At 39.3% G+C, this 243793-nt stretch overlaps 1 protein-coding gene across 2 annotated transcripts; it reads right to left on the bottom strand.

The window, feature by feature from the left end:
* Positions 1–5659: 5659 nt before the first annotated feature.
* On the bottom strand, positions 5660–226579 carry TMEM132C (transmembrane protein 132C). Of its 2 annotated transcripts, XM_075769557.1 has the most exons (9): positions 225874–226579; positions 163270–164158; positions 103835–103981; positions 63722–63905; positions 36841–36984; positions 19573–19778; positions 18823–19096; positions 17629–17820; positions 5660–8706 (listed from the first exon to the last, which is right to left on the bottom strand). In XM_075769557.1, exons 1-9 carry the CDS (start codon positions 225947–225949, stop codon positions 7507–7509), a joined length of 3312 nt encoding a protein of 1103 aa, XP_075625672.1. In that variant the 5' UTR covers positions 225950–226579; the 3' UTR covers positions 5660–7506. The 2 variants fall into 2 exon arrangements, with proteins under 2 accessions (XP_075625672.1, XP_075625674.1); XM_075769559.1 differs by lacking the exon at positions 163270–164158 and having other exon boundaries at positions 225874–226518.
* Between the last annotated feature and the right edge of the window lie 17214 nt (positions 226580–243793).

The raw sequence follows: 243793 nt of genomic DNA, 5'->3' as shown, positions 1-243793 counted from the left end.
GCTGTACAATTCAATTTGGGAAACAAAATCTTCCCCATCATCAGAAAACATACAATCATGACCTGCCCCCAGAATAAGTCACCATCAGATAGAGCCAGGTTATCAGTTATATGGACAGCCCTTACCAACAGTACTGTTCGTCATACGGTTCCCCAGGTGTTAGCACGCATTGTCAGAGCAGAGGCCCTGGTACCTGCTGTGCTGCTTACCAAACCAGGTAAGACTACAGCAGTCAGGGAAATCATATATACGCTACAGAAAGCAAACTAAGAAAGCAATCCTAGCCTTTATACTACTTAAGTCTTTATCTTTAATCCTACAGGACTTTGCTCTCATTCTTTACTTCTGCAACATAAACTGTCCATGTCTCTTTCCACCTTCCCTCTCCCCACAGACCACAGAAAATCTAAAATACATGAATTTGTGCCAGTGGCTTTTCATTAGTAATGCTGAAAGTAAAATCAGCAATCTCAGGAAGCTAGATGGCAGCTTAAAATATCCAACAGCGAAAGAAACAAGCAGTGAATGAGCAGAGTTTGATATGGCCGACGGCAGAACAAGAATTTCTCAGCCAGGTGCCTCTTCCACTAAGCCATGTGTGAGACAGTGGCAAAGCTACCAAAAGCCTTCTGTAAGATTTCCCTCCTACTCCGCATTTGTAGCCAGACAGAAGCTTCCAGATAATTATCATGCTGCAATCTGTTTATGAAGGATTCCAACCTAAATCGTGACTTCCAGGAATTCAGTTGCTACCCACATTATTTGAATTCAGGGGATCAAATTTGACCCTTGCAGCTGTCTTGCAGCCCAAAGCTCAGAAGAGCTGAGAAGCTACCCCAGCAGCCAGAGCACAGAGGTACTTCAGTGTCCCCTGCACCTACCTCCCAAAATAGCCATACAGCGTGCTGGAAACTGGCTACCTGAAAAACCTTCAGACAGAGGCTTGAGGGGAAAATAGAGGAGAAAAAAAAAGTTACCAACTAATTCTAAACATGCTACTGCACCTCCAGAAAGATGCACGAATGGCTGCGATGTGCCTGATAGTGCACAAATCAACCAAGGGGATGATTAGTACAGGGTATCTTTGCAACTTGATGTGGCTCAGCTGAACATCAGACTTATTGTCTCCAAGATGCTTGTGGCTTACTGACACCATTGCTTCACACAAAGAGCTTTAATCCCTCCCCAGCACAAGCGCAAAAAGAATGGGTCTGAGTTTGTCCAAAATAAGTAATCAAGAGGAGAGTTATTTGGTAATTTGCATCATTATCTCTGCCTGCTGCTGCGTCTTTGCTGACAGCTTATTTTTAAGTACTGAAATCCAGCTTAGTAGTCTTTCAGAACACAGCAACATTTTTGCTGCTATGGCTACTTGGTCTTGGAGCTTGGCAAGAAGGAAAGAAGAAATATATGTGCAAGCACTGGGGGAGGGTTGCTGTCCTATTTCCAACCCTGCAAGCTAGATGTAACACCATGAACTACCTGCATCCCTGCTTTCCAAAAGTGAGAGCCTTTTCCAGGTCACCTCTCAAATTTAATCAATGTCAAAATACTTCCAGAAGCTGAGGGCAAGCCAGCATACTCACTGGTTGAAGGGATACGGACTTCCTAGCAGTTAAGCCATATCGGAAGGATTTAGGATCCGGCATTTGATCCAGGGTGTACTACGTTGACTTTGCACTATCAGGTGTTCCCATGCACACGTACCAGGCAAATTGCATCTTATTCCCTTAACAGCAGCCTTCTCCTTGCCAAAGGTAAAGCACAATCAACACAGTTTCTCTTGCCAATTCCCAAACTTGGAACACATAAGCAAACAATAAGATTTCTCCTTCCCTCCAAACACAACCCCGTAATAAAAAAACCCCAAACAAAGCAGAACTCACTTTTCACCAAGGTCCATTGTGTACCAGCAGCCAGTGGCCTCGCAACAGGAGAGCTTCACTTCTTCTCTCACCTTCACCCACTCCCTCCTCCTGCAACCACCACAGCTACCTCTCATCACACACAGCACCACGCCACCAGCATCACAGCTTTCACACGCTGCTTGACCCTCATCTGCAACAACCCAACCACTCTCTTCTCCCCCAGCAGGCTCAGCTCCTCGTTACTGACTGCACCAGATGATTTCACTAATTACACCCCTCCAGCAGCCAGGCCCAGCCCTCACACAGGTACAGCTGTGCTCCCCGGCCTTCAGAAGGGGAATGAGTTCACCCAGCATTCATTTGAGAAAACGAGGCTCCTTCAGCCTGCTCACATTGTTATCCTTTACCAACAATTGGAAGTCACTGAGCTTCTCAGATGAAAGGTTTTCCTCTAAGTGCAAATTATTATTAATGAATTTCCATCTTGGCTCCCTGACAGAAAAATGTACCTTGCAGTGTGTTATCTTTGCAACCATGCACCCCTGGCACTCATAGATTCCCTCATCTGGCAAGTAAGGCACGCTGCCAAGAGTGATGTTCAGAGCAGCTCTCTGCGCCCGATCCCAGTGCCTTTGTAACTGCAGCACAGCAAAGCTTAAGAAATGTAAATCCTGGCATTTGACCCAATGTGAATTTCTCAAATAAATGATATTTCACAGCCCGGTGGTTTCCTCCCTGCTGAGATGATCATTTACGGTGGCTCACTCAGAATTGGGCTTTGACGGAATTTTTGGTCAGTGGAAGATAAATTGAAAAATTTCAGTATCTGCCTCTGTCTCTGAAGCACCATGTTCTGTAGCTTCAGAAAAATTAAATGCGAAGGCAGGGCTGAGTTGTTCCCTTTCTTTAATTCCCTCTGTTGTCTCTTCAAATACAGCCTGTCTTCCTTTGCAAGGACCATGCAATTTTGAAGACGTGCTCCTGTTCAGCCACGAGTTACAGGAGTCAAAATCAATGGCCTCTTCTAAGCTTCCTCTGGGCTTAAGGCCTACCAAGAGCACAGAGAAGCACCGCGCCAAGGTTTCCAGGAAAGCAAGCAAGGCCCTCTGCAGCTCAGCCAGCCCGGACCTCGGCAGCAGGTACCCACAGCAACAAGACTCTCTCTCCCTGCTCTGTTTGAAGCAACGTCCCAAAGAGCCGGGCTGGCAGGTGTTAGTAAAGGAAGTATCAGGACACATGAAACAATTCCTGCTGCTGAGGAAGAGAGCAGGCTGTGCCAGGAGAGGCGGCCATTGCCCCCATCCCGCCCAAGTCTCCAAGCGCTCCTGGTAGCCTTATCTTATCTCTTCCCACTCTCATGGCAGGGCAAACCAACCCTTTATCCTGGGAAGCCCACAAATTCAGTTCTGTCATGTGGCAAAGCAGCTTTATAACTCTTTGTAAACAGTCAGGGACTTCTCATATATATTAAATCAAAAGTCCAGGCTCCTGGCTGCTGTCAATTAACATGGCTCTACCAGATGGCTTCAGTGGAGATGCACAGGTTTACAGCAGGTGTGGATCTCGACAGAAATGCTGTAGTTGTGACTAACAAAGTAGTAGAAGCAGGGCCTTGGGACTGGAGAGGCTTCCTGAGTCCTCCTCCCCCCAACCATCACAGGCCTTGCATCATGCAGGCCTGTTGTTAAACGCATCGTGTCCTGTCTGAACATATTTTCCACATTTTAACTACTATCACATGTATGGTACAGAACCTGGAGCAGTAGTTCTTCGTCAGTATAGTATGATGTCATATTATGATAGGCAGTACGTCAGGTGTCTTCCTCTTACAGCTTTAAAACCTCACTCTGTTGCCAATGTGGAGGTTAGCTGAAATCCAGTAGTTGATAACTCGGCAACTAAAAGACATCAATAACAGACATATATTAGTAAAAAAACACCAGAGAAAACTATTTTATGTGCTTCAGGGATGTTACGTTGCCACTTAATTTGCTTTGTGGCTGCACTGACTGCCCCTGAGTCCTGCAGCACTTAAGAAACTGCTGCTCAAGCCTCTCCCTTTGGCCATGCATGTGCTCATGTCGGCAGTTGTACGTGATTATCAGTGTTTGCAAAGTGATTATTATGGCACAGACAAGATAAAGAGTAAGTCAGAACTGTAACATGTCCATGGTAATCTGCAGTGTGCATAAAATGCCATATGCATTTGTGAATGGCAAGCGTCCAACCTGGTGTTACAGCTGCAGTCAATGGACTCTGCGTGTGCAATCCTCTGAAACCACCCACTTTGGAGACACTCTACATATTCTGTCTAATTTAAATATAACGACAAAATACTGTCACTGAGAACTGACACATGGCTAATCATCAGTGAAATCTTGCTCCCAAGGAGGCATCATGGGTGTATTGGTCAATGTCACAAGGATCATCACTGTATATTAAAATCAATTTTTCCAAAGGATAGTTACTTCAAACAAACTACATAAGTCTGAATCTACAGACAACAGAGAACTATACGTGCAGGCAATAAACAAAAAGCAAAAGATGGTGATTATTTCAGTGAATACTGAAACAATGAATAAGCTATAATTTTCCGATTCATTACAGAAGATCTCTGTTCCTTTTTGGGAATGTTGAATCCAATCTGAGTTGCATTAATACAGGACCGTGTCTTTCAACAAAAATTTACATCACTATTTTTGAAAAGGACTTGCAAAATAGTTTCTCATGGGGAAACTTTGATTCCCCCCCGCCTTTTAATTTTAATGAAGACATGTTTTTCTTTCTTCAAAAAAGCCCTTGAGCTTTTGGAGAGGAATTAGGAATGTTTTCATTTACTGTGGAATACTTTTCCTAGACAATGTGGTGAGATGAATTCTCCTCACAAGGTTTTCTCTCAGTAGCCAACTATTTATGTTAGATGGAGATACCCTTTTCTCTTCTGGTCCTATAACGCCTCAGCTGCCAAAAGCAAAGTCAGGGTGCAAGGACTAGGAACAGTGATTGAGTAATTACCCCTTTCCTGGTACTGGTACTGGTGTACCAGTACACCAGAAAGTGCTCGGGAGCACTGGGCTACTGGAGATGCCATCCTTCGTGTGCTGTAACAGGGGCTGTCCAGCACAGCAACTTAAAAATGCACTTTGAACAATTATATTCTGTGCTACCATGGTGTATGATGTTTGCTCCATACTATCTTTCCTGTTCCTCCGCTGTTGTATTTTGCAGCTCCGTGCTGTAAATGCCTTTTTCACCTCAGGGACACCTGCATTTTCCCAGGAAGATATACGGATCCCTGAGGTGTGGCTGATGCATCACTGTGCTTAGCTTGTAAAGTAGCTTGGGGTCCTTTGGGATACAGGGTGCTTTGTATATGTCAGTTGTGATTCAGTGAAACTTGCTTCCATCTGAACCTACTGTATCAATCAGAGAAGGAACATAATTATTTATGACTGGGCTGCACGAAAGTTGCACACATCAGAAGCAAGAGTCCTGGAGTTGTTCGTGCTGATGGTAGGCATGAAGATGAACAAGATGAATAGTGACACTGCCATGAACTGTGCCTGACTGCTGTCTTCTCCTGCCATCCATCATCATCACCACATGTTGGGTGGGAAGGGGAAGTGGTTCACAAAGAAGGGTCAGAGCAGTGAAAAACTTTCATACATCTCTATCCTCCTCCTCTCTTCGGAAAGCGGCTTAAATTTTGTTTCAGCTGTTAGGCAGTGGATGCAGTATTTCAACATAGAAATGACAGAAGGAGCCCCCTCCCCTCAGAAAAGAGAGGTTAATTTGTCAAGCCATGTAAAGCATTTTAATTACAATTCATATAACATGTATAAATAAATATTACATTCTTTCAGTCTACAATGCATACTAGGCATATCTTGTTAAAACGTCCATCTATGTTACTGGGTGGCAGGATTGATTTTGTCCAAGTAAAAAAAACCAAACTACTGAGTTTAGTAATTAAAAAAAAAACGCAAAACATGGTAAAGACAGGACAATGCAAGTGCTTCTGGCTAACAGTCAGGACATAATACTGCTTTCCAAAAGGCTGGATATACCATCTTCCTTTCAGTTACAAAAGGTTTTGGATGACAGTGGTTTTCCTCATTGTATAGATTTTGATCTGTATCCTCCATTAGTGTAAACTGGCACTGAGACAACAGAGTTCTGCCAGCTTACACAACAAACCTATGACTCTGTTTTGTATTTGCTTCAGATTTATTACTGGTCTTGTATTTGTTTATTCAAAACATCAGCTTTACAATCTAGTCTAAAATTTTCAGTCTTAGCTGGTCCAATGGCAAAAAAAAAAAAAAAAAAAAAAAACCAAACTATAAAATAGCTCCAGATATTTCTTGATCTTTCTTCAGCAATATTTCCTCCCTTCCAACAGTCTGTCCAGAGGCCAGCTCTCCCAGTACAAGGAAATAAAAGTTTGGGGAAAATCGGCGTCTTTCTGTCCATTCTTCTAGCTTTCAGAGCTTGATGTGAGCTGGTGACATTAGAATAAACAGAAAATTACAGAACAAAATTATGAATTCAAGGACTTGGCAAAAAAACCCCAAAATCCAGGCTGTACATATTTGGCCTGTGATGGTCTCAGTTCCAGGTACATTTAAAACGCACCAGTGGGGCACTCCCATCGGTTGTTACTTCTAAAAGCTAACATAAAACAGCACCTTCTTCCCTTGGTGAAACATGGGAACTTTGGTTGTGGAAATTTAAAACAAACAACTAAATAAACAATCCAAACCTGAAAGTAAAATTAATACTTCTTCCATACAGAACATATTTCTAGCTAGGGTGAAACAATGGAGGCTTAGGCTTTCAGAAGAGACACCACATGAAAATTATTAGTCAATACTTGTCCCCTGAATTATTTAAATAACAGGAGATTATTTACAGCTAACTTAGAAACAAAATGTTCTTGGTCCACTGTGAACTTAATGAATTGAAAATTTTCCTGTTTTCAAGCTATTTAAAAGAAAAATACAAGAGGGAAAATTAGCCTGTTTCAACTTACAAGACAAAAAGAAAAGTAAAAATAAAAACACCAGGTAATTTCTTCCTCCTTCATATGTAATGCCAAAGATACATCTCCACTTCAAATGAAGGAATAAAAAGAAATGCCTGAGTAACAATCCTAAAAGTCTCCTTGTGGGTCATGTATCCATAATCATGATGCTTTATTAGAAATACAGACAAGTTATTGTTTGTCTCTTGCTTATTCTTTTCATGCTCTTATATTCTCTCCTTTCTCTTTACAAATATTTTTGGTACTTTGAAACATTACTATCATTATTATTTGTATGACCCATAAAACAAATTTTCACAACCTCATCTTGCCCAGTTCATCATACTGGTCATACCATTTCTTTGTTCCTTTCTGCTATTTATATTCCACTTCCTAAATCCGTAAGTAGCAGAATAACTGCTGAAAAAAAACCCAAAACAATGTGAAAACCAAAAACAAACTATGGACAGTTTGGCAAATTTCTTTCCCTGATTATAAAAACTGCCTCATCATTTCTCCTGGTGATTCCTTCCCCTCCCTTTCCTCTGTCCCAATATATACTGTAGAACTGAAGGCATCAAGGTGTGGTTAAACCCAAAAAAACCCAGCGAGGAGCTACACTTTGTCTTTGAACTTCTCCATGTAGTTTCGTATCTCTTTGGAGTCCCCCAGGTCCATATCCTGGCACACCCACTTAATGTCATCGTCATTGCTACTTAGGATTGAGTTGACAGTAGGACAACCATCGTCAGGTGGGATGGTAGTGAATGTCGTGAATTTTACCCGCTTCCGTTTAGATGTCGGCGAATGTAAAGGTTCAGATTTCTGTTCCTTTCCGAGCTTGCCCCCTGAGTCAGCACACCTGTGAACCTGGCTCTGAATGTTCTTCTGAGCACTGCCATTGAGGAGCTGGTTGCTCTCCTCGCAACCCGAGCCTCGGTCAATAATAGTTGTGTGCTCATCCTGCTGAGGTGATGCATCTGCTGTGTTCTCCAGCAGTTCTGCTTCATTTCCCAGCCAGACCCAGTCATGGGAATGGGTCATGGTGGCCTGTCCTTCCACCAGAACCTGCTTGTGACGGTACTTCAGTGCAAATGTTGCACAGTTTATTAGGAAGACTAGAATTGCCAGGCAGAAGACACCTAGCAGAGCATACATCCCGATCTCCAAATCGCTAAGGCCCCTAGGTGTCTGCACCAGGTCATTTTCCTCCATGCCTGCATTGCCTTTTGGGAGGTCTACTTGAGCAGGGAAGTTGGTGAAGTCTATAGGAATGTTCTGCAGCTGGCTATCGTCTGAGAGTTTGCCACCATCCAGTCTATTGTTTTTAATTACTTTATTTTTTATTACTGATTTTGCTGTGGTGCTGACTTTCCTGATGGCACCTTCCTCTCGCTCTGCTGAAGAGCTACCGTAAAATCGTCCATCCTGGCCATACCGTTCCTGATCTGACACTTTGTGCCGCCGGTCGCTAGCGTGGTTTTCAATCTCATCATCATCATAATCTCCACCTGTATCAGCGTCTGCATCATTCTGGCCAAACTTCACTTTGATGTTGCCATTCCCCACAGCCAGGACACTTTTCCTCTTGGACTTTTGGCAGGCTTCAGAAATCATCATGTCCACCTTGATTAACGTGCCCTGACCTTCACCTTCTGCTACCACAACTGGCCATTTTAAAGCAGCGTTCTGGTGGATTGAGACAACATCTTCATCTAATGATACAGCAGAAAGGGAGAAGTCCTTAGAGTCATAAATGTCCAGCGGAGTAACAGAGCTGTCACTGAACTGAATCCAGGTGCTTACTACAGCTTCCTGAAAGGAGAGGGATATGGTTAAAGACAGGGTCTTAAATAAAACAGCTCAACTCATTGCAGGTCATCAATCTCTCAGCTCTGAAAGGCAGCTGGAGGAAATGGAAGACAATGGCTCTGCACTGCATTTAAAGCAAACCAAGCTTCAACTGATGGGGCAGAAAATTGGTCACATTTTTCACTAAAGGTTCCACTGTTATCCTTCCTGCAAATGTTTTGCAAAAGAACATATAAAATAATTGATATGAGATGTCCTAATACCAAAGTACCCATTAACAAGCTACAATTTACATGATTTATAAAGAAAGTCATTCCTGTCATACAAAGGCTGAAAGAGACAAACCAGAAAAATTACTAGAGGCACTTGACAGAACACTTATTTTCCTCATGTCCCCCATGCAGGGGTGTCAAAGGGAGCTGTCAAATTAAGCAAGGCATAAATATCGTAGCAGGAGTAAGGAGCTACCACAGTATCTTGGAGCAGAAGATTCACCTGAAAGAAAAAGATTCACGGAACAATTGCCATTTTGCTGGAGAAAGGTTTAAGTAAAACACACTTTATCTTTGAGATAATTAAAAAGTCCACTGCATTTCTGTATCAAGGAGAGGAGGATGGGGATTCTGGTATGATCTCGACGATAAAAATACAAATGGCCTGGATTTAATTGGACTGTCTTTGTTCTCTGCAGGTAGCACTGTTAGAAGTCATCATTAGAAGCAAACACAAAGCTAGAGGTCAGCTCTTTGCCATTTGAAATCCCATCCAGATGATATAGATATTTACTTCTCCACGTCTCAGTAGCTTTCTTTGCAGGAGATTTCTTTATTTTTTCATTTGCTCTATGTCTTGCCTGTTTAGCCAGCAGACGTGCAGGCAGATTGCTGGAGTGCAACTTCACACAAAACTTAAGTTCTTTTCTTCCCAGACTTAAACCGCAGATGGCCCTAATAACTTTACACTTGGGTACATCAGAACGACTGGGCTGAAAATCACCATCGGGGAAAAACATTGCCACCCTGTTAACGTCCACTCATAATACAAATTTACAACCTAATATGGTTTTCAATTGGCTACAATTTGTTATGCTATGGTTATAAACAAAGGGAATTGCTACCCTTCTAGTTAGATTTAAAGCTTTTCAGTGAAAACAGCAAGGGGCATTTAGCTGTGCAGAAGGTTGGACTACACTGAATATTTGATTTCCAAAATGCTATCAGTAAGTTCTTGAGGGACTGAAAGAAAAAAATAAGTCATGGCACAACAGGAAAGAAGGTAAAGTTTTTGGTGATTCAAATGCACTTCAAACAGCTGAAACAGAGCCAGGGTAGCTCAGAAGCTAGGAAGGGTGAACTGCATAAGAAAATTAAAACAGCTGATCTTTCATTAGAGAAACAACCCTGAAATGGCTGAACAGACAGAAACATAAAGCTGCAGGGCACAGCTTAAATTTATATCATAGAAATCTATAGTAGAGCAAACCCAGTCATGGGAAAGTAAAGGATTTTTTTTTAATGGATATGTGTGGAGAGAAAAAGATGCATCTCCTCTGGAAATTCAACACCCTGTTGCCTGCCTTCTCCCCAAAACAAGAGGACAGCCTCGTGTACCACTGCGGAGGTGTGAAAGATACACAGTTTTCATCAACCTATGGAAGGCAAAAACACCAGCATCATTTCAAGCATCTGTCACAACAGGCTTGACATCGTCTGCCAGTGGTGCTCTCTTTTGGAGAGCAGAATGAGAAAATAAGTGCAGAATTTTGTACAGTTAAGGCTGGAAATTATGAGGCCTGTGCCTCCTCCCAGCTCTGCTGAGGACTTCCATAGTTTCACATGTTTACAAAAGGATTTACATTACTAAATCCTTTGTGCATTCCTTAACAGACAAACACAGCATACAACCTAGTGTTGCAGAGCCTCGGATTTCATTATGGCCCCTACTATGCAAGTAGGTTTTATTGGTGGTAGAACAGCACCTCTGAGGGATCTGGGGTCTCCATCCAGACACTGGAGACGAACACGTGTGAGGGCTCTACATTCTTCTTCCCTGTCTTCTTCAAGATATCTTGACTCCTTTCTGCTTTAACAACCCTCAGGCACCTTTCAGGTTAAGAGGCAGCCAGCTTGGAAAAAATGCAGCCCAAATAGCTAGAATTTGACAAAGTTGTAAGAAACTTCAAAACAACTTTTATTCTTTACACTATTTCTCCACTATTCTGCATTCCTGGTTTTATGAAGCAGAGATAGAGAAAAATGAAGTTGCAGTCAACTGAAATTTGCAGGCACACATGTGATTTATTATAGGTAACAGAGGTGTGCAATAGCTTAGCCATTATTCTCAACCAGCATTGATGGTTTTTTTATTTCCAAGAGATCCTTTTTTCATAGGAAGAAGCAATTTTTTCACAACACAACATTGTCATGCTTATACTACGGACAGTATTAATTAAAAGGGAAAGAAAACAAATGAGAGAAAGAGGGAGAGAATCTCAAATCCTGCCAAAGTATATTGTATCAGCCCAAATATTCTATTTGGCAAGAGTTCATGTCCTCTCATTCACATTGTTAAAGGAAAGCTGAAGGCAGGGGAAGGAAGTGAATTTCCCAAATGATTACAAATTCTGAAAAGCTAAAAAGAAAAAAAAAAAAAAAAGAAATTATTTAGTGCCATGTCCTTCAAAGAGCTGTTTCTGCAAATCCTATGTACCGCATCAATAAATCCCCCTGAATCTCTGACAAGGTCCTCCAATTACTATCAGCAGATGAAGATGGATTGGAGCCTTCTTACCTGCAAAGTTGCTGCCCCTAGTCTGATGCCCTCAACACTGAGGTGACAAATGCTTGTGTTCATTAGTTATCAAGCATAAACAAATAGTTTGAGAGATTATCTGGCTCTCCAGTCTTTCTTTCTTCCACTTTTCCTCTCTCACATATGCACGCACAAACACACATACTCAGTTGCACTCCCAGAACAAATGAACCACAACACCACATTAGTGCCAGTGTCTCAGAGAACAGGATGATTTATATGGTGACTGTGACGATGTGAAGTGAGTCAGATAATGTACATTAGATCATGTTAATGACAGCAAAATCCAGTCCAGAGGAGATAAAGAAACTGCTTCCCACAGCCCCTGTTGATTATCAAATACCATGCTTTCCCTAAGCATATAAAAATCTTTCTTTATCAAGACACATTTTGTCTACATTTTCTCTTGTGCCTTTGCTGTTCTTTTCCTCCTTTCCAGGTATAACTAGACGCCAGAACAGTAAGTTGGTTAGTTCTTCTTGATCTGCTGCAGTTCCACCACCTTTTCTGGCCTTGAATTACATTGCTGCTTATCAGTCCAAAGATGCCACTTAATAAATCTTGGATAAACTTGCACTTTGCCTTTTTTAGTATTTTCATCTCCCTTGTTATCCACTTGTTATGTTTAGGTGGGTAAAACAATGGGGAAATTACCAGGGTACAGAAGTAACATGGCACTAATGGAAACCAACAGTCCCCGAGGAGCTCTGTATTGCCTGTCCTGGAATACTTCCAACCCTGCCGTATGAGTCACCACAAACACTATTGTTTGCTGGCTATGTCTGTTCCGCCTAGATAAAACAAGGAGGCTCACACTCCAAAAGGTGACCTGAATGCAGGAAGCGGAGCTGGTTTGGAAGCTCAGTAGAAAGCCCATCATGCAGAGATCTAATGAGTCCCACTGTGCTGGGACTCACACGAGTTGCCTGTGAAAATTTGGGAGCCACAGTGATGATTATTTTGCCCTCTAAAGCATCACACAGCATTTGAAAGTCTGTGTATCTTAGGATGTTCCACTGAGCCCAGCTGCAGCATCACAGTCAGTGATTACAAAGTGTCCTTCAATACGTCCTCAAAAAAGCTGGGGTCAGCTTGATACCAGGGCATGCTATCTTGTATTCTTCAAGCAGAAAATAAGGGAGTAAAGTGTGTAGGACTGGTAGCGTTTTAGAGAATTCTGCTGCTTAGAAACACTGATGTGAGGAGTGATCGGTATATTTGATTTTATTCCATGCCCAGAATAAAGAGCCCTTTTAATGGTCTTCATTCACTAAAGCACAAATAAAAGTATTTGTGAATAAGCCCTCAATTGCTGGGGTCAGCTGCAATAGTCCTGGACTGAGGCAGGACACCAAAGGAAAAAAATGGATGGCTGGATGGCTCTGCAGAAAACAAATACATCCATCCCTCAACTAAAGGCAAGGGAACACTGTTCTCAGCAACTTCTATTAGAACAGCTCTGATTGTTCTATCTGGGGACTTGAATGCGGAAATGGATTTCCCTAGCAATTTTATCACATGAAATATCAAAGTATTACATGTGCATTTATTTTAAGCCTGTGGCTTGTGTAGTAAAAATTGGGCTTGATCGTTATGATGTGGAAATGAAAGGCAACCAAGACTCAGATCTTAATTCAAACCATGCATTCCCCTACTGTGTATTTCTTTCTCTCCTTTTTGTCCAAGCTGCTAATGTGACATTCCATTCCAGTGGGAATTTGCTTGTATTTGCAAGGGAAGAATTCAGATTCTTATCTAATAATTCATCCTTTCTCCCTTTCCCATGCTGCTTAATTTCTTTGTCATACTTGTGAGCCATTAGATTGCTCTGTCAGTTTAAAGAAGATATAAATACAATTTAAATGTAATTTGTATTGCCGGAATGGGGTAATGAATCCACACCATAAAAATACTCCTAATGTCTGTTACTTAACTGTGAGATGTCAGTGAACTCCCAGAACTAGTTTGCATGAAGGACGTAAGTTAAAACAAGACAGTATCATGTCCATCCAAAAGGCAGGGACGTGCAAGCATCTCTAGCTTGTGGCTCTGATTCAGGTGGTGCTGAGAACCCTCACGTCCTGTCAGAGTGACAGTCCCTGAGGTTACAGATGACCTCACAGGGCTGGGTCTTGTCACTAACCTCAACAGGAACTACACATGTGAAAGAGAATAACTTGGCCTTTAGAAAGCGCTAACATTGCTCTTTTTTTCCCTAAGAAAATGTCTGCAGTTTTCCAGTAGCACTGAGAGATATATTAATACACCCAGCTATTTATTAAAGGCTTGCTTTTTCCTTTTATTTCATCCACTCTCCCATTTCAGCTCATTAGACCACATGCAATACCCTACAGTGATGAAAAGGTATGATATGACTGTGAGTTTCCCTGCAGAGCCAGATGAAATTTAAGAGTCCTTGAAGCTCACTCGGATCAGAAAACATTTAAACACTGTAGGTTTTCTTTTATTTACATTTTGGAGAAGCTTTTAAGATAGCAGTGTTGATTTTAACAACCATCAGCAAGCCAAATGGAACAGCTTTCCTACCTGAGCAGATGGCCACTAAAAATAGACTGCTCACAGCTACAGTTTCCAAATTTTCAGAAGATAGTTCAACTTTGATATTTAAAAGTTAGTCAACCTTCATTTATTTTTAGGTATCTATCTAAATTATTGAGCCACTTTTCAGTGCCAATGAGCTCCCCATTGATTTAAAAAAAAAAAAGGAAGCATGGGCTCAGCATCCCTCGAGGTCACCTCAGGTAATTAGCTGCCCAACTATAGATAAAGATATCTAACTTAAGGCATCCAAGATAAAAAAACACATTAGTTCATCCTCTTTAGATTGCTAAGTATTTGGAGAAACTGCCAACTTTTCAGGACTTGGTGCTTTGGCTGCTTTGTGCAGCCACTTATGCAGACGTGGTGCGGTCATTATAATCAAGGAACTAATCCAGTCATTACATTCATTGAAAGAAAGTCACAGCAAAAATACTAAATTCATTCCTATGATATTGAAAGATCTGTAATGGCACAACCTGTATAATGCTTTATGCTATACAGATGTACTGCTTAATCTACTAGGGACAATATTGTGCCTGCCAGAGTACCAATTACCCAAGGACATTTGCTAATCTGTGTTGAAGCTTGGCTATTGAAGGCGCTAAAGTGGAGCCAAGGAAAACATTTGACTAAGAACACATTGACTGTTTTTTTCCATGTAACAATGCTGAGACATACACACTCATTCCTGAGAACACAAAAACCTTCAGCTATCTTAACTGTTATTTTGTTTTTCAGTTGCACCAGTAAGGTTTGCGTGAGTTATTTGGGCCTTTCTCTAAACTTTGTTTTTGGAGAAAAAGACACCTAAATAATTAAGTCCTTGAAACATTCAAGTATATGCTTAGTTCTGGACCGCCCCCTTGAAAAAAACCTCTTTCAAAAGTACTTGATTTTCAGAAAACACTCAGTACTTCCCTTCTGAAATTCCAGGTCAGTAAGGATCTCAGCTGATATACTCTAAATCATGAGTCACTTCTTGAAAAGATTTAGCCACATGCATTCCTACATTTGCATTAGTTCTTCTAAGGGCAAGTGACTTAAATATCTTCCATTCAAACTGCAAATGAAAGGAAAAGATGTATGTGACTCTACAGGCCACTCCTATGCTAAGAATATTTCCTTCAATGTATTTTGAAGTGTGAAATCTATTCCTGTCTTATTTTTTTGATAATGTAAATGCAAAGTCCCTAAGGTCTCTTCTCAACAGCCCTTCCTTGGGCAAGCCCTGTCTATAGGCTAAGTAAGATTTAGGCCTGAGAGCAAATGAATGGCTTACAGTAAAGTAGGAAGTGAATTGCACAGTACGTGGAATTAGCTGAGGCCTCCGGCATGAAGGCACTGCCAAAGTGCCCCAGTAACTGGGGACTGGGCTCAGGTTCCACAGTGACCTGGCATGACCAGGATCAGGACTGCAAACACTCACAATGCTTGAGCAGGAACTGACTCTCACAAATTCCCCAAAGTGAGGAGTCATGTTCCCAGCAAAGCCTTCAGTTGGGAAGCAGGCAGGACACTTCTCTTTCTTCTGGTGAAGAGGAGGTGGTGGGAAGACAAGCAGAGGCAATGGGGGTGGCCAGGCTCCAGACTGGAGAAGCTGGGAGGAGCGGCAGAGGCTGAAGTGGAATTCCACAAAAACATGCTGCTATATGTTTGCAGAAAACTAGGACAGAAGATGCGCATAAGAGCGGGAAAAACTGACTAATTTGGGATTGCTACTAAGCAACCAGATTTCCCCGGGCGTTCCAGATCCTGGTGTAGAGAAGGTTTCCCACTGCCTTCTAACAGAGTCTAGGTCCTGGCGTTTTTTTCCAGATGGAGTCTGGAGAAGAAACAACAGATTTTAAACTTCTTTTACTGAGAAAAAAAAGGCTTGATTTTCTCTTGCCTCCTCTTTTACAGTTGGTACCTTCAGTGAGCATGATGCAGTAGTGCTATCTGTAGGCCCAGGAAGAGGACAGTAGGGGCAGCAGCATCCCACACTGCCCAGCAGTACCAGAAGGCAAAGGGAGCCTGATATGTCCAGAAATGTGCCACTTTGAGAAAAGTGAAGTTGTCCCACAAAAGAACATCAGCTCCAATAAAATATTGCACTAAAATCGTTCCATTACACAGATGCTGGGAAAAATAATTTCAAAACAAACCATGTTTACACATTTTTACTCTTTTGTATTATTTCATAACTTGCCAATTGTAGTGATATATAATGACACATCATATCATATCACCATGCCATAATACAATATGAGATGTCATGTTGTGCACTACTGAAGTGCCCTGTCATAATATGCCATAACCTGATGTTGATAAATATCTTTGCATACTCAGGACAGATTATCTATAATTCTATCTATAAAAGATAGATCTATTTATCTATAAAAGTTGACAATGTATCTGTGCAACCTTTCCAGATTCGCAAGCTCTTTTATCTGCAATCAAAGCCTTGATTCTTCCAATGATGCTGCAGGACAAATGGTGCTCTGTCCTACGTACCAGAATTGGGTTAGGCATGCTTTAGCTTCTGCTTTTACAGCCTTTGAAGACAATAGTCAGACACAGTTTCTAAGCCCTGGAGAAGGGTATAAATGGGTTAATTACATAAGATTCTTATGTTTACAGGATGCAGTAAATGGAACAGATGGGCAGCATGTCCTTCTAGTTTGGACATTTTCCTGTCACTAAGTTATAAAACAATCTAAATAATTTTTATGTTCCAGAAAATTAGATAGCAATAATCATGAAAATAGGCCATAAAACTTGACTTGAGATCTCTCCCTACCTATGTGAGATGAAATACTCCTCCTGTGAGAGGAGTTGCTGTGGACAGAGTTAATTGCATGGTCCCCCGTCCCACTCTCCAAATTGACTGACTGAAAGAGCAATGAACATAGCTTGTTCCACTGCTACTGACCCTTGTTTTTATTCTGTTCCAAAGCAACTGTTTGCCTTGATCTGGTGATGTTCCCCAATCTTCTTTTCCATATGGGTTGTGACCTGAAGATGGGGATTTGCTGGCTTAAATTAAGTAGGATCAGCACATAAACTGAATGATGAACGCCCCAAATCCATCTGAACAATAAAAGGAGAGAGGAGCCTGGAAGTCTGCTGTGACTCCAGGAGGGGAAAGAAATGTATTTGGCTATCTTCTGCCTCTATTTTTTAGCTCTTAAAAATATTAAATTGTTGTGATTCGCTCTCTGGCATGGAAAACAAGGGCATGCTCATAAGCAAATAAGGATCACTGTCCAAAGACTGCCCATGTTGCAAAAATAACAGATGTTGCATCATTTAAAGAAAGGGTATTAAAAATGTAAATAATATAAACTTCAGTGTAGTCAGAACTCTTACTGCAGATTAAGTCCATATTTAAAGGGAAGAAATGACAAGACAATTCCAGAGTACATCTAGAGGAAAGCAATTGCCATAGACAGGTACTACACCTATCCTTTAAAGTCTAACTTCTAAACTTGTTATGAATTATCTGTACTTCACGTTGATGAAACACTGCCCCATCCCAAAAGGCAACAACAGTAAATATGGAATGTACACTACCTGCTTAGGAGTATGAAGCAGCTCTTGGGCAACGGTTGTAGCCACAATGGCCTGACTACTTGCTGTGCTTGGCTGAAGAAAGAGTGAAAGCCCAGCTACCAGCTGCACTCCAAGGTCTGTTATGGTCACTTTGTCATCTAGCACAGTCACTGTCTTCTCTGCCAGGATGGAGTCAGACAGAGGAGACAAAACCTTTGGAGAAACACAAAGGAATCATCTTAGGAAAAGCCTGACCAATTAAAATAACCTTCTTGTCTCCAGAGCTTTATGTACAGAAGTGGCAGAACACACTGAAAAGGCAGTCTGATTTCATTAGTAGGGTCAGAAAAACAATCAGTAGAGAGGTTATGGCTGAGAACATTGCATCCAATACTGAGAACTATACTGTCTCAGTTGTGTTATTTGCATCATTTCACTAGAAGAGTCGATTTAAAACCTTCTTCCTCTGTTATTCTGTGTCCCAGTATGGATGAGCTCATCAGATTTACTTCCCAACCATTTCAAAGGGAGGTTAGCAAAACCTAGGATTTGTCCTTCACTTCTTTGCTTGGAAATTCTCATCTCTCTCTTTTCCGTTTCTGATGGAACATCAAGGTAGTAGGATATCCTTCCCTTTAATGAAACTAAGGGCCATACTGCTATCTTTAGGGAACTAAGGATAGCTAATTCATGCACACTGTCTTCTCCACCTTCCCCATCTCATATCTACAGCCTAGATTTGCTATATTCACTCTGTGTGCACTGGTTTTAGTAAGGATTCATCTGGGGCAGAACTGGGTTATGGTGTTGGCCACTTGTGCCTTTCAGGTTTATTAACCAGGTTGTGTTTTTTCCCCCCAAATTAACATTTAAATAAGTCAAAAGAAACTTGGTAAAATCTAAAGATCTTTGTCTCAAAAAGTCAAAATGGTGCCCATCAGCTGACTGGTGGTAATTGCATCCATGTGGGACAAGGACTCTAACTTCTCATTGAGCCTAGAAGTGCGGCCTCTCCTAAACATCTCTGAATGCTCAATGGCTTCCAGCTCCTGGCTGTACCACATGCCTTGGCCACCTCTAGCTTGGGTTAATGCTGTGTGTGACACTGTAGGTCACAGGAATGTAATGGGAAATTATCCTGTTTCAAGATAGCAGAATGCTCATACACAGGTTCTCTATGGGAATGGCAGAATGTGGCAGTCCAGAGCACAGTACCTGCATCGTTGTCATTCCTACTTCCCGTCCAATCAAAATCCTGCCTTCCTGGAGCTTGGCAATGTGAGGATCCTCCAGTTTCATAAAATCCATCACCAGGTCTGTAATGTCAAACTGCCAATCTGAGCCCAGCAGGTAGCTCAGCTGACCCCAAGGGCTAGAATCCTCAGCTACAAATTGTGTGAGGACTCGCACCATGGCATGCTGGTACTGCAGAGTGCATCCTCTTCCTTTCCGCTCATCTTCATCCTCATCATCACTGTCTCTGGTGGGTCTTTTTTCATAAGAAAATGAAGCATAAAGAAATGTTTTCAAGAACATTAGTGAAAACTAACAGTAGAGTGCTTATGGAGAGTACCCCCATACATAACAGCCCTCCCTTCTGTTTTTTGGACCATTGCTGGTTCATGGCTGCCTAGGCTGATGAAGGACCATAGAAATGGACTATACCACTTCTTCATCTCAGCTGGTGTGTCTGAGCAACAACTCTATAAGTGGATCTTACCAGAGCACTACACTGTACTCTTGCACAGGACAGACACATGCACAGAAAAAACTCCCACAAATTTTAAAAGCTTTATTATATCTGCAGGTGTCCAGTGTAAAGCTGGGGATTCCAGTACTGCTGCTCCAGTACTGCTGGAAAGATGCTGCATATTTGGGTGCAGGTGCTGCAGCTGTTCTTGCTGAGAGTTAAAATCAACTCCATTCATTTCACAAAAACACCCAAGAAATTTAACTCAAACCCACCTTTTGTTAGAAACAACTGGGACTCGCCAGCCCTTTATTTGGCTCAGTTCTGTGTCCGAAATGTCGATCTGAAGAGGCAGGCGTGGAACCCAGACCGTGATTTGCAGAGGAGCACTCAGATACTGATAAGTGAAGTTCACAAGCGCATTCACCTTGCCTTTCATTTCTTTGCCATTGACAAAAACATAGTCACATCTGTCAGAAACCTAAAGGGGGGGGAAGAGAGAGAGAAAGAAGGAAAGGTAATCACTGCGACAAAACAAGCTCAAAGCGTAACCCTGGCATCTCAAAACCAAAAACAAACAAAAAAGGCTCCCTTCTCTTTATGCATGTTAATCATGGCCTTTTACAATGGGAGCAGCTGAACACAAAAATCCTTCATTGGCTCAGGAGGCATAATTACGCTAGAGATGCCTAAAGACTGGATACTATTTATGAAGCTGGTGGTTGATTTTCTGTTTTTTATGCAGTGAGCCACTAGCCGATCACAGTGCTGTGGAATTTACAATGAACAAGGCTCCTTCATGGCTTGGTCAAGAGGAATCCAACAAACAAACCCAGGTCTCAATAGACTCAAGCAGCAAATCAAAGCTCTACCCTGATGAGTACCTTCATCAGGGGGTGACGCTGCTTTCAGTCGTCAAGACAAAGCTGGCTCTGGAGTGGATTTCATCCACTGAAGAGTAACAGAAGTCTACTCGTTTCCTCCACAATAAACATTATCTGTTTATAAATGTTTACATTTTGATTAAAGCTGTAAAGTATTTCTAAACACTGCAGTAGATTTATCATTAACATGTAACTGCTGTCCTGAAATATAAGCAAGCATTACCATAGTCATGTAAGAGTTATATCAGCAATCACTTCTTTAATCAATGTTGTAATTTACAGACCATTGAGTTTTCTCATTTATTACGTTACTGAGTACTAGTGATAAAATCACTCCTGAATATATAAATCATTAAGAGAGATGCAGATAGTATGAAGTGACTCCATGTGATAAAGTCATTGTCATATCTATTCCTAAAGGTGTCATAAATGTCTAGGGAAATCCTGTGGCACATTAATCATACATTAAGTGGCTAGCAATGGGAGCTGTTAGATTACTAAATGAGCTGGTATGTCTGCAGAAATTAACAGTAAACCCAGCAGATCTCTTCAACTAGTGCTTTTGCTCCCATCCCATCAGAATTCTATTTCATCACCCATAATGAGTATTGTTAGTGGTGGCAATGTGTCTCCCCACCTGAACATATATTTATATTATCATCTGCTCCGTTTTATCCCCACTCCCATTCCCAATATCATCTTATTCAAATGATTATCAGCTGGAAATGCATACGTCCCCAGGCTAATCAAACAGATGGATGTCCTCTGTGACCACAGATACAGGAGCTAAACTGCTCCTAGTTTGACATACACATCCCATTCGTATCCTCTGTCAGGTTTAGGCACTGCTCACATTCTGGTAAAATATTTGATGGCAAGATTGCAAAATAAAACTTCAGAGAACATAATATAAACATTTCTATGACTCATTCCCTAAGAGGGTTATGCTGTAACTGGGCTCTGTTGACCAAAAACAGTACTACGTACTACAATAGCAGACCCATCCGTCTGTTTAGGTTTCTCCCTCAGACCATCTGAGACAGGTTTAAAAGTCTGAGGGTGGCAGAAAGTTCTTCATTTTATCACTATGAATGGCATGCCCTATTCTTACATGTATTAACTTGAATGGCAATACAGAAAAGGGGTTAGTACACACTAGGCTGTTTCAGAATGACTATTTGATCTAATCTAAAAGTACTATGCAACAGAGGTGCCTAATATAATATATAATCCCATGCAGTAATTCAGAACTCTTTTCTAGAGGCACTGCTCTTTCTTTCTATGGTGCCTTTGCATCAGCTTCACCCTGGGAGAAGAAACATCATGAAAATGCTTCTCACGAAAACAACTCCAACTGCAGAGGCAAGCAAAGGCTACGTGTCAGGAGTTAAAGCCGTGACTTCCTGATCACAGAGGCATTTCTGCCTAGAGCAGTATACAGTATACAGCCACTAGGACATATTGGGGGCATTCAGCTCCTGTATTTGAGCTGCTGATGTCTAACGCAAGCCTGTTGTCTTGCTGCTGTCTCAGCTGCATGGAAGGAGGAATGGCCAGTGGGTGACTTGCCTCTCTCGATGCTTGGCAGTATTACTACCCTGAAGCTGCCCGTGTGTCTCCACCAGATATGGAGACCCTGAGAAGCATCTTAGACCAGATACCTAATTCTTGGATGGCTGAAGTTAAAAGGAATTCACATCTAAATAATATGCCACATATGAATGTTACCTGTGGCACAACATCCTCAATGAAGTTCAGGGTACAAAGAAGTCCTGACTGACACAGACTCTAATTTCTGTCTTCCTCTATAACCTCAGGAAAGTCAAGTCAACCCTTTCTATCCATTTTCCCTCACTGATGTAAACAACACAACCCACGGAGCCTTGGTCAGCACCAGTCAGAGAACTGCACTGCACTTGGAACACAGAACGACTTCTAGAGCCAAATGGGAAGTAGTGTGTGTGCTCGGGACAGAAGACCCTATGTCTGGAACATTTGACAAAGCAGCTTCTTTGTTCTTTAGCCCTATCTTCCTTTGAGCGGAAGCTTTTGGGAGGCTTGTCCATAAGATCTTAATTCTGCTTGGAGCAGCAGCCATTGCCATCCTGAAACTGGTTCCATCCCATTTATTTCTATGGAGTTCATCCCAAAGACAAATGAATGAACTTTCTGAGTTAGTTGTACAAGTTGCTTATTTATGCATATAGTAAACCACGTGCACATGCTGACAAAAGATTTATGGTAACATACTCAGCTTCAGACTGACCAGGTCTGGTCTAGATGTATGATTTAATATTATCTAAAGCTCAGTGTTGTCAGCAACAGAACAAATGTGACTGTCAGAGAAAAAACACAATAACAATAGTAGCAAAACTGCAATTCCTAAATGGTTCTGGGCTGAGATCCAATCTCCATCTGTATTTGTAAAGCTGCTATTTTCCTTCATGTGTATGCAACAAACAAATGGCTAAACAAATATATAAGCATCCTAAGGAGGTGGCTGCTGTAGCTACTATGCAGCCTTTAAAATTGCTACAGGTTAGTATTTATTACTGGACATGCATCAGCAATAGTGGCAGGTCTTTATGAGTTGCATTGAGAAAAACATTACTCTCTTCACCAAGTGCAAGCACTGCTAATGTCCTTACACATGCTCTTGCTTCTGTTCCTGCATTTCTGATAAAGAGGTAGCGCACAGAGAGTGGAGGAGGAGGAAGGCTTATATTGTATTACCGTATGCATTTTAAGTATCACGCTTTCAGGTATCCACTCCTGAAGCAACATTGTTTGCTTTTGACAAAAGGCAACAGACTTCCCAACTAGTGCTGTACAGGGCATGAAAAGGAGAAAGTATCACAGTGTCTAATTCACAATGTGTGTGTGCTCTCCGTACGCACAGGATTAAGGATACTCCTTCTCGTGAAATGTTCAATTAAAGCTATTCCATAGACTACAGCTTCTCTAAGCAACACATCTCAGCTAAGCTTAGCCACAGCAGGCTAGCAGAATGAGAGCAAGTGGGTTTGCTTCCCTTACCTTTGCCTCACACAGTGTCACTTAAAAAATAAAAACTGATTTCTCAGCCTCGGAGAACAAATCCAGATGTACTGACTTTGCTATGACATCAGCAAGCCGCATGTAAGGTCTGATTTGCTAAGCAGACACCCCTCACAAAAAAAGGGCAGGGGTTACGTGGTGCAACAACAGAGCTCCTTAGCTCACATTAACTTGGATGGAAATAACATCACAGTCAACTTGGTTTTGGAGTTATTCAGCACAGACTTGGGAAAGCTATTTTCATCTGTTCTCATCTGGGGTTAAAAGAGATGGAAACACAGGACTGGTACTGACAACCTAAAACGCCATGGCATGGAATCATGGAGGAAGGATAGCAGGGAGATTAAAAAGACTAATAAATTAAACTGGATCATACTAGAACTCAAACTGGTTTTAATTTAAAAGGTATGTTTGTTTAATCATAGGTAAAAGTATCTCTCTGTTTTTCTCCAGGGTTTTGCAATGCTTCTGGGAGGTCACTGAATAGTACAATGACCGGCTCTCATCTGTGAGTCCTGTCCACCGTAGTCTAAGGAAGTTTCTGATAGAAGCTGGCGACTCTGTGAACAGTGATCTGTGTCTCATGTCCTGTAGTATTTATGCTTTTACTATGAAAACATCTTCCCTCTGAAAGTGCTTTTGATCTTTGGCATCAGAAGAAGTGAGAGATGATGAAGGGAAAGCCTGCTTAGCTACTACCTTTAAGTGATTGGCTTTTTTTCTATTCTCCGTAGCAGATCAGCCAGAAGTTTTGCATTTTAAAGAGCTTTCTGATGCTATTTCAGCAGTTTCTTTCATTATTAAGCTGCATTGAGCTACTTTCCCCCTTTTTTCTATTTTTCTAACTTCTCTCTCCAGATTAAAACCAAAATAAAGAAGCTAGACAGCAAAAGACAGGGCTAAGCACAATTCCCTAGAGGTTTCTTCTTTGTCTTTCTTTTTCTGGCATTATATTTTTGTGCCCCTTTGTAACAAAGGCCATTGCCTTTCCAAATGACTTGGATAGATTCTCTCTGCAACAAATCACATTTTATTGAGCTGACAGAGAAAACGACAGTCTGGAAATCAAGAGAGAGTCACTCCTGAATCACTACCTATGGCACGATGTGACTTTGTGATCTGGGGAGCAAACGTACCTTTCCACCTGGTAGTGAACAGATTAGTTGCAGTGAATATTAGGGACGTTCCCAGCACCGTTAGCAGTCAAATGCAGAACCTCTGCGTCTTCCTTTACTTACTCCTTTCAGATTAAGGTCTTAATCCCACCATGGCCTCTGTATTGCAAAATTGCAAGAAGGGAGCATGAGCAGCTTGAGGTCACCACAAAGGATGTGACAGCGTACTGCCTTGGACTCTGCAGCCATAAAGGGGCTGTAAGAATATCGGTTTTGCTGGGTTAAATGCTGCTACAGATTCCTGAGAGATCTTCATTCAATTACTGGTGGAGGCAGATAGTTTACAAGACAGAAATTTCATGTCAAATACAAGCTAAGACTGTCTTTCAAAGGATGGTGAACTCAAAATGCTGTCTGTTCTGTTTCCTATCTGTTGTACACAGGAGTGGAAAGAACAACAAGTATAAGACCTAAAAATAAACGAGTTGCACTGACTCTCTGAGTCTAGTCTAGTCTAGTCTAAACTTGTTTATCTCCTAGTGGTTTTTCACCTCTGGAGATATCAACCCAGGCTCTGAAGGACAGTTTTAAAGGACAAAAAGAAAAGTTTTTAATATGGCAATCCCGCCAAGCTTATGAACACCGAAAGTTTATGACTGTGGTGGGTTGACCCAGGCTGGAGGCCAGGTGCCCACCAGAGCTGCTCTATCACTCCCCTCGTTCTCTAGACAGGGGAGGAAAAGTACAACGAAAAGCTTGTGGGTTGAGATAAGGACAGGGAGAGATCATTCACTAATTATCATCACGAGCAAAACAGACCGAACTTAGAGAGGGAATTCATCTTATTTATTACTAGGTAAAACAGAGTAGAGGAATGAGAAATAAAATCAACTCTTAAAACACCTCCCCCCACCCCTCCCATCTTCCCGGGCTCAACTTCACTCCTGGCTTCAACCTCCTCCCCCCTCAGTGGCACAGGGGGATGGGGAATGGGGGTTACGGTCAGTTCATCACATGGTGTTTCTGCTGCTGCTTCTTCCTCAGGGGGAGGACTCCTCTCATCCTTCCCCTGCTCCAGCGTGGGGTCCCTCTCATGGGAGACAGTCCTTCATGAACTGCTCCAACGTGAGTCTCTCCCACAGGGTGCAGACCTTCAGGAGCAAACTGCTCCAGCGTGGGGTCCCCCACGGGGTCACAAGTCCTGCCAGCAAACCTGCTCTGGCCTGGGCTCCTCTCTCCATGGGGCCACAGGTCCTGCCAGGAGCTTGCTCCAGCGTGGGCTTCCCACGGGCCACAGCCTCCTTCAGGTGCCTCCACCTGCTCCAGCGTGGAGTCCTCCACGGGCTGCAGGTGGAATCTCTACACCCCCTCATCCTTCCTCCACGGGCTGCAGGGGGGATCTCTACACCCCCTCATCCTCCCTCCATGGGCTGCAGGGGAACAGCCTGCTTCACCATGGTCTTCACCACGGGCTGCAGGGGAATCTTGCTCCGGCGCCTGGAGCACCTCCTCCCCCTCCTTCTGCACTGACCTTGGTGTCTGCAGATGTTCTTACATCTTCTCACTCCTCTCTCTGGCTGCAAAAGCTCTCTCTAGCTGTTTTTCTCTTTCTTAAATATGTTATCACAGAGGCGCTGATTGGCTTGGTCTTGGCCAGCGGCAGGTCTGTCTTGGAGCCGGCTGGCATTGGCTCTGTCAGACACAGGGGAAGCTTCTAGCAGCTTCTCACAGAAGCCATCCCTGTAGCCCCCCCGCTACCAAAACCTTGCCATGCAAACCCAACACATTGAGGTATCAGTCAGTCCATTTTCTAGGTAGAAGTCTGTATGGTTAGCCCTTAATTAAATACCCTGAGGTTTTAAAAGTCTCAGAACTTTAAGACTGAACAGAAATGAGGAGATATGATAATGGTAGATGCCCTGCTTGTATTCATCAGGTTCAGCATTTTGTATTTTGGTGTAAACCCATTTACCCATTTCTGTTATACTAATATAAATGTTGCTAAAATATTCAAAGGTTACATAAATGTTTAAATATTTATGAAAGCACTTCTATGAGCAAAAAGATTTTTCCAGTATCTCTTAAAAGAATCTCAATTTCAATGAAAAAAATATTACAGGATAATTAGTAAAGAATAGTGATGTTCAGCACTTTTCAAATATATGACACCCCTAGTATTTCCGCTCGGTAGCATCACTCTTACATACCAGAAGGGCAACTGAAGCTCATGGAGGTTAAGCTTTGTGAACAAAGTCATTCATTCCATTAAGGACTACAGAGCACCACAATGACTTATCCACTGAATATACTGACAAATAATGTATAGAAAATATTAGACAGTGATAATTATTCCACAAGCTTTTAGGAAAATCCTTTAGATTTTTGTAATGTTCATGTTCTTGCTATAGAATTTCTTCTAAGATTTTTTTTAACAACATCCTCTGTAGAAGGAGAATTATTTTCTATTAAATTCTAAAAGTTTTGGGAGAGACTTTATATAGCTCTCTAGCCTTGATTCCAATTAAACACTATGGTCTTATACATAAAGGAAATCCTATGCTACTTGAACGTTAGGCGATGGCAGCTGCTTCATAAGAAGGATTTCAATGCCTGGCTGCATAATCCTGAATAATCAATAACCTGCTACCAGAAAATGGAAGCTGTCTCAAGGCCCATACTATTCATTTTTTCATGTTAAACTGTTTAAGTGTGATAAGAGTTAAAGCTTCAGACCTGAGCTCTTCCTTGATCCCTGGGATGATATTTACAGCTTTGTGGCACCATTAGAGCAGCCTTTAAAATGGAAGCATCCATTATAGGAGTTGCTAATTGCTAGTGTAACTCGACTTGACAGGTTGCCCAGAGAGGTTGTGGAGGCCCCGTCCCTGGAAGTGTTTAAGACCAGGTTGGATGGGGCTTTGGGCAACGTGGTCTAGTGGAGGGTGTCCCTGCCTGCAGCAGGGGGTTGGAACTAGATGGGCTTTGAGGTCCCTTCCAACCGAAACCATTCTACGATTCTATGACTTGCCAGAGCCACCCCTCATTTCCACTGCCTACAGCTGGAGCTGTGCTCAGTGGCCTGGAAAGCGAAGCCCAAACCCCCCCTCCCAGGGCGAGCATAAAGGTAGATAGAGTAATGCAGACTTAACACTGATAAGACTGTCATCTTAATAAATGAAAGTCTTGCTTTTTCACATTACGTGCAAGAATAACCCTGAAAGTTGTTTTTACCTATGACCCACCAAAAGAAAAAGAATGGATTTATTTCTTGAAATAGTTGAGGAATAATTACTCCTATTCTGGAGTAATTACTTTTGCGATGAGGGAGTAGGGCAGGTATTACACTTCAATAACTGATTTAAGCCTCATTCTGCCTCTCTTAGAATTAGCTGCAGTTTTCAATGGCCGGCATGGCTGGTGCGTTGGTGTTGCTTTGTGCTTGTAAACAGCCGCCACATTCCAAATGCGGTTTCAATCCCTGTGATCAGTTCTCAGGCCAAGTTCCCAGGAACCTGCACTAATAACAGGGGGATCGAGCCCTGAGTGCTGAAGAGGAGGAGAACTGTAGAATTAGGACCATAGTTTAGAAGCAATTTGGACTCTCTCTGCAGAGAAGGGTCTGCATGTTCAGTATCAGCAGCCAGATTAGCAAAACTAAGTAGAAAAACCCCAAAGCTAGAGAGCATTTCTTAGGGAAAAGGCTGTACATTATCTAATCTCATTACAAAGATTTTGCTGGCAGCTTTGCAGAGCAGAAGCAGTACATTTAACTAACTGAATATCATTCACTACGACAGAACTGAGAGAGTAAAAGGGGCACCAAATGCCAGCTGAGACTGGAGGGCATCTATTTGCTCCCAAATGACCAGCTTTTGAAGCTGAACTGTAGCTGCACTGAGCCACAGGAGCTCTCTGCAGCTAGCATTATCACGTAAAACAAAATCTGTCTTGTTTTGTGCACTCTCGAGTCAACTAATTTCTGAAAATGGGGCTGAACAGAGAGTTTGGCTCCTACTCAGTAGGGATATGCCAGACTATATATGCAGCATGGCCCCAAATATCTTGCATGGCAAAGCAGGATCACAGGGTGAACACAGGGACTTTTAATGCCATCTACAGTAGTTGCACATTTGAGAAAATCACAATGCTTGTCATGTATGTATCCACAATATAGAAATTCACAATGTGTAAATTACCCCTATTGGCAGAAAAGGAAAGGAGAAGCGAACCATCGTTTCTTCTCACTGTATTACTCAAAAAGGTCTGGAGAAAACTGCTTATCTTCCCATCATATCTACAGCTGTCACTAGACTAATATTATTTCTCCCATTTACTTTCCTGGTCTTGATCTTGCAGCTCTGAAGTTGATGTTAAAGCACTTTCTGTGGAACTTGAGGCACTGTTATTGCCACTCCACTTTGATTTTTCATTTGGGATGTATAGGTTCTCCATACTGACATCACTAACCTGGGCAGTGAGCTGGTTGAAGGCATGAGATGACAGGGGAAGAAGTCTGCAAGGATATGGTTTAAAAGTTTCTTTAGCTGCCCTTGAAATTTTTGCATATTATGTGATGGCAAGGTATTTACAACTTTTATTGCTGAATTTAAATATCCCAGACCATATCAATTTTGAGTTTCAATTTCCCCGGAGGCTGACTGCGTGGTGAGTACTGGTATACATTAATGATATAATGTCTTCCCTGAAAGCTCCATGTATTGCTGGCCTATATATCATATTTGCATCTGACAGAAGTGTGTGGTAAAGCTCATTTTTCTAAAGCTCTCGTGCTCTACTGATGTATATTGATCCCAGTTAATCACTGACTATGAGAAGTATGGAGGAGGGCAAGGAGGTGGGCTTTCTATTTGCAATTCTGTTCAGAATACAACATAACAGATTTACCAGAAGAAAAGCCTACAAAGTCACAGAACAGCAGAACAATGGAATTTCCACGCTGTAACTTACTTTCCTGTTTTTGAAGCTTTTTGGTTTCACACAAATTACAGGAACACATAGTATCAGAAGAGGAAAGAGGAGCCATCAGAGAAATAGGCTGCTGGGTTTGGACTCAGAGATACAGCTTCTGCTTTTGAGGGCTTTCAAGGCTGTATTAGGGCATGGTGAGTACGAAATGCATTTGCAGTTCATCAGCTACCAAACATAAACTCGAGGAAAGTCATTTGTGGTGGCCCTTGGGGGTATCTGCACCATGCGGCGGATGTGACAGAGATCCCCATGCTTGTTCTGAGCCTGCTGGTGGTCCCTGCAGCCCTGTGCGGAGACCCCAGCTCAGCGCCCAAAAGCAGCGTCGCTGTGTTGGCTCTCAGCACAGTGTCACGTGGACTGAGCTTTCAGCTCCTGATCCTGGAGCTAACCAAGGGCAGACTTGCAAGCCTGAGAATGAACACACAGGCACCGTACGAGTAGTAGTCCAACTTTTCTACATCGCTTCCAGAAATTTGTACAACTACTTTATTTTTTTTAAAATGAGAGTACTGCTACAATTTTGACTGTGTGGGCTGAAGTACCTGAACCCTCCATGAGTAGCTGCCTGCATATTATGCTGGAGGAGGTCTGGCAGTAGCTGCTGTTGTTTACATTGACCCCTCCACACTTTCACTGAATCTTGCAGGACTGCCATAAAACCACAGAAGAGAGCATTACACTAAAGTGACTGCACAGAATATGGTCTGTCTATTATTAGACCACACTGGATTCAGGGAAACCCCTTCTAGTGTGATTTTTCATTTCTCCCTTTAGTTTATAGGATTGAGTTAGGAATGAGACTTGTTTTAATCAGAAGTTTATCCACTCGTTATACAGCATGCTCAGCTCTACAACAGTTTCACCTAGCTAACAAACGCCAAATAGAGTTTTATTTGACCTAAGTAAAAAATGAGCAATAAATCAATTGCATTATATTCACTGTAGGAGCTTTTTATTGGAAGTTAGTGTTCTTCCTCAATCAAAATAGCTGGTAGGAAACAACCAGTTCTTCCTAGTCAGCCCCTTGTTTTTATTTTCTCCTATAACCTGCACTAAAAACATAATGTGAAGCCCTAAATCCTCTGAGTCTTGAAGGCTTTGCAATAAAGCCCCATATGAAGAATATATGTGTATGCTGAGGTGCAGAAATGCAATGCAAGTTTGGACGCTTACCCTGCCGTATGCAGCAGGAGTTGAAAGGTTTGAGGGAAAATGTAACGTGCCCGTGATGTGCCAGGGTTTCTAATGGGACGAAATCTTCTGAAACTCTGCTTCCCCTTGACATCACCATCACACTTCATCACAACCCACCACATCATTATCTGCCTCCAGATGCTGCTGGTAAGAAAGCACAGGGAAGAAACCTTAGATGCCATGGGAAGCTTTGTTCTAAGCAGACTTAACTTTCCTCTGATACTGAAGAGATTCCTTATTTTTATATTTTGGCAGTATCTGTAATAACGTTTCACTGAACCAAATATAATTATCTCCAAGCTGTGTTTAGGACCAGAAGCACTGATTCTCTGCAAGATCAGTTCTGTAAAGCTCATCATGTCACATTTTAATGGGAAAAGCACTAGATCTTGAATTAGCCCTGTGGAGAGCAACACACCAGATATTTAGGTCCTTCCTTAACAATCTCAGGCGTTTCCATATCCTTTAGCACTGCAATGCACCAGGTAAGGACAGTCACACCCTGATTCCCATTCATCTTCATACAGGTTTTGACAGACCAATGTGTTTTCGCACTAGCACTTTCTTTAATATAACACTTCACACTCTTCCATCTCACCAGTGTTTCTGTCATCACCTGTCTTCATCTCACCATTCCCTGGGTGCCTGTTTTGCTCTCTCATGGTTGCATATCTGGAAAGTACCAACGGATCCAGGGACCAGCTGAGCCCTTACAGTAAGTAGACAAGGTAGCAGAAGCTGGTGCTCCAGCAGGACATTATCCCCGGTCAGTCCATCAGCTGTGGGGAGCAGCTGATCCCCATTCAGGTCAATATATGTATAATGTGGGGATCTCTGATCTCACTAACGGAATATCAGCCTTGCTTATGCATGGATAACCACACTTTTCTAGGTAGGGCTAATATAAATAAAGGGAAAGATGATTTCCTTTACTGGCAGAAACCTGCTTTTGAATTTTGAAGTCTGGCATCCAACCCCCATACTCAGAGAGCAAGTAGTCATGTTGCCCCAATATACAGCCACTGATTCGAGTCAAAGCAAGTATCTTTCTGTTTGGTGCCTAAGCAATATATATGATGAAAAGGCATCCATACACACAGATTCTTATATGGAAATAGCCATGGTACTATGACAAAACATTAGGAGCCTGAGGGACTGTCCCCATACCATTAAAATTTCAGGGTTGAGCTTTCCTGATGGCTTTAATGAGTGCAGCACTTTAATGAGTGCAGGATTGAGGCTTATTCTTTAATAGCTGCCTGTAGATCAGCCACTCAGCTTGGAACTGCATTCAACTTACTAGCAGGAAAATGCATAACTCAACTTTTAATAAAAAATACATATGGATGTTGCTAACTAGTGGTTCCTCTGCCTATCAAAGGGAAAACAGGGCTTCTGTATCAAGCTTTAAAACACATTTCAAGTTTTGCAAATACTGGAAAGTCAGGAAGAACAGAGAAATTTCTTTGTAGTTGAAAAACAACTGAAGAGGTTGAAGGATAGCTATTTGTGTAAGATCAGGTATAATAAGACAATAGCAAAATATCATCTAAATAATGAAGTGCTGATGATTTTTCCTTAGTAAAGAGCGTCTTGTGATATGGTTCCAGATATTAAATTTTAAAAATAAATTACTACACTCAGTACACAACTATTTGTTTATCTCCTATGAAAAGGTCCATCTGTCAGCTTCCTTATTGGCAAAATGTGTTACACAGCATCCAGACTGGCCTTTAATCTGAATAAATCCACAAATGATGAGCAGACATTTCAACATGAGTTTGCATCTATTTAGTAAGAATTAATTTCATTTCATAAACTGTTTCCACCACAAATGGCAAAATGTCTGAAACATTTAGGAATCCTAAATGACCATCATATGAGTATGTTCCCTGATGTCAGCAGTATTCACAGCAAAGTTACTCATGTGTGTAAATGATTCCTGGGCCTTTAAACAAGATCTGTAACCTTGACAGGTGTCTGTAAGTCCTATCACTATTGCTTTGAAAGTGTTGATACCAGCACTAGTTCTTGTCTTCCAGCTATTAAGCTACAGTTCAACCATAAACCCCCCTAGCCAGATTTTCAGCCCCCAACAGTTCAGTGCTGCTTTGAACTGGGATTTTGTTTCAAGTTACTGTGATAAGAGAGGGACAGCTGTGACACTGTCCTGGGTTTTAGCTCCTAACAAAAATTCCTAACATTCTTGCAGTGGCCTTTACCTGCAGTTAATGTCTCCCTCTGCTCTTCAGTCCCAATGAAACCAAGAGCCCACTGTTCATTAAAAACTACCAAGGGACATCTTAAAGGCAAGATCTCTGTTTCTGTTTCCAGGGATGACCACACCAGCTGCATGTGTTGACTAATATTATCTGAATCCATGTTTTAATCTGAATGCATCTCAAAGCTACTTAAAAATTAAAAGAAACTAGTAAATAAGGTCTTTAGCATATGGTTCAAGGCCAATACACTGAGACTAGTATCCAGCTTTTAATTTACCAATTATAAAAAAACAGCAATACAATAAGAATATAATACCATGCATACAGCATCCCCTCATGTAGCAATGGGATAAAAGCTAGTCCAAGAATGATGAAATACAAACCCAAAATGTTTACAGTAGCTTCTGAAATACATGTAGCACTGAAGATTTTTGAACTTGGGTTATTTTAATGGAAAAAACCACCCTCAAGTTTGTACGTGTTATCAAGAGTTTTCAATCTGGAAATGTCACAAGGTATTGCAAGTCTCCTGAAACTCTGCTGCTCTTCACAGCATGAAACTGCATCTGTTCTAGCAGCCAGGTGACCCAGGAACCCAGAGCAGTACCTGCTCTTGAGCAAACTGCACAAAAGCACCAGCAAAAGCAGCCACATTCCACTTAAATTTGCAGGAGATGAAAAGGAGCCTACACATGCAACAGCAATTACTATTAATGGATCCAGATATATGGATCCTATTGGTAAATTCCAGCTTAGCAAAGTAAAATTTGGCTGTTGCTTGATTTTTAGTGCCATAATAAATTTTCTGTCCACTTTTAAAAGGTTGGACCACAGTGTGAAGGTCTAGAGCATTCAAAGACTTGTAAAGTTCATGAAATCAACTGTAAATTTGGAAGTAAAGAGATGAAACTATGAGACAATAAAAAAGTAAAAGGAGTAGTAGTCAGCAGATTAAGACAGGACACAAACTGTGCACTGAGCTGCATCGAGACCATGCTTATCACTGGGGAAACTATTACCTGTTACTTGCAGATATATCTTAGGTTTAGATTTCCATGGGGCTCTGTTATTGAGAATAATGTAACTGCAGCCAAACTGAAGGCACTGTAAAAACTACTATAAATATTCTTTTATCTGATGGCCATTCAAATTTCTGGGCAGAAATGTTACTTTTAGGCTCTTTACATGGACCATACAAATGGACACTTATTTATTTGATGACTAAAAAATACAAGCCAAGTGCTAATAGGCACCAATCGCTTTCAACTTCTGGACTAACTCTGTATGTTTGCCTGAATCCAAACTTATCAGAAATTCCACACAATCAAAATTAAACAAAAACATCTGTGTGAACCTCTAAATGATAATATGTCTATGTATGAAATAGCTCTCATCAATAACTCCTTACTTTTCTTATTTTGTGACTTAAATTAATCTACAGGCTTTCATACCTGTAAATATACTTTGGTTCTGCTATGACAGGGATGCTTGGGAAAGTGAACTGTAAACATGAACATATTCTTTGTTGAACATACCATGAACTCTCTCCAACAGATAGAATTTATGATGACTGAACTTTTTTTTTTTTAAACAGAAAGGTTACTCCCAACAAGGTACCTAAACCAGTATTTTACAGAGGAAGATGATATATTCAAAGACTTTAACATAAAAACTTGATAGGAAACTTCAAAATGAATTAAGGATGAAAGGCCTTTGTGCTCCATTTGAAGCTTTGAGTGCTTTTTAAAATCAGAACCAGTATGAACCTGTCAATTTGACTTGAAACCCAAACTTCATTTCCCCATGTAAAGAAATTTCCTGGAAACTGCAACATTCTAGATTAAAAAAAAAAAAAAAAGCACCCTTTTCCCTCTATGGTGAGATGATAAAATCTTTTTGTTCACTGTATTTCATTGAACTCCATTTTTTAACTAGCTGTATGGTTCATAGCGGTTAGCACTCATGTCACAGATGAATTCCTCTAGAGATTCTGCATATATTTCTAAATACACAGAGGACAGTTTCTCTATTCATCTGAGCAATTTCAAAACATTTTTGAAGAGAAAGAAATTACACTTGAAAAATTTCTCTAGTTGATTCCAATAAAGACCGTGTGTTAGCCTCCAGTTATTTGTTTCACTTCAACTTCAGAGTGGCTAGATAGGGAGGCTTCTAGAAAAGTCACTTAAAAACATTTTGATAGTGAAAACAGGCTCCATTTTAAGAAACCCTTTTAGTGGAGATAAATTACTTCTGTAGAAAATAAGAGAAGAGCACAGCAGGGTCTCAAGTGCTAATCAAAGGACATAGTGCTTCAAGAAAGCATTCTTTCCAAACAAATTGTTGGAGAACTGCAATAGTTCAGGCTGTACTGCAATTACTGCAAGAACACTCTTGTTTTGTAAGATTTGGGAAATTTAATTTCTTCTTGAGCCATATGTTCCAAAACTATAAAACCCAGAAGTAATTTTTGCAGAGGGATTTTTATTTCAGAAATCATCGTGCTGTTGTTTTCTATGCATCATCTGGTGACATTTAACAAATGCCCATCAGATATATATATATATTTTTCCCCTGATCTGAGTCTTCCTCTGAATGGAAGAACTTCACACTGTTCATTTTCCCTGTTGGAAAGACGAAATCCCCATGGGGCTGGAATTATTTGGTTAAATTTTGTAAGCTGTTTAAGCAAGATGGCTAATTTGGAGGACACAGTAGTCCTTTTCTGAATTTATTTATTTATTTATTTAGATTTGTGAACGCTACCCTGTATTTTTTCTTACTCAGAAATGTGGCTTCAAATAAGGTTAAAATCAGGATGATCCCTAAACTAAATTCTAGCTATTACTTTGATTTGTAGTTAGGTGGCTACCTCAGGAAAAAGGTTAACAGGAATTCTTTGACATTAAAAATTCTGTAAAGCATCTGATATATGGGAGCACTTCAAGCTCCAGCAAATTGGAGAGATTTGTTTGGCTCTGAAGGATCCACTGAAAGCAGAAAGTTTCCTGTAAAAGTCTTCTATAATGGCTTTATTAGTTCAACATATGACTATTTTTCCCACCTACTTATTCCTGGTGTAATAAATGCTTCTACATAAATTCTACAATAGTGCAGCAAACTGCTGGATCCTGCAAGTTCACAGGACTTTTATTGCTTTCTGTGAAAATACAGACTGTAATACGAAATGTTGTGGCATTACTATTTGTACACTATACATCCAAGAGAGCTGACAGGATATTAAAGAACACTTAAAGAGTATCTTCACAAGCCCACTTTGCTATATGCTGTAAAATCAGATAATATAATGAAATCCCCGATCAAAAGAGCTTATAGACCAAGGGTAAAATCATCCTTGCTTAAAGACCATGCACCACGAACGTCCTGTGTGGAAACCGCAACAGGATGCACGCAGAGCATAGTCTTTGTACCGACTCCCTGCGCAACTGTGAATTTCCTTCAGGGCTTTGACTACATGTTCGTAACAGAAATAGCTGTGTTGCCTTAAGACAATACTACCCCACTGGTGTTTGTTACTGCGCGACATTAAGCTGCTAGTGCTAAATTGATGGACGGGTCATGTGAATGCTTTCTAGCCACTTCTGTGCAGAATCAAGCTGTTAATTCAAACCAGCTCTGAGCAGAACGTGAAGTCGACCAGGATGACTTTGCATTGCAGTTGCTGGGGAACACTCATCCAATCCATTCCACTGATGCAGCTGTGGAGGTGATAATCACAGCTGGAAAGGTGATAAGAAACACCTGGAGAGGCAGTACTAACAGCAGAGCTGGTTTTGCAGTGAATGAGCTCTGTGCACAGAGGACTTGAGGTGACATTACCAAGTCATTTTAAAATTAGGACACAAATAAAAATTAAACACTGAAATTCTACTGAAACTCAGCGTGGTGGCTGTACTGTTGCACCTAATTTGCTATTTTCTTAAAAATCCCTCTCTTTATGCTTTTAAAACAGTAGTACAATTAATTTGCAGGAGTTGATTTAGTGCTTGTTCCTAGCTATTATCCTTTTGTGTATAAAAAAGATTAAAAATTTCAGAAGCCAATACATGGCATGAACTTACTTTAATGACGTCTTCATCAGAGGACTTGCACTCGACTGATTCAGAGATGTCTGTCACAGCACTGTTCTCCTCAATGGAGACCACTTTGATGGGCACTGCTACTGTTTTTCCCGTGAGAATTGCAGTGTTCAGAATTTCCGTGTCCTGTACACAAAACAAAACACAGTGCTCTTCAGAAACAACTAAAGAGCTTTCCAAAAGGCAAGCATCAGCTCTTCACCTGGACTTATACTCAAGAAAGATGCATTAGTTCTCAGTGGCTAATGATCTAATCTCATCTTCAAATACGTGCAACTTGGTAAAACATAGTAAAACCCCAATTATATTTTACCTGCTAAACAAACACAGTCAGCTGCATTGCACACTGTTAAATAGTGAGCAAAACAACTGCAGCCAAATTCAGTTGAGGCAGGAACACATCACAGGTAGCTTCTACTTTTTAAGTGTGGGGCCTTTCCCAATATTTGCCTTCAAAACATGAGTTCAGAGTTTTTCCTAAACTGGATTTGATTGGCAATGTTTGGGACCGGATGCAAGAGCCTCGAAAGTAAAAATATTGCTATTTGAATCTAAGCCCATTGCAAAGACGGGGCCTCTCTGTGAACTTTGTATCTGGAACTGTTTCAAGATTATTTCATTTCCTTTGATATGGCCAACGAAGCAATGCAAGGAATCCAGAAGGAGTTAGTGATGCTATTAACTGCAGGGAAAATAACAAGGAAATCTGAAGTTTGAACTTGGGTCATGGCATATTAAAGCCTTTCAATGCACAATTGACTAAGCTAACTCTTTTAACTCCTGAACAGTTTCAGCATCACTGTATTCCCAAGATTCCCATGTAGGAAGAACTTCAAAGTTTTGTCCAACTTTTCAACTTCCAATTCTAGAAAGTGAATAAAATATTCAGCAAAATCCTCGCACCAAAGTCAGGACTGCAGCCACTGATGTCAACAGCAGCAAAATGGGGCACTGATACTATTGATACTGGGTTTGATTCCAGTTTAGTGAGTTTTAAATCTAGGTCAGATTTTCTTTTCATCTTGCAACTTATTTCTCAGGTCCTCCTACAGCTCTCATAAGAAATCCCATCAAACTTAAAAAAAACCTCTTAATAAAAGGAATGTTGACTGTTCTAGAAAAGTAAGAACCCTAAATAATTCCTGTGGCATATATGAAAAAAAAGCTACCCAACACAGTAAGCCAGAGCCAGATTTATACATAGCGTTATTGGAAAGTCTAAGGCCATTCTCGGGAACTCCTGATTTTTTTAAGGTAGAGACCATCCCCAGCAGTCCCCCATATAAATTCTGCCAGGTACCCGGCATTTTTGAACAACAGAGTGCTGTAGTGAAACGCATGGCTTTTGCAGCTTAACGTCTGTCCCCAAACTTGAATTTTTTTTTCCAAAAGTATCAAAATACCAGTACATGGCAATAAATAAATCCAGAAACAGATGCAAAGGAACAGAGCTCAACATTTGTGAAAAAAAAAACCCCTCAGTAACAAACCCAAGTACTCTTCTGTCTGCAGACTTCCAAAGCAACAACCATTGAATAGCCCACATAGGTTCACCAAAAAACAGATTCAACATATTTTCTGCTGTGTATTTGGCTACTGCAAGTGCTGTATGTCCTCTGAAATTAATCTTTTGCCTTGATCCCTTAAAGCCTTATTTTTTGTGACTCTGAGTGTTAAACACTGCGAACTAAGGACTCCAGGGCAAAGGAGCAGCAAGAGAGTTTGTGGAAATGACAGGACATCTTTTCAGGCTATCTCAGCTCTGCTTTGAAATGATTCTACTCAGATCCAGTTTTTCCTTGGCAACTGATATGTACTACTGATAGAGAAATCTAATTTAAAGGGACAGGTTCAGAGGAAGAGAAATGCCATAAATAGAAATGAGTTTCAGATATAGAATATTTTCTGTGGCTTGGGGATTTACCCATATTTGCATTTAATGGTAATTTATGAAATTCAAGACAAATCAGAAAATCATATAAACACAAAACAAAGAAGAAACAAGCCCTGCACCACTGCCAAAAAGATACAACCAAAGCGCTGATTACGCAATGCGATGAAAGTTTTGTGCCACAAGTAGCAGAGTAAATTCATCATCCAGGTTTAACTTGCAACAAACTGCCTGGGAGTCACTAGAACTCCCTCCAGTTCAGCTTTGCTCACGCCTGCAGTGTCGAGTAATCAGTGACCTTAACATGAAGTCAAGTATTAAGAAAAATGAGAGAGAAGTGGGAAGCCCAGCAGACAAGACCACAAGGCACTCTGACCCGCACGAGGATCCTGTGCTCCTGACTCCCTGCGTATCACCAGGAAAAGACCAGCTGCTTCCTCCGCCCTGGCATTACGCTGGGTGATGGCGAGACTGCCAGGAGCATCATAATAAATCACGTTTGCCGCACTGCCAGCTACGGCTGCAGCTAAGCTCCGCGCCTACACAACAGCACCATGAGAACATTAGAGGACAGGATTAAATCCAATATTGGAGATAGGGTTTACAAAAATGAGATGCAATAAAGTTAAATACAAGTTGTTTCTTTTCTGTAGGAACAACTAATCCTATAAATACAGGACAGAAAAGATTCAACAGGAAAAGCTGCTCTCAGAAAAGCATTTGGAGACTATAGTAGATCACAAACTGAATGTAAGTCAGCAATTGCATGCTGCTGTGGATAAAAACCAAACCCAAACCAACCAAAGAAGCCTCCCACAGTAAGTTGTATCAAGAGGAGTATCACCTGTAAGATGTGAGGTATTCCTACTCTACTCAGCAAGGCCTCAGCTAAACGGCTATATCCAATTTTGAGGACTGTACTGCAAGAAAAATCTTGAAGTGCAAAGAGATAAAAAAAGAACAAAGAGAATAAGTCAAAGAAATAAGATCTGTGAGGAATGACTGAAAGAATTGGGATTGTTTAGCCTAGAGAACGTTATGGGGAAAGTTTATTACTGTCTCCATATACATAAAAGTCTTCCAAAAATGAGTAAGAATAAACTATTTTCCATGTTCACGGACAGAGCGTGAAGTAATGGGCTTAAGCTGCAACAAAGAAGATTTGTCTGACATTAAGGCAATCTTTATTATAAAACTAATGATAAAGAATTCTTCTGGAGCAGAAGAAAATGCACAGTCTAGCCTAACAGATCTTTGAAGAACAGATTATACACCATTCAGAAATAACACAAGTTCTTTGAGTCAGGTAGAAAAGGAAAGGGAGCAGATGATCCCTTGTGGTTCCCTCCACCCTTACATCTTAGTAGTCATCATTCAGTTTTGAAAGAATGGAAACACAATAATCTATATATCTTGTATTCAAAATAACCATATTCTGCTTCACTCATCCCAAACAATATCCTTCTTCACTAGACAAAAGAAAATGTTCTATACCTTTAAAATGGGAAAGCCTGGCAGGGAAATGTGACTGATATTCTTGCTTTCTGTACTATGTAGTACAGAACTGATGTACCAATTGTTAAATAATAATGTCACTTCTGTTTCTCTCTTTCCAATAGGTCATTATTGGCGTATCTGAATTCTAAATGGCTTTGATATAAAGCCATTATTATAAAGGTTAAAAAACCTTTGCAAATTTCCCAAGACCTTTCTGGAGAGAAGAGACTATTTGGCTACTGGGACATTACTAGCAATTAGAAACCTCAATCTTCTGCCCTTTTCTAATGGTTCCATTAAAGAAAGTAGTGTGCATCTGAATGAATTTATTTTATTAATTATTTCAGAGATACATCTAGCCCAAAAATTGTAAAAAGCATCATTTGTCATGATAAAGGGCTACTGAAATTTCACATCCCTTCTCTGTAGCCCAATATGAACTTCAGGAAGTTCAAATTCATGATGCACATGAAGAGGATGGAAACATATTGTAGATATTATCTAATGGCTTCACAGTTAGTACCATTACAATCAGTAGGGATCCTCAGCATTAGGAAGGAATTGGTAGCCACCTAGCTACCGCTTTCAGTAGAGATGGAAACCTTCGTATTTCACCTCTACTGAAAGCAGCCATAACTCATTGGTACTACACAGATTAAGAAATCTTGAAGGAGAAGCAATTAATATATTACACACTACGTTAAAAGCAATTTTAAAATCTGCCACTTCCCTTAGTCTGTAAGTGTCCTACGCTATTCAACTGTGATATTTAAAAAAAACCCAAAACCCACAAAACCCCAAAGAATCAAGCTTGATTATTTAGAACTAAAATAGAAAAATGTCTGTCCCATATCCCTGTATGTGGATTAGCCTTATGGCACAACTTCTGCCTCCTCTGTGTTTCCTTTATATTACTGCAATAAAGCCAAAGGCTTTAATGTAACAGAGAACTGACCAATTGTCTGCACCCATACACAAGCTGTTAGGCAGAAAACTCTAAATAATGTATGAAAGGATCCATGGCCCAAGACTCTTCAAAAGCTGAACTGAAACTCATAAAAATAAAAGGAGCTTAAATATAACTCTGTCTATCTGCTCTGCAATACTGAGCCCTCTGAACACACACCACGGGCAAGGGGGCTCTAATTCAGCACCCAAACCTCTTTCCCCTGCATTCTGCCACCTCCTGTAATACCCTTGATGATCCACTGATAAGCAGGAAGAGTAGTTGAATCTTTAAGGTTATGTCAAGCAACATTAAGAAAACAATTGTTCTCACATCAGAACAGGAAATACAATAGCTAGTATAGGTGGTGATTTTTTTTTCCTTTTTAAATGCAATATGTTCTCCTGTTTGCAAGCTAATGTGGGAGTACACAAACAGGATTACTAAGAAACCTTTATAGAGACTAAGAACTCATTTAAAATGCAGGTGCTTTTCAAAATCACAATATCTCGGCCATTTCCACATTCTTTAATTTTTAAAATCCCCCAAGAACTAATCTACTTTCTGTGCAGGCATCAACTAAAGTTTTAAAATCAAATTTATTTTGTGTGGCAAAAGACTGAAAGCATCTGATAGTAATGTTTGGACTTGTTCCCATTAAATTCAAAAATGGGGAAAGTAGTGTAAAGTAAATGGAAAAAAAAAACAGAAAGAAGATTAGTCATAAGTAAGCATCAATATCTAGGTTGGAAAGAAGTTTCTCTAAGTGTATTACAAAGTAAAATAGCAAGGGCTGTCATTTCCAAAGTCAAAATGGAGAACTATACATATAATTCTCATTGACACAGAAGGGAGATTTGAGCTCTGAACTTCTTTGGAAGCCTCAACCTGTCTGTGCAGCGCAATGACTGAATCCCAACAACATCTGACTCTGATATTGCAGAGACAGAGTTGGATTTCTTGTATGAAAAACTACCTGTGAACTTTTCTGCTACCAGGACATCCCTTCAATGAATACAGCAAATGAAGGAAATCACTAATATTTAAACACATTTAATTAACAAACAGTTACATTAAGGAACTTTTTTTCTCATTCCTCTAACAGCTAAAGGAAAACTCTAGCAGTTAGGCACAAGGGTCTAGTTAAAGGAGATATTCAAAAGTAAACCACTGAATTGTGTGCATAAGAAATTACTTAAAAAAATTATTGATAAGTGTTAACTTCAGGCTAGCTCTCATAAACAGAACAGCATACTTACCTTTACTCAACATAGCATTTTCATTATCCACTAACAAAACATCTACTCTTCCCCAGCCCAGGCAATATCTTGTGTACCGGTCACTACATTTGCTTGCTCATAACCCCAACCTTTTCCAAAGCACCTGAACCATCAGACTCCACATCAAGGACACAGAATTGTATCTCCTCTACACAAACCTTCTGTATGCTTCAGAGACTTTGGAAATGAAGCTCTGAGGTTACAACCTGATACCTAGAACAGATAAAGAAAAGCACCTCTACTAGTATATGCATACAGCAAGAGCAGTACAAAATCTTCATAGCAGAGACAACTTCTGTTCATCCCACCTTCCTCAGATAAACAAAGACAGGAAGAGGGCTGGGTGGCTTTCACACCTCTTTATAGCTGAGCACTTAATAAGTTGTGACTCAAGTGCAAGTAGTTAGGACAACAGGATACTCCCATTCATTTCCCTGCATTCTTGATTTGAAAAAGAAAAAAAAAAAAAAAGAAAAAAAAAGAAGAAAAAGAAAAAAAAAAAGGAAAAAAAATAGATTTAATCAAGAAGGCCACAGGCTAGAACTGGTGAGTTATATCAGCCTAGTGGTTTGGAACTCCTCTGTGGGTGCCTGTATGAAGCTACCACAGTTACAAATCTTGACACTACATTTCAGTAGATCAGGAAAAGAATTAATTGGCATTTCAAAGAAACATGGTGAGATCGGAGTCAGGCAGGGAGTCAGACACTACGTTATATCGCACTGAGACCTGCATTCAGTGAGACCATTATACAGAATTTGATGCAAGCATCACCACTCTACAGGAAGTCTCTGAGTTTTCCTGCTTGGAGCTGATGTTACCATTCAGAGTATCATAAACTATCTTGGTTACATGTGGGTTAATTGGAATAAAGTCCACTAGAAGTAGTGTTGGTCTAAACATTTTCTTCCACAGCTGCACTCATTGTGCTACCTCACAGAAAACTCAGCAGAACTGGCATCCAGAAAAACCAGTACTGTTTTAGAAAGGGAAAATAACATCCAGAAAGCTAATGTATTCTAGCCAGAGCTGAGAAGAAGTGTGTGCTCACATTTGGTCATTTGAAGTTAGGTAACACTATGGTTGACTCTGCAGGAATCTCACATTTTATTCCATCCCTATTTCAGTCAGGGAACTTCCACTGATGTCAGTGGGAGCTCTGTGCAAAGAGCAAGAATACAGAATACGAGTCTTAGTTGCCTGAATTTAGCTGAAGAGCAAACCATCCAACCTCTCAATTGTAAGAAGGCAAGCATTCAGCCATGACTAATTTAGGAACTAATTCAACATTAAATTGCGGCAGAATGAGGAAGCAAAGTGACAGCTGTTTAATTAAACTCTAAATCCGATTAGATGGTGTTATCAAGAGAAATCCATGGGAGCCTGAGGTCATGAGAATGGTCCTGTTTACAGGCTGAGAATTCTGTAAGTGGAATCCCATAGAATGATGCTAATCATAGCTTAGCATTAAGATTTCTCCCTCACACAAACACACTACCTCATGAGTAACAAACCTATACGGTAGACCTGATGGAGTGATAGAGAAAAGCCAATTATGTTTTAATTTATAAGGAAAGTTTCCTGAAAAAGTTTGTGGAAAAGAGGCAGTTGGGTACTGTTTACTTTAAAATCAAAACAGTATTTGTCTTATGGAAAAAGGGCGGAAGCAGCAAGCCCTTGCATGCTGTTGACAGCCCTTGACTCGGTGAAGACAGTGCCTACGCAGGAGAGCTCCAGGAGATGTACTGTGCTTCCAACTATTGTTCAGCCCATCACCCTTGATGGACACTGACACCTTGGCAATACATTCACAAGAGAAGAAGATGGAGATGTGGGAGATATAAAGTAAACTCCACATACGCCAGTTGCAAACACCATAAATAGTCTACTGATGAGCACTAAGTTATGCATCACAAGTTTCCAGGGCATCCTAGTTAGAGTGATGCACAGAGCTGTACTGCACTGCAGACAGTTGTTATGCTGATTTGTGAGTCTGCTAACACGATGGTTGTAGATTTGAGTTATTAATACTATTAAGATTACAGCTGATTAACAAAATAACATTGTTAGGCAGCAGACTGTTTATCTACATAATCCCATGATTAAAAGTAAATTATACATTGTGTTTTCTGCCAACTGGATTCTCTGACACTCCACATTCACGGACACTATATTTGAGAAGGGAAAGCAGCTGACATTCTGGTTTTAAATTCTTAGCACACACTTCAGAAGAACAGCAGTGTGACTTCAGACCAAAGAGCTTGCATCACAATTAAGAACCTCCCGGAGGCAAGTTCTCCCCATGGCAGGCAGTGGGGAAGGGCAAATTTTGTTGGTTGGACTTTAGTTTGCTCTTTTCCTTTCCTTGATTCCAATGCTATTGGCCCATCACATGTAAATCCTGCTCTGCTTCATTCATCAGTTTATAACATGAGGATTTTTACTTCAAGAATAATATCGCATTGCAAAAGAAATGGGGTAACGCCGTTAAGCAGTAAAACCAAAGGGGGACAACCTGCTTACTCAATAGCACCCTCAGTATTCAAACATGGATCCAGATGGCATCCAGGTTACTCCATGACTGTAAGGTCCATAGTGCCAAGGAAAATGTACACTTATGAACAAAGTAACAGTGTTGAAAAATTGGGCCATTCAAAATCTACATAAGAAACAGACTTATTCAATAGAAGTTGCCATTTCTGCAGTCTGTTTCTAACGAGGATAGTAGAACAAAGGATCTCAAAGTTTCTTTTGGATGCTAATTCTTTTCGACACATGACAACACTGTGAGGTATCTTCTCTTCATTAAATCTTTGTTAAATGGCCAACAATGTACATGGCACAAAAATTAAGGACAATACCTGCCCTGAAGAACAAATAATGCAGAAGTCAAACACAGATAAAACATCACCCATGGAAAGACCCAAAGTGGATGTTGGCATTGTTCTGTCCCTAGCATGCACAACGTTCGTTTGAAGAGTTCAATCAACGTGATGTCTGTGGGTCTCCAGGAGTCTTAAAGGTAAATGGAGGAAATGTGGGAACAGGGATGTAAGGAAGGGATTCAGACTCATATTTCTTGCCTCCCAGAAGAGTGGCTTTGACTATCATCAGTACATAGGTAAAGCCCATCCGTGCACAGGCTAGGCTGGGGCCCCTCACGCATTTCTCCTGGGGCTGGACCACTCCAAGGAGAACAGCGGCAGATTCCTGGGGCCAGAAGGAGAGAAAGCAAATGGCACTCAGCTGGGATGGGAAAGTCTCAGGCCCAGCACAATCTTCCCTGTAGTTTTTGTGAACCATGTAATTTATGACAAAGATCTAAGTGTCTTTTCAAAATGGGAACTCAGCGTTCTGCAAATGCAGTGACTTTTTAATCAATTATCTTGTTTCTGTTTACAGTCTCCATATTGAGATAAATCTCAATTACTGGCCCCCTACATTAGCAACAGACTGATCCATTTTCTTCCCTGCTTGTACAGTTTTCAAATATCCAGCTACTGGAATTTTTGAGCCCTGATAAATTATGCTCTGCAGACAGAAAAGGGGACTATAGAATATATTAACAGACAGGGATGCAGAAAAATATCTTTGGATTCTTGGATGACTAATCCACACTTTCCTCGCAGTGAATCTACCCTGTTAGCATTCAAACGTGCAAAAGGGAATGTGGCCAATGATTACTTTGATTTAGCAGATGCAGGCTGTATTGCTAAATGTAATTCTATCATCACTCAAAAGCAAGCATCTCTTCTAAAAAGTAAAAAGAGACTGAAGCAACTGAACAAAATTAACCATGCCTTTAATTGCTTTGTTCTGTTTACAGTTAGTGATGTAAAATGATGGAAAAATGTTATAAAGCCATCGCTCAGATCTGTGTATTGGTAGGAAGGACACATTGATTTAAGGTCAGGTGCAGAGGTCTGGACTCTGCCCAGATTATTATGACAACAGGATCTCACTTCTTATTGCTTGTATTTTGAATAAAAAAAGTAAAATCTTATCAGCATAAACTGTTCCCATGTGCAAAGTCCATAACCAGTACTCTGGCTAGCAGAAAAACATGCAATAGACACAGCTACAGTTTTATAATAAGGATGAACCCTCCAAAAGAGACAGTGAGAAACATTTTGCTTCAAGCTGCGGGCTAATGAATGCCCTTTCTTCAGAGCTTATGGAAACAGCAATTATACTAGCAGACAAGGTAGCTTCCTGTGAGCTGTTAAAGAGGGATAACCAGTCTTTGCTTCTTCATTTCCAATGTGTTTGAAACTAGGTGGAATGAAGAAACCTTATTAGCCAGTAGGTCCAGAAAGGGAGAACGCCTCTGAAGGTCCTGTCACTTCTTCCACTTGTGAACAACTGAGAATCAAATTCTAATTTAACAAATTTGTTTCAGAAGTAAATATTTACTTTATTGTATTTGTTAGACTAAGTTTATCATATATAGTTCACAATGCCAATTCAAAACTTGATTTTGGAGCAGGAATAGTTTGCCACAGGCACTGAGACTAACCAAGAAATCTTACGTCCTCTCCCTTGTGGAATCAGAATCCAAGCGCTTCCATTAGTATTTCTACCAGTAAAGTTCCATTGCCTGAATATCGATGCTACTTGTATTCATTATTTGCATAAAAGTAACCCCATTCTGGCTCCACATGATAGCTGGATGTCAATGTGCTGAGCAGTGACTATAATAAGAGACTGTTTCTACACCAAGGAGGAAAAAAGAGCAACCAGATCAACTGATTCTCAGCATATCTCAGTGAATAACTGATTCTTGTTTTCTGAACAGATCTAGGAATGAGAAAAATCATTCCCACACCATCTGACACAGTTTGGTTTTGGTTTTCTTGCTGAATAAAATACTTCAAAAATACTGACGTGTTCCTGTTTTCTTTCCATTTTATTTTCAATAATATTTGAGGAAATATATAGCCCCAATGTTATATCAAAATGACAACAACAAAACCCCCAAATTATTTATAAAGTATGGATCCCCAAATACCACTTTCACTAAATGGATCTTGATGTGATCCCTTATGGCTCTTTCATTTTTTTTATATATAAAATCTCTGTATTGTTTTATCTTAAAACCTGTCTTTACCTAACATGAAGAAAAGTGGAATGAGAAACGTATGGTCCTTTTCCCACAGAAAGCATGGATTTGGTTAAAGCAATGATTACTTGGCTCCTTGGCGAATCTGTATCCTTGGAGAAGCTTAGAAGATGCAGATACCTAAATTGTGAGGGATCAAAGTGCCTAATTACCAAGTATGTTGGAGAGGCATTCCCTCCAGCAGCAACAACCAGCATCCCTTCTGTAAGGACAGAGATGTCAGACAGATTTCCCCAAGACGGCAGACAACCGCGTACAGAACGCCTTCCTTCCACCTGTCACAAGAACTGCTACACTGCTTGAATCAGGCAGAGTAACATGCTTAGCTCACACATGACAATGTATTACACTTGCATTCAACACTTTTTTTTGACGAATGAAGTTCTCAAGAAAGAACTTCAAACCTTCCCTACCACCCTAAATTACTCTGACAAGATGATCTCATTAGATAAGCTAACCCCCTAGGTGACAGAAAATGCAAATTAATAAGGACATGAAATAAAACCAACTGAACATTTTCATGCTTGATTGTGTCTTCCTTTACCATCTTAAAAGCTGTAAATGTGTATCGTTTGTCTTTTTCAAGTGTCTATCATAATCAATGTGTATCAACAGTGACTGAGCCTCTGGCTGGGGGCCCCTCTGTTTTGTAGGAGCTGCGACACTAAATTCAATTAGGTGCAGCTCACTAAAAAGACAAGTATTATGCTAAAGTTGTCTGTGTTTTCTGTTGACTAGAACAGATATGTCAGGATCCAGTGGCCAATATATATTTTCAAAGAAAAATGGTATTTCCTGCTGCGTGGAGGAAGAGTTTGTAACTGAAAATGACTTCAAAGGAAAGGATTCTGGAACCACTTAAAAAGTAGAATAAGTTTTAAGGACAACTGCAGGAGATGGGAAGCTGAAGCCCACATTTTATTTCTCTATATTAGACATAAGTGAAACAAAACCCTTGATTTTTAAAAAAGATGCCTATGTGTAACACAGGAAACTACCTGCTCCTCTCTGTGAAATTTCATTCCTTACTTTCAGAATTTTGTTAAATTGCCTTAGAAATGAAAGCACTTACATAGGAAACACATTATCTAGAGAGAAAAAATTGTAGTTGTGGGTTGAAATGTGAGTGATTACCTGAGATATTCCAACTCCAGCATCATTATTGGTTATTTTGAGCGTAGAAAATGCAAACAGCTGAAAAGCTGTGAAGTGACAGGTTAAAAGCCCTTATTCTGAGATCGACATACTTGAGAACCTTCGCTGTTGTTGTTTCAGAGCATTGCTACTTATGGATATAAGTATACTTTACAGATACTTATGAATACACTTACACTTGATGAATACAAGCAATAAAGTGTCCTAAGTTCTCTTGAAAACTTATGGTTTTATATGTTTATATACAGTGCATAAATTATACATATTTCATCCATAGTAGACTTATGACAACATCTACAATACGTACTCATACGTATAATTTTTTATCTAACAAGCACTCTTAGAAGAGTAGCCCCGTGCTTGGAAAACAGAGTGGAGAGAAACATATTATGAGCATTAGTTCAGTGACTGTAGCTACTTACAACATTCACAGGAAAGGATAAATATTTGTTACGGATTCCAAAAGTTATGCCAATAAAAAGGCTGCAGAAACTGAAACACATTCTCTCCTTTCTAATCACAAAAATAGCTTTTCATTTACTCAAACATCTAAGGAATAATTGTCCGAGAAAGCCTTCGGCTATGATGAACACCTCTCGTGTTTTCTCCATTGCTGAATGGTCCTATTAAGTTTATCACAGATGGGAGTGGGAATATTGGTAAAGCCTGAATGGGAGAGAAAGGCAATAGCCACCTGGTGATCTTATAATGGAATAGTTCATGGATGCTTAAGCAGCCATGGACGGAGCTATATAATATCTTCTTGCTGAAATAATTTCATGGCTTACAGTTCTCTTTTGTTGCAAAAAGACTAATATGTGAAATTTGTCAATTTACGGGCATTTTCTGGGCTCAAGATCTGTCAGTCATTTACTTTCCTTTTTTACGAGTCTGAGGAAGTTATTTGGAAATGGACCCCCAGTTAAATGGAGTTTGCTTCACCATTAAGCAGAACCAGAACAGCTCTGCCGATGTCTCCAGCCTGTGACGACCGTGGGAATATAGCTGGTAGTAAAAAGGCAATTTTCATTAGCAATTTGAAATTCTTCCCATGTTCATTTCAATTAAACCTGCGGCCCTGTTATATAGTTGGCTATATATCTATAATAATACTGCTGTGATAGCTGTAATCAATACACAGTTGCAGACTGAAAATATACAAGCATATTAGGACACATGCATGGATGCACACACCATTACATGCTACATATATATGTGCGAGTAATCTATATGCATACAAATACATACACAACTATAATGGAAACATGATTATGAGGCATTCTGTGTTAATAGAAGCCACATACTTGATTACAGGCAGAGGCAGTGCCTTTTATTTTACATATTAACACATTTCTACCTCAGATATTTCTTACTGTAAATATTTTGCAAACATAATTTTTAAAACCTGACCCCACCAAAATCAACAGTAATTTTGCCAGTGGCTTCAGTAAAGCCAAGGTCCATCCTATCAAGCGTTATGGAATAAAACCTGCAGAGTCCTCCCTACTGTGCTTTCCTTTAGTCATACCCAAGCACTTCTATTAACCCCCACTGACTTCCACCTGAAGGACTGGGGTCCTACTCCAAAACGGATTGATTTAATTAGCTGTTATGCTAATAAGATATGACAGGGACAAGGGATTTCCCACCACTTAGTGACGATCTGGATCATAGTTATACTTTTGCTGTTGTGAGTTTATCCCTTAACATGTTGCAGATGTTCACCGTGGTTGATATGAAACCAGCAGCGTCGTTGACATGGGTGAAGCCCATAGAGACATTCCGTGTAACAGCAGCACAAAGTCATGCTGGGCAGCAAAGATGGAAATGTAAACATGGTTTCTGAATGATGAGAGTCAAGAACAGCTTAAAGAAGCCTTACAGTGAGGGTCTGACATTTACAAATACTTCTGTACACTTTTTATTTGCTTCAGTTTGTAGTGCTGTATTGTTCAGCAGTAGCAGGCAAAGGTGTCAGGGAAGTATAGTTTGATAAAATAAACTATACACTGAAGATATTCACGTAATTACAGACACACAAAAAAAGACGGCATTTTTGGGGACATGCTTCAAACAGATCCAATTCATCATTTGCAGCTCTGGGAAAACACTGAAGTGCCTAAGAGCAGAGTGCCATTTACATGCTCTTAGGTATCATGCCTGGCCTCCAGATGCTCTTCCAGAGGTGCAGGGATCACCTGTAGGTCCTGTGCCATACTTGGTAGTCCTGGATGGATGACTCAGACTCTACGGCATCTTTAATGGTACTAGACCTGGATCACCTCCTCCTTTCTTCTCCTTGAATTAACTTGTGGAAGTTAAGTTTCCAATCTGCCGCCTTTGTGCTTCAGCTCCCCATTTACAGAGGGGCTACTCTCCTTACTCCATTCTTTTACAGTGGAAGTAGAAATTCTTTTACAGTCAATGAAAATATGGTACCTACTATAACTCACTCCTGGAATTTCAGTTGGTGCCCCCAGATTCTGCTGATATAAACCAAGTTTCATACAGTATTACAAGCCAAACTGATGATGAATAAACTGTTCAGTTTGGATAACTGAGGTAAAATCTTATCTAGCCTGATTGTTTCAAGGGAGCGGAAGGGTACTGATCACGGTGTGGGGTGGCATGCACTCTATAGCTGGGGTAAAGCAACTTAAAGGCTTTATGGACTTTAAGGATTAAGTCCCAAGGACAATTTCTTGATTTAAGTAACTGGGGTACTGCATGATACATGGATGATTTCTATGGCCACTGTGAAGGGTTGTGAACTTGTTTTATTTGTGTAGATTAATATGTCATGGATTATTAATGAGTTACTTTCTCCCTTTAATAGGCAGTATCCATCTTCTACGAGTTTCTTCAGGTTCCCAATTTTTGGCCATGGAGAGCACATGAACACTTGGCTCAAGTTTGTGGATGTCAGTACTCTATTTAAACCAGAGTGGAAGTGAGGCAGGCAGCTTCTGCTAAATTATTTCAATTTAATTTAGTCTATTGTGAAATCAGCAAGAGAAAATTTCTGCTTGCTCTTTTCTTATTTTGGCTGTACAGCATTAATTTTCAATAAGCAAAATATGTAACAAAGACACAATAAAGATTCTTATGAAACTCCTATGAAAAAGTAGTAATAAAAATGTAGAAAATTCTCATTATTATTTCCTATCCTTGCCCCTAGATTATTTTTCCTTTGCAAATAGTTTATTGATTTCACTGACTTCATAGCAGGTCCACATAAGTGAAGCACACAAAGGGCAGGAACAAGATTATTGCATTAATGAGAGTAGATACTGTGCAGACATCAGAAACTTAGTACAGTTAAAAAGATGAGAGAAAGTGACACAGGAAAATTAAATTATTGACCAGACACATGTCTAACAGACTAGTGGGTCTTATAATATATAGGAACTAAAACCAGCATATAGGTAGAAGGAAGCAAAATAAATATATAATGTATAATCACAGATTGAATTATTTCTTCCTTATTCAAGCAAAAATATGGTTTACCTTCAGGGGTTGCTTTGCAAGATCATGCTGGCTAGAGAAGCATCCTTGAAATAGGTTGCTATGACCATTGTAGAAGTCAGTAATATGAAGGACAGAGGGATCAAATCCATTTGTTTAAAGCAGTATTTTATTTGTTAATATAACCTGAAGCAACCACAGTGACTATTACCTTTATTTGAGCTCTCACCAACAACTTACAGCACTGAAACAGGCTTGAAAAAAGATTTTTGTGCTGGAAAGCTTGTCTGTTTTTTCTAACTCTGTTGGATGGCCTAATAAAAGACATTACCTCTAGCCACAAACCTTGCTCCACTTATAGTTTTACTCTTCAGGATTAGAACAACATTGCCAGTACTAAGTAGCGGAGACTCAAATTCATGTTTAAGCAGGGAATTTTCCTTTATAAAGAATCAGCAGTACAGAATGATCCTGCAAGGCAACTACTTACATCATAACGTTGGAAATATTAACTACTGTGTCCATTTTAAAGATGAGTAAACTGCTGCGGTGCTGAGCATTGCCAAAGAGCCAAAAGAGGCAGAACTGACTCCAGACGTGACTCCCAGTCCATCAGAGAATTCCTATTTTTGCATATCAGAGTCTCCAGTGCTTAATGAGTAGTCCATAATTTGAAAGAGGTAAGGGCAGTGAGGAGGAATTACCGAGTCTCGAATGACTTATTTATTACCATACCAAGCTCACTCCTGAAGCTTCCAGGCATTCTTAAAACATATGCCGCAGGATATCTCCTGCCAGCTGGCAGCTCCACCGTTAGTCACTGCTTTTCAATGCTTGCAATTGACATTTTGTCCCAGATCCAGAATCTAAAACATAGTCTTCTCCACTGGCTCAATCGAAGTTTCAAGCCATATAAAAGCTTCTTGGTACTGGCACACAGGCACGTAGTACCCTATACAAAATGATTTCAAAGTACATCCAGGTCTTAGACTGATCGCTTTGGTTTCTGCTGCTGACATAATATATGCAGCAGGAGGCCTTCTACCTTCTGTTAGCTCTCCAAAATGAAAACTCAAGATCACAAAGAGGTTATAGCAAACCTTGTGGATTTCACTCAATTGTGCACTGTTTCAGAAGGCAATAGGAAGAGAATTCACCTTTAAATCACACAAGGTGATTTTGTCCACATGCTTTTTCCCCAGCTACATCCTGGTAAAATCTGGTTTATGCAAATGAAAATAAAAGTGCAATGCCAAGGTAAAAAATTTCCACATTAAAGAAAAAAGAAAAAAAAGAGATAAAGTAGTTCTCCCTGGAATGGTATATTGAGAGTAAAACTCAATAATGAACCTGAAGGTTTGAACTGTCAGAAGTAGTTTGGGGGTAGAAGGTATAGATAAATGGGCTATGCTGCGGAACCACACTGTACGTAGGCACATTATGTGGTGCAGTAACACACTGGTGTGTTTTTCAATACTGAATTTACAGGCTAATATTTCCCTCTATCATTTTCTCAAACTCCCCAGTGAACTTGAATTTATTATTTTTTTTTAATACTTATTTACTTTAATCAAAATACTCATTTCACAACCTCTAAAACATGCATAACTTTGGTCCTATAGGGCCTCAGAGAGCAGAGTACAACACAGCCACTAATCCTGATAGTGACAGTCAGCATTCAATATTCAACTACTGTAATTAATAAAACTGCACTGTTGCTATTTTTCACTAATAGAGGATTTCCAAAAGCAAATTGCAGCAATAAATTACATCATTACAGCCTATATTATTGTTCTGTGAAGTAACAAATCTTGCAGAAAGACAATCAGCTTTGCCAGAGAAAAAAATACAGAGGACAAATCAGATGACTAGGACTTGATTAAAATTAATGTCAGTGTTACTTTTGTTTTCATTTGCTTGCTGAAATTCCCTCTCTCACCAGCGTGCTGGCTTGCCGATGCTCATGCTATGGTGCTGGTGCTTTAAATATTAGTTATGATTTGTTTCTGAGGGGAAAAACATTCTTGATAGGTCCACTGTCTGTCTATGCCGACTTACAGTGCCAGGCCCTGCAGCCTGACTATGGTCTGAAGCGCACACCACAGCAATGGGGCCACTGCCACAGCGAAGAACTTCTGGTCTGTTAATTCACCTAGCATATGTGCATCAATCTGGAGAGCTCGGCCATTGCAGAAAGACCTTTGCGTACAGCCTCTCTAGCCGAGCAAAGCAGGTTCTGTTAGTAGCCCAAGCTTTGGTGTGGTCTTGGTAGCCTTTTGATACTGGGATTATGAATAGATCAAATCCCATCGCCGCTGCTGCTCCCCACGTCTTCATAGCAGGTGCTGCACAGATAGGCAAAGAGCCAGAAGCACGGTGCTAGCTTTCTCCCCAGGACTGTTCTGAACTCTGTCCTAGGTTTTAGTGTTTTATCTCCCTCAAGCAGAACTACTGAGTTTGAAGTACAGATTCCTAATGAATTCCATGACCAACATCCTCAGTGCTGAGAGCCTGGCTGGATAATGAACTGTAAACTGAAAGCAGGGTAAGGCAAATATGCATCTAATAGCAAACTGAAGGTGAAAAGTAGCTGGGTTTTTTAATGCTTAGGGTAGCTCATTATAACCCTGAGGCTTATAAAAGTCCTGGTGAGTTTTTTTCCCCATTACTCATTATCTTCCATTATAGTAAAGCATCTCCTTGTTGTCTAGATATTCTCACTGTCCAAGCTGGAGCACCTCCGGACCTCATTAATTAGAGTCCAGCCTAAACAATTCATAATTCTGCTAGGTGAGTATTTCACCTGATTGTAAAAAATGAGGTATTCCCCAGAAATATTAAAACTCTCTTTACAGATCAAAATTATCAGTAGAAGTCACCAATTAAGAGAAATTGTTCCTGATTTTTTCAGTATGGGTCACAGGTAACTTAATGCTCAAGCTGGCTGAGCAACTGCTGTGTTTGCAAACATACCTGGTCTGCTCTGGCTGTCACTGTTTAGCCTGGCATCTCTTTTAAGTGACAGCATGAGAAGGTGGAGACCATTTACTCTCCAGAGTTTGTCGTCTGCAATAAGTTGGGGCAGTGCCTGTACCTGCACTTATCAGTTAAGACAACAGACTGTTAGCTAAAGCTAATGAGAGAGCACTAGTTTAGATGAAAACTGGTATATTAACTCCCACAGGAGAGGGCATAATCTAGCAATCGAGACTGCTGAGTTCAATTCCCCTTCCAGCTCTGCCAGCACCTCACGAACAAACTCATGCAACGCTCTTCTATGTCCCTTTCCATTTCTTTCAAATCCTTTGCAGCAGAAGTGCAGTGCTGCAGGAGATTCAGAATCGGGCAAAGCCTTTGCCTCCCATCGCTGGCCATTGGTGAACTCTAGTCAAAGTCTGAATTGCTTAACACATACTACAGTCTTACAAATTAATAACTTCTCTACCTTTAAATTCCAGTTCTGTTTCAGATGCAAACTTGTGCAGAATATCAGCCTCTGAAATTGGTCTCCTGCTCCTGCTGAGAAGTGCTTCTGTGCCCTCCTCCATCTGATCTGGCAGTGAAAGCAGCAGTTGAGGGCACATAGGGTGACGACAGTCTTTAGCAGCTACAGCATCAAAGTACACAGCCCTGGAATGTCCTTCTCAAGCACGATCATCTGGGTCCAGAGCTCACTTTCTGCTGGCTCATTACAATGCCTCTGCATGGTCTCTGCTCACATGTGTGTGGCAGCTGTGAAATTGCTTTTGTGGTTATGTTAAACAATCAGAATTTTAATCAGCTGTCATTTAAAATATAAACTGTTATTTAAGATGTCTTCTTCTGATGGAGCAGTATCACAAATCTGAGCCAATACTTAAAGCAGTTCCAAAATCCTGCCCAATTAATCACAAGAACAAAAGAATCTCCAGACTTCACGTTACACAATGCAGTGCCATGAACCAATACCAACGTTATCTGCAGCAGAATGTGGGCTCGACTCAGGCTAACTTGCAGTGCTGAGAATCACTGCAGAAGCACCTGGCTGTCTCCATGCAGCCCTGCACTGTGCCACGCTGTCAGAAGAAAGAGCCCGTGACAGCACTTTTCTAACATGTACAAGTGATCGACACCAAGCACGGACTGGCTGGGGGATCTCGAATCCCTATGCCTGCTATGTTAGGACAAAAGTGTGATCCTATGTCCCGGTGTCAGCTGCGCTGTCCCTCTTTTCCCATTCGTGGAGTTCAGTTTCCTCCAACCTTGACCACCACCTTGACTTTCACCAGTTTGGCTTGTGGACTGAGAAGTTTCTAAGGATTCTGACTTGCCTGTCATTTGTCTATGCAGCATTTAGTGCTGTGAGAAACACCCCTTCAAGGGGAGCCACAACACCAAGCATTCAAGAATTGAGTCACTGGATGTCTCACTGCACATTCTCATTGTTCTGCAATTTGTCATTTGGTTGGCAGGATTTCTCTCCTGTCAAGGCTGAGAAGCATATATATTAAGCCTCATTAATATCTCTCTACTACAGTCAGGAAAATTAGCAGAGAAACCCACAAGTTCTCTATATGGCAAGCATCTTTAAAAATCTGGAAGCTAGCTGACCCCATCTCTCCTCAGCATCTTAAAAATCTCAAAGTAATCCATTCAATAACATTGTCAGATATGAGGGATACTGGAAGAGGAAATTATACATACTGTTGTGCTGCATAGAAAATGACATACAACTCGATCCAATGGAAAAATTAATTCCAGGCAGCAAAGATAGCCTTATTGATCCATTCTCATTTCCTGCAAAAGGTAGGACTGAATGTGATTGTAGTAAAGAAAAGGAAAACAGAAGCTAGATGCAAAAGTGCAGGGGTTGTAGAAATAATGACTAGGACTTAAAAAGGCACTGTTAAATTGGGCCATTTTGAATTCTTTATGTTGTCTTCATCTTCTGACCAATTTAAGATCAATGAACAACAGTTAATCCTTTTTTTGCTTTTGTTTCCTGATGGTCAGACAACAAAAAAGCCAATTCTTAACAGATAAGATTAATCAATATGCATTGCTAGTGCACTAGGTGACACGGCCAATTTATAAGCAGGCTCCTGAGTTCATCTGGTATAAATATAGACCAATGACACAAACTTTAGTGAAGTTACATCCACCATAAATCTAAAGGAAGGAATGCTATCCTCATTTAAACAATTATAAACTGCCATGATGGAAACTGTAGGCATATAAGTGATCTCAGTTACTGCTTCTCCCTTAAGATCAGAAGATTGTAACTCTGGTTCATGCAGAGCACTCAGTCCTATAACTAAACTCTAAAAACTCTTGACTTCATGATATTATTTAGGGCTTCACAGTTGATTTAAGTTGTCCCATTTAGTATTACTAATAGTAATAGGATAGTTTTACAGCAAATAAATTTCCTTCAACTCACAGTGTTAATTTGATGTGATTCATAATTAAATTATCTGAGACAATACCTGTCAGCTGAAAAGTTTGATATGTAGATTATCTGTTCATTTGTTTCTGATAATTAAATCAGGACATGGATGTGCTTATATGGCCACAGATTTTATCTTCTGGAAAGCTCCTCAGTGCCTGTTGCCCCCTACTTCATTCAAGACTCAAAGATTAACAGGAGTGAGAATTCTGCACTTCTGTGAACTTGGAACAGATAGAGCATTATGGTGTGAAGTCACAGACTGTGCAGAGATGAAAACTCTATTTAGTTAGGCCCATATTTTAAAATGGTATTACAGGGATTTCATTACAATGAAATACCTTAAAACATCTTTACCTTAGGGAATGTCATACATAAATGTGTATACAAAACAAACATTGCTTTGGGAGCTAAATTTTCAATCACCTGTGTTTTAATGGAAAGCAAGTTAATGAGCATGCAGAAAAATGTCAAAAAGTGGTTTTGGCTGAGTCACAGCTCTGCATCTGAGATGTTAATTCACTTCTGCAGCAGAACTGTCAATACATTGAGTTCTAAATGTAAAGGAAGGTACACACAAACCAAGCATTTCCTGCTGAAACAACTTACTGCTGAGCAAAAAGTATGCCTGGAACTGTACTGCCTAATGAGAAGCCAAGGAGAATCTCAGTTACACGTTGTTGCTGGGTTCGTCAGGATACTCTACATAAAAAATCTGAACTTGGATTAACCAGCAGTTCACAGGATGCTATTACACAAGGAAAAGATGCAGTTTACATCAGTAGAAAGGCAGGACAAGTAGAGACAGACTGTATCTTCTGTTAGACCCGCTGATACAGCTGGGGAGAACAGGCAAACTTCTGGGCACGTGAGGTATGAAACAGCAGCAACAACCTTTAAGAAATGTCTGAGAGCTGTTCCAACTTTGATTTGCTTGTAAGCAGTTATCAATGGATTATAGAGCCTGATGAATGAAGCCTGAAAGACCCATTGAAAATTTGGTATCAGTGTTATTTTAAAGAGGAAATATGCACGGATGAGCAAGTTGCATGGCTTCCCATGGTCATGTACGTCTTTTGGGGTAAATTCAGACTGGAACTCTCAGAACAGAATCCTGAGGGAGTTTATGCTTCAGCACTTTACATACCTGGATTTCATGCAAGTCACAGTTGGAGATAAACTAATTCAGAGGGAGTTTATCCTGCTGCTGAAGGACTACTACTTCAGTTCTATATACAGGGACCCAGATGGTCTTGAATAAATATTAAACCATTGATTCCCCATCTTGCTCCCATGAAGAAGTTCTCGTTTAATATTAATGTGCCATACTGGCATCAAACAATGAACTTATACACATCTTCTATCTTGTTCTATCCCAAAGCAAACTGAATAGTATTACAAATATGTATTATCCATTTAAAGCATGAAAATAAATCTCTTACTAAATTTCCCAAAATATGGTCTCATGTTGAACGCAAACATATTGACTTCTTCAGTGGGATTTGTGTGTGTGCGCATGCTACAAATGTGAACAATTTTGGGTTTGTTTTTTAATCTAGTCAACTGGCAAAACCAATATAGTTGGCTGCATTTGCTCATGACAGGCTAGAAGTTTGAGGGAAATGTGGAAAGTAAGTTAAACAACCTTGTACACCTTAATTGGCAAGTTCTGAGGTTACTTGTGATTAACTGAGGAGGTTTTCAAAAGCAGCTTAGCAGATAATTAATTAAGCTCCTATGAAAGCACTTTCCTAATTGATCCTGCAACAAGTAACATGAAATAAAAAATGCCAGAATAGGGCACAACTCAGACAGTAGATTTTCTCTACTGGAAGATTAAATCTTTTGGGTAGATTTTTCCTGTCAGCACACAGTGGGATATATTTTCTGGTTTGCCTTAAGAAATCTTTCTATTTTCTTATTTAACTCTCCTACTTGATGAATTTTACAGTCCCCAGTTTCTGTAGCATTTTGCAGCTGTTGTGATTTAAGTGAGTCAAGAGATATGAATGAGGGATTATGTGCCTGAAAGAGTATCTATCTTTCTCCATCTGTATCAGATGGTCTAATAAATGACATTACCTCTTTACAAATCTTGCCTCAGTTAATTATAGCTATCCAATGATGGAAATATATAAATTAAATATCATACTTTCAGTGAGACATATAAAATCTCATACAGCCTGCATGAAAGATATAGTCAGTAGATGGTTGCATGAAGTGCTATACTCAAGAGTTTGGTAGTGAGAATACTATATAGGTCTGACTGGGATCTATTTTTGATGCATCACTTCCCACTTAACTAAAATTCTGGTACGTGAGAGTTGGAAAGTAACGGAACCAGGTAGAATTACATTTTTCTAACTTTTCAGTCTCATTTTTTTCTCTAAATACCTTGAAGGGTGAAATGTCCTCCAAAATTAGTCAGATTGATTAACTTCTGAGCTCAGGAAAAAAATATACTTACCTCTGTCCTTGTTTCAGCTGCAATAGAGTTAATTTTCTTCCTAGTAGCAGGTATAGTGTTTTGGATTTAGGATGAGAATATTGTTGATAACACACCAATATTCTGGTTGTTGCTAGGCAATGTTTACACCAAGGCAAGGACTTTTCATCTTCTCACACTGCCCTGCCAGCGGGGAGGCTGGGGGTGCACAAGGAGCTGGGAGGGAACACGGCCAGGACAGCTGACCCCAACTGGCCAAAGGGATATTCCATACCATATGACGTCATGCTCAGCATGTAACTTGGGGGAAACTGGCCAGGGGTGTGACCGCGGCTTGGGAACTAGCTGGGAGTGAGCAATTGTGCTGTGCTTTTGTATATTCTTTTATCGTTGTTATTATTATTGTTGTTGATGTTATCTTCCTTTTCAGTCCTATTAAACTGTCTTTATCTCAACCCACGAGTTTTACCTTTCTTTTTCCCCCAAATCTCTCCCCATCCCACTGTGGAGAAGTGGGGAGTGAGCGAACGGTTGTGTGGTTGTTCTAGCTGCCTACAGGTTAAACCACAACAACCTCAAATTTACATCTCATTTTTTTTCTGGGAAAAAGTTACTACACTTATTCTCAGCCCAGTAGTTTTGATATCTCTTGCTCCTTTTCTTTCACCGTAGCGTTCACTGTAGCAGCATCATTCTGTTGTTGTTTCTTACTTGTATCCACTATTTAGCACAGGAGCTAGGCACATAGAATACGGATTCTACTAAAACCCTCTCTTTTGACTGCATGATGAATTTCCATTGATTTTTCTGCAGCTGTATCCTACCACTTGCTCCACTGATCCACATCTTATAAGGCTCTTTTAAAATTCCGGGTTCAGTTCCTACTGACAATGTCTATTCTTTAATCTCTTTCATTCCAAAATACTGTAGCAACAATTGCACTAACCTTTTGAAGACCCACTTTTTTTTCATCTTACTACTTTTTTGTAACGTAATCATGCATAGGACAATAAAAGATACATGATCTTTCTTGCTTCATAAGTTTGGAATGACTCACATGAGACATGCTTTACTCTGTGAGTCAGAGACAACCTTTCTGTTATACTCAAAGCAAGCAAAGGTGTGCTGCTTTCATTCCCAGAAGACTGACAAGGATGCCCATCAGACCAATAGCAGAGACTCAATCAGATTCTACACCTTAATCCAGCACAATATCTTTGCGCAGTGCCTTCTTTCCCTTTTTTTGGCCACCTTTAAAAATTCGGAATGACAGCTTTTACTTTTGATGTTAGCGGTTTTGCTGTAGGAACACTCCATGCTTAAATCAACAAAATCTACTTTACCCTCTAGAGCATTATGAAACACACTTGCTGATAAACACTGAGATTTAATTTCTGTGCACAATAATGCACTGTTGCTTTACAGTGTGCAGTTGAGATAAAGAGTGGTCTAACTTCTCAGTAGATACAGTATCACCCCTTCTTTTTTCAGTGTGACTCTTGTTTCTGAACAGGAGAACTGCCAGGTAATCAGCTCAGCTAGAGATTAATGCCTAAATGAAGAAAGCACCCTGGCTGGATATGCAGTGTTAGCTAACAGAAAACACTGAAAATTCCCTTTATCTACTAATATCCTGCTAGCAAAACCAATTTTGCATTGGTATCCCATCTGACTGGATTCTCTTAACACAGTATATTTTGGCTCCAGCCAAATGTTATCACAAGGTACAGAAACGAGATAACCAAACACAAGAAAGCTTTGCAAAGAGAAAGGTTTAATGATTTCATTGTTTGAACCCTTTGCACAACTCAGAGTGCCTAATGGTACATCTGTTGGGAATAATGGATCTCACCTTACATGATTTATACACTGCTAAATTCATTAATTCAGATCTCCAGTTCTTAAAGGAACCCTTGTAAGTGGATGAATTTTAATCTAGAATAGACACAAGTCTGCAAGCAAATCTTGAACTTCCAATGCAAGTGCAAAGGCATTAGACCCTGTTATGAGATATTAAGAAAAATCTTGATTTTCTCAGATATGGAATACAGAGAAGAAGCTGATGAATTCTTTCCCAAAATGAACAGGAAGATGTTAAGTCTGCCAGCAGACAGATGTCTATCAGTTGGCACTGGAAGCTATGGATGGTGTCTATCTCAAGATAAAATCTGAGCAGAAAAGCCTTCCTTATGCACATTCTCAAGTCTTTAGAGGACAGAAGCTCAAATGTGTATTCCCTGTTCAACTCCACAGGTAATGAGGACAATTATTTCCCTCTCAGATCTCGAATGTAGCACAGGCTTTCTGCTGACTTAACAGACTTTGGATCAGGAAATTGCTGGGCATGACCTCATTTGATATGAGCAGCAGTTTTACTCTTCAAAGGGGAAGAATATATTGAAGACTAGGACTTTCCAGGAAATAATGTTCATCTAATTGTCTGCTGCAAACTACTGTTCAAAGAAAAGACTTTCAGAATTTCACCACCAAGATTATGCATTAGGAGAGGCAAAATTCAGAAGTGGGATGGATATGTCTAACTCTTCATCCAAATCCTGAGCTCTAACATTGACTAACAGCAGCACGTGCAATTCCTCTATTTAATTGCCACTTGATCCTGTTCTAGGTAGCTGGCAGGTTTCTGCTTCCCCCTTTCCTGAGGTTCGGCAGGACTTCCAAAATAAATGCTCAGTGCCTACTTCACCTGTGAGGGCAGAAAACGTTCTCAGCATGTACCGAAATCCCACAGAAAATAAAATGTCTACTTAAAACCAGTGCAACTGAGATGCAACTCCAGTGAAATGTCTTCTTTGCTTGACTTGGAGCAGGAATTTAATCCTAGGTTGTTCACTTGCAGGAGGGAGCCCTAACCGCTAAGTCTCAGTGCTCCCACTGTCCCAGTCCTGCTTTGCACTTTCCCTGAGCCAGAGGAGGAGAATGAGACACTGCTTCCTCAAATCACATTTGTGAGCCTTGTAAAGACAGGCAACAGGTATGATTTCACGGGGAGGTAGGTAGCCCACAACTGGTGCTACAACACTAAGCAGAGCAAGTAGATTTTAATCCAAGGCATTTTCCACATGAAAGTCTGTACTTCATTTTTAAAGAAATGTATTATTGAGGCTATTTTTATTTTCTGTTTCTTCCTTGAAACCACAGGTTCTTAGACTATTAGGGAAACAGCCAGAGAAATTAGTATCAGCCTCAGCCTGAGCCTAAGGACCAAGCAACTTAGTGTTTAGCAGAAGGTGCTCAAGGCCCTCTGAAGTTGCACTACAGCTTGCAAGTTCAAGCCATGTAATGGCAATTAGAATTGGGAAGGTAAATCTACTTGGCTTTGTGTTACCAGCTGGTAGCCTGAAGGGAACTGTGCATGACAGAAATTCAGGATTTAAAGCCAGAGAGAGATTTTTAAAGTGGCAGCATCCCTTTCCTCTGTGGTAAGTTTATAAGAACTGAAATTGTGTGACACGTACAGACCATTAAATGTGGGCACGATTTTAGCAAGTAGTCCTATACAGCTGTAAAATGTGAGGCAGGGCAGAAAGTGTTCCTTTGCAAGTCTATCTGAATCCTGATAGATGTTTTCTCAGACCACATACATATCAGATGGAACAGCATGCTGAAACAGTTTCTTACCATTGCCAATGGAACAATTCCAACAAGATCCTTCTGGCAGATGAAGATTTCAGACAAAGTTATGTCTGTTGTCCCCTTCCGAGGGTATTCCACCTGCCAGGTGATGGGCTGCGTTCCAGAAAGGCTGCTGAAACTGGCTATTTCAAAGTTCATCTGCACGACCTCATTGAATAAACTGTTACTTCTGAAAAGAGGAAAACAGGGAAAGGGAAGAGCTATTACTTTCGCTGAAGGCGGCAAATGAAGTGAATCATATTAGCTACTGGCAAATGCAGCTATTTATATGCAGATATAACACAAGGCCTTTTCCAATCTACAACTTTTTCAAAGCATACAAACTGGAATTATTCAAAATGGGTCAGCTGCTCTTACTACAAACATTATATGGAAGGATAAAATCCAGGATATTGTATCTGCTGAAAGCAAAATATACTTATTCCATTACATGTTTTTTAATGATTTTGGAAGTATGATTCAACCCTGCTGCAAGATGGATTTGACCCCGATCAACCAAAGTTAAGTCCAGTGCAGTTCATGAAGACTGAAGAGACCAGAATTAGCGCAGCCAAAAAGAAAAACAAGATTCATTGTATATGTCCACCATCAAAATCACATAAATCCTTAGCAATGAAACTCAGTTTAACTGAAATTCATATATGCTGCATTGAAACCGTTAAAAAAATTAACATGATTAAATGGCAAAATGACAAGATTAGTCTACACTTAAGAGGTGTGGTCTGGAAATTACAAACCCATCTAGCTGAGATCAAATAGAAAGAACAAAGCTATGGCAGATAAAATATACTATGAAGTCAGGAGGCATAAGATAATTTGAATAACAAATATGAAAAGACATACTGAAATTCTTTCCCTCACATTAAATTTCTTCAACTACATCAGAAATAAAAATAATATATGAAAGAAATTTGCTGGACTATCTGCTAGTTTAATTAAAAAAAAAAAAAGTACAGATTATTTACATCAGAAAATATACATTAACTTTGCTGGAATTTTCTAAATGTCTTTCCACAGTATAGAAAGTCTCGATATTTCACAGAATATTACTTCAATCCAACCTTACGCTGTAATAATTTTAAAATTAAAAGAAGGACAGGCATCTTCCTAGCTTCAGTAACTCAATCCCAGCTTCATCACACCTTTGGATGCATTCATCACATAACAGCTTCCATTTTTCTTCTTTTTTTTTTGCGTACAATATACGAAAGTCCATTTCTGAGAAAATCCATCAAGAACTGATCATATACAAAGCACTTATATGCTAAAGTGCTAGACTTTCTTTTTACCTCTTAAACAGAAACCACCATTCTTTATTACTTAAGACATATTCTGTGCTTTACTTTGCATGATTACTTTGACAGCAAATGCGTTCCCCTGATAATTATTATTTTGATTATGGGTTTTCATTTGGATGGCTTACTCTGAAAAGTCTTAATACTGCCTAATGCTTTGAATTTATTTCCTTGCTGGTTTCTTGCTGTGTCAAAAGAGAGAGATTGTAACACTTTTGCAATAGTGGTGTACTTCCTCCATGCATTTAAAGAGTGATTTTTGTGTAGTAAAGCGATAGATGGATGGGTTTAGGAATTCATAACTCAAGACCAGCCTATTCCCATTTGAAGATTTCCTACTAAATAAATCTTACAGCTTGTAAATACAAGGCAACAGCGGTAACTGTAGTTTACACAGTTCTGGGACATCCTAAAATGAATACATACTGGATTGAACTTTATAATTTATTTGAAAGCATGACTATATGCAAAGATACCTGAATCACCTGAGCTACAGTGTTCATTTAGCTGTTAAAGGCACCATTATGCCTTAGATTAATGACACCTGAGATGCCATTATTTTCACCATTTCTAGATCTGATGCTTAGTAACTGACAGAGAAAAAGTTTTTACATGTGATTGACTATCTCAGTGCTTTCACTTATGTTAAATAGAGAATAAATTCTTGCACACGTCAAAGCTGTTCTAAGAGATAATATATGTCAGGAAAGTTTTCCTGATCAAGAAGTCTACACTTCCCTACATAGCCTCCAAGCAGATGTGAAATGTGTAGCTTTACAACAAAAGCCCCACAATTCTACCGGTAGGATCAGAGAGCTCTAGGTGGGATGCTGTAGGTGGGAAAGAGCTCATTTCCAGCCAGCCCACTGATCCCTGATGCACTGACTTAGGTGAGGGCTGATCACTCCTTCTGGATCCCGGCTCTTGCTTGACAGTATCTAATTTTCCCTGGTCCTTCAGACAATTTCTAAGAGCTGCCTGGTGTTCTGCTCATGAGCTGTCCATATTATTTACCTGCAGCAAACACTCGAGACTGGCTTTGACCAACCCAGGGAAATACCCAGAACAAAATCTTTGGGCATCCTGTTTCTATGTAGCATTTCATGGCACACTTACCTGCAGCGTGCCTGCTGTAGCTGGCCACAGCTAGGTATCCACACACCCTTGTGATGATGTCTTATGATTGAAAATGGACAGTATGAGATGACCACATCTTTTCTGCATGATTCCTGAGATCACCTGTAGCATGAACCTTAGTTCAGGCTGGCTTCATTAGCATGTACACACACAGACGCATTTGGGAAGTTCTCCAGGAATCATGTTGCAGGCAGGGACTAGTCACCTCTCAATGTAGACATGTCTAAATTTCTTCTCCGTTCCACTGTAGACATAGCTATCTCGATTGAAGGAGAGGCTATGTAACACACACAAGTTCATATGGAAGACCGGGTCAGGGTAAGGAACTGATCCAGGCTTTTCCAAGTCTCTTGTTAACCACTGGACCATCATTCTGGTATCAATGGTAGCACTTCATTCTATAGTCTTAAATGGTCTTCAGTTTATGCGTCTTAAATTTCAACATCATTCTATACATGAGGCATATTTTTTATAATGGATGAGCTATTCTGTGAAAGAAATCACTGCTATCACCATTTACAACACTGCCTCAAAAACACCTGCTTAATTTGGATTTCCAGCTCTCACCACGCACTTGGTACCACTCACTGACCTATTTCACCCTTTATCATCTTGACCTATGCTATTTCATCTTCTTGATCCATGACAAGATAGGCTGCTTCTTCCCGAGGTATCAAGCTCTAATGGTGGAGAGATACAAAAATTGTACCAAAATTCTTCTATGGAATTCTGTAAAACATTGCTAAAATACTTCTTCTGTAAAATACATGGCACAAAAATGTCCAAAAATACACATGGTATAAGACAAAGGTTTTATTGGCATTTTCTCAGGATGACCTGCATAATTATTTCAACGCTTGCATTTGTGAGTAATGCACCCATTTCCCTCCATAGCGATAAAGCCTTTTTACAATGTCACATTATCATCAGTTTCCTCCTTCTCTCTTCATACAGAAAAAACAGAGAGATGATCAACAGCTGGGAAAGCATCCACTTGAAAAAAAATATGCCTTCAGAGATGTGTAATGGCTGAGAAAAAAACTTCTCATGAAGCACATTTAATGTTCAGACCTTGTTCACTGACTGAAACAGCAATTCCTTAATATCTAACATTTAGAACTGCTCAGCAGCCGGAACAGCAAGTAATTATAAAACTTTTCTAAAGTACACAGCACGTAGTGATTACAAATGAAGCTTCATGAAGGCAGGGCTTCTACGGAACTGCTCTGGGGTGGATATATGAGTCTAATTTGATTGGATTGAGAGTTCCCCTGGGCCAGTTCACTCCTTAGATTTATTTTAATTTATAAATATGCTAATCATTCAAGGCTAGACTGGACCATGCGCTTGCACAAGGGAGTAAGAACTCCCTTTGATCTGCTAAACAGCCACTCTGGCTCTGGGTCTGAGCACAGAGGCGTGAGGAGCACTGAACCCAGAGTTACTCCTTTGCTGGAGCAGATGGGCAATGATTAGGCGCTACTTATTGGTTACAGCAGCTGAGCCAGCAAGTTAGTGATGGGGTTAGTAATTTACTACTGGCATAGGCTAGCAGTAAATTACTACCCCAGGAGAATGAGGAGGAACTGTGCTGCAGAGCTGTGTGAATGCTTCTGAGGAGCACAGTTTTAGAAAAAGAAGGTGGAACAGAAATATACTGTTAATGGAAAGATAACAAAAAATGCATAAAAGGCAAACCAGAAGTGACATAAGGAGAAACCGCCATGGAATTCACCAGCTCTTGCCAACTGTATGGGCAGAACACACGCTTTTGATACCAGCTAGTGTTAATTCAATCAGGATTCTTGATTTTAGAATATTTTTGAGTACCATATTAAGCATTCCTTTGCAAGTATTTATTGATCATTCAAACTTTCAGTGCCCTGAGAAATATTTACCCTTGGAAGGAGATTTTTCTTATGTGGATACCCAGGACTGGCTGTATCAAAAGCTGTATTTAACCCTCTCTCCAACACAGGGGATTTAAAACATGGTATCATGTATACACAACCCACTCGTAAACCCATGGACACTCACAATGTGGGTAACAGCACAGATGCTAGGATGCAAAACATTTTCTGTTTCTCTTCAGAGGTCTAGTAAGAGGTGGAATGATGTTAAACTTGTCAATGTTGAAATGGCTTCTACTGGCCACGCATGGCCGGGGCTCAGCTGAGCCCAGAAACAGTGAACCACAGACCCAGTGCTGCAAAGGCTTTCACAGGATGCAGTGGGAGAAGGAAGGCAGATAATTACTCAGAAAAGCAGCGCAGAGATCTCAGCTGATGTAAGACCAATAAACAAACGGAAATCTTCGTTGAATGCCTGTCTACATGTGTGGACCAGGAGTCTCTGATGAGAGATTTCAAAGTGTTGGGTTATTGCTCTGAGTAATAGAGAAGTTTCGACTCTTGAAAGAGTGAATCTTAGGATTGCTACAGGCTAAATCAATAATTTTGATTTATTACAGTGGCTCTCAAAAGAGAAATTTTAAAAAGCCTAGATTAAAAAAGGTTTTTAGCTATACTTTATTCCAAGAGATTTTTCCTGAAAGTGCCTAGGGATGTGAGAATACTTCGACTTGCTGAAAATTTAGCAACTCTTTTCCTCTTTAATGCTATCCAGTTTGACAGTGACATTTTAATGCAAGATCAGCACTTACTAAATGACATAAAAAACTGAAAAGAGTATAAACCCCATTATCCCTCAGTTACATTCCACATCTTACTGTTCACTAAAATTAACGTATTGAAGTATGTTACTACCATGTACAGAGACGAACTCTCATCAAAAGCCAATGGTCAAACTGGACCCCAACACAATCTGTACTTCAGCCCACTTAAATATATACACCAATGCCTTTTCCCATCTTGGAAAAAAATATAATAGGGTACAGGACATATGTTCCTCTATTCCTGCTATTTTCAATTTCTTGCTCCTCCCTCACCTTTTCCTAACCACATCTGATAACTGGGCTATCTTCAATGGACTCACCCTATGATCAGCAATTTAAGAAAAATTAATAAAACACAGAGATTAGAACCTTATCTGGAAAGTATGACTGATGATGACTTTAAAGATGATGAAATTATGTGGGCAGCTCTCTACACATCAATTTGCTCATGTAGTCAACACTCAAATCCTAACAAAGGGTGGGTCATTAGCAACCCAGGTTGCTTTGAATCAGACACCTACGAGCTACATCCTGTGATATCCACCACTGGGACCTTAAGCCATCCATTTCCCTTCTGAAAGACTTGATCAAATGGAGTACAAATGCTTAATATAAGGGGTTTTTTTCAGAAGGTCCTTAATAAGAGCTGTTACAGAGGTAATCCCTTTGAAAAACCATGGAAAGCATGCGGTAATTAAAGAAGAATGCCAACTATTGGAGACAAAATGCAGTTTGAATTTCTTATTTTGCAATATTAGCTTAGCTTTCATCTTTAAACCATAAAAACCAGCAGAGGAGAAAGAAAAGGATGATCTATTTTGGCAATCAACAGATAGGGAGGACATAATTTCATGGAAAACTACCACATTAAAAGTACTATGAAGGTCTTCAAAGGAAAATATCTGAGGTGTAACTTAGCAAACTCTTGAGTAACATAACATAATATATATGTATATCTTCAAAAGGATGATATAATGCTGTACTTGATTTCTTCATACAGTCCAGATGAGAGTTAGATTAGTTAATAAGGTTTCTTAGCTTTCTTGTCATAAACTGTGATATAAAACATGGCTTTTTGATTAAGGTATTGGACTGAGACAGGAAATCTCATTTCACTTCCCAGCTCTTCCACAGCATCCTTTAATGACCTCAGGCAAGACATGAAGATACAGATCCTTACAGCTAAAATAAAATCAATAGGAATTAGGCATCATGGAGTTTTAAAAAACCTCTCATGCCTGTCTGCTACTTTAGGCACCTGAGTATGGTACCTTTATCACGTTGGTTCTGAGCTCCAGGATCTCAGCTGGGTTCAACCATATGCCACATAGGAAAGAGTCAGAAGACCACTCATGATTCAACTGCTGCATGATGCTGAGAGCTCCCATTTGTGAGGGAAATTCTTAGCTGATGAACTATGCACTGTCCGGGTGGCACAAGGTAGAGAGAGCCTGGGGTGTGATCTTTGTGTGCCTTTATTTCCTAGTTGAACAATAGGAAAAATATTTTTTTCTTCTAGTCTCAAAAAAAAAAATTAAGAGTATGCAGTGCCTATCTGACTTCTCTGTACAAGCCTTGCCCACAGATGCTAATCTCAGTCAGTGATGTAAATTGCTGTGCTGGAACAAACAGCAAAAGTCGTGTTGCTAATTAGAGTACAGAAAAACAGAAATGTTCCCCTCTTGGACAGGCAGAAAGCTGAATGAGACAGACGTTAAAGGAGGGAGACCTGACTGAGGATCACAATAACTCACCAATTTCTTCCTTCTATGCAGAGCATTTTTTAGAGTCACTAATCACCAGTAAATGCTGCAGTCAAGATAACAGGTTCATTAGTCTTCTCTGACACTACATCACATCCAGGCACAAGGTAGATGAGATTGATTTTTCCCTTTTCCCAAAGGAAGCAGGCATGCGACCCTCTGCCTCAGACTGGTGCCATCCTATAAAGGCTATGTGCAAATCCCAGTACTGAGATACCATCATCTCCCACCTTTATTTCATTTTTCATTCAGTTAGTGCAAGATATTAGTCTGCTAATGTCTTCATTATAATTTCAGATAACAAAACACATAGGAAGATTGGTCAAGAAATAAGCTTTCACAGTGATTCATCATCTTTTCCTGCCTCTGAGAAGGACATTTTCTACTTAGTATTCATTCAGTGCTGGAATCTCTCCAGAATCACTGTAAGCAAGCAGTATTTTCCTCTTCTGGAGACAGCAAATGTTTAAGCACTGAAAATCTTCCAAGGGACATCACTGGACAGGAGACCCTGAGCAGAGATTTTCAGAGAGATTCACTCCAAACCCAGTGCTTTCAAATGGAGAAAGGAAGTCAGAATCATTCTGATCATCAGCATTAGATTATATGGCTCTTTCAGCCTGCTAAAAGCAGCAAGATGAGATCAAATACACAAATGCATGTTTTATCATTCACTTTTAATTGCTTACTTCAGTAGTTTGGGAGCAGACAGTGAAACATATTCAGAGACAGGAGAACATCTTTGAAAAAGCAGCCTATACAACAGATTTATGAATTATTACAAATATCTTGCATGTGTGTTTTATTCCATTTATAAAGCAACAGTACCCCAGGGACTGATAGGGAGCAAGGTATTCCATTTACTAAATCCATGTATGAATTGGACGGACTCAGCCTCCTCTTTCACTCATGCAGAAACTACAATGCAGCATGACTCAAGAGACAGGTCACCAATTTCTTGAGCATGCACTCCCAGGTGCCAAACTGGTATTCTCTGGGGGGACATAAAGTAATCAAGGTACCCACAATTAGCAATGAGATTTGGAGAATATTATCAAAACAGCACAGAGGAGCAGCTGATTTCAGTAATAACTGGTTACTAATACTGGACTGCACCAGGCACTTGTGGTGTGTTATGCCCTCAAATGACACACTGATCACAGAAAGGGATGCAGCCTAACTGCTGGTTGCTAGGCATAGCATCCCTCCAGGTATTGCTCATGCAGATGTAAGTGTATCAGGCATTTGCACCTGTTTTGAAACAAACTGAAGATGAAACTGCATTATAATCAGGTAGCAAGACAAATCATATTTATATGTAACTGCATATGTAAATCAGACGTGTGATATGCGCATCTAATTTACAAGTCAGGTGTCTTCAGATTCCAGTTCCTATAGTTTTTACTGGGTTGGGTTTGGTTTGTTTGTTTTGTTGGGTTTTTTTGGTTGTTTTTTTTGGTTTTTTTGGGGGGGGGGGTTTGTTTGTTTTTTTTTTTTTTTTTTAAATTTACTGCTCTGCTAGCATATCTGCTTTTGGGCTATGCTTGAAACTCCAAAAATATTTGTGCATAAAAATGTCCATTCCTTTTCAACAGGGTAGGTGCACGTGTCTACTGGAAAAACACCTAGAAAGTTAACCATTCATCAGGCACATAAAGTTGATAAAATATCTGCATTTTGTAGAGGCAATGGATGTAAAGAAAGCACATATCTAATGCCAGAGTAAAAACTTACAATTGCGTTGAATATCACGGTGAAACAATGAAGAAAATAACCCAAAGGTAAACTAAAGTAGTTTTTCAAACTTGCTGGCCATGAACAAAGTTCATGGGGCGATCAAAAGTCAAGCTTGTGGGTGACAGCCCCAGGCTGTCTACCATTTGGGCACGATTGCAGCTTTTGAAGTTCAAGTACACAAAGAAGGTAAAGGGATTTCAGGTCAGAAGCAATGATCAACAGCTGGTTGGTGGCAGCTATCTGAAGAGACCTCCAATTTAGCTGAAGAGCTTTTCTAGGTGTCTGTGAAGCTGCCTGAATAGAGAGTAAAAGATCCTGAAATGAGCTGTGTCCTTTGAGAAATAAGCTCAACAGCTGCAATTTCGTCACAGAGCAAACCCAGTTTGTGTGGAGTCCCTCGGACTAGAAGCTGCAGGGAATTGAATAATACTGTGTACAATCTAGAGCTAGAGAATATCAGCCTGGGGAAGGTGGAGAAGTAGTTCTATTTCTAAAAGTCAATATATTTTTGCAAGCTTCACTAAGGAGCAGTCTGAGGCAGGAATATATTCCTTTTCCCCAATCTCAGGTCATATCTCCTGTCTCCAACCATATTATTCCCCTTATTAGTATTCGTAGAATACAAGATATGCTCTTTTAATCCTACTCTTTTCTTGTAAATTCTCTTTAATGTTGTATGCTGCTCACATGGTCATTACCATGATAAAGTAAAATACAATTAGGGTGAAGCAGAAACCCAAACTAGTCTAAGGAAAAGATAGTCTGAGCAGTAACAGCAGGATAAATACTGAGCTCAGCTGAAACTCCACGTAAATGGGAATAACAGGTGAAAACTGACAGGAGAGCAGAGTCAGGTATAGTGGTCTAATTAGGACTTACTGATTATTTGCAGGTATACTTACACTTTAGGACACTGTCCTGGATAATCGTAAAGGCTGGTCCACTCTGAATACATATGTCCAAAAATTATCACAATACTGAGTAACAACATTTTGTTCTTTCACAATCTCTGTAAACTGCAACTATGCAGTATGATCTTGCAAGGTCAAACTTGCAAAGGAAGATTTTACCATCTCTTGGCATAGCTTTGCTGCAGTACATTTGGAGTTTATAGTATAAAACTGTGATAAGCACTGTAAAACCAAGGCTGTGCATGGAGAAGTGTGAAGGACAAGAGGGTGGAGGAGTTTTAAAAGCATTGCTCACATTAAGCCTTCCATCCTTCAGTTCACTATTTTTGCATAATCAGGTTGGCCTTTACATGGTGAACATAAAAATTAAAAAAAAAAAAAAAAAGTTTAGATATCCAGGAAAAACACACATCTAATACCCCTCAATGTACATTATGCATGCCGTTCACCAAATCTGTCCTCAAAAGATATGAAACGAAAAAAACCCAACCCAAAGCCAGAAAAGTGTAGGATGTGGTGCACACTGACATTAATCAAAGAACTCCACTGAGGTGGGGAAAAGAGTAAGGCAGCACATCTGACACTGAGCAACAAACACCCCATCATAAGGAGGGAAGTTTCCTGAAGATAGAAGCAATATAGCTTAGCAACAAAAAAAGGAAGTTTTAACTTTCTCTCTCTCTTTTTCCTTCCCTTGAAAGTGTAAAGAGGGATAGGAAGCTGCAGGAGCCATCTAAGACAAAGAATCTCCGTTTTGAGTTAACAGCAGAAAATCCTAAAACGCCAGCAGCGGTTGCTGGAATGTTTTATTCCACTTTCCCTTTCCCTTCTTCTTCCCTGTTTTACATTTATTGTTCCCTTCCCCTTCTTTCTGCATGTTTAAAACAAAAATGTATGATGGAGAGAACTCACGCTAGTGAATATCCTGGGGAAATTAGATAAAAATGTGACCAACTTCTTCAGTCTGCTGTTATAAACCAGCTCTTATTCAAATTTACAAAAATCATGGACCCCAGGGCTTTCAGCATCTGTAGTTCTGGAAGTCTGATGGACAAACTTTTATTTTACAGTTCATAAAGCAAAGCTTAACCACGCTGCCTTCCTAACACCATCCACAGCTCTCACTCATTGTAAATTTAAGAAGCTTATTAAAAGCAGAACCAACATAAATATTGGAGGTAGATCCATTACATTTCACGATACAGTTATTTGGTGGCTAACTCCAGTAGTTCATTTCTCCTGTTCAAGGATAATAAAAGGAAAAAAGTCCCCATGACATTCAATGGCAGAAATGTCATTGCTGAAGTGCCTATGATGTGCAATTAACATTTTTAAGGAGTCATTTAAAAGGATACTGTCAAGGCTGATAGATTTGAAATTACACCAACTATCTATGTTTGCATTTCTGCATAATTCAGTATCTCCCTAGCAAGTTCACCCTTTCACTTCTAGATATTTGTATTTTTCCTTCTCCTTATGTCCACTGTATGGAGGGTACTATATGTATTTATCATTGACTTCTCTCCCACTGCAATATTATAACATTGCATTACTATTTCAATCAGTAGAGTTTCTATCAAAAAAGTTTTCATTTTTTTTAATATTCTGTTTTCCTCAAGCAAGTTATAATTTTCACAATAAAAAATATTTTGGTTTGGAGCAAAAAAAGTTGTGGAACAAAAGCAGTTTGGTGTTAGTGTGGAGTTAAAAAAAAAAAAAGTCATTCTCTATTACTAATGAAAACGTTGTCACCGGCAGGATGGACACTTCAGGTCCACACTCAGCGTGTTTGCGTGGAGAGAAGTGCTGGATCTTTGTTTCTTGGCAGTTCTATCTGACACTTCTGCTTAATAGAATGAAAAAGCAGGAAAATACAGAAGATATTTCATATAGTAGCAAAACTATCTTTAAGCAAAATGTTCATCAAAGTTTCTAGGAGATGCCAGCTACTTCTTAAAGATTTCGTTGGACAATGACTGAATGTTTGTATTTGCAGCTAAAATGTTTCTTCTAAGAGTTGATAGCAGACATCAGTTTTCAGGCAGAGTGCAGACGTTCCTGTCTGACTGTCAGGCACATGAAGAGCAATGTGTCCTCAATATTTCAAGAAGACAAATGAAGGAGACACGATCCTAATGTTAAATGGCCTGTGAGAAAAGCAAGTGCCTAGTCGACTGACAAAACACTTACAGATAAACTCCAAGAGCAACTTTGAAGTGATGACTCTGACATCTCTGGTTCTGTCCAAATCTGTATTTTTTTCCCTACAGCACCTCAGTCAGAAAACAGCTCTGTCTAATTTGTTGGGAAGTCTCAGTTTCAAATTCACTAAATCAGGCCCTGATTCAAAGCAAGAAAACATAATGGATTTGGATGAGGTTTTTGAGAGATGTCATGCTTTATAGAAGTGACTTTCCATTGCTAGGAAAAAAATTTCCATCTTAACTTGACCCCCAGGAAGAGTGTAGGATTGCTAGGGGCAATGATAGGCTGCATGATATCAGAATACTCTTCAAACAACAGCAAGTTTTTTATTGCGGAAAGTAATAAACAAGAGTCTAGCACAGAATCTCTCTATGCACCATATAGTTACACATTTGTCTCACAGCCCAAAGCAAAGATTTAAATATCTACTGTGATTTTTTTCCAACCAATCATTACTGCCTTTTTATATCCTTCTTTCTATGCCTTTCTGCACTAGGTGGATGAAAATAGGTTTCTGTGTAATTATACAAATGACATTTAGGGGACACTGTCAAAAAGAAGCAAAAACATTCTAAAGAACAAGCTTTCCCTTTGTTATTGAAATCTTCAACAATATTAGTCACCACTCCTGCTCTTTGCTGACTTTCGCCACTTTGCTTGATCAGACAGGTGGAATTAGACTGATGAAAGTCCAGCTTTCCAAGGCTCTGAAGAAATGTGAAGCCAGTAGCAAAAGCTCATCTGCACACATAGCGTATGTGGGATTAGAGTGGTGCAATGCTAAGTGAGATGAGAAAGAGCACAAAGAAGCAGGAGTAATCGTGTTCACAAGGAACACACAAGTTTAAGATAATGCATCTGTGACAACACTATTTCTTATGAAATCATAATCTGTCATCATCAGGCTGATGGCAGCACAGGTCTGAAATAGCTGTTTGGGATGCATGGGAAGAAGTCGTGGAAATTCATGATTTGCAGTCACGTGGGGTGTAATTCACCACTGTGTGAATTTGTCCTACACAGATCCATGGATCAGAGTTGAACTCTAAGTGTCACACTACAGACAAGGAGAACGTCTGCTGACTCACTCCTGAATCACAGATAGGCTTCCTTCTGCTGCTTCAATCTAACCAGTAGATAAGTAAGTCAAATTAGTTTATTTTAAAAACTAAAATTAAGGGTTAGCTTCTCTCTAAGTGAAAATGGAACAAGAAAAGAGTAGAAAATCAATCCTACAGGGAAATCCTCACAAAAGTGTACATGATCAGATTCACAGTCCTCTTCTCCTGGAAGGTAACTTGCAGAAGGCGATGAAGCCTGATGAGATTTGCAGGGGTAAGAGTGCCACGTGCTCGGGTTCTTTGCCAGTTTCTAAGGGTGAAGTTTATTTTCAAAGAACTGCCCACATTCCACTCTGCACTTTACACCATAGATGGTCTGAAATGCTGTGAGTTTCACACATAAAGGTTTCCTTCATTTTATAAACCAGATCTAACTTGGATCAGCAGTAACTATTTGCTAATCATCTTTCTACTAAATCTCTAGATCTCAAATCCTGTCAATTTGTCTATCAGCCATTTCTTGGCCCAATTTGCCCCCCATAATGCTGCCTCAACTACTTTTGCAGAAAGCAAAAGCTTGATGCCAGCAGAGACTTTAAAAATTACAGATGTCACTAACAATTCCTTCCCTAACCCCAGGTCAGAGGACCTGTCCTTGGGAGCATAAACAGCCATGTTATGTGGATTGCCAGGGTACCGCTGCTCAGCTGAGCCCCAGCAGCTCATCTCTGTTCTTCTGGCGTAATTCCATTGCATTTACACCTTTGTCTGTACGTTAAGAAATGTTACACTTGTTAACTGTGTGAGAACACCAGCAGAATTGACTCAGCAGATAAGAGATAATTCTTAAAGACAACCATTAGAGGTCTGTCAGCCCAACCTGTGCTATACTCTCATCTGACCTGCCAATGGGAAAATACACTCATAGCTGTATGCGGAGAAAATCCAAGAACACTGTCATGGATTCTTATTTAATAAAGCAGGCTTACAGGAGCAATATGAAAAAAAAGGTTAAAAAGGGAGAAGGATGACAGCCAACTTGACCGGGTGGTCCTGGAAATTAACGGCACAAATATAAAGGAGTTTGCCCCTTCCAGCCTCTTCCCAGCTACAGATCCTTAATCTAGTTTGCTTTTCCTGGGGTAGCAATCTGTCAGATGCATCCCCTTCAGAACAAGATTATAAAAGGAGTGAATCATGGACACATTATTATTCCCCTCAGCATGCAGCACTTTTTCTTCAAATACAGAAACTGTAGTGTGCAGGAAATGATCCATCTTTTAAAATTTGTGTCAACATCTCTCAAAACTCTTGGAGCTGTACAGTGAATACTGCTAACCATTCTCCTGTGTCTGAAAAATCAGTATGATGACAACACTGAAATGTTACATGCAACACTTTGGTCCTGACCTTACTTTCACTCAAGTCAATCGTTGTTCTGCTTTTGATTTTGATGGGAGTGGGGCCACTGTTCCATTGTCACCTCTCTTGTCCCTCAGGCGCTCTCTCCAGCAGCACTGTCAGCTTAGGAAAGCCAGGGCAATTTCAAAGTATTTTCTGATGCCCAAGGCAAACCAAGAGATGACCTTTTCCACCAGCAGAGAGCTGCTTATAGGCTGCTATTGAATATTCCACCAACTGTAATGCTCTGCTCCCAGAGATGACCTGCCTGCGCTGCATATGAGACGGGTTTTCCTTTTTTTGTCCCTCTCCTCCCCCTAATTCAATGAATCGGGGTCACAGTCTGATTCTCTTCTGTTCTGCACCTTTGTTATTACCTCCACCTGGCACAAGACCTATGCTTTAGCATCACTTGGCAGGGTATTGAACATCAGGCTGCAAAGGACTGGACAACAAACAGTAATCCTTTCTTTACTTGGGGATTATTTCAACAGACAGAGATTTCAGCAATGCACATGGCTGAGTGATTGTCCATGCTTGGCCATGGAAAGTAAACATGATTGTGCCCAAATTTTTTTGGTTACAAAAAAAGAAAATAGTTATAGCTGAAGTGACCTGAATCATTCAGTTTATCTGAAATACGCTCATCAATATGGTGTCTCAAATATCACAGCAGAAACACAGGTGTTGTTGGTTCAATGGATTTCATGCTAAAATCCCTGAACAAAATCTTACACCTCCAGAGATTTTAATTCTGGTTAATGCAGAGATAAAATCTCTGTAAGGCAAGCTGACATTAAGATCTGAACTTCCAGCTTGTTCAACTCTGCTGCTCTGGTGAGGGAGCAGTGCTAAGCCAACATGGTGCATACAGAACCATCAAATATGGGTTATAAATCACTGCAAATATCCTACTGTTGCTGACTGCAGAACATACAGTTTGTACCAGAAAGAAAGAGGTTAATGTATTCTGGACAAGATGGTCTTCAGAGTCTGTTATACACTCTAGACATCCTCATATCTACATGACATTCAATCTAAAAGATATTTGAAAAAGGACAAATATTTTCTTAATAATTTTCAGCAGCATTGCCAACTCTTCCAAGAATTACATTTCACTAGGAAGTTAGCTTTTATTTTTGCAGATAGGATGTCTGTGCTATCCAGTTCTTTCTATAAAGAGAATTGGCCTTTATGACTAATTTAAAGGGTTTCCCAAAGCAGATGGAATGTTTTGAATATAGAAAAAGGGGTTTACAGGAATACTGAGCTCCAAATATTCAAATATAAAGGCAAAATTGTGCCTAAGGCAATACTGGGAAGCAAGAGGTGCTCTAGGCTATCAGAGATTCTCTCTTCATCCTCAGTAGATGCCACGTAGTGTAAATTGACATTATTTCCTGACATCAGTGGATTTTGCCTCAATTCCTCTTGCTGATGATCTGGATCACAGAATGAAAAGGGCTTGGTGAAACGGACAAAGAAAGGGAAGAGAAAAAACAGAGAATATCTTAGCTGGCTGTATTAAATTATTATACATTACTTCCATGTTCTACCTATGCCAGCAGATTAAAAAAAAAGGCTTCTGGAATTATTGATGTAATTTACTGGCAAGCACAAAAACATCCATGACAAGCCAAAGAACTGAGAACATCAAACTTGGGAATAAAATGCTGTATGTATGCATGTGTATACATATATATACGCACAGTGGCAAGTAATAGAAACACAGGAAAACATGTTGGACAGGCTGAATTTGTCAAGCTTAAATTACACCTACTTCCCTTCCCCATTCTCAGTTCTCAAACTACACATTAGATTTACGTTGTCCTTAGCTAGCCAAGATCTACCGTCAACCTCCTATGATATTAACCACACAACCTGGGCCCTTTCCACTCAGGGGAACATTGCCAAAGGGGATTCAGATCAGATCTTCTATTTACAGATAAATTCTCCTGGCTCACTTGCTGCCCCTTTCTCTCTCCCTACTTCAAAGCTCTGGTAGCTAGCCCTGGGTTAAGCAGCAGGCACCTCCGTTAGCTGTCTGCTGTTGGCTTATGGAAGTATCACGTGGTCTAGTGTTAAGAGTCTGTGTCAAAGCTCTTTCTGGGGTCATGGACTAACTGTATGATCTCACACCAGTCATTTGTCTTGCCTGTCCTTCTACTAAGCCTGTCAAGATAACTGGCTCAACAGAACAAAACCATGAGCTCCTTAAAAATGTATTGGCACATCTGAGTTGAACTTTTTTGGATGAAGAAGCTATAAAAAATGACTCTGCAGTGAACTTTGAAATACCAATTTGTTAAAGAGGCAGTGATTTCCCTTCCTGAACAATGCTTTTCATAGTGTGAAGCCTTGCAAAAAGAAAATGATATGTATCTAGAAACATTTTCAGAAGTATTTATATGAAGGACTGGGTGATGAGAAATGTTTCAAAAATTAAGGCTGCCTAAATATCCATTCTCCAGCAAACCTAAGTTACAATTTAAATCCTGGCAATATATTTATCAATATTTCCATTGCCAGCTGCATTTCCTGACATTTATGCCAAAACAAAATTCTGTAAAAGGTCATAACAGGACTCAAGTGTTATTAAGTGTATGATCTAACACACAAAACAAATGACCTTCATTCACACTTGCCTGATCATTCCATGAACTCACAAACAATAGATCCTGACCACTTTCTCAGACTCAAAGAAATATCCGTCTTGGGTGAAATCATCCATATGCAGAGAGTCAGCAGAAGCTTTAAATGCCTCTAACATACTTCAAAGCAGGACTGAATTATGGCTTAGATCCTTTGTAACTATTCTCCTTTTTTTTTTTTACAGTATTTCACTGAATGCTGGCACACCATTGTGCTAAGCAGTATATTACATAGTAGAAGATGGTTTCACATATCAGGAGACCCTGTGGCCCACACAGACCATACAAACTAGAAAAAGAATGAAGGAATGTTTATTAGTTCCATTTATAAATGGAAAAATGAGGCCCAGAGTAAACAGAGTGACTTGTTCCAGATTACACCAAATATCTACAGCAGCTAGAAACTGGACCTAGCCCCCATTTCAGTGCCTGGACTGAAAGGGCTACCCCTTCCTGCCACACTCCCCAGTAGCACTTACAGAGGTAGCACAGAAAATATGTGGGTGATGTGCAAACTGAAGCTCTATCTTCTAAATCACCGCTTGGTGGCTTTGCTGCAGGACTATCCTTGCACTTCCTTTTCCATGAGTATATTTCATTTCACTTCTCCCACACTGCATCTCAGACTTTTGGGGAATTTCATAATACCACATCAAAAGCTCCCAACAGCAGCCAGAATTGCTTTTACTGCTGTTTAACACAGTATTCAATTTAAATGGCTAATGTATATACCTCTCACACACATGAACACAAACAGCTGCATAGCAAAACTTTAATTTATCAAATTAAAATGCACTATAGCACAAATTTATTGTATCATTGCTCATAAATGGTTTTATGCGTTTGATTTTTTTTGCCTTTTATGGTTTTAGCAGTAGATTGAAAGCAATCAAGGTTCCGTTTGAAGCAGCCTTGTAAGCAATTCTCATTTAACAGAAGACAATGAAAAATTAATCTAAAATGAGTGTAACTAAGTTTTCATAGAAACAACAAAACCACTCAGACATTATCATCTTCAACAGCTGTTTACTGTCTTCATTTACAAAATTACCTGTCAAATTTTACTGTTTCCTCCAGGAAAAAAAAGCCAACCCCAAGTGCCTGAGTTAATAAAATGTTCCACGTGTAGCAGGGATATTAAGGATCCCTTTCTTGCAATAATAATACTTAGCAGGGATGATTGAGGTGAAGTAATGTTCAACCCTCCCTTTTCTGCAGGTTTCAATTCTACACTTTTAACTACAGGAAAAAAATTCAAACATGGCTGATTGGTGAAAGCCTGGGTATTTTCCTTTCTCTCTCCTACTCTATGGAACATCTGTCTCCTCTTTTCAATGGGCAAAGCAACATTTGTCTTTCCTGGAAAGTTGTTTACTACAAAACAATCATAACTTTCTCAACATAAAATGAAAACACTTGAAGGAACTACAAAAAGGGATAATAGCAGAATGGAATATTTTTCTGGTGGAAAGCTTTATTATCTGGGGATGCATCTCCCAGTATCAGTTTGTTTCCATGATGAATTTGATCTGAAGAATTTGTTTAGCTAGGAGAACACGTGCAGTTGGTTAGTACTACGCAATGTGCATGATGAGAAGGATGCCAAATAAACATCAGAAGGAAACCAAAGGGTTCAGGGAACGTGCTGCCTGGCAGTCTGATCCTCTGGCACAGAAGTCAGCAGAAGATGGGCCAACCTTCCGGTAATTGCAGAAGTGGTTGCTTACCCAGCAACAACAAAGTCACCAGCTTAGTATCTCAGGAAAGAGAGGAAAACAGAATTAAGAAGACAAAGACAAAACGGCTGAATTAACTGTCCCTCACATGCATTTTCTCAGGCTGCATGCTCTCAAAGGCTGTCTCAAGTGCTGTCGCTGTGCCTGACTCTGGATTTAGGAGATGAGAAAGAGTTAATTATTGAAGGGCAGCTACAGTGAGTGGGATGCACAGCTCCTACTGACTTCTTTAATGGTGGTAAAATGTGCAAATCCTGTGGACTGAGTTGAATTTAAATTACAATGATTACAAAATATAAAGCCTGAGAAAGAGGATTTATACACGAGTAGATTTAGCCAAGACACAGACTCCCTCAAGACCTACATTTTGTTTACATGCAAAGTAGACTATGCCTCCTGAATGACTTTAAATCTCAACAACAATTATTTATATATCTATCCACCCTCCTAACATGGTTCTAAACCATAATTCCTGCTGCTAAATGCCTTGGGGAATATCTACCAGTTATAGGTTCATTCCTATTTTCTGGCCATTGTCCAGCAAACCACTTTCAATGTGTAAACAGTCCTGCTGCCTTCAGTGGGTCTACTCATATGATGCATAAGACAATAACAACATGTTGCTTAAATAAATACATAATATCAACAACAATAGCAATACCCTTCTCTTACTGCTTTCAGACAGAATTTTTTAAGCACCACTCTTGGGACTATAGCAATATTAGCCTATCTTATTGTGTTGGGTTTGTGTGGCAAGGTTCTGGTAGCGGGTGGGGGCATGGGCTATAGGGGTGGCTCCTGTGAGGAGCTTCTAGAAGCTTCCACAGCGTCTGGTAGAACCAATGCCAGCCAGCCCCAAGATGGGCCTGCCCCTGGCCAAGGCCAAGCCAATCAGCGCCTCTGTGATAACATATTTAAGAAGGGGGGATTTTTTTTTTGATTTTTTTTTTTTTTTTTATTTTTATGAAGCGGGAGGGGGAAGTGCGGAGATATAACATCGAGGTCAGTGCAGAAGGAGGGGGAAGAGGTGCTCCAGGCGCCGGAGCAGAGATCCCCCTGCAGCCCGTGGTGAAGACCATGGTGAAGCAGGCTGTCCCCCTGCAGCCCATGGAGGAAGGATGAGGGGGTGTAGAGATTCCACCTGCAGCCCGTGGAGGACCCCACGCTGGAGCAGGTGGAGGTACCCGAGGGAGGCTGTGGCCTGTGGGAAGCCCGGGCTGAAGCAAGTCCCTGGCCGGACCGGTAGACCCGTGGAGAGAGGAGCCCACGCCAGGGCAGGTTTTGGTGGCAGGACTTGTGACCCCGTGGGGGACCCCTGCTGGAACAGTTTTCTCCTGAAGGTCTGCACCCCATGGAAGAGACCACGCCGGAGCAGTTCGGGAAGGACTGTAGCCTGTGGGAGAGACTCCATTTTGGAGCAGGGGAGCGATGAGAGGAGTCCTCCCCCCGAGGACAACGAAGCGGCAGAAACAACGTGCGCTGCACTGACCGCAACCCCCATCCCCCTCCCCCTTGCCGCTGAGGGGGGCGGAGGTTGAAGCCGGGAGTGAAGCTGAGCCCGGGAAGGTGGGAGGGGTGGGGGGAGGTGTTTTAAGGCTTGATGTTATTTTTTTTTTCATTGCTCTATTCTGTTTAGTAATAAATTAGATGAATCCCTTTTTCTAAGTTCAGTTTGTTTTGCTCGTGACGATAATTAGTGAGCTCTCCCTGTCCTTACCTCGACCTGAGCCTTTTGTTAACTTCTCCCCATCATGCTGGGGAAGCAGTGAGTGAGCGGCCGCGTGGCGCTCAGCTGCCGGCTGGGCCTAAACCATGTCACTTATGACATGCAATCTGGGGAACAGAAAAAAAGAAGTGACTTGCCCAAGGTGATACAGGAGTCCATTGGAGAAAGGGATACAAACACTAAGTGCATGGTTAAATTGAGTACCGAAGAGCTCTGCCTACTATGTGAGTGAGGCTTTAAGTAGTCTGACATTGTTATAAAGGAAATCAGTAAGGTCATATAGTGGGAATCAAATCTTCTAAAAAATATTTACATATACTATCATGTCAACCAGTCCAGTTCCATCTTATCCAGAAAGTGCAATGAATATTTAATTCATGTTAAAGCTAAGAAATCACAAAACAAATGCTTGATCAAGCTGCAGGAATAATTTTGAACACTTTCCATTGTTCTAAATTCCTTAACAACAATCAAAAACGCCATTTTAGATAAAAACTAGTAGCTTAAGAAGTTCTAAACTCTGAAAATCGGAAATATTTCTTGAGCAAGAGGAATGATGACACACCCAATCAAGCCCTTACAGCCTCCTACAAGAAGATTTCTATCCACAGTCATATCCATATGGATTTTACATTCTCTACAAATCATATCCATTGAAGACCTTGTATATATGGTCAAGCTGACTGGTGTGGGAAATGTTAGCAGGAAAAACTGCTACAATCTGTATGCAATAAAATGAACCAGAGGTAGGCTCAGGCTATCATTCTGTCTGGCTTCCGCTGTCAGGTTACAGTAATAAACCTTGGCAATTTGTATCCACGTCATCTGGATTCAGGAGCAAGAGAGTGCATCGGTCGCAATTTGCCAACTGAATTTTTGTCATAAAAAATGCACTGGCATCAAAATAGAACTCTTTCCATCAAGCATTACAAGTATGAAAAAAAAACGTAGTGCTCAAAACTACATGGACTTCCAGATTTTATTATCCTTCTGGTCAAGGAATATCACAAGGGAGGACCAGTAAGAAATTGCTGCTGTTCCTTATCTCTTTGATCAACAAACTCTCGACAGTCTCCAAAGCTCTCAAAACAGCCACTTTTCAGCAGTATCAAATTCATTGTCAAATTGAAAAGGAAGGAAGGTGACACAATCCTGGAAAGTTATGGAGACCATCCCAAATAAAACTGGGTATTGAAACATTATGAAGATGGGCCAGGCACCGAGAGCTCTTGCTATGAGCCTCCCCTGATGTTAAATGCCTGTTCAAACTACATTGTGTGCTGTTTCCCTAGACCAGTCATTTCCTTCAAGGCACAAAATTAAAGCAGTGATGGATGGAGTACTCTGCTGTTTATCTGGCCCGGTTTACAATGTGGCAGTGAGGAACTGTTGAACTCCAGTTAAAACAAAGGAGGCGCAATAAAAGGTTTCTATGAACATCCTTATTGAGCTTAAAGGAAGAGTTTATTATTGCTAAGTAACATAGCAAGAATGAAAGATGAGAATGAGGATTGTCACCTGCTTACACTAGAAAGGAACAAGAACACACATGACTATCGATTTCACATTAACGTTGCTATTTTCAGCTGTCTCCCTGCTTGCTCTTCTCCCTCCTGCCTCAGAGAGTGTGGATGCCAGCCAGGGCACTCCGGGCAGTCAGCACAGAAGTGATCCACTGCTCCCAGAGCGTGTTCAGCACAGCCCTACTTCCCCCTGCGGCTCCACGTGGCAGCCCTGGAGCAGGTCCCTGCATCTTCTCTCTTACTTTCTCCATTTGAATGGCACAGTTATTTCTTAGCACTTCCCCTGCTTTGACCCACAGAGCTCCCTGAGTCTCATGTATTTCATGGATGTTGCTGCTACTTGTCCTAAGCTAGACTTCTAAGCCACCTATTCTTTTATGTCTTCTACTCCTCAGTCTCAAGTCTTCTTGTCTTCCTTGTTGTCAAGCTCAAAATAGTGTTCTTTCCTCAATGCCAAGTTCTTCCCAAATCATTCTTGCCATCCCTCCCATGCCAGAGAAGTGCTCAAAAGCTGGCATACCCTCTCTATGCTGGACTATAGCCATATCTGCCTTTCCTGCCCATGTTCAGTTTGAATTGACAACAGAAACAGTTTTCCAAGTGCCCCAAATACCCACATTTTCAGTCTTAACTGTGTCCTCCATGCACATTCTCAGAATCTATAGACCGATTTGCAATAGGAGGTTCCTATCATATATGCTACCATTTTACATCTCACTTTTCTACCTGATTTTAAGAAATACTCTTTGTTTTCAGGTTCTGTTGTCAGCCGTCTGGTTGGGATGTCTGGTGAAATTTCTGGAAGTGCCTTAGTTCCACTTTCAGAAGTGATGGGTAGCTCTGGGGTTTTCAAAAGCACAAGTTCCTTTCAAACTCCAGTTGCTTTCAAACACATCTGCTTTCTCCCAGGCAGTGGGAATTCAAGGCCCCAGATCTTCTGAAAATTCGAGTAGGTGTCAAACTGTTGAAATAACTGGCTTTTTTAAATTTAAGTACTACAAACTATAGTCATCAAAGTATTTATGCATTGCTTCAGTTGGCACTGCAAAGCCTAAGTGAAACAGATGGCCAACTCAGGTTTCCAAAAGTGACTCAGATACTCAGGAGCCCAACTCACACAGGAAGTCAATACCAGTTAATCTTCTAAATGTCAAATGGCACTTTTGAAAATAGTACTTTCCATTACCAATAAGGACCTGAAACTTTGTGCTTCTTAAATGTTTGCTTTGTACCAAGTAATACCCCAGGCTCCACCTGTCTGCCTTTTTGTGTTCAAAGGACAAGTGAGTCCTTGAGAAATGCAGTCCTTACAGGCAGGTCACCAGCAAATCAGCCAGCTCTGCAGAATTATAGATTTTTTCTTGTAAAGGGCGTTTTTAGGCAACAAGCTTAAGGCTAAGTGAGGAGGAGAGAGCTAAAGAACGTATATATTTAGAATTAGCAGCACGGCTTTCCCTTGCTTGTCATAGCTTTCGTAATAAAGTGCAGAGACTGCAACCACCCCACATAAGAGCAATGTTCTTCTCTTTGGGGGCTTAATCAATGTTTAACAGAAATTTAGGCTGAATGAAGGAGGGCTGTGTTAGACAAGCCTGGATGGTCACTAATATGTGGGTACTGCTGAGGCTCCTTCTGGATGACCTGTGACATATAACCCAGCTCCTCTACAGCACAACACTCAGAGCACGGACAGTTTTCTGGTCATCGTTATACATGACTCAGAAGAGGCTGAAACATGAGGAATTAATAAATGTTTGAATGCTATCCCACAATGCAGCACTTAGGAGAAAGTGCACTGGGTTTAAAGTAAATGTTATGGATACAAGATATTAACCATTTCCCCCTTCTGACACTATGGACCCTGAGTCTGGCACAGGCCAAAGCTCTGCTTGTGATGGAGAGTTCCCATGTATCAGCCATTAGACGATGTAGAGGTCACCCGAGCAACTTCCAGTACATTTCTGCTGCAAACGGGTAATTAATCAAATCAATGTCCTCCCCAGAAATTGACTGAAACTAGAGGGCGGACTGAGTTGAGTGCACTTGGTATTTTTAACATGGAATGTCAAGTAGAGGAATAATGGCTGTTATCTCCAGTATATATCTTAGAAGAGGGAGACGTTAGGGAGGTGATTTCTACCCACATCAGTAAGACTAAGGGTAAAAAGACAGATGAATGTGGAAACTGGTTTACAGAAGAGACTAGAGGGACGCCAGTCCTACAAAGACTTTGAAGGTTAACTTTACACACTTCTAGGAAACTCTGGAAAAGTCTGCAAGTTCCAAACTTGCAAACCTAAGTTTGCAGGTATCATCACAGTTTATTTCATTTTCAATGGCAACGGATTTGGGTTTGGATATATACATTTCCTTGCACAAATGTCAAAATACTTTCACTGACTGATGGCAATATTGAAACTTTCTGTTTCCACAGCCTAGTGGGTAGGAATGTACAGAAGGAAGCCAACACCATAAACAGTATACAGTAAACTATAAAGTTATATATTTAAAGTATATATCTAATAACTTAGATCTTTATTCTTTACTTAGCACTATGCTGTTTTCAATACAAACAAAGGACCTTACGGTATTAGCCCCAAGGAGAAATGTGACTTCCCTTAGAAAAAGAACCACCATTACAGCTTTAGATTCCCTTCCAAGAGTAGTAATTTCAACACCTCCTTTTAAAATTTAAATTACATCTAGTTAGCAAAGAGATGATGACTTTTGGCATATTTTTCCTGCATCTAATAATCACTTCCATTCACTTAAACTGTCTTTTTCCCTAAAGAGGATTATTGTCATTAAGCTCCTCAGAGTGTGACAGTAATTGAGAGGTTTTGGCTATTGGAGTCAGAAGCATTAAGATTTGAGAAAGAGTAATACGTATGAGACATGGAAGACAGAAGTTGAAATGCTCACATTATCTACACTTGATTTTAATTAGAGACAGAAAACTTTTAAAGGCTCAGGAGAGATTTGGTCTGGACAAGCACCTCTCTGCTTCTATCCTACTCACAATTACAGTGCTTCTCCTCCCTTCAGTCCTGCCAAGCCATCCTGGTTTTAGCTGAGATCATTTTCTTTCTAGTAGCTGGTATAGTGCTGTGTTTTGGATTTAGTATGAGAATAATTTTGATCACAGAAGAAGCTGGGAGAGCACAGCCAGGACAGCTGACCCAGACTGGCCAGAGGGATATTCCCTGCCATAGAACTTCATGCTCCGGATAGAACTGGGGATCACTGCTTGGAAACAGACTGGTCATCGGGTTGTTGGGTTTTTTCCTTCTGTTGCGGTGAGCAATTGCATTTTTTGATCACTTGGGGTTTTTTTAAATATTATTATTTGTTTTGTTGTTGTTATTATTATTATTCTCTTCCTTTGTTATCCTATTAAACTGTCTTTATCTCAACTCACAAGTTGTGGGTTTTTTTCATTTTCCGCCCCATTCCCTTGGGGAGGAGTAAGAGAGTGGCTATATGATGTTTAGCTGCTGACTGGGACAAAACCATGACACAAGCCTGACTACTTGGTGACCCAGCTAATTACTCCCTCTGATACTTTTTTTCTTCAAATCCTCACTGCTGAGACAAGGTACACAAGGTCTGGTGACTTAGTGCCTGGTTCAGAGTTAATCTGTAGAGCATCTTAAAATGAACTGTAGAAAAGCCTTGAGATATGAAGACCTGAGCTCTGTGCTCTTAGTGTTTAGTGTACGATTTTTGCACAGTGAGAAGCAAGTAACGCAGGCAGACTGCAAGCGAGTTTCCCATGAGCTCCACAGTGAGTGTTCCAGAGCTTTCAGTTCCTTGTCCTTGATCCCTCACAATCATTCATGCCCATCCTCTCTCACGTAGGTGTTCCCACACATGAGAATTTTGGCTGTTACACTCCAATACACTTAAGAAGGTGGAAGCAAAAAAGTGTCTACAAGGAGCACAATTCTGCTTTGCATGTGTGAAATCAGGGAGCTACATTGTTGGGAAGAGGGAGGTGTCCCCTAATGAAGAACAGAAACAAGTTGGTGAGAACTATCATTAGTTACTCTCTGCTTAAGATGAAAAACTGGCAGCAACTATAAAACGAAATGGTTTACACACTTTTCTGAATCTACCCTTCAGGGGTATCTGGAATAGTTCTAATAAACATAGTAAAGAGTATTAGATATCAACAATTACTGACTAATTATATGTATTGTATGCTTGTTTAAATAGCAGCATTTCTAAATCTTGTGGGGTACATACTGTAAAACTTTCAAGTGAAGAATTTGCATAGAAAGCAATCCTCAAACCCTCTCTAAGATCTTACTTGGAACAAAAGATCTTTCTGTACACTCTTCGACATTACTCAGGAAACAGCAAATTATCTGATTCAATCGGCTCACGAGTAAAATAGCATGCAGCAATTAACTCTTTAGAAACCAAATCCCCCTATAAGAGGATTTATTATAAGAAAAAACATTAATATACATTAAAATAAGAAAGACAAGAAATTAAATATAAACATAGGGAAATATAAGAAAATACAAGAAAAAATATAGGATGAAAAAGTAAAAATATTCTTAAATATTTCTCATGCAGGACTGAACTACTCAGCAGTCATTAACATTACAAAGGGATGAAGTCTCCAACAATCTAAGTAATCTGAACAGTAAGTCACTCACCACAGTCCTCAAAGACATGGCTTCAAAGTAGACAGGATTAACGGTATTGCTTCCTGGCAAAACAAACTCATGTTTCTATATATGTGAATGATTTTACAGAATGCAGGAACAGCTATAATAAAGGCTGGCAAACACTTCATTCAACAGTTTGCTCCAAATAAGCTTGAGAGTGTCACTGAAACTAAGTGTTCTCTCTCTAAGGTACATGGGGAACTCAAAACTGGAACCACAGGCAATACGATAGATATTGATGAATACAAATGATTTACTGCACTTTGGTAGTTAAACCACCTATCCATCCAACATGTGGGTCACAGCCAAACTGTGGGGCCTGGAAGCACTCTCTTACTCGTGTGTCTGTGCATGTCCTTGCTCTATGCTGCATGCTTGCTTCACCTGGGTCAGCGTGCGACCCAAATGCAAATCTTTCCTTCCTTGTTATCCAAGTTTTATGGGGAGTGAGCCAGGCCGTGGGCCAGAAGGAGCCTATAATGTGCTCAGCCAGTTATCTCATTTTGCTCATGACACCCTGGCAAGAGGTGCATGTGCGCTCTTAGAAGGAGGACCATGTGGGCTTAGATGATCTCGAGAAGAAAGGAATAAAACACTGGACCCCCACAGCTGACTAATGATCTCCCCATAGGAGCTGCTGGCAGTGCCTGCTTGGTGCACGCTGAGGGTAGAATCAGATGCCTGATATTTCTTCAATCCACAGCTAAATTTGCAGGACTGTAGAAAAGAGGAATAGCCTTTCTAGCAAGCTAGGAAATGACTTGAGAACTTGGCAAAGGAACAAATACATCACTGGCATGATGACAAGATGACATTACAAGCCTTGCAAATACAAATAAAAAATATATATGTATTCACACCCACAAACATTAAAGCTCCTAACATGAAAGGCATGCTGCTCTATTACCCACATGAGGGGAAACCACCATAAACTCTTCCCCCTTCCAGGATCCATACTTCCAAACTAAGACCTGATTAATACTGTGAAAGAACCCAACAGTTAATGCAAATCTCCCCAGTGGCTGGGAAAAGGGGCATCATTACACAGAAAACCCACTAGTCCCATAAGAGACAAACTAGAGAAATGTCTGCCAGGTGATTTGACAGGATACAAAGAGACACTAAGTCCCAAATCCAGACTGGAAGATGTAAAGCAGATACTGTAGTAGATGTTGTTATTACACCAGGAATCAATAACAAATTTCATCTCAAACATTCAATTAGTAAGGAGGGTAAAAACAGAGTATGATAAAGTAGTAAAGGTTCTTAAAAAGAGAAAACAGGAGAAAGAGGGATGTACATTCAGCAGGTCTGAAAAGAGGGCTCTAAAAGAACTTAGGTGGGAAAACCTGAAGAAAACAACTGAGAGTTGCTGAAAGGATACTTTTTTTCGTCTTCTGTCCTTTAGGCAGCAATTAACTTGTTCTCAGTGGTGTGTATCTATCGTTAGTAGTTGTATTCTTAAACATATTTAGCATGCACAAGCTGTTCTAAAGATGTTCATCAAGAGCAGGACTTGATGCTAATGGACAGGCTTCTCCAAACTTCACTGAATGCTGAATCAGGCTCCAAATTCAAAACCTGGTTCTTTCTTTCTGTCCTGATAGTTATGTACTAACTCGTATTAAAAAAGTGTTAAGTTATTCTATTGCCAGTTACAGACAGAAGTTTTCAAAACCAGTTGTTGAGGTGTAGCGTACAAAGCAAAGGCAGTGAAATCGGTATTCCTCTGAGAGTGGATATTAGTGAAGAGTTCACACTTTTCAAACGCTGATAAAGTCAGACCCTATTTATGCACAACATGCTCAGCAGTGTCTGTAAAAACCACCGCCCTCGAACGTCCTGGGTTCTGCTCTAAATGGAAGTCTGCTCTGTGACTGTGTATCTGCTGAGATTTTTTTTTTTTAATAAACCCACATGGTGAATTCATATGTGATCCACAGCGAACCACAACAAACCTCTACTGATTTGCATCACTGAAGGATGTGCCATTATATGATATGTGATGACTACGTGTTTCATCTCACCTCTGCAATTCTACCAGCCCCAGGAATACTGAAAAGAGCAGGATAGGCTGCCTGTCAAAATAATTCATACAGCTTTGATTAACAGAACATGGCAACAATTCCCTTCTCAGATGGTTCTGGGAGTAATGTTAGCAAAAGCTGAGTTTCTAGCCAATTCTTGGTGATCAAGTCCCCTACACTTACTATGACATTTCTAGGCTAACTTTTCTAAGTAAGAGTGCTGTTGGGAACGGTGTGTATTTACTATGCATTTAAAGTGTTCATCTGTAATGCACAGGAGTTTACTAGCTCCTTGTGAGGAAATCGCAGCAGGTATAACCAAGCTGTGGAACTATGTAAGTGTAGATAGCCAAACAGATAAGCAGCAAGGAACAAGATCTGTCTTTACATATTCCTTCCCAGTCAGTCTCATTAAATTTATGAACATTACTCAAGATAAAAATTGACAAATAGCATCTCCAAGTGGAGAGCCTCATCATCCTATTACACTTTTTCAGAGATGACAAAAACACTGTAAGAAATTATAATAAAATACAATTAAAACTTCAAATCCTAGCTGAACAATTGCTAAACTGACCAGAGATATTATATTCCTTTAGGGATTGTCAGTGGTACTTGCTGAACACTGATTTGGTTGAAATCTAGTAGTTATAATGGAATATTTCATGCAGATCATATGTATCAGACATTGCTTTTGCTTAGTACATTCCAATGAACATTGCCACACAGAAGCTGTAAACTATTTTGGGTAAGAGAACAGATATAAACACTGAAATTCTTGTTAGCTGGTCTATCAGTAACGCTTTGGTTGACAGAGCACCTTGCTTTCAAGCCATCCCATGGCATTGCTAAATACACCAGCCTCATTAAAAATAGTCGAAATAGGAATGAATTCAGTGGCTGAGGTCACTCAAGTACTCTGGCAGAGTCATTATTGAATTTCTACTTGTGTGATTACAAAGAGTGCACGCTCAGTCCATTAATTCGCAGCGTGGAAACCAAAAATCAATGGGGTGCTACTTAAAACTCCTTTTGTGATAATTACCATCATGTATGTGGGTATACACATGGAAGAGGAGCGTGCAAGCTGCTGTTCACAGCCTTGAACCGGAAAGAGATTATCTGGCAGTTGAACTATATGATTGTTGTAGGTTCCTTCCAACTGACATTATTCTATTCTGTTCTATTCTATTCTATTTTTCTGAGCTGTATGTCAGAGAGAAGAAAGGAGAGAAGAGTAAAAATTTAGTCTAAACTTGGGGTGAAATTCAGACTGCAAAGGAAATTTTGCCATCTGCTTCAATGAAGCTAAGGTTTCTGCCCTGGAAATTTAACTGGAACTGAAATTTCTGGCAAGCAATCAGGAATCCAGCATTGATGTATCCAAAATACTCTCTACAATAAGCACCTTGGTTTTCTTTAATAAACTTACTTCCCCATGAAATTACTAGCATGTTGTTAAAGTAATAATGGGAAAGATCTTCCTGAATAATAGTGGGACAAACTGGTATACACTGTTTGAGCAGATCTGCATTGATTTATACCAGCCCTTGACACTCCTCATTCTGATCCTTCAAAGTGATAAGGACACAACACAGATATTTCCAGGAAAAAGTACTGAATTTCCTTACTTAAGGAAAAGTGCATTCAAAAAACATTGCCAACTTTTGTGTAATACTACTACTCTGACTTCATTCTTTCATTCTTAAATTTGAAAGTGTTACATAAAAATATGCTTACAGATCTTAATCACCCAGTATCGTCTACTGAAAGAAACAGAACCCCAGGGATCTTATTTAGCTGGGATTTGAGGGACCACAACCCATTTTTTCTTTGAGAACTCACAGACAGCTACTGCCTTTCAAAAGAACAGCCCACCTCTACCTTGTTCAATTGCCAGGAAATATACAGTATCCTCCAAACACTTCCTATGTCCCCTCCAACCCACCAATTTATGTAACAAAAACCGACTCAAACCAGGTGATTCATACAAGCCCTTGACACACACAGCAAGACAAATTCTACACTGATTTACACTTAAGGGACTGTGGCTGCAGAGCTCCAGAAAAAAAAAAAAAAAGTTGTCTTTTTAAAATGTCAGTATTTGCTGATATTCATCATGAGGTTATAGTGAAGAAAAACAAAATCTTCCTTCATTCCCAGAATGTGAAACATCAGAGGTCTCCCTGCAGCCTGAATTGTAGATAAATTATGACTTGCAAATGATGACTTATAGAAGACAATAGAGAAACTATTCTTTCTTGTGTAAGACACTTATGTGTGGAGAACTGCAATGATCTCTGATGCAAACTAGCTTTTTAGCCTATAGGAGTTGCTTTGTCTATAACAGGCAAAGATTTTTACTTTCAAAGCTTGTAAAACCATGTATTATCTCTACCTACCATGTAAAATGTACGAGGGAATTGAATAGAAGGCATCAGAACAGAATGTGACAAGTCCCCGGTTTTGCTGAGCTGTCATGTCCAGCTTGAATTACATGAGCTGTTGTGCTTGCTAACAGTGCTCATATGCTGTAGTGTATATGATGCTGCTTCATTCAGTCTGAAGCATTGCTAATGTGGCCTATTAGTAGTTATACAACAAATTAGTATTATCCCCATGTCAGCCTGCAAAAGTTTCAAACATGATTCACACCAGGAAATGGATCTGTTCAACTATTTTCGAGCAGAGACACAGAATTAACCAGATAAAGGAGGTGACTGTTTATTATTATTATGAAGAGTAATAGGCTAGGACCTGCTGCATATTGCACAAATAATGAACACGCTGCCTGCTTCAGCAAACCTACCAGTATAGCAGGAGAGAGACAGCAGATGGATAGAGACAGACAAGAGTGCATGGAAATATCGAAAAAAATACTAAAGTTGTAGAACGAGAGCTGTATTTGTTAGCAGCCCAGCTATTGCAAACATTTTTCTAAGAAGATAACTGAAGAAAAGCAAGGTTTTCTAAGCCTGAGATGTGAGTGTCTCAGAGAAGAAAATATACCTAGACTGATGCACTAACACCTGTCAAATCAGGTCTTCAAATTGCTGGAGCTCAGGACCTCATGTTGGTTTGGCATTCAAACCAATACATTTGTAATCACAGAACTGGATACTGCAAACAAGTTTAAACAAACATCTTATGGTTGTGTAAGACTTGATCCTGGTTTAAATTACAAAAGTGAGAATCAGTAGATTAATTTCATTCAACTCGGTGGAGCTAAACCAAGGTAAAACTGGTGCTAATGAGACAACAGTTAGGTCTGCCAAGTGTTTATGAAGACTCTACTTCCTCTATAAAGCTTGTATCAATCATATAAGTGATTTTAAGTGACAATTTTAATGTGCTTATAAAATTATTTTTTCATTACAACTATCTCCAACTGGAGGATATGTGATGAATGTAATGGCAGAGGCTAATGATATGCATTTAAACTCATTTTGAATTTTAAAAAGAGAGGAAAAAAATGCAGTGTGTAAAACCCACCCAAGCTCTGTGTTTCTATTGTTGACGCCTGATGAGAGGTACAACAAAAGACAGACAATGTGGTCTCTGAATGAAGAAGGCAGCAGGAGTAGTGTTTAACCATCCCTCCCTGCAGGTATATATGTAACATCACTTATTTAATTACATACACAGGTCAACTGGGAATAGAAGTCAATGAGCAGAACCAAAGTGACAGCCAGGAGCGGCAACGGGAGGGAGAGCTCTGCTACAAGCAAGGAGTAGGAGCCCACAGCACCAGCAACACACCATCAAATCTTCCGAGTCAGCAGTTACCATGAGCTGCTGGTTTTCTTACCAACCTTGCTTAACTTGTAAAACTTACAACAAAGACTATACAATAATTTTCCACCTGTCTCATAGAGCAGTCACCATTATTATAGAACGAAAGAAAAAAATAGCGAAGAGGTTTTTATCTGTATTTTAAATAGGCAGTAACTCATCAAATTAAAGTAACTTTGAGTGGAAAAGTAAATCTCAGTAAGCCAGTGCAGAAACAAATGGTTCACCTGTCTAATATATTGTGCTTTGTCTAAGGAAAGGTAAAGTTCTCAGATAAATGGTGATACTTTAGCACTGTCAGTTGGGTAGCTGCTACTGATCCGACAGAGGCATGAGATTGGAAAAATGTTTAAAATCGTCTCACTCGCTTTTTTGAGATTGCAGCCTATTTTCCAGAGGTCTCTCCTGACTAGTTTTAAGCGTCTTGAGTTCAGAGGATTTTTGTTAGTACAAAATTCCTCAAGTAGCAATGGTATAGAGGGCTTCCGTGTTTAAGAAACATATTTCAATTTGCTCTGCCGAATACTAACAAAGATCTTATTCACTTTATTCTAGAAAGGTTTGGCTTTTGGTGCTTTTTCCTAAATTTTCTTCATTCTTTATTGCCTGACTGATTTATTTCCTCTGCTGTGAAAGTTACAGAAGAAAGCAGAGTTGCTTGGCAGCATGATGTGGTATTGCTGAACTCAGCTGTTTATGGCTTTCAGCAGATGTTTCTGCTTCAAAGACAGTGTGAGAAAAAATACACGTGCACAAATTCCTCTCCCCCAATTCTGCATCTTTTGTCTCTTATCTTCCACTGCCTCCAAATCACAAGGAAGGTTGCATTACAATAGCTGCTAAAACATCCAAGCCATGCCAACTGTCACAGATAAGTAAGAGCTGACCTCACCCAAAATTAGAACTCATAATTTAAAGTGCAAAGAGAAAAAATTAACAGAAGTGTCAGTCCATGAATGTGCTGCATCAGGAGGAGATTTTCACGGATAAGCTCGCTATGAATTACAGCTTATTAAAATGGAAAGCAATAGGGATTGCTGTGTGCAAGAGGCAAGAACACAGCAGCTTTCTGCAGAAGATGCAAGTAGGACAGCCAGCCTTTCCTACTGTGTATTCCAGCAGCTCTGCAAAACACATGCTCAGACATAAGTAAAGGGTTGAAAAGTAGACTGGATGTTTTCTAGTCACTCTCTGAAAAATGATTACTTTGTCAGATATCAAAAAATAATCTCATCCTGGACATCAGGAATTACAGTTATTATTGAACCCGTCTATCAATTTGAAATGGATATAAAGCTGTTGCCCCATTATTCCATGACTGCACATCCTATTCAATTTAATATGTGTGAGGCTCTGCTCTATTTACATAATAAGGAAATAAAACAATATACCCAACCTGACTGGAAAGCAGGGAAGGCACTGACAGCAAGTAAGACAGCTTTCTTAGCAAGGCTGTGTTACTCCATGCATTGGCTAAGCCTCCAGCATTTGGTTTTGATAAGCATGTAAAAAGCTTTTCCAAACTATACAGATTTGCTGAACAAATAAATCTGATGCTTTATTTGGGCAAGAAATATGTGAAGAATGACCTTTCTCTTGGTGGTTCAGCCGTTCAGTTTCCCAATAGAACCAGGAACTCCAAAGTAGACCAAAAAATATAAAAAATTAATTTATTGGGACTGGGCTGGAACTTCTGTAGAGATTATGAATAGATTTCATTTCATGAATTTTGTTATCTTGTCTTTGTTAATTAATTTCTTTTCTTGGAGAAAAAACTTATGGGAATGCCTTATTCCTTGGCTAATACCATGTTAAGTTATCTATAAAGACTAATGTAGTATTTTTTGAATGGTCAGGACTGAGTCTAACATTGGTTCTGTTGAAATCCAACATGAAAATTCATTTCACTAGTGTCTAACAGCAGGCTTTCAAAAACCTTATCTTATATTATAATATCTTGCTTTGAATTTCAAACAGAAGAATGTTGCAACATACCTCATAAGAAAGAAAATATTTTCCATTTAGTATCTTCCACACCACTTGTGCAGTCCCTGTTGATTTTCTGACTCAGCTTTTATCTGTCAGCAAGCAGGTATTTATGCTGATGACAACTGAAACACAAATTTCTATTGAAACAATTCACTGGTAATAGTGCTGTTATTTATTTGGATTATGGTAGGGCCAATGCTCTAGTTATGGATCAAGGCCTCGCAGTGGTAGGTGCTAGATGAAAACTAGACAGATGTATGTTGTTGCCATGACAATTGCTATAGTTATCTCAGATTTGATTCTTCTGAACCTGCATTACCGAAACTATTGAAAAGAAAGAGTCCTTCAGGCTCTGTGAGAGTCCTTGTCCACGAGGGCTCCTGCGGAATTTGTTTTTCCGTAATGCAAGTGAGGGCAGCCCATTAAGTCGAAACCACTCAGGATTCATAAGGTTCAACAAGTTGCCCTGCTCCCACAAGTACTCAGTACAACAGTAAGGTGTAAGAAACAAATATTCCCTCTCAAGACAGTTTGTGCAGACACTTGCTTAGACGCTGCAGCAGACAGAGCGAGCGAGGCAACGGCAACAGAGCATCCGCCTCCTTTCTGCAGGCAGCCTGCTCCTGAAAGAGACACCAGAGACATTCTTCATCCTTCCTCCCTCCCCAGCTCGGGGCTTTGATAAACACTCCTAACATTCAAAGCAGCAAAAGAGGAGCCATATGAAAGGCTCCTTTGGGAAGCAACCTTCTAACCCTGGTCTTCTGTGCCCTAGAAAAGATATTGTTACAAGGCACAGCTGGCTGATCCTCCACCATATGTGCAGATGTCCAGTGCGTCTTTGGCACCTACACCATACACTGGAGACATCTGTGCCCTAATCTGACCTGAAGCAGGCATCCTAACATAAAGGGAAATCTTAAAATGCAAAGACAGGAGGCAGAGATAAATTATTTGGGAAATCAGATGAGAAAGGGTAGAGGGAAAGGATCTTTAAAGCAGTAGGTAAAGGCTTAGCTATATTATTCCTGATTCTGTTATTGACAGCTACACACATACATTCCCATGTGTCATTTTAAGCAGACAGATGCACATCACAAGAATGACTCACCTTGGAAGCTCTGAGGGTTGCACTGGTAATTTGCCAGCAGCCTAAAAGACTGCACTAATTTGCACCAAAATACACATGATGCTTAAAACAAAATACTCATGCTTGTTCCTATGTGACTTTCTCATAAATGAATGGAAATTGTTTCTGTTTCAGGGTTTAATGGTAAAAGAAATCACTGCTGATGTCTTCCTCCCAAAATATCTACAGTTTGTATAAATCGGTTTCTGCAGAAACAGATGTGACCTCTTGAAGATGTATACAACTTCCCAAGCATCTCCTACTCCTCCTCCATCTCCCTACAGCAGTGGCATGTGCCATCTCAGCTCTGATCCTGCCTCAATTATTAGTCAGAAGGATAAATGACTATAATGAAAAAATTCTAACCCATGAGCACCAAACCTCCGAGTCCTTGTGAAAATCGTGTCCTCTGCTCGGACTGCAAGGTTTTGAGGTCAGCAGGCACCACTGTCACTCTGCTGAGCTCTGCAAACCACTCTGACCCAAAACTGTACCAGAGGAAGATGACCCAGATTTTAAAAGAATTAGTAACATCTACCCTGCTGGTAATGTGCGAATACTCTCCTCTGCATCCATATACTGGGCACAGACTGACTGTCTTCAGGTATAGCCAGGCACACACACCATACGGCTTACAGTTTGTAAAGTCTGAGGCATGTTGTACACATATGTTTTACCTTTTTTCAATCACAAGAGAATTCACTTCACTGACATCCCTTGGCAACATATGGTGCTGCCAGACATAGGAGGGACCTGCACAGAATTCTAACGGCTTTGTTTCTTTCCTCCATGCCTCGATGATATGAAACACAACCTGGTAACACCATTAGCTGTTTCCATGTGAATGCAACGATACCCAGTGTTAACAAAAAAACAAAAAAAAAAAAAAAAAAAGTGTTTGCGCATGTGGTGAGGGGGAATAAGTGATTGTGACACAGTCTGAAACATAAACATAACATCTGGAAGCACTCTTCCTGAGTCTGCCTCTTTATCAGACAGATGGCTGGAGAGCTGTAAGCCCACAGGCCTCTCAAAAGGTTCAAGGCCAAGAGGATAAAGTGCTACATCACAGCAGTTTTCCATTATGTCAGTTTTTCTAAATGTCTCTTCGTTCTCCCACACTCAGTTTCTCTACACGGTTGACAGAAATCAAAAGCACTGGGTAACTCCATCCCTCCACACGCAAAGTACAACATCCACTGGCAGAAACGTCAGCCCAAGAACAGACCGAAGTCAGCTTGTTCCAGCCCACTTCCAGGTTTGAAGGAGCAAGAGGAGTTAAAGCCTAGATTAGCCCCAGTCGCTGCTTCTTATTCCCAACACCACACTTATAGGATGCTCTGGCTTCGGCAGAGAAGCCAGCTTAAGAAATTCCCCTCACCCTCTTTGCTCCTACCCTTATTCCGTCTTTCTCATCCCCACAGCTGAGAGCATACCAGCTGGTGGAGTTATGCTATTAAAAAAAAAAAGAAAAAAAAAAGACAATGAAAATTACTTAGGTTATAAATAACCCTCGCTCTGTCTTGGAACAGCTCTTATACCCTATGGTGGCAATCCAGAATAAACTACACAGCAAATACAAGCCCTTTCACTGAAGCTGTTCTCAGGGTAGATGTGGTACATCATAAATCAACTACACAAGCCTTAGGCTGGAACCAGAGGCAAGACTAAGATATGGAAATGGTTATAATAGTAACCAAAAATATCTCTTCATCTACCCTGAGGACACACTTCAAACCTACAAGCTTTCCTCCAGAAATGGAAACAACAAGGGAAAACAAGTGACCAAGCAGTAGTCTAAGACTTATTTTCACTAATCAACACTGTTGTTATCCTCATCAATAGCTACTTGAATCTCAACACAAATGGCATTATGAGGCACACAAACATTGCTGATTTCAAGCTGTTTTCAGTTACTTGCTATAGTGGTAAAGTCTTTCTGAATAAATCTAAGTTAAGAGGCTATGGCTCTTGGCTTTAGCAGCACAAAATCAAAAAGAACAAATATTACTTAAAAAAGTAAAAAAGCGTGACCCACTTAAATTACCAAAATGTAATGGTAAACAATTATTGATGTGATGCATCTAAAAATATGTCCCTTTTTATTATTTATATAATGTGAAAGGTATATTAGCTGCTAAGTGGTGTTGCATATAAACTGCTTCTTTCAAAGTGCTTACAATGTAATCACATCCATACACTAATGATAGTAGAAATATGCAAGAAAATAAAAGCAACATGGCAATAAAAATGAGTAACTTTATTCAGTGTGGGCGTTTGTTTCCAGGGATATGAAGGGGAAAGAGTGCAATGGTGCGTCAGGGAGATTCCCGAGTAAACGAGAGCACACAGAGAAATGCCAGAATTACCTGTTCATGTGCTTAACAACTCAACACGTCACTCTCCCCGTTACGACGAGAATGAATCCTGGATGCAGTATTATCTGGCTACCACAAAAGACTTTGCAGTAGGCAGCACTCCAATACACTGAGAATCTATTATGAATTTAAGTAATATTATAACTTCCTTCACAACCAACTGGGGACATGTGACAATACAAGGGGAGAGCCAAATTACTCCTGTTGGTTGCAATACAGAGGAATAAAGCACAACTGTGGAAGACCCTTCATTCTCCTCTCCTGCTAGCTGATTCTCTGAGCTGTGCTAGAAATAGTTGGTCATGCAAAGAAAAATAATATATGATCATCATCTTGACAAGTTGTGTGAACTTCCATAAAGCATTCAAGAACTACAAACCTCTATTTACTTGCTTTTTAGAAGCTCTTTCGCAAAGAGAGCGGAAAACATAGAGCTCGCTCTGCTTAAATTAACCAACATATTTATGAGTTGGCTGAGTTTACTGCAAGAGAAGCTTAGCCTGTGTTGATGCTGGAACTTCAGAACAGTACCTCACATGTACGTTGACCTTGCTACAGAACTTCACATCACCCAAATGAACTGCACTGCTAAACAAGCCTGAAAAAGCTGGTGGCAGCACAGAAAGATCCCATTAGGGACTTGCAACTCAACCAAATTAAATTAGCTTAATAGAATATTTGTGCTCTGCACAGAGGGCTCCAACTGACACTTAGAAACTCAGAACTGTAATGCCCACTACATCGTATGCTTTCCCACCGGGATCTCAGCACACACCCACCCAGGTTTCTCTATTCAGCTCATCCTTGTACATGAACGTTTCATTCAAACCTAGGTTCATCATGCTTTCAGAAGACAGCTACTATTTACACACACAAATGAAAGAGGCATTAATTAAAACATTCACTTTTATTTGCATAATTAGTGCTAAAAATATTTTTATGGGTTAATTAGACTTTATGCAAATTGGATTGAGAGGATTTAATTTGGGGTTTGATAACCTGACTATTATAGTTCCACAGTTGGAAATACACTCAGAGTTACATGCTGTTCTAAAGCCGTGTCTTCCCTTTCAAACTGTTTTGTTTTTTACTTCTGGCAGGCTCAAATAATATATATTTTTCCTTTCCCTTTACCAACCCCCCAAACTCTCCATTGAAAACCTCACTAACTGCAATGATATCAAGTGTAAATACATTGAATCCGTGAGCTGCTCATGACAAGAGAAATTTCCGCACTTTACAGAAGTCTAATGTTTCCCAGGCACTCTGACTGGGCACAGAATACAAATGTTAAAAACTGCACAGGTTTTCTGTGCCTCAAGATAGTACAAACTGACTGCATGGGAAAGCAATAACCAACCCAGCATCCACCCAAGATTTTATGATACTCTTCAATGAGCCCAGGTTTGAGGCTAATAACAAGCACAGAGCTAGGGAAGCATTGCTCACATCCGTACAATGAAAATGTTCTGCGTGGACTAACGTACAGCAGCGTTGTGAGAATTCGTTAAGATGATACCCAGCAAGAGCAAAATAATTTCCACTGAAAGCAGCAATATACGACTTTAGTATGTGTTGCAGAAGACAATCATACTGACTGAAAAAGCACTGCTTTTATGTCTGTGGAACATATTAAACAGGAAAGCAGGCACTGGCAGGCCAGGTCATACCAGTACTCCCTGGAGTGCACTGCTCTGCCTCTGACAGTTACCAGCATACAGCTTAGCACAGGAACCTCCAGTTCTGGAAGAACTAACTATTTGCAAAAGGAGATTCTTCTGAATTACATACAAGACACTAAATACTGAAAGGTGTGAATTATCCTGTACCAATGCTTTAAAGTTACAGAGGTTCACTGTGGAAGAATTCATTGCTTGCTTGATGAACCAACCTCAGAGGCTGTGATATGTTCACAGAAACAAGGTCAAAACTATGAAGCTAAAAAATCATGTTCAGTAAAAACCTTTAAAATTAAGGATATGCCAAAATGACGCTCCTTTACCTCCCCCTCATCCACCACCACCACCACCCCCACCACCGCCCCCCCAGCGTAGGCCTATTCTATTCATTTTTTTAATTTAAACTGATGAATTTTATTACCTGGAAACTGAGATGCCCTGTTATAGATCAGCAGATGGTACCGTAGTTAACATAAGTGTCTCCAGATTTCCAGGCTACAGGTTTAATAGCTGTGAGTAGCAGTAATATGAGCCCTAAGTCTTTCAACCAATGAATGGTATCATGGATATAAATGAGTTTAATGTGCCGAGAATATGAGGTTTCATACCTGTTCCTTGAACTTGGTGCTATCTTCTGACAAACAACTGTTGTGGTCGAATGCTTTCCACCATTCCCCACCTCTTGTTTCACGTCCCACTGTCGGGGGTCACTTGTCTTTGCACCGAGAATGTTTACACCTTTCTTCACCTTTGCCCTGTTGGAAACAGCAATTGTAAAAAGTTTACAACAGAGTCATTCAGGACTGTGATCTTCCAAATGCAGCTCAGGCATGGAAATCTCAATATATCAGCTTGAAGCTAAGTATTGGATAGGTTTCTAAGCCATCAGTAAATGAGCGGTATCATGAATGCAGATCTACGGCAACATATCATTTTTTTTTTTGACAGAACCAGCTAACTGCATGCCTTTACCTGTTCTGCCAACAGCAGGCTGGGGTTGTGATTAAGACTGAACCTGTAGGAAAATCTGCACTCAAGGTTCTTTTCTCTATACTATGGTAATAGTTTCTCTCAATGAGAAGTTTGTCCCAACACAGAAGACTCGGGAAGGTTCTGTTCATCTGTGTCAAGACAAACTTGTGCTTCATGATTGCACAGGGGAATACTTCACTGGAGTTTTTTAAATAACCCATTTTTATTCCATATGATATTCTTCTAGATATCAGTGGACAGGTTGTTGCTCTTCTGCCTGACAATTCCCTTTTTGTGACAGATTCCCAAGGAAATTTCTGTTTGAAACCTCCAGCCTGGAGAAAACACAGCTGTTGGTTAAGGCAAGACTTTGTAACTCAGAGATGTGCTTATAGGATTCAAATTTCTGCCACTGTTAGTTGTTACGTCCTGTGGAAAAGTTGACTGTATTTATCTAGTGATGCCAGTAATATCAGCAATAACTGTATGGAGGGTTAATTAAAGAGAGCACTTGCTTAATTAAGGAGCATTTGTATAAAGAACTACCTGCAAAGATGCTATTTGGGTGCAGAACATTTAACTGCTGATCTTCAGTTCTATTACAAAACTTCAGGAATGAGAAACAGATATTTATACAGGTTTTCTCTTCAAAAGACACTGAAGGACAAACTCGCAGCAGCCCACTGGACTCACACAAGATCATGAGTATGTGGGGAGCAGAATGCCACTTAGAAGTACACGCCTCTGAATAGCTTGGCCTCAGCATCAGATGGAGAAGGCAAAGCGCTGCTTAACTTCACACCATCAGACTATGTTCATCGCAACCTCCACTCAGCAAGAACTGGCTTTCACCATAGCAAAGAGGTCAAAGCATGGTAAAAAATCATATTTTTCTAAAATACTTATGCAACACAAAATGTTAATTATTGAGCAGAAATCATCATCTATCAAGATGTCGGTATCTTCTTGACATTTATGAGGACTCAGCACCTAAGTTCCTTGGAAAAACTAGTCTTTTTGCATCTTTAGACAGTGAAACAGTTGAAAAATGTAGTCATGAATGATTGAGAGAACTTGTCTTCTTGTTTTTCAACAGCGAGACAAAACACAATTAATTTAAAGCATTGAAAAAGAAAACAGGTTTTTTTCTCAGTATAAGGTATACTGAGAAAGTATAAGTACTTAATTCTCTCACTTGTACCATGAAACACCATGGAGCTTCACAGATTCCTGTCTTGCTCTCGTAAAGCTAGCACAAACCTGATGCATCTCTAGTGTCTTCAGTTGAATTACTCAGAAATTAAAACAGAAAAAGGGAGAATCAAATCCATTACTGAAGGTTCATTAAAGCTTTAAGTTCCATTAAGTTTTCCAGCATATCACAGTTCAAATAAATGAACAATAAATAAACATTTCATTAATAAAAAACCACAACCACCAATCTTGAAATCTGTATAAAACCATCAGTATGGTTTTGGTGGTATGTGTTTTAGGAGATGTTTGGATTTTAGGATACTGTTATTTAGCAACTGGAAAGAAGTAAAAACTGATCGTTTAGATATTTTGTTCAGCAGTCCCTTGAGATGGGCTCTGAAATGGCATAACATCAGCCAAAATGAGGTTCCTTATGTTTGGATTTTCAACAGAATTACAATTTTGTCAGCAGCTGCAAATTGCTCTTTCCACCATGTAGCTTGACATAGTCAATACCTGGGCTCCTGTTAATTAGGACGGACATTTTATATGGCCAAGGTTAGTGGTAAAATACACTGCCAGAGGATGAAATACCATGGCTACAATGCCATTTTGTTAATTAACTACATTATGGGGCATTAAGTTGAGTGGTTTTCACATATGCCATTATATAAAGCCCATTAAAAAAAATTCCATCCCAGGGTAAAGTAGGTTATGTTTAGTAAGAAAAATCAATGTTGTGATTGCACTTAGCACTGGAATTAGAGTATGAACACCCAGAAGATTGAACTTCCTAAATAAATATGCAGAAGCACAATTTGCAACTCTCCCTCTAAAAAGGGCATTGAGTTTTATATAACAGGGTCAATGGATGAATCAGAATTAAGTCAGACAGTACCGAGCCCCATACATTTTTAAATGCAGTCTGTACGCATATGCTACAAATGTTTTCACTTAAATTTTTATTTACTTAGTTTTTGAGTGCAAGCAAGGAAAAGTTTATTTAATTCCTTACCAAAGATTCGTTGACCTTGTTGTATGCTTGTGATTAAATATTAATTTTTTAAATCAATAGCGCCAACTTTGTACATAAAAATTTGTGAGTTATACTACCTCAATAAACCCTGAGATCAAGGACCTGGAAGCCAAATTGCTTGACAGTCTTCTGTATTTACCCACCTAATCTGTGCCATATATATACATTTACCATGTTTACTTAAGGGAGGCAGGTACGGTGACAATAAACAGAGATGACGAAGAGCTGAAGTACTCCAGGTTTCCTTAGTGCGTGGTTCCCCACTCCAACTGGAAAATTCTACCCTTTGCCATGTCTGCTTATTCAGGAGTAGATGGCTGTCCTCACACAGAGGCTTCTCTGCACAGCTCTACAGCCTGCAAGTATCCACCAGCCATAACTTGTCAGCTTGGACTTCCACGCAAAGTGGAGTCAAAATCTTCTTCTCCAACGTTATTCTAGACAATTATTGTATTTTCTGCGGGTGTCACTAAATCTCCTCTGTCACTTCAGCTATGTGCTCTCCACAGTAGTAGTAAATAAACCAAGGCCCCAAGTCTGTGGCCCAGTAACAAAAATCACCCTTTTTTTGGATCTAAACAGAGACCGTGCCACCTACATATGCACGAAACCTATGGGCAACAGCTCATTTATTTGAGTTTGATTGTCTATGTGCCGAAAGTTAGGCACAGTTTTTGATCTTTTGACAAAAGCAGACCTTGCAATGGAAAGATGAAAGAAAGACCATCACTAAGAACGACGCAGAATACTAGAGGTCAGCTTCAATCCCACACTGGATCAAGGAATCCATCTGAACGGGTTTTTGAAGATTTATGAACACATGGTAGCCAGAAGAGTGAAAGACTTTCTTGCTTGAACTTCTAAGGTTATTAATTCACACCACAGGAAATCTCTGCCTCAGCTTCATCTCAAAATAACTGTCTCTCTTTAAATCTCTCAAATAGAGAATGAAAACATATTTCTGGCATGCAGAACAAGCAATATCTCAAAGACATTACAGAAAAAGTTTCCAGCAGCTTACCTAGCAATCATTACTTAATTTTTGTCAAGACCAAGTAAAAATATTTACTTACACAATCTCACAGCAAGTGCATTTGTGTACATGTGCGATTTCCAAGCAAATATTTCATTTCCAAATTGAAGCTTTTAGTTGTATTCAAAGATTTCCATTTAGCACCTTATCTTCCTAACTTGTCAAACTTAGAAATGATATTTCTAATTAATACATTCTGATCAACTATAGGTGAAAATCTAGCTGTTCCGTTTCACTGTCCTCAAATTACAGGAAATCTCAGTAGTATTTAGACATAATGCTAGACAGCTGATAAAGACAGTAACTGAAAGGCAATTGCATCAGCAACAGCCAGAGCTAAATATGTGACTTATGACTTCAAGAGCTCAAATTATATTTTCCTATTTAAATTTAAATTTTAATCTTGCATAACTGCTATGGCCATGGAAGGGTTCTGCCACCTGCAGCAGTGCTATAGAGAGGGCAGACTGCTGAGTACTCCACACCGTTCTTCACAAGCTGTATGATTTTGCTGATGTATGCTAATCCTAGAGAGCATCACCTCTTTTATTCCAGAGAAAGTCATCCAAGCGGGGCTGCATTGCCTGGGTGTGCTGCGATACAGATAAGTAATCTACCAGCAAAGGAAGAATCTGAAGTTACAGGCAGGCTAACACCACATGAAGGTGCTTAGGAGCCCTTGGCTGTACAGGTCCCTAATTCCCTTTAGGCTGGCATTAACACCCGGCTGACTCACTGGCAAGCTAAATTGGTCGCGTTAATCAGTGGATGATTTATCTTCCTGGATGGTTCACTGCAAGATCAGAGAAGCAGCAATGTCAGTGCCACGGAAGTGCAGAAGCACGAAGCAGGGGGTGTAAGGGGGGCCAGGGCAATACCCTCAGCAGCAGCAGGTACCTCTTACGTAGGGTTAGCAGTACCGGCAAGCTGCACTCCAGCAGAAAGTTTCACTGCAGCTTGGGTAGATAAGGCTACACTGAAGAATAAAAAGATAAATCAGTACTAAATTCCTAAAATCATTGAGCTCCATAATATCTGGAATAGTTTTCTAGATACTAAACCTTCTGGTTCATTTTAGACTGTTTGTTTTCAGAGGGTTATACTTAGCTCTGCATCTTCTGCGCTCCTCCTAAATGCCATGCTATTCTCAGCACACTGTACTTTGATCTGAGCGCAGACTGGTTTTAGGTCAGTGACCACTGCTTTGTACAGACAGTCTCTTCTACTCACATCTGTTGTCCAAGCTGCTGTGCTGGAAGACTTTTCTTTAGGAAGTATTTGAAACATAAATATTAGAGACAGATGCAGGTTCAGTCTAACTGGGGGAATTGGCTCTTCTGTAAGGTAGTCCCTGGGTCACAAGAGCCAAGCGTGGGCATGCTGTACCTCACTTGCTGGGTGAGGAAGAGGATGCTGGTGCTAAATCCTCTGCATTTCAAAACGTAAATCCCGTCTGTTTATATTTGTCAAGTTGGTGTTTCAACTTAACAAATACTGACCCCTTTTGGTCAGTCTTCTCTGGAGCCTCAATGTTTCTTGCAACTCTTTGCTAATCCTCCCTTAGTTGCCCAGACTAGTAGAAGCCTTTGATGTTACTGACTGTAAAGATCACATTGTAAGAAATTATTTTACTATATCTCCCAAAACCCAGGGAGCATCTCCTGGTGGCCTGTTTCTGGGCTGCACTTTACAGTAAGTCTCTAACCTTCCCAAGTTCTGCCAAAAAAATTTCAACTTCTTCCTGCCATGATTTAAGTTCACTCCTTTCCTTCTTTGTTCCCAGAGTAAATCAGGAGATTAAAGGCAGCTGCAGGAACTCATAAAACCCAAGCAGGAGACTAACCACAGCAATTAAGTAAGATTTGTTTTATTAAGTAAATCTTTTTCCTTTCATCTTTCTATGTGAAATGAGTTGCTAGATCTTACCATGGCTCTGAATGAACAGGACAAATGTCTGCCTGGCAAAACAATATTCATTAAAAGCCTCGTTGCTGATCCTAGTTGGGAAGCCAAAAGCAGAATAGAATATGACCTGGTTAGCCATGTTGACCTTTCAAATATGCTCCTTTAATTTGCAAAATACCCGGACAGACTAAGTATGATTAAGCAGCTACGGCTCTGCTTTGGGAATAAGGGGGATCAGGTATCAGCTCCAGGCTTCCTGCATGACTCCGCACAAGCCACAGGAGCCCTGTTGGCCTCCGTCCTGCTCTAAAAAGCAGATTTCCACCAGTGCTTTATGTGGCCACCTCTTTGCTACAGAGGTTTTCATTTACCAGCTATATGCATTGGTAAGCAGCACAAGAGCCCCATTTCAGCTGGGGAATTTAGGTACTAAATTTATTAGGTAATAAATTGCTGCTAATAGTAGTATTTCAAATTTGGGTCCCATTAAGAAGGCTAGTCCAAAGGGCCATCCATGCAAGAATTTTGTTGTCTTTGATTTCCAGATTTACAACATGGGCTAATCATTACTAAAAGCGAAGATCTTGCTCCTCACAACATCCTTTCTCCTTCAGGCATTTTCTTTCTCATGGAGTATTCAGAAAAGGCCTTCAGGAAACAGCTTTTGTAAAAAAGGGTAAAAGGCCTTTAAAATGTCAAAACCGCTAATCTGTAGGTATTTAGCCCTTGCTCTTCAGTCCTTCCCCTTTTCCTTTCACTTCTTAGAATGCTGGTCTATTTGAACCAACTTTGAAAAAAAGCCATGTCAAAACAAAAAAGATTGAAATATTTTACTTTGAAAATGCAGTAATCAAATCCTTAAGAATCTCCAAACCAGAATGTTTAAGCTGCTTGAATATAGGTGTAATTCTGCAAGCAGCTGAGGCAGATTTCAGTATTTCTGAAACTTCCTCTGTCAACTGAATTGGACTAAATTCAGCTTCCCCAAAACTGCATATTTTGGTGACTTCACTGTCCAACAAAATTATATAAATTCCTTTCATTGCCAGTGAGGAATCCTAGGATTCAAAACTGCTCAGGGGCTGTTCTTTTGTAGTGTTTCTTAGATAACTAAATTCCCTGAGACCCTAGGAAAATCAGCGGTCTCTTATTTCAATGGGAATAGGTGCTTCATATCCCTTAGGAAGCTTTGAAGAGCTCAGCTGCAAGGCACGAAGTGGATGCTGTCAGCTGTATTTTATTTTTTTCCCCCAAAAAAAAGAAATCCAATGTGCTTTGGGATGTTCCAGTAACAGAGTTCTTTGGTTTAGGCTGATTTCTGGGGTTAACTCTTTGTTAGCATTACTAGTCCTCTTGAGGTGTCAGGTATCCCATTATTTATTTTAAAAGAAAAGGAAAAAGAGCTGCTTTCTGTGAAGCTTGCATACCACTACTTAAGCTACAGATAGTCATTTAACCTCTTAATATATCTCATGGCAAAACTGCTTTCTCCAGCACTGAATGTTAATAGCAGTAGTTAAGGGATTACAGGAAAGGCAGGAGGTAAATAAATAAATAAAGGAGTAAATAAAAGCAGGAGAGAACTACACAACACAGAGAATCTGAGTCTGTCTTGCAAGCTGAGAGGAAACCCAATCTGAATTTGCAACCTGCTAACATTTTGCCTCCAGCAAAGATAAACACCGTAAACTCCTGATATTCACAGAAGCTGTCATGGAGTTTCTACTGCATTTAATTCTGGCTCATCCTGCTGTCGGAGAAACAATCACATTTCAGCCCAGATATTACTGAGGGGTTCTCAGATCCACTGGTCAGGTTGAGTATTTAACCCTGAAGCAGGCTCACAGGAGCTCAGAACATAAGGGAGCTCTTGCAATGGCGACCAGAGGCTCTGCCTGCCCTCTGCCCTGGCTAATTGCATTTATGGGGCTACTTAGGTGGCAAAACCGCTGTTATCGAGCTCAAATTTTCAGAGCAGTAACAAGATAGGAGACAAGATAGTCCAAGGTAACAGAAAGCAAAATTATGCACCAAATAACTCCAGTTCAGCATATACCTTCCTTAAGTCCTCAATCCATAGCTTCTAGAATTTCTTTGAATATAGCAGTTGTCACCAACTCCCACAATTTTACGTGAAGTATTGCAGGGTTTAGATATCATTTTTTTTAAGCCTCAGCTCCCAGAGTCATTTGGAAAGAATCCTCACAGCTACTAAGAAATGGGGAAAAGGGAAAACTGAAAACAAAAGAATAAGTGTTTTCAATAACAAGAACCAGATATTTGTTCTTTTTGTAATCCTTAAAATTTTTGTAACACTTGAGGTTTGCATCCCAAAATACAAAAATCCATTTCCATTAGGAAGGATGGAGATTGCCTTGTGATAAGTACTGTCCAGGTTGGGCGCAGAAAGATCTCCTCCTTCTCCTCAGAGTTTACAATATAAGTATTAATCAGCAGATTAGGAGCATATAATTTTAGAGCACAAAAACACAGGGGACAAGACTACTCTTTTCATTGCCCTTTACCTGTTACTCATGAAACCAGCAAAAAATCTGGATTCACGAGAAATGCAAGGGAAGCTCTTCCTGAGAAGACCAAAGTCTTGAAGTGCCCAAGAGATGTTTGCAGCAGTGCTTTAAAACTGTTGTACTCCTCATAGTAAGCATTTTAGATGCTTAATGTTAAGTGACGTGAGGACAGTCTGAGCTTGCAGTGACTTATTCACTCTTTCCATTTTCTTAAAGAGTGAATGAGTAGAAAGGCTCTTTTATAATTTGAAACTCAAAATAAATAGGTACAAGTCAAAGATCTATCTCATGGCCTCTGCAAGGAACTGAAAGAAGTTGATGCATAATCACACCTAGGTAAAGCCCCTGAAAAGTCTTTGCTATGCGATCAGTTTCGCAGTGAGCACTCATTTATAAATTCCTTACAGGAGGAAAGATTGGACACCATGCTGCCTGCTCTGCTATCTGATGAAAAGTGAGTTGGAATAAGCATCTGTCTCACACCAACACATGCTTGCAGAAAGAGGCAGAAGAGACAGACAGACTTGGGTGTTGAGTAAACAAAAAACCTACCAGGGTGAATCCAGAGCGCAGAATCAGCTGCACATGCTAATTACAAGCTCATTGCCTCCGCAGATCTATTTTATATGACCAGAGACACTTTTTAGATAAGTAAATGCTCTGAGATCATATTCCTTACTACATGCAGTTTCTATTACCATGAAAAAAATCTCTAAGCTGCATATTTGTGACATTCCTTCAGCTGGCAGAGCAGTAGCAGTGCTGGGGAAAATACTTACCATTTGCGGTGGTTATTAGGATTATTACTTAGACCCCAAGTGACTTTCTGAAGTAATCTTCCCGTGCACTCCCTTTCTGTTTTTAATCCCATCCGCACTCCCCCTTCAGCAGCTGTTATAAATACAACTTTGCCATCAGCCATGCAGCTACAAGTGTTGTGTTTCCTTTTCCCTTAGAAAAATATAATATCACTGAGATAAACTGCTAGAAAGAAACGGGCAGGTGTCCTCAAAACATCAAAAGAGGAGCTGTTCAAATAATTATTTCAAATGTTATGTACTATACTAGGTATTTGTACAAATGATGAAAGAAAAGACTGATTATCAGGCGGTTCATCCTCAAGATGTAGCACTCTCTCCTTTGTACTTGAATTAGTCTAACTTAAGTCGACTCAAAGATGGAGCATTTTACCATTGCCCTGGAGAGAACTCCCTCCAGACAGCAGGGAGTTTGCTGACTCTGCAGGTGCTGTAACAACATGTGCTTCCATCCGTTTAGTCCTGCCTCCTCTCCCTCTCTCTTTGAAGTACTGAGCAGCACCAACTAGGGGTAACCTTTTGACAGAGATGAGTGCCAAAACTGCAATCAAGAAAGTAGAAAAATTGCAAAGAAAAATAACTGTAGAATAAAACAAGAATTATGGCAACATAGTTCTTTTACATCCCTCATACCATGCCTCCAATATTTGGTAACGGTTCTTGCTTTGCTCATCATAACCCTCACACTTGCATATAGTCGCTTTAACGCACATCAACACTGCTGCTATTCTTGCTTTTGTTTCAGAACAAGCACACCTTGTGTTGCAATCTGCATGCAAGGGTGTGATAGAAATGCTACAAAAATGGTCTAGGGGGATACAGCAGACAGAACTGCTAGCTTTTATGTTTGAATTGAGTCCTAATCTAGTAAAGGCTGGCAGTGATCTGTAGTACAGCCTCCAAATTGGGTTCTTTCATGCTTTAAGTTTACCCAGCAATAGCACAAATCCTTGTGCCCTAAGGCAGTTGCTGGTAGTTTGTGTATTTAGGTACACATCTGAAGCCCCTGAGACTGCAGTAAGTCAGCAAGAACACTCCTGCTGACCTCAAGGGCCTTGGACCAGATGTATAAAGCACACGTGGGTTTCCATGGGGTCACCACCTGGCCTGCCAGAGCCAGTGGGCACTGTCAGCAGGCAGGGCATGTGATGGAAGCTCATGTGGCTCGGGAGCGAGAAAGCAACGCTAATAAATTACAGATGGGATGTCGTTCAGGGAGTTCAAGTAAAACTACTCTCATCCTCCTGCAGCTTCTCTGGTAATTTAAACCAATATTTCTCTTTTTTCCCAGAAGTGACTCAGTAGAGAGACAGCTAATAATTTTCTAATCATTAAGAAATACATCAAAACCTGGTGGGTTTTACCTTGTATGTACATGTATACACTTGTCCACAGATACACATCAGAGTATTTCAAACACAAAGTTTTCTTGTTTCCCTCCACTTCATCTTTTCCCTGTCTGTCCCTCCACATTTGCTTTCTCTTGACCTTGTATACCTCTGCGTATCCTCTTGTAATTCTCCTTTTTCACTTATCTCACATTTATTTTCACCTTCTTCTTTCATTTAGATATTTGACTAAACCAGCCAAGCCACCATTGAGTTACAGTTCAAATTAAAACCCATCCATCCCTGCTGTTCTTTAGCTGCATTGAAAGGGCACCCTGAATGCAGTCCTAGATCTCCAGCATCTTATTTGTCTGACCTTGGTTTGCACTTGTGTCACATTGCAGTGCAAAGGCTTTTATTTTATTTTTTTATTTTTATTTTATTTTATTTTATTCTTCAAAAGAAAGTTAATGCCAAAACAACTATACAGTTGTTTTCAGTAAGCATGGACTCATGGCCGATTCATTGAGGCTGCCAGATGATAAAAACACAGACCATGAGGGGTCCTCTTCAGACTGGGAAGTTTCCATGCCCGAAAGTATTTGCTAAGTTAAATGAAAGATTTCTCTCAACTCCTACACATTTTTTTAGTGGAGAAAATATATCTCCACCTAATGATTATGGCTGCTGTCCCTCCTAATCAGTTACCCGCTCCTCTTCAGGACACCCTGGCTTTGGGATACACTGTCAGAAGGCTGACTTGTCTTGGCTGGATCTAAATAGCCTTGACTAATGTATCCCAACAAAGGGACGTCCTTCAAGTCTTTCCACATTAGGTAAGTGGTGTCCAAGTCCTGTTATAGAAGACCAGGAAGAAATATCAACTATAAGAGAAATGAGCCCATCCAGCTGTAGGACTGTTACTCCAAAGGATTAAATACAAGAGGTCAGTCAGCAATTCACTTGAAAGTTGCTTTCCCTTTTGTATGTTTGGTTTGTCTTAGTCCAGGCTCAAGTATCTAATTGCAATAGCAATTACTGCTGCAGAGCATCTCAACCAACTCTGCCTTCTCTGCCCACAGAGGGCTGTCAAAACCATCTTTAATACTAATTACAGACTATCAAAGAAAGGATTTTTCCTATAGAAACTCATCAGCAAGAAAGGGAATAAGAACTGCAATCAAAATAAAAGCATGACTTGACACTTTTAAACAAGGCACTGTGTGCCCTTTTCAAAAGGCTGAAAAGTTTCTGCATGGAGATGGTGTTGCCTTAGGAGTGAATGGGCAGATGCCTGTGCCTTAGAAACCACGAGCCTTCGGTTTATTGCTGTACAGTTACAGGACCAGGTTTTACACCTTTAATTTGCCAGGCCCATTTAGGTCACCAATATTAACTCAACAACCATTGTTGGACATGCCCAAGGGCAACAGTTCCCTTGGGCTATCATCAGCCATTCCAGCACCACCTTTTAAGGGCTTTTTTTTATTAATTTATTTTGAGGCTTAGCCTGCACTCAAGGACAACTGTGGACTCTTGAAGCTATAATAAACAGAGTGAAGTCTTGAGAGGTCAACAAACTGCTGAGCTCCTTCGACATATTACAGGAATCAGTGGGAAGATTCTGGGATGTATCAAAAGAAAATCAGCTGTCAGTGAAAGCCAGGGGCAATAGCTTGTTCCTGGATGCAGAAATTAAGGTCATGATATACTTAAAACAAGAAAAACACTCACAAGATAAAAGTGATAAATACATTTGTAACTCTCATTGTGTTTATTCTTTCTCTTTGTGAGGATTACAAATCAGCATAAATCACATTCCCTTTATCATCTCCTGAGGAGTCTTTTTTTCCCCTTGATGACTCTCCCCAAAAGTCATTTCAATTCATCCAACTGCAGCCAGCTACTAACTGCAGGGATGAAAATCATTTTGTTTCAGCTTGATGCAGCAGAAAAGCACTAGACCTAAATAGCATGTGACAGGGAAGAACACAAGCACCTGATTTAGGGTTGCACAGGCTTCAGCAGCAGCAAAGGATTTGCCTTCTGAAAATGCTGAAGCAGCTACTCCCAACGTTGTCTGTATCGGAATAATAACATTCAAAATGAAACATTGGGTAAACAAGTGCATGCATGGATAGGTGAACACAGAGCATCCCCTGCAAACAGAGTTGAAGTGCTGCTACAGAACCTGGATCATGCCCTCTTAAGATCTCCAACCTCCTATGCAATTGCTGTTTATAGTTAAAGCCATCTCTAGAGACAAGAGTCTTAGCCTGTGGAAATAGGTTGGAAATGTCACGAGTATGTTATAATGGTTCAAATAGCAGCCGCTGAACAAAAAGTGCACTAATATATAGCATTATACATCCTTGCCCCCACTCCCTTCTAATTTGGGGGCACCTGATTCATAACTTTCAGATGCTCAGGACTGGCAAAGTTGCTGCACATTCTTTTTTTTGGGGCCAAAGACCGAAGAAGAGCAGCGTGGGCTTGCAGGGATCCTCCACTCCATTTCCACACTATTCTGAAGAGTACTTCTAGAAATAGGTGAGAAAAACTTGATCTACAGGCTTCCTCTTGTTATAGTAACAACCAGCCTGTCATTGTGAGGGATGCTTCAGTACTGGTCCCTATCTACCGGAAAGCTAATGAGGTTGCTCAGCAGCCACGGAGGGTAGTGTTGCCGGACTTGGACATTACATATGCCAGTCTATCTAATGTGTTAGCAAACCTCTACCCATCTCCTAAGCCATTCACTTCCTTATTTGAAAGGCCTTAGATAAAATCAATAAGAGTTATGGGGTATACAACAACCAAGGATATAGAGAAATGACAAGTACAAAGAGAGGAATATGAATAATATACGGAAGAGGCCATTATTCTATGTACTGAGGGAAAGTGTTTCTGCTCCTAACAAAAGGAAGGATTTATCTTCCCCTGATCAGAGGTGACAAAGCTGGAATGTTAATGCTAGAAAAACACAGCGAGGGCAGGAAGAAGGCTGCCAGCAATTTCACTTTGATTTCGTCAGCTGATCATGCAATTATACATTTATTTTTTTTGTGAGCAGCAGACACTTTCACACTTGGAGTATCCCAGGGGAGAGACAAATTACTAAGTCTCATAGATCTTTCTACAAAATTTCACACATATTTCAGTCAAGACAGACATCAATGTTCTCGATCTTCTGTCCTTAAGGCCTGACACAGCTCATGTTACTGACTTTAAAGGGGACGAGACTGGTCATCAGGTACTAAGTCTTCTGTCAGTGACATAAATTTCATGCAGACGTAATTCAGGGCCAGCTCTGATTCTACCTTGCTGTGGATGATAATCAGGTCAGGCTTTTATTACCTAAACTCCCTTAAAAATACAGTACCTTCTCTCCATCTATCACTAGGTCTTCTACTCCCCTGCTCCACTCCATGTGTCTCTGTGAACTTGCAGCTGGGGATACTTATTAGCTCTCAGCAACGTCTGCTACATCAGAAAATATCACATAGATGCAATTATAATACTTTTACACCAAAGCTAGCTCATCTGCACCCACTATATGCTCTGCTTTAATGCTCACGGTGCTGAGTTTAATGTAAATGCAACCACGTCAGTGTGAGCATACTTCCAGCACACACAGAGGTGATAAGGCGACCCAAAGAAGACCGGAGATTGGACCATATCATTATTATTAGCAGAAACAGCAGACTCAAGAGAAAAGCTAGAAGCCCTGCTGTTGTACTAATGCATTATTAGAGAGTTTATACCCCAAAAGGGTTTGCTAAAGGGAAAAGGAAGGGAAACTTTCACACCATAAATTGCTGAAAGAGCCCTGATTTTGTTTGGATCCAACTACTTAAGGTCCAGGTATCACTTATTTGCACACAGAGCTGAAAATTTATCAATCCCATAGACCTGTTGTTTCTGTCATTGGCAGGGAAAGTGGGTGCTAATTTTCAGCATGGAGAACACTAGGCTGAAGAAATATTAACAGTACAGCTGCATTACAGGGAGCAAAGCTCCATGTAGTTAAATATGCAGAAAGTGTGCCAGCCTTGCAATAAACCAATATTGCTATGGTGTGATACCAAACTATCCACGGTAGAATACCGGCCCACAAGATCATTTGTGGCTTCACTTTACATCATATGCTGGGAGGCTACTTTCCGCCTTTTTATGATATTTTAAGGCCGTCCTTTCAGCATATAAAAAGTAGCAAAAGATGAGAGAGACTATTTCAAATGTTTAAATATTGTTACTGAAAAGTAGTAGTGGAAATTATAAAAAAAAATCTCTCAAAATTAACACTGAATTAAGTATTTAAGTCGGGTATGTAATCTTAGGACACCCTCCCCTAGCACTAAATAGATGTATCTGAGATACAGGGGTGGACTGCAGGATTGGCTGTTTCATCAGCAAGCTGAAATAAAGTATGCTTTTAGTTGTCATCTAATTTAGTCTTTCACTACCAAACTGCTCCCGCAATCCAATTTTACTAATTTTTAAGAACCTTTGCCCTCCTAATCCTATTATATTGGTGATTTTAAAAAAGATTTTGCTGCAAGTGATTCAGAAAAACACTACCCCTGCCACCTGCTTCTGCTCCTTCTTCCCCCCCTCAAAATGCTGACTTTCCACATTGACCCCTGAAAACTCTTCAGTACTTTGGAATTTCTTTGGAAATAGATGCTTATTTTTGCCTTTTTCTGCAGCCCTTCTAGCTGGAATTTCCCAGCCTCTGTTTGCAAGGGTGGCATTTGGAAGACCATTGACCTATTTTTTATTTTTTATTTATACCTCTGCTATTCAGAAAGCTTAAGGCCCGAGGATGAATGCATCTTTCCCAGTGCATGCCGGATCCTCTGTTGGCTAATGACATTTGTCTAAAGCTTCTGGTAAAAACAAGGACTGTGAGCTGAGCTGCAGTAATACCAAGGGTAATGCGAGGTTCACAAAGGCAATAAATCCATCATGCGAATGGTAGTGGGGAGATTTACTTTTTAGTGATAAGGCAGAGAGTTGAGAACTGGGAGGTTATGAAATCATTACTGGATGGGAGAGGAGTTTAAAAGAACCAAACTGTTGTATTTATACATTTGTATTAAAACTTTTACAAATGGAGTTGAACGAGGGAACAAAAGCAAGGAAACAGTATTTTTATTCCCTTAGCTGAATATTTATAGTATATTTTAATTATTAGGATTTGCCCTCTATATACATGTTAAATGAGGCTTCGCAGCAGCTGTAAATAATATGAACCTTACAAAAATATGAAGTCATCTTGCAGAGGCAGAACAAAGCATATGAGCTGATCTGTGCTTTTATTGTGATTTCCATATGAGAATGAAAAGGCTGCTTTCACAGACAAGGCTGAGGCCTACGGGCACACAGTCTGAAAAATAACACCACCTTTTCATTTGTAATCTGAACAAATTTAATGTAGAAGCTATTGATGGAAAATGAACTTAGAACCTCACATTTCTATTTTTTCCTGGGTAGAACTGCACTTTAAGTCACAGGCTTTATTAATGGAATAAGTGCATTTGTCTCTTGCAGGCCTGAAAAATAAAGCACTGAGAAGTAACATATGGAATTTGCCTTGGGCAAGAGATTTTCTTCTGGTATTGCTGTTTTTCTAATAAAATTGAAATCATAGCACAAGTGCACATGCTCCTGTAAAGTGTTTCACAGGGGGTGGCCTAAAATAGAGGCACCCAAAAATCACCAATATTTTTTATAATATTGCTAATCTGAACTGTTTAAAACACAATGATCTGGGATCTCTAAATTCATGAGATGTGGAATTCTTTCAATTTCCTTCCAAGTTCTCTACTTTTAAGTCTGTCCTTTCAAGTCAAATTCTTGGAAAATTTCTCTGAGTTTCCTCTGTAAATATAAGGGCTCGAAACTTCATTTTATAATGGGAAATTGCAATCATCCTGCCATCCCACAACTGCAGCAGGGGATGCTCCTATAAAAATAATCACCAAGCTTGAAATTCCATAGTAAATTGTGACAGTTAGCAACATTGATGTTAAAAAGCATGGCGGGTGCAGACTTACAATTCTACAAATTCAGCTGAGCTTGTCTCCAGATGAGTCACATAACTGTGAGGTCTCACACTGGGTCCTTGGCTATTATCAGTGCACAGATAGACAAGTGGACCCCAACCTAGACACATGTGTCTTAGCCTTTATCAATTTAACGCTTCCCACTAGTACATCTTAGGCCTTTGAACCTCTGCTCTAAGATTCAAAGATACAGAGCTATCAGTATCTCTTCTGCTGTAGGCAGTTCTCTGCCTTAATTTCCACATGTTCCTGTAGGTAGAGCTTCACTACCCGACCGCAGAGCTGCGTTGCAGTCTTTCAGTCAGTATTAGTAAAGAGCTTTAGGGCAGAGGAGTGATAACCATTCTAAGTACAAGGACTACAGAAGAGCCTCAGGGACTGAGATTATCTTTACTTTTGAACATCTTTGATCCAAAGTCCTGAACAAGCAACACAGCTGTCTTATGCTCAGTAAAAATCTATCTTGTTCCGTTCTCATCCCAGTACTTAGCTAAGCCTAAAACTGAACACCCTGGAAAAAAAATTATGTCAGTGAGAAGGTCGTGACATTCAGGAGGGCTTCTCCTCTTGAAAATGGCATTGCAATGGATCTGCCTTGTTAAGAAAAGCGCAAGCAAACAGTTTAACTTCCACTGAGTATATTTCCATTTCAAACTCACAGTGTCAACAGTTCCAAAGGAAAGTGCTTTCTGGTTTCTTGTTTCACACTTACAGAGTGGCTGACTGAAAATCTAGGTATGGAGAGAACTGGGAGTCTCTGAAATGCTACAGAACAGGAATATTTTGCAACAAACAGCCTGACACAACATCAAGCCGGTTAGAACTGCAGTACACATCACCATCTCTTATTCTAACTCTTCACTTAACACACAGTGATCCACAGCCCCTAGAGATATTGCCTCAGTATTTTTCCCCACGAAAATTAAAAAGAAATCAAATAGATACCTTTCCAGCTTCAATTGTCACTGGGAATCAGTTATCACATGAAACAAACTTAAGTAGAGTTATTTCTTCCAAGTCAATGAGTTAACAGTTTATGTTTTGGTTTAATAAGATGGGGGGTAGAAACCAGAATCTGAATACCAGCCAAGGGAAGAAGCCCAGAGCATCTTTTGCATGTGTTGAACAAAGCCATGTGTCTCATGGTGTGTTCCTAGTTCAGAACCAAGCTGTGCCAGCAGCTCTGGGCACACAGCTATGCCACAGCGTGACTCAAAAAAATGGTATCACTGGCCACAGCAGTGCCTGAGTAATGTCAGAATTGCAGCATATCTGTGCAATTTGCCCTACCACTCAGGACAGTGAGTTATTCCTAGGTACAGTTGTGTTGCGTTGATATGAGACTTCAGTCTTCAGGGTCTGAAAACCTACATAGAAATGTACTAGCAGAGACAGCAAGGGCTAGAGCAGCAAAAATCCTCCGCTCCACAGTATGCAGAAAAGACAGAGTTTTGGAACTGTTCAGCCCTTAGGAAACAACAAAAGGTTTAATGAAGGAACACCAGATGTACTATACTGTCATATTTACAAGAGAATCCCATCTAACATCAGTAAAGTCCATGCATTATCTAATACCAGAAATAATGCTTGGCTGTGCCGATGCATAACCTATAAGAGAACAACTTAACTAATGAGTAAAAAAAGTTGTGTCGAGGTTTCAGTCCTCAAAGCTTCAAAACTCCTGGTTTTAATAAAATACAGAAAAGTATTTCTCCCCCCTCCTACCTCCCCTCTTTCCACTGTTAGCATCAGATTCCTCAAGAAATATCTAGCACGGAACCTGTTTGATGATTCCCATATACTACTAAGCATCAGAACGTGTATTTATACCATGTGTGTGTATGGTATATGTGGTACCTTATGTAGAACAGTTAACATCAGCAAACATATGAACTGCAAAGTATAAAAAAAAGTATATTCTGTAAATGTTTTGGCAGCAAAAAATGTTTTCATAAACTCCAGATTCCATGGGTACATATCACTATGTGAAAGGACATGGGCAGTTGTTCTGAATCTGAAGCAGAAATATTATTAATTAAATGGAGGAGACAATGAACAACAACATTTAATAATCCAAGTTGCAATTAATGTCCTGTTCCCTCCTGAGAATTTAGGTAATGAATCTGATTTTACACTTCATTTTTTCAACAATGTCTGCAGAGATAAAGTAATGGAATGTCCATTACCCTGGTGTAAGATTGACATATTCTCATAAAATGTTTTGCAATTGTATAGCATCAAACAAAGAAAAATCAAGAGCATATAGCACAGATAAAATATCCACAGACACCTCATTTTTTCTTTTTAGCAGGAAGCAGCAATGCAAGCAGAGAACTGGAGGGTATATTAAGAGGTATGTGTGCATTTCAGCATTTCTGTCTTACCTGATGATGCTTGATAAATCCAATGCATATAAATAAAAAGGAGAGGGAATGGAGTATGGGTGATCCTTGCTGATGCTGACTTTTCATTGCTAAGGTTCTAATTCAAATATGGTCCATATTAATATTATTTATAGATGATTATCAAAGGTATAGCACTTGCAGGAAGGAAAAGCATTTTTGTTTATGATCCAAGCCACGCTAGCACTGTTTTGTAGGGGCAGGCAGCTCAAAAAGCTTGAATGACTTACCCAAGGTCATACACTGACTAAATTGAAAATAAAGGAACAGTACACATAACACCTGATTTCCTTTCACATGCTGTCTTGTACACCATGAAATCTAATGTTATCAAGTGACTGGTTGGTATATTTGAGTTGGGACTCTGTCCACTTACAGCAGGAAATATCTCCTATTTATTGGACTCTTCGAGCAAAGGTCAAAGAGCAAATAAATGACAGAGTTAAAGCAAGACCACTCTACTTCAGCTATGAAAGATCTGAGTGAGATACTATTGATAAAACTTAAACCTTTCCTTCATCATACTCCACAGCCATGTAAACATATAAAGGATTCCAACTCAGAGGCATTTCCCAAACTAATTGTGCAATCCCAGACACAAACAAATAGTGAAAGTGGAGCTTTCTGATAGCTCTATAGGTCCAGAATATTTACCTATTTCTTTGGTTACAACTGATACTGACATGGTCATTTTCTCTCTTACTCTGCAAGTTACTCAATTTATGAAACTGTCAGCCCTTCATGACACCTGCAGCAACTTTTTTAAGACGGAGATCAAAATTTTTTTTGCGTGTCAACATCAAATATTTTGTGAACATAGTTGGATGATGTGGCATTGCCAAAAAAGCTTTAGAAGTTGTGTAATCATTTCCCCTCCCCATTTCAGGATGGGATAAGCTTAATGAATGGTACAGAATTGCAGTAGAATAAGCCTAGCTTGTTTCTGATGAGCCTTTAACTCACCTAGAGTAAAATTCACTCCCTTACACACCACCAGCCTGAGGCCTATTCACCATTTAAGTCTTCAAAATAGAATTTGGGGGGTTAAGTAGCACAGCAGCTTTGCATTTTCCATCTAGTTTCTTAATGAATTTTTGCATTAATGGGAGTGAGCATTACAGCCAAGCATACAAGTTTAACAGGGCTGTTGAGCAGACAGTTCCGAGCACAGAGAATGCATGACCTCCCCAATGCTGAGCAGCAAAATGTTGTTTGCTTTTGTGCTGAGACAGGATTTGAACTCAGATGCACAGAAGTGAAAGCTAAGTGATGAATTTTTCTACCTTTTCCTTATTAGAAGGGATTCTCTAGCTTGCTGGTTTTGAGTTGGTACTCAAAGCCAGTCTTGAATAGCTTACTACGTACTATCCTTTGAACAGATCTAACTTAGAAGCAGTTCTTGACAGTCTCAGCAACCCACATCACGTAAACAAAGATTTTTAAGAGATAAAAACAAACAGCCCACATTAATTAGCAGCTATTTACTCCTTTTAATAAGCAAACACATAAAAATAAAACCTGGAAGTCATCCCATCACCACAAGCCACGTTAATCTCAGATACCCTGCTACACAAAAGTTTACAAACTATATTTCTTGGCACTTTATGCATGCATGTAGGCAGACTTTTTTCTAAAGATCTGAACACAATGTATAAGCATTAGCTAATTAGATTTCTTGCAACTACTATAATATCAGAAGCACTTAGAAGTGAGATAAAGGTAAGGTTAAACCACAGAACCAGGTCTCACGAGACCTCTGTATCAAACAGAGCTCTACCACAGGCTACCCACACAACTGCTGGACTTTTCCTATATCACAGCATTTTTTCCAAGTCTCATAGGTAGTTTTTTTGTTCTGTAGTATTATATGCCCAGAGGCACCAGTGTCAATTGAAACACTAGACAGAGTAGTGGGAGGAGAAATTTCTACCTGCACATTAAAGTTAAAGGTCCAAAAGACATGGAGCGCTGCACCATGCCCAGAGAGATGAATTGCTTTGTCTAACTTGCCCAAGTCTGCAGGAGAGCTACAAATTGAACCCCTATTTCCCCTGTCCTTACCTGCCAACATCAAAAAGTCCAGAATGCCTTGCATTTGCTACACATATATGAATTACCTGTACAGTACATCCCAAGTCTAGTAGAGACACATCTGTTGTTGTGTATCAACAATGTAAAATCTGCACACACAGAGTAACATTTATCTAGGATGCATTAAAAGCAATTAAGAACCACCTCTTCTCATTCATACAATTAAATCCCCTAGATGGCTGCTTAATGCTTGGATGGGAGTAGAATAGCAAAGTAGTAGGTGTATGGAAACCTGTAAAGACAGTTGTCTTCCACTCCCGACTGGTAGAGATGAATTGTACATCTAATCCTTTCAGTGCAGTATCAGCTTATTGTCATTATTTCAGATTTGCATCTTGTTAGGGAATATTCTTTCAGGAGCCAAAATGTAAGTACAAACTAGTCTCACAAAGTTGCAATTCAGTGAAGATAAGACCTCAAAAAAGGAGTGAAGGAAAGGGACAGCTAGGAGTGGAACGAGGCTGTCCTATTTCTCTTGTTTAACTTCATGGAATGTTTGAGAACAAAAAAGAATAAATGCAATCTGAGCATAAGGAGGCCTAGTCTCCAAACCAGACATATGCCTGCCTCTCATTAGAGTTCCTGGGAGATGTAAGCAAGCATCTGTCAGGAGAACCAGACCCTATGAAAAAGGAGGGATATAAAATCCCAGATCACTTCAGAGAGGCAATAAAAACAATACGGAAAATTTATAACAATCCGGTGTAATTGTTCAAAGGTAACTGCTTCAAGGACTCTTACGAGGCTTGTAAAGGTTTTCCAACTGATAAAAAAGGTACACCATTTTTAAGATAGGATAATTTAAAGCACTATTCAGCACAGCTTTGCAGGAAAATAGGATACTGATGATTGTGTTGGTTGCTGACCTGCTAATGTAAATTTAAAGAGAAAGCATTCTTGCTAATAAAATATTATTGTATTTATTTTTGCACAAAGCATTTTTAAACAGAAAATCCCTTCAATTCCTTTAATTCAAAAGTTAAATGCTAAAAAATAAATCTGCAGGTTGTAGACTGACAGCTTGCTTTGGCCAGGTGCAAGAAGACATCTACTCTCTCGATGACATTTTCAGAGCTTTATGCAAGAAATGTATGACATCCACGCTGATCTGAGTACTGCAATGAAAGCATAGCTTGGCATGTTTATAGTTCAGGAATGCTCATCTTTGATCAAACAGGTCAGGGAAGCTATACATTCAGTAGTCGGAGCTGGGGACTATGAATGATGTGGTCTAGTCCTTTGTCTGCTATTTACTCACCCTGCAACCAAGTTGTTTAACCTTTTTATGCATTGGTCTACCCTCTAAGTAGAACAAGCATGAACATAATTTTAAATACCACAGAGGTATGCTACTAAGGCTTAAAAGAATACATTTAATTTTTAGTTGAAAGTCACTATAATGCTGCCTAACAAAAATTTGAAAGCTATCATTGTTTGCAAAGAGTCCACCCATTCTGAATTCTGCTATATTCTTGGAAACTGTATTATCACCTGGAAAGTAGGTTTACAGGTCTATTTTATAGGTTACATATAACATAATTCCTAGCTTCAGGAGACTTACATTTAAGATGTTTTTCCCTTGAAAGTATTAATTTCTCTCTGAATTCTTTCTTAGTCTATTCAATTACTTCAGAATTTTTCTCTGCTATTAACAATGCATCATTTAGCATCACTTTTGTTTTAATCATAACAGAATTAGGCCAGGTGTCTATGCCTTTATCTGATAAATATCTTGCTTCAATATGTGAATATATAAATACTACCAGAAACCAGCACAACAGCTATTTATATTAAAAAAAAAAAAAAAAAAGTAGTAAATATTGTGGGGTAAAATATCCATCATTTGGAAGGAACATCAATACCGAAGGCATAAAACATACAATGGGTCTTTTACAGCATGTTTATTTGCAATAATATAGTTGTCATGTTTACTTTTTTATGCCTCCTTTGAATTTTCTGAAATTATTGCTGGAAAATGTTAAAGCCAAAAAGGTAATTACAATCACCAAACCTTGTCATCAGTGATTCAAAGAAATGGAGCAAACCTGCAAATTATAACAGCTTAATTCAAGCTCAGGCCACGAAGAATAGCATAAACTACAATCATGCTCTTTGGCCAAGCCACAAACAATGGGGAAGCAAGACAGTTGCTCTCTGCAACAACCAGTGTGCTGCAAATTAGGTGTCAAGGTGCGCACATATTTCGGTGAGCCTTCGACAGCATCCTTTCCTGCCTGGTGAGCAAGCCCCAAGAATGAGGTACAGGGGTTGTTGTGCATAAGCACTGTTGTCAGCTTTGGGAATAAGCACTATGAATACAAAAATTATGCAGGTGCAGATTCACCATGGAAATTGAGGGAGCCTTTGTCTCTCCACCAGCAGAAGCTACTGATGCGGTCATGGCTACGCAGTTACCTCTTTACCAAGGATGCAGCACAGATGCACTGCCCTGCTCTTACCAGTATACTGAAAATCAGAACTCCTGTGTGACAGATTAAGTCCTGGATAACTAAGGACCAATATTTGAAAGGGCTTTGCAGGGAGACAAAAGCCTGTCATTTTTCTGCTGCAAAGTGAGGCTTTTATGTGCTGGAAATGTCGAGTTTTAGACTGAATGACTTAAAATTAGAAACACAGAAAGCTAGAGAAAAGACACTGAGATCATTAAATCTTTATAGGTACTTTAAAATTCTATTGACAAGAAGTAATAGAGATTTAAAATAAAAAAGGATGGAAACCTGGTAGCCAACAGCCATTGTATCACAGCCGAAAAGCAAGAAAGGATCAGAATTATTTGCAAAAGTTGCTGGTAATTCCTGGTCTGACTTAACTTACTGTTCTACTTTATATACTAATTGGCAAAAGAAAAGATGATACACTAAGTATTTAAGTGATCTATATTTTATTACAGTTAGTTTATGCTGTCTTATTCATTTTGTACATCTATATTCACATTCCCCTTCAAACCTCCTCCAGATCTCCTTTCGCATTAGTATTCCTTCCATAGCATCACAGGACAATACAGGCTAAGGGACCTTGGAAGACATCTAGTCCAGTCCCCTCTTCAAAGCATGGTCAACATCGAACTCAGACCAGGGTGGCTCAGGGCTGTTGGGTTTTTAAATTCTCCAAGGACAGAAATTCTACAGCCTCTCTGGGCCCCCTTTTCAATCTTTCCTCTTCTCCAGGCCACGCAAGCCCAGGGGTGTCATGCTGTCCTCTCAGAGGCTGCCAGCACAGGAAACTGATTTTCAGTACTTTCCAGCACTGACCATGCTTCCTTGTCTCTTCTGGCCTTTTGCTTTAATTCCCACAGTAAGCATGAAGACACAGCACTGTAGATGAACCAGGAAAACTCAGTGACACTATATACAGGAAATCCTGATGAGAACTCTTAGCCTGCTGACATGCATCCAAAATAGAGTGGCGTACTGGTTTGAAAAACTTGAAAAAACTCTAGAAGTAGCACTGTATATAAATAAATACCTTGCCTGCACACAAGACTTCTGATCACAGACTATGTTTGAAAAGTGAGCACTAAGGTTGAGATCAGCTTTTTGACTCTGTCTAGATGAATCATTGTGTTGTCCATCTCTGAAATGAAATCAACCAGTAGCACATCAACACTGTCTTCCAAACATGAACTGAAATATTTGAGTATCCCTGGGAAGGCAATTTTTTCTTGACTCAACACTTGGCCATCTAACCTTGAAATGCTAGATGTTGTAAATGTGATATATTGCTGCTATAAAAGTGGGGAAAGTGTCTGAAATTCAAAGTGAGAAAGCAGTGGGAGGAGGATTTCCCCCCACCTTACTGCTATATCATTCTGATACCTAAAAAGAGAATCCCAAAACATGGTCTTGCACTACAGAAGTAGCCATTTGTACCTATTTGAAATTGCCTAAGTTGATATATAATGCTAATCTCCCAGTCACAGTACATTTCACATACCCTTTGCCCAGATGTAAAAGTATAAGTGAAAACTTGCTGTAATGGCCATCCAGTCAACGGCGGTAGCCTTTGGAGAAACAGAGGGATTTTGCAAGGTACAAGACCCTCTGGATACATCTAAGACAAGCAGAAATCCAATGGTTTGGGATTCTTCTTTTGCATTTCGTATCAACAGGGTATTGTAGCATAATCAATAGACCTAGTGCAGACTTCTTTTGTTAGCAGCTCACCTCTCAGTACAGTAAGAAATCTGTGTGGCCTCTATAGTGAGCCTTTCTTCCCTCACTGAGAATTCAATGCCTTAACAAGGTATTTATGAAATCAGAAAACAGCTAATGGTGCTGGGCTTCTTGTACTCTTGACATTTCAAGTCTTTCAGGCAGACATTAACAGAAATGGCTACATATCTGTAAATGCAGGGTGTTGGGTTTCTGTCTTTAAAGAACATCTTCAAAATAAATCATGGTTAGAACTTTAGGTGTCATTCAATACAGACACTTTTAAACAAATGAAGATTTAACTGGGCTAATCCAGGGCAACTCATTATCTGATTCTAGATATCCTTTGCTTATGCATTTCTTTGTGATTCACTTTTTCCTGTTAGTAAACTGTTAATAAACATATTAATACTCACTTCTGTGAAATGCTTCAAGAAGAGGAGACTCAAACCAACATGACAGGAAGGAGACGTGTCACTACTCAGGCCATTTCTGATCTTGATTCCAGCCTCCCTGTCACAAGTCCCTGAGACCCTACAAGAAGTTCACTGCAGAACAATTGCTACTTTAGGTATTATCAGCCTCAGGTGTTTTTTACAATCCCAGTACTGGGCATTGGGTGCTCTTCTGCAGGATCTTGAGGAAACCAAAATCACCAGGTGCTTCTAATGCTAGCCATATTATTATTACTCTTCTGAAATTGAAGCCACCACCAAACTACAAAAAAGACATTAAATGACCTTCAGATAACACCTCAGTTAAGTCAAGAGAACAATGGGGGAAAAATGGGCATATCTGAGTGAAGAATGACTGATCACGAGCTACTAAACAGCCATATTTGGCAATTCAGGACAACAGACAGAGAGGGAGGCCAATTGAGGAGTACATTATTCTGTACCACAATAATGAGTGAAGAGGCATTCTCCTATCTAAACATAAAATTGAGCACAGTACAGGGAATACAATAAAAAGGGGGAATATAGTAAACCCCTCAACTCCTCAGGAGTGCAAGGCAACTTCCTTGAAAAAAGCACTTTCTATAAAAAGAGCGTGAGTTATTCCCAATAGTGCTCTATTTGCAGTTCTAACGGCTGCTGCTCAGGGCCATGACTGTTGCTTTGACAATAATTTAGGAGGAGATTTTGTCATTTTCTGTAGTAGACTTAAGATTATGGATAGTATTGCTGAGTCACAGTGATCAGTATTTTGTACTATCTGGTGTCTCCCTTAACACACTAGAAACGCTGTATCAATATACCAGCCATAATTTTTAAAATACATTTCTAAACCTCATAGTTGGGCCGACAGTACTTGAGCATGTAAAATTCATATGTTCCAAAGACAAACTCAAATCCAAATACATATTGTTAAAGAAATTGTCCTCAAGCCGATTTCATGATTTTGGGGGGTCTGGGACTTTGTTCTGAAATGCCTGAAGTTGGCAATCATGTATCATACTCTAAATGGGAATCAGATGAAGGTAAGTAGAACAACTGTAGGAGTGAAATACTACCTGCTGTCATGGTAGGAGAATTTGCTGGTTTCAAATGTCTACAGAATTGCCAAGGTTTCCTTGTACTGAGGAAACTCAAAGTTACAGAACCGCACAGTCTTAATGAGATGCAAACGCTCCTGCATTTTCCTAATATAATCCATATACTCTCCTGTTCAATTACTAAAGGCTGCCGCTTTCTTTCCTCCCCTGCTCTGTTATCATGAACAGCTGAATGCTGGAAGCAAAAAAGGAAACCAACATAGAAACCTGCCCTGAGTTTTTAGAATATGGTTTTATTTTATAGTGTTTGCTTTAGGATAGCCAGAGAGATTCAAAGCTCAGCTTGAAGAGTCCTTGGGGATACACAGCAGACAATCTGAATTTGCACAACTGCACTTTCAGTTAACCTCATTAATACAGAATTATCTCAGTGGAAATAGTAGAGGCTGATACAGAAATTTATGGAATTTCAGAAAAAAAATCCAGTCCGCTTCTTACTAAAGATTCTCTCTACGAAGGACAGAGCAAAAAGTAGATGAACCAGGACAAAATGGGAAACTTTCCACCACCCTACTCCAAATGCAGGAACACAACCCCCCTTTATTGTCAGAACTCCTGAGGTTTCTAAGCTTCTTACACTTCTCACCCCTGCCCCCAAATCTGTCTATAGATCATTCTGCAATGTCAGGATGGGGCATAGATTACAGTAAATTCTTCAGGACAGAGTCTGTCTTTCAGTATGCAAAACTTGTCTGGGACTCCTAGAGCTCTACTAAGGTACAATATTTCTATGAATATTTTTCATGTAATGGAAGGCATTAAGGAACTGATAGCCATTTGTTAATTATTTTTTTAAGAGGACTCTAAATAATCTTATTTAAAACCCAAAACATGCAACACCAGCGAAAAGAGAGCTTCTGACACCATTTAGCCCTACTTTTAGTTTAAGCTGCTGTTATGGCTGTTTGAAGTACTACGTCTCTAAGGACAAACTACAATTTCAGTGCTGCTCCAGGTGTTGTGTATGAAACACTTTTCCAGTGCTGCAGCCCCGACTGTGACTTCAGTTCTGCTCTTGCTCATCACCCAGCATATCTGGCTTTCAAGTCCTATAAATCTCACAGATTACAGCAATTTCACTACTCCCTGGCATACCAGAACTATGACAGACTCTTTATTATACAAAACCAGGATAATTCTCAACTATCAAATAAACTGCTATGGTTAAGGTTAGCTGCAATAAGCAGAATTTTCAAAATTTATTGAAATAGGATAGGTTACATGATTGGTTTACTCCCAACTGTCCTCTTTGTTCAACTCTGCTTCTTAATCCCTCCCTTTTTTTTTTTCCTTTTTCTTTTTATATGGGTCCATAAGCCCAGATACGTGTCAGGCATAAAATGGCTGGAATCTTCCCTGTAGCAAAAGAGCGAGAACTGTCTGACTGAACATGGATTGGTTAATCATATGACACCATCTTGAACCTTCCAGACAGAGCCACATGTCAATGCTCAGATGTTCATAAAAAATGGGAAGATAATCAAAGGAACCTGTGGGTCATTCCCAGAGCAAGATAAGCCATCTATTACAACACTGGTCTGCTGGAATGCAAGCTTGCATATGTTTGCAAAGCTTGTTGGAAATCACAAGCTGCTTAAAAAAGGAGCAGAAAAATCCCTTCTAAAATACACCGCTCCTTTATTATAGGTTTTCCTTACAAGCTATGGATTTTGCACTATACATTTAAGAGTTGAGGAACAAATAGAAAGCTTAGTGGAAAATGTCTTAGCAAATAGAGCGGCCAGTGTGTCAAAGTGTAAGAGGTAGCAGGAAAGCCAATATGAATTTAAGAAAGTTTGTTTTACTGCCGTAGTTCTTGCTGGTGTCAAAGCCAAGAAGAGCAACTACATTCTCTAATCTTTGGCCTAATTCCAAAGTAGTAACAACGGATTAGCCATAACAATGACTTGATATGGGCCTTATCACCACAATCGTCAATAGATTCAGTCCCACACCAGTCTCATTAAATAGTTTAGCACTGTCATGTTAACCAAGAAACTCATGAAGAATAAAGAGACTTAAGAGATTTGTTCATCATAACACAGAAGTTAGTAGCAAGACAGGAAAACAAGATAAACTCTCAAATTTCAGGCAGGTACCAGAAGGCACACCCTCCCCGGGGTACGGAGCTGTAACAGCCAGTGGCACTACATAGTCCCAATAGAAGCAACTACAGTATTAAGGAACTGCAGTTGAAATTGTGCTGGTTTAATCTACCTACATCTGTTTGTAGCTTTTGATAATTTCTAAGTGGACAGGAATCCGATGTGGAAACCATCGTATTACCAGGTTGTTACTTGTTTATGAGGGATTCTGGAATTTGGCCTGAACTTCTGACTTTAAAAGGAGATGTCCCAGCTGAGAAGAGTTGAGGTAACAGACAGGTGAAGAAATGATAGAAAACTTACCCTGATGAAGCTCGACCAGGACTACAAATATTTTATAAAAAAAAAAAGGGGGGGGGGGGGGGGGGGGGGGGGCTTATTAGAGGCAGAACAGAAAAACAATCACACAAAAAAGATTATGAAGGATAAGGTTATTTTTTCCCTGTCCGCATAAAAATATACACAACCAGATAAAAGCACCATCAAAGGAGACAGAACAGCAGAATTCCTTACTGGTCCAAACCATCCACATGATTTGATCTCTTGACTTGTGCTCCAGTACTGAGATCCATAAACAGGCAGAACTGACTGTTTATGCTGCTCTGTCCAACCCTTGAATAGGAATTTCTGATACTGGATCCAAAATTAAGTAAAACTGCTTAACCTCTGTATTTTACTACCTGACCTTCAAAGCTGATAAAAGCATATTTTTTTCCCTTGAAAAGAAATAAAACCATTAGGGAGCCAGGAAGTGCTTTATCTTCATCTCATGACTCTCATCCAAAAGTCTGCATTACGTTTTTCTTTCTCATTTGTGCCAGTTTGGTAATGTGATTAAGGGATGGTATTACTGGCTCAAACATGGCCACTACACAAAAGAGCAGAAACTTGTCTTGCCTTCCAAAAGAAGAAAAATCCGCGTAAAAGATCTGTATAAATAAAATGGCATTGGTCTGAAGACTTAAAGGGAAATTTGGTAGAGATTTTACATCAGTATGTGCCAACATAACGGTGCTGAAGTAACAGCATTTAGATTTCTTTCATGCATAAGTATCAAGACAATTCTCTTACAGACTAATTGCACGGTGCCATCTTTAACACGATTCATATACAAAAGCAGTTTCTTTCATGATAGGTTGTATTTTGTACACTCACGTGTTAAAAAAGCAGGTATTAATGCCTTCAATAACTACATTTTCCATTTAATTAAAAGCGTATGATTGTGTAGGGAAAAGTAGAAGGGTTTAGAATTCCAGATGGTTGTGTTTAATAGAGAAAAATCACCTGCTTTGAGGAGAGGGTGTAATTTGCTGCGGAACAATCTATCTCCTGCCATTCTAGAGCTGTCACCCAATTTCACTTCCCAGCGAAGGTCTTTAGAGAGAAATTATTTTTGTAGAAAAAAAAAAGTGAAAAAACTATTAGAAGAGTTTGGGTAAGTTGAGTAGATATAGCAGAGATGGTTTATTTAATCTTTAATTAAAGAAATTGACCACTCCTCAGGAAGATAAACAGCAAGCTAAAAATATTCTCTCAATATGACCACAATACACTATGCAACATGCACACCGCGAGTTCTACAACGTCTGGTCCTCAAGAACAACAGTTTACTCTTGCTCATTTCTAATACTCTACTTTTTGGACATAGTAAGTTCATCAGTGCTCACAGTGGCAGCAAATCACATCCATGTGACTGCAATTTGCCATTGGGTGTAAAGAAGCCTAGCTTTGCTAGAAGCAAGATTTTATTCACTGGTTTATGCATTTGTCTGTTAAACACCTTAATCTCTAATGCCTGCAAAAGGTTTTGAGACAATGTCTCACTTAGCATTTCCATAAGTTAGTAGTCATCAATTTTAGGGATTCTTTGTCTTGGTAGAAAGACAATGTTTGAACCAGAATATACACATTTCATCTACTGAGGTTTCTACTTATCGTTGCTTCTTTTTGTTCTTGCAGATACTGCTTGACTCCAGGTTTTAGAAGATTTTGTGCCACCACCTAGGATACAAATTTTAACTTGCTGTTTTGCTGGGGGAGGCTACAGAAATGCAGGTTTTATCACTTGACTTTTCCATCTCTTCTATGTTTAGATTATCTGTACTGTTACGATCTCAAATGCTGAATGCTCTCTGCAGCTGCATAATGTATCACAGATGCACAGTAAGCTCCTCTCTATATAGCAGCATTGTGTCACAGCATGGTGCAATGGATAGGAAGCTATTCCTGGATACGATACCAACTTCTTGTGTGACATTGGACGAGGTCTCTTAACCTCTCTGTTCTTCATCCTTCTTCTCTGAAATGCTGATGATAATATAAACCCACTTGATTGCAAATAACTTGGAAATCAAAGGAGAAAATTTCAAAAGAAATGCTATTTATTTCTCTACCAAAACATACACATCTGTGATGAAAGAAGACACTGATCTCCATATCTCTGTCTCCATCCAGCACTGAGATGCTGTGTTTATTCCATCTCAAATTTCTTTTCAGCTCTCTCACTTCATCTCTCCATCTCTCCCAGTCCTGCTACGGAGTTTGAAATTTGGCCCTAATCTTTTTTGGTGGGTTTTTTGTTGTTGTTGTTTGGTGGGGTGGGGGGTTTTTTTGTTTGGTTTTTTTTTTTTTTTTTGGGGGGGGGTGTTGGGATTTTTGTTTGTTTGTTTTTAAGAGCTGTATGGACATCTGGTCTAAAAGCTGGAGCTTCAGTAAACACTGGACTCCAGTTATCACTTTACTATTCAGACAAATCTCCTAATTTAATCCAAACCTGCTATGCTTATCTGTATTCATTGCTAATATGTCTCTTTCACAAAAGCCTCACCCAAAGCTCTTTAAAGTCTGTAATATCACAGCATATGCAAAGAAAGCAGAATCGGTGCTCTGAGGCTGGAGAATGAAATTTTGACCTGGCTTCACAGCACTTAGGTTGGATGACCATGAAACAGAAAGAGTTCTGCTTACTGTGAAGCTGACCCTGAGCCATGCATGACTTCTCTCTCTGACCTGAAAATGGTACTGATCCCATAAACAGTAAATAATACTTCACAAAGCCCACTTAAACCAAGGAAACCTGACCATTTGAATGCTTCCCCTGTCTTCTAAACAGAGCTCTTGACAAAAGAAGAGCCTATCAAAGATTTACCACTCTTCCCCGATTTATACAAACTATCACCTATCAGCTTTCCATAAGACATTACTCAGGTATTCAAAATAATAAAAAAGGATTACGTGGACCATCACAAAGAGAGTGTGTCATAATTTCTCCTCTTGGGATATCAGAATTTTCTCTACTTTGGTGAGCACCCTTGTCGAGAAGCCTAACGACCAAGAAAGAATCAAAATATTACTTTAGATTTCACTTAATCTCACTTAAGAAAACACATGTGAAGGCACCTAGGTATTTTTAACATACCGTACTCTGAAAATCATTCAACATCACAGAACTCAAAAGGGTCTGGTACACAAGTTCAGACATGACAACACTGAAAGGTAATAGCCATCTCAGGAAAAAACCCTGCTTGCCAGCTCCGGGATGGAAAGTCAAACTAACTATACTTCTGTAGCTCCATCGCTCAAATAATTTAAAGACTAATAACAGAGCCTGCAATAGCTCCTATTGTTTTTGGAAAGGCCATGAACTGAATGCCAAGCTCTGAAATGGAACTGAACCCAAAAGCAACTTCTAGCCCACAGTGCCACCACGCATTCTGATTATTAGAGGACACAGGAGGAAAGAATAGCACAAATATAGCTAGTTCCCCCCTGAGGAAAGTGTGCATCAGAAAGGAAATTGAAAAAAGCCAGTCAAAGACTATGTGATGGCTACGCCCACAAAGAGATATCAGGGTAAGAATAATTTACAATCATTTATGCAAGCCATCAAAATGTACACAAGCACCTCTTCAAAAGGAACAGACACACCACGCTCCAATCCATCCATTGCATATGCAATATTTTCTTTTCTTGCAAGCAAGTATAAAAGGAAGTACAAGAGAAGGCTGAATCTTTTTCTCACAAAAAAAACCAATCAAATTTTGTTGGGGAACCTAAATGAAATAGATTAATTTTGTGTTTGGCCTAATCTCTATTGCACATTACTAAACTATCATGCATAATACAGAGCATTTGACAGTTTGTGTATTAAACACAGTGCTGGGTTAAGTCAGCCCGAAAGAGACACTGCCAAAACCAGCAGAAAAATAAATACAGAAATCACCCATCTTTAACAGAAATTTTCCTATGACATTATTTGACCTGCATGTTGCTTGCTAGAGGGCTCAAGAAGGTTTTGAAGATAGGTTTGGAAACACAGGAAAAACATTTAATCAGAGGATTCATAGTCCTTACCCTTCTATAGATGTCCTGTGAGACCCATGCAATCATTTAGTCCCTCTATACATCTAAGCAAAGGGCAGAATTATTTTGGAGCAGGGTGGAATAATGACAGTGCCAGTTTCAGAGGAAGAAAACTACTGTGAGACCAAGAGTGAAGCTGTTCTTCCAAAGAGCATGTACTTTGACTTCATACTGGTTATCTGAAGATGCTTTTATCAAATTGGTCTTAAGGGATAATCCTTCAACAGAGAGTAGGCATTTTTGACATGCAAGTTATACATATGAAAACACAGTAACTTTATCTCTAATTGGCAAATCTCATACATCTGTATCATCAAATACAAAACCACAATCACAGATGATGGGGCTCGTGTTCCTAATGAGGCACTCTTGTCAACATATAGTTAATCTGTTTGCGCAGGTATAAATGGGTATTTCTCCTTCTAACCAGCTGCTGCTGCATACAAGTATCAGACAACCGCGTTAAGCAGGTAAAAAAAATCTAATAACTGCTTACTTTGCAACTCCATCAATGTTTAAGAAGACGGACAACTACATGAAAATAATTCTTAAAAGTCATTAGAATTTGTAAGTGAAAAAGTATGGGAAAATTTAAAAAAAAAAAAAAGCATGCTCAGTAATGATAAAGAAATAGAGTAACTGTTCACAGACATAATCAATGAGAATTTAGCATAGCCAGTGATTCCTGGCCCAAATTATACCTGTATATCATCCCTGGAAAGGTGTCACTCATGCTGCGGTCTAGTTCCATGGTAAACATGAAACGGAGCTGACTTCGTTGACTCTCTTCAAGATATTGGTAATTTTGTCTTCCTTGTTCAAGGACAGTTGGTTTCCACCACAGTTGGAAACTAACTGTTTTCTGGCAACAGGAAGCGATTTGGAAAAAAACCTCAGCGCGTAACACTCTGGGAAGAGCAGGAATACAACTGCAAAGACAGCAGTCACCCCAGTAGGATACCTTAAATTGCAAAAAGAACTCATAGCATTTTAAAAGGATATCAAAAAGTAAAAGCTCGGGAACAGAACTTCACGAGTAATTGATTTGGGGTTTTCTGGTCAGATTACGCCACTAACATGGGTAAAATTATTACCGTCAATGAGGAATGGTTTTGGGGTTGTTGCTTACCAGAATGCAGGAAAAAAACGTTACTGAATGAAATTTTTTTTTTTTGTTCTCCTCATAAACTGAAAGGTTCTGTTTCATTTTCAGGTTGTTCAGCTCTTTCTTAAAGTAAAATTTGACATATTAATTTCTTTGGCTGCCTCAAAGTTTTACTCTTCACTGAACACATCATTTTGCCAAGAAATTCAGCCAAGCTCAGCTCCTAATAATCCTGAGCTATAAACACCACAACAATGAAGTTTTTTCCATTATTGGAAAGAGAGAGCTATATAGCATTTCATAGAAATAGTATTAGAGGCAAGAGCAGAACTCTTCATAGAATTGCAGCTACAGAAAGGATTTTGAGAAGATAAAAGATCTGAGGTATCAAGACAATATGACATTAAAACACTACATCTGAAAAGGAGCAAGAAAGAGGATTTAAACGGTCATAGCTAGTGAGACTTTAGATTGTATTTCACCTAAAAATCAGCCTCTTTCATGAGAATTGGACATTTTTAAAATACTTAGAGGGAAAAGCTCACTCTCCTGATGCACTCTGTACTTTCATCATATACAGTAGAACCCTCATTTATCTATTCAAATAGACCAACCATATCTCATTATATTCATGAGAATAAGGCAGAGAGACTTCAGGTTTTTCTAAATTTTCTGTTCTCATTTACAATGAGGCATTTACAAAGCCTCCATTTTTTGTTTCTGTGGTAGATCATGAACTGTCCTGAGAATGGTATTGTAAAATGATAAATACTTGAATCTGGCATTATGTATCACCCTTTGCTACAAATAGAATAGTTTTCTGTGAATGTGAAATACATTGCTTGCAATCTAGCAGACACGATAATTTTTTCAGTTCAAAACTGTTAATAGAATATTCGTACTTCATATATTTTATGTTGATGGCATATGAACTAATCACATTTTCATCTTATGTCTGCCATGTGAAACAAAACTAGTCTTTAGACACATTAATTTCCAGCCAAGACTTTTCCAACCTGAAAACATCAGATTCACAGACCAAACACTTTGGTTGGCACTATGCTGTCACAAACTGAAGCTCTGATTGTAGTTTCAACCATGTTAAAAATTATACATAGATGTAGCTTTCATACTGGACTCAAAAGTAACACATGATCCTGCTTGGTCCTTTTAAAAGGCAACATTGCTTTACTCTTAGTGTTTATGTCCCACACAGATGATATAACTGTTTTGATGACTGAACTCTTTTTGTTCATACTTCAATGACATGACTAATCACAGACGGAGCATTACAGAGTGAATGTTGGCAAAATTCAGCTCAAAATTTTCTTTTGCTGGCCTATAATTAGAAGAACTGGTGGTAACATGCAGGTTGGTCTCTTACACACCTGTCATTTTTTCTGCGAATTTCTACCTGCTTCTGTATCACTGGTTTTTAGAACAACATCTCAGAGCATTTTCCTCTTGAGGGAAAATGGGGGCTTTTGAAATTATTTCTAACTGGGCAATGGGAAAATTAGTTCTAGTCAGAGGAGCAACACTGACCACTCAGGGTATGGTGCAAAATTCTATTGCTCACAGCAGGACAGTAATTTTTGCAATGAGTGAGAAAAAGACAGTCCTGACTTACTTTTCCGTCTATCATCATCATCCTAGTAAAGATACAGAAGCAGGTTTCAGTTCTAAGTTCACGTGTTTGAGTAACAATTTTGCAAGATAAACTTGGCAACTATTTTGTAATAATTTAAGAAAAGATCAGTTTTCTGTAGTGACTATTCACCTGGGATACCAATTTATAGTTTCTCAGATTAGGTATGATGTACAACTCTTCCTGTTAGTGTGTCTCACATTGGCCATAAAAAGAGTTCCAAAATCACAGTAAAACCTACCCAGAGTTTAAAAGGTATAAAGATACCTAAAAATCTAGAAAAGGATATAACACAAGATTCAGTTCTGAGAAGAGAGAGACACTCATTTTGTGTTGGATATCTTATAACCTCTCTTCAGGCACCTCAAAAAGATAACCTTCTGAAAAACTGATCCAAAGTTAGTTAATGAAAAGAACCTATATTTGAGTTTTTCAATACTGTATTCAACTTCTTGGGGAATAGATGTGTTTTCATCATGGTTTAATAAAAACTGGTGTTGGAAAGGGGAGCTTAGGGTTTCCTTATAGACAGCAGAATCTAGCAACCCTTCCTCAGAGAATGAAAAATGGAACTGACTTGCACTATGCAGTGGTAGGAACAGGAAAAAAGGTTCAAATAATGGAAAATTAAATTTTAGACTTCCTTAATTTTGCAAGTTCGTCTATTCCAGATGGCACAGTGGAATAAATATAAGAGGTGAAGTCATCCATGACTTCAAAAGACTTTGCAAAAATACCTACAAACCACAACATAGGAAAAAGAGATGAGGGAAGAGCTGCCACAATGCTAGATTACCTTTGAGCATGTCTGATTTAAAAAAAAAAAAAAAACAAAACAAAAAACAAGAAAAGAAAGAGAGAGATAACTGTGCCTAAACTATACTCCGAGCGCAGCGGTATCTCTACTTTGCAATTTCTCCCACATCAGTTATCAGGAAGTTCTGTCCAGGACCTTGCTACCTCTGACTTGTACCTTTCCTACTAGGTCACATTAAAATACGTAAGTTTAAGTGTAGGGTAGTACTACATGCTCTTCTCTCTTATCCTGCTATTTGTACTGCGGGTTTTTAAAGATGCTTTTACCCCTTGGGAAGAGAAGCAGGAAGGGGCCAGCAAAGTAATTTTATGTGGATCCTAGTCTGAGTGGCAGGATCATTTGGGTTTTGTTACTATGGAAATCATTGCATAGAGAAACTGTGTGTGGGTGGCCAATTAAAATGTCAATAAAAGTAAATACATTTAAAGAGGTCATGTCCATGCATTATGCAATGAGAAAAAAAAAAAAGGCTTATATTTGAATCATGCTAATTAAATTGACATGATTATTGCAAATCATTTTGTTTCACCTGGAGCTGTAATTAAATGACACCACTTAATGAGAAGGAACCAGCACTGATTGAACATGCTTCTGTAGTAGAGCTCCTGTGACAATGAAAGATGTTTCTGTTTACATCTCTCATCATTTCACATTCCCAAATGCCAATGTCTTTCCAGTGAGGTAAACACTGTTTTTTAAAATAAACAATTATAAGCATTTGTAATTTGGGGTAGCCTTTAACCTAGTTTTTCACTAGCTATTTTGTATGCTGGGGAAAAAAAAAAAAATCTCATAAAGATAGATTTTAAAAAGTAAAGCTAAGTAATCAAACACAAAAATTAAAGTTTTAATTGCCTTTCCAGTGTGACTTATTTAATCTGGACATACTAGGCCAAAATCTGTTCTATTTTATGGTGATTTTGCTGGGATTATTGCACATTTAAAGCATATTTATAAATCACTTTGGCCCTAGAACTTCCAAAAGAAGTTAGTATAGTCAGAAATTCAAAACTATTTGTATAAGTGCTTATATAGTATACAGAGACAAGACAGAGATACTAACAAAGGTCAATGTTACTATTTCTTTCTACTCTCATTTCTTTGCTTGAAGCTAATCTTTCACCTGAACGCAGCACACACACCAAGCTTATTTTAAGGTGCAGCAACAGCTTCTGTTGACATCTCCTGCCACTATGTGGAAGCATGATGGATGGCAGTAAGACGAGGTATAAATGAGGCTTCAAAGGATTTTGCCGGCATCAGCCACACCAACCATATGTCCCTAATTTGCATAGCTAAACTTGGCAGAATTCTTTTATTACGGTTCATTTTGTGGTCTCTGCAGATCCCATAAATATTTTCCTACATAGAGAAGCCTTGCCACATTAATGATATTAGGATTGCTTTGCTAGGCAAATGGGAACACTGACAGGATCTAATAATTTGGCATCTTGGTGCTTAATATTCAGAACAAATCAAATATGAGATGTATCTGGAATGCCTACTGGATCTTTCAAGTGCACCATCAAATTTGGATCTCCAATGATTTTTTTTATTTTTTTTTTTATGCTTTCAAACTTGAAAGTGAATTCAGTGCTTTTAGAATAGAAGGATAAATAGAAATGCTCTGAGCCAGGAACACTGTTGGCAGGGGCTGTGAAAACTCTTTCACCCATTTCTGTGAGAAAGATACTATTTTTATCCTGGACCATTCTTGAAAAAAGACCATCCTTCAGGTTTACTGTGTAACACAGAACAAGACTAAGTAGGGAGTCGGACAGTTTTTAAATTATTATGGAAATCATATTTCCTAAGCAAAATCTAGGTATGTCTGGAGAGAAGTATCACTAGAAAAGGCTCATTACAATACTTCATCCTCTTTATTATTGCTCCTAGAGGTAGCTCAGAATCTCTTCATATCTATGTTAGCAGGAATGAGTTTTCTTAAATCCGTCCTTAGCTGCAAGGCTGAAAACCAATACTGACTCCTGACAAAATGAAATTGTTATGATTGGTACGACATCAAGATGTATGTGTCTGAACTAAAGCAAATGAAGATGAGACCGAACTCTAAGGAACCCTAAAAGTGAATTCATTTTTAGGAGGAAAACTGATTTCCATCTACTCAAGGTAATAAAAATCTCAAATACAGCTAATAGTTGTGCCATTTTGGACTCTGAGAGCCCAGGAGACGTCGAGATCTGTAAAACCAAAACCCAGCACTCACTAAGTTCAATACAGAAGACCAAACTCTGTTTGACATGAGAGCTGCGCACAAAAATTGCCTCCATGGCAGACTACTGAATCTTTCAGCTTCAGTTTAGCACCAGCTATGAAGAAATATTTAAAGAATATATATGCTTTCTCCTGAGTAAAGCAGCCCAGCGGTGGTAGGGATTTTTAACTCAATGTGTGTAAAACACAATCTGTGCACGTTTACTCCCTTATCAGTCACCCAAAATCATGGATATAGTCCTATAAATATAACAAAGACAAAATTAAATTTTAGGACATACAATGAACTGAGAGCCCCACTGTGGATACATACCTTGTTTAATTTGATTAGGAGTCATTTAATATCCACTTACAACAAGGCACTGTCAAAAGTCAGACCAGCAAGATTCAGTCACTTCATTACGAAAGGTGGGTAACCACTATTCTCATAAGACAGACAGCCGTCCTGAGATCTGTCACTAGCACTACATACTAATAAGTGCTTGCAATCATCCATCTTCAGCAGATCTGTCTGCAAATCACTAAGCAAACTGGCAAATAGCCAAAGCCTTTGCTCTTTCTCTCCCTCCCTTTTTCGGGAGAGCCAGAGAGAGAAAGGAAACAATGCCAAGACAACCTTGGCAACTCTCCCTGTGTCGGTCAATACTATCTCTTGTTTCGGACATTATGTGTATGTTGCAATACTTTTAGAGGCAAGAAGAGCATCTGCATAGAGGGAAAAGCAAATGCTTTGACACATAAGCCCTATTCTTTGCCTAAATCTAGTCCCAAGCACTAGATAGAACATTGATAGGGGATCCAAAAGTGATGTCTGAGGAACAGGTATCAGCCTTTTATAGACTTGCATTGAGAGTTTGATTTTGGTGCTTCTAAAATAAAAATTGTAATATATGTATGTATTTGTATACAAGTATATACATATGTGTTTATTTCAGCAAGCATGAAGGTAAGAAAAATATAGCCCAGGAGACTGAAACCATTCTACTGCAGACTAGAGACTATTATTCTAGCTCTGAGCTTGCCCATCCTTTTACACCAAGGCTTTGAAAGGTTTGTATCAATTCTGTTGACTGTAATCCCTTGATGACAGTGGCAACCAGTGTTTTAAATGCACTTAACTTGATTAGGTCTCAGTGGATTGTTTGCTTTTCCAACTATCATACGCGTAGGCAAGAGTGCAATATAAGCCTGGCCAGCTCTCAGACATTCTTTTATTGATCCCAACCCTCATCCTGAAGGTGGTGAAGCTTCCACTGACAATGAGAGCTCTTTTTGCCTGCGTGAGAGAGGAATGTGTCATATGTTTATTTAAAAATAAACAAAGTGATCTGATTCAAAGTGTGCGTTGGTGTTCAGCATCAGTATTTAGAAAAAAACCCCAAGCTTTATTCCAGCCCAGGGAAGACACCAGAACAGTTCAGTGAATAGGGCCTGATTTGACTTTATCCTGCCCCATCTTCAAATTTCAACTTTACTAATGGATATATTTTGGAAAGCACAGCCAGAGAGGATTCCTGAGTTACTGCTACACAAATGTTTTCCATAATAGTCAACTAGTTTTAATAATGACTTTCAATAACTACAAACCTGAGGTGCTTTCAGGCCCACAGCACCCTATAGAAAGTTTTTATAATATAGCCTATCACTAGTGCTGCTACTCCTACAGATCTTTGCACATATGGCTTAACCACTGAAGAAAATTTCTTTTAATCACCTTGTTGTTCTTTATCTTTCTAAAAAAGCCATAACAACTTTTTTTATTAATAATCCCATTTTAAACTTAGAATACAGCCAATCAGAGAAAATTAAAAATTAACTACTAAAGGCAGGAGTTAGAAGCCCACACGGCTGAAAGTAATAGAGATCATATTTACGTAAGTATGTGTATTTAAGTGTTTCAGGTTTAGGATAAGATCTCCTTTGCCAAAAATGTGGCAGCTATATTTGCTAGTCTCCATGGGAAATGTTATAAAGAATCAAAAGCAAACAAATTTTCCTTTCAAATAAACTTGACCCGCATGTTTTAGACATATGTTTCCCTTTGAATCCTTGTCCTCCTTTGATGGTGCTACATACTTTTCCCCCTTTAAGACCAAATACTTTGTTGTTATAGCAATACTTTCCCACAATTCTACCATGAGGGCCTCCTTGGTTTCTGAAGCCAGGGCTTGAAAGTCATCTTCACTCCTTGCACACAGGTTCTCCAGGCAGGATGCCTCAAGACCTTTCTGTAGTTCTGCATGCAAACTTTAGCTATTGTGCTACCATCATAGCAATTGGGGGCAAAAAAATAAAAATAAATCTGAGTGGCATATAACTCAGTGTAGAGGGAATTCTGAATTATCTATGACCCCTTGCACTTCTCTTCTCCCTTCTTGCACACTCATTGATGCATTTATTTTTTCTCTCCCAAGCTCTTTGTGTGGAATTAGCTCTAGTCCTCCCCCCCCTTTAGCTAGCACGAGAATTTTTTAAGCTATCTGAAAAAATCTTATCTCACTTAGAGCTTACACAAAACTTTTGGGTTGTTAACAACATTCTTGTTACTTTAGAAACGAACCTCACCCAAATTAACACATTGGGCAACAGGTTGCCAAGGCACCATACTGGACTGTCCAGCAGGACCAAACACAACCTCTGAATCCAGAAGCAGAAAATTACAAGTAAAAGTACTTTATCTCTTTGCTTGTGACCAATAGTGATTTTAGACTTCACTATAAGGCCCACCCACCACAGGGAGATAAAGGCTCTGTCCAGAACCACGATCACTTATTCCTTATATTTTCCGCTAATATATTTACGGACCTCCACCAATGTACAATTAACAAAAAAGTTACAGTGGTGCTTTCCACAACTTCTATATCGGATCTCTCTTGATTCTGTTGAGCCTCACTCGTTGTACTTCTGCCCTCATTAGCACCCCTATATGAACAACTCTGTAGGGAGTCTGGCACTTCAGAAGTTACTTCACTTTCTAGACACGTCTTTTTTAATTCTAACAGTATGACTAATTGCTGAAAGGGGAAACTGTGATAATCAGGAGTTGGAGTGTGGTGCTACAGGCTACTAGTCCTTAGCACAAGTACTCAATTGTTGACCTGATCATGTCCTGACTGAAGTCAGTAGAAGCTTTGGCATGGATTTAAATTGTCACAGGATCAGATTTTGGATCAATTGAGATCTGTGTCATTATCTGTAACCTTTATATAGCATTTACATGCATCAGTAGCTGAATTTTATGATACTATCACACTACCTCAAAACCCTAGGTGAGAAATGGGTGAGGTCATTAGCCTGAAATAATTCCTATTAATATCTATAGTAAGAATTTATCATTGATTGAAACAGGACTAACACAGAGCATGTGGTGTAAATTATTTTTACAAAGAACCAAGATGATTACATTTAATGAAAAGCACCATTTTTTTCCTCCACCTCCAACACTTTAACTGTTGAGAGTTTTGTGAATGTGGAAAGCTCACATCTGAGAATTTCATGGTTTCTAAAATGAACGTATCATGTGAAAAAATTTCTGGATGAAATCTGTTGTTATAACAGGCATTTCAACAAAGTTCAGAAGAAAGCATCTTCCGATCAGGGGAACCAGAATATCGTGAAGTACAAATGTATCATGAACACACAGGATTGTTCGTATTAAAAAAAAAAAATAAAATTGTAACAGGGCAAAAAACTTCCCAGTCAGGATCCAAGTCCCATCATACCTGACACCGTATAAACACATCCACAGACATTTTTCTCCTGACACTGTGCTCCTAGATAATGTGCATGCAAGGAAAAGATACTAGGTAGTCTGCTTTGCAGGATGAAACAGATAGCTCTTGGGAGAATTTCACCTTGCAAAATAAATGAGCATGGATATCTAAAATCAGTTACATGTGTCATCTAAAAGCTAAGCTTATTTAATTTCTTGTACAGGCCAGAGGCTGCAAGAGAAATCTACCTTGATCTTATATGGCTCTTGTGGTTTCTTCTCACTTTCCCCTCTCCCACCTATATGTATGTGTATATATATACACACATACATGTGCACGCAGAGGAAATAAATTTCCCCCTCTTTCAACTGTTGCATAGGGACTTAGCAATCAGCTTCAAGATTGGTGAATGCATAAGCAGTATCCAGAAGAGCACAGCCAAGGAAGAAACCACGACTAGCCCTCTTCCCTACCATCTCTGCTACCCTAGGAGGGTCACTCAGAGCAGTAGAAACTCCTGGCACCATCAAGGTGCAGACTGGCTAGCTGAACACTTGTCTTCCCATCTATGTACACTGTAATCTCCAGAAAGGGCGTTCCTTGGGAATGACGATGCCCTCTGCATGCAGGACGGCCAAGGTGCGTGGCAGACAGGTTTCAAATATGAACACTGGCCCTAGAAAAATTGAACATCAGCTTTTGTTAACTCTGTTAGATCTGTCCTCTGCTTGTACATTCTTACTTGAGGCTCAGGACTTGCTATTTTATACTTAAGCTATAATTAACATAATATATAAAATAGTACAATTTATATTTTTCATATTTATTATATTCATATTGTATACAGAATTATCTTAACATTAGACTTACTGGCCAGTCATATACTCTTTGGTCCTAATGATTTTTCAGTCAATAAGCAAACAAAACCAGAAAACACCAAGAAAACCTCACTGATAAATGTGCCTGTTCACAGGGCTTTCACTAGCTGAGCTCAGAATGACAAATGAAAGACTTCAGATTCATTTTTTGTTTTCAGTAAAAATCTTGTTTAACAGTGTCATGAATATTCATGTTTTTGGCACAGCTCCCGATTAAGCATGAAGAGCCAAATCAAACAAGAAAACAACAGTCCACTTGGCTCTACAAAAGGAGGCATTGGATTTTGTATGCTAAAACATGCACTTAAATTTTGCTGTGGCTGTGCTCAAAGAGAAATAAATTCCCCCAACACCAACAGCAATCTCTTCATATGCAAAAATAATAATGCCAGTCAGTAGTTACTAACTGATCCAAAGTCCACTATGTCATATGTAATGTGTCCTATATTTACATCACAGGAGTGCAAAGGTTGAGGAGCTGCTGGTTCACAGCTGCTGCTCATGGTGACAAAGAGGACCCAAAGCAGCAGCTTCTGGAGGCCCTTTGACCAAAACAGGTGCATTGCCTCCAGCAGTGCTGCAGAATGGTCTGGAAGGTGCTGCCAACAGACCCTCAAGTCCTCTCCCCGGTGCTGAGGGGACAGGGTTATAAATTGTGCTTTCTTGGAGACAATCTAACAGCTGTCTGTGGTGTCCTCAACCAGTCCTTGTATTTAGGTAGGTCAAGGACTGGATGTGCAACTAAACCTTGTGCAAGGATAGAACAGAAAAAAATTACACCTAGTACACTTTTTTCCTCTTAAATCTTTGTATACTTCATGGAAGAGTCACAATCCTTCTCAGAAGGATCACCAGGTCTGTTATGAGTGGGTTCAGTGTTATAGTCCCACTATGCTGATAGACATGAGATGTGGAAGGATCAGCTGAATGACAGAAGAATGCAGTCTCATCCAGTGGCTCTGGAGATGGCATCTTACTCCATGATCTGCTGCTTTAAGCATCACATAGTACCACTTGCACCAAAGGAGTATACTTTTTATACATATTTATGTATTAAACATGTAACATCCTTTATTGTAATGAAGTGAGTGTAAGAGAGGTAACTTGTCTAGAATACTGTTATTTTAGAAAAGTCAGAGTCATTGTCACCATTATTATTTTCAAGCCTGACCACATGGAAATTTAATACGCAAACACTGGAACTGTGATAACATTCTGTCCCCTCTCATCACATGCTGGAAAGATATTATCACTCCTTTATAAGACAGCCGAAGCAGTATCAAGCAAACGCAAGTCTCACATTGTGTTTAATCAGACAAGAGAAATTACATCTCCAATCTCCATATTTCTCTCTTCAGTGAGAATGTAAGGAGTGGAAGGTGCAGATAAAGAAAAACTGAAGAGGTTGCTTAAAGGGAAAGAAAAACTTTGCCAAAGATATGGGTGTTCATGCAATGTAAGTCTCAAGTTCCAGCGCAGCCAACACTTATTCACTTACATAAATTTACTCATATCAGAATACAAAGCTTAAGTGATATGATCCCATCAGGATCTGCACAAGCAGCATACTAAAAGTTAAACACAAGAATTAAGGTTCAACTTAAGAAAAGCTGGAAAGCATCATCCTGTCTCTCTAGAGGGTGGAAAAAAAGCATACATTTTACAGCTGCTGTTTCCCAATCTCTGTTCCACATATCCACATCTGATAGTTACACTTCTGAAATGACATCATACTTGTGCTTATAAGCAAATCTGTTCCAAATATATTTCACAGCCGGGTAGGGGTCCCAGCAAATGTTCAGGGACTTGTGATAAGTCTATCTCAAGCACGCACCACAGGTGGTCAGTGAATTCATTTGCCAGGTTTGAGAGTGGTCAGAAGGCAGTGGCATGCGGTCTTTGCTGGGTCAGCAGTGCAGAGACAGCCTTCTGCGCACCCATACCCACAGACTCAACGGAGGAAGAAGATGAGCTGTCTCTTGCCCAAACAGTAACTAACAGAGTATTGTGGATTGGCCGAGACAAGAAGGAAACACAAGATACTGTAGTGGAAAGAATAATATGGGAACGCTAGACCAAGAACAGGAAGCTTCATGGTGATGAAGAGGTGTGCCTGGAGCTCAATTCAGCCCACATTTTTAATCATTTATCTACTCACTTGAACTGTGCATCTTTACCCTACATTACATTGGCATCTTTGTTCTGGATTTCCTCTTTCCAAAGCATTGGAAAAACGCAGCACTCCAAAATTCCTTCCCATCTGAGAAGTATGATTATGCAAAGCTCTTTACTCAGATGAACAATCTGTACCCACAGAACCTGCCCCAAAATCGTTACAACTGTCCACATTAATCTGCCTTGATGATATAAGGATTTCCGGACTCAAACATTGCCAAGTTGCTTTAAATCACCGGTGACAATTAAGATGTTTAGATCAGGAGAAAAAAAAAAGTCTATTAATCACAATCAGCTTTACCTATCAGGTCAGGAACACTCATTTGGAATCTTACAAGAAACACTGCTCTAAGGGTAGTTTAAGCCTTAGATAACATACTAGAAAGATACAAGAAGCATTAAGTGGCCAGATTTAAGCAATCCCTACCAAAGTCAAACCAGATTCCAATTGTCTCCAAAATGCCCTATCTGGAATGAATTGCCATACAAGACTCTTTTCTGCTCTGAATGATGAAGCTTTAAAATGAAACAGAGAATAGTTTGCCATTTTTTTCCCAGATTATAAGAATATGCTCAGATTAAGTTAAATTCAATTTGTTTCTTATTTTTCTTTTTATATTTACAGAAAAGAGAAATAAAAGATTAAAACTGTTATCCATTGAACAAATACTTGAGTACATATACATTTCAGAGCAGCAACTGTAATTTTTAATATGACTAACTAAATTTCTTATGTTTGTAAAGACTCAATTAATACAATCCTCTTGCATTTTTCCCCTCTTCTTTCAAGTTTCTGACTCTGAATCCATTGAGTATTTGGTGAAAAGGCAAATCATAAAGCCGATGTAACTAGCCCAGGGGGCCCCTTAAGCACTATTTAAACAATTATCAAAGTAACATTCCTTATCCATTGAGACTTTTTTTGAGCAGAGAAGGACACACGGATGTTCACTTGCTCTTACCATGAATCTGTTAAGTTTCTTCTTTGAATAGCTAGGACTTAAATAAAAAGACATAATAGAAATGAACAGCAGTGGGATATGTGGAGGCGGATATAATTATGCAACACAACAGGACAATCATTGCCTTTCTGAACAATCAGAGCTTCCTAGAACAAGAAGTTCTTGACCATTTCCCATTCCCAGGAATCGGCTCTTATATCCAGCCGAGATCTAGCCATGACTCACTCTCATTTAGCACTGTAAGAACAAGAGAGTTGTTGTTGAGCCTTCTTACCTAATATGCCTACTGTACAACGTTAGGCAAGGCATCCCCAAAAACGACACCTCCCAGTATTAGCTTTACTAACATGGAAGAAAGGAGTACTATCCCCCAACCAGAATAATCTGCAGTATTTAAAACATAGGTAACCATATGATTCTTTTACATGAAAATAACTCTGTAGAAGAAGGGAAATAACATCTAATTCATATCACATGGGTAAGCAATTAGACCCCTTTCAACAATATTCATTGCAGCACATAGCACATTCCCATCTGCAGGATTAAATAGCATTTCATGAAGCATATGATCTTGATTTTAAAAGTTACTGCACATGTTTAACTTTGGCCACAGCACATACAGCTAAGTGCATGAATAGTCTTTTTGCAGAACTGGGGTTTACAGCTTCAATCCTGCAAACAGTTCTATTGCAGTTCTAATGCACAGCATTTTTAATGCCATCATTCCCAACAGAATGGTCTATCAGACTAAATAATGCTTGATTTTAGTGCAAGGTGGTACACAGTCATTCCCTCATGGGAAATCCCTATAATAGTTAATAGAGATGAACCTAAGAGGGCTGTAAAGATGTTTAATGAGGTTCCATCATGAATCACTCTAAAAGCATATAGAATATAAATACAGATCATGCAAGTCTCTTCTTAAAAAATCAACTAATTGTTATCGGCATCTTTTCTTTTTTACTCTAAATGGAAAAGATAATTGCTACATTTATCAGATAATTGTGATAGGAAACAGGGAGAACCCTAGAAAACACTTGCAGAAAGACTTTTTCGACAGCATTTTTCCTTCCAAGAAGAGAGTCAGCTCTAACTGCTCTCCCCGGTGGGGGTGGCACAGGGGCTGCGGGATGTCAGGACTCAAAGCAAATCACCTCCCCTACTGTGAAGGAGGAACTGTTAGCACTTTGTTCTGCATTTGCATCACTCCACACAGGTTCTGAGGAACCGCAGTCTGAAGGGAACTGGGTAGCAAAGCCTCATGGAGGGGGCTGAGGCTACCACAGTTTCATATAGCTTTTCATGAGACATTTGGGGTTTTAAAGGCAACAAAATAGAAGTACTAATACAGGAGAAGAACTCCCATCATTAGCGTTCAGAAAAAGGATAGGAGGGATTTTGAACAACTGCCAAAAGTTCATGGGATCAATTCAACTTCAAAATGGAGCTGTTTGAGAGCAAAAACAAAGTTAGCATGCCTCATCTGCTATTAGATCCCATTTCCCTTAAGCACTCACCAACACACAGTCAGGGACTGTTTCCACCCTGAAGTATTTGAAATCTAATTACACATGGGTAGGAGTAAAAATAGAGTTGAAGTAGCTGACATAAAATTATGTGCATGTTGAAAGGCGAAACCAGTTATATACCAGGGCATTAGACTTTCACTTTATTGCTCTCTATCCACTACAATCATGACATATTTGCACAGCTATGGCATCCATTAGGTATACACGATGAATAAAAAGAACACATTACAGTGAGGTTTATGTCAATGTTTACTTTGAGTAAGAAATAAAAACAGCTGTTACCATAGTAATGGACAAAGCACCCACCACCTGAGATGCTCTGAAAATTAAAGAATGTAAACTACAGATGACAGCACAGCCATACTTTAATAACACGAAGAGAGATGTGGCATATTAATTTCTGAACAACTGTTCAGGATTTCTTTAAAGATCTTTCAGAAAATATTAAAATTAACCAGCTGTCACTGTCTTTAGCCAGCTGATAAAATCTTTGCTCAACTATGTCAATATTTCTGCCCAGTGTTAATTACAGTAGCATTGTCTTAGACAGATAAGAGAAAAATTCTTAAGCAGTACCCTAGAGTCTTAGAAAATGATGATTACACATTATCTTCATGCATTTCTGTCCAGGCTAGATTGCCACTTGCAATATCCTTTCTAGGGCTTTGAACAGCTTGGTTTAAGATACTAACACTTCACCACGGAATCACTGGGGAATTGCTTTGAAGCTCAATGTCACCTAGCTCAGACCCTAATGAACCTAAGCCACAAGGTTGCTGTTACAGAGACTCTGTTGCAAAGTTGAGCTCGTTAGGTCTGGAATCACCACTTTCACATGTCATCAGGAGCACAGCAGTACCCACCAGTAAATCAAAGCCCAGCGTTAAGGATCCAAGTCACCTATATGAATGCTGGCGCAGTGTTACCTGCAAGGTTGTGCGACCCTCCTGACACTACAGCTGACTTGTCTAACACTGCGTGCTCACTGTTCTTGTATTTGCCCGGAGCCTCTCCGTTCAGACCAGCTCTGTTCTCTTTACAGTTTACTGAGTAGACAAATGAATAAAACTAACACCATCCTTTTATCATCTGCTGTCTCAGAAAACAATATTGTAATACACGTAAGTATGCACTGTCCACTATCATCTTCATACAACCAACAGCCACTAAGTACGTACAAAAAAAAAAGTTTGGTCATTCCCTTCTACTGGAAAACTGTAATCAGGCTGCTATGGAAGAGAAAAGAGGAAGCTGGTGCTATTGTGGCCTCTCATGAATGTCTCGAATCCAGAGGGATACAAAGCAGCCTGTGAACATTCTCATTACTTTCAACAGGACTAAATTTGGGTACGTTCCCAAGTGACAGGCTCCTACTGTGGGTTGGTTTCCATTCCATAGGAAGAACTCTCTATGCAATCAGGGCTTTTTATAAGCTAGACGTAACCTCAAGCAGAAAAATATTTTTGTTGCTACTGGTGGTATTTCTACAACTTGTTGAGACAAGGCACACCAAGTGACTCAGTGATTCCAGCAATTAGCATCACTGCACCTAATTTTTTAAAAGCTGTAGCAAAGCTCTGAGTTCTGAGTAAGGAGCCATGCAATCCATAGGAAAATTTAGTTAACTCAAAATAGGATCCACAAATGTCCAATATGCCAAATAAGGAACCCTCCTAGGCTGGTTAGCAACAACATTTGTCCCTTAACGATCACCTGTAGGGCTGAACTGCCTTCCCCAGCACTCATGGGGCAAGTGAAGGACTAAGTATGACTTTACAGTCTAGCGTGTCAGGCACTCTTATCTGCAAAACCAAGTTATGATTCATGATGCACAACTATTTGTGTTCTGTTTAACGACTAATCGGGGCAGCTGAGGAATCGAGCTCTAGACTTTGGTGTGTAAGTACCACATATTCCCTTCAATGAGCCTGTCTCTCTTGTACAAAGAGCTCTGTCTCATAGTACTGTGGAAATCAAGGCTTATGTCTTAGAGCCAGAGCTTGTAGAGAAAACAAATCTTTTTAAGCAGTCTGACAGCTGATAATGCAGAGGGCTATGTCTCCCCTCCCATTTTTCTTTTTTTCTTAAGATATGCACTATTTGTCAAGTCTGCTTTTCTCCAGTCTTGCTGATTTAAGCAGCAATATGAAAACCTAAAATGATGTTGTTGAAGATGATTAGGCTGTTAGTGCAAATTAACCCCCTGGCAGCTTTGCTAATAGAGACATTTTGTAACACACCAGGAAACAGACAAACAAACAAAAAAAAGATGCTGAATTTCTTTTTAACCCAGTCTCATCTAAACTATGAATTCATCAGCTTTTCTGTGCACTGAAAAAGCCTACAGAAACGCACACACAACAGCACACACCTTTCTGAAGAGGCAGCACATACAGGGCAATGTGGGATTTCAAGGAAATAGAGAGCACCTCAATCAGGTCCCAAAGGAAATGGTGACAAAAATTGGGAGTCAAGTGCTCTATACCTTATAGGAAAGCTCAGCATTCTGTAGAAATTAACTCTTAAGTGCAGAGCAGCACTTCCCACCATCCCCACGCCTTCTGTGGAAGTTTTAACTGTAACGTGCCATAAGAACTTCTAAACAATTTAAGTTCTTTGTGTATGTGCTATCACAAGTGAGGAGCAGTAGTCCGCCAAAACAGAAATTTCAATCAGTCTGACAGTTTTCTGTCTTAAATAATGAGCCCCACAAGCACCAATAAAACAATACAGCTGAAACCATCAGATTTTACAATTCTACTAGGCCAGGTACCTACTCCTGGACTGCTCCCCATACTTCCACCTCATCGCAAGTCCTGAGGGATGACTTGCTGATGTGCCTCCCAGTATCACTCCAGCAAGTCACTATTGCTTTTACAGCTTTAACAGACGCACTAGGTTTTAAAGCCTTGCCATACAACTTTTCTCAGGAATACTCATTTCCATTCAGACCTACAGGCTCATGCACTTCCTTGCTTACAGTGGCCTTGGAACCCAACAGCTTGTCAGACAATCACGCTGAGGATTCCCAGGAGATTCCCTAATGCATCAGATCACAGCCTTTTTCAGACAGCCAGAAAACATTATCTTGGTTCAACTAAAATCCACACCCAGTAGTATAAGTTTCCCTCCCTACTGCTGGTTTGGGAGGACTGAGGTTTATATAGTATGATCTTTTAACGAGCCACCATTGTTTCTAATTAGGCAAGTAACCAAGGATTTAATTAACTGTTGTAACTTGAGTCACACAAGTGGCTAATAGTCTAAACAGAAATTAAGCAGAGGTGCCTTATCTCATCTTTAAGCAGCCTTGCACATGCACAGGCTTTTGCAAAGGTCAGGCAGAGCAGAAGCTAGCAGGAGACACATCGCACCTCAGAGCGGCATCTCAAACCAGGGCAAGAGCTAGAGGCACCAGTGTGCTACACGTGCTGCAGTGTATTCGGAGAAGAAGCCGGGAATTACTTCACTAGTTTGCTGAGACTAAGAGAGATGGGAAGGGAAACTACTTACAGGAGGGGATTTTAACAAGATACCTCAACATGAAGTTTCTGAAACTCAGATATGTATGCATGTTTGCCAAAAGTTAACCAAAACCTTCAGCTCCAGCACTTGAAGCAGCATTGATAGCTAGCAATTCTCTGGGTGACTGCTGATGCAATAATTTTCTTCTCTTCCATTTATGGTCAAGTCCTACAACGGCCCCCATCAATTCTTTCTACTTTTCCAATCAACATACTAGGGAAAGTTTTCAAACATACAAGCCTGAAGCATAAAAGTGCAAATGTGTCTTATAGTTGGGTTATATAAATTTATTATATAAACTATATATATATTTCAGGTTTGTCTACACTCAGTTGATTGGACTTCATGTCTTAGTCTGCACCTAGGAAAAAAATGTACGTGTTACCTGTCACATAACCAGGAAGGCTGACAATCACAGGGAGACAGCCCTGGATTTGGCTCAAAGAACCCACTGACTCCAACTGAACATGCATTTTGGAAATGCCTCCTTCCACGATACAAAGAACATTCCTACAAGTATTACACCACCAATTCAGTTAATTCTTGTAAGCCTTCTGCGTGGTAGGAATTCCACTTTACAGGCAGCTCATCAGGGTGTTAAGGATAATGTTTTCAAAAGGGCTGTAACTTTTGATTCTCAGTGCTGAGTACTCTGTGGACTTCACCGTTGAACTTTACTGCTCAGCTCCTGAACATATGGGATCTAATGTCTCTTCCTGATTCCCTGGTTGCAAAGCTGTGCTCCAGCAACTCAGTCTTGGTCAATCAGCAAATGACTTCCAAAGCAAGGAACTCAGACTCAGCCTTCTAACAACAAATCCATTGTTTATTCTCAGTACTAAGGAGTACACTGTGCATTGGAGACATCAATAGAATTGCTCAGAAGGTTTCCTCAAGCACCACATTTTTATAAAGTCGGTCAGGGAAGGGTGCCTGTTTTCTCTTTTCTTGGTAGCTTCAATTTCAAGTTAATAATCAGCTGCTTTTTAAAATTTACCAAACCTGATTCACTGCTACTACAGATTCAAGTGAGCTCTTCACTTCTTCACTGTTCTGGTGAGAAGCACTTTTTCTCAATCTCTGTTTAAAGGACATCCTCAGCAGCTTTGCATTTTTGAGAATGAGTCATTTGTTTAGAGGACCCAGCTGCCCCTGGTATGACACTGATGTCCACAAAAAGGTCCTGCTAAGGGCTAATGAAATTAAACTAACTGGAGTGTGATACTATTCTCTCAAAATAGCATTAACACATTCTGTTCTTTGAAAAAGTATTGTTTACATCTCAAATGCTTTTTAAAGCTATATTGTGAAATATTTACCCTTTTGCTGTTAGTCTGTCATATGCTTTAGTAAACACCAATTAGGAGTACTTCAACAGACTATGTCCCCATTGCTTACTGAAGCAGAATATAAAAAAATGATAGCACAAGATTGCTATGATTTTTTTTAACCACACATTTACTTTGGAGAAATCTTAACAAAGCACTCCCAAGGTGCTATTACAGCTTGTTACTTGCAAAACCCATAAATCCCATAGCGTAACAACTTTTGTTACATTACTACTTACGCAATACACAGGTGTCCTACGGGGCTCAGAGGCTCACTATACGGAATGATGCAGACAGAGCAAGGCCCAGTCTCTTCCCTGAATTGCATATAGTACAAACAAGCAGTCTCAGAAGGGATGTAGGAAGACGTAAGCAGGGATAAAATGATATGCCTAAAATAACACAGTAAGTCCTGAACAGAAGTAGGAAGAGAATCCAGGTCTCTTCCTAATTAGTACACAATAAGGACTAGACCACTACCTTTCTTTCATTAACCTGCTCCACTGTAGATTTGTAGCTGAATTGTTACTAATCATTCTATAGAAAGGAAAACAAAAAAAAAAAATCAATATGAATTAAAGTTTCACAAGGCTAAACACTAGACAATGAAATATATAAACCCTTCATCAATGAAATATATAACACTCCTCCAAGTCATAATTCACAGTTCTGAACAGTTCTGCAAACCACCTCTGGCCTAGCACCAAACTGTATGGGTCCTACCAATACCATAAAATAACTGGGAAACCCCTTGGATGGGCTGGAAGACTGGGGAAGAGTTCCTCCAGTGTCTTGGAACCCTGATTAATATTCATATGTCAATTGATTTTATTTTCCAGTCTTGACTTAATAATTGACTTGAAAAAGAAATACAAAGAAAAATGTGAACAGAATACTCAAAGATCTTAGTCAGCAAGCTTGCATTTTGTTTGTTCAGGATGGAAACACGAATGGAGGAACTGCATCTCAGGTGAGAACAAACAGCAGTTTGCTGTGCAGAGTGCCTGATACACATACTTTTCTTTATACAGTGTAAGAATTAGCCACTTATAGTTCTATCTGTGCCTCAGAATACAAGATATGTGTCTAAAGAGAAGGTTTAAGGCACTATAAAAGGAAATCTAGCTTTCAGACACTGTATCTGTGTTATTTTTTCACATTCATGCAACAGGTAAAACTGTGGGTCTGAATTTTTGAAGATGAGATCATCTTTTCAATTGAAAATGTACCATGAAATAATGAGACAACAGAAGCAGGTCTCAGGGCTTCAAACTCATCTCCCTTCAGCTGTCGACTGAAATGTTTTTGTTAAATATTTAAAAGTGACTTCACTTAAGTAATGCAAAGCTGCATAGGAAATGAAAAATGTTTTGTTGCGATTCACATCTGGAGACACACATATACGCCCAGAAGAGCATCCCACCAAATCATTCTGTCTCTCTTCATTTCACTCTGAGCTGCATTAGTTTTAAACTATGAAGCGGTATTAAAAAAGTACACTCTTCATTTCACAGTTGGAAATCAGCATTCCATTTACTGTGGAAAATAGGTACTTGGGATAATATGTTCCAAATTATGGGTTAATGCAAAATGTAGAGTGAACTCAGCTCGGATTTTTGTCTCGTATTGTGGTTAACTTCAGCTTCAATTATTCATTACAATGTCACTTGCATCTGTAGCGATGCCCCCGCACTGCAGCACTAAAACTGATAAACCAACAATTAAGCACAGGTAAATTTCAGAACACTAAAGGTTATTCCATCATAAGGTAAGATTAAAATGTCAATATCTAAAATTAAACAGTAATTGCTTGAAAACGTTATTACTTTTCTTCTTTATGTACAGCAGCTAGAATGGCTGAGGGTAGTGCCAAACACTCGACTCCTCAGAAAGGCTAAAATAGGTTTTCCATGCAAAACAGGCAGAGTTTAGTGCTGGAGATCCCCCTTTTTCATGAGCATTTCCTCCAAAATGGCTATTTGTGGCCAGATCACAAAATCTAGACTTTGAAATATTGAGATTTACAAGCAGGCAGTACAAAGATGTTATGATCATAACTACTTTTTCTAGCTATTGCTGTTCTGTAGTACTACTCTATGAGTACATCTTCCTCAAGGTTTTTAGCTGTTCTCAATACTACCTATCACAGCACTACTGTCAATACTCATTAGGAACTGACATATAAAGCTGCCTCAGCTGATGGGTTTAATAGCTTTCCTCACTCCATTTATCCTTTATCCTTCTTCCAATCTGTAGATTTATTATCACTACTAATTATCCATTGTCTTGGGTTGATTTGTTTGCTGGACAAAAGTAATTTAGTAACACTGTTTACAACCTACATCCCTTCAGGTGCAATGAGCCACACTGCAAAATCTGTAATAAGAAGCCTGGGGCAAGGGGGTGGTGGGGGGAGTTCCACTGGTTTTCACCTCTTTTCTCTAATCAGGACAGATAACAACTTCATCCCCTTTCTCTTTACTTATCCTGCTCAATACCTCCTGTAAATCGGGTTATCTGGTGGTTCAGCACCTTCTAGAGTGAGTTAGAGATTAGCTGTTGCCCATCAGAGTAACATAAAACACTTAGCGCTCCTACACCTTTTGCCTGGCCCTGTGCTGTACAGTGCTCTGCTAGATCAAATGTAGCATGTCACGCCATGAAAAACAGATGGAAGGATCCTTTAATGGTGTAGTAGCTGGAAGCGTATTTAGACCTACAGAACACACACAGCAATGTACACAGGCCAACCTTTTCAAAGCTGCCTAATGCATTCAGCTCACCAATTCCCCAGTACTACAAATAGAAATCAAGTTCCCAGCTTCCTACTTACCTTCAAATATGTCAGCATACTCATGCAGCTATGTGTTACTTTCTGAAATTTAACCTCACACAAATAGCTTATTCTCAGTATGGGTATGATTTATTCCCTTATTTGTAGCCTGATGGGTGTGAGGGCAGTTCATAAAAACATTCAGGAACGGAGTCTTGCCCTAAGGATTTTGCTTTCTAATCCTTACAGACAATACACCCAAAATGATGACTCAGATTAGAAAAACTTGTGTACACAGCAATTGGTGAAGCAATAATCAATAATGGTAGCTCTGTAATTTATAACAGCACTGGGAAGTGCACAGAAATTATCTTTATTTTAAATGTTGCTAGTTTTTTGCTTTTCTGTCTTATATTGATGCTACTTTTCTTCTGTTCATATTTTACCCAACAGCTAGAGATAACAGTAATCTTCCTTACTGAGCAGTCAGCAGTAAGTATAATTCATCTCTCTTCTGGGGGCCCAGAAATCCTTCCCAATGGTAGCAACGCAGTGTAATATTTTCTTCCTTCCTTCTCTATTTCTTCAGCTCTTTTATCAAGATTTTCCCATTCATATTACTGTTGATAACATATGGCAAACCAGAAACCCCTTCCACCAGAGGAAGTCAAAGTCTTTCAAGAACAGGACTGAAACAGGCTTCCCACTCCTGAGAGTGATGCTGACCAACTGTTTGCATTTTCTATATTGCATATAAACATTGCATTTCTATATTTTCTATATTGCATATAGAAAATGCCTATAAAGACTTACCAGAGGTGATACAGCAGGACAGGAACAGGCCTGTGAACAGAACCTATATCCTATAACCTATCAGTATTGTTTGAAGTGCTTTCACAACAGCCTTGTGCTGACTAGATACAAGAAAGATGATCTGTGTTTATTCAGACAGTGCTTCTACTATGTTAATGTACTACCATGCATAATTCGCTTCAGTCCCTGTCATATTAGTCATTCTCTTTGACTTTACTGGTGTTCTTGGGCTGATAAATTTATAGATAGAGTAATAAGATTCTGTATTAAGACACAATTTAAGAACACAGTTTCAATTGCAATGATTTGTGGCTATGAGGTCACTTAGACCAGTGTACTTTCCTTTTGCCAGAGAAGATTTGTAGCTATTATTTCGCCCCCACACAAAGCAATGATCACATGCTGTTTGCTTCAGCACTGGATGTTGCAATACCTCAATGAATAATATACAAGAAGCAGAAAAACAAACCCACTATGCCTGGGGATAATGTGTGGTGTGTTTTCCTTTAGGATGATTAAATGTGAATGCGTGTCATAGGATGTAGGGATTGCTCTGCCCGGAACCCATGAGATGAGAGCATACAGCCCTCTATCTGAGCAGGCAAACAGCCATAGAGAAGGTTAAAAGAGCCCCCAGGCAGACCCAGCATGTGCACTGGCTACTCCCTAGCTGCTGTATTCGCTTGCCTTTTTTCCTGTAAGATACAGGCACTTCATAGATTCCTGGGTCAAATCCTACATGCTTTCACACCCAGAAAGTTTCACTGAAGAAAACAGATTTCAGCCACAGAACCAGGAAGCTGAACTCAGCTTTGCCAGCCTTTCACCAGCACTCTGCCACTAAAACCACAAAAGAAACCTTTGAGGTTGAAAGAACAGGCCACAGAGTTTAAGCCTCAGGGGACGGTCCCACATGACTTCCACCAATGGGTATCAAGGCTGTCCCTTCCTATTGCAGTGTCAGGAAAACAGTTAAAACAATTGCCTTTTACTTGAAATTACCCTCCTGTACACCTTAAGCAAAGCTCCCATCTGATGCCTTAGCAACTGCACAGATCAGCATCTTTGGTAGATACAAGATATTAACATGTCTGCAAGACAAAGTTCTCAAAACCAAGACTGCTTTGAAATATCTTCCATTGCTCTTCTTCCTTGTGGTAGTGAAGACAAGGAAGCACACTGAACGGTGCTGATTTTTAAAACGTGAGTCAGCCCTATACTACATCTCAAGACAATGACCACCTGCCCATCCCCACTGGAAGCAAGCAAAAGCCATTTAAAAAAAAAAAAGTATTGGTCTCTTCAGCCTCTTGTGTCTGGTTCAAAGTAATTTTAAGCAAAAATGCAAATCATCATCTCACCAAAAGGGGGTTACAGGAAGAGAACATGACCCGAGCTCTGCATTTGTGATAACACAGAACAACGAATACACCAAAAAATGTCAGACCATTCACTTCAAATAAATCAGTCACCTGTTCTCAGAACCAAAGCCAATCCATTTTGTTCGTAACAGTAAGTCATGCAGACAACTACTGATGTCCCACATTACCATTTCCATCTATTGCACCTCTCAGCATGCAAATGATATCCTTGCCTAGGCAGTCAGATTCACATCTGAGCAAAGAAATACATCACCAAATTTTAACAAGCTTGTTTATCTTCAACTCACTTTTCAGGAAAATAAAGACTGTGGCAGACCTTCAAAGGGTGATCCCTCTCCCATCCACCCAGCAAACGCTCAGTTCATTGCCTTTGGATTTCTTCTTTCACCACAGCTATGCCTGTTATGTGGAAAAGTATTCTCTTTCTACTACTTTGTGAAAAAGGATTTTCAATAAAAGATAAGCAACAGCATCAGAAAAGACTTCTATAACGGAGGTTTCACTCAGTAAACAGGTGTCTGGGAGATTATCTCGCCAACTTAACCAAAGCTGCAAACATCAGAACGATTCTGGGATGACTAAAATCCCCCTTTTTAAAATAAAAGCCTTTTATCTGCCAAGCGACACTTCCTGTTCTAAAGGCTATTCTCCTCAGTAGTTGTCAACTATGTATTAATCTAATTCATATAAGCCTTAGAAATAAATACTTTCGTGTGCAGAATCTTTTGGGAAACTCTGATTCCTGAGGCTTTAAAGAGCAATTCTTGCTTATCACCGTGGAAATTTCCCTTGAATTTAAAGCCTGGTAACCAGGGCGGGGCGGGGGGCATACATCAAATATTTCAATGAATAACAAGTTTCCCAGTTTTTGTCACCCTCAAAGGATTTTCATTTGATCAGTTGGGAAACTGCTAAAGAAGAAAATAAAAGGAAAGTGATCTGACTCAGTAAGGCAGTTCATGTGTTCCCAGGTCCTGTATTCGCCACACTCCTGTCCAAAATAATGGCACTCACTTCTAACAGTGCCTTACAATCAACAGCAATATCAAACACATTAGGCGTTATTTTAAAGGGTATATGTGTTGGCAAAGGCAAATGCTACTTAACTACAAGTAGATAATTAGACCCCTCCCTAAAGAACTCTCATAACAAAACCACTCTGTGTGGGAGAGGCAAAGCACTGTCAGAGCACTTAGAGAAAAGCAGGTAATTGAAGTTTTGGTATGTTTAAACTCCATGCCTGTGCAATAAAAACCTGAATTTAAAAGCCCTGTAAAGCAGAGAACTTTTCTGGTGCCTTACTGACTGTCATTGTGCAGAAATGGCCCCGCTAAAGCAGCAAATTGCCGTGTTTCGTACGTTGTTGCATAATGTCAGCATGTGATAAATGGCACGGCATACGTGTTAAAAGCCTCCTAGTGATGGAGGCTTTCAATCCTCTTCACAGCATTCAAGGAGTAAAATAACGTATTTTGGTTACTAGGAACAACCTTCAGTGTGCATTAACTTCAAATTGGTTGAGATTCATCCCATGTCCCCAACACCTTTGTGTGCTATCACATTAGAAACATGCAAAAACAACCTACCGTACCTGAGTATGAACTGATCCACTGTAGAATTGTTGGCAATCGTCACATAAACATTCACAACCTCTCCTTGTTTGACAGGCTTTGAGGGCAACCAGACAACAATATTACTATCCAGCCGTAACTCTGTTAGCTGAGAAGTCTCCTGGCCTCGATAGAGGCTGACAGATCCAATCCTCTGTAAGTGGGACATGGTTTCATCCATGCCATCTTTTCCTGGCCGGATAGCATTTCCCTTCCTTATATCCTCAGTGGTACACTCTCCCTTCTCGTCTCCTGGTTGAATAGTATAGTAAAGCTCCACAGGGCTCCCTTCTAACTGATCCGGTGGTTTCTTACGGCCCGTGACAACCGTGGGGGGGTTAAACCAGCTTGGCAGAAGCTCCAGCTCTGCCACACACAACCCCAGATCCCCTTTCAGCCTGCAGCTGCCTCTGACTTCCCGCGTCTCTCGAAAGGCAAACACCCGCAGGCAGGGCAGCCATTCCGTGGTGCTGTAGTCATCCCAGTCCCTGCCCACGATGTAGAACAGGACCTGGACTTTGGGTTTGCTTGGATAAATTTTGTCACTCATTATGTAGGCCTGAAGTTTCCAGTTATAAGTAAACTTGTTGGCAGATCCAAAAAAGTTAGAAGTTAACATTAGGTCCTGGGGCACAACTTGTTCAACAGAAAAAGGTCCATAGCTGGCGTTTAATATAGGTGGTCTCTTGGCTTTATATGGGAAGAATGATTCCACCCTGGACTGCAAACTGGAATTTCTCATAAAGTCCTGGTTGGCTTCTCTGAGAAAGAAAGATGTCTCAGCACTGAAGATCCGATAGCTCACAGGTAGGTAAGTTGGTAATGAAGAAAATCTCTGATTATTGTCCAAGACCCCTCGACACTCTGTCACTAATAAAAGAAAAGGTGATGCAAGTTAGATCAAATATGTTTCTAGGTTCAGAGGGACATCGACTACAACTTTAGTGGAGCTACCTGGTAAGTTAGGGACAAGTATTATTTAATGCAAAAAACATTTACAGTGTTTAAATGTAGCCAGTTCTTTTTTGCATTACATTCATAAAAAGAAAAGCAGGTTTTGGTGCTACCTTGCATTTATCTATGATAAACAATTTGTAACACACGCACACATACATACAGGTGATGTATAAAGTGTTGTCTGCAGCACGATCAATTATTCATACTCCCAAAGGGAGTACAAAGAGGAAGGTTCACATAGCAGAAGAAATTCTTGTTCCAATAGCCACTTTACATGGCTGAACTGAACTGCAGCAGTGCTTTGCTAAGCACAGCAAACACAGAAAGTACTCACTGAATGCTTTCACTATCACCTGGATAAGAAATGAATAGGTTACTTGTCATTTGTATGCAACATCTCGCCTCCCTAACAAAACTTCATGCAAATTTGTACAAGTTTGCACACACCAATTCTCTTAAGGACTGGCCACAAATCAGTCAAAGCCTTCCAAAAGCAATTCCCTAAGTAAACAGAGTGTCTTTCAAACCACCCGTGTGCTTGCCTTCCCCACACTTTTTCTGGTCATATCATCCCCTTCGAAACTTTCTGTCCACTTAAAAACTCCTCTCCTGTCCTTCCAATCTTTCCTTTCAGTTACAGTATGCGTAAGGTATTCAGTACGTTGGTATGCTCCACTGAACCACAGCCCCCAAAGGGCCACTAATCACTATCCCTGCAGGAACACTGGCCAGGAGATCAAAGATAATTTCTGTTCTACAGCCAAAGACAGAAACTGCTTTTCTAAGAACTGACACACACACCATTACACTCTCTTCCTCCATCAGGAAACCTTGCTCTCATATTACTGTTTCCAGCACTATGGTCTACACCTCTAACCTAATATTGACAGTACCTCAGCTTTCTAAGTTACTTAAACACAGATGCACATCACAGGCTAGAAATATTTCAACAAGTGCTAATACAGAAGATGTACACAGAGAGAAATCAGTACATACTGGACAATTTTAAGTTTCAGCTGAATATCAGATTCCTTCTGACCTAAACGTTGGTTCCTTATTACAAAGATTAACAACATATATTGGTGAAAGACAAAAATTATTATCTAATTAGGTTAGATAACAATAGAGGACAGTTAAAATACATGTAGATTACCTACTACTACTCACAACGCCTCTTCCTAACTCATACTGAAGAGATTAACCATAGGTACATAAGGTAAATGAATGATGATGCATCTAGTGCGAGACTGCCTTTAGTGTTTAAAAAAAATAGACCTTGCCTTCAGACATACGTCAGTTCCAACATCCTTGGGGAATCCCGTCAGAGTCAGGATTTAAGGTTCCGTGTAAGTTAAAGCTCTTCAAAGATGACAGACAACTTTAAAGGCAATGCATAATACACAGATTCATCTGAAACTCAGGAACACCTAAAGATCTCTAAAAAGCCCTACAGAGACAGAGTCTCTTACCAGCTTTCTCACAAAGGTCTGCAGCTTGAGGATTTTTGCAAATAATCGATTTACTGTCCTTCTAGCATGGCTGGCTGCTAGCATGCTAATTATGCAGTCAAATTTAATTAAATGTTTTGCAAGTAATAAATAATCAATATCTGTCATTACACCAAATGACTACTGCTGACAGACAACTTCACTACAATCCTGTTGAGTGTGCTGGCACTATTTGGTGCTGGGAAAGCGAACAGCTTTGGAAGCCAGGTGTTAGGCAGTTAAGAAAAAAGGAAAGAAACAAACATGGAAGAAGGGGAAATCAGAGCTCTCAAAGGACAGCAACCATAAATTTGAAATAAGGAATTGAGATGTGTTCACTCATGTTTAATTCATGTACCACCACTGGATGGTAGAATTAGTTCTCATAAATGAGCAAGCTACCATGACTGGACAAAAGTAATGATAATAAAAAAAAGAAAGCAAAAAGAGAAAAAGGAAAAGGTAAGAGGCCTGTCAATGAAAACACCAGAATGTAGTGAATTACCAGCACAACACCATCCACCAAGTAGATTCATTTTTAAAATATAACATCGGTTTAGCACACTTACGATCCTCCAATCCTTGGCATACATTTTAATTCTGCTGGAAATGAATCTACAAATGCCACCTCCTGAGCTGATTGATTTCCCCTTAGCTGAACCAAAATATTACTCTGTTAGGGTTATATCTCCCAATGCTATAACACAGATAAGGAATGCAAAGAAGACCCACTTTGGACCTTAGACGTTTCAAGAAAACAGCAAAGCCTCTGTATTTCTTCTGGTCCAGGAGCAGAATAGGAACTTGTTTTACTGAAATAGTAGCCCTTTGGTTTCCCTTTCCTCTCCAAATCCCTTCACCTGCCCTGGATGAGCCTGCTGGGATTTGGTCAGTTCCCTGCTGAGCTTTGCAAAGAGCAATCATTGACATTTACATGACAGATACCACCATTCTGTTAAAAACACCTGGTGTGCTACACAAGAAGTTAGCTTCTTACTGGTCAGTTTGGCTACTGAATTGGACTTGACGAATCATTAGAATTTCTTTATTAGGCGTCCTCTTGTCTCAGGACAAGAGCCTTGTAATATTAGAGGGCAGCAAGCTCTAGTTAGAGAAAGTACTTCCACGAATGTAAGAATTAATTAACTTAAGCACTCAGGTATGTTTTGCTGAAGTGTTTTCACAATTAGAGATACTCTAGATTCGGCACCATTGCTACTGAGGGAATACCTTTGGATTCAACAGATCTGCAAAACACAGAAATAAACTCAGCAGGCTGCAGAGACAAGTGAGCTCCTCGGATTTCAAAGGGCTGTTGATCAGGATCTATGCTTGAAAGTTAACAGCTTTTTCTGCAATTCCCAGGACCTTTGCTGTAGTACATTATCCTCAGGCAGACAGTGGTCTCATTTTTGCAGGCACTCCATTTATCCTGGATCAATCATGTGGATGAGGTATGTAGGACTTGTCCCAATATTAAGAAAAACAGCCATGCAACTTCAGCTTTAATAAGCTGAAGGCAAACAGCAAAACATACGTGGTCAGACTGACAGCAAAAATAAGTAAAAGCTTCACTTTCTTATTGTAGTCTAAAGATTTCCACCCACTTTCATACAGTACATAATGAAGTTTTACATTTCTATAGTGATGGCTGTAGTTTAGACAATTTATTTAAGCACTTTATGCCTTTTACAGATAAAGCTGGTAGTTAAAATTGTCCATTTTATTTTAGAATCCCAACCATGTGCATCAGCAACTACAGGCCATCATTTAAGGGATTTGTTGCATATTCTTCATTGCTACCCAATAACCTGCATGTCCTGGTATAATTAATTACCAATGTTTCCAGAGAACATTTTTATATGCTTGATCAGCTCAGCTACAAAGTTCTTAAATTTATCAGAGAATCTATTTAAAGAAGATGCCAAGGTTTTTCTGAGTTTCATATCACAAGTTGTTATTTTAAATAATCACTAAACATAAGATTACTTTGTCTACCTGAAAAATAGACTGCCTGTTGCTGGGGGGCGGGGAGGAGAAAGCCATGCCTATCAGTGCTTTCAGGCACTTTGAACAGATTTCTCCATTTTAAACTTTCTTCTGCTCAACTAATGAAACACATTTCCAGAGGTTCATTTTAAAGCAAGGTGTAAATTTAAAGGGGTTTATCCCTATGACGGTAACAGTTGTGGGAGCAACATTTCACTGCCAGTTCAGTCTCTCATGTGGGCACAACTGTATCAGTAAAAGGGAACTGGGTTTCTGTGACAGGAGTGCTATAAGCACATTTATACAAATATAACTCATATCATGGAAGTTGAACTTCCTCAAACAGTTTAGCTAAAGGGTGTAAATATCCTGAGAAAACTCTGGATGCTTTCTCTAAGAGTCCTGATTCTTAAAGAAAGATGCTTGTTGACCTTCCAATTGAGTTCAAGTAAGTGAAACTCCCATTTCACAAGGGCTTTTACAAACTGAAATGGAAATTAAGAACACGGGTGAGAAAGGAAATGCAGAAACACCCTTTCTGTACTGAAGACTAACTGATTACAGCAGGCCTGACTTACAAGTAGGCAGTAAGTGCTTTACCCTTCTACATTATCAAACAAGAGTTACAATTTGTCCAGAGATGAAGTCCAGCGTGGAAAAGATTAAGAACCATCAAACAAAGCTAGTATTAGCCAAGAACAAAAGTTAAAGCTTACAAGTAATTACTTCTCCTTTGTAACAGCCTGGTGACTTTTTAATCCTTCTTCTGGCATCATATGCCTCTGCAGCACTTCATCTGAACCCAAACAGGCATCTGTTAAGCACATCACCAGCTCCAGTATGACAGACCAGCTCAAATTCCTATAACCTAGCAAGTTCATTTTTGGCATCAGATATGAAATGGTGAATTTTGATCTGTATTATTATTTCTTGGATTCCAGTGTAAGAAGAATTTTATTGGGGGGGGGGGGGCAGGATTTCATATGGAGCTGGAGCCCTGGGTGCTGGATTCACTGGAACAGTCATAAAAGCTTAATATTTTTAAGCTATTCTTTTATGAGATTGGTTTAAAACAACTTTCTTTTGGAGTGGGAATTAAGGGTTTAGGTTGTGGGTGGGAGATTACAGGCCAATGGCCATGTATCTTCACTGACTGATGTTTGATGAGCCACTGAGCCTTCAAGGAAACCATCTGCCTGTCCCCTCAGCCAGAAGGCTCCTAACCAGAGAAAGCCAGTGAGAAGCAGAAGACATCTGCCTATGCAAAGAAGGAGTAGTGTGAGTAGCTTTCTCTGCACCTTGTACGGCCCTCACAAAGGCACATTCATGATTACTCCTTCCAGGAAATAAACCCTATGAAAAGTGGTAGACAAATTTCTATCCCTCTGTATTCTCCTGTTACCCTAGCACATCAGTACAGCTGAAGCTTCCACCAAGAATTCCGTAACTTTTAAGGTAGGATCTTCTTTTTTATAATAGTTTTACCCACTGCCTTGTTCCTCCATTCCTAAAGAGCTATAATTGAATGCTGTACCATACTGATTTTTTTCCCAAAAAAGTTCCATGCCACTAGAGTTCTAAGAAAAAAAACCTCTAATGTTACTTACAGCACCACCACTACCTAAAAATCCTGCAAATCCTGTAAATATTATCCCCCCTCCTTATATGGACTCCTATTCCCTTGCTGCCTCTACACCCAGAGATGCTAACTATAAGCGTGTTATGCAAACCATCCTCTCACAGAAGTCCCCACCCTTGAATTTTCATCTGTGACTCCATTTTCCACTACAAACTCATCCTGCTCTTGCACAGCAAATCACATATTCCAGCTCAGGAAATACAGAGCAGGGAAAGAATAAAAGCAGAAAAGATGCACTTAAATCAGTGCAGATGTTTCCTTCACCACAAAGTTTCAACAGCTATGTTTTCTGGTTCATTTTCCCTCCCTTTTCTATTTTTCACATTTAGTGATTTCAGAGTGTACAAAATTTTTCTAGTAAGCATTTTGCTTAGAACCAGAGCTCAGCAAATACTGCAAGAAATAAGTGTCTGAATAGTCATTTAGACCTCAGAACGACCTTAGTTGTGCTCTCATCCCCTCCAAGTTCCCTTTTCTTAACATCTGGGAAATGGAATTTTGCTATTAGAAAGGCTGAGTGGAACTTAAAACCAAACAAGCTCAAATTCAGGATACAGAATGTATTTCTAACTGTGACATTAATTAATCATTGCAACAAACTACAGAAGAGAGCAATGGCTGGTCTGTGTCTTCACATCAAAACTGGATTCCTTCCTGAAAGGTACTTTTTTCTCAGCACAAGTTACTGTTTAAGTACAGGGACAACTGGAGCCTCATACTCCTTTCTGGCTTAAAATCTATAGTTCTATGACCATTTAAAAAAAAAAAATCAATTGGAAAGCCTACATGACAGGGTAATTGCAGAAGCCACGTTTTCTATTTCTCATGCTTGCCCATCAGATACGCTTTCTCATCCAGCGAGAGAAGAGAGGGACTCTTTGACTAATTGCACATAGGCAATGTCAAGTGTCAAGTGCTTATGGTGACTGCTTAAGAACAAATTGTGAAGTTAAAAAGAAACTGTGGAAACAAACCTTTCAAAGAAACCAAAACTTGGGGGGAAACTGCAGCCTATTCTCAAATATTCTGTGAGCACCCAACGAGGGCAAATTTGTCAGATAGATGATTGCTAACTAAATTATTTTCTCAGGTCTTTTTAGAATCCAGGTTTTATTAAATTGAGACCTGAAGTCAGAGTAAGTTTAGAATTGCAGTGTTTTATTGATTGACCTGGGATGGTATATTCCTACTGACACATATGGGAGTACACACCCTTGGGTCAATCAGACATATTTTAAGCCCAGATGTAGGTGGAACCTTATTTAGTCTAGATCAGAGTTCAATTAAACTACATCCACATAAAGATTGTCAGGAGACAGTTATTTTGAACAAATTTCCTATTTTATTTCAGTGGGACAGACTAACTTATTTAATTCAGCATATTGTTAAGTGAAAAACTGCAATAATATTCTATTAAACAGGCTTCTCACACACTGTGAGTATATCCTTAATGAAATTATTCTTCATATCTTACTGCAGCCAAAGTCTTCACTAAAACTCAACAGGCATTTGTGGATTTAGCACATTTAGCATCGCCCATTCTTATCCCGCAGCGGTAGAACATAGTGATTTCAGAACTGTCAGGAAAATGACAAAAGTACTTAAAACTATGACTGAAAAAAAGTACATCAGGAACTTCTGCACTTCTTTAGAACACAAAAACAAAGGGACAGTCACTGAAACTAAATGATGAGAATTCAAAGTGGCTAAAAATAATAATACTATTTCATGGAGTGTGTGATTAGATGACAGAGCTCATTGCCAGGGAGAAAGGCAGAAGCCAAGAACTTATCTTGACTTAAACTGATGATTTGAATGTTTGGAAAGATATGCAGACCATCTAGAGTAATGTCATTAACTACACGTTAAACTCCTTGTTTTAGTATTTTTCTATTAGAAATCAGGATTAGACCTCTGTATTATAAAGCATTATCCAACATCTGTCATGTTGTTCCATTTTCCTCAGGATTACTGACATGACAGGCACATGTGTATAAACCACAAACTGCTGTTTTGCAAACAGAAAAGAGAATCTTTAAAGTCTAATTTGGAAACACAAGAAAAACTTACAGAAAACTGCACATTAGAAATGCATTTCACATCTTTTAATGACAGCCTACAAGCTCCAGTTTTTGATGGTTGCAGTTCTACATATCTCACCTTTTGCAAAAATTCCAAAATATCCTTTTATTGCAAGCCTATCTTCTCTATCACCCTCAATTCATGTAACTGAGACATGTTAGTCAAAGACTGTCTGACATTCAGGACTGAAATCTATAAACTGTTTTCGCAGACTGGTTGATGACCTTATAAGCCGGTAAAACAACAGTGTATATGCAAAGGTCAGTGACGGTTTCAGAAATCACTCCCAGTGCTGACATTACCGATTGTCTGTACTGCTGAGGCCATCTGACATATTTAAGCTAGTTTACAGTTTAGAATCAAAGATAAATATCTGGAACTTGAATTTCCACTAATGAAAGCTTTTAAGAGATAAGGTTTGGAAAACTTCTATATAGACACCATTCAAGCACTCAGGCTTTTTTCCCCCTTGCCTGAAGCTGCAAATGTCAGTGTCCTGTGAGCAACATACAGTAGGGAAAATGTCATATGATGGCCTTTCGTTCCAACGCCGTTTGCCTCATTGTGGTAAACTCCATGGATTCTGCATTCACTCATTGTGTCAGCACTAAAAGTCCAAAGCAAATAACACTTAAGCTGATTTTGTCTGATAGCTGTAGAGAAGGGGAGAAGGATTTAGGACACCAGAGTTTATTTCCAGCTCCATCGAAAACTATGATAGCCATAGGAAACCTCTGCAACCCAGTTTCTCTAGCAATGAAATGAGAGAAGTTATCACTAACTTTGATTTACTTGTGATTAAAAACCACATTGAGTTCATCAGTCAAAAGACTAGGTTAAACATCGCCTTTTTTAATTGTTATTTTTTCTTTAAAGCAGGCAAAAATAACCCAGTGGAAGTCCCAAAGTGGGGAATAAGTAGGCAATATGGTCAGGATTTTCTAACTTAAACAGTAACTTTTCAGATATCTGGACTGTTTATCTCCAATAAAGACACTCTGCTGAAGAGATCTAATTTTCATGGAAGTGCAGTTATGTGAAAGACAGGCCTCTACAGAGGATGCCTCAAATTTACCCCTACAGGATGGCTCACGGAAACCCCCAAATTTTAAACCTTGGCCAGAACGTAACAATGACCAGTTACACGAATCACAGAGTTTGTTTGTTTAATTACTGAAGTGTCAGTTAGATTTTTTTTTTGTTTAATTACTGAAGTGTCATAAAAACAGGAACATGTAGTATGTAAGTTACAAACAGGAAACAAATAGTTCTTGCCTTAACAATGTATCAATTCCTTGTCCTGTGTGTCTTGTTCTAGTTTTTAATAGCATTGTGCTTTCCTCTGCTGTTTAAGTCTTTGTTAGATGCTGATAGGCACTCACTCCTCTGTTTAGACATTAAATTGCTTTACACAGGCTCCTTGTTTAAAAAGGGATTAGGGTCCTAGAGCCTGAATGGAGCAATTTGCTCAGCACTCTCCACTGCCACAAAAATCAACAAGAACCAAGAGTACAAAGTCCAGTGTGAGTAGTGCTCAGATCTGTGCAGGATGGAGCTTTCAGCTACACAGGTGTAGAAAGAGGATGCAGAGGACTCAAATGAATTACAATACTTTTCCCCTAACTACTCCGTAAGAAAAAGGGAGAATATTTTTTCTTGTAAATAGGTACCTTTTGAGAAGCTAATCAAAAATAAAGCCAATCATCAGCAACATAAACAATAGGACTTGGTATTACATTAGTGCCAAAAGGCCCACGCTGAGATTCAGTCTCCATTGTGCTCCCCATTACCCAAGTATAAGGGATATTACTCAAAGAGCTAGGTATAACCTGGCAGTGAATGATTCCTAGGCTGAAAATGAAAAAAAGGATTTCTTAACATCAGATCTGAACCAGGCTTTCCAGCAGCTTAATAATATACTTTTAGCATACGTCTTCATATGTTCATAACTGCCATCTCACATTTCAGGGCCTGTATTCTCGGAGTCTTGGACTCTGCCATGAAACAAACACCTTCCAGACCTACCATCCCATCTCAGCAGTTAAATACACAACAGATGGATGAATTTTCCCCACCATCTAGATAGGGAACTGAGGCAGTGTAACTGAATTGAGTTTTCCAGGAGTTTCTGTCAAAGCTAAGCACAGAAGTCAGACATCTTTAAACTCATTTGATGTCATTATTCACAAATCCAATCCTTCCATTTCCAAATCTCCTTTACACATAGACTGATAACAAACATGTCAGAAGCGACGTGATTTTTTTAGAGGTTGGGCAATTTAAACTTGCTCCTGCAAACAGCCAATAATCCTGTGCAAACCAATGGGAACACACTGCAGCAATAGGAATTCCTGACTTGTGGAAGGAGTTGCAGATTTGGGCATCACATCTGGGAAAATTGTTTTCAGGATCATGTATTTAAAATACACCATGAAACCCCATGCCACTGGAAATGCAGAAATAAGCTTTTAGCATTATGTGGCCTGTTCCTTAACACAAGCGCCCTATGTTTTAAAGGCAAACAGAGTTATCTTTAGGCCCAATAACATAGCAACTGCCACATGGATTCTCTGGGGGTTTGTTTACACGGCTGAGTTTTCCATGTTCCAACAGACTGTGCATCGGCAACCCTCAGATACGTGCAACAGAGCAAAACTCCTCCTGGACAGCAGTTTCATTTATTCAACAGCACTTTCCTTAGAGCTGTCATAATGTGAATGTTTACACAAGAGCACTGATAACTGACTGAAGGGGTATTTGACTTGGATTAGTGGTAGTTTTAAACAACTGCCTTCAAAAAACCTTTCAGCTTCCTACCTTTAGGTCTTGAGGGAGTTTTACTTTTCAGAGGAATAAAGAAGTTATTAGCAAAAACTATTTCCATCATCCTACCCAGTACTTGTTGTACAATCCCTTGTTTTGTTTGCCTTAGTTTGGGTTCAGAATCCGCAAAGCTCGAGCTTGATAACAGACCTCTCAATGTACCTTTCAATGTTCAAGATCTGCACACAGAGTCACACAGAAAAGCTTTTGGTGACTGCTTAAGGAAATGCCACACCACACGGCAATTGTGCAGGATTTTTTGCATCCTGGGGAGATCACGGATAAATCCAGGTAGCTGCCTGTGGCACATGAAGCAGAAGACAGTGGCACCACACTGCACATGTATCAGGTGAAGCATTAAAGCAAGACAGTCTAAGAAGGCAATACCGATGTAAAAGTCTTACTGTTAATGTACAAAATGCCATGACAAGGTTGCAAATGCTTCCAAGTGGTAACTAAGTGCCTCAATCTCCACTGCCTGGCATCTCCAGGAATCTATGCAAATTTGGTGTAAAACATCCAATTTGTGGAGAAAAAGATCATGGAAGTACTGACTTAATTACCTTTAACTGTTGCAGAATTTCACCATTAGAAAAGTTTCATCACTAGTATAAATCAATAAAGTTCCATAAAAGTCAGAAAAATTACTACATGCCACACTAGCAATTTCCCAGCCCCAAAGATTTTTTCTAATTGCTTCCTGAAAAAAAGTTTATTATTTATATGAAAATTTAAGGGTGGAGATAGCAACTTACCCTTCTTCACTCTCTCCTCCTCCTCCACAGAGGAATTTGAAACAGCAACAGAAGTAATGCATGCACATTTTTAATATTTGCATGTATAAAATACTTGCACATATGCATGCTGTGACTTAAAGCATGCCAGAATATCTCAATATCCTGGCTACAGTCCTGCTAATCATCTCCATTTCAAAAATGCAATGAGGATTTATGAGCAGATTAATTGAGAAATGAGTCCGAGAGGGTGGGGGATAGCCTTGCCCATTCGGGAAATGAACTCAGCATCACCTTTAACCTCCAAGTAATTCTTTGTCACAGAGCACAAAGCAACTCATCATACCAGAACAGCAGCAGGAGAGAAGCCAAGCTGAAATCTGGTTAAACACCTTCTTTCCCAGGGATTAATTAATGAGATGGTTAGAGCACTGGTGTTATTGTGGTCATAGCACCACTAAGGGCCAGTTTTGAGGTGATATCTCCTAAAAGGTTACCTAGCTGCTACTGCTAACAGAACAAAGGCCAGTGAATACTGGGGTAAGCAGCCACTGTCCAAACCCCAAACTGTTGTTTCTCTCAAGTATCCTGTTCCAACTCAAAAGCTTTGTGGCAGTATTCCAGCCCTCCACAGCAGTCACTGGGTGGTCTGTTTGGTGAATATTGGTACTGAAGGGCAGAAACAGGAGGGAAGAGGCTCCTTAAGCCCCAGTCCACGCATCAGCTGAACTTCAGCCATGCTGTAATCTGTTTCTCCACTTTACCTGCAACAGAAGTGAAGAAATGACAGGAAGAACAAATCACTACAGTGGTTGTGGTGTTAGTACTGGCTATGGAAAGTCAAGACTACAAGAGGAAGAATGAGATCCAGAAGAAGGAATCCTCCAGAAGGACACATGCAGACCTGACAGAATGGTAAATCACAGTGAGGAAATGTAGAAAAAGAATTATGTAGATGTGTTTTTCATTCTTTCTTTTTTTATTGTTTAAGGTAGAGAGAATGATTTAGAAGTCCCTCTCTAAAGTCTCTTTCATTTGCTCTAATTGTCTTGCTATAATCTGTCTAGAAAGGGTCATACCAAAGCACACCATCTGTACCCAAGGAAAGTATCTGGGAGAAGACTTCTGGCAATTCCAGTTTTGGAATTAAGATACAGAAGCCAATGAGACCAACTTCTTTCCAAGACAAAGTTTATACCAGAGGAATAAATTCACAAGTCAAAAAACAAGGCAGGGTTAAGATTAAGATACCTTACAAGAACCTGGATCCAGTGTACAAAGCAGAGCAACAATCTGATGAGTCTTCAAGAAGAATGATGGAGTGCATTAATGAAAGAGGCAAAGTTGGCCTGCACACCTCTGAAGGTACAATAGAGTAAGTCTGTATTTTCCGGGGCTGGCAGAATACAGAATCCTTTTTCTAAGAACCCTACCTTACTGTTGCTTCTCAAGTATGCTAAAGTCATTGGCAAAGACAAACGAGTGATGGATGCAAGTTTGTAATGCTGAGTGCCACAAAATTGCGCAGAGCAAATGACTTATATCATCTTTCTTAGAGTCTGAGTGTGTCATGCTTCTAAAGTGCTCAAGAATCAGTGAGACCTCCCTGCAAATCAATGAAATAGAGAGCCTTGCTACACATTTTGCAAGTACTATTTTTGTCCTTTCCTAATATAACTTCCAAACCTTCCTCCTCCCCCATGTCACTGCCACAGATCACTAATTCACACAGCTAAAAACACAGAGTGCCTCCTACAATTTTTTCCAACAGGTGCAGTCCTTAAAGATAAAATTAAAATTAATTTTTTCCTTTCTTTGAAAATCATCCTTATTCAGTCTGGCTCCTAAGGGAAATTAATGAGTGCTCACTGAATATGTTTACATAAGATCTCCTCAGGATTTACGCTATTAAACATTAGGAGTGTTTTAATCTGCCCTCTAAGGGACAGAGAAGCTGATGTGGCTGGCTAAAGATGTCTCAATACAATGAAAGCTGTCTGCTCACTAGTGGCAGCACTCACTGCACTAACACGCTGTTGGCTTTGCAGCAGGCAACCACATCAGCTCTGGTGACAAAGAGACTAGCAGCAGAAGATGGGGTTATAGCTGAATAAATCAGAAGTGTTCAGGGCTCCATTGTCAGGGAGATGCCACAAGACCAAGGCGTACTCAAAGTCCAAGAGGCTGTAAGAGCCTGGCTTTAGGCACAGCTTTCACTCCCCCTACAGCTGGCCCCTGAGCCACCACACTTGGCTATCCGCACTGTCAGCAGTGGTGACTTTCTGTGCTAGTGCATGGGAGGGAAGGAGGCCTGTGGCATCCTACGGTAACACACAAGCAAGCCTGTCGCACACTTCTGCCTACCCATATGTATTTTCTCACATTGATCTATACTGGACCCCAACTGCTCATTCCTAGGCAGCGTTTCTCAGAAGAGTCTCTCTACCATAAGAATTTCATCACTGACTGTAAGAGATAAGTGGTTCACAGGTAAAATTAAACCTGCAAATTCAAATTCCTAACGGACTCCACCACTACAGCTTGGCCTATACTATCTGATAAGGCTCCTTTGGAGGTAGAAAAATACTTTTGCTCATTCTGATTTGCATAAAAGAAATAATATAGTTCTTTATGTAACTACAATAGTATGTATCATCATAGTGAAAAATGTACTTGTGCATGTACAAGCATACATGCCACATATATTTGTGCACACACACATAAATACAGTTCATTTCTATATGATAAACTGTAAATCCAACTCTCAGACTGACTAGTCATATCATGTCTGAGCAAGGACAGAGCCAGATACCTTCTCCCTGTTGTAACTTTACTGAAGCGAGATGTCTTACATCAGAAAAGACTGTGGTCTAGCACGGCTATTGGATCAAGACAATACAGTTTCAGCAATGAAAAGATGCCTGTGGCTTCTGGGCACACAGGAACAAAGGAAATCCTTCTGTTGGAAGAAGGGTTAGATTAAATTCACTGCTGCCTCCACATTTGCAGTTTTGTCTCCTTCATTGGTTAACAAAACAATAGACTCAGATTAACTAAAAGAAAAAGGAAACTATTACTATACTGACCAGTTTACAATGCCTATCCTGCAGTTCCTTTTGACTCCATGTTTCCCCAGGTAAAGCTAGCCAGCTAAAGCAGAGTGGTATGAGAGCCATTATATCATGCAAATTCAAATTTTAATGGGAATCATTTTTAATTTCAGCAAGAGAATATAAAAGCCAATGCCACCCTGAAGTCCCAGAGTACTGTATTAACACTCTTGTCAGCTGTAGGGCTTTTGGACTGTTAATTTTTTTTTTTCTTTTATAAGTCTATTTAAACCTGTCTGCATTTTAGTTTACTGAAGCTGTTGAGCCACGTATGAACTCCATTCTGGCCAGCTGTAATAAACATCACATGCTGTAAACCAAGCAGGCAATTGTGCTAGTTTGCTGGAGATCCTCATTCAAAAAAAGGAAGAGAACAAGAGTAGTTTTAGAGATGCTGTAAATGCTGAGCTGCTCACTGTGAGAACTAATGCATGGTACTTGTTCTCCACAGAAAGACAAGGCCTGCAAGTGGAGTAGGAGGAAAGCCTGTTTACACCAGGCTCCTATGAGCTAACGATGTATTTGTGATGTTTGACTTTAAAGGCAATATCATACATTTGATTCAAAAGGCAGATAAAGGCATCTTATATCCTTGATGGATACAGAGCTGACTACGTAAAATTCCTGCCCTGTGGGCTGCATGGTAAAGAGCAGAATAAGTCTCCTCTTGGTATAAATTTAAAGGGAAGACCTACAATATGGAGAAATCTTCAAAGGCCAGTCAGGTTTCCAGTCCAACAACCCTGCCAAGTGTTCCTTTAATCCTTTATTTACCAGTAAATCTGCCGCTCTGTTCAGCAGGCTTTTATTGGTATTGGGTTTCAGCTTGAAACCTAAAAGCTGTAAGCATATGCTGTGTAGCCCTAATGAGAAACTCAATCTATTAATGGGCAGACCTTCTCCACAGGACCAGATCTTGGCAACATGAGTCAGTTCCTGAACCTTCACCTCCCACTTGGCAGCATACCAGACTAACTCCACATCTCTCAGCTGGCTTACATTATCAGCTCATTATTAACATACATCAGGGCCAGATCTCTTTTACATGCACCCAGCAAACAGGAAACCTCACAAGGGGAGGGCTCCTCATTTTTGTCTGACTCTGGAGCTCATAAAAATGACTAATTAGAACCAGCTATAGTGGAGGCAACTCTGCAGATTTGCTCACGTGTTCTCTGCCTATGCACCTTAGTCCTGACTTGGGATAAACACCATGAAACACTCCGATAGTCCATGGCTGGCTGCAATAATCAGGTATCTCTTCCCTCTGCCACAGTATCTTACAGTTATCATCACCAAGAGCTTATGTGAGGCAGGGATGTACTATTCTCCTTATTTTACAGTAAAGGGATCATTAGGCAGACAGAACAAATAACTGGTCTAACATCACATAAAACCTACAGCAAAGGCAGCTGGATTTCTTAAATCTGTTCCTCTGCATGGACTCCCCCTTGCAGTAGAGAGAACTGTGGGAACTCTCTGCAGCCAATTTCAAAAGAGAATGGTGTGTATTTTAGATCTACACGCTTGCGTGGATTCAGAGACCTAGGTTCAGAGTTCCACTTTGAAGTGGCGTGCAAATCGCCAGCAATGTACACACCACACTTTGGGAAGCATTATAGGGAATCTCGCATGATAAGAGTTGTCTCTCATCAAGCATGGAAGATGATTCTCTTGCACAGTAAGCACTATCCTTAATGATATGCTACTATTTGTTATGAGTTGTCCCCCTTTTTCCCTCCCCCCCCCACCCCCCCCCCCCTTAGTATTTACTTTTGTTCTCTTGTTCCCTCCTCTTTACCAGTCAATCTTTATGCTCAGGAGATTGGGCAAAAATAAAAGAATCTCTCTCCTCCAGATGCCTGGTTCAAGTCTGGTCCATCCAGGCAGTAACTGAAAGTTGCATCAACCTGATAACTGTTTCCATATCACCTCAGCACAGATGCCAGCGCACAATCAGTACCCACATTAGAAAATGTAAATGGAGATGCTCAGGGAGCAAGAAAGGTCAGAAAAGTCTCCTCAGGTCAGAGGGGGGAGGTTATTAGCAATGTGGATTAAAACTAATGCTGTTACACAGCATTCTGTACCTGTAGTCATCTTAGATTAAGGTACAAATCCTCTTAATGCATAGAGCTCACACCTGTTCTGAAACAAATTTTCAAGAAAACTAGCCTTAACACAAATCAATATAAAATCTGGAAAAATCTAAGAGCCTACACAAGCCCCTAATTTTCTTTGGCTGCCCAAAAGGTAGCAATTTATATTCCTTTTTTTTTTTTTTTTTTTAAATTAGCTGTGGTTAGTATTATTTTTTAGAGCTGATCTCATTTCATAACTTGCCTCCTATTCAGACTGAATTTATGTACAGATGCTCAGAGCCAAAAATCTGTTCTCATTTAATCCACAGCAGAACAGGTAAAGAGTAAATATATTCCACACAGGTTCTTGTCTTGCTGCTTCAACCTCCCATAGCACAGCAGTAGGCATGATGAACTTAGCAGCTGCCAAATGACCTGCTGTTCCAAGAGGTTTTTGTCAGCTGTATTCTTCTGAAAGTTTTCACGCTGATAACTAGAGGAGAACTAATACAAAATACTCTTATAGGACCAAGATCTTTCAAATGCAAAAAGAGTTGGAAATAGATTTTAACTATTTAAAATGAACCATCTTTTCCACAACTAGAGTTTAGCTTTTGATCACTGCAGGTTTCTAAGCGACTTCTTGTGGAAGCAATGGTGATCAGAAAAACCAAAAGCTTCAGACCAGCTGGTCAAGAATAAACCATACAACTCTTCACTGTAATTACACTAAGATGGCAAAATAGAGTGAACTCTGAATTCAGATGAAAGTTTTGTTATCCACAATAATTTTAAGGTAATCCCACAATAGAGGCATCACATCTGCAATTCTCCTAGACCTGCTGAATTACCTTAGGCCACTCGGTAGGTAGAGGCCCCAAGTAAAATAACTAATAGTTCCTTAGCAGGAAAGAAATGACTGGGGCCTTAATTAGTGCTCAAAAAATGTTTTGGAACCTTTGAGAGGGTGATTATGTAATAGAAAGTGGTATTATTAAAATTATAAAGCCAAAAAGATATTAAGGTGCATCAATACATTATGGTCAACTCAAAGATAAAATGTATATTTAAACATATTTTCATAAAACTAACTAATTTATATTGTTCCACATGATAAGAGATGCCACCATTAATACAGAAAGTAGAAGAGGAGACACTAGAATTTGGTAGATATTTGATACCAGCCTTATTACAAAGAGTTGAGAAATTTCATTCTGAATAACATTTCATAATAAAAGTCAAACTTTCTTTACCTACTAAGAATAAAGTATGATATTAATCTCTAGTTAAGCTGATGAACTTTCTCCTTCTGACTTTCTTGCTACTTGGGACTGACCTGTGAAAATCTAGGCAAGATAAATTAAGAACTTTTCCAATATATAAAGCTACACTCTTTTCTCATTAAAAAAAATAATCTGGATTCCAGCAGCATTTTATATTGTTTTCCAAGACCACCATGCAAATGCAACTCACGTGCTCCATGGTGGGCACCGACACCTAAGAATGGGACCAGCCTCTTTATCTTAAATACCTGCATAGGCAACCTGATTTCAGAGATGCTAAGATCCCTCAAGTCTCAGCAGAGTTAGCCCCATTAAAAAGCAAATCACAGTCTCGTGCCTACATATGGATTTGGCAATTTCACTTTAGGTTACCCAATTAGAAAAACATTGGCTCTTTTCCTTTCCTAAATGCTTTCAAATTAATGAAAAAAAAAATTCACATAGCAATGGCTGAACAAAGATTGGTACTTGATGGAATTTGCATGTAAATCTGATTAAATTCAATTTTAAGTAGAAGCAAACTTAAGCAAAATGTTTACTGCTCAGCATTTCAAAACTCCACACCAGCCACATCTTACATTTAAAGGTTTTAGAGGCACTGATACTACTTTTCATTAGCTTATATCCTGTTTTCAGTTTGAAAGCTATAAACACTGCTCTTTGCTGAATAAGCTACCAAATATCATTATTAAAACTATCTGTCCTAGCACCAAAACCAAATATGGCAAACAAGGTGTGACTCACAGCTGTCCTGTTACTGTTATCTCTTCAGTCTATCTTAAACCTTCCCATTGCACATTCAATTCTGACACTGAAATGGCAAACAGACATCTGGTTTTGCAGCCAAGAATTTGTCCTGCCCTGGCTATCAGCCAGCAGAGAAGCCCTTTGAGTAACTCAATCAGCAACTTTCCTGCAACACCAACGTTGCCTCTCCAGCAGGCCACATGGCAAAATGAGTTGGCCCACCACAATACCCCTAAATCAGACACATCTTTCATGTATTATCTGAGAGCGAGTACTGGCATAACCTTAACCCTTCTCTCACCACTCTTCCCAACTGCAATCAAGGGATTTCTGCACTGTTAGATACTGCAAAACACTGCTGTGTGATGACTGTCAGTGCAGGGTAATCTTACAGAAACCAACATCCTTCTACCTACCTGGTCAAGCCCCTAGCTTAGATGGAAATCTAAGGAATAACCTATACGCAAGCCTTAAATACATGAATCTTATTCAATAAGTCCATATTGACTAGTTAAGTATGCTACTGATTTCTAAAAGATTAATAGCAATTGTCAGAGCTACCTGCAAACTCCCAAAACTTACAAATTGGAGCTGTATTTTCTCAAAATTTCTACCAGCCTCAACCATGCACAGCGCAGATGACTTGTCTTCCTTGGTTGGTCCATCCATCTAGAGCGCAGAAAGAAACCTGGCTCCTGTGAATGCTGTATCAGATGATGAATGTGCTTGGAAAGACAGGAATAGACCTACTGAATATTTTCTGGCAAATATCTCTGTTCCATAGCTGCAACTACAGGAGCAGCTCTTAGCTATCATATAAACCAGTATCTGAATCTGATGTGGGCTAGGAACATTTCCTAAGATCTGAAAGTTTTAGCTTCATTTCCTTTAAGAAAAACAAATTCACTCAGTTTTTCTTCAAGCTTATATACTTGAATTACCATATGTCCTTAAGCAGCTACAAGCTATAACAACAGATTTATGAAATATTAGTGGCACTATTAATGTAAATAAATGGTTTTCTGATAGCATTTTTAAAAAGTTACCAATAAAACAGCATAAATAAGCCCCTTTGATGGAATATTAGTAGTATACGTTGGCAGGAATCCATTTCATGATATAGTCAAGTAGGGAACATCTTGGGCACTCTTAATTCTTGTAAGTGGGAAATAACAGCATGAACAACTTTGTCCTGTTCAATTTCCTTCTGCTCTACATTTTCCATTCACTTCCTTCCAGTCTCAACACTATTACCAACTCAAAGAACTTCTACTGAACCACAACAAACCTCACAACAAAAAACCCCAGGAACTAAAGATGATAAATTGGCTTTTTAAACTTCTATAGTTCTCATTAGAAGTGCTGCCATCTAAAACAAATCTTTAAAAGATGAACATAGTCTAAGGGTCAGAGTAATAAATGGTAAATTGACACACCTGATTTTATTCCCAATCTCTAGATTATTCACTAGAATACTAGACACTGGTTGTTTTCAATCTCGTCTTAGTAGCAACTACTTGCAGTCAGGATTATATTCTTCATACAAAGCGGGATGAAACCCATGACTGACACGTAGCAAATAAATTTCCTGCTAACGTGACAGAATACCCATCCCAGCCATAGCTCCATTCATGCTTTCAGCATGCCGCAGGAAAGATACCAGAGACACACAGAGCAGTACTACCTCAGACCTTGAGAACAACCTTCCCAACTGAAAAAAAAAGGCATTACCAGCAGGAAATCATCATATCTAAACATTTCACCCAGTTAATCTTTCTTTCTAAACCCCCTCAAATTCCACATTTTACACACAAATCCTTATCCCATCTCCCAGAATTCCCTTGCATCTACTATGAAAGCATCCTGAAACACTCGGGGAGCAAAGCAAAACAGTTGATCAAAATCATGATTAAACCAGCATGTTTCCGCAGTAGGTTTAGATCTGTCTAGGTTTTTGTAACTACAGATATGAGAGGGATTACTGGGTGTGTCAGACCTTACCAGATGTGGCACTCAATAGCAAAGGAAAAGAGTTCAAGAAGCAAAAAGACAATTGCTTCAGGAAAAATGAAAGCCAGCCCCACGAGCAAAGAGAATGAACTTGCAGTATGTCTGGTCTTTGTCAGTGTGCTTATGAGGTTGATTAAGGCACTCTTCTAACGGATAATATTTATTTATTTCTGTTACAGTATGTCTGCCAAAGAAGTTCTGAGAAATATGCATTAAGTATTTCCTTACTTAGGCATCTGAAATGTAAATGGTAGTAGAACCTTGCCACTATATACTAAAAAGTTATTGAACATTTAACTGCTAGACTGCCACCAAAGTTAAATCCTGTATAGTACTCCAACATGTTAAAACTGAATCAATGTCTTTTTAACTTCTGCTAGATGGAGCTAAGAACAGTATGAACCGCTTTCCAGAATCAATTCCAGATTTAATACACACTGCAAAAATGCAATCTGTCCTAGAACAGGAAAGATAAGGCAGGGACTTTTCTTTTTTGTGGGCTTTTCATTATTTACACTATCTGTTTGAGCTCTAAATACAGTCACTGTTGGAGTAAATGTATTGGTATGTCTGCATCTCCACAAAAAGGAAAAACTCTGAAGTAAATATGTCACTTATTTACAAGTACAGTTAATCATCCCGTTTAAATTTCAGTTATTCACATTTTACTATCAGATACGTCATCTATACTTAAGAAATCCAGACCTGATGCAAACACCTGTGATGCTTCAGCATGACTTCCCTTCCCAGTGGAAGTCAATATCATTTCCATAGTTTTACAGATAGTAATACTGAGGAACTGATGAAAACTTGCCCAACTCATGACAGCAACAAGACCAAAATCTAATCAGAAGCATAGGATGAAAGCACTGTCTTCAGACATCAGGAAGAAAAATACTGTTTTGAGCAGTTCTGTTACGCAAAGGACAATTATATTCATACATATTCATATCAAAATAACTTCATTTATTTTCCATGTGTCACAAGAAAACCTCTAAATAGCCCTAAACCACTGGGAAGTTAACAGCCAGATTTAAAATCTAAATCCTATCCCAACTATTTACAGAATTTCCCCATTTCTTCCTTCAAAGACTTCTGAGATTATTGCTGCTCTAGTTCTTGCCCCCACCAGAAACTTAGCTAAATTCTGTCTTCTGGGTATGTAATCATTGCACATTAATGTGCCAGTGAAACAGAAGGCTGTTCTGGTGTTAAATTCCCTAGTTACCCAGATAACTGCTTTCTCTGTTCATTTGCTAGTTGCTAGGAATCTGAAGGTTCAGTGGTAATTGCAGTGGTTAAGACTTCAGTGTTACTGGAAATGAACCGAAGTCTCTGAAGTGCAGCAGGAGGTGCAGACTGTCCTAGTGTATTCACTGCCCGTGCTGACAGTTCCCTCCCATCGTTAAGGATTTTTTTAATTTTTTTTTTTTTTTTTAACGGCAAAGTGTTTGCCTTGAAAGTTTTAAGTGATCCCAGAAAACACAATGGTCTCTTGCTTCAGTAAGGCATGCTCAGGAGATCTGGAGAAAAGAAATATCCTGAGGGTAGAAAGAAGTACCTTTGAACTCAAGGATGGTCTAATGATTAGAAGGAAAAGAGCATAACACATCATTCATTTTATTACTTATTTTTGGTTATTTGTATTACACCAGATTCAAGTAGAAAAACTAGTGTCTCAACAGATTTCTAATAGCCAAAGAGACAATGGTGTAGTTACATTCAGAGTGTTCACAATGGATTTTTGCCTTTTTTAAATAAATAAAAAAACTCCTACCATGGTTTAGGAACATCTAGATCTGGTCTAGAAAACAAAACAAATATTAGAATCCACTAAGAACCTCATAACACCTGAGTAAACATACTAAAACAGGTACTACCCACATAAAAAAAATGAAATTATAGTTTTTGATATGGTTGTACACATGCTATAGAACGTAATACTGAATACATATTCAAAATTACATAAAAATTATGACAAAAGGATAAAGGAAGAGACTAACAAGATTGATAAATTAGGAAGTGCAAGAGTTTGATCTACATGCAATCTTAATTTCCCTCTGTTGTGCATATATAATTCTAGATTATACGACTACTCAGCATCTTTACGGTACCCATGTTCATCACATAAAATGGTAAAAAAATAAGCCTTCCCACCTCTTTAAAGTCCTTTCTGTTCAGAGCATGAAAGCCTTGAAGAGTCTCAATAAAAAGATATTAATAAAAGGTTCAGACAAAACAGTTTTCCTCCAAGTTCTTCAAACTGAATAGCGTTCACTTTTCAAAATGTAAAATACAGCCAGAGACAGACAACTGGTACAGAAAATTTCATTTCCAATTATGATGTACTCATAGACAACAGAAAAAAGGCCCAATAATAAAAAATACCAGGCAGTCTCAACTCTAGATGGCGTTGCCAGCTCCTCTTAGAATTCGTTAACTTGCTCCAAGGTATCAAACTCATTGATATTTAGACTGATACAGTCTTACTGCAGTCAGAGAGAGAAGTATTTTTACTGAATTGATTGGAAAATTAAAGAAGTCTGTGGTTAGTAATGCTAGAAGTGACTGAATAGTTAAAATGTATGTACTTGTTTTGTTAGGAATTACTATTATATTCCCAAAGAACTGAATATTTTTTAACTATTACAAACTATTTAGACATTTCTGCAGAGAATAATTATGGCAGTAGGCATGAGCTTTGAATGTAATTCATACTACATTGAGCTGGCACAGGTCAAACAGTATCATTTCACTTCCCTGATTACATGATTCACACATGTTAAAACCACGAGTAAACTGCAAATTCCTCAAATAACCATTTACATTTTTCATTCTGTGACAGAGTTGATTCACCCAAACAGGAATCCCAAAATACCATGATCCTTATATACCTAACCAACACAGCTGCTGAACAATAAGCCTGATTCACTTCCCATCTGTACTTCTAGCAAGGCGATGTCTTTGAGGAGGCACAGTTATGCATCGCATCTTTGCAAGGGCCATAACTTTCAATTTCTGCTGATGCTGCTACAATGAAGGAAAGAAACGTACTGAAGGAGAAGCAGGTAGGGCATATGCTTGTCAGGTTGGGAAATGGAGACTTCCAGGATAGTGAAGGCTGGAAGCTTGTGACCTCTGGCACCAGGAGGAAGGGCTCTCTTCACCTGCTGATCTGCAACTACAAAATAGGTTCAGTGTTGCGGCAGCAGAAGAGGGGCTGGGAAGACTGTGCAGCAAAGCCATCTAGGGAAATTTGCTGCTTGCAAGGGACATCGTGGTAGAACTGCCGATGCCTGTTTGACCCTTAGACTATCACCCTGTGTGCCCACTGCTAATGGAGACCTGGAGCATAACAAGCATGAACATGCAGTTCTAGTGATGAGGGGTCAGGGCACAGAGGAGCCAAAGGCAATTTCTCTACTTGATCCCGCCAAAAAGCGTTGCCAGAAGGTTCAGGGAGGCAATCCTTCTCCACTCAGCACCAGTAAGACCATATCTACAGTACGAGATTCCCCAGTAGAAGACAAGCATAGACACACTGCAACAAGACTAGTAAAGGGCCGTTAAGACGAAAGGACTGGAGTATCTGCCGTACAGTGACTACTGCTCCTATGCATTGCATTCTGGTCACTTCTCCGCACTGACCAGATATCATTTGATTTCCTCACAAAGCAACTTGAAGTTTCTACCGCTACTCAAAGCTCTCTAGTCCTCACTTCTAAAATGAGTGGTAGCATCTGTAGAGATTCCTCATGAGCTGGTTGACTGCTGTAACTGTTGATCACTGAACAGGGAAAGTTACAGTAGGAAGATAGGTTCATAATGGAAAGACCTTAATGCAGTTTCAGTATCTAAAAATCAGTTAGTGAGTGTTTATAGCACTCAGATCTCCTAGGCAAGTCAGATAAGTGTACGATGTGATGGTGCCCTTTAGTCATACAATTTAAAAAGTGGATATGGAAAAGAAAATTTAAATATTCTTTCAGTTTGGCCACGACATTCATTGGTTTGAATCTATTACTGTTCTGCTGCCACATTTCTTTATTGTTGAGAATCAATTCAGTAACAGAAATAGCTCATACAACCTGCCAGAACTGATATACATTGTGCGTGTTTCCAGGGCAGATGCCAGGAGAGGTCTGGCTGCCTTATGATCTCACAAGTGACATCTCTCTAACTTCCAGAAGGAAAAGATAAATCATGTACAAGTAATACCTGGTCACTCAGGTGAGTATGACCAAGAGCTGATGACATTTTCTTTCTGTCTGAAGGGGAGTTTTGTAATTCTCTCCACTGTGCAATGGTGTCTTTCATACTACATTAAAATGCTGCTTAAGTCCACTTCTGTGACAACTCTTCATTTCAAATGATTGTTTATGAAATTTAATAGCAGCAGTTCATTCCTGGGTGATGGTGTCTTTGACACAGAACACTTAAAGTGAAATGTGAGTGGCATTTTAGTGTGGCTCCTGTACTAAATATGATTGCATGCCTAGCTAATTAAAGTGCAGATGAACTGTCATTAGGTCTGCAAGAGCAAATTGCCCTTCTTGGGGACCAAAATTAAAGCTACAACACATCTAGCGTGCAATCTTGCAGGCGTCAATTTGCACTGGTACACTTAGACTCTATCAGCAGCAGGCACCCAGAGGCAGGAATTCTGAAACTCAGCCTACAGGGCTCCAGAAATTTGGTTATTTCTTTCCATATTTACTTGAGGGCAAAGCTCTTTTGAAAATCTGGCCTCCAGGTTTTAAGCAAAATTCAGTCTGTGGTGTAAACTCCTTATTTTGCAGTTGGGAAGTTGATGTCCATGATTTTTCCACACACTGAACAAGCAACTAACAGGCAAGGAGTCTCCTCACTACGAATAAAGAACCTGAAATACAGACAGGATTTATTTTTTTAACCCTTCTATTTCTAACCTTACTTGATTTTGCACTATCACTACTAATTTACCCATTCAAAGTGAGGTCAAAAATACTGTAAATTCTTTGCCCAGACCTACAATCCAAGCCTGAAACTTTTTTCTTGGAAACAGCTTGATTACTCAAGTCTTTGGTAAAAAAACTTGCATTTTTTGTTCTTAATCTAGATGAGAAGCATAAAACCATCTACATGAGAAAAAGCTAAGGAAAAAATAATCCCTCCAGTACCGATAATCAATGCTACTCAATGAGTAGCAAAGTATGAAGAACCAGCAACAACATAATGTAACTTTAAAATGGTCAGGCTGTTATGCAGACTCAATAGCTCATTTTAAAAAAGTGCCCAACTCTTCCTCCCTTAGATTTTTTGCCTTGCTCCTTTCTGAGAGTACAAGTCTTTCAAGTTATATTCATGAAAAAAAACATTAAATCATTGTGATTGTTCAGGGTCTGGGCAAATATAGGAATTTCAGAGAAATAGACATGAAGATAGTTAACTGCTGAACAAACTTAATATTTATGGTAGTTTCTCGATTATGAGCTACTTCAGAAAAAACCTTTGGTTTTCTTTGTTGAATTAAACACGTTCTTCCTTGATTTGGGTGCTTACAGGATATACCAAGTCAGAGAGAACCACACTGATGCCTGAATGCTGGTGTTGCCTACTGTTAGCCTTTGTAAGCTGTATTGAATGTCACCTATTTGCTGCTACTTTCAGTGGAAGATTAATACATCCATCCACTGCTAAATCCACTTGGCTAGATTCATTCATTTACTCTTAGTTTTGCCTTTAAGCATCTCTCTAGATGTCTGAAAAGAAAGAGATAAAGCAATTACTTGATTTCATCCTTAGGATTTTAGCTCTCGCCTCGGCATGGTGCCTCTTTAGTGCTTGATCAGTGTCTAAATTCTCCCCAGATTAAAGAGGGTTGTCTTCTTTTTCAGTGCATTATACACATGGAAGAGAAAAGAAAAATCAAAGGGGTCCAAACTTCAGTGGTTGTAAATAGTTCAGTTTCTCTCCGCTCCGGAGAGGCTGTGCCAATTTACACATAGTAAAGATCTAGCTCAAAATATTTTGCAAGTAGATATATACATTTAAGTGTGCTATAAAACCTTAGCTATGATTTTAGAGTCTGAATTAATTCCATAGTAAATAGCCTCTTTTAAAGACATAAATATGCTCTCATCAAGTCAGTTTCTAGAATAAACTCTGCAGGATGTTTTGAATCTGTGCCCCAGAGATCCTTGACTATAAATTGGAAGAAGAGAAATGGTTTGCTCAATACATGAAGTAGGGCTGAGCACAGAAAAATAATTAGAGAAAGCTACTGTTGTAGTTCTCCGGTTTATTTCTGTCTGAAAGTCCTTGAATAATGATCCAAAACACACCACTAGTGATTACTGTTTCCCAGTGATTAATCAGCTGCAAAGTCGTCATCTTTTTTCTTCTTCATCATCTCCCTGAGAACAGAGAAAGAAGCCATGCAGTAGCTTTTTGAAATGAAGCATTTTGTGCAGCCGCTCTGTATGAATCCCACATGGGGGCCATACATTTCAGACTTCAGCCCCTCTTTCCAAAATCCTTAATCTGCAAATTACTTGTACAAATAGGGATTAAAAAGAATTTGTGCTTTTTCCCCTCAATCTCTTCAGAGTCTGCATTTTTAAGACAGCTTTCAGAAGCACTCCTTTTCTGCTCTGTAGAATGTATGCAGCAAATGCAACAAAACTTAGGTGTGGGAGGGAACGTTGTAGATAAGAACTCTTCTAAACAAATTCCAGTCTCACAAGAGAGATGAGAGCTGACCCCTCCAGCTATTTTCAGATCTCTCTCCATCAGAGGACTGTGGCCTAAGCATTTGTATGAAATACTGAGGTGCCCAAACTTCCAGGTCCAGATGGACTGACTCCAACTTACACTGGCTATTCAAAGATAACAGTAATAAGTTCAGATGTTCTTCCTTTTCTACAACTCATAACTACCCACTTATTCTGCTATAGTTATCATTAACATTTTAACCTAGTATCAAGGAATCCGATGTATACGTTGGACTGTAGATATATTAACAGCAGGCAGTAATCCAATTTTAAACCTGTAATATTCTATTATCATATCAAAGTTTATTTTTTCATTTTTTTCAGTTTTTCTGTGAATATAGTTTCATATCTTTTAGAAAGCCCACAAATGAACAGGCACAAAGTTAACATCAAAAAGCAAGTAATCCAGACCTGAACCTCATGAGAAAAAACACAAGATGCAGATTTCAAGACTGAGAGCTGTAAGAGAAGTCTGATAATAATTTCTATCTCCACAGTGCAACGTTACCTGATGTTTGCCATTTCTAACAATAATGGCTGCAGTTAACACATTCCAGTTAGGAATTAGTAGTAGTGATGTTCAAAAACTCAGCCTTTGATGCCCTGGTGAAACAGACCTTGGATTTCTTTCTACATTTGCAAGCCATCTCTATAGAGCACTGTTACGTACTGTAATCAGTCAGTCCTTTTGGTCATTCCCAGATGGAATCAGAATGACACGGCCATAGGATAACTCCCTCCTTATGTCTGGAAATATAAAAACAATAAAGGTATAATCTATGGAGAAAAAAAAAAGGAAAAAACAAGGGGTTTAAAATGTATTCATAAAATAACTAGAGTTCTAGTTCGGCAGCTCTGTCATAAAAAAAAAGTATATTATTTCATGCAGGGGAAAAAATAATCATTATAACACCCACATTAACTGCCTGTATATTGTAATCTGAAAGGCACATTTCAGCTTGCTACTCATGTCCCTGAAACTGTGATAAAAAACCTGCAAAACAAAAGTCTTCTGGTCAGCTGTTGACAGGGTTTTGTTTTATTTAAAGACAGACACATAAAAATCATAGCAAACCTCTTTGCTTCTCTCCCTTCCTAACATAACTTGACCAGAGAATTTAAAGGGGTCAGACCACACAAATACATGAATCACGTTTGATCCTGGTTTATATAAGTCAATGGACTCATACCACAGATGGCCTTTAAATCTGCTCTGACCTGAAGGACTGATCAAATATACTGGTTAAAGTACACTAGATATTTTTTCGCCACTGTCACCATAATATTTTAATCTTGAACGTGCTTAGTTTCAAAGCACCCCTATGAGACTATATTACCCCTTCTTGTATCAGGTGAACACAGACATGATTTGCCCAAGGTTACACAGTTTGTGGTGGCAGATCAGAGGAATTATCTACATCTTCTAATTTTACATTTACAAATGTAATACCAGCAGAGGTAGGTAAGATACAAAGTTTTTCCAACTTATAGTAATGAACTTGTAAAAATTGCTCACTGGCATCATACAGACTATCTGAAGATTGTGATTATGAGTTCATAGTCAGGCACAACAGCACAGAATTTCTCAAGTTCTTAATACACAAGCCCATAGGTACTTACTGTAGTTTTTATTTAATATAGTCTTAGGAAAGACTGCTCCAAACTCTGCAATTAGAATCTCAGATTCTAATTTTTAATTACTCATTTTAGGATGAAGTAAACCCAAGAGATATTAACGAGGTAAAAATATTGTTCTATATAATGAAACTCAGGCAAAATGAGAACTAATCTCAGAAAGACCAGAAATTGAATGTCATTTAAATTCAAAGCCACAAACTCAGATCAGATGCTTTTAAAGCTTAAGGGCAGTCCAAGTTGGAAGTTTGTGATGAAATGCGAAACCAGGGAAAGTCCTATGCGTTTGTTGCCAACACAGTCAAGAGAAGAAAAAGCCGCAGAAACTATTGTGCCTTTTAAATAGAAAGAATATCATGGTTCTAGAATTGTATCAGCATCCATACTTTCAGAAATGAAAGCCCATGTGAAAGCTGCTAAACAGAAGACAAAAAAAAAAAGAGAGGATGAGGGGAACTGAAGAAATCTGATGAAAGAAAATAAATCCAGTTACAGAACAAAATTGTTTTGGTGTCAGCCCCCCCCAGTTTTAGGCATAAGGGCAGGTCCATCAGCTTTCAGTAGGAGCTTGGTGATTATCTCTGCTAGTTCCCTTGGAAAATTCCACCCTCATCTTCTCTACAGGTTCATCTACTCAGGCTCCAAATGAATTAGATCAAAGATTTTGCTTTCTTTATTGTCTTTACTGAAGAGAGTATATATTCTTGAACTGCCCTCACCCCATTTTCTATTTCACTGAAAGTAGGAAAAAAAAAATAAATAAGAAAATACTGACTTCATTCTTCCCTTTTTTAAATCCACATCTTTCCTCCCTGCACTCAGCAATGGGAAACAGATTCAGCCAGCCTTAAAACACTATCTCAGCAACAAAGCATGCAATGTGCTCCATCTCATCTCTCCACTCCAACTGAGTTTACAGCAGTGGGTGGTTTTCAAACCTAACATTTGATCAAAATGAAAACCCGGGCATTCCTTTCACCCTGTGACAGGCAGGCTGATATAAATCACAGCCTTCCCAGCAAGGGTTCTTCCACAGACAATGAGTTGTGGCAGTGTCTCCAAGCTCGGCCCTGGCCATTGTAAGAGAAAGTTTCAGGTTTTTAAAGCAGGTCTGGGCTTTTTACAACAGCACTAAAACCAAAAGAGGGAGAAAATTTATGGTATGGTTTTTTGAGGGGTGAAGAAGGAGGTGTTTCCCCTTCAGAAATTGTATTTTCAGCGAGTGCATTGCTCTGGGTGGGTTTGTGCCAGTTTCTGCTTTTATTATTTGTATTTCAATAGTAAATAAAATATACAAATCAGGGCAGCTTCACAGCATTTTACACACACACATCCACACACTTATAGGGAAAGTCAGAGTTCATGCATTGCTCCTTCATTGTTTTATCAGTAAAAAGAACTGCTTCATTAGTCACCACCTCCCAAAAAAGCTCTCAAATCTGTCCACACGAGGAGAGGACTGTATTGCAGACACATGTCTGGTTCTGATTTGGACAGTGTAGGTAAGCATTAAGTAGCAGCTATTAAATTCATGTGTGTACATGCACAACACTACAATATCTGATCAATGCAAAGCTGATACAATACACAGTACCATTGCTTTTCCTTGCTAACCCAGTAACCTATTAGAAATGCCCTCCAGTCTCAACAATTTTAAGCCTTGACTTCAAAAGATCAGCTTATCCTTCAGGGCTAAGCTGACTGACAGGTGGGGGTCAGGAAGAAATCCAGTCCCCTCCCTCCAGCCCAATCGTATAGACTTGCACAGTTGGTTAGGCACGTTAGGGGGTTTCTTCTACATTCCTCTGAGGCATTTGAAAAAGGCCACCTCTAGAGCTCGGACGCTGTATTTGATGCACCACTCATCTGTTCCTCTATCCCAGCTTTGTGAAACAATAGCTAAGTTTACATGAAGGCTGTACCATGAAGAGGCAAGAAGTTGGTGCTATTGTAGAAGCTATTATATTATGCAAGGGAGCTGCAGTAGTCTAGCTGCCTTTAGAGACCTACATACCTGCCAGTAGTGGAGGATGTAAGTGGGGTTTGAGCAGCACTGTATGTATCAGTTGGTCCCACTTAAACAGATGCTTTCTCAAACCCTTGGGGAATCCAGCAAGTATTTGAAAGGATGTCTATCCTAAAAGTCTACTGTGCTGCAGAACAGTAAGCATTAATAGCAGTTAGAGTACAATGAATATAATGAATGCAGATTGAAAGAGGAACAAAAAGACAGACGGCATAAGAACATGCACTGAGGAAAGAGAAGGCAATGGGAGAAAAAAAATACAGTGCACACAGAATAGGGAGGAAAGATGAGGCACATGTGATCTCAGTGCAGAGAGGTTTTAGAGCCATCCGTTGAGGTGCACATGGAAAGGCACTCAAAGATTTTCCCCTTGGGGTGTATATATCTGTGATCAAAAGGTCAAGAAGTACTGCAACAGACACTATGGTACAACTGTCTGTCACACTCATGCCCAGAAGGAGAGTCATGAGCTTTATGCTCTACAGCTTTGTAATGCAGATGACATAAGCCACACCCGGTCAGTGTTGTTTTTTTTTTTTAAACAAGCACATAAATAACCTCTGCCAAGAGGCTCTAATTGTACTTTTCCCCCACACTCCCTTCCTAAAATGGAGGAATATTAAGACAGAGCAAGAATCTCTTCTTGGAGCTGGAGACTTCCATGCACCGAGTTGTTCGTCCATACTGAGTTTCTGAATGTTACTTTCCATCAATGACACTTTTTCTTCCCACAAGGGTATATGTTAGGTTGAATCACTTGGATGACTAAGCAGAAGCCAGGCTTATATCCCAGCAACACAAGAGTTGTGTCCGTTAGCTGGGATTGCATTCTGCTCTACCTTACCAGGTTCCGCCGTGTTACTAGTACTCAGGTAACACATTCTCATGCAAATTATTTGCAGTGCAAATTGTAAGAGATGCAATAGGAGATATACGCCTCAGATTCATCTTTCCCCGCAACAAACCGGATGCTAAGCTTCTCTTCACAAATCTTGGAACCCAAGCCAGGCAAACAAGGTTAATAATTACCTAATGAATGTAGAGTGTTGTTTCTCTGAGAGACTAGAATCTGCTGTACAGAGAACTACAACCACTTTTTCTGCCACAAAATACAGGAATCTAGAGGAAAACCAAGTAAGAGATTATTTGCTTGAAATCCAGATGGGGGGCAATTCAAAATTATAGGGAAACCAGCTTGTCCATCTTTAGCAAGAGATGCACATAAAGCTGGCTTTAAAAGTCTTTTCCTGTTTTCAGCCATGAATTTGGATTTCTGCAGCCCACTGCTACCCAAACCAGGCCACAGCTTCAAATTCAATAGCCAGTTCACCAGTACCAGAACTTTCCAGTCACTGAACTTCAGCTGTCTCTCAATTCTATGAAGTCCCAGTGTTAATTAATGCATATATATAAGCTCAAGTCTTGGAGGAGCAAGCTCAGTGTCCTGCAATTGCAGGCAGCTATGCTAGAGTTACTCTAAAGGTTTGCAGAACATCATTCACATGGCATTGCACATCACCATACATGTCTAATGACTGACTTTTCATATATGAAAAATAAACATAAGCTGCCACAGGAGGAGAGCAGGAAAATAACACAGGCATATGACAAAACCAGCTGATCAGTTCCAGTTCTGTGATGGTCATAATTTTATAACTTAAGGAACAAATACGCCACACTCCCTGAAAACTCATGGTAATGAGGGAAGAGAAGAAACAATACTTGTCTGTACTCAGATTTAACTATATTTAAACATAACTTTTCCTTTCTCATATCAGCATTGTGTCAATACAATCTGATGTGTGAACTGATGCTAACACACAGGACCAGATCCTCAGCTGATTTACATCACTAACTTTAAATAACAATGCATGAATGGACAAAGTGCCTGTTTTATAGCATCCTCCCTGTCAGCTTTTCCCTTGTCTCAGTTCATTTCCCCGTGGCACGCTTTGTTCTTAAAGCGGTCTTAACCACTCATACATCAAAATATTTAATCAACATTTCTTAGTCAGAAAATAATCCTGCTTTAGACTGATTCAGTGGGAGACTCTGCAGTGGATTCAACATTAAAAAAAAGGGTCAGAATGCATTTCCGAGGGTGCTTTAGAAAAATCAATACTGACATGTTTTTAATGAAAATCAATAAGTGACATTAGATAATGAAACAAACATCCAGCAGCATTGCAGGCAGTCCATTTAGGCAATCCGTTTTGGAAGCAACCAGTGAGGTTAGTGCTTGAGTGTGCAAGTAACACGCTTAAATACTTTTTTTTTTTTTTTTTAAATAAGAATTTCAAAGTCTGTTTCCTGTGAACAATGACTCAAGGGCTTACAATTTCCCTTCTCCCTGTTCCTTCACTCCCCCCCAACTTCAAGTAAATCAGTCTTAGGAACCAGTGTCACCTTTCCTCTAACACTGTCTCTCCATTGGGAACCACTGACCCGTGGAGCCGCGCGAATGCTTTGACAAGCTGCGGTGCAGCCTCAGCAGGGGAGAGAGATCCATTAAAAGCTGAAGTTGTGAAACTCTTTAGAAGAGGCCTGTCCCTTCTCAGAGTAATTAATTCTTTGACTGCCACACTGAGATGCAATGAATGAACACATACTCTCAGGAGTAACAACTATGCTAATGGGAAGAAGCTGTGCAGACAAAGAATACAAGTGCTCACTTGAATTGGGTTAGACTCTCTATATGTAAACCAACGGTGCTATACGCATGCCTGAAAATCAACAAAACTCAGAAGAAACCTACCTGAGACCAATATTTATAATGGACATTAGTTTACACTCATATTCTTTATCTGCATCCTAAGGGAGCCACCACACAACTGATAACAATCTTTGCATCGGTTTGTAACCTATAAAGTACATTCCCAAAGCACTGGATGTAGGCACATGCAAGGTCTCTCCCAGCCACAAGGATGGTCATCTCAGTGGGACTACAACAGAGCCACCACTCCATCAAAGTACAGTATGCAGACCTGCTGATTGAAGCAACATGCTTGAAGAACATTGCTCAGGCCACTGTAGGACTCATTGCAGCATATAAGTGCAACAGAATTGGTCTCACATGTGCTTTTCATACAGGGGAGGAGGGATTCAATTTACTTAGGCTCTGTGCATTTGATTATGATTTGAATAAGTCATTCTCAATAACCATCTGGACTCAGTATCTTCCTGGGTCTAACTGTACCCATGCAAAACTGTGTGGTCTGTTTGAAAGTTTTAAGCTAAAGCTAAAATAAAACAAACACAAAAATCAACCAACTTGGTTGCAGAAAATAAATCAATTTGAGGAAAAAACACACACATGCAAAAGTTATTAGAACACAAGTGTTCATGTGTTCATTACTAAACGGCCTGCCAAGAAACTGGTGGCTGCAAAAATAAACCTTTCCACCTAGAGATGCACAGCAAACCCTCACCTCTATGCTAGTTCTGTGACTCAGTTTAAAAACGAAAAAAATCAAAGAAGAAAACTAAAATGTAAAATATAAACAGCTCTAGTCAGTTCCACTGTTTTGTATCCCACTGTTCCAAAACTAACAAGGAAACGAACAAAAAAATTCGCTAAAGGGTATGAAGCATTGATGCTTTCCAGGAAAGTTAACAAATTGAGCTAAAGCACAAACATAGAATGCATTGTACATTTCAATGAAAACTAGCAATATTTGAGGACAGATTTGGAACAAAAGCCTACCCATGGAGTCAACAAGACGACTGCAAGATTCATTACAAAGTCAGACATGGTGTTTTGGCTTCTGGCTGGACAGAAGGCTCTAGCATTAACACATGGTTCATTACAGCAGAATTAGAGCCTGGTTATTCAGTACTGCAGAAATTAGGGATGGTACACAAATGGATTTTCCCATGAAAATACAGGGCCTCCAGTCCAGCCCTAGAAAAATCACTAATTAGGGTGCAGAACCTATTTACATTCACAGAATACAACTTCTGTTTGGTAGTTCTGTGTCTTGATTTTTTCCACTGCAAAGGATTTCAAAGTCATCTTCATGAAAAAATGTGATTGAATATTTTTCTTTATGTTACAGCAGAAATTTGTACAGAACTAAGATATAAAAATACACAGAAACAAGAATGAATTTAATATTTTCTCTTAGCAAGTATGCAATGACATTTTATTAGCAGGAGAAATTACTTTGCACCTCATGAGCAGTGACTGTTACATTGAGTTACTGTTGCAATTCAGACAGTTACATGTAATCAAAGATTTTAAGTTGTTGCTATTTAATGACTAGTTCCTCAAAACACACAATACCTGAGTTCATGCAATTAGTCTCCTACAGAAAGAAAGTAACAAATATGTTGCAAAATAAGTAAATGTTTCAAACTAAAGCAACATTTAGTTTGGGGGGGGGGGGAAGAAGACCTTCCTTAGTATCAATAAAACAGTTTCAAAATACTTCTAACAACTACAATATTCTGTATTGATTTCTACTGAAACTCTCGTGATAAAATATCCTATTCAGTATAATGAAGAATGCTGCAATCTCATTTAACAGATTAGGATGCATTTAAAGAGTTTTTACTGAAAATAGGTTTAAGTCACCCAGAGCAGAAAACGCAACTGTATTAATATCTCCATTTTCTTAACCCCTATTTAAGTATTGTAATCAGCTATAAATAAAAGCAATGAAAAAAGGCTTCTTCCACTAAAAAAAAAAAAAAAAAAAAAAAAAAGGCGTTAAAAATACCCAGCTTTTAAGCATCTTCCTTATTAACAGTCTTTTATGTAACATCAGATTCTTAGTTGGTATAAGTCAAAGGGCTCCTTCAATATTAACGGAAATTTTCGTGGCCTTTTAATTACACACAAGGTTTTACAAAAGATACAGATAAATGAGGTACTGTTCCAATAGTTTACCTCTCTTGTTCTCTGTTTCCTTCTGCAAAGAAATAAATCATGGTTTCGATGCCACTAGGAACCCTGGGTTTGCAGTTCAGTTTCCTGTGAGCTCATAGCCCCATTTTTGAGTGCCACTCTCCTTAGTTTACAAATTCTCACCCACTTCCTGCTCCCCGTTGACTGTAATGTAAGCTGGCCTGGGTCCTCACTGACAAAAGCAGGATAAAAAAGTGATAAGGGATATAAATACAGGTGTTTCCATGATTCGCATGTGACAATATCAGTTTTGTTCAAGCTCATGAGCCTTTAAAGAAGGTGAGAAGGGGGTAATTGATGAAGGATGGTTGACAGTATAGAGAACAATATGAAAGGAAGCAATACAGGAGGAGCTGGGAGGAAGTGGACTCAAAACTAATATGTCTTAACCCTTCCCAATTGATCCACGTATAGGTATTAACAGGAAAGCGTAACCGCACTGGAATAAAGAAATATGCTAAGTCTTTATAATTTGAAATTACATATTCATGAAAAATACTAGTTATTATATTTGTTGTCACTGATTGTTTCTCTTTTAGATGGGCTACTTTATCTAGCAAGCCACTTGGTCAGTTCTCTTCTTGACACTTGCAAAACTAATCTGATTAACTAAATTAATCCCCAGAAGCAGCTAGCACATTTTCTAAATGGCTGGCTAGCTGGAAAGTTTCTCCTGCTTTATTGCTATAGCTGACTCAGCTGGCTGGATGGCTGACTCTCCCCAGAGGATAGCCAAATGAATGGCTTTATAGCCCCCATTCCCCTGACAAACTGTCATTGAGTTTAAAAGCACCCTTCTGATTCCTCATCCCTACTGGTTATAAGCCAGTGCATCATTAAGCAAACAAACCTGAAGTAATATCCCTGCTACTTTTCAACATATAAACTTGTGCACGGCAAATGTAAGTCAGACATAGAAGCAGTTCACCGAAATATTTTTACATGCATATTTACACACATACAAGTTTTGAATACACACACACAAAGAATTTTTTGCAGAAAGGGAACCAGCAAAGCAAAAAGTCAGGAACACAGTTTGAGTACATACTTCTGGCATAAAAATGCCAAAGTAAATAGCTAAATTAATGTACTGGTTTCTCTGGCATAATGTATCTTGATTATAGTAAAGGAAAATGAAGCCTCATCCTTTTACAAAAGGAAGAGGATAATGACTTCTATAGCAAATTTACTCACTCCAATGCAACACAAAGCATGCTCACTTGATTTTCAGGTTAGGTTTTATTTTATTTTCAATTATCAGGTGGGGAGCAGCCACATTATCACAAATCTTAGTCCAAAGCATCACTTGGATATAGCCTCTCACCCATAGGCCCAAGTGCCATTCTGAACCTCTCTGGATCCAGGATTCCCAAGGTCAGATTCCCCCTCAGAGCTCACTACCTTTCAGTATAAAGTCCAAAGCTCTATAGACTCATTATCAGTTTCACAAGCTCTACCATTTGTCAGCTTGGTGATATATTCCAAGTTATTTTATTAAGCAGTAGTAAATATTTAATTGCACAAGGATGATAAAAAAATTAACTTGTGCAGGGGGAGGGAGAAGTCTTAAAGATTTTCCCTCTTCCCTCCTTCTCCTGAATACCATGATTTGATTTCATAAAAGATCAAGAGGGACCTTATATGTCAATCTCTACTAACAAAAGTATAATGAAAAAGTCAGCCACTTCCTCAGTTACTGTGAGGGAACATAAATGAATTCCACAAAGGAACAATTGAAAGCAATCGGATTCACTTTCTGCACAGTTGGGAGAAATGCAATGCTCTTATTTAAGAAAAAAGGATTAAAAAACCCTTAAATTTGCTTTCTTCAGAACCATCAATCCATTTGAATGAAGAGAGCCCACCTTTCAACTACAAATTGGCAGAAGTAGTGAATCATCACAGCAAATGCTGTGCCCTTCAAAGCTACTATAAAAAGTCCTCTAGGCATTTCAGAGGTAGAACTCCCTCCACATCTTCAACAATCAACATACTCCTTTATCCACTGCACACTAATGCTCTTGTTTGCCTGCTGTGGCTGGATGGAGGTCATAACAAAACACATTGCAAAGTAGATGCTCAGCTTATATCCCATCTCAGAAATACGGTTATTATGTAAATTTTCTAGCAAGTGATATTTGAGAGAATCTTCCTGGACAACATCCAACATTATGTATCTGGCCATATCACACAATACATCACTTCCACAGTTGATTGTATCTGAACAGTTGATTCTCAATGAAAGCATCTCTACACTAACAATTGAGTATGCCCAACAAAGAGCCCTTCGAAACAATTCCAGGAGTGCTGTTTTAAGGGTTTTCTGTACTTGGCAATTTGGCGAGATGTGGATACTCAGCCTCTCTCTAGATCACACTTTCAAACCTAGCAGGTTATAAAACCCTGGCTCACATAGCATGAAAACACCTATCAGGAAGGGCTGGCCAAGAGGCAAAAGGCAAATAGCTGTACTGTTTGGCTGCTACTAATGCAATTAGCCTGAAACAATTCACCTATCCTCCTCACACCCCTGAGTCACCACGTGGAAGAACCAATAAGAAAAATCTGCTGATGAATTCAACAATCTCCACTGACAGTGACTGATACCTTGTCTGGGGCATACAGGATTTGCCAACTGTGTTATCCAGTCCAGTCATGCTGACAGGCTGCCTAGGTATTAGGCTACCCTAACACCTTCATACAGTAAAGGTATTGGAAACCAAGGAATATAGACTTTCCTTAGAACTGCATCAAAACACGTTCCTTCATGCATAAACTTCTGAAAGAGGAGTTGAAGGTCAGGGGAATAACTAGAATCCACTTAGCATAGATGAAACCCACAGCTTAGCTACACATGTAGCTGAAAAGCACTCAATGATGAAATACTCTAAGGGAACAGAGTAGACCAAATCAGTCCTTCCCACACTGAATTCAGACTTCACTCAGGAATGCATTACACCTGGGACTGTAAAAAGTAAATCCCAGGCTGAGTGAGCTTCTCACCTTGCCTGGATAGTTCCTAGTTACCTCACTGTCACAGATGGTAAATAGGATCACGGTTACAATAGCATTCAGCAGTCATTTTTAAAGACACAGCGCTGAAAGTCTTTTACCAAGAACTGTGGTACCTTTATAACAGGTAGACTGCTATTGCAAGCTAGCCCAATCAAATGGAAATGATTGCCAGGAAGTGCCAATGCTATATTTTCAGAGGCCTTACAAACACCACACCAACCCTCTTCTCATCTTTTGTTCCATAAGCCATGCACATAGTATGGAATTAAGAGGAACTGGCAGATGATCAAGAACTTGAACACAACTGAGTAGAAGCCTGGTTTGAGAATCAGCAGCAGGTAGACATAAAGATAAAATTTCCATCTCCCACATAGTTGTTAGGTGTCATGTGCAAGCAGAAGAGCTGCTCATCTATACATAAGCTTCAATAAGCAGCTATCAAATTATTTTAATCATGTAGATTTCGATCTTCAACTGGTGGCAGATATCTCACCAGCCTGGGATCAGACTCCCCTGTTTGTTTCTCCAGTCTTCATCTCCCTGCCCCATGCTCAGCTACAGGAAGGATGACTGCCCATGACCAAGTGCTCTGTCAGCACACGAGGTTACCACCATTACTGCAGGTACCCCCAGTAAAAAAATAGAGAGCTTTAAATGACAGCTCATACAGGCAGATGGAAGAGGAGAAAACAGATTCTGCCAGGAGAGGAATGGAGCAGGAGGAGAACAGATGATGATTTCCAATAGAGGGAGGTAGCAAGATGGAGTAGTGAAGCTCCCATTCTGAGCTGTTAGATGTGATCTGTTACTTCAAGGGTATCCATAATAACAGCAGTGATGAACAGGGAATGATGTGCTGCACGCTGCTTGGAACCACTCCTTCCCCTTGCACGCTGCCTTCCCCCATCCCCATGTACCTGACAGTATTCCCTAGATGCTCACCACCTGCTGAAAGAGAGAATACAAACTCCATGCAATCTGAATAAGGGAGAGGAGAAAAAGGAAGGGAGCAAGAGAGACACACACAATTACTTTTTCATTCAAATGTGAAAATCCAGACATATGCATGGGTACAAGTAAGGATAGAATAGAGCCTTAAATGTTTAGTCTTTGAAGCCTTCACACTAATCATTTATGCCAACCCAACATCTTAAAAATCTATGGAATTATCCAAAGCCTTTCTGTTAAGCTAGTTCTAAGGATACAATCAGTTCCTCTCCTGCCCTGACATCACACAAAGTAACTCACGTAGTAGGTAATAAATCTAACCCCCTGTGAAAGATTTCATCTTCCATGGAAGAAAAAAAAAAAAACCAAAAAAAACACAAAAAACTGGAGAAGAAACCAAAAACTAAAAGAGGATCTGAGGAAAATCTATTCATTGATCAGGGCAACAAGAGTACTAAATTTGCTGGCAAACAGCAACCTGGCAAAGGACTCATCAAGACTGCTTCTGAGTGTACCGTCACAGCTTTGTCTTGTATTATATCATCCAAGAAACACAGCATGTTTTGATATGGACCTGTCCAGCACTGCAATAGTCAGGCCTTTGAGATCCAATTTTTGGATCCATTCAAAACAACCCTATCCTGTGCAAATCCAGACTCAGATTCTAAAGTATCCTCAATGCCAAAATTGTGTCAAATGACTAGCTCATCTGTAATTGGCATATTGTAGTGGAGAGATCCCCACATTCCTTAACAGAAGGAGTCTCACAAAGGGAAAGATGGTCACTTTCTTTTCACTGATCTCTCTAAAACAACTTAGAGTAATCCCACATCTAAACAAAAAAAATAAATAGAAGCCATAAAACAAAGCAGCCTTTCCCCTATACTACAGAGGATTACACATAAATTCAAGTACAGATCTGTTGAAGAGTGGAAGGGGTTAAAAATCTGTAGAGAATGAGAAAGAAGGGTAAAAAGCACTATTGCACTTAATGTTAAAAATACCAATTTCAGTCCATTTGTGCATTCAGAGACATTCTCGTTTGAATTTCTTCACTGAAACCAGAAGAATGCATATACTACATCATAATCAGTTTGTCCTGGGCACACTTTGTGGCTACAATGTATCTGAAGAAATTGGGGAATCTCAGAGAGGAAGCAGCTAAAGACATAACCTGTTGGTTACTCAAGCACAGCTTTCAATGTTGAAATTGGGAGGGGGGATGGAAAAGGACAACAGCAGTTATGAATCCTGAGCAGTGTCAAAGTATGAACACATCAGGGAAACCACGTACATAATCAAGAGACAAAAAACTTCACAGGGAATTAATGCTCTCTAGTTGCTCTGTCATTGCATATAATCAAATAGATGTTATAATACTGAGACAGCATGTTACAGAGACAGCTGTAATAATTAGAGCTTTAACAAGCTCTAACACAAAATGCTACGACATGGCAGTGTCATGATCATCTTCACACTCAAGCTGTCCAACTGAGAAGGGAGGTTGTTCTCATATTAGCTTATATTAGCACACCACTTATCTAGTTTCTAAAAGCAGAATTAAAACCTTCTGCCATGTGCTGACACCTGGCTGCTGTCCAAACTCATACTTCATTTAGTATTATCACTGAAAAATGGAAGGCTTGAACAAAACTGGAGGGAGATGAGAAAAAAAGATGACTGCCCATTACTGTCAGTTCATTCCACGTGCCCACTCCTGCAGCCTTCAGGAGACAGGAATCATAGAATTGTTTTGGTTGGAAAAAGCCCTTATGCTCATCAAGTCCAATCCTCCAGAAATCACTTGTCAAGAAAAATTAAGTTTGCTAAATTTACTAGTTCAAGCTACTGGTCCCCTTTTTTGGTCCCCAAAAGTTTATCACAACATCAATTCTGTGCAAGCAGCCTGGATGTAAATTTAATCCCAATACTGAATTTTCCGAGTCTGTAATACATGCTTTGTGCATAACCAACATCTCTACAATGTATTTCCTGACTGCAGAAAACAAGATGAGCATTTTCAGGAAATGTGAATCCCACAAGTAGGCTTTGCACTAGGTTTCTAACATTGTTTCCTACCAACTGACTCCTCCAATACTACTCCAATGCTATTCCTAGCACAGAAACTAGTCATTTGGCTCTATCCCAGCTCTATTCAGTGATACAACAGAAATTGTTTGCTCTAGGCTAGGGTGAATGTACTAGCTCAGTGCAGGTAATGGTTTCTAGCTCTAATAGACACATTTTTTTTTCTTAACCACAGCATATCTGCTCAATTGTTAAATCCTTTTTTCACCTATATTTCCAGGAATGTGGGAAATGAAGTGGTAGAAGAATTACAATTTAACTAGTTTGTGAGCCTCCAGCAGCCCTGCTTTCCACATTCCAGAAGTTCCCAGAACCTTGCCAGAGCACCAGTGGTTTACATGCTAAACCTAGCTAGATGACAGAAACATGAATATGGCAGTTTGTTCATCAATTTGCATATATATCCAATAATGAAATATTGAGAAAAAATAATGAACAAAGAACACAGCAGTCCATAAAAGAAGCGACTAAAAGATTGAGCAGGCAGGGTCATGTGTTTCAGCAAAGTTTCCCACCTGTTTACTAAGAGAGATAGCTTTTCAGAAACCTTATAGCAACAGGGGTTCTCATTTATTCAACATGAGGACAGTTTAACTGCTAAAGACCTCTACCTGGGAGAAAGTATTTTTGATGTCAAGACCAAAAAAAAAAAAAAAAAAAAAAAAAAAAATCACACTTCCAAAGAAATTAAAAGAGTTTGAAGGGAGGAAAAGAGGTTAAGAAAAATACCATCTTAGTTTGTCATAAACACACAGGGGTCTTACACAAAGGGGAGGAAATCTCTTCTACTCTTAGATCTACGTTATCTGACCTGCTGGATAACTTATTCCATGAAACTATCACTTTGCAGTGGCCATTCCCATATCCTCAGAGATTCAGAAGAAAGGAGGTCCTGCAAAGTACATACACCCCAACACCTCTTTCCATCAGGAATGCCATTCATGGAGAAAGGAAGGATAGTAATACCCAGGACTTATGCTTTATCATTCTTTTGACAGACAGAAAGCTCGAAGTGCACCCCTTTTATCCAGTTCTGCCCTTTCTGTCACTGGGTCTGTCTAGTGCATGGGGGTAATTAAAGTATTTTACCACCTGACTGACAGCCCAGTGCTCCATGAACTTCAAAGGCTATTAAAGGCATGCATATTCCAGAAGGAATGCAAACAGCCATAGCAAAATATTCAGCAGTCACCTATATAAGCATTCCTAAAAATTAGGAAACACTTTGCAGAACTTCCTTTCTGCACCCCCACCTCCCCCCATTGATTTTTATATTAAAAATCAAATCCAGTCTTAAGTGAACAAAGATAAAACCATGGAAGTTCTCATTTTCCTCTAAGCATTCAATTTGCTAACACATTTTAGCTAAAATTCCTGCTTAGTCACGCCTGACACAATCTAGTCTTTTAGGCAAACATTCCCTCCATTCTATGTACTATGGCTGCCAGCCAGTTTTCAGATGATGTACCCAGTGTTTTTCTGCTTGTGTCCAAGCACAGCGAGATCTCTTAAACCTGCTCTCACACAGCAGTTTTATCCTTGCACATGCTCTCCATTTATAAACAAAGCATATGCATATTTATGCATGTATAGGCAGGTCTAAATATGTGTACATTAATTTCAGAGATATCAAACAGAAAAACATCAGATCCTCTAACTCAGGCTATACACAGGAAATATAACTGTATGTCCTGAAACAAATAAATCTTTCTGCAAACAGCAAGTGGACATTATTCTTCACCCTGGAATTAAAGCTTTATTGCAGGTTTATTTAAATGAAAGGCTTTGTCTCTATGGAAAAATACCAATAGAGAAATATAATAATAATTTCCATTCTTAAAAAAAAAACCACCACAGAAAACAAACCACAACAAAAAAAAACCCAACCAAAAGCAAACAACTTTCAAGGCTTCTACAAAAGGAGGGTGAAAGAGAGGGACAGACCCAAATCTTCCGATCAGATGTCAGCCTCAGAAATTCAGTCACTGAAAATACTGTTCAGTAGCATTTCCTTCTCAGATAACATCTTTAAAACCCAGTGAGTTCCATCTAAGATCACAGACAAGATTTTTGTCAGACAAAAGGAGAAAAGATGCCCAACGTGTTGGTCCACTAACTCATTAACATTCCCACTATCACATCCTGCCTAATTTGGCTAACTACTCAGTCTTGATATTAAGGGCAGGAGTGGGCTAACACGTTCAGAAGGAAAGAAAAGAGGAAACTTTTTTTTTTCCTGTTACCTGCAATAGCACTCTTTGGATGGTGGATAGCAAAACGGCTTCCAAAAAGAATCTGCCACATCCATATAGATAGGTGGGACTTGGAAAGCAAGGGCAGAATGTTCAAGTTGCCCAACTCACTCTCACTGACGCTGAGATGAAACTCTTCTGCTCTGGGCAGGTAGCAGGTAATTCCACCAGAGTCAAGAAGAGCTAGGAAAGAACTTCTCAGTTGTTCGGGCCACCAGTAATCTCTTCTACTCCTGGTACAATACAGCCATGCCCTGTCCTTCTCAATACTTGGGAAAATCATTAGATCTCAGTCCTCTTCCTGTGCTATTCTTAGGTTTCTGATGCCTGAAGCTGCAAGAATATCAAGTTTCCTTACGTTGAAAGATCACTCTGAATGTCTCCAAACATTCAAATCCTTCTTCTCCAAGAGCAGCAAGTCCTTGCTTCAATTTGGCCTGCTCAAGGTTTTTCTAGAAATGCAGCAGAATACCTCCTGCTCTGGAAACTGTTAATTGCTCCCCAAAATGTGATTAATTTCTGAGTGATTGTTTTTAGACAGTTGGTCTGTTGCCTCAGCTCTAATTACATTTCTCATGTCAATTAATTAAAACCATGCTAAATGAAATACCAGTTTTTATTTAAAGTTTAGGGGGAAAAAAAATCATGGGATACAATTAGATGTTACCAGACGTGATCTCAGCAGGTTTTCAATTATTCTATGTATAATAGGCCCCTAATTCAATACAAAGCTGTAATTAAGAATGTAATTAACTTGTGGCATTCTACTGATGTCATACACCACAAGAACACATAATGAGCTACAGTTTTTAGTGCAGAATCCTTAATGGATTGGTCTGTTTCATTGAGAATGGATTAGGTACATAAAAATAATTTACTATGGGAACTTGGCCAACATAACCGCCACATTTAAAAAAAAAAAAAAAAACACAAGCAAAATACAAAACAAGAGCCAATAAACTTTGTCCTGGCAAGAACAATCTGGACAGAACCCAAATCTGCACCTGGTACCTACAGCATGGCATTGGTGGACTTACCTTCATATCTAACAGAGAGCTCACTGGCTGTATCTACACAGTGCTCGAGAATAGGTCTAGGGACGGTAAGAAGCACAGCATATTTGCAGATGTATCTACTTATAATCTGGATGTGGGCAGCCTGTCTGAATAGGAATAGTAGCAAATTAAGCTGCCTGATGTTGTTTTGGTGATATACTGAGCTGTTCTACATACACAGCAGACAGAGTGCCATGTGCTTTGCAGATCATCTTCCAGACTTGAATGAAGCGGAGCTTCTGGGTTCGCTGTCTGCATTAAAATTCTGGATTTCAGTCTGGGTTTTATCATATACCATGATGCATCCAATCTCTGTGCTATCACACCACTCACTAAACTTATGAGAAACCCTCCAGGTCACTTCTGCTTATTAAAGAAAAGCTTGTGCTTCTGAAACACACACTGTACTGCTGTGCTGTCTAAATCAAAGATTTCTGTTCTCAGTTACGATTACTTGAACACCACCATTTCCTTAGATTATTTTTTTTTAAATACATTACATTTAAGGGGAAAAAAAAGTGAGAGAATAAGATAAGTTTCTCAAGAAAACTAAAACAAGTTCCAGAAACAAGCCATCAGAACTACAAATAACCGGTCTATGTTTACACAATGAAAATGAAAGAGCCTACAAAATATTTCTTTCCTTTCAAGTAAGCCCTCTTGCGAGAAAGATATGAGGATAAAAGCCTGATTTATCAGCTAACGAATCTACTGCACTGTAGTTTACTGGTGATGTATAAGTAAATAGATGAAAATAATCATGGAAGGCACTGACATATAACTATTGAATAGACTCCTCTGAGTCTTAAAAACAAACAAGAAGAGACATCTCTGTTTTCCTTCTCTCTAAACACTTAATATTTCCCACTCTTTTGGACAAGAACTGAAGTAATTAATGGAGAGTCTTATTACCCTATTTCTGCTACCTGCTGAAGGTAATTACCACTTTGACATTCAAAGAACAAAGTTTTATTTTGTAAGCAGACTGTAAGGAACTTCTTCATACAAGACACAGAGCCATTCTCAAAGAATTTATCACTATATTCAAAAATCTGTAAATAGATTCTTCCTACCCCACATTCTTAACAGCTTAATTAGTAGGAATATTTACAAAGATCTTAAAGGAAGTCTGACTGCTTTCTATGTAGGACCCTGGAAAAAAAGTTTAAATGAAGACCTAAAAAAAATAAAAAAGGATCAGATTAAAAACTGGGAGAGGTGTTTGGTACTGACCTGCATGATTGATAAGAATACTACATTCTTGACCTTGAACATGCTCAGCCTTTTCTGCAATGTGTTGAATCTTCATTCCCTGACAGCTGCAAAGAACTTTTAGGTTATTCTATAGCATCTGAAATCTGGTGGGGAAAAAAGTAATTCTTCTGCATGCAGTGTGAGACAACGGAATGATAAGCACCTGCACAGATTAATTTCGTTAAATCTAAGCTTTTAACTTAGGTTCTCCTTCAGCACTTCCTATAATCAAGGAAGAAACAAGGATGCTTCCAGAAGAAGTCAGGAGTCAGATCTCAGACGGCCTCAATCACTACCCAGTGTTGTTTTTCAGGCATAGAACTTTGTCCTCTTCTTCTAAAATAAGGTAGTTCCTAATTAACATACCACAGTAACTACAATCAGCTGGAAAGAAACCACTAATTGTCCTGCTCAAAGATAAAGAAGAATTATTACAGAACAGCAACATTAATTGTACTTAAAGTTACTAAGTCCCAGCCACTGCACAGTATTTGATGCAAGTCCAATACCAAGATCACTGACCTTGTCAAGATCAAGCCTTGAGCTGCAGCTTTGACATCTGTGTTGCCGCATGGTCATATTACAGTTAATCCTACCAATCCTATGCCCATGAAAAGCCATAATCATTTTTCTTGCAGGTCAGTAAAGTTACACAGGTAACAATGTATACAGTTTCTGCTGCTCTATTTCAGCTGAAAGCTACTGAGAGCCATCTTATAAAAGTGTTCCTAAATCAGAGATACTTCTGAAACAACTCAAACACATACAACAAGTCATAAATGTGGCCACTTGACTAGCTTATCGGGAAACACTGCTTTAATTTTTTTTTTTTTTTTTCCCTGCACTCTGTTCAAAGACCTATTGAAAAGAAGCCAAGAAGTCGCAGGTTCTTCTTCCCATGACCTCTACAGCTGATAAATTTTCAAAACATGCACTGCTCCAAGCTGGTTGTATTGTGAGTCCACCACCATCCCCTACATATGTGCCAGGTATTCTAATATTCTTCCACTGAACTCTTCACATACATTTTCTTGTGTTTCCTCATAAGTTCATTGTCCTGTGATGAACTGTCAGCTAGTGAAATGGAAATACACATTGACCTATCCTACACCAGGACATTAATCACTTGAACGTCATTAATATAAAAATGTTCTTGAGTTCATCTACCCACGGAGAATTTTTTCTCTAAGTATTTATCACATACAGACACGTTCAAAAGTTACCTGAGAAACCTCTTGTAGTTTCCTAAAATATCATTCCAATAAATCTCATCCAGATGCTGTCTTTATACACTTTGCTAATGCTATCAGTTTTTATCAAAATGGAACTGATTGAATTAATAGCCTTAATTAACAGCAAAGATTCCTTGAATCAAAAGATGTCTCTTTCAGATCGAAGTGGCACAGAAAGCGTCTGAGTTCAAATCTATTCCCATGTACCCAGGGTCTTTTTTTTAGGACTCTTACTCTTTTTCCACAGCTCAAGATGTTGGCACTTCATGAATCAATCTCAAAGGATATTAAAAGCAGCAGGAATAGTCTACAATGAGCCAGAAGGTTCCTTCACAAAAAAGAATGTTGTTTGCCAAGAAAAGCACTAAAAAAAATAATAAGGAAATCCAGACTTAAACTTAATTCATCCCCACATACATATGCATTAAGATATACCCTTTAATGACATATTATTTCTTGCAGAGAACTTCTGCCTAAGGCTGACAGAATGGACAGCTGCTCGCCATTTCTTTATCATTATGTATAACCCTATGCATTAAGTCAAGACAATATTTAAGTTTTGCAATATATTATTAAAATTCTGATAAACTTTTTATGCAGCTTATCATGATACTATACAGAACACTTCAGAAATATTAATACATTTACTTACACAACACTTTTCTGGAACAGAATTTTCTATAATTATAAAAAGCTGAATTGCAGCACAGCAAAATTAGTAACTATACTCTCAGAAGCATCTGGTAATAGAGATGCGTAATTTAGAAAACTTGTGGCCTGATTTTCTGAAGAATACAGTATTAGTGTAAGTTCTGATCAAATCTCTTGCTTACATTAGGGACAGCTATAAAAAAAATACGAAAGCATAACAAAAATCTGCTGTTTGTTAGTTTGTTGTTTTTTTTTTTTTTTTCCAAGCACAGCGCTAACTCTGTGGCAGGAACAAGAACCGAATGTAATTCTCCAGAGCGTTACTAAACTCTTTTTTTATCTTTCTAGAATCTTTACTCCTTCCATGAGATACAAGTTAACGTGCAAACTTATCCAGCATGTCTGGCTACAGCAAGTAAAGATACAGGAGAGATTCAGAAAATGGAGTCCTGAACACCAAGAGAAGTTTCTAAGAGGTAACGTAAGATGCTTAGAACCAGATATCCTCTACCTATTGTCTTTCTATAGGTTGCATTTGGCTCACGAGAACAATCTTGAGGTCTTTGAAGGGCTATTAAAAATATGTTCTGGGATGCTGTCACCAACACTAAGTATGAAAAAGTGACAGCCACAAAGGCTGTTTATACTCAAAAATGCCAAAGTTCCTCTCTGTATAGATTCAGAAGTTAAACACATGCAGACCCCGTTACATGTACACACCTTCCAGCTTCTGTAACAAATGAAGCAGAAGTCCACAGACAATAACCTCCTTCAGTACAAAAACTGGGATTTTTTTTCCCAGGAAGCTATCTAAGATGAGACAGCAGTCCCGTAGATAACCACCTGTTCCCTTAACCCTTGTTGTGCCCTGAGATTGGTTCTTCCTCCTTTTCTGCATGAAACAGAATAAAGGAAAGAAGCATTCTGAGTGCATGCAAGAGCCTCTGGGGCTTTGCAGCTTTTGCCCTGGAAACTGCACCCATGATGGCTTATGGCAGTTAAAGAGGAACACAACCAAGAAAATCCATATGCAGCTCTGGTATCTGACATGCAGTGTGCTCCACAAAGACAAGATTCTCAGAATAATGCTGCTGCCACCCTCTCAATTCAGCATTAAGAATAGACTAAACCAAATTTTCAGACTAGGAAGTCTGGCAGCTTTGAACAGGTTTTTCATGGAATTAGACCAAAAGCTATACAGCTTCAAACATATTTTTATCCCTTTTTTAGGTGCCTTTTTTAATGCAGGGACATGTTTGCAGAAGTTATCTGCAGTCATGAATCTTACTTAGTAAAAATGAATGCTAGCATTCATACATCATCATCACTTCAGAAAGATAGATTAAGGCAAACACCATCTATCTTTGCCTCTAACAGTGAAAATCACAGGATTTAACCCAACTAGTGCTGCTCATGGAAATGATTCTAGCTGGCTAGAACTCAGGATTTCTAGCTGGCTTTGTTGTCAGAAACGACTGAGCCACTTCACAGAAACGTTCCCAATCAGTCAGAAAATATGCAGCATGGAAAACTTCAGCTAAAACTGTTAGACTTGAGAAAAATCACATGTTAAAAGGGTATTATAGTGAAAAGTGTTGAACACTTAATCTAAATGTGATTTTTCTGATATAAAGATATCTGCCACTTTTTAGATAGAAAATTATAATTAAAACTCACTTTTAAACTATCAGTTCAAACAAGCAAAAAACCCAAACTACAGCATAACATTGATCCAGTAGGAAATATCACATATGCAGTGAATTAGACCACAGACCTTTCATCTCAAGCTGCTTTGAAATGCTGCTTAGTAAACCCACTAGAGTTCATTTTTCCAATGAAGAAAGATTTCTTCTCTAAGTCTTCACATTGTGAGTACACCATGTGGTTTGCATTTTCTGTTTCTTCAAAACAGTTTCCCAAAAGCTCACACTGTTTGATTTCATTTTCAGTTAAAAGGAGCTAAAATCTGAAATGTGTGAGACAAATTAAAATTACAAGGTATGAGAGGGGTCATATTCACCCTGTACTTTTATGCAGAGTGCTATTTACTTTTGTGCCATGTTAGTATCAAATTTAAATCTCAATATAAACCCAAGTATATATCTTTAAAGATGATTAGCAATTAACAAAAACATAGACTGGCAACCCACAACTCGCTTTATAAGAGGGTGAAAGGTTGGATGACATATTAGAGTAACAGCTTTGGATAACCAAATCCACGAAACAGAGCACAGGTACAGAAAAGGCAGTTTTCCAGCTACGTCCTTGAGCATTTAATGCACAGGAATACTAACTGGTGCATTTCATAATTTTTGAAGTTTGGGGGATTTTCTATTGTGTGTGGCCAACTTCAGTCACATATGCCCAGATTCATCCTACATAACTGAGGCATCTAAACATGGACCTTACTTGTGCAAGACTTTGATGATGGAAGAATAAAGGTCCTTTTGGAGTTAAAACATCAAATCAATCTGAATTGCCCTCTGGAAACATTTCTTAACTCTTATGTTCCTATGATCACAGAAGAGTAATTTGGGATCTTAACTTAGGTGTATAAGTTACGAGTTTGAATCCAGGCAAAGGGGGTGGATTTCGAAAAAGTGCTGACCGCTTAATAGAAGCTACAAGCCCATCTGATCTTTGAAAAATAAGTATTATTATTATTATTAAGTCTTCTAAAATAAGTCTATCTGGGTTGAATTAATCTCACCTATACTTATAATGCTATAATATCAACATCTATGTATAGATAAGTTGTTGTTCCCACCATGGTCAAAGACACAGACAACACCTTCAGCTGAAACCCAGAGAGCACTGGTGACCCAAGGCTTCAATTTGGCATACTTTTATTAAATGACAAATTAAGAGAGTAGGTGGAAGAGCTACAGAGCACAAAAAAGGTCAGAACATTCCTAAAGGTTAAGTGGGTTTGGACCACTGTTAGTTTGGTTCAATATACAAACTTGAGAGATCCATTTCACGGTGTAGGTCAGGATCCAAAATTTTATAGGCACTCAGAACAATAGATTCAACTTCCACTTTACACATCTGTGCTACTGGCAAAGTGGATCCTTTTCCCCTGTCCAAATAAAACAAATCAATACAAGCACTATTCAAATAAACCTTTTGCATTTTGTGACTTTCCTGAACAATATTGCCTAAAGGCATGATTTTTACCTCAAAACAGTTCTGACATTGCTGCATTACATGATCATGTTTAAATGTCATCTGATGATTCCTATTAAAGTGTCACAGTTTCGTCACTATAGCTAATTTAATTCTAAATGAATTTTTCAAAGCCAAGACTAAAGTTCAATGGAAGCCTGAAGATTTGAGGACTTGAAGCTTTGAGCCTGAAATATAGTGATATCCAACTTTAATCCGTGAAATAGCCAAGGCAACACCATGACTCTATGGTTCTTTGAATAACTGTAATGTAATAAAGTAAGACCTTCCAGATGCACTGTAGGTGTTTCCAGACCAGCACTTCTCTTTCAAGACCAGTCAGTACCCTCCTTTCATCTCCAGACTGTTTATGACACTCCAAAGGATAAAAGAGAATATACTAATACCATTGTGCCACACACAATTGGAAAAATCCCTTCTACTAGTTTGCTGATATTCCAAAGCACAACACATTAGTCATATTTTCATATTGATTCCATAAGCTAATAAGCATGTCCAGTGAATTGCTGAATACCATCAGGTGATAATGATCTTGTATCAGAGTGTTTTTTTTTCCACGGGTAAAAATGAAACAGTAATAATTAATTCGCATTACTATCTAATCAGTTGCAGATACTATTGTAAAAAGAACTTGCAATTTTATGTCAAAGAAGAAAATACTTTTCTACCCACATAGTGATAACAAAAAGTTAATCAAGTGCTATAGTCACTCCCATTTTAACAAATTAAATCTGAGAGGTTACCTAAGCATTCACATTTGCACATACAGCTGGAGACAGAATTAAAGAAAACAGGGAACCCTACTTATAATTACTTGCTTTTCCCATTAAAAAAAAAAAAATCCCTTTTCTTGCTAAGATGGAATGGCAAGAGGGCATGCTAAACAAATATATGGGAAGAGAGTTCCCTATTTCTGAATTCTTTTAATAGATTTCCTTCTGGAATTGTCAATGGGATGATTATGAACAACAGAAGCACAAAGGCATTTAAAGCAGTATGAGGTCAATAGCATCCTTCATAAAAGACTGTCTATTTGAACACCTATAAAAGATGGAAAATATAACAGTTAGTCACTCTGCCAAATAAAACACAGTATTTTATTTTTTTAATAGTAAGCTTTGTCATCTAGAAGACTAAGACCCAAAGATACACAATAAAGATCTAGCAGGATAGACACAAGAGACCCAGTCAAGAATAATCATAAACTCATGTAATGTCACATCCGCTTTTCCAAGAGGCACAGGCTTTGCACTTATGTCAGGCACGTGCAGCTCCCTTTGGCTATTAGTGCCAAAGTGTGTCACATAGAAATTCACTGAACAAGCATTTTATAGTGCAGATGCTGCCTCCAGAAAATGTGAAGCCCTTTCTAGCTGTGCTACCTGTGCTCTGTATGACTCAAGTCCAAATTACAGCTACACACAGAGAAGCATCTTTTCCATCTCAACAGTTCAATACTGCACACCTGGAGCTCTGAAACACATCATCAAGTTTCAGAGTATCCACCAGAAGAGCAAAGCAGCTAAGAAAGAAATTCTAAATTAAACTCTTCATTAAAAATGCAGAAATGTGAAGAATGACAACTTGAAGTTACTATGAAGTATGACAAAAGTGTAATACAAATTGCTCCTCTACAAGTTTTTACATAAATCTTTTGCAAAACTGAAACCCTCATGAGTTTTCAGGCTAATACTGTTCATAAATAGGTACCCATGCCCACAAAGGGGCAGCCAAATTCAATCTCTCTCTTTCCTGATGTTCTCATCAGCGAAAATTAACAGGTACTGAGAAGTCAATACTATATTACCTTCTCCACAGTAGTTATTTATTGTATTTGCTACTCTTTATTTCATGCCAGCAGAGTGACAAGTCATTTGATTCTACAGAGTAGAAACAAACATTTTGGCTCTTTCTACAGAGATATGAAATTAAAAAAGAATAAAACACCACATCAAGTCATGCAAAAATGAATCAAGTTTATTCTTTTAAAGATGGATACTATGTAATTACTTTCTCCACCAGCACATACACACCACCAACCGAGCAAATGCTGGAAATGGGTGTATGTAACAAACATAATGTAACAGCCCAGTAAATACAGGCCACTGCTCAGTTAGTTTTCGCTGTCTCAACACCAGTCTAATGGCATTGTACAATGATTGACAGAGTAATTCAGCTGCAGACAACAAGAATTAAAATCATTAATTTAACCAGAAAACAGTTGGGCCTGACTCCATACCCACTGATGGCAACAGGAAGGTTCTACTTGGTTACGATGGGCACTGGAGCGGGAGACAATACAATGGGTCTGTGCCCCATCTGTCCAACTCTATTTCTCCTCCATCTACAACACATCACTACCTCAGGAATGCATTCTGCATCCCAGGCTATCACAAAAAACTCAAACAAACCTCTAGCAGCTGTGTACTTCTATACCTACTCTGCTCAAGCAGAAGTCCTTTTCTCCATCAGCACACGACCCAAATCCATATATGCTCTCCAATATGCTTCTGTTCATTCTGTTACTTCAGTTCCAGCCCCAGCTTCCTGAGACGTTCCACCTCACACAATCTTGGACTTTCCTCAGTGTTTCTCTCCCAAGGTTCTTGTCTTTCTGCAAACTCTCATCCTCACTTTCCATAGTCAGACTCTTCCCCCAATTACTTATCTTCCTCTTTACCCAGAAAGCCTGACTGTCCCTCCCACCTGTCCCCAAACTGGTTCTGGTCCTTGCCAGTGTTCAGACCACACTTTCCTGCCCCATTCTCCTTTTGCCCATTTCACTCTCCACTTTAAGCTCCAGCTTTGTCCTTTCTTTATTCCAGTTAGATGGTTTCCTCTTCCAGAAATCTCCCCTGCAGCTAGGGAAAGGGATGGAACACAGAAAACACAAGGATGGACGCTGTCCCTACCCACAACTCTTACGCTTTGTCCAGGTCAGACTTCTACAACGAGGACCCGCAATTGCGAGGAAAGTAGAGCTCGCCCTGACATGGCACATGCCCGCTGCACAGCAATTTTCATTGAATTTAGCTGTAAGGACACATCAAGTCTTTCCTTGTCATAAGCAAATTCATTCTTTCAAATGTTGCTAACTTGACAGCCAATCAAATCAACTGTGGGTTGTTTTCTCAGCAATCTCACAAGTCTTCTCCTGGCAAGTTTCATCAGGGTGTCAGTGCTTCTCAAAGAAGAAGTCAGCAACTATTTTTAAACAAAGGAAAATCCAGTTTTCCCCCCTCCACTAGCTCTGTTCTTGTAAACCACTGAACTCTAGGCTAAAATTTTGGAACGGAAAAAAATGTATTCAATCTGAGGCAGATACTTGGCATGGAATACTTTAGCTGAAACAGTTAATTGTTGGAGAATTTATACAAAACTAAAACCAAACTCTTTTAATGGCAATTCTATTAATAAGCAGTGCTACCAGTCCTGTTTGTAATAACAGTACAAGGAAGCTAGGATTTGGGGCTTTTTTCTGTTGGGGAGGTGGTGATGGTTTGGCTTGAGTTCAGGAAAATAGTTTTATCTTAAGCATCAAAAAGTGCATTCTACCTGCATGAGGATAATGTAAGCCTTACTTTTATTTGTTAAAAATGATACAGAATCAGCAAAATGAGAAAAAACACCCAATACAGAAATCAAAACTGCACAGTTTACCAAGTACCTCTTATGTTCTCTAACCTCTCAGTGTTTAATATCCTGCATTGGATATATGATGTAAGCAACTCCCATAACAATATCTTTTTTTACTATAGTGTCCCACAAACAAATTAAAGCCATACCACTGCAAGTGCTAGGCTGCAGTACCATACTTCTCTAAGCTGTCCTTCCCTGACTTGGGCCCATCCTCTTTTTTGCTTATACAAGCAGTAAGTTGATCTCAAGGTGATACAAACTTACACTTTATTAAAAAAAAAAAAAAAAAAAAGTATTTGATGTGCTTTATCTCCCTGAAGCAGCTTACAAAGGAATTAGAGGTATGCCAGAGTTGGCACAAAAACAGGGTTGCTCGGTTTGGAAGAGGGCAGAAACCTGGCAGTATCAATTTACATTGGCTCAAGCTGGTAAGGAACTGCACCCTCAGGCAATACAACTGGTTGGAAAATGGAATTTCATAAGGAGAGAAACTAACATTTTGAAGTTTACTTTCATCCTCAGTCAGAAGGAAAAAAAAATAAATTGTTAAGTAAAGTTAAAATGCTTTTCAAAAGTCATTTGGAATAAGAACTCTTTTCATAGCAGTTACAAAGAGCTGGTTCATTTTTTAATATCAAAACAATATTATAGAAAAATACTAATGATGTGCTCTGTAGAGTATCTATGCTACTATGAGTTTGTATTTGAATACATTTGCTAGAAGTCAAAATGATAATTTTATGTGAAATAGTTAACTTCACAAAAAATATTAAATTCTCTAAGATGCAAGCACAGTTTTAAAAGTAAATTGTTTTGGAAATTATATCAGCTTCAAAAATATTTTCAAATTAAGAACTATTCAGTTGAAAAATTTTATCAAGCAGAAAAATACAGCAATTACATAAGTAATACAACATTAGATGTATTGGTAGATAGATTTCAACATATATACTCTGTGACTGCATGTTGCAGTTAATGAGCAGAATCTAGTGGAGTATCAGTTTACCTTTTATTTACTTAATATTTCCTCTTCATCCACAGAGAAACTGACTTTTAGACACGCTCAGGAGACCATTAAGCCTTTTTCCCCATCCAAAAGCATAAACTTTTTTCAAAGTCTTTCTTCATAATTAAGCAAGCTTCCCCCCCTTTACATTCTTATTTAACTTCAAAGTTTTCATGTAAATGTCAAATTCCTAACCACTGTTTTGGGGCTTAGCGTCCGCTTCACAGCGCTGAAAAGGGCAATTCACTTACCGACTCCCCTTGCAGCAGGTTTGTGTTTCTTGATCTTAAAGATGAACATACAACTAAAGGCACCAAATGCAGAAATTAACAACAGACATTAATGTATTTATAATAAAATATTTAAGATTCCACACTGTCCTTCTACAAAATTATAGAAATTTTATGACAATTGTAGAAGAAAATGGAAAATATTGTGTGAGAAGAAGCAATTACCAAAAAAGGGGTTTGACCTTACACATGACATTTGTAACACTAGCAGATAGCAAAATCAGATTAAATTCTTACTGCAGTATATAATAAAGGAAGTGTCCACTTAAGGAGACTTGCCTAGCTGTTTACATCTGTCAAGCTGCTAAAACTGCACAGTTGTAAGAAAACACTTTTGATAATGACAGTGGAACTACAATTAGCATGATCTGTGTTATTCAGGCAAAAGAAGTGCCAGAAAAGGTTGTCTCCAAGCACAAAGTTACTGACCCAAGATGTCAGTGATGCAATAGTAAGACATTAGCACATTTCTCCAGCATAGTGGCAAAGAACCACTTAGTCAAAATGTATTTGCCTAAAGAAAAGTTCGCCTAATTGACCAGTGCTGCAAAGATGCCTGTAATTTTAGTGATGGGGATGACACTTTGTTTATGGAATTCAAGCTCAACAGATTAATATGCTTCAGAATAGCAAAGAAAATAGAAGAGTAGACTCACTGGGTCATTTCACTAGATACAGTTGAAAAGAAAAATGGTGACCTGAGGCTGTGTATTGACCCCAAAAAATGTGAACAAATAGATAAAGAGAGAGTATTTCCATTTGCTAACTAAAACAGACACAGGCACTATTGGCCTGAAATTATTTCCAAAGCTAGATGCATCCGCAGGCTTTTACCAGATACCTCTAAGTGAGGAGACTGCAGAAGCTATGAACTTTCAATGCACCATTTGTCCGTCCCTGTTTCAAAGGGGTCACATCTGTCACTAGAGCCTGAGCCAGTCCACAGAACACAAAACAGTACAACTGCTTGAAGAGCTGAACACTGCGAAACTGTTTTGCTAGGGTACTGAGTCTGTAAGGAAGACTGAACAAAATATAAAGGACTCAGGCCTGTAAAAGCAAGTCAGGATAAGAGTTTGAACTAGACAAAAGCAACTTTTCTGGCCAGAAAGTTATCATATATCACTATGAAGGCCAGAGCACTCAAATTTCAGCCAAACACCTTAAGTTAACACCTTTTAGCATCACAAAATATTACCTGTATTTGTATCACTGTAGTGTTTACATACTAAGCAAATAAAAAAGTTTCCACTTGACGAAGTGGCCAAACCAGGATCAAGCCTTTCACCAAAATGACAATCACAGTGGATGAGTGACAGGGAGAGAAAGAAGGAAATGACTGACGAAAACAGCAGGACAGTGGTATTCCTGACAATAGAGGCAAGGTCTGATTCCTTCTACTAAATCCACTTGCTGCTTTGATATCAAATCTATCCAGTATACAGTGAGTAACTCCTTCAAACTGATGGACAAGTAATATTTTAAGTCACCCATAACAGGTGTTTACTTTCTCTCACATTCTCAGGTTAGCTTTTTAACATCCATATTAGATGATTTTCAATTACTGTCTTTACACACTTAAGTTCTCTCAACTTGTTGCCATTTTACTTTTACATCTTTTATCATAATATGCTTTTTGTCTCTCTCTAAATAGCTAGAACACATCTAGCAGAGCCTGCCAGATGTGAACTACTGCCAAAATCTCAGTGTGGCAGCACAAACTGGCATGCAGCATATGAATAAATCAGAGAGTTTACCAAAGCCTTGAAGAAAATGGGAATTCAGCACAACAAGTATCTGATGTCTCTTCAATGGCGTGATCACACTCTGAAGATTTCAAACTTTCATTTATTTATTTATCTCTTGACTAACTGCCCTGTATAAGCACAACCCTAACCACAACTACAAACAGCAGCTCAGAGAGATTTACTGCAGAAGGGCATTACCTTGAAAACTCTAGCCAGGAAAGTTTGTATACCAACACTGCTAGCAAATTTGCCCTTATTCATACAGTTTCTAGCTATTCCTTACAAGCCACCTTTCCAGTGGTGCTGAAATACTGCTTTGTCAGTAGAGTTTAAAGAGAAAAAAACAACAAACCTAGAACTAAATCCCAATTCTCAATTAAAATTCCTATCCTTTCATCTCAATGAACACGGTTTGTCAATACTTACTAAAATTTAGCCATTTAAGAAAACATAATTGTGTGCCTTTTAATGCAAATACATAGTTCCCCTATTCAAGGGCCAGACATGTATTTATGCATTAGAACAGCGATTACACATATGACATTTTAAATCACACAGTCATGCATTTAGAAGCATGCTCCAACAGACATTTATAATACAACTGCTGGGTATTTTACTAGGTAAGTATGGTGTCTTAAACTTTAAGATCTACTACCAAATATGAAAATAAACTAGAATATTAATAGCACCATCTCCATTTTGAAAGTGTTATATCCAAAAGAGAGATTAGCTACTTATAAAACTCCATGCAGTTGTAATATAACATAATGCAAGTCCCTGCTGTGTTCTTAGCTAGCACTAACATGATGAAATTAAGAAAAAGAAAATTTAGGAAGTTTTCCATAACATTAGGGTATGCCATGCTATTGAACTTTCAAAATAAGATATAAAAAACCTCACTGCTTAAACAATTTAGAATCTGAATGAAACAATATTCAAAATAAAGAACCTCAATCAGTTTCTACATCATTGTAACTAAAACAAGGACCTGTCACATGATTGCGGTGTAAACAAGAGCAGAACTAAAGCAGTTGCTGTATCAACCTATAGATGCACAACTGTGTTTGCATTTGTGTTCAAACACTAAAGTATCTAAAATTCTGGTAACTCCATACACCTTTAACATCTGCTCATGTTCAATACCTTCTCGTGCATATGTGCTTCTCGTGTGAAGAAATCAATCCTCTAGCTGTGCATCCTTAAACTCTTTTTTAGATCTTACTAGATTCTGTATTACTAGTTTCTATGATTGTTGTTCACAGTTAATAAGAAACTGAGGATTCCCAGTTAACTATGCATTATACAATAAAGTAAATCTATACACTTGTGCCCACACTTATGCTCTGATTCAAGAAAACAATTTAAAAAGAAAAATTTAAAAAGTCTTACTTCAAGCTCATGAATATCTCTTATTTGCTATAAAGAGGCTTGAGCACATGCATTAGCTCTTTGCTGAAAAGAGGTCATTTCCTGAAAGAAATATATATACACATGGGATTTACTTATGTAAATATGATTTCACACACATAGTCTCCACCTAGGGAGCTGGCATCCAATAATTGGTATGTAAAACATGTGCTTGTACCTAAATGCAAGAGCACTTTTGCACACTGACTTTTTATACATCCTGGTCTGACTAGAGGCATGGCTTAAATTAAATGACAAGCTTCTTTCTTGAGATTGAATGAATTAACATTATTACCCAGATAATAACCACAACATAATGGCACACTGAAGCCTACGGCAACATTTCAGGAGAATTTTCTTAGAAATTCAGGCCTGATAGGAGATCCTAATGAGTTCAGAGAAGTAAATATAGCTCTTTAAATAGCAAATGACAACTTGTCTATAATAGTAAGTTTCTCAGCACATTTACAAATGTTTTCGCTTGTGAGCTATAAAGTGACTTTCATTTAGTTGGACTTTAGCTCTCAAGAACAATCACTATCCTAACACGCCAACAAAAAGAGTGCAAATACACAAGGGAAGGGCAAATGAAATGCTTGTTAAGGCCTCACAAGGAAACCACACAAACACCTTATTTAATAAGTTTAATTAACCGGTTCTTTTCTAAATCATACTGTGCCCAGCAATGCCAAGAGGCAAATTTCCTGCTCAGAAGCTCTGCTTTTCTTCCCTGAAGGAAGGGAATATTTTCCTCTTTTATTCTCAAAGAGCACAGCCCAAAAACCCCCAGCAGCTGCTGCTAGCAGTGGCTAGCTGTGGCACCACTACTGACTTTTTTACAGCATGGCTGAGTCAACACTGACCCAGGTTCCAGCAGAGAGAAACAGCTTAACAAGGTTGGGTTGTTTATAACCTCTCACTATAGCACTTTCTCCCACCCTTACAAAGATGCATAGCCTACATTTTTCTCTTATAAAAATATTTTCAGATAGAAAATGCCCATATGTCAGTGCCTAACTCAATGCATTAAGTCTAACGCAAACACTTATTGGAGAAGATGCATTTGTGACTGTCAAAGCTGCACGGCAAAAGAGACACGCTGCCCCAGAAAAATGCCAGACCCTCTTTACAAGTCTCTGAAGGTGAGCACAAGGCTAATATAATTCTCACCTCCAGGCCACAGCAATCAAGACAGAAACCCGTATTCAGATTCTTCACATCAGCACGTTCAGAGCATGTTGAGTCACTGGGATGTCCATTAATTTTAATGTACTATATTAAAATGACCAGCATTAAAAGGCCATGCAATTTTCTGCCAAATACTTTGTTTTCCTTATGGATCAGGGTGGGAGAAGTCCCTTATGAATTGCTACTGATTCCGCCCTTGCTTCACTCTTGAGATACTTCCGTATATCTCACAGCTGCCTCTACAATCAACTACCCTGGGAGAGAGGTTAGCGGGACCGGACCAAGCCAAACAATAAAGAGTCTTTAGTAATCTTCTTATGTCAGTCAAACAGCACCACTAGTACCAACAGGATAAAAGGCAAAAATATTTTTTTTTATTCGTAGGGATGGCAACAACAGCAGGAATTACAGAGAGCTTAACAAGTTTCCACCCCCCCTCCAAAGGGAGAGAAGGGTATGTTTTTAGAAAATATCCACAACTACCATACTCTGAGCAAGAAAGCAGTAAAGCGTTGAGACATGGCAGTCACCTAGTATTCTGCACAGAAATCCCTGATTGGATCATGCACGATTTGCATCCCTGAAGATTTGCCTTTGTCAAAGGGACTCTGTGATCACAGAAGTTCAGTGATGAGAAAAAACCAGCAGATGATTCAAATGACCTCTCTGCTAAGACAAACCTGTTCCTCAGCCATCCCTTTAATCAAGATAACAAGCATCTCATCCAGTCCAGGTGACAGGGCTTCTAGCCAGTCTCTAGAGCTACCACCGCACAACTCCAATATAATTTAAAGGATGCTATTCCTAAACACGGTCATTGTATTCCTGGTGCCTCTTACAGCCTCTTTCACCACTCCCCATATTCCGTTCCAAGTTGGGACTGGGACACCCTCTCCCACAGAGAAGATCCCTTTAACACAATTCAGTAATTAAGATGCGTTTATAAATATCATCATTATTGAGGCAGAAAGAAGGGGAACTTTCCCTGTTTCTCATTTTAGTCAAACACAAGCTTGTGAGTTTTCGGACCATTCAAATAAACAAGAGAGAAAAAAATGGAGGGGGGGGGGGAAGGAGATGAAATTTTAAAACAGCAGAGAGGGACGGAGGCAGAATTTAAAGGAAAAGAAAAGGGAATGGGGAAAGAAGGAGGAAGGAGTAATTTAGTTCACACGCCGCTACGGTGAAAACAAGACGCTTGCTTAGGAAGGAGTTCAGGTCGCTGCCTGAGTAGCTGCAAAACAGCCCAGCGCAGCCTGTACGCGATCAACTGGTGACTCCACTCCTCGCCCCAGCAGAGTACCAGCCGGCTCCCCCCCTCCCGCAGCCCCGCCAGCGCCCGGCGACAAGTGCCTCCCCGCTTACCTCCGCAGAGAAGGGCTCCGAGGAGCAGGCTGACAGCCGGGCAGCGGGGCCCGCCGCCGCGGGCAGCCCCCGCCATGCCGAGGAGACGGGGACACGTCCCGGGCGCGGCTCCGGGGGGCACCGCCGACGCCGCTAGCTCTCCCCGCCCGCCGCCCGCTGCGGGAGCGCCATCGCCGAGCCTCGCACGCACGCCTCGCTCGGGAGCGCCACTCAGCCCCGCGGCGGGCTTCTGTCCATGCCGGCTCCGCTCCTTCCTCTCAGCCCCGCACGCCCGCGCCTTCCCTCTTCTCTCCACGCCCTGCCTTAGCGGGGGCGGGCAGGGGAGGCAGCACCCATGGCGGGCTGAGGCTGACGGGCACCCCGGCACCGCCGCGCTCTGCGGGCAAAACTTTTCAAGCGGGCGAGCAAAGGGCGGGGAAGGTCCGGGAACCAGCGGGGCTGGGCTGTCCCCTGGTCGACTCGTCCCCCGCTACACCCGAGCGCCCTCCGCTTGCGGCTCCAGCCGGCTCCGCTTCCCGTGCCTTTATCTCGGGGCCGCCGGCAGACGCGGGCACACACACTTTTCCCTCAGAGGAGGGAGAGAGGGAGGGGAAAGGGAGGGGGGACCGCTGAGCTCGAGCCGGCAGCCGTTGGCGCTCGCGGCGGGAGAGGGGGGAGCTCGAGCTACGGCCGCCCTCAGCGCGAGGCGCTGAGGGGAAGGAGACCCTCGAGCGGCGCTGAGGGAAGGGACGCCCGGCACCGAGGGGGGAGCAGGACCCGGTGCTGGTCCCCTGGTGCTGAGCCCCCCCGCAGGAGGAGGCTGACAAGGTGAGACGCCCCCTCAGAGCGCCCAGGCTGTGAAGGGACGAGGGACTTTTGCCAAGCCGACATGGCAGGAGAGTGGGGTCCTGCCCTGAGGTGCTAGCTGGCCAGGTTGGGGGCCGGGGAGGATCAGGAGAGGGGCACGGGAATAAGGGATAGCTGCCCCTGAGGAGGAGAGAAATTCCTCTCCGACATGAGGGACCATCACTCACCTCACCGCCCCATTCCTATAGTCTAGCTTTCTCAAGTCATGCTGTAAAGCAACATATATTAAAAATAGAAAACCAAAAGAAAAGAGCCTTACCAAAACATGAGACCTTATTGTGCACATATGGTTCCCTCCAGAAAGAGGGAAGCCCGCGACAAGCCCTAAACCAAAAGGAACAGCTTGACCCACCTGGATTTCACCCAGCTCTAGCCCTGTCATTGCATCCTCTTGTTTTTAATTTTCCTTCTGCACACTTCTTCAGTTCCATCTTCTAAACATAATTCACAGGCCATGTTTTTATTCCTATTCATTTAATTTGATGCTTTCACTTGGGTATCCTGGATATCTTCAGCTGGCATCTCTTCCTCCTCCTTATGGCAAAAAATGTAAATTTTTGTGACCCAACAGTAAACATACTTTTAATAAACTTCACTACAGCAGTGGCATACAGCAAGCAAGGCAGAGTTTAGTAAGAAGAATTGAATATTTGAAGTATTTCAGTGTAAGAAGTGTTCAGTATAGAAATGACTTAAGGAAGGAAACACACACACCTTAAAATAGCAACTTCTTTTCCAACCTGCTGCTTTTATCCTGAGAAATTAGGTTCTGATCCTTCAGGCAAATACTCTCAGCCAGCTGTCTATGGCTGGCTAATCAACCAAAATCAGTGAGGTTCTCTCCATCTGTGGTCAGTTACTGAACCAGGTGTCAAAGTTCATCATTAGATATTACCCTAAGTAAAATGAGTAAAACATATTTTGGCTGATTGTAAAAAGCCTATTGTTTATGCAAGGTGTTATTCCCAGTTTGATAAACCAAGTCAAGAAACTTGAGCTTAACACAGAGATTTCTGATGAGGAACTGCAGAGAACTTTGTCAGGAATATTCTTTGCACTGTTGTGGTTTACATGATTTCATTATCAGTAGCAGCTAATTCAAATGTGGAAAAAGCAGAAAGGTAATATCATATGGACACAATTTTAACATATTTTTTCTCACAAGAATACAAAGAAACATTTCTCAGTGCAAAACTCATTCAAAAATGTGTAACAACTTTAGTATCTTCTGCTTGATTGTAAATTCTGCTAGATGTTGCAAATACTTGTTAGATGAGTTTAAATATAAGAATCCAGCAGTCAACAGTAAAACACAGGAGCGAACAAACATTTATGTCCTGCACTTGAATTTGTAGATAATGTGTGTATACAATCCATCTGATTTATAAGAGAAAGCAGATACAGTGAAAATAAATGCTAGTTCTTTCCAAGGCAACTTTTACTAAGGAACAAAACCCAATCCTATAATCGTTCATAAAATACAACGTTTGTCTTCTTTGAATTGTGAAGAAAATATCGATATGATGTAAATTAGATGGGACGTGAGATCATTTGGAAATACTGACAAGTAGGATATGTCCTATTTGTTAAATCTGAACTGGACTATATATGTTATTTGTACAACCTGCTCTGAAGAAAGTTTTGGAAGTTGCACATAGAACCTGTCAGCAGAGACTGTCACGGATAAGAAGTAAGATAACAAGGTGATAAATGTGGTAAGAAGTCTGGACAGAATGAGTTTTACTACAGCTATTCTTACTCCTTTAAAATTTGATTTCTCATCATTCTAGGTACAATATTTCAGTGCCAGAATTTTCAATAGAAGCTATGCCTAAGATGATTTGTTTAGACTAGCATTTTCAAAGGAAACCAAAGGAGTTAAATACATAAATCACACACTAAATTCAAAGAACCTCACTTAATTTCTTTCTTAATGCATTTACAATGAAAATATGGGTTGCTGTGAACAATTCATAACAACAGTACAATTGACACCAACCACAAAACCAGAGAAGGGGTGTGTTTGCATCCATGCAGGAGTTCTGTACGGCAAATATATCTCACCAACATTTCTAAGGTGAAAACATGATCATATACTTTGAGGAGTAACATATTGTGTAGGTGATTGAGTGTTAGATAGGTACTTACAGCAATCCAAATTGCTATTTTTTGTTAGAGAATGAAAAAGCTATAAAGTTGTCTTATACTGAGCGTGGGGATGTATAACATTCATCATAAAATGGAAAATAGCTGAAGTATAAGATTTTACACATTTTTTCTTAATGCAAAAATGTGGTTTTTTAAAGGCAAAAAAATGACCAAATTTTGTGCTATGTAGACTTTCAATAACAGAAGAAAATCAAAAACCTGCCAACCAACCAAAGGCAAAAGTGTGTCAGAAAGAATAATCTGAAAGAACTTTAGAAAACAGATGTTGGGTTTGTGATATTGCCAGCAGTTTAGCACTCATGACATAAGTATAATAGACATTGCAGCGTGCAATCTTGATTGTAATCATCCTGTAATGAAAACTAGTCTTTGACCATTACTCTGTAATTTAGCCAAAAACATAGATTGTCCTCGATACATGTGAGTGGTTTTGGATGTGATCATTTAGCACCGACTATGTCTACTCCTCGAAGGCCCATTTAACTTGTTCTGTTTTAGCTTGCCATGTATTGTTATCCTTGGCACTATATCATACAAATGACTCTGTCTTTCAGAGTGACCTTAAACAAGTCACCTACTCTGTCCCTGAGTGTTCTTATATGTATAATGGGATAATGACACCAAATAGTTTCATCAAGTGCATGGGCACACAGAGGAAAAAAGCTGCATATATATTCTACCATTCTTTGAAATAAGTAGGACTAGGTAAAAAAGTAGCTTTATCATTTAATATATGCCCCTCTGCTCACTTATTTATAATTATTCAGAATTATGCTTTTCTTAACTCTTTTTCTTTAAATATAGAATTTTAAATCCTTGAAATGTATTGTGGCCAGTTCACTGTACGTGTCCATAAGGAAATTGCATTCTGTATTGTTCCATGTATACAAGGGTTCCCACAGAGAGTTCTGCACCCCAAATTCTGCCAGAGATCTGAAGTCCCATAAAAAAATAGAGTGAAAAAATGTTCAGCATTCAGTTTTATCCCATCCTTGTACTGCATTATCACCTCTATTCTGTCTTCTATGCTTTGTTTTGCTGTTAGGAGTATTGCCATTTAAAGTTATTTTACTATACTTCAGTGTCAGCATTCATCCTTGAAATAAAGATATAACTTGTATCTCTCACAGCTATTCATTTGTGCTACATGCAGACAGGATGGCATGGGCTTATATTCAGTACATCTGAAACATATTTTTCCATCATAGTGCCTGGCATTGTCATTTTTTTGGTTGGCAAATATTTTTAACAAGGACTTAGGATCACAAGGTACCATTATTTGCAAAAGGAACCAACTCACCTAGTCACTGTGATCTTTCCTAGTTATATTCGTGACTGTAAGCAATGTACGTAATATGTATCTATTGCATGGATCAAAAATTTGGGGTGCCATGGGTGCATACACTTCAGGTTTTGATCTGAAGATATGGCTTTTTTGACCAGAAGACCACTCCTCAAAATATAACTGAATATATAAGAAAACAGTAGATATTCAAATCACTGGTATCAAAGGGATTAAATATGCAGCCTTCCCTCCTACCATTTGACACTGCTACCAAAATGAGGTAAATTTTGGTAACAATGGAGACAAAACCCCACGGGGCTAACAGTTGGTTTAGGCATTTATTGTCTAGTACTATTCACAGGTAGTTTAGTAAAATAAGGAAAGTATCTTTCCTCTGACTTGTCCCTTTGCCAAATTTATCAATGAGAAACTTCATGGAAACAAGTCAGGAAAGCAACTACAAGGTAAAGGTCATATCATTTAAAATGGACCATTTGATAAAAAGCATATAGGGATATGTGAATCTTTTCAACATTTTAATTTCTAGTTGCAAAGGCCTCATCTGGCACATTAGCTTTAGCAAAGTCATGCCATTAGCTAGATGCAAATTTAAATTTTTTGCACTTATATAAAAAAAAAAATTATGTGCATGCAAAAGCTTTTCCAGAATTTTCAGTAGCTGAAGTTTTTGAAGAATCTGATCTTTTTTCCCCAATGTGCTAAGAATCTCTAGAATAATACCAGCTGTACTAAGTCAGACCAAAGGTTCACCTAGCTTGTTTCTGACAGCAGCCAAAACCAGATGCATTGGGAAGAGTGCAAGAGGGCAAGCATGCAGTGATAGTCCTTTCCCAGGCTCTGAACATTTGAAGCTCAGAGAATTCCTGAGCCAACGATTGTATCTTTGTCTTTGATGGATTTCTCTCCCCTGAATTTTTTTGATTGGTTTTGAACCCATCTACTTTTGAGTTTCCACAGATCTAGTATCTAATATAAGGCCAAATAATAGTGGTTTTATACATAAATAATGATGTTACGTTCCTTAATTTTTTAAATTCCAAAACTGTGATAACTATATTATAAGATTTCCAAGATATCCATACTTGTAGTAAATGTTCAAATTACCAGTAACATTTGGGACTATTAGCTTCCAGACATAAGATGCAAATATAACTTCAGCATTTATGGAAAGCAAATGTGAGCAGAATTTGAACAGAGCCAAGACTAAGTATTTGTTTTCATATAGCAAACACTTACTGAAATCCCTGGCAGCATTTTTGTCATCTGTAATGTTTCTTCTTTTTGTTTCTCTGCTTTATCCAAGTATTGTAACCTGAGACTACATACTCTTGGGAAGCACCATGACTGACTAATTATGATCTCTAGATTCTATTGCTTAAAAGAAGTCTATAAACCAATAATGTGTCTTATATAGCGTTTTTTCATGTGTATATATGAGTAACCTTTGGAACAATTAATGAACAAGTGTTTCTGATCCCTCTTATTCCTTCTGTTGTATGCATAAAGTAAAATAAATCAAGGTATCTTGATAAGCTTTAAATATGTATACCATGAATCAGGATAGTATCTTTTCTGCAATGTGAATTAGTTGTCTTAGTATGTACCTATTAACTTAAGAAACAAATATTCTGTCAGGTATATTTCAAAGGTGTTTGTCACTTTACTACTGCATATCTTCATTTGCTTGACGTTAAGGCTTTGAAATACTCAAGACACATCTGCCGCAGGTTGCATTCTGAAAAAGGATAGCTACTTCAAAGTGCTGTGCCCGGGATAAATTGCTAATCCAGGTGAACCCCTTGACACTTTGCTTGAGTTCAACCACCACTTTAAACACGTGGTAACAATTATGAGACTCTGAAGTCGTGTTCAACACACCGCATCTGTTGTGCTGTACATGCGAATGGCCATATTAATACCATGTTCTCAGACAATCGTAACTGAGGTGACAGCATCTGACCAGGAGTCAAGAGAAATAACTTTTAAGGTGTATTTAAGCTCTAAGTTCTTCTGAGAGAGTTTTGTTCTGAGGTTTTGTAACCGCGGGGAGCTTTTCGGCTTGGCGCTCGCCTCGCTGACGGCGAGCCGTTGCTTTGGCAGGGCGAGCAGTGCCCCCTCGTGCATCAGCCGGGGCCGCCTGCACCGCGCCGGGGGCAGCCGCAGCAGAAGGCAGGCTTGCTAGTTTTTTCCAATGGATCTGGTACTCAAGAGCAATATGAAAGCGCCGAGTCTCATTAATGTGGCATGCAGATAAACAATATTCGGATCATTCTCTGATCATGATGGATTATTTGGTCATAACAAGCATATTATCCTTGCTTAATGAATGGAACATGCCATTTCTTCCGAGCTGTTGTCAGTCTTTGATGCAGTACAATTAGCAGAGGTTCTCATTTAATTACTTAGCATAATAAGACCTGAAATGCTGAAATTCAGTCTTTCATATAACTACTGCTTTTCAACAGTCCCCTAGGCTAATGACGATAATGTTCCAACCTAATGCATATTATTTATAAAGAAAACATTGCAAAACAAATACAGAATTACAGGAGTATAATACTTCAAATTGCTGTAAGAACTGTTTGATTACTGTGGCCAATAACTGTTGTAAATTGGTGAAGATGCAATTAAACAGTCCTAGTTAAAAATTAATAATAATCTAGACAGGAGTAGGAACTTTTAGATGTTACTTCTGCCTCTTGTTTTTTTTCCCAATCAAATGAACAAAACTGACAACAAATAGATTTGTAATGACATTTTAGATACAGCTGTCTTTTTAATAATAGGAATGCTGACTCTTGCCTATGCTAGGACAGATTTTAAAAAAAAAATAGAACTAGGGAAGTATAAAAAAAAGGTTTAGGTATCTAATGGATTAAGATAGCCATCTAAACAGATTTTGAAGGATATATGCACGTGCTGTAGAAACTGTTGCAGCCTCTTGGCCCTTCTGAAGATACCACAAACTTTCTTCTATATTTTGATTTGCATATTTACTTTCAAAAACTTCCTCCAAGTACCTAAATGATATAATAAAATGAAACATTTGTAGAACTAAGCAATACCTTATGACTGTCTCCAGAAAATGAAAAACATTCAAAATTCACTTCACTCTACAGTGTTCACTGTTCAGCTTTTTTATTACACATTAATTAAGTAGTATGCATTAAACAGGCTACGAAGTTCTTCTACCAAGGCATTCCAGTTCTCTGCAGAGACACTGAAATCACTTCAGATATGACTCTTACATCTCAGAAGCTTGTGTTAGATGGCCCTCAGAAGTGCCTTTCAATCTAAACAATTCTGTTCTATCTCATTATTTATGTGAACCTGAAAATCACCAAGTTGTTACTTTAATAAGACAAAGAAAGACTGATAAATGTTGATTCTGAGCCCTCAGTGAATATGTCTCCAGACTCCTTTACATGAACATTAGGGCAGAAACAGAAGGAACCTGGTTGTATTTTGATTTGCAAGTGTCACCAATCCCATAGAAATCACTGGCACTGAGGGTAGGAGGTTAAAGGGAGGAAAGAACTTAGCCCAAGAAGCTTTAGAGAAACAGGTCCTTGGATCGATGAACTACAATCAGCCCTGAACATTTCTTGCAGAAACCACCATCACTGTTACTGTAATGAGACTTTTAATTAAAACCAATAGGCAATATGACTCTACAGATGAGCCACAGACCATTTATTATGTTCATATTAAATATTTGTGGTCTGAAGACCACAGTTCAGCAACCTCTGACACCCACAGAGTTAGGACATACACTTCATAACATCCCCTGAGATCAATAGGAACTCCTGGGGGAGTGTGTAAGTCTGCACTTCCCTCCTTGGTAGCAGATACATCAGACTCCGTGGTTACAAAAAGCAGCTCAATTTTCTGAAGTGATGTGGTTTTTTCAGATTGAGCAGATCAAAGCAGAAAGCTCTTCACATAACTCTTCTGTCAGTGCTCACTGCTTTTTTGAACATCTTTGCCAACAGGACTTAGTAGAAAAGAAACTTAAAGATGCCCAATGAGAAGTAGATTCTAGCTCTATGACTACTCTTTGATGGTCTAGGCTGCATCCATTAAGCAAATTATAAGACTTCTAATACTTCTAATACTTGTTTAACCTTTGAATGCCAAAGATAAATCACACTATCGGAACAGTAGTTTTGTGTGTAGTACCAAGGTGGAAATTTGGCATTTTAGGCTGAGAATTATCTTTCCATTCAACTACAGTACACACATTTAATGCCAGAAATAGATTGTACATGAAGTCTTTTTTTGTTTGCTAACCCAAAAGGTAGCTTTATAAAGACTCATGGATGAGCTTTTTAAGCTTCCTTGATTTTACTATCTATCTTCTCAAAAATCTAGACTTAAGGCTAACATAATGATTCATATAATATCAAGAGTGTTGTTCCTTCTTCCCTCCTGCCCCCACCCCTCATTCCGCCCCATTCACAAAGTAGGAATTGTCCAAATTTCCACAACTATGTTCAAGCAACATGTGTTAACCTAAATTCAAATTGCCATCAGAAGTAGCTACAGGGTAAGAACAGTTAACAGTTAAATTATGGTTTGCAGTAGAGATTATTAAGTGGCATAAATAATAAACAATAATGTAAAGGTAAATCAAGAATTTAATCAATTTCTTAATTAATGCAAGACCAAAGAGATATTCAATACAATTGCAAGCCAGCAATTTTAAAATTGCCCTTATGAATACGGGCAATGTCTGCGGAACTCCTTACCACAGACACCATTAGGGGAAGAGACTAACAGTATTTAAAAAATGGGAGATTCACATTGACGACATCTTAAATTACAATGGCAGCATTTTCAGAAATTTTATAATCTCTCATTTGTCAGAGTATTACCCACCTTTTAACCAAATAAATTAAGGAACTCTATTTTTTGGCAAATTACAAACATCTTTTTTATTAAAAGTATATTTTTATTATCTATTTTATAGTATCTACAGTAATATGTATTATATATTATAATATATTGGTTTAGTAGTCTTTTATATTATATATAATTATATAATATATAATGTATATAAATATATAATTCTATACTATATTATATTACATTGGCACCTACAGGTTGACGTGCCCTGTTTGTCCTGGGTGGGGTACAAAACTGCATTCAGTAAGTCTTAGACACAAAAGCTTGCAATCAGCAGCATAGGATTTGGACTTCTCTATAATTTTCTGCTAAGAAAGCATGTGTTGCACTTTCAAAACACTCAATCAGTGTTCTGATTTCAAATATCAGCTGCATTTTCTTGTCCAAAACACAGTAACTTTTATCTAGAGGAAGCAAAATCAACTGCATACTCGTAACCTGTCTATAAATAACATGCTCATATCTTTTGTGCAGCACTTTTCTCTCTGTGTTCTGTGGGATGTTTTTGCTTGGCAGAAGATGCAGTAGAAATTGTTAATGTCCATTTCTTTCTCCCTAGAAGGTAGCAGTCTCAATCTTGTTCTCCAAAACCTCTATAAAATCCACTTCCTGACTTACAAGGACAGTAGCAGGTCTTCTAGAGTATCAGTAAGTGGACATTTGCGATTTAATTCACAAAAGGTTACAGTGTTCTTTCCTTTGGTTGGTGACAATGATTTAAACATCATGTCCTGCTGAATTTCCTATGCTCACTGCTTGGATGAGCAAACCAAACCAGACATTGATCTTGGTTTATTGCTTTGTCCACCATTCTTAGCTTCCTGTTCTGTTAATTTGAAAGGTTTGATAAAAAGAAACCTGAAAAAAATATTTCAGCATCTCAGTTCCATTTGGATACCAAATTAAAAAACCTGGACTTTAGTTTCTCTGTGAAACAGTTCTCTACATAATAGTAAGTAATAGCTTTTCTTTATCCTATCAGGTACTGTAGAGATTCTGTTGTGAAGCTTGCAGGTACTATAGCAGTTAGGGCTAGTTACAAATTTCAGATGAAGTAGCAGTAGGAAGAGAGCATGATTATCTTTACTCTTCTTCCACTTTAATTTCTCAGTCTTAGCAATGTTCAACACTAAAGAGAGTCACTTCAAAATTCTGCACATGTATTGTTCAAGACCACAATTCAGTCATGTTATGAAGTAAGAGTTTTATTTAATGCAGATTGAATCTGAAGTGCTAGGAATATCAGAACTGTATTTCAGTGAAGAAATTGAATGTATTTGATATTAACAGAAGAGAAAAAAAATCCACTTCTTAAGCTACCAGTATGTAGTTTGAGCATTTAGATAGCTGCCTAATACAAATAACACCAATCCCATAAAATAGCCATATAAGAGAAAGAAAATTTTATTTGGTTTGATTTGCGATAGTGGCAAGTGTCTATACCTTTTAAGACATTCTGACTGAGGTTAATATTACCTACAGTGCCTTATTAAGAAGCTTAATGGTGATTCAAAGTGAGAAGCTATTCAGACTCAATGGTAGTTAAATACTTTCTTCTAGGTCAGACTTTTAATTGGCTCTAACTATGGAAAAAAAAGGATAGAGGAATATAAAGAGAGAGGAAGAATTTTGGTGCATTGACCAGACAGAGCAATATTTTCAAGTGGAAAAGAAAAAAAACGTGGGTTTAAACTGGAGATTGTAGTAGGTGGTGAGGTATCTCTAGGGAAACAAGTTTCTCAGCTGTATAAAAGCTGTATGAATAGAGGGAAGACTAATGAACAGCAAGTAGTGTTTGTTCATAGTAGGAAGTTTATGACAATCTCCTGAATTTCAGACCTACAGAATTACTATATTATCTAAGGCAAAGGATGCTTAATCAAAGAACGTCTTTAGTTTGCATTTGAGGTTGTTAATGTGTACAGTATCAAGCCTTTCCTCTGTGAGACCCTGAGACACGCTGAAGCTGCTGAACATGGCTGGCTCTATGCAACTCCCTACAGCCACAGAGCAAGCAACTACCTTTAGCAACAGATTGCTGGTTGCTGGAGGTACAGCAAAAGGCCGCAGCCCACCCACCCGCTTTGGTTATGCCATATAGCTGTTGCTACAGCAGGGGGAAAGCTCAGGCTGGATGAGTGGTGGGAACTAGTCCCAGGAAAGAAGGCAGGAGGGTTGGCCCCTCCTCGCAGCTGCAGCAGTCACTGTCTTCTCTCCTCACATCTTGCGGAACATCAAGTCTTACACCCCACAGCTTTGTTTCTCACCATATTTCTGTACCAGCTTCAGTGTTTTTCTTTACCTCCTCACTGCATGTCTCTGGTTCCCTTCCACTCAGGTTGGTGTTCGGTGCCCGCCCCCACTAAAATGATTCTACTCACATAGGCATCAGGAAAAAAAAAAAAAGCTGATAAAAGAAAACACAAATACTTTTCTGCTTGGCTGAGAAATTAAATCAGTTCAGTGAAGATTCCAAAAAAGCACCATACCCAGTGCAAGGGAGACACAGCTGTCAGCAGGCAGATGAGAAGGCAGGAGCAGTGAAGAAGGGAAGAAGAAACAGGTCTGTCCCTTTCAGGTACAGCGAGTTGTTAGACCACCTCAGCAGTACTGTGGAACTGTACCCCAGAGCACAAGGAAAAGTCAAAAGAGTCCTTTCTGCAACTCTTACAATGGACTGATATAACTGTTGGCAGCAGTGTATCAGCAGTTCACAAATACAGAAGGAGAGCAAATTAGGATATTAATTGTCAATTTTTTTCATAGTTCCTGTTCTTTTTCTAATTTCAGAGTTACGTGAGAGAAATGTTTTCATCTATCCTAATTGGATTCAGAACAGTAGCTGAAAGGAGAGAAGTTTCCTCCTAGGAGGGATCTTTTTACTGTGTATTCCAGGTGCCTGTTCATTTCGCTTTTGATCATGTGAATGTTTCACTTCAACTTTCATAAACAAACATTTGCCTCAGATAATATAAAGAAGCCTTCGAGTATTATGAAAGCACATTCCAGCGCTACAGAGCACTGTGAATGGTCACATTTACAAGGTCAAGCATTCTTGCCAAAAGACCAAAGAGACATATATTATTTAAACAGCAAAACAAAGGGTGAAAGGGCTCAGGCCATTGAAAAGGCTATTATCTCTCTCTCAAGGGACTGTGGAGTTTAGTTTATGAACAGAAATCAGATCAGACCTAGATGGAGCCAGATGGCTTTGCCACCTGACAATGTTAGGCAATCTGTCTGACCTTGTTAGGAACCCAGAGTAAGTGGTAAATAATGTCCACTTGCCACTTGCTCCTAAAAAGGTTTTTAAACAATAGCAAAAACCTAACATGTCAATTATGCAACTTACACTGCTAGAATTAATAAGAGGATAATTTTACTGACCTGCTATGTTTATTCCATTATTACCATGAATCGCACGGCAGAGGGCCCTGTAGTACAGCTGCAGATAAAGAATGTTATTTTATAAAGCTCAATTCATTTTTCTGATGCTGAGATAGTTGTTTTAAGCAACTAGAGGCTTGCTTGTATTTGTCCATATGCAGTTGTTTTCTGTCATGTTGGAAACACCAGCCATTAGTAAAATGATGAGCAAATGCAGTTTTATTATATTAAAATTCATTACTCTGTTGAACAAATAATATTTTCTGGCTGAGGGAATTCAAACTAGGAATGGCTTCTCTAACAATTCATGTAATCTTTTACACCCCTGCAGAATACACATAGTGTATTACAAAATCAGAATAGTGATATTATTCCACCTTACCCAACACTATAAAAAGATACAAAAAGGATAGGGTTTTTGGAGTAGCACAGTGGTAAACCAAACGTGGGCTGGAACAACTAGCAAAATATTTTTACAAAAAGCTGTGCAAACATATGAGCTAATTTATCAAATATTGTATCTGAAACAACTTCCAACTTGTGTTCCAAGACTGGAATTTTACAAAGCTTATGACTACCAGAGAGGTTACAAAATATTCTTTCAAGTATTAACTGGAAAAATGCAGAGACTCATACTGTCCCAGTTAACCCTTGGTACATGCAAGTGAATTCAAAGGTAGTGTGTAGAGGTCTGATAGCCAGTTCCTCCTCAATGAATAAGCATTATTAATCTGTGATTCTCTCTTTTTCTTCCATATAATTTCCTTTTTTTGTTGTGGCACAACTAGAAATTTTTCATTTGGATTTCTTTTCCAGATCTTCCTTTCTTGCTATAGATAGCTACCACATTCCAGATTTCTTGTTTATGTTAGCATCTAAGTTTGCAGTTTATCTCCTAACTGTGATGCTTTATTTTGATGCACTCAACACCCCACTGTCTGATTCACTGCATCTAATTGCATCCACAGGCTTAGCTCCAATGCCTTCGGTGTCATCATACTGTCATCTCTATGAATTTGTATTAAAGAAGCACAGAAAACTTCCATATGCATCTGTCAACAGAAAAAAAATGTATGACATTAGTAAATACTGACATAATCTTGCATCTTGATAAAGTTTGTAAAGGTGCATTAAGAAAAGAACTATAACTAAAAGTCAACAAGAACAAATACGTTACATTTTATCCAAAGAGCTCTTGCACACAAAGTATGTCAAATGATAAGAAAATACTGGTGCTGATATTCTGCTATTTTGGGACAAAGTAGAAATGAAGCTTCCATTGTAATATTGAATATATTTTTGATATGGAAGTGTTCAATCTCATTTAAAAATTAAGTGATTCATTACTGTCTTTGGATAGTGGGGAAAAAGGACAAAAACAATTTCATCATTGCATTAACAAATTGTTTTAAATCTTTGTACTGATACATTTCCATGCTTGAAGATGCTGGTTTGGAGTCTAAGAAAATGAGATTACTAATAGGTTAGGATCTATACTATATAAGCAGGTATGGTAGGAATGTTATTAAATTTTACTAACATCTCTTATTTTCTTGTACTACGATTAATGGTCCTGATCAATACTGAGGTCCCACTTCAGCTGGCAGTTGGCAAATTGAGTTTAGAGCCAAAATAAAAAATGCAAAAAGTAGAGGAGAAACAGGCAAGTAAAGTACCTTCTACAAGATCACACAGTATGTCAGATAAAACTGGTGAGAAACCTGATCTAAGTGCAAGGATGCAGCCAAAAGCCTCGCTTGCCTCCTTGGAGCTAAGATGAATGAAGGTCTGGAAATACGTAGTGTGCTCTTGGGGAATGTGAGATTATGATTATTTACTAGTTTTGGACTGGAAATACCTTTTTATATGCCTTTTTCTTCACTACTGGATGACAGATTCTTTGGAAAAGTAGTGGTTTCTGAAGAAATGTCTTCAAATAATGACTTGTGGAATTTAGTTTGATAAGGACTGAAAACCATAAAGGTTGGGACAGAGTTCACTTAATGGATGGAAGACTTTTCACTGACTTTCAGAAACAGTAGATCAGGTCTGTAACTGAGGCATCAAAATTCTCCCCTTCAATAGAGTGAATGCATATCTAAGTTGATGTGCATCTGGATTCTAATATATTTTTCATTATGCAAATTTGAATAGCAAGATGTATAATTTGCAGATGGAAATAAATAGATTCTAGGGTATTATTTGTTAAACCTTTGCTCATAACACTGCAGCTTAGATGCTTTTATACAAAACTACAGCTGCAGAGAGACCAGAAGAATTCAGCAATCAGATAACATAAGAACAGTGATTTCCAAAACATCGTTGTAGATGCCCATTTTACTAATTTTCTTCCCTTGTATCTTCCACTAGCAAGAGCAGCAGTAGGCTCAGTTGGATTCCTCTCCCCATCTCCAGAGAAAGCGGGACTGGGAAAAACACTATGACCATCCCTTCCCATTTTCCAAAAGCTAAAGTTGCCATTGATTTGTGGAGAACAAATACATGGAAACACCCCTTTGCTTGCCTGGAGCCATTGTTATTCACTTTCTTTCCAAGTTTCATACTGGGTATGGGAAGCTGGCAGGTTGAGCTGTCCACTTTGTATTGGTATAGCAGCATGTTTGGCAGAAGTAAACCTCTGTGCTTTTATCAGTATGTCAGCTCTTCTAGAATCAGAAGGATCTCTTCCAGATGAAACAAGCAAATACACTCTTCCTTCAGTTCTCACTTTTTAAGCCTGGTGCTTTTATTATCAGTTCCTAAATGTGATTTTTCTGATGTGGACACTTTATAGGTCAGCAGTATTTGCCCAAAGTACATCACGGTCAAAATAATAATTTTTTTCATTGTACTATGTGGACCTTGAATCAGTTTCCTGGAAAACTGATACTCCCAGATAATTCCATGTAGACAGAAAATGTTGCTGACCTCTGTATTATCTTTGTGTTATGTCTGGAAGCCTTTCTGCAAGTGGTTTTGCACTAAGAAATGCTTTGCAGATATTGCAGTATTGGTATTACCTGAAGCTTCTAGTCACTCTAGAAAAAACATCTAATTTTGTAATGCAGATATTACTTTTTAAAAAGTCAGTAATTGCCAGAGACATGGATAATGTCTAAGTTATCACTGTCATCTGTTATTCTGAGCAGTGTTATTTAGTTCATAGCATACTGAGAGCTCACAAGCTATCAGCTCAGCCAAATCACTGAAAGTACAAGCTTAAAGATCTCCCTTGCCTTCTGATCCTATCCTACAGCTGTCCACAGATGGTGAGCACTAGTAAATTATTGTGTGCAGAGTACAATGACATTGGTGTTGTGTGAATGAGAAAAGAAACACTTAAAAATTGTGCACTGACTTGAAAAATATATCTTTGCCATCAGGAAAGAGGCTTGTGATCCTTTGTACTTCAAAGACATGATGATAAATCTCACTTTTTAAGGATTACACGTAAGTATCTTATGGATACCAGGGACAATAGGTCAGGGAATTTAAAAAAAAAAAAAAAAAAAAAAAAAAGGCAAAATAAGAGATTACTGTTATGAGTCATTAAACAAAATTCTAGTTATGTTTCATGTACTGTTGAATAAAGAGCTCATTGTTATTTATTAAAATACCATCATTACCTGATATACCATGTTAGAAGAGGATGGATTTATTATTGTTCCTATACAACTAAAAGGTTAACACCCTTCTGACTGCAAAATAATACACTTTCAGCTAATGGGAGCATTTAGCATTTAACAGAGCTGTGAAAAAATGTCCTTGATATTTATTAATTGACCAATACCATTTTCTAGGGCCAGCTCCTAAAATATTCAGACATTGATATGAGATTTAAAGCTTTTCTCAATTAGTTTATCTTGAGTATTCTACTTGTAAATATTAATATATTAAAAGATCAAACAAAAAGTATGGGCTCATATTGTTTCAAAAATTCTTTTAATGGCATTATAAACAACAGGCCAAGTTGAAGAACTCACTCTCTGCTCCTATACTTTCTTCTATTACTACTTTTTAAACCAATAAATGGTATATGAGGTGTCATGACAATAATGCAACTACTAGTGTTACTCTTTAGAGAATCACTGAGTGTTGGGGCTTTTTAATTTACTGTGACTTAATGTCATTCTAAACAAAAAAAGGCTGATGAAGAGGTGAATAAGTAATTTTCAAAATGTTCACCTCTCTATCAGTATAGTGGGAACTCTCATTTAAATCCAACAGCATCATCTTTTACTACCGTTACAGGTATAATACAGTGATCTCAGTTAATGGACTATGGGAACTGGGTTTTATCATAGCAAGATATAAAAATTCCTGTGATAGCAACTGTAAAGCGTAAAAGAAAATATTCATGACATAGCTATTTTATTTACATCCTCTGGGTAAGAACAATGAGATACCCAGATCTGTCCAGGGCAGTGAGACTTCCTGCTCATATTAATTCAATAGCAATAGGTGTACCTCCTGTAGTGCTGTAGTGCTGAAATCCTCAGCCTAAAATTATTCATCCTTAGATCAGAATCAGTTATCAGAAGTGATCAGTATCACTTCTGTTGCACTGTCTTGGCCAATCAGTGTTGTCCACTGATACATAGCAGCCTGTGAGATACATCATGCAGTCTCTCAGAAATTCTGTTTCTTTCCTCTTGTAAAATGGTCAACAAATTTCCTACACAGGTGATGGATGTAAGTAGCTGTGTCTTCTGCAAAATGACTTCATGTGCAGAACAATGGAAACACAATTCTAAATATGAAATGCTTGGTCATCAACAGTTCCGAAATCGGTATTTATTTTCTTTGTTTCTTTGTTATGGAAATTAGTTAGATATAGTGAGTATTTTTCAGTTAGTAGACCAGACATTGATGGAGTACAGACATCTCCTCATAGGTGTGAAAGAGTTTAAGAAGATAATGATGTGATGAAATATGTATACTCTTTCTGTAGAAGAAAGGAAGGAAAGAAGTTCTGTCTGGAAGGATTTTTACTGTCCTTCAAGTTAAAGAAAAGGAAAGGTACATCGCTTGAGCCTTTTCTTCCACAGCCTTCTTTAGAGACTTAGAAGATGAAAGTAGGATCTCTTTGAACATGAAAACCTTCAAGTTAAACATGATTGCTTGGTATTTAGTAAAAGAATTTAAGGAACTTTTACTAGTATGTTCCTTGTATATCTTCATTTGAAGCACTCGCAATATACCCTAATATATCCAGAAGAAGTACTACATGTGTTCAAAAGAAACTGCTTTCCACTTTGTATTTTTGCATGTAAATTAAATTGCCTGAGCCATTAACACATTGGAGAA

This window comes from Balearica regulorum, chromosome 17 (genome assembly GCF_011004875.1).
Source record: "Balearica regulorum gibbericeps isolate bBalReg1 chromosome 17, bBalReg1.pri, whole genome shotgun sequence".
Lineage (NCBI taxonomy): Eukaryota > Metazoa > Chordata > Aves > Gruiformes > Gruidae > Balearica > Balearica regulorum.
This window is presented reverse-complemented; position numbering and strand designations above follow the sequence as displayed.

Coding starts and splice junctions, on each gene's coding strand:
- TMEM132C (XM_075769557.1), bottom strand. CDS start 225,949: ATGGCGGGGGCTGCCCGCGGCGGCGGGCCCCGCTGCCCGGCTGTCAGC. Junction 164,159..225,873: donor CGGAGCCCTTCTCTGCGGAG/GTAAGCGGGGAG, acceptor TTCTTTTATTAG/TGACAGAGTGTCGAGGGGTC. Junction 36,985..63,721: donor GAATTGTTCCATTGGCAATG/GTAAGAAACTGT, acceptor TTTTGTGTACAG/GACACGGAAATTCTGAACAC.